This window comes from Larimichthys crocea, chromosome XV, assembly GCF_000972845.2.
Source record: "Larimichthys crocea isolate SSNF chromosome XV, L_crocea_2.0, whole genome shotgun sequence".
Taxonomy (NCBI): domain Eukaryota; kingdom Metazoa; phylum Chordata; class Actinopteri; family Sciaenidae; genus Larimichthys; species Larimichthys crocea.
This window is the reverse complement of record NC_040025.1, coordinates 1,822,644-2,084,292: the sequence shown is the minus strand read 5'-3', so window position 1 is coordinate 2,084,292 and position 261,649 is coordinate 1,822,644. Positions and strand designations below refer to the sequence as shown.

At 40.7% G+C, this 261,649-nt stretch overlaps 16 protein-coding genes and 1 long non-coding RNA gene across 42 annotated transcripts; 9 read left to right on the top strand and 8 right to left on the bottom strand.

The window, feature by feature from the left end:
- The first annotated feature begins 40,574 nt into the window (after positions 1-40,574).
- Positions 40,575-50,740, top strand: mapk13 (mitogen-activated protein kinase 13). Its single transcript, XM_010731552.3, has 12 exons — positions 40,575-40,817; positions 42,970-43,099; positions 43,207-43,265; positions 44,458-44,563; positions 44,955-44,984; positions 45,965-46,012; positions 46,232-46,346; positions 46,958-47,029; positions 47,535-47,614; positions 48,738-48,816; positions 49,315-49,488; positions 49,928-50,740. The coding sequence occupies exons 1-12, from the start codon at positions 40,705-40,707 to the stop codon at positions 50,011-50,013; spliced, it is 1,092 nt and encodes a 363-aa protein (XP_010729854.1). The 5' UTR covers positions 40,575-40,704; the 3' UTR covers positions 50,014-50,740.
- Positions 50,741-51,514: 774 nt separating this feature from the next.
- On the top strand, positions 51,515-63,363 carry brpf3b (bromodomain and PHD finger containing, 3b). 3 transcript variants are annotated; one of them, XM_019270966.2, is made up of 13 exons: positions 51,515-51,866; positions 52,767-54,466; positions 54,581-54,737; positions 54,919-55,050; positions 55,564-55,692; positions 56,175-56,487; positions 57,715-58,008; positions 58,699-59,298; positions 61,032-61,113; positions 61,189-61,277; positions 61,458-61,552; positions 61,799-61,953; positions 62,125-63,363. In XM_019270966.2, exons 2-13 carry the CDS (start codon positions 52,791-52,793, stop codon positions 62,306-62,308), a joined length of 3,906 nt encoding a protein of 1,301 aa, XP_019126511.2. In that variant the 5' UTR covers positions 51,515-51,866; positions 52,767-52,790; the 3' UTR covers positions 62,309-63,363. The 3 variants fall into 3 exon arrangements, with proteins under 3 accessions (XP_019126511.2, XP_019126512.2, XP_010729848.3); XM_019270967.2 differs by having other exon boundaries at positions 58,696-59,298; positions 61,192-61,277; XM_010731546.3 differs by having other exon boundaries at positions 51,516-51,866; positions 58,696-59,298.
- On the bottom strand, positions 63,233-75,137 carry nr1h5 (nuclear receptor subfamily 1, group H, member 5). 5 transcript variants are annotated; one of them, XM_010731548.3, is made up of 11 exons: positions 75,015-75,137; positions 70,971-71,113; positions 67,321-67,719; positions 67,067-67,207; positions 66,814-66,938; positions 66,174-66,275; positions 65,986-66,082; positions 64,902-65,018; positions 64,739-64,828; positions 64,522-64,635; positions 63,233-64,163 (listed from the first exon to the last, which is right to left on the bottom strand). In XM_010731548.3, the coding sequence occupies exons 2-11, from the start codon at positions 71,068-71,070 to the stop codon at positions 63,961-63,963; spliced, it is 1,488 nt and encodes a 495-aa protein (XP_010729850.3). In that variant the 5' UTR covers positions 71,071-71,113; positions 75,015-75,137; the 3' UTR covers positions 63,233-63,960. The 5 variants fall into 5 exon arrangements, with proteins under 5 accessions (XP_010729850.3, XP_019126513.2, XP_019126514.2 ...); XM_019270968.2 differs by having other exon boundaries at positions 70,971-71,109; XM_019270969.2 differs by having other exon boundaries at positions 70,971-71,070.
- A 926-nt stretch (positions 75,138-76,063) lies between these two features.
- On the bottom strand, positions 76,064-83,123 carry slc66a1 (solute carrier family 66 member 1). Of its 4 annotated transcripts, none has more exons than XM_019270897.2 (8): positions 82,975-83,123; positions 80,827-81,023; positions 80,609-80,738; positions 80,213-80,300; positions 79,628-79,782; positions 79,449-79,541; positions 78,869-79,054; positions 76,064-77,581 (listed from the first exon to the last, which is right to left on the bottom strand). In XM_019270897.2, the coding sequence occupies exons 2-8, from the start codon at positions 81,015-81,017 to the stop codon at positions 77,498-77,500; spliced, it is 927 nt and encodes a 308-aa protein (XP_019126442.1). In that variant the 5' UTR covers positions 81,018-81,023; positions 82,975-83,123; the 3' UTR covers positions 76,064-77,497. The 4 variants fall into 4 exon arrangements, with proteins under 4 accessions (XP_019126442.1, XP_019126443.1, XP_019126440.1 ...); XM_019270898.2 differs by having other exon boundaries at positions 80,827-81,020; positions 82,975-83,105; XM_019270895.2 differs by lacking the exon at positions 82,975-83,123 and adding an exon at positions 81,847-81,918.
- A 1,568-nt stretch (positions 83,124-84,691) lies between these two features.
- trim33 (tripartite motif containing 33) lies at positions 84,692-108,476 on the bottom strand. Of its 5 annotated transcripts, none has more exons than XM_019270971.2 (21): positions 107,814-108,476; positions 103,968-104,086; positions 103,187-103,340; positions 102,657-102,789; positions 101,664-101,780; positions 101,427-101,541; positions 100,314-100,460; positions 99,566-99,683; positions 98,994-99,286; positions 97,017-97,211; positions 94,918-94,974; positions 94,428-94,628; positions 94,163-94,295; positions 93,800-93,863; positions 92,462-92,612; positions 91,691-92,112; positions 90,473-90,584; positions 90,317-90,391; positions 89,200-89,352; positions 87,379-87,429; positions 84,692-85,444 (listed from the first exon to the last, which is right to left on the bottom strand). In XM_019270971.2, exons 1-21 carry the CDS (start codon positions 108,394-108,396, stop codon positions 85,220-85,222), a joined length of 3,618 nt encoding a protein of 1,205 aa, XP_019126516.1. In that variant the 5' UTR covers positions 108,397-108,476; the 3' UTR covers positions 84,692-85,219. The 5 variants fall into 5 exon arrangements, with proteins under 5 accessions (XP_019126516.1, XP_019126517.1, XP_019126518.1 ...); XM_019270972.2 differs by having other exon boundaries at positions 92,462-92,606; XM_019270973.2 differs by lacking the exon at positions 87,379-87,429.
- A 2,534-nt stretch (positions 108,477-111,010) lies between these two features.
- On the top strand, positions 111,011-116,421 carry bcas2 (BCAS2 pre-mRNA processing factor). Its single transcript, XM_010731543.3, has 7 exons — positions 111,011-111,220; positions 114,085-114,177; positions 114,267-114,337; positions 115,071-115,232; positions 115,319-115,369; positions 115,458-115,538; positions 115,638-116,421. The coding sequence occupies exons 1-7, from the start codon at positions 111,128-111,130 to the stop codon at positions 115,762-115,764; spliced, it is 678 nt and encodes a 225-aa protein (XP_010729845.1). The 5' UTR covers positions 111,011-111,127; the 3' UTR covers positions 115,765-116,421.
- A 718-nt stretch (positions 116,422-117,139) lies between these two features.
- Positions 117,140-122,700, bottom strand: otud3 (OTU deubiquitinase 3). Of its 2 annotated transcripts, none has more exons than XM_010731542.3 (8): positions 122,572-122,700; positions 121,285-121,588; positions 120,424-120,572; positions 118,878-118,990; positions 118,644-118,766; positions 118,406-118,538; positions 118,003-118,190; positions 117,140-117,872 (listed from the first exon to the last, which is right to left on the bottom strand). In XM_010731542.3, exons 1-8 carry the CDS (start codon positions 122,672-122,674, stop codon positions 117,708-117,710), a joined length of 1,278 nt encoding a protein of 425 aa, XP_010729844.2. In that variant the 5' UTR covers positions 122,675-122,700; the 3' UTR covers positions 117,140-117,707. The 2 variants fall into 2 exon arrangements, with proteins under 2 accessions (XP_010729844.2, XP_019126527.2); XM_019270982.2 differs by having other exon boundaries at positions 122,521-122,691.
- A 2,565-nt stretch (positions 122,701-125,265) lies between these two features.
- On the top strand, positions 125,266-139,852 carry tmem240a (transmembrane protein 240a). Its single transcript, XM_010731540.3, has 4 exons — positions 125,266-126,151; positions 126,555-126,661; positions 130,842-131,050; positions 139,344-139,852. The coding sequence occupies exons 1-4, from the start codon at positions 126,095-126,097 to the stop codon at positions 139,496-139,498; spliced, it is 528 nt and encodes a 175-aa protein (XP_010729842.1). The 5' UTR covers positions 125,266-126,094; the 3' UTR covers positions 139,499-139,852.
- Positions 139,853-141,887: 2,035 nt separating this feature from the next.
- On the bottom strand, positions 141,888-151,098 carry LOC104919521 (microtubule-associated protein futsch). Its single transcript, XM_010731568.3, has 16 exons — positions 150,783-151,098; positions 149,931-150,007; positions 149,732-149,833; positions 149,559-149,618; positions 149,405-149,474; positions 148,564-148,729; positions 148,330-148,399; positions 148,031-148,186; positions 147,254-147,310; positions 147,014-147,139; positions 145,925-146,049; positions 145,656-145,707; positions 145,499-145,569; positions 145,224-145,391; positions 144,771-144,879; positions 141,888-144,695 (listed from the first exon to the last, which is right to left on the bottom strand). Exons 1-16 carry the CDS (start codon positions 150,976-150,978, stop codon positions 142,029-142,031), a joined length of 4,272 nt encoding a protein of 1,423 aa, XP_010729870.3. The 5' UTR covers positions 150,979-151,098; the 3' UTR covers positions 141,888-142,028.
- A 1,348-nt stretch (positions 151,099-152,446) lies between these two features.
- On the top strand, positions 152,447-156,421 carry LOC104919501 (succinate dehydrogenase [ubiquinone] iron-sulfur subunit, mitochondrial). Its single transcript, XM_010731539.3, has 8 exons — positions 152,447-152,632; positions 154,077-154,210; positions 154,314-154,399; positions 154,494-154,630; positions 154,763-154,879; positions 154,971-155,072; positions 155,790-155,912; positions 156,003-156,421. The coding sequence occupies exons 1-8, from the start codon at positions 152,567-152,569 to the stop codon at positions 156,081-156,083; spliced, it is 846 nt and encodes a 281-aa protein (XP_010729841.2). The 5' UTR covers positions 152,447-152,566; the 3' UTR covers positions 156,084-156,421.
- A 1,385-nt stretch (positions 156,422-157,806) lies between these two features.
- Positions 157,807-173,126, top strand: atp13a2 (ATPase cation transporting 13A2). Of its 3 annotated transcripts, none has more exons than XM_010731538.3 (29): positions 157,807-157,953; positions 161,085-161,161; positions 161,551-161,718; positions 162,393-162,451; positions 162,527-162,593; positions 162,699-162,778; positions 162,868-162,945; positions 163,028-163,097; positions 163,195-163,329; positions 163,423-163,489; positions 164,573-164,704; positions 165,315-165,476; positions 165,899-166,009; positions 166,157-166,203; positions 166,292-166,480; positions 166,570-166,776; positions 167,372-167,458; positions 167,716-167,872; positions 167,992-168,103; positions 168,230-168,354; positions 168,479-168,657; positions 168,908-169,000; positions 169,174-169,253; positions 169,411-169,563; positions 169,655-169,751; positions 170,976-171,199; positions 171,318-171,469; positions 171,659-171,831; positions 172,833-173,126. In XM_010731538.3, the coding sequence occupies exons 1-29, from the start codon at positions 157,941-157,943 to the stop codon at positions 172,998-173,000; spliced, it is 3,462 nt and encodes a 1,153-aa protein (XP_010729840.3). In that variant the 5' UTR covers positions 157,807-157,940; the 3' UTR covers positions 173,001-173,126. The 3 variants fall into 3 exon arrangements, with proteins under 3 accessions (XP_010729840.3, XP_019126538.2, XP_019126537.2); XM_019270992.2 differs by lacking the exon at positions 157,807-157,953 and adding an exon at positions 160,060-160,157; XM_019270993.2 differs by lacking the exon at positions 171,659-171,831.
- Positions 173,127-173,465: 339 nt separating this feature from the next.
- On the bottom strand, positions 173,466-178,780 carry szrd1 (SUZ RNA binding domain containing 1). Its single transcript, XM_010731536.3, has 4 exons — positions 178,613-178,780; positions 176,939-176,988; positions 176,378-176,647; positions 173,466-175,556 (listed from the first exon to the last, which is right to left on the bottom strand). Exons 1-4 carry the CDS (start codon positions 178,658-178,660, stop codon positions 175,445-175,447), a joined length of 480 nt encoding a protein of 159 aa, XP_010729838.3. The 5' UTR covers positions 178,661-178,780; the 3' UTR covers positions 173,466-175,444.
- A 6,243-nt stretch (positions 178,781-185,023) lies between these two features.
- LOC104927132 (uncharacterized) lies at positions 185,024-185,890 on the bottom strand. Its single transcript, XR_797247.3, has 3 exons — positions 185,758-185,890; positions 185,412-185,558; positions 185,024-185,210 (listed from the first exon to the last, which is right to left on the bottom strand). It is a non-coding gene; the product is annotated as an uncharacterized LOC104927132 (long non-coding RNA).
- A 1,239-nt stretch (positions 185,891-187,129) lies between these two features.
- On the top strand, positions 187,130-198,042 carry cdk11b (cyclin dependent kinase 11B). 7 transcript variants are annotated; one of them, XM_027288710.1, is made up of 20 exons: positions 187,130-187,211; positions 187,976-188,106; positions 188,278-188,417; positions 188,596-188,723; positions 188,848-188,989; positions 189,502-189,638; positions 189,965-190,090; positions 190,215-190,313; positions 190,651-190,776; positions 190,869-190,943; positions 191,067-191,287; positions 191,399-191,489; positions 191,601-191,722; positions 191,823-191,928; positions 192,086-192,207; positions 193,266-193,373; positions 193,715-193,831; positions 194,830-194,978; positions 197,169-197,358; positions 197,920-198,042. In XM_027288710.1, the coding sequence occupies exons 2-20, from the start codon at positions 187,996-187,998 to the stop codon at positions 198,010-198,012; spliced, it is 2,403 nt and encodes an 800-aa protein (XP_027144511.1). In that variant the 5' UTR covers positions 187,130-187,211; positions 187,976-187,995; the 3' UTR covers positions 198,013-198,042. The 7 variants fall into 7 exon arrangements, with proteins under 7 accessions (XP_027144511.1, XP_027144509.1, XP_027144510.1 ...); XM_027288708.1 differs by having other exon boundaries at positions 189,463-189,638; XM_027288709.1 differs by having other exon boundaries at positions 188,845-188,989.
- Positions 198,043-198,374: 332 nt separating this feature from the next.
- On the bottom strand, positions 198,375-208,609 carry mmp23ba (matrix metallopeptidase 23ba). Its single transcript, XM_027288711.1, has 8 exons — positions 207,898-208,609; positions 204,239-204,375; positions 203,239-203,378; positions 202,589-202,756; positions 202,286-202,450; positions 201,284-201,394; positions 200,122-200,248; positions 198,375-200,041 (listed from the first exon to the last, which is right to left on the bottom strand). The coding sequence occupies exons 1-8, from the start codon at positions 208,030-208,032 to the stop codon at positions 199,867-199,869; spliced, it is 1,158 nt and encodes a 385-aa protein (XP_027144512.1). The 5' UTR covers positions 208,033-208,609; the 3' UTR covers positions 198,375-199,866.
- Positions 208,610-210,115: 1,506 nt separating this feature from the next.
- Positions 210,116-213,634, top strand: ubiad1 (UbiA prenyltransferase domain containing 1). The gene is made up of 3 exons (XM_010741149.3): positions 210,116-210,326; positions 210,957-211,582; positions 212,655-213,634. The coding sequence occupies exons 2-3, from the start codon at positions 211,018-211,020 to the stop codon at positions 213,140-213,142; spliced, it is 1,053 nt and encodes a 350-aa protein (XP_010739451.2). The 5' UTR covers positions 210,116-210,326; positions 210,957-211,017; the 3' UTR covers positions 213,143-213,634.
- A 1,723-nt stretch (positions 213,635-215,357) lies between these two features.
- On the top strand, positions 215,358-256,675 carry mib2 (MIB E3 ubiquitin protein ligase 2). 4 transcript variants are annotated; one of them, XM_027288391.1, is made up of 19 exons: positions 215,358-215,505; positions 226,482-226,880; positions 227,766-227,937; positions 234,735-234,841; positions 236,205-236,399; positions 236,644-236,786; positions 237,169-237,276; positions 237,391-237,495; positions 238,491-238,653; positions 239,261-239,394; positions 241,670-241,818; positions 242,325-242,481; positions 243,751-243,905; positions 249,465-249,591; positions 249,703-249,963; positions 252,573-252,751; positions 252,865-253,058; positions 253,376-253,441; positions 253,768-256,675. In XM_027288391.1, exons 2-19 carry the CDS (start codon positions 226,658-226,660, stop codon positions 254,007-254,009), a joined length of 2,880 nt encoding a protein of 959 aa, XP_027144192.1. In that variant the 5' UTR covers positions 215,358-215,505; positions 226,482-226,657; the 3' UTR covers positions 254,010-256,675. The 4 variants fall into 4 exon arrangements, with proteins under 4 accessions (XP_027144192.1, XP_027144193.1, XP_010739452.2 ...); XM_027288392.1 differs by lacking the exon at positions 215,358-215,505 and adding an exon at positions 219,396-220,101; XM_010741150.3 differs by lacking the exon at positions 215,358-215,505 and adding an exon at positions 221,420-221,551.
- Positions 256,676-261,649: the final 4,974 nt, after the last annotated feature.

The following is a 261,649-nucleotide window of genomic DNA, read 5'->3' as shown; positions in this document are numbered from 1 at the left end:
TAATAATTCCATGGGAAGTTCTTTGAAAAAACATCACTGGGAAATATAGACATCTTATAGCATTTTTAATTAATGAATCCCAATTAATTGCAGGTGATCATGCAAAGATGTGCATTTTCTTTACATGCAGGTGTACAAATCAATATATATGTTAAGTTTCCAATAATAAAGAAATTCCAAATACATTTAATTTGGGTTTAAATTGATGAGCACTTGCAAAGAAGTCCCTCTTGAATCCAACAACTGCTGATAAAATCGACACATTTAGTTAGACTTTAATGACTCTCTCAGAACTTTCCAGGAAACCTTAGAGAAATCATTGTTAGGAAATAACAGACCTCTATTGTAAAGCATTACCGTGCTTTCCATAACCATCATTCATACTGTCTTTATGCTTGCAATAATGTCTTTACAGCTGTATAAGAAATAGGTATTATTCAGTGTAAGAATAGTGGAAATGTAATACCTCAACATACAGTATCATCAAGAATATTGTGTGTTCCAGCTGGCTGTAGAAACTCTGAGACATGTGGCTCTGTATTTGCTGTCGAGCCAGTGTTCCTACTCAACTCCCACTCAGTTAGAGATGTTCTTTCAACGAGGCCCTGCTGCTGCTTCCTCCCATTTTCAATGTCTGTCTTGCTGTCTCAGGGTTTTGAACGTGGGTTGCTGTCAGGATCAACAAATGGTATGAAGGTGGTATCCTGCCCCCTGTCATCTATGGTACAGAATATTCACTGGATATCAGAAAACCCTTACTTTACCAGAAGCAATGAGCTGTCACAATGCTGTTATGGCGAACTATAACCACATTCTGCATGCTGTGATTGCAGGAAGGATAATGTTAATGTGTAATAATGATTGTCAGACCTCATAATCTCTAATGTTAATAAGGTGATTTAGCATGAGCAGTTGTGATACTTGACCTAATTAGTATGATCAGTCTTATGACCTTTGGTATAAAACATTATACATTATAAAGGTTTATCGAAAGTCTTATGATGCATTACACTTGCTACATTGTATTATCAGACATTGTAGATATGTGCTTCATAATTCAGATTCAGACTATTCAGATTATGATCAGAAAAATATGATTATGATCCCCAATTAGCACTTGCAGTTGGGAATTTGTCCGGTAATTGATGGATAAATGAGTTTGCAGATGGACAGACATACAGTAAATGGTCATGTGGGAACAGAAGATGGGCTAAACGTCACCACATGTCTGTATAAGAGCTGTATTTCTGAGCTCTTCACCTTCTCAATGTCACCATGTAACTTCAGTTTGTGTCAGTGTCGATCCCAGATAGTAACAACCATCATTCAACATAATAACACCTGACACTTGATCACTCATGGTCTTACAGGCTGTTTCTCAAAAAAGTAATTGTGTCTGTGTTTGTGGGATATCATTCCCCTCTTCAATAAAACCTTCAGGTGCAGGATGGACAAGTCTTTTAGCACCGTAGGCCTTCATCATTGTATTCCTGTTTTTACCACTGAGTCCTCCACATCCACAATAGATCCCCGGCCGAGCCTAATGAGACACAAACACTCCCCAGAGGCTCAGACTGACTTGCTAAACACGGCGTTGTTGAACAGCGCCGCAGTGTAGCGAATTAGCATTTATGCCCACATAAAAATCCATTTACTGATCCATTAGCTTAGCATAGTGCTAATGAGTTGCCAGTGATGACTCGCAAGGGACTTTGGTTAGTAGGCGAATCATCATTAAAGATACTTACAGGGCAACAGTTCCATACATGTAAAGAATACATGGCCTGTAGAATACTATAACCTAGCAATAACCTGTCCTTTTTCAATAACTATCAAGTTTTTACAATATGGCTAATGGTATTTTTTTAAATCTCTTCTCAAGTACTGCCCAGACACCTGCATGTTTGGCTTATGGGAAATGCAAGTGCCGCTGTCACATAAAATCTGTTGTGCCATCCCTCAAACGAACAATGGGGAGGTGGCTGCACACAACATAGCCCACATAAGCAGAGCAGCACTGTCTACAGGAAACAATAATACACGGTCAGTGAGAAGTAGAATACAATCAAAGGTATCAATGGACTGAGCCCTAAGCACTTAATATCGACCAAGATATTTCTGGAGACATTTCTGACTTTTATTTTCTTGGCCCTTGCTCTCTATTATTACAACAGACACTTCAATGTCAAATTCAGACCTGCTTAGGTGAAGGTATGTGCAGTGCGGCATGACGCCATCCCCACTTGACACCAATGAATGTGAAAAGCAGACATTCAGCTGAATTAAATGTCATTCACACCATTGAGTGATTTCCTGTGAGGAGCGAAGAAGTCAAAACGTTATCAACATCATCTGAAAATGTTTCCACGGCCCTTTGCGGTGCTTCCACACTGAAGAGGAGTCAGCTCTGGCGTGTGTGTGTGTGTGTGTGTGTGTGTGTGTGTGTGTGTGTGTGTGTGTGGGGTGGGGTGGGGGGGGTTGAAGGTATAAAATGGTCGTTTTGCTAGAGCAACACAAGCTAATTTATCATTCTCCAGGGGTCAGGCGACGCTCCCTTGGTTGTGAATTTTAATGTTGTTTTTTATGGGTCTTAATAAACTCTATTTTGCTGCGAGCGTTTATGCAGAAGAGCACAACATCCTTCACTCGGCTCATTTAGTGAGTCAAGGAGAGAGGGGCCGGAGCCAAATTTAACCAATGGAGTCATCATTTCCTTACACTAATAGGACACAGTGAGGTGAAATATTGAAGGTATTGGAAAAGTAATGGGTGTCATTCACATGTTTTCTGAAGATTGTGAATGTTAGATAATAGTAGTCATTACTCAGAAGAAGTAATATTTGAACAGTAATGTCAATACTTGACTGCACAGTCTAATACTGCCTCATACCCTTGATGTTCAATGTTCTGATTGTTTTTGGCCACATGGCAATTGTTTCACTACAAACCAGAATGAAATATCCAGGAATTGGATGTCTGAGTGCCCAAAGGATGAATCTTACTTTTCCTTGAGCGCCACCAACAGATCACTGTTATCATTTGTCCAGTAAAATATCTTTCCATGGACTGCCGAGACATTTGTACAGATGAATGCTAATAAGCCACCAGCAGGCTGACATATTAAACTTTTGGTGCGATGTCTTGACATCTATTTGATTGCTGGCTGTGGCCTTTCTCTGTTTGCATGTTCTCTCCGTGTCTGCATTGGTCCTCTCTGGCTTCCTCCCACAGTCCAAAGACATGCAGGTTTATAGGTCTGGTGACTGATGACTCTAAGTGACCCATAGGTGTGAATGTGAGCATTAACAGTTGTTTGTCTCTATTTGTCAGCCCTGTGATAAACCCATCACCCAACGTCATTCCTGACAGTGTCAGCTGCTACTTTAGTACTAATTAGTGAATGCAGCATGCTAACAAGATGGTGAACATGGTAAACATTATACCTGCTTAACATCATGATACAGTAACAGTAAGTCTCACCTCACTTTACTGGATCCAGTATTGTAGATTCAACGCACTTTTCTGCAATAATTCATCCAAACTATAAGTGTTAAAGACTATGGATCCATAATGATTAAGTAACGTAATAGAATTTGGCCTTAATTTTTAAATAATATTGATTATTCAGCAACTTGAAAAAGAATTGGTATTAGTGCAGCGGTCGAAACCTAATCGTCCCTTTAAGTGTCAGATGACGTCCTGAAAAAGTGAAGTCAGGGGTCACATTTTGCCATTGACCCATTAACGCAGCAGGAAATTCACTGTGATGAGGGTATGGATCTCCGACACAGGCATCTGACTTGTTTATCGAATTTTAAAAGGTTGAGTGGCACCATTTAACACTAGGGTCAATTCATCACATGATTGCTTCCTGTCACATCTGTCTCACTGATCCCCAGCGCTGCATGCAGACAATTAACAGACCTACTGCTGAGGTCTCAGTTGTTTATTTGAACCCTTAATGCCTTTGGACTCAACAGCAGCTCCTCGTCTCTGGTATCCACACAAATAGAACATCCAGACATCACAGAGGACGCTGGGTACTTGTATAAGGACAAATGTACATTTTATTAGGGCGAGGAAAGAGTGACATAACAGGCTCAAAGTCAAGTAAAAATCCTCTTTAGACATCAACAGAAGCCTAACATACTCTACCCAAGGACGGCATTCAATCAGATGTATTTCTTTTGATTGAAATGAAACACAATAGGTGTATTATGAAATGGAAATGTACACACTGGAGCTGCTCCACAATGATTCCTTAATTGTGTTATTCATTGAATAAGTGGAGGATATGACCTTAGAGGATAAGGGTGGTGATATTCTAGATTGTTCATTTTGTTAATTAATCCCACAGAAAGATCAAAGCCAACAATTAATTGATCATAATAACAAGTATTGTTTCCGTAGCCTGATATAGTTTATTCCCCTGTGCCATAGAGCTCCATTGTTGTCCAGTGAAATCACTTCAGTAAGCCACACCGATGCACTGGGTGACATGTCCCTTCATTACAATGAACTGCAGTTTATTTCAACTCAATCCAACATGTGTACACCCACACACCAAATGCACTATTTGCTCCTGTTTGAGTAATATTACAGTACGCAGCTATTTGAGGAAATTGCTTATTTGATATAGAAATCAAATCAAATCTAGAATTGTGAATCTATCTATAACCTCTCCTTTATAAGAATTTTATCTCTACAGTAAGAACAAATAAGAGTGACTGAGTAAATTGAGTGCCAGGGAGGTCACAGATGATTGAGAGACACAAATATGTATATTTATCAAGGAAATTCATCAGATAGGATCGTAAGCAAAATAATTCTCCTCTTAGTTGTATATTAAAACTTTAACCTCTTTTCTGAATATACTATTACCCTAAAAACAATAATATAATAATAACTTTATTTATAGCAGCTTTGCATACAGAGTTTAGACTGACAAGCACAAACAGGATACTCAAAGCAGGAAAAATAAGATTTAAGAAGAAGGTAACGGAAAAGACATTTAAAAAACAATATAAAGCAATTAATAATTGAAATAAAATGTGATAAAAAAGATAAAATAATAAATTAAATAAGACAACAATAAAATAATATAAAAATAATAAATAATAAAAATAGGTAGAAAACACACACAAGCAACTACATACAACCCATATACTATAATGATTATCAGTGATTAATGAATTATTCATTTATTCTTTTTTTTACAATTAACTAACTACTTATAGCTCACAGTCTTGACCTGCTGTGTTAATAAAATATTTTCCTGCAGTGTCTTTGAACCAGAATGAACACAACTAATAATAAAAATCTTTACTGTATTGTCAGTAAATATGGTTAAATAACCTAAAGTTGTCTATCCATTCAGACTTGCGCCTCAGTCCCATGACGGTTGATTAAGCACGATCCATATTTGCCCACCAGGATAAACTTCCTTTTCCATGCCTCCAACCAAAGAAACGAGATATCCTCAACTGTGAAATATGTAAAAGTGAAAAAAAAAATGTCTGTCATTGCAGGCAGTCTGTCATTGCCACTCTTGATTAGCACAAACTCTGCTGAGCTCAGTGTACTGTCCCGGCCCTCCTGACTCGAAGACGAGGTCCTCTGGGTTTTAGCTGTGACAGATTGAGGGTGTCAGGAGGACTCCCAAGGGTGTGTGTGTGTGTGTGTGCATGTGAAGGGGTATGCATACTCATGCATGTGTGTGGTACTCGTTTAAGTGTGTGCACATGCATTTGACTTTGTGCATCAGTGCATGATCTAATGTGTGTCCATGTGTGTGTATATTCTTGCTGCCCACATACTGTAAGTGTTTGTACATGCACTTGCTGTCTTATGTGTTTATGAGTGAGTGTGTGCGTGTGTGTGTGGTTGGAGGCTGAGTGTACCAGGGCCAAGATCTCATCTGTGAATCACATGTCTACCATCAGTCTGACAGCATTAAGCTGAGCCCAATCAATATCCCGAGGGCCTCCAATCCCTGCAACTGAATGGCACAGAGAGAGGCAGACACACCAGAGGGGGACTAAGAAAGAAGAGGCGGGAGACAGACAGAGAGTGTGGTGGAGAAATTACTTGTAAAGTGATGGACAAGAACATTGAGCTCAACATTACGTTCACACTGCAGCTAAGCTCCGCTTCCTGTCAGCATTCACCTGCGCCCTGGGCCTGAAAACTTCTTTTTCTAAAACACCTGTGGTACAAACACTAACACTGAGCCGCCAGGCTAATAAACTGAACTTGCATTAGCTAACAGCAGCTACAGTTTGCAGCAGTTTACTTTACTGTCATTAAGGAAACTCTGTAAATCACAAAGAGTTGATGTGCAGCAGCTGGAGGACACGTAGCACGTCAGTCCAGCATCAACATGATTTAAAATTATTTAAAAGTTATTTTCTGGTACAAAAGTTACACAGTGCTTTAATTCAAAAGTTAATCAGAGTTTTTTGTTAAAAGTGAAATGAAAATGATATTCATTACTCTGAGAGCACTGGTGGATAGAGACCAAGTGCAGATAGATGTGGAAACAGCCAACTTTGGAAAAGAAAAATTACACAGTCAAAATAACAGACAAACTCCACAGCTCACACCTCAACAAACAAGAAATGCAGACAGGGAGCAAGAAAAATGCCTCCCTACAAAAGGAGTCTTGCTCATACCACCTCTGAATGAAGCTCCTTTGCTGGCTGTAGTATTTTTGCAGGTGGGTATTTTGTGAAGCCTGGGCACCAGGTCTTCCCTCTGGCTACGCCGCTAACAGCGCTGTCAGGAATGAGGAGCACCAGAGGTACTGTAACACATCCAGGTGTACCCTCGCTGTTCTGATGTAAAGTCTCTTTCCCTCGATGCCTGTCTCCAATTTCTCATTTTCACTAGCTTCTGGTTGCTGGTGCCACGGTTGTTTGAAAACAGAACAATGCGTTTTAATCATCCAGCATTCAACTTTTTAAATTGGATGCATGCAAATGGAAGTAAGCAGACAGGAATTTGTGCAAGGTGTCACATGTCACAAAGTTTTGCCTTGAAAATGTCTTAAGTTGAAATATTTTTTTATTTGATGATGATTTTAAACTAACAACTCAAGTTCCATCTCAAACTAAATATTTTCAATTTGAAAGAAAATTGCAACGTCCGTGACTCCAGTTCATGAAAGTTAAAGAGACAAGGATAGAAGAAAATAGCAAAAAAAGAACTCAAGTTCACACAGCCACACAAACACAAACACAGAGATGTGACATTCAGCAAGCTACAGCTAATGTCTGTACACTCGGCTGTTTGTGGTGAATTACAGTTACACAGACTGCACAAACAATCCACTTTTCAGTAGAATAAAGATACAGCTATGGGTTAGTGTCTAGCTGATAAACATGGTGCAGACTTTTGCTGCTAAAGAGAGATATTTCCCTCAGGAGTTAAAAGAGAGTGAATATTGGACTTAAATTAGCCATGTGGTCAGAGGCATGACTCAGAATAAATGTTGTTTGCTAGTTCCCCATATCAATTTAAAAATTGATAATGTGTCGGTGTTGCAAGTGGCCCAAAAATATGTGTTGGGAGGTTTAAAATGTAGCTAAGCATTAGGATAAATCACTGTGGCCTTATCAGAATCAGAATCAGAATCAGAAATACTTTAATAATCCCACGGGATAGTATAATGTATAGTGCTTATACATTTATTGATCAGATACAGACTATAACTAAAGTTACGTACCACAATCAAAATGTGCTAAAATGATCAAGTTAAATGTGACCAGCAGTCCTTCACATGCTAGCTACTAAAGATAATTATCAAAATATAAAAAGATATAATGACACATTAGCCAATTAATACTGATTTAAAGTATTAAAAATAGCTGTGTGTGAAATGACACACTACCATCATGTGTACAGTAAATGCATTTCTTAGTGTTTTACTGATAGATAGATAGATAGATAGATAGATAGATAGATAGATAGATAGATAGATAGATAGATAGATAGATAGATAGATAGATAGATAGATAGATGAGTGAGAGGAAGATAGATTATGCATGTTTTGCTCTGTGTCCCCTGGGGGCCCATGTCCAGATGGCTCATTGGAAAATATCCTCCCCCCTCATCCTGTCTCTCATGCAACACAGAGGACTTGTTATTCTGAGTGTTCCTCTATACTTCAGTCTGTGGTCTTTAATCTACAGGACCTGTCATGTATTTGATGCACTTTGCCCTGAGCTTGGGTCAGCAGCTTTGTTTTTTCTTTGAGTCGATGCTCCCAACCAGAATAGCAACAGAACTTTGGTGTGTTGTTGAGCACAAATGTCAGTTCTAATAAAATCTTAATGAAACATATTACTCTTTGCTAGTGTTTGCAAGTCTCTGCAGATGATAAAGAGGAATATTCATCGTTTGATTCACAAATGGCTGAATAATTTTTTCATTTACTATCTAGGAGGTGCACGCTTGGGATGAAAATTTAAATTCTCTTCGTTCTTCGATTAAAAAAAAAAAAAGTCCCAGTCAGCAGTGCTGCTTTTTCATCGGGCTTTTAATGTGTACTTCTTTGGCATGCAAATCAATGAGTTAGCAAAGCGGTGATTGGAATTCCACACATGTGGGCATTTGATCGGAATTTGCACCAAGATCGGTTGGGCAAGTCGATCAAGGGTAATTCACTATGAAATATCCAGAGTTACGCTTCAGTGGCCGCATCTGCCATTCATTTTGTTTAGCCATTCCAATGTGGCAATCAAAATGAATTAGCATGACAATTTTATTTCTGAAAAGGCTTAGGGCGGCCCATTTTTATTGATGAATTTCAATAAGGACTTGACAAAAGGTCCTTTGAAATTGACTGCCCCCCCTCATCCACTTGACCTTCAGGTATCTGTGTCTCTTCTGTGTATGAATGTGGGCACCATAAATGTCCATATCAGCCGTAATCATTTTATATCACCGTCCAGAGCTGTATTAGTCAGGGCTTGAGAAGGTAAGAACCCGAGGTGATGAAAAGGTCTGAATAGATGATGATAATAGTCATAAATCTCCCAATGTGTTGTGTTAGAAAGCTGAACTGCTCATTCTAATCTTTTCCTCAATTTGTCAGTAGGTTTAATATATTGTAATTTGGATGATTAATGGTTAGTTTTCAGCAGTAATAAAGGTGATATAGGTGTATAAAATATCACTTATAGTTACTGTATGCTGTGATATTTAATACTTTTCTGGTATGGATAAGGTGCAGTGTGTCGCAATATTTGAGCCAAAGGAAATTATACAACCTGAGAGTCTCAAGATGTTCATTTTCATATACTGGACTGACCTTTGTAGACATTTATACAAGCGAAAAACACACAAACTTCCTCTTCTGAATATGAGAAATTTTAGTTAAGTCAGGAATGGTTACTGTTGTATTTGCTTCTAAGCTTATTTGACATCTGTTACTCTATTACTTGTATTTTAACTACTATATAATGAGAAAGAACTCATGAGGAAAGGAAATTGTTATTTAACATTCTTTCTTCATGTGGGAGAAGAGGAAAGAAGTGAAACCAATGACAAAGCTATCTTTGATTTTGACATAAAATGTAATATTAATAATTTTAATAATTGATTTACTGTTCAGTTTTCTGTATAGTTTTTATTGGAGATAAGCATAAGCAAACACTCTATAAATGAATAATATGCCATTAAAATAACATTAAAAATAAATGTGGAGATTAAAGCAACATTATGTAACTTTTCTAACTCAAAATAACAGCTTCAAAATGATAATGAATAATCATTTTGATGCTACACTGACTTGTAATAGGGTGAATGGAGCCTCTGTATCCTGGTCGTACACATCTACTACAAATACTGTAACTTTACGCTCCAGGTCAGGAGAAGCAACACTACAGCACTAAGTCATGCACTACCAACTATTTCACGGATTTAAGTGAAATCATGCATCATATTTTTATTGTGAATAATTGTGTGTGTCTTTTGGTTTTCCCTCTAATGTTCTCCGACAGCTCCACCTCAACTCTCTTACTGACTTGCTGATTTAACTGTATCTCAACCTGAGGTTGGTGCTAAGGAAAAGTCATTAGGGTTTAGAATCTGGGAAGCATGAATATCTAGCATCTAGTTGATGTTGAGACATTGAACTGTATCTGTGAAAAGTTTGACCTGCTGTTGCTGCTAGATGAAACATCAGGGAAACACCAAAGTAATACAAATGAGTATTGCATAAATCAGTCATGAAAATTACTGTCGTCTATTCTCAAAATCCACCTCTTTTTCCCACCATCAGACTGAAACACTAATCAGTTATATTAATTGAGTGCATGTGTGAAACTTCTGCATTAGCCTGAACCTTTCTCTGAGAGCTTTTATGGGTCAGCCCAGACCTCGTCGCTCACTGGAAATCATAAACTGCATGGCTCCACCACCACCTACATCATAGTGTACCCCTGCAGAGCTCCTCACCCCTGGAAGTGAACAGCGGCAAAATGTACACCCACACCTTGCATCACCACAGCTAGATGGCCATTATTTATGGTGCCTCCTACTAAGAGCTGTCAACAGCATAACTGCAGGCCTGCTGCTACAGGTTGTTAGGGGTTTTCAGTGATAAACCGAGGGGGAGCTGATGCCTTGGGATCCTTAGCATAACCACCATCACTGCTATCATCAAAGAGCAGCTGGTGTTTGATCTGGCCTGGATCAAAAGGTGAAGGACAGAGTCGTCCTGCAGTGATACCAGAGACCTAGAGATGTCATGCAGAGAGAGATAGAGACTGTGAGACGCTATAGTACCACGTAGAGATTGGTATAATTGAGACCAAGGGGAGTCCATCTTGGGTCCTGGGGGGATTTCTCAAAAGGCCTCATCTGTGTTTCTTCAAAGGCAAAAGCTACATGTCATTCTGTCCACAGATCTTTATCCTCCACAACCCTTGAATCCAATAGAGATACAAGCAGGATACATCATTATAATAGGAAAGCAAAGACGACTTGAGGGGTGGAAGCTTTAACAAGTTGGTGACTGACCCTCATTGGTTTTCCGCAAGAGGGTTCCTAACCGACTTCTGAGTGAAACATTTTTTTTTTGCTCCTTTTTTCAATCTAAACTCTGTTTGTTTTCAACTGGCTTTGTTCTATTGATGTTCGATGGCCAAGGAAGTAGCTTTTGGCCCTAATCATTTGAAAGCACATCATCTCCCTCCCAAAGGCGCATTCTCATTAGCTTCAAGAGTGCATCAAAGAAAAAAAAAAGACCATGTGAGAGAAAGGAGGAATGAGAGAAATAAAAAGACAGAGAGGGAAAGAGATCTGGTTTGCCTCACCATTCATCATCATCCATCTGTCTTAAAAGCTTGGCTCAGATGCCTTGTAGTGGAATATGTTGATGAGGAAGAAAGAAAGAACAGCAGCGAGGCAGATAGAAGGAAGGAGTGATTAACAGAGTGAAAGGAGGAAAGGAGGAGGGGCACAGGGATGAAAGACAGAGAAAAGAAAGGAAGTCAGAGGAATAGAGGACAGATGGATGAAGAAAGAGGGTAAGTAAGAGACAGACAATGTTCTCCATCAGATCAATGCTGTGTGTTGGAGGCCGCAGCAGCAGCCCTGAATGCAGAGACGCTGTCTATAGTCAATTAGGCGAGCTACTTCACCTCCTCCTGTCAGACGCTGATTAAAGCCCCCAGCAGTCATGGCAGGTCTTTCTTTTTCTCCAGACTCAGACAAGCCTCCTATTGCTCTGGGTTTGTGTCTACATAAAGATGCTGGGAAAGTTAAAAAATGTAATCCATGACTTATTATTTAATACTCACTGGAAATGTAATCACATTAATTTACTCATTACTAAGTACCATTACTTAACTAGTTACCCATCTTCTACTTGACTTCTCCTCATTGTGGTCCATCAAGCTGTTTCATCTCTGCTCTCTGAGGCCGGAAGGGAGAAAACACCCAGTGGTACGTGACGGTTGGGAGGTTGAGAGCCACAGTTGTAGTGGATGTTTTCAGTTTGATAAGAGGACTAACTGGTTGATTTTGCTAACTTCCCATTTAATGTAAAATGCACCAAAAGGCATATTTCTTCTAACAAGACACATGAACAGCTCCCACCGCCACCCCTACAGAAAAAATATTGAAGCAGCAGTGTTACTAGGATTAGTTATTGTGATGTAGTTTGAAACTGTAATCCCATAGACTTAACTCTACTTCCTTAAAAACAGTACTGTAAGACCCCAACATTGATGTCTTTGCATTTGCATCAAGAAATGCTAAAAATAAATACAATTATTTTAAGAGTCAAAATGTACCGCACACATCCACCTCTTCAAAAACATCCTTGCCAGCCACATTTTGTCAATACCACTATATACTGCTTTATTGTGGTTTCTTTCAAGTCTTTGCATTTAACGCAGCTGGAATACTTTTACCTCTTTTGCTGTGTTACGTGTTTAAAATGCTTACAGAGTGTTTCTTCCACAGTGTGTGGCTTGTAAACACAGCTTGCAAAGTGACCCATCTCTCTCCGACTCAACAAGACGCAAAGGTCACAGCCCCTGAATGCAGCTGCCAGATTTCAGCAACAGAAAAGCTCCGGGAGCTGCTCGCGTAGGACGTACCTGAACAAGCCTTAGTGATGAGGTGATGCCGGTAGTAACTGTTAATATGCAATGCAATGTTTCTATAGTGTTTCCTAGTACTTATCACCATGCAGTGGATCTGACTGCAGGTTTGCTTGTAAAATCAAGTATATCTTGCATATTAGCATTTGAGGAAATGTTAATTTGTTTAAATACAAGATTTATTGCATATTAAGGTAATTTTTGCAGCATATTTTCACTCCGGCTTATGTGTGTGTGTGTGTGTGTGTGTGTGTGTGTGTGTGTGTGTGTATGCATACGGTCTGTTTCTAATACAAGTGGACACCCGATAGGGCAAGCTGAGGGGAGCTTGTGTGATTGATTGAAGGAATGAGTGAGTCCGACTGAGTTTGAAAGAGTACGTGCACACCAGTAGCCTCTAATAAAGTATTAGCGGGACAAGCAATTTGCTTCTTTGCCAGGCTCCTTGGCATGAAAAGAAGGACTTTTACAATAATGAGAGAACCAGAGGAGGCAGTGGAAATGAACTCTTATCTCAACTAAAAGAGGAAAAGAGGGAGACTTAAATAGCATAATATATCAGCATAGCGCAGAGGGGGGTTGGGGAGATAAATAGAGACAGAGAGAGAGGAAAAGCTGATTATTCACACGTTAGCCCTTTTTAACCTCTGGTTAGGATGAACCAATTACAGTACAGAACCACCTATGCTAATACTGCCCTGCAGAAACATGGAAATTCAAATATGTCTAAATTGCATTTCATTATTACATTGAAAATGAAAAGGCATAAGTTAAAGAAGTACATTGTTTTTATACAATTTAATCATTTTTATTTGAAACAAATCAGACAACCTGAGCATCAATCTGATGTCATCACAATTAAAAATCAAGACCTGCTTCTCTTATGATAAAGATGGATGAAATAATGCACCGTTCTACCTGGAGGACACCCCTGGGCGAATGTATTATTAATGCTTCTGATTTTAACAATAAGTTAAACTTGGAAAATTACACTTCATAAAAACTTCTGTTTTAATCGTTTCACAATTCAGAGTCAAAGCAGAGCCGGTGTCGTGGTAGAACTGGAGCTGGGCAAGCGGGCAATATAACTGGGCTCAACAGCGTCTATTGACCTAATGGAGGCTAAAAGATAAAAAGAGATATTAACAAAGAAGTTAAGAAGAGAACATGAATAAAGTGACTGAGAAAAGACTACAAGACTATAAGCAATATTAACTGGCTGCTATGTCTTAAGTGTTTGGTTGTTGACAAAGTTGCTAAATGCACATGTACAACTCGATAGTCCTGACAGTGGTACTGCACTCTGAAACTGAGGCATTAAATCACAAAAATACCAATTTCTCTGCAATGTTGCTTTAAGTGCTAAAAACAAGCTGTACCAATTGTTGAATTTTCATTGGTTGTACTGTTTCTGGCCACCTGAGCAGAGTAAAGTTATTCAGTTAAATAGCATGGACTAAACTTTTTGGTGGTGTTTCCTCCAACTTATTAAGTTGTCTTTGTTATTAAATGATTACATTGGGATTTAGACATTCCCCATGTCTTCACCTACTGTTAGCTCACACCAAGCAAAGGCTTAACTCTCTGAGGCAAAGCCCTGTGTTTTCTTGAAACCACATTTTATCAGCTCAGTGCTTTAAAATTTGATGCACTGAGGGTCTGTGGTGGGCGGGTTGCAACAGAACAAATACTGGATGTGACTCAGAAGAGCTGGATGCCTGCCTGCATTCATAACAGAGGACCACAGGCCTCCTTTAACAACCCATCACACCAGGTACTGAAAGACCTGCACAGCAGGGAGCCAAGGAGGAGGGAGGAGAGCAGGAAATTTTGTCCTGGGTGTAAGGCCAAAAATAACTAAATGTACTGCTGCGGCATTCTGCTACTTGCTTCACTTTGGAAACTGTGAGGTTGCAGGTGATAGGGGTGTGACGACTGGTGTTTATTAAAAAGTCTGTGGTGGTATTAATGATTAAAATCTTTATGTACACCCACTGGCACAGCATGAGGTCACCATATGCTGTTTTCTCATCAGTAAATATAATTTGATTTTTTAGAAAACAATACAGTTGGAAAAGCACATTATTCATAATAGAAACTCATTGCCTACAGTGTAATTCATGTGGATTATTTTGTGCTGGCTGACGCCAATATTTTTGCATTTGGTGTTTTGCAAATTCAGACGTCCTCATACCAAAATCTGTTACATTTATGCAAAATTTTATTCTTGCCGCCAGTGTGGAATAGCATTAGATTCAGGAAAAGACAACAAGCACTGTATTGATTAATCTTCGGAAGTCTGATGTTTCATTCCATTCTTAAAGTTCATGAAGGAGTCATATATCAGCTCCATGCTGATACTATACTCGCTATTGGAACTTTTCTTGCATGTAATAAAATTTCCTTTGTCGTCAAATGAAAATAAATCTTTGAAAGTCATAATAAAACAGCAGTGTGTGATTGTGTGCCCATGCCATGCAATATCTCATCAAAGCTAACTTTATTGTTCGTTGTCGTGGCAAGGATAAATGAGAAAAGAAAGAAAGGTCATTTTTCATGTCTCTCTTTATGCACCACACTCCTCCTTCTCCTCCTTCCCTTTTTTGTCTACTTCTCCTTCTTTCTTTTTCCAACTTTGCAAATGCAAGGCTTCATCTCTCGTTCTCCCTCCATCATTCCTCTTCTTCCCCCCGCCTCCTCTCCTTCTCCACCTCTCCTCTTCTCATCTCTCTATCTCTGTCATCATCTCGCCACTCCTGCTCCATCTCTCCTCCCTCTCTTTGCCCTCCAGTCCCCTCCCTCTCTTCTTTTCCTTTTCTTTCGCGGCGTGAAATGTGTAGCTCATTAGTTTGCTCACCACACCGTCTCACGTCAGTCTGTCCTTCACATCTCGCTGCACTGCTAAGAAGTCATTTACGCTGCCGTGTAGCTCCCCCCTCTCTCCCGTTCCCCCCATCTCCCTATTTCCCTCCCTGAAAACTCCACCACCACCAGCCTCCATATGGTTTCATCATCATTTTGCAGTAGCACAAGAGAAAGACATCCCAACCTCTCCAACCTCCCCCACCCTAAACACCCTGTAAAACAGAAGAATTTGAAGGGTGAGGCTCAAGACTAGGAGCAAGAGGGAGGAGCGAGGGGATCAGGATTATCCCAAGCGTAATGATACAGCACTTTGATAGAGTAGAATGGGGAAGGCAGAAAAGAGGAGAGGAGGGAAGGAGGAAAGGAAAAGGAGGAGAACATGGAGGCGGAGGAGAGGCGAGGCTGGAGGAATAAAGCTTAAGCTGCTCCTGAAAATCATGTAAATGCAGAGATAATAAAGGAACTGTTTGGCATTCATGGGAGTGGGTGGCGCATCAGTGGGGAGAAATCTCAGTGAGAATGTCGACTAATGCCAGCTCGCTCACTCGCTCTCTCTCTCTCTCTCTTCTGCTTCAGAGCCAGCAGGTTGTCTGGGTATTTTTTAAGGAGGCAGTGGGCAAGGGTAGGGGGTGGGAAGTTTTCAGAATGGAGGCCTTGAAGACACAGACATGAAAGTCAAATCTGCCCTGGGATGAGTTAAAGTTACATGTAACTGTAAGTTATAACAAAAAAAAAATAGTTTCATTCTTAAAGTTTGCCTGTGAGCTATAAATCAGCTCCACACTAAATCTGTACATCCCTTTGGAGCTTTTTTGCATTTCCTTTGAAAGTCATGATAAAAAAGGAGGGCAGCCTGTGAGATAATGTACCCATGAAATATTTCATCCTTATACTGCCTGTCTTTGACTGGCAGTAATCAAACCAAGCAGCCAATCAAAGGTCACGGTCAGTATTCAAAGTGACCAATTAAAGGAGGCGACATCAACCACTGACTATTCCATCCCCGATTTCAAAGTCTCAAAAGTCAGCTTGATGAGTGAGCGATTGCATTAGTGCAGAAATGCTCCCTGGTGAGGATGATTTTTCCAATTGCTGGATCTTGTTCTGTGCACTCGTCTCACAAGCACGCGCCTCGTTTTCTGTGTGTGGATTCTAATTAAGCGCCATACTTCAAGTAAGTGTTGTTGCTAACAGACTTTCTTGAATGCAGACATTGGCTTGTCATTGTAGGAAAAGCACAGGTGGTACTAATAACGTTAACAATGGCTCTGTTGTATTAAAGTTGATGTATACAATTTCATGAGTACTGCTTAACTGACTGAATGCCAGATTGTTTCAAACAGTTTTTCTCTTTTCTTTCATGTTTTCTTAGAGCTATGGTTTGAGTATATAACAAACATGTAGGCTGGAATACAATGCATGGTCTGGCAGTTAAGTTGATGTAATATAAACAATGGTAACTGGAAACATATTTAATCACTGGAAGTAGACCCCACGTTTAGGGCAAAATATAATCAAGATAATATAATCCTTTGAAAACCGAAATGCACATATAAACACAATGTTGTACAAGCACAATGTTTGAGCGCCTGTTTGTTTAAGGATGGCTTGACCTGACGAGCACCCAGGATGGGAGGTAGTGGGCGCCTGCACGTGAAGCATAATGAAACAGCTTATGTGAACACCAACAGAATATAATCACACCGAATGCTGTAAAACAGAGAGAGAACACAATGTTTAAGCACCCAGGATAGAACGTGTTGGGCGCCTACACTTATAGTAGTAGAGCTTAGAAATGTGTTCTGTGTTAAAAGTGGCGAGCACTCAAGATAAGACAAGATGAGCACCTGTTTGCTCGAGGTAGGCTTGACCTGGCGAGCACCCAGGTTGGGAGGTGTTGGGCGCCTGCACGTGTAGTAGTAAGACTTGTGTTAAAGTGTAAAACTTACAATATAACTGTGTGAAAACTTGTAGCAATGTGAAACTTATAAGACTTTTAGAAAACATACCATATAATTGTGTGAAACGTATAACAGTGTGAAATATATAAAACTTTTTAAAAAATACAGTTGAAGAAATCTGTGACATGGTGGTGTTAGAAAAAGTAATAAAAGGGTTTTTTAAAAAAATAGTATAATTATAAAATAGAATCTAATGGTGTCATTCAGTGAAGAATAAAACCTCAAATAGACCAAGAGCAGTAGGTGTGAGACAAGACACCATTAAGAATGGAAAATCCCCAGACTTCCAGTTAAGCCATGCTCAGGATAGACGCAGAGTAAATTGCTCCGTTCAGTTGATGTCAAAAAAGACTCAAACTCAAAAGCTTTAACGTGAAACTCTGAAGGACAAGGCATGAGTGGGAGAAACAAAAAAGAGACGATACGATCCGGAGAAGGAAGGTAACTCAACAATTAAAGTCCAACAAAAAACAAATCGAGCCGACTGACGAAGAACATGGCGATCTGCTAGCTAGCAAACATGGAGGTAAATCTACAGACAAGCTGTTTCGGAAACTGTCTCAAACAATATCCGTGACTTCAAAAATGACATTTACTTAGCCATCTCTGAACCCAAGGGAGATTAAAAGAAAGACTTCAAGGACAATTTAGCGACGCTGAGACACGAGCTAAACGAGAAGCTAACTGAAGTTGGGACCCAGGCTCCAGGGCCTCGACCAGGCGATCACCGATGCAGAGAAGCGTATTTCGGATGCAACGAAAGATGCTCTGTTGAGCCTGTTGATAGAGCAACGCAGGCTGTGGGAAAAAGTCGAAGATTTGGAAAGTGGGTCCAGAAGAAACAACATCCGAGTTTACAGTGAGCGGAGGGCTCGTAGAGCTTTGACCCGAAAGTGCTACAGCTCGGTCCATTGTGATAAACTTTCAGCAGAATGATGTCAAGGAAACAGTATTGAAATTGGCCTGGAAAAAGAAAATTAATCTTAACAACAAACCAATTTTCTTTGACCATGAGTATGAACACGAAGTCATGGAAAAACGCAGAGCCTACGGGGGAATTAAAAAAGCGCTGTAAGAAAAGGCCATTCGTTTCCAAACTCTGAGGATTCGGATCCACTGGAGCACCGGCCCACGGACCTACGAGGATGCACATCAAGCTACATGGGAGCTGCGGGCACGGGGGATGGGTAAGTGTATGTTATTAAGAAAAAACGAATAAAAAGAAATTTAAAAAAAAAAAGAAGAAGAATGGAAAATCCCCAAAACATGGGTCGGCCCTGAGGGTCTGCCTGAGTGGAAAATTACACCATTATGTCATAGAGAAAGTTGATGATGATAATAGGCTGGTCAAATGATAATAGGCTGGACAAACAAAAACAGGCAGGACGTATATAATAAGAAAAAAGGTATATAATAAGGTATATAAGAGAAAGCCAGAGTCAGCGATTCAGTCATTACCATCATGATTCGGGCTTTGTATTGTCTCTCAAGATAATAAAAGCTCTATCTGCTGCCAATCCTGATGAATTTGCATCCAGTCTGCAGAGCAAGAGACAAGTTGAAGACTGTGAGAAAGCAATGTGTTCCAGTAAGTTATAAGAGTGTGATGGTGAGCCAGAACAGACAATACAAGGACCCTGAAACAGAGATTTCAGATGCTTTACTTTAGTAAGTAGTGCAAAAATACTGAGTAGAAGTCCTGCATTCATAATAATACTGGGGAGTGTGTAGCTGAGGTTGGGACCTCTCTGTATGAGGTCTGCATGTGCTCCTCATGTCTGTGTGGGTTCTCTCTCGAGGTACTCCGGCTTCCTCTCACAGTCCAAAGACATGCAGGTTAATAGGTTATTGATTAATTGTTGACTCTAAATTGTGTGAATGTGAACCTGGTAGTTTGTCTCTACATGTCAGCCCTGTGATGAACTAGCGACTTGCTCAGGGTGTATTCCACCTCTCGCCAAATGTCCACTGGGATTGGCTCCAACTCCCCAAAAGCCTGATAAGGATAATCGATTATGGAAAATGGTTGAATGAATTTATTACTACTGATGCATTTATGTGTAAAAAATAACTACTTATTTTAATGTTTGGTACAACTGTGGTTTAATCAATAGTAATGCATCATATTTTATAAGATTATCATATCATTTGTATTAAAATTTTAAGGGCCTGCACAGTCCAAACACAATGGTGTTTTCACTTATGTCGCCTAATAAGATGTTACTTGATTGACATTCATTGAAATTGTAATGTAATTCCCAGCATAACTTACCAACCCAACTTACACCTAGCTAGAGGACTAACCAGTCAGGATGAATAAAAAAACACCTGTGTTGCTGTGCAGAGACTTTAATTTTCAATGTAATTAGTAACTACAGCTGTTAAACACCAGAAGGTGTCAGTTCTGGTCCTGCTGGATCTCAGTGCTGCTGAGCACACTGCTGAACAGGTTGTAAACATAGGCAGGACTCCGTGGAACAGTCCTAGAATGGTTTAGGTCCTACTTGGACGAGCGGAGTTATTTTGTGACCATTGGAAGTAATCAATCGGATCGAGTAGCTATGACATGTGGGGTTCCTCAGGGGTCAGTTCTTGAACCCCTTTTGTTCAGCCTATATATGCTGCCTTTGGGTCAAATTCTGCAGAATTCTAATGTCAACTATCATATTTATGCAGATGACACACAGATATATCTTGCGCTGTCCTCAGATGACTGCAGTCCTATAGAGTCATTGTGTAACTGTCTAGAGCAAGTCAAAAATTGGATCAATTAAATCAAGAAAAAACTGGGGTCATTGTTTTTGGCCATAAAGAGAAGAGGGTTGCTGTCTCTAGAAACTAAAGACCAAGTCCGGAACCTTGGCGTGTTGATAGACTCAGATCTGACCTTCAACAGTCACATAAAATCAGTCACCAAAACAGCCTTCTACCAACTTAAGAACATATCCAGAGTTCAGGGCTTTATGTCCCAAACAGATCAGGAGAAGCTGATCCATGCTTTCATCTCCAGTAGACTTGACTACTGTAATGGTCTTTTGACTGGACTCCCCCAAAAAAGTATCAAACAGCTGTAGCTCATTTAGAACACAGCAGCTCAAGTTTTGACCAGAACAAAGAGATCAGAGCACATCACCCCAGTTCTTAAGTCTTTACACTGGCTCCCAGTTAGCCACAGAATAGATTTTAAAGTTCTGCTACTAGTGTACAAATCACTGAATGGTTTAGGCCCACAGTAGAATATAGACCCAGTAGGGCTCTGAGATCTACTGACTCAGGTCAGATAGTGGAGCACAGAGTTCAAACCAGACACCGTGAAGCAGCATTTAGCAGTTAAGCTGCTCACAACTGGAACAGACTACCAGCAGGATTGAAATCGGCCCCAACTCTTAGCACTTTTAAATCCAGGTTAAAAACTTTTCTCTTTTCATGTGCTTATGGCTGAGCTCTTTTAAAGAATTTTTAATCATAATCCTGTGATTTGTTTAATGTTTGTTTTAATTGTTTTCAAATGTTCTGTTTTAATGATTTTAATTTCTGTATATATTTTTTTAATTAAATTTTATTTTTATTATTTTAATTTTTATTTTTATTGCTTGTCTTAATGTCCAATGTTTTTGCTTGCCTCTGTAAAGCACTATGAATTGCCTTGTGTACAAATTGTGCTATACAAATAAACTTGCCTTGCCTTAAATGATTGTATAGAAACGTACAATAGAAGTTTATATAGTATATAGTATATATATATATATAAGTATAAAGTAGCATAAAATTGAAAAACCTTACCTAAGTACAAAAGTACCTTGCACTTGAATAAATGTTCTTAGGTACTTTTCGCTACAAGGATGTTCATTTGTCACTTTTACACATCTTCATTTGATGCATTTCCAATATCTAAAAAAAAGGACTGATTGGGAGTTGATTAATGTGGCTTTAACATTTTCAATGCAGAACTTGAGCATGACGTAATCGTGTCAGGTCAAATCATCCTTTCTCTCCCCTTCAACACTATATTTAATATTCTGTTTACATTCCATAACATTCTTCCACTACAACCACAACCACTACAACCACAGAGACAAAACACGGTCAAGGTCTAAAAGATTGAGTTGCCAGTATACCAACAAATAGAAAATAGATAAAAAGTACAAATAAAATAGTATGTACTGTTTCAATGGTGGCCTTCCACAAATTCCACAAAAGTGTCAGCATTATTTTATAGTTTCACTGCTGTCGGATTTAATTGTTGATTTAAAAGTTATTTTTAACTATGTTATATACTGTTTTATATACCACAAACAGCTAAATATAAACACCACAGTATGGCTGAAAGGGAGAGAAGAAGATCAATAAAACTGCATGAAAGAGGACACAATGAGTCAAAGAAACAATGTTGACTAATGCACCCGTTCTGATGTCTCTGGAAGACTGGACTGGACTGCCCGCAGCCCCTAATTAAAGGATACAAAGGACCTAGTGTTACTAATGTAAGGATGTATTAAAAAGTTCTCAGCTCTCAACCCCACGCCTATTCTCTATTCATATGTGACTCACTGTCCGGAGCAGGACGTAACTCTAAATGACGAGGTCCACCTATTAAAGGGGATACTCAGCGCATCACGAAATGTCAAGGGCAGCCCTTTTTTTTGAAGAAGTTGACATTTTAGTGACACAAGGTCAACCTCAAACACACCCCTTTAACTCTTTTAACAGCACTAGGATCAATTCACATTACTTTCCTCCCTCTCTCCCTTATTATAATTTGTTTTTTTTTTCATATTTTTATTGCTTTCATCCATTACCAGGAAATATTCTTGGATACTATACAGTCCATAATACATGCATCCTCCCTGTAGCACCTTGGATCCCTTGGAAAATGAACCTTTATATTGCTCCATCCATCGCTGTCTTTCAAGCAGCGCGTTCTTTCTGGCTGTTGATGACGATAACTTAATGACAGCGGTGTCTGAACAATAAAACAATAAGGTACATATATATTGTATACGGTTTTATGTAGGACAGCGTGTACTAGAACCACGTTACCTTCACCATGACAGATGACCGTTATTCTGCTGTCTACCTGCTCAACAGAGAGGAATGTTTATGACTATTTGTGTGTGTGCGCGCACTCAATCATGCATGCATTCTTGCCTCTGTATGTGAGTCAATCAGAGTGGTACACAGCATTAGAAATAATGGCGGTGGAGAGCACAGAAAAGAATACATTTTTTTTTTAAACACAATAATGGGAAATCTGTCTGATGTGGAGTGCGTGTAAGCAGATAGCTATATTTTATGTAAATCTTAACCTTTCTACCAGTGCTGGCTATCAGGCTTGTTGACAGCATGGAGTATCTGTCCTGATGACAAGACGAGCAGGGAGACAGAGAGAGAGAGGGAAGACCTGTCACCGCTGACTAATTACACTGCAAGCAAACAGTTGAGTCCTCTGTTTACATTTGGACAGCCAAGGGAGGCCAAGATGAGCATCATTAATCAGATTTTTCTATTGCATACTACCAACACACACACACACACACATGCACTCATAAGATTATAAATAGCCATCAGTCATGTTTTTGATTTGACATGAAGGACGGTCTTTCTAATTGCCAAAGAGTTTGCAGTGATGAATCCCAATAAAGAGCGAGGCCAGATGTGGTTAATCAAAACTCTGGGGATTCTGGAAGCCAACACGGGTTGTTGCTGCAAAGCTGTAGTCAAAGTCAATGGGGACACGGGCCATTTCTTCCAAAATCATTTGCAAACTGTAGCATTAGATTGCATAAGATATCGAAGGATTCGATTTGGAGACAAAACAAATAGATTTCCCATTGACCCTCAAGGGTATAACCAAGAAAATACAAAGCTGTTACTGCCGTCACTCCAAAACTACATCAAAGCTGGAGAGAGTTTTTTTTAGGCTGGATTAAAAGAAGTTGTGTTTTGAGATCAGTCAAAAAGGCTTGAGAAAATCCTAGTGACTTTACAGTGCAGTAAGTTTCTGAAGAGTTCCTGATGATACACAAAAAAGCTAAATACAGACAGATTTATAATGTTAATGTCATCTTTAATAATTAATTCCTGGAAAAGAAAACTTGAATTTGAAGAATTTTTATTCTATTTGACTCAGTGCTGGGCTAAATGTATGTCAAGCATTTAGAGCTGCAAATAGTTATGACATATTTCTCTAACTTCTACTAAGTGCATCATGTTGTTGATGTTTTTGTCAGATTAAGGATTAAGGAAAGGTTATGAAAGGCTGATGGCGGACCAGTTTGACACATTTGACAGACATTTAGCAAAGAAAGGAAAAACAACCAAATCAAAAGATGATGAGTTGAGAGTAATGTAGGTACGGCAAGGAGAGGACTCCCCTGCCTTATCGTTTTAGCTGTGGACCACTGGTCATGGGTGGCTTCAGGTCATCTGGCACTAACACACTGGGCCTCTGAGAGAGACACAAATACACACTTAGACAAGGGCCACTGGACATGAGGGAGAGGGAGGAGGAGGAGGAGGAGGAAGAAGAAGAGGGAGCTGTTAGACAGAAAGAGCGAGTGTAGCTGATGTGCTGCAGGCTGGATAGCAGAGGTTTGGAGAAGGGCCATCGACAAGGACAGAGGAGAGGAGGGCTCAGATGGAAAAGGAAGTGAGTGATAAGATAAGATAAAACCTCAATGCTTTCCATGTGGAAGGTTCCAAGGTTGTTGCAGATTAGATACAGTGAAAGTGAATAGACTGAAATATGAGAATGAGCAAAAAGGGCACGTAAACATAAAGCATTTTAGTACAAGCAAGCACTCAATGGTTAATTGGAGATTGTTAATGAACTAGTGTACATTGTACGTACATTATCCTTTAAAAAGCACCAAATAATAAACCTGTATTTTTCCATAACGTTACTACAAATTTGTGTTTTAACATAATATAACAGTGTGACTGAAATCTGGTTAAAGCTGCATTATTTGTGTCTCTGGTCAGGTGGTTGCAAGTTGAACATGAGACTGTTAACAAAACAATTAGCAAACTGCTATAATGAAGCAAACAGTTTGCTATTTACACATCAAGCAGACACATTAGCATTCATTTGAAGTCGTGTTTATGAGCCACCTGACGAATATAAATCCAATATTCACTTTCCTGTCAGAACTGTTTTGATCTCCACTAACTTATGAGGAGAAAATCTGGCTCTTTAGCAGCTAAATACTAAATGCTCCAGTATGTTAAAGTTAGCAGAGATGTTTTTTTTTTTTTTTTTACTGTAAACCTCCACCTGCTATAGGATAACGAGAGCAGAGTTTGAAAAAAGAAAACATTGATCAAAAATAGACTTTTGTACTATGTATTGGTGCATAATTGAATTAAAGCAACATTGCATATAAATTGATATTTTTGCGATTTAACACCCCCAGTTTTTGTGCGATACTACTGTCATAAATATGGACCGCTGAACATGTGTATATGTTATTATTATATTGTTTATGATTAAAAACTACTTTTGCTAACACAGCCAAACATCAAGTATAGCACCTGGCGAATAAATACGTAATACTTCAACAGCAAAAAGCCCAACTTGGCATCTGTCTTTCAGTCTTTTATTTCATGAAGCTCTCGTTTGAGATTTACTCTTGTCTGGCAGCTTCTTGCTCGGTCTCTCCTTTTCTCTTCTTAGCTTCCTCCTCCATCCTCTTTGGTCTCTTTGCCTCTGCCATGCTCTGCCTCTCCTGAGAACCTCCCCTTTCCGGTGGTCCAACATGACTGTAGTTCAAACACTAACTCTCCCATGGTGTTCGGAGCTCTTGGTCAAGGCTGAAAACCAGAAAAAAACATTTTCTCCATAAAATATTATCCAGTTTAACCAAATAGCTGGTGGTGTATGACTTAGTGCGGTAAAGAGTTATGTACTTACTGCTATTTTTATGGTGGAAAAGTTACACCATGTTGCTTTAAGTTTGGAATAAAAGTTAGGACTGTTTTTGTCATGACTTTGTTCATTTTCATGTGAAGAAATAACCTGGCCTGCAATTTCTTATTCAGGTCAAACAGAATACTGACATTTGTTTTTGCAGAAATCAGTGCAGACTTCCTGTTACATCAGACCCCAGCATTCGATTTTTGACACGGCTTGCGATTGTGTAAATATCATGAATTGCCATATATTTTTGGAATGAGTGGAACGAGGCGATGGACAGGACAAAAATAGAGCAGGTGAAAACTGAGTAAAGCCTGATGCACAAGTGAGCTACATTAAATCCCTGTAACATACATTTTGTCAGGTGACAGGAGGCTCCTTGCTAACAACTTAGAATTTTACTGGCTCATGTTGAGACAGTGTGCCCTGCTGCATTTGTCGGGGAAGAAAAATTGTGTGTGCGTGTGTGTGTGTGTGTGTGTGTAGGTGTGTTGACAGGTGACAGGTCTTCTGGGCCAGTGAACTAGACAGACAAGACGCATCACTGTCACCACATGGCTGGTCTGACAGGCAGCCAGGGCAGCCATGACAGGCGTAAGTAACACGTTTTAGCCTAGACGCTAACACACTGTGACATATGCTCTCTAACACACAGGATGCCCACTCACCACTTACAGTTTCAACAGTAATTATAGGCAGCATAATTAGTTTTTGGTGAAATGACAAAGATATGGATGAAACTGTGGTGAATGATGCCTCTTAAATATATGTTTGTCAGTAATGGAAAGCCAGTTTTGTGCTGAAAAATGTTTGTTTTTTTTCTGTAGAAGTCTTAAACACAATGTGTCTGATGCATTTGTACCACTTACTGAGATGAAAAATGAAGTATTTGGAGTAGAAAGATGTTACAAGTCATTGGTTTCTCTTAATCAATTTATAATTTAGACAAGAAAAGTCCTACATGCTTTATTGTTGGTAAACTCAATCAACATGCATAATGAGAGCCAATGGGTTCTATCATCATGCAAATGCAGACTAAAGGGGTTGGAAAATTCAACAGTTGCTATACAGTTATGTGTATCATCAATCTATAATGTTTAAAGAGTGCTGGAAGTAATTATGAGACTCATTCCGATCATTTCCACTTTCCTCAACCTGCCTTGTCTACTTATTTTTCTACATCTTCCCAGAATAAGTGTCACAGTCCATATTGGTTTCCATTTTCTTTACAAAAAATAATACTCCAGCTATCACTCATTGAATAGCCACTGGAATGCATTAAATATTAAATTGGAGCAGGTAATGTGAGATATATTGTAGCAGCTGCAAGGTTGGACTTCTTTACTGGAGGATTTGAGTGGGTCAACATGCAGAGCCCTTCAACAGCACAACAGCTCATCTCAGGGACAGGTGCAGTCGCTCAGGCTCTAAATACTCATTTATTAGGTGTCTATCTCCATCGACAAGCTGCTTAAGTACCTCTATCAAACAGAGTTATCGATGCACTAGATATTCCTTTGTTACCTTCCCTATGAACAATACAGGAATTTCAGTCACTGCTGCTCGCAGTGAATCAGGACATGTAGAAGCGGATCATTTTCAAACAGAATTTTAAAAAAGGTCCTAGTGGAATTAAAATGTTGTGTTACATTTGCATCATGTTCAAAGCATCCCACTGACTGTGTTTATAAGAATTCATTCATTCTTGTATAGTCAAAAAATGATCATAAGTGAGTCATATCTGAGGTGATAGACACTGACTAGCTGAATTTCAATAAAAAGCCAATACCACTTAGGTTTGAGAGTCATGTACTGTGGTTGTTGTTGTTGTTGTTGTTGTTGTTGTTGTTGTTGTTATTCTTATTTTTAGTAGTAGTAGTATTTACTTATTGAGTTCTACTGAGATTATTTTTCTTACATATTTACTCACTTATTTACTTCCATACTTCCATACTAACGTTACTATTTATTATGTTTATATTATCATTACAATCCCATTTTACACTATTTTTAATTGAACATATTGTAGGAGCTTACTAAGTGGCAACATCTGTGACTGTGGAAGTACCAAAGACTGCAGTTCTTTTAACAACCACTTGAGGCTGGCTACAGAATAACTCAAGTCCCCATATTAAAATGTCCAACTTCACAGCAGAAATAAACATGTTTTCAGCCTGGTACAAACAGTTTTGGTCTCTTTAGCTAGTTCCACCATTAATGGCAACTGTACTGAGGCTGAATTTCTATTTCATTCACCCAGACAAATAATAATATTGTATTAATGCTTAGTTATGCATAATTAAACTTTTATTGACAGGTAGGTGCCATCACATGCGGCTTGTTTGAGCACCCAGGCTTCATTCAGCCCGCCTCTGCTTCAACGATGATCCACATCTTTGCCCATTTTTAGAATAGCCGGGAGGCAGCAGAAGCAGGACTGCCAAGATGTTGGCCGCCAGAGACACTACACTTTTCGGAAACCGGTGGGTGACATCCATATTTACACTGCTTACAGAAATACATTTCACTGTTGTGATTATACCTGTATGATTATATGTGACAGTTATCAGCAGAAACTGAAACTGAAACTGTTTGATGTGTATCGTGATGTTTTGTACAGTCCTACAAGACATTTAGAGGAAGACGTTTCTGTGAGCTCCATGTTTATTGCTCTCGATAGCGTTTGGTCAGAACTTCATGTTGCATTTATGGAATGTTGTTGATGTCAGTGAGTGTTAAAGGCGATACAATGTATAGTAACGATTGTAAAATCAATTGAAGTGAAAACGTTGGTGCATACACAGGGGAAGTCACACTGTGTGCAATGTAGTGTGTACAATACATCAGCATATAGGATGCCACAGATGGCAATGTTACAAGAGCACATAGGGCATGATGCAAAGTTCAGTCATACGCAGCAGATTCCCAGCTGTTTGTAATAACATCTTGCACTGATGTTGAATTCAGACTTTTCTGAATAATGAGTCTTTTGTTTGTGAACGACTACAGTTTACAGTTTGTACAGCTGTTACAGTCAACATAAGCATAATATTGGTGTTTATTTGTTTAATTTGATTGAACATTGATACAGTCTCTTATGCAACAGAACAAGCCCGAGAAACTAATGTAAAGACATTGTTGGACTCAAACCCAGTTTTGTACTGTCATAAATAAATGAACAACTTTATAGATATTGATCGTGCTGTTCCCTTAATGTCCATTCTGTCTTCTATATATACATTATTTTTTAATAATTGGGTATTGTAACTGATTTGCTGATAATATCAGAATGCATCTGTCTCCAAACCCAGGAGATACTGTGTGTATTAGCCAACTTACCTGACTTTTTCTTCCTGTATGTTAAAAACATTTCTTACAAACGATTATGGATGAATATGGAATGAGGGTTATTTGGCAATGTGTTGCTTCAGCGCCGGCTGTCTGGTATTTTCTAACTGTAGAAAACAACAGTTGTGGAAACAAGAGCATAACAAGGACAAGACAGTTGACAGCAACACCACACAGCATGGCAGTTACTATCCTGTTCTGTCACTGATGGTGTTTCTTGTCATAAATGCAAGGTGACTAGGAAATGCTATCATACAAATAAGGCAAAATAAGCAGCAGGAAATCCTGCTTGTTACTGGCATATGTTGGACAGGAAACGCAACCTCAGTCAGCACACACAAACATACAAGTAGGCTTTATTATGAACATGAGTAACATGAGTAATTATTCAAGGGTTATTTTGCCTTGTGTGTTATTTTGTAGTTTTGGTTGTTGATAGTAAGATTGTACAAGCTCAAGATCACTTCTGAGATCTGGGAACTCAGCAGACAAGGGAGAACTGTAAAATGATTACTCAAACTACCTGTTGTACACATCCATCACAGTTTCAACTTGCTGTCATATAACTATTATAACTACCACATACAGCTTCCTAAGCAATGAGGGATTATTCCAGACATTTTGGGTGCTTTTCACAAGTTTAACCTCCAAGTAACTAAAAACTCATGTTAATCCATGTTACTAACTAAACTTCTTCCGCAGAGTTTCTGTGTTGTCTCGTCCAGCAGGTTCTCATGGATCGTGGCTGCTGCTTTGGTCCTGCACAACGTCCACTATATAAATTTTTACTGTCATTATTGCTACCACATCTCCATTACAGTTTATAGTTAGTTTATGATTTGCTGCTGTTGTGCATCTGTGTCTCTCTATCTCTATCACAGGTTCCACTGCTACTGTAATCATTTTATCATTCATTGTAATTGTACAATATGTTTGTGTTGATTTGTTCTGTACATGTGACATCTATTGCACATCTGTCCATCTTTGGAGAGGGATCCCTCCTCTGTGGCTCTTCCTGAGGTTTCTTCCACCATTTTTCTCTGTTAAAGGTTTTTTGTGGGCAAGTTTTTCCTCACTCGAACCGAGGGTCTAAGACAGAGGGTGTCACTCCCTGTGCAGATTGTAAAGCCCTCCAAGGCAAATGTACTTTGTAACTTTGGGCTATACAAATAAAATTTGATCTGATTTGATTTGATTTGACGAAGAGTACTCAGTTCAGAAAAAAACCCCACATTAAGACCTTAAGACCTTATTTACTGTCTTTGACTCACCGCTAAAACTGCAACCCATGCTTCTCCTTCATTACGCCTCCTTTGAAAGCTGTCGAACGCAGCAGATTATACCAGATTACAGTTTGTCCAGAATTCTGCAGCTGCTTTCCTGATGCGAGTTAAGTGGCGAAGACAATCTAATACACCATTTTAACTTCACTTCATTGGCTACTAGGGCAATTTAGGGTTGATTGTAAGAAATGTATTGATCAGGACTAGCTGCACTTTTCTCCTTAGAGTAGTCTAATAACAACCACATTGTTGCACTGTTGCAGCAATAAAGTCTCAATTTAAGCCGAATTGAATATAAAGACAGGACACATTTTGCAGACATGTCTTATTATATCCTCTCACTCATGGCTCTGTAACCTCTGACACTGTTTGGGTCATCATTCTCACAAATGAATATACTTGCTTGGCTAATGCTCATTATTGTCTCCTTTTTCCTCATTCTCACTCATGACTGAAAAGTCAATGTCCTGAATACTTTATAAGGACTGAGTGGGTCATTATGCTGAGGGTCACCCAGTAACAGCCTCCTTTTGCCCATTATAGCCGTACATTCCAGAAATGCAGCAATTACATGTCACGTATACTATTAGAATTGGCTGGCTTCTGCGGAGGTATCCAGCAGACAAACAGTGGTAAAGCTGAGGACTGTCATGTACTGGCCAGTGAGCATCATTAATGAGAGAGAGAGATGAAACATGGCACAATGACATGCATGCCTCTGAGGCTTGGTAAAGTGGCACTGCAGGGACTCCCAGTACTCTACGAGGAGCTGTCATAATCTGGGCAGGGCACCAGCCTCATATGAGATGGTAAACGCTGTTTAGATGAGCGCTAGTGTGTTAGCTATTGCTGACATTGTTTGCGTGCATGTGTGTACCTTACCCATCTGTCACCAGATGTTACTCTGCGACAAAATAAATACAACATCTGCAAGGTTTGGAGAGCTATTTTAACAAATGTATTTTCCTCATTAGGAGATGAATGCCAGGTCAGTCGGAAGGGGAGCCAGGTGGCCATCTGAATGGAATGGACACATTTGGGATTGTAAAACGCTCATGGTCTGAGTCCTGATCATCATAGATGATTGATCCTCCATGACAGCTGTCTGCCAAGTCCAAACTTAATAGTGCCATTTCATTATGCAACCTGCAGGTCAGTTAAAAGTAAATAAAATGTCTTAAATCACATTAAGTGTGACAGATCTCTGGCTCTGCTGTAAGCCTGTTAGGTTTGTGCCTTACCCCATGTCTCCTTCAGGTCTTGGTATGCGGACTTTGCATTAGTGCAACTTGGTGCACCTGGCCCATCCATTCATGATTGCATTTAAGATCAACCGTCCGCATTCTCTCAATTCCTTGCTAGCTCTGCCCTTTGCACTACGTTTTCTTATATTTAGTTTGTTTGGTTGTACTTTTTTAATTGTACACAATAAAATGCTATTTCACATTTTTCACACATCCACTCACTATCACTATAATAACATTTGTGCAATTGTTTCTTCTTGTTAGTGTGTGTATTTCCCTCCTTTTTCATGGCCTAAAAGCTAGATTGTGACAAGTACAAAAACCTAAAGCAGCTGTGATCAATATATTTATATTAAAAATTGATCAGATGGTGACGTGTAATATGAAATTGGTTACTTTGATTGATGAACTCACACACAATTAAAACCTGATTCTGTGGTTTCTCCAAAAAAAAAGGCCATTTTAGCCTCTTTTAGCTCATCGTTTTTCATGCCTACCTTTGCTCTTAACTTCATTTCACAAGTCACAAGTCTGCTGCTCTGATAGCTGTGATAAACCCACTGTACACTACGTGCCCAGCTGGAGGTTACAGCTGTAGAATGACCAGTTTGTTTCTGTACTGATCATAAATCGTAGTTCCTTTTTAACAAATGACATCATGACAGTGTGACAGTGAGAAAGTTTGAACAATATCAGGACCCTGAAACTAAAGCAATTAAAAGAAATTCAACCATTATTTGATTATACTTGTGCTTTTCTTACTGTGTCATGTAAAGTAAGGCAAAGGTGTGCATGTGAATGAGAGGAGGGCTCCATATTGTTCAATCTAAGATGAACATGCAACAGGTTTACAAACATCATCTTTAGCAAAAAATATGCAAAACACATAAACTAACAGCGGTTGGATTGATATTCCCTAGGGTGCACAAAAAACATGATTTAAGAAAATAAATAAAAACTAAAAACCCTATCGTAGCCACATCAGCAATAGTTTAGCTGGGTCACTAAACACAGCTACTTACCCCCATCTGCTTCTATCTCAGCTCCTCTTAAACTATCATCTTTGTATCTTTTTACAGTTCAAGAAGCATAAAATAAAAGCATAGAACACCCAGATATTTTCTCTAAACAGCCCCTACAGTATAATTCAAAGCAGTAAAGGAAAAAATGCACTGTGGCAGTAGAGGTCTAATACATAACACATAATCTGTGGTATATTCCTGCTTTTCCCAAAACACAATCAGAGCATTCTATGTGTACATTTATAGCACTTTCCTGTACATATATTATATGATACATGTTGTGAATACAGTGAAGACTAAAGTGACACAGCTAATTCCTGTCCATAAAATACATGTATGCACATTTAAAAATATTCAGTATGCCCTAACTACAGTGATTTAAATGTCCTGTGTAAATTCAATGCTTGCTTTGTCAAGCTTTCCATGTGGAAAACACGGTTCCTCCCTTCTGTACTCCAGTGTGAAGAATGAATATAGCCTACATGCTTGGCTTGTCCTGTACTAGTGGGAATGGTACCAATATAAAAATGTTAATGCCATGCTCTACCAACTAAGGCCCATGGGACAAAATATGGAAATTTCTTCGGAGAAGTCTTTGGGCACCCATTAATATCATTATCATCACCACCACTGCCACCATCACATTTGCATGCCATTGGATGGTGCGCTAAAGCTTTGAGGAAGAATATCAGTCCGCTAGACTTCGCTACAATGACGACAATCTTCAGCCATAATGAATACGAGAGAAGCTGACTGCAGGACTGTGAGGAACCTCTGATGTGATTTCCTCGGACGTTCATTTCTAAAGTTTAGCATCTACTCTGCTGCCCAGTCTTTATGGTGAAGGTCGTGTGTGTGCATGTGTGCATTTTGTTGCATTTGGATGCTGAGTGTATGGGTGTTCCAACCCGCCATCCCCCCCGGAGGTCACTTTGAAATGGAATAGATTTTTCTAGATCTCAGCCAAGGCTGTAGGGAAGGTCACTTCATTAATCACAGCTAAATGCCACTGTCTGCCCGTCTTCCTTCTTAACCAAGTAACACTCACAGATAACATCATTGATTGATACTAATAATTAATTCTCCTCCAGTACAGAACGACGGAGAGTATCATTCAGTAGGGAACCTTTAATTACTATGTAAAGACTCATTAGGTTAATGTCATCGTGTACTCCGGTAGCATGGGGGGCAAATAGATGTCTTCCTCTACCCGTGGCCTTTTGTGAAACAAGATGCTTTTCCCCCCGTCTCCCTCTCTTTCTCTCTCTTACTTACTTCCTATGTCTCTCTAGCAGTATGCGTCTACGTGCCCGCCTACTTTGCTCTGCTGATTCAGTGTTGGGAAATGTCAAGTCAGATTTAGCTTGAGAGAATTTTGGCAGATGGGTTGAAGCACAAATGATGGAGGAAAAAACAGACACACAGGCTTAGAGTGTGCATCCACCTGACTGCATTACTGCCAGTGTGTGTGCATTAATGTTTGCAGTGATGTATATGTACATGTGTGCATGTATAGGTCTGGCTTTGTCTTGAGTCACATATACATGCCACCAGCCATGCCAGTGTATCTGCATCAAAAGCAAGAACAGAGGACATGCCATGTTATTTTATTATCTTACCAATCCTTGTTGTGTGAAGGAAGCTGATGCAATGTACTGCTTAGAGGCTTTTACTTTTAAAGTAATACTCTCTGACATGTTCACATAAATAAATGTGTCATCTACTACTATCTCATTCAGTCTCTTTGTTTCCGTTGCCAATTATTAAAGCAGTGTAATGACTCAATCCATGAAAGCTTTTACATCTGCTGTTCTTCACAGTCAGTGTCTGTAAGACCTTTCCTGGGAATTATCATCCTGCAGACAGGAAGTGATGCATTTTACATTTCGGATCCATCATGTATAAACTTGGAAACTTGGATCTTGGTATTTGGCAGGGATAGCCACGGTTGCTGAAACAAGAGAGCACCTGCAGAAACTTCATAAGAATAAAATCCAAGGGTAAGCATGTGTTTTATGACTCACCGGTATATGACTCAGGATTTACAAAATTAAAAGCTCAGACATGTCTTTCTAAGCAGCACATGAATGACACACACAACCATGCTTAAACAAAGCAACACTGGACACTGATCTGATAAAATGGCCTGAATGCACCATTCAGATGCAGCACTCAGCTCATCCTGCGGCCCTCTGCTAGACGTGAGCTCCATCTTGTGGGCTGTATTTACAACTTTTACCGGAAAAATTGAGTTACAGTCATAAAGCTACAACCAGGTTGTTACATCTTTTCGCATTTCCACACTCATAGCTTTTATTCACAAAGCCAGACTGAGCTTGAATAAGACCGGGAGACGTGTGTAGTTGCAGGCTGAGGAGCGGCTGATGTCATCGATCTGCAATATCTTGTGAAAGTACTGTTTCAAAACAAGATAATAACTCAAAGCTTATATGGCAGGCCTAAAGAATATGTGATGCTGCGTTTTTGAAATTGGGATCATCATTTCATTCAGAAGACCGTGGCTGCTTTTTTAGCCTTTAAAATATAAACAGTTTATTTCAATTACTATGTGGGTGATATTAAATATGCATTAGCATATAATCACTCTACTGAGTCCATTTAACTTCATTTGACTCTTAGACATGACATGAATATCAATGTATTATAGTCTGAACTATAAGCGTTCCTGTGATAGGAAATTGATTACCTTTAAACAACTCCTATATCACAAAATGCTGGCAAATTCCTTCAACTGTAGCCAGCTTGTAAATGACACATCTGCCATAGCTGATGTCATTCGCTCACTGAAGTTAATCAAAATCCATTGTGTCCGGTGTTTCAAAGACTCAAGAAATGTCTCAGAAATTTGGCATTTCACTGACATTTACCCAGACAGAGTGACAGAGGCCCTCGTCAAGAAGTTGATGAAACCTATTTTTGGACATGACCAGGAAGATGCAAGTAAATAGTGAAGAGCAAATGGATTTATTATCAAAACTGGCGACAGCAGACAGACAACAGATGTCTGTTAAATTGGATTTTGGATTTTTGAGTTTTAAATGTATATTAGATAAAGACATAGAACAATGCAAAGTATGCAGACTTAATCATGATGCGCATCTATGGCAGAGTGAATTCATTAAATTCATATATCCCAAACTCCAGAGGACAGAAGGACAGAGACAGCGTGGCTGCCAGAATATATTCAAAACTTTTTAGCCTTTGGTCAAGGTGAATGACAGGGAAAAGGAAACTTTTAACTCATTTGGTTCATTTTACAGCAACACTATTAAATTAAACCTGTGCCAGGCACTAAATCGTCCTTTGAAGATCAATGGCCATAGCCATTAATGGAATATTTTTTTAAATGTTACTTTACAGGGGGGGGGGAATCATAAACCACATGCATGCAGGTTATATCATGACACTGGGCTTCTATGTATTTTATGAACTGTAATGCATCTGAGGTTTAGTTTTTTAAGTTTTTTTTTTAATGACTGTAGCTACACTGTGGCTCAGTGGTTCTGTTTAAAGATCTGCTTGTGTCTGTGCTGTGGTTTCATCAAATTAGGAATAGTGCTGAATTTTGGCAGATAAAATCGTGTTTAGTATCTGCAGTGTACAGACAAAAATGAGCAACCTGAGTTTGGGTTGTGGTTAGTTGGTTTATACTGATCAGTGGAGAATTGGTTCTTTAAACATATGTGCTACAGCAAAGAAATGCATTCAGTGTAGGTAAAACAAATGAAGCAGGGTGTTCAATGCATCCATCCCAGACTGACTTAAATGGACAACGTCCTCTGCCATGTTAGTCTCCTTTCTCACATCCATCCACACAACATCCTATAATTTCATTAGACCTTAAAAAAATTGCAGGTTCAAACTGAATTCATCGCACCTGTTTTTAGCCATGCGAGCAGCATAGCTCTAAGGATGTTTTTTTGTGAGCATGAGTCGGTCCCCCACTTGGTGAAGTTATTACAGCAGCTTTTATTTTAGATTTCATCATGATAATCAACAATACAGCACTCAAGATACAAAGTAATCTACAGTGCTTTGCCAGATGATGTTTCCTTAGCCCTCTGCACTGGCACCTCCACTGTGACTAGCAGCAATCAGGGGGCTGCGCTTTCCCACTCTAAAGTGAGTCTGAGCATGGCCTTAGACCCTCAATTCAGACTGCATAAAAAGGAAAGTAACATCAAGAGGAGCAACAGAGAAGACATCCCACATGACCTCCACTCTATCAAGGAGACCTGGAAAGAGGACAGAGAGAACACGTACACACAAGAGGCAAAACTCAAGGACATCGTTCACACCAAAGGGAGCGAGGAGTAGGGAATCATTCAGACAGTGGGAGAGAGAGAGACAAGGGCACTGTTCACAAGAGAGAGAGAGCGACAAGAACTAAGGCTGAATCTCCTGGCGGACAGAGATCCGGATCCAAAAGGTCCCAGGATGGCCCATGGTCCAGAACAGAGAAGTCTCGGTACTGCAAAGAGAGGACAATGGGGGAGTAAAACAGGGAGAGAGAGAGAGGAGAGAGGGAGTTAAGGCGAGATAAGCACACAGCTTGGACGCTCATGCTCATGGCTGTTAGACTACCAACAAACAGAGGGTTAGAGAGATGCAGGGGTTTTGAGAAAGATTACAGTATTATCATTAATGTCTTCCAAATGTCTTCCTGTCTGTCTTCCTTGGCATATGATTCTGTTAGCTGATACTGTGTGTTTTATTTTGTGTATTTTAATGTTTGTGTGTATGTTTTTTAAACTTTGTATTGCTTCTGTTTTGGCCAGGACTCCCTTAGAAAAAGAGATTTTATAATCTCAAAGGGATTTAGCTGGGTTAGGGTTAAATAAAGGATGAATAATTAATAATTAAACTTAATAATAACTCACACTGTTAAGAAGTTACACTTTGTAATGTCTTAACAAAAGCTGAATAATTAGTCTGAAAGCAGGTTTGGGTGCCAAAAGTGCTTCAGTGTGTTTGGGATGCTTTCAAGTATGATTGGTTGGTTGACTGCCCCAGGAATAGCAGACAGACAGGAAAAAGCCCTTTCCTGAAATTATACAGATAAGATGTATTAAGAGATAACTCTCTGTGGTAATTCTGACTGTTACAGCCATCTTCACCTCTGGGAAAATATGCAAGTACTGTACAACAGAGTTAGATAATTATAATAATCCTTGAATTATTAATAATTAGACTTACAAGACTCATTTGTTAATGCTGTCATTAATGAGTTCCATACATGTGTCTCATAAAGCCATTTTGAAAAACAATTTTTTGTCCTTAAACATGTAAATATTATCACTCATGCACAATTAACTCATGCTGTTCATAATGCCATATCTACATACCTCATTCTGCATCATGACACTATTGTGTTATTCTTATTCTCTCTGCAAATGTTATTATTGTTTATGTATAAAGATCTACATATTCATATATATTTGTATGTGTTGTAATTGTTTTAGTTGTATTTATGTCTATATCTGATCATGTATATTGAGAGCAAAGTGAAATAGGAGTTAAGTTCCTTGCATATGTACACATACCTGGCCAATAAGAGTGATTCTGATTCTGAACATCAGGCCAGCATGGCACATGAGAGCTGAGGTCCTCTGTCAAAGCAAATGAGCAATGGTAAAGGTGTTCTCAAGACTGTATCATGTATTATTATATATTGCAAGGCGCAAGGTCTGATGTTGTCACCATCACCATCAGTGACATCATCGTCACTGTCATTATCATTATAATTGCTGGTCCAGGCAGACCAGTCATTACTATCATCACTCATCGGTGTCTTCCTCACTCTCAGTCTCTTGATGTTAATCTTGCTCATGCTCATCATCAGAGGAATGATGACCTTCATCATCTCAGAACAACTACAACCTCCACTTCCTCATCCTCAGAGAACAAATAGATTGGGAGAGCATTACCTTCAATGGTGAGCATTACCTTCAGCTGCCTCGATGATCATTACTTCAGGGATGCTCAGTGATGCAGGAGACGCCTGGAGGCTTAAAGTATATGAAAACCTGATTTTAGATCTTAAGTCATTTACCTTAACCCCTCTGTTTAGCATTTACAAGAATGGTTTCAAAATGTAATAGATGTTTATTACATACTGTAATATATGTAATATTATATACTTTTCAACAAGCGTCCATGAGCTTGTATAAACAGATATTAAATAGCAATATGGTAAACTTGGTTTGCAATAATAACATAACATGTTATCATAGGAGACATTATAACTGTTAAAAAGTATTAATAACACAAACCTCCTGATATCTTGCTCTTGGGTATATCTCTGCAACAAATGAGGAAGAGGAAAACACTTACTTGTCACGTGCAAATGCAGTTTTAAACAGAGACTTATTTAGATTACTTCCTGAAACTCAAGGAGGTGGAATGTTTTCTCTCCTAAATAGACTGCAGGATGGAAAGTGAGTTTTGAAAGCCAGAAGGTTCAGCAGCTGGCCAAGTAATGGCTGAGTCATTGGTATTGATCCATAACCCTTTCAGCCTCCACAGATATATTATGGGCATTTTGTGCCATGCAGCAGTAAAAGTCTTACTTATTGCACACTTAAAAACAGTCACCTCATCCTTTTTTTTTTTTTTTACTTTTAAATGCTGCTCCCCAAATATGGGAGCTGATGTTGACTCAAATACCAAACAGGCATAGAAAAATAACATAGACTATCCTCTAGGCTCATTTGCTTTATTTTATATGTGCCATCTTTGCCGTTAATTTTTTACAATAAAAATTATAAATAAGAAAACAACAACAATAAAAGAACTATAATGTCACAGATGATAAGGGACTGATGAGACTAACATAAGACACACACAAACACTTTTATTCTTAACCACCTAATCCCTTTTACAATTTCACCCTACTTATATAATCCCCTAATCCTCATCTAATCTAAATGATCTCATGTCACTTTGAACTTTCTATTGTTATTCCAGATATGAGTATTATGAGGACTTTTACTTTGCACTATATACATTATAGCCGATCTAAGGTTTGGAAGTTTAATACCATCCTTTGTACACATGTGTACATATAAATAAAACCGGATTTATGGAAAAGTTTAGACGCAGACTTTACAGATTTACTGATCTAAAGAGATAACAACAAACAGATAAAACATGGTTAATGTGAAGCCTATCGTGGCGACCACAGTGCCACAGCGATCTTATCTAGTTGAAATTCAGTGAGAAAATTTAATTTCTAAGAATTGAGATCTGTTACTATCACTGTAAAAAGATACCAAATCCACTCAGATTAAACAGCAACACTGAATTCACAAGGCCAGTCTTTAATAAACTTCAAATGAGCAGCTCCAGGTTATGTATCTTGGTGACACTGTAGATTTCAGTGTTGATTTTCTGGCTTTTCGGGTTTTCAGGGAGAACTGTACTTTTGCACAAATGTTAGTCTTTTTAAAGATGTGTTCATGTCATAACACTAAAAGCAGTATGAATATGTGAGGGGTTATGACCCCTCACATATGAAGTGTTAATTGAAGTGATAATTTGTTGATTCAGTAATGAACCCAAAGCGAAGATAAGTCAGAATATCAGGCTGATAGTTTACATGTTTTTGTCCATGTTTGTAAGTGTGAATGTCCTGCTGTAGGCTGCCATGATTCACAAACTTCTGGCAACGTACTGTAATTATTCATGACAAGTAACACCTACGATGTGTGGGTGGGAGCAAATCGAGTCATATTGACATGTTTCAGCAGGCAAGGCGTCTGATATCTCACACTAAGGACTGGGTTGTATTGTTCACATCATTCCTGCATGGTGGGTGAGGCTTCTTGCACTCAAATGTTTCACTGCAAATGAAAGGCTACACCAGGCTGCATGTTAAGAGGTCCTCCGAGTTACTTAACACGTTAATACTGTGACTGTAGCTTACTGTGGCTTTCTGTGGTGCTGAGTCAAGCTCACAATAAACAAGGAGGTTTAGACCGGAACTCGAGAGGTTTTGCCTTCAAAATAAATGTTTATTTCTTGCAAACTACTGGAAATATAAGCCTATTTTTTAATTTAATCTAAAAGAAAATTGCACATTAGAACGTTATAAAACAAGAAAATTGAAAAAATATTACAAATCACATATACATACGTTTAGCTGGCGGGTTTTTATTTGGCTTTAAATGGCATTTTCACAACACATATTCGCTTTTAAATGACATATAATGGGGCCAAAATAAAAAATAAAAAGCTAGTCATACAAGTCGGCGTTTACACCCTAGCTATCCGCGTCAACTCCTACGCGGATATTATTTTGAAAAGCCATACCGGAAGTACGGTGTAGGGTGTACATGTCGTGCTTGAGCAGTGGTTTGCTTTACCTAGTGAAGAAGTGACAGGCGTACAGGGGGGAGAAGTTTTTGTTTTTTTCTAGCTTCGCCTTCACCTCTACATCATGGAGGCTCATCCACATTTCTCCCGTGAGGAAATCAACAGCACGGTGTGGGAAGTCCCGGAGAAATACACACGGCTCAAACAGATAGGGACCGGGGCGTACGGCTCCGTGTGGTGAGCGACTTGTCATTTACTGAACGCTGCATGAAGTGTTTGTCGTAGTTTGGACCGGACTGTGTTGTGCGTGTGTGTGTGTGTGTGTGTGAGCACAGCTTTCATTATTAATGTTAGCTGCATGCAGCCTGTGGTGGGCCTGGCTTATGTCCTGTACTGTACACCGAGATACTGTAAACACTGATGACACAGATAATAACTCGTGTTAACTAGTTATAACACCTGAGAGCTCGTAAGACATCCAAACATGCATGTGTTAGCACGGAGACTACATATCCCACAACACGCAGCTTTTATGTGTCTTCATCTGTACAATAATAGAGGAGGTGTAGCTGTTTTATAATGTCAGTATTAAAGATGGCCACTTTCCACTTTGATTTCTACATACAGTTACAGACAAGGGACAGGGGTACAGTGAGGAAGCCACAGAAACAGATCATCTACATATTGCATAATGCACATACATGTTTATGTGTGAATATATACAGTATATATAGCCTGGTGGTATAGAAATGACATTGCACACTGTTTACTGATGTTGTTTATTGGTGGTAAATTTGTAATACATTGTGCATGGGATGTATTATTATTAAATCCTTTTGGAAAAGCTGTTACAGTTGTCATACTACAAGGCTGATATTATATTCTATCGTTTTAAATGATCTGGTGTCTAAATATGAGCTACACTCAAGGCAGTAGCAAGGATTTTAGAAATACTGCTCATGAATGAATCCAGTTTCCCCCAGCAGAACCACTCCAACCTAAGCCATCAACCAAACTAAAAATGAAATAAGTGTTTTCTGTTTTTTAAACATAACTTTTATATTTTATGTACATGAATAGATTTTCTAAATGTAGTCTAGGATTTATCAGAAGTGGTCTTAAAAACATGTAATCAAAGAATATTAATGTCATTAAAACAGATCAGTGTGTAGGACTACACGTCCAGCAGTGCAGATGGTGATTGCAACTGCCTCGCTTCAGCCTCCCGTTTCAATCATGATGGAGAAATTATACAAAAGATGTGGAAGCCGTTATCTAGAGCTACTATAGAAACATGGCGGGGTAACATGTCGGACTCACCACATCAGCGGTCTCATTTTGAGCTAACAAAAACAAAACAATTCTTATTTTTAGTTGATTATACACTGATGAAAACATATGTATGAATATTATATTGCAAATCTTCTATACTCTGTAAATACAGCCTCCTAAATCTTACGCATGGGACTTTTTGTTTCCCTGCCACCACAGTGCTTCCGTCTCATTAGTGTAGTAGACCACACACATTTAGGTCACTCCATTTCCACTATTTGTTCTCTGTGCATGTACATTTTTGTAAACTGTAGCACTACAGATGGGATTATTGTAATTGCAGACACCAGATGTTTGATTAGGAGCCCTAATCCATTGAGGATGTGTAGAGATCTTTCATAGACAGAAGCTTAGAAGTTGAAAATCCTGACAGTCAAAATGATTTAACATTCATTAGAGCTGCAGATTGGCTTGCTAACTACATTTACCAGGGTTTTAGGCATTAAAGTGTAGTCTTTCAGTATGTCTGACCTTTAAAAGACACACCATCTGATGAACTGGGATCAAGTCGCCACCATTATCTGTAATTTTGCCAAATTGCACATCTCTCATAAATCGCCTTGTTAGAAAAAGAAAGCGGAGGAAGAGAAGGAAATAATAAACTGAAAGATATTCAACAGTTTCATAACTACTGTATGTGTTTTTGGTTTTGCACTTGACTTTACTATCCGGCTTTAGTGCATCAACATTGTCCACAGCACAATGCACAAGTGGTGTGTGTAATGTGTGTTGGTGGATGTGGCTCCAAATAGCCTAACAAGCCTTTCCTCCTACGATCTGGTGCCCTGCAGATCACTGCAGACATGCACATGTCGAGCTGACAAACATTTACATGTTGATACTCAATAAACCACAGACCCCCACACATGAAAAAAAAGGGTCTTACAGGCAGTTCCTCCATGCACACAGAACTTCTTAGCGAGAGTGAAACTTCAAAATAGGCTGCCGTGTCTTTTTCTAACTGCTCTGACTTCAAAAGAAGGAAATCATATTGAAACTAGAAAGCACATGCTCTGACTCTGAGGGCAAAGCTAATGACTTCTATTGTTCACCACAGCTCAGCAATAAACGAGAAGACTAAAGAGAAAGTGGCCATCAAGAAGCTCCACAGGCCCTTCCAGTCAGAGATCTTTGCAAAGAGGGCATACCGAGAGCTCCGACTGCTCAAACACATGAAGCATGAAAATGTGAGTAGATGTAACACAACACATCTCCTGCTTCCTTCAACATACTGTAGTTTTAACGTAACTTTCTGGCTGTTATATTAATCATTTTGATCTTTCATTCCAATTAGGTGATAGGACTCCTCGATGTGTTTACGCCTGCCTCAAGCCTCGATGAAATCCAGGACTTGTGAGTATTTTCTTCTAAAGCAAAGCCCCTGAGGCAAAGACAGGCAACACCTCTGATGATCTGCAGGTTTAGTATTCACCTGGAGAATTACCTACAGGACTACAAAACCTTTGGGGACAAAGATTACTTTGCATTTTGGGGATTAAACAATAAACCAGTCTCCAGATGAGACTGACCTATTTTCGACAGGAGTTTACTGTGTAAACTGAATGTCATATGCTATGTGGTCGAAAGAATGTGGAAACATAAATATTACACTAATGTGTGATTGTTGGACACGTGATTCTAAAACAATGGACCATAATAAGCTGCTGACAAAAATATCATTGTGTGCTGTGAGACTTCCCCTTAAATGGGACTTAAGCCTGTTATAGTGTGTTCTGTGAAGAATAATGACACAGCAATTTATATTTTATACAAAGACCAAAACCTAAAGTTGAAGTAAGAACCAACAAGGTCTCTACTAATGTGGAAAAATAAGATCATCCTAAAAATTGGCTAGGATAATTAGTAATGTAAGCAGTTTGACAGTGAGCTGAAGTCATCTGTGATAAATATTTACGTTACCGTAATGTGGATTTCAAACAGTCAGCATGGTTTTCAGTGAGGATTGTTCAAAAATCATTGATGGTTCTCTGTTATGATGTTACTGGTCTCTGCATTCAGTGTGTCAGAGAATCAGAGAAACCCAAACTGACATTTATTTTCATAAAACATGTAATACTTTTATTTGATCATTTTGGAATATTTATTGATTAATTTAATTTAATGATTGTTTTATTTTTTACTTGAGTTTAGTGTGCTGGTGAGATGAATACATTGAACTGCAAACTTGGATTTTTGCAGCAGCTAATTAGAAGGATTCTGAAAAGAGGATTCATATAATAAAGGTTGCTTTCTATTCTTATTATCATCATATGGTTTTTGGACAAATTGGCAGAGCTTTACAGAAATATGGCAATATTAGGCTGAATTCAAATTGAAATGTTTAAACATGAGTGTTACATAAACATACACAAGAATCCTTAAGCTCCTTAATGACAATATGAAACGATGGATTACAGCGTTAACGGGGGTGTGGAAGTGACAGCAGGACAGCTTTTTCTTGTGCATTAGCAGTGAGGCTTTGGATAGACTGTTATAAAAGTGTCATTCCATTGATTTTCTTGCTCTCTCGCTCTCTTTTTCTTAGCTATCTGGTGATGCCTTACATGTTTACTGACCTGTCGAAGGTGCGAGGTCATCTCTCAGAAGATAAAGTCCAGTTTCTCGTCTACCAGATGCTCTGTGGACTCAGGGTAAGCAGGGAAGGCCTGCATCACAGAAACATATAATTATTTAGTAAAGTGTAATTATAACTAAATATAACCTCAGGGAGTCATGCCAGAATTATACTGTTTATTACAGGCAGTTGTATGAACTTTGATTACATGCATGTACACATGAAGGGTGTCTTTAATGAGTGAGTATAACTCAAACTTATGATGGATTTATAGCTTGTAATAACTAATATATTGACTGTATACGCCTGCACAAAAAGTGGTTTTGTTCAAACGCCTCCTACAACTGTCAGATGAGCTTATAGTGCACAAATCATACACAGAATTCCACAGCTAAATGACATACATGTTGGATATTACTGCAGTTATCCAATATACCCAACATTCTCTGTCTGTCTCTTCTCTGCAGTACATTCACAGGGCTGGAATCATCCACAGGGTGAGTACAAATCTAGAGCTGTCATTAGAGCTTGGCTAAAGAAAATATCTTGATTCAGGCTTTTGTAGAAATTGTAACAACATGTGCAGTGATTTGTAATGCACAATATTTCCTCAGATAACAGATGTGCACTTCTTCCCGTAGTCCAGAAAGATTTGGAAATGTTCATTTTATCATTTGTCATTGTTATTGAGTCAGATCAAACTCTGCCCCAACAGGTAAGATGAGTTCAGTCTCTGATGTCTAGCTGCATGTTGAGAGACGTTAGGACACACCTTTCAGGAAGAGTGCCAACGCTTGTGGGTGTGTGTGTGTGGAGTAGGGAAAGTTGGGTTAGAACAACAGAGCACTCAGACACATAAGGACCTTTTACAGGCACTATTAATACAGACTCATGTTGAAAAAGTACATTGTAACACATTGTACTTTAACAATATTTTAAATCCTAAATACTACAATTAAATCTACCGTTTTTCACTGTGCATACCTTTACAGGGCGAGGTAGCTCTTTTTTTTTATTTTACATGTTTTGATTATAAGATGTTTATTGATTATGCTACTTATTATCTAAGCTGTTAGTGTAAGGTGGTTAATATTCGTTTGAGACCAGCTGACTGTGTTTTTGTGTGTGTTAAGGCTGTAGAAAACATAGTTGGTTAAAGTGTTACCCTGCTAGTGCTCCACTTAAGGTGTTACCAACACATTGTTAACAGTAACACACTTATCCCACGTTATGTCGCAGTATTCTGTGAATGACTCTGCAGTGAGTCTTATGGTCAGCTTATAGATGAGTCACGTCATTGAATTCCTGTTTTAAATCGGCACAGTTAAATTGAGTCAACCGGCTGGGCTATGTTAGGCCACAGGAACTCCATGCACAAAGTCCCAGTTTTGTTACAGCAGTAGTGCAAATGCTATCATTTTGCTGTTAATCACTAAGTGCAATGAGTAATCATCACTCAGCTCATTTTCTTTTACAGGATCTTAAGCCTGGAAACTTGGCTGTAAACCAAGACTGTGAACTGAAGGTTTGTACTTTGAAGGATTACACTAGAAAAGCATGATAAACTTAAATGATAATGTGCGATAAATGTGTTAAAATACAGGATATACAGTGTGCTATAAAGTTAGCAATATCCAGGAAACTGTATATGTTATTGATGTATGTACAGTTAATTAACTTGATGAGTAATGTACAGTGTTTATGTTTCAAATGCAGATAATCGTTTTCTTTGCCTCTGCTTTAGATCCTCGACTTCGGGCTGGCTCGCAGTACCGACGCTGAGATGACGGGCTACGTGGTGACCCGTTGGTACCGGGCGCCTGAGGTCATTCTGAACTGGATGCACTACACCCAGACTGGCAAGACGATCGTAGCTGTTACATACTTTTACCTCCGTCTGTGCTGTAACTGTAACTGTTTGTCGTGTGAAAACTCCACTTACAGGGATGTCTTTCTTTTAGCAATGGCTTATTTGGTAATTTATGGGTCAACAATTTTTTTTCTAATCCTGTTGTCGGTGCATGACATTTGAAGTAGCTTGGGTGTCATTCTGACAGTAAATCCCTTTTCCCCGTAATCTGTTAGCAGTTGACACAGATGCGTCTGACAGCAGCTTGATAGTGTTGAGACTCAATGACAGCGCTGTCACTGCGATGAAACTGATTTTGCCAAGATTTATGTGTCTGTAGGACATAGTGGTTTTGTAAAGAGCATCTGCAGGAGGGAATGTAGCGCAGAGAGCAACTCTGGCAACTTTACACTCTTCATTGAATGGTATTACTTACCGAGAATTTCCAAATGCTAACAGCACAGCATAGTTCCTTCACTTTCTGTTGGGGGTAGGAACTTTGCTATGATATATAAAGGCCACCTTCCTCATTTCTGCTGCACTGAAACTCAAAACTCTCTCAGTAATGCGTGTCCTGCTCAGGTTTGTACTGATGGTTTTTGTCTTTGATGTTTATTCTAGTTGACATCTGGTCTGTGGGCTGTATCATGGCAGAAATGATCAACGGAAAAACCCTCTTCAAAGGAAAAGACTGTATCTTTTCATCTGCTATTCACTGGATTTAATCACATCAATTGGTTTCAGTCAAGTTTTAATGCCGCTTTATTGAATCGTTGTAATAATTAAGGTGATTTAAAGTCACTTGATTATGCAGTGACAGTTTTATTTGATTATAGACACTATAAATCAGGTGCAGGATGAACACAAAAGGCTATTGGACTATACAGTATTACAGACTGCAGCAAATGCAACACGTTTCCTCAGACAGCATCTAGTGCAGCTACTGCTGTCACTATATTACACATTACCTTTTCTGCTTGTTTTATATTTGCTTTTTATGTTCTTTCTGGCACTTGATGGACTTTACTGATTTACAGCGCCTGCTAGCAAATAAAACTGTCACTGTTTCATCAAGTGGCTTTCATTCTGTTTTATGGACCTGCTTGGAAACCCTACTTTCCACAGTAGACGCATGCTTATTGAACCACTAGCACATGGTAGCTTTAAAAATCCTTGATTGTAACCCCTTTACTACCAGACATGGACCAGCTGACTCAGATCATGAAAGTGACTGGGGTACCTGGACCAGAGTTCATACAGAAGCTGGACAGTCTAGAGGTAAGACCACTTAAATTACAGTGTGGGTCATAAATATGTGTATGTATGTATCAAACTACTGTTGTCACTACTGTGATGTTTTTATACATCACTGGCTGATATTTTACTATTCACCAACTTTCGAACTGATGAATATTGTTAATAGAATAGAACACAGTACATCAAATCCTTCTTTAAATCCATGAAAATAATATCTAGAAGACTGAAGTCCCACTAGCAGCCCTCAGAGGCTGCAGTATACATTACATCCAACAATAACAAGATACTGTAATGAAAACAATATAAAATTTGTCCTGAGGGTGGCACTAGAGGAAAAGTCAGGGCATCAACAAAAAAACTATGTAGCAGGAAGTATAAAATGAACATGAAGTTATTTAAAGAAATGTAAATGAATCGTAGAAACAGTTCAGCTTGAGCACGTCTTTCTTGTAATTTCTTATAAACCCAGAAACAAGGACCGAATGATAAGTGATTTTATTTATTATCATCACACTATAATGACACGTCATTAATGAAATGACGTGTGCACTAAGCTCCAGACTTTGTGCACTGTGTGCACTCTTGTGGATTCCTGGACATCAGAAGCTTTATCAAATGTTATATAACATTTTTTTCATTTTTACCAGCAAGTTGATTTCTTTTCTGGCCTGGAAGTTTTGCCACCGCTGACACATTTTTTTATGCAGATTCCTGGATACGAGGAGTTATCTTTGGCCAGCATACTAAGAAGCTGTTCCAGTCTTTTCAATGAATTAATGTTTTTTATCATGCATTGCTCAGTACTGTGGATATTGTGATTGGAAATTTGGACTAAAGACTGAAAACACTAAAAGCAGTAAAATGACAACAGAATATCTTTTAACTTCAACTAAATGAAATAATAAGATGTATAAATTGATTCAGTGCATCTATCATTTACAAATTAAAGCAGTTGATTTGTCAATTACATATCATTTGTCAGAGTTAAGATCTTGATCAGTTAGGATGCAAGTATTTGGAATCGTTATTGTCTGTCAGAAACTTGAATACATACAGTATGAGTTGTTGCCTTGATTTGTGTTGTAGTCTTATAAAATGCAGTTTTTGATTCTTAATTCTATTTCTTTTTTATCTCTAAAAACAGGCCAAAAATTATATCAAGGCCCTCCCTCGCTATCCCAGAAAAGACTTCTCAACGTTGTTCCCCAGAGCCAGTGCAAAGGGTAAGTTCAGCCACAGCCTTTTTATTGCTGCTCGACTGGTCCACAAATTTTTATTTTTTACCTTTTTATCACACTTGAGACTCATTTAGTACAAGAGCAGGCACAGTTTTTTACTACTGCCCACAGAGCTGGATCAAGAGTTTGTTGTTGAGGTAATCATCTGTTTCATTCGCTTATAGTGTTCATTTTACCACTTTATGTCTCTATGATGTAACACCGCATTAACTTTCCTTGTACCCCATTCATGAGAGTTTTTCCACTTACTGTTCTAAATGTTCTGTGTCATGTAAGTCAGGAACAGGAGAACTTCTCTGTAGTGGGACAAGCTGACAGCAGCAGAGTGGTTTCTTTTGCTGATTCCAAAAGAATTAGCAACCTGCCATGTGGCTTATCTCAGTAAAAATGTTTTATACATTGACAGACGTGTATTGTATAATATTTTTGCTTTGTATGTTTGATCGCATTGCTGTGTTTTTCGGTACTGCTCACTGTTTGCAGGTATCGACCTGTTGGAGAAGATGCTGGTTCTGGACGGAGATGAGAGGCCCACAGCTGAACTAGCTCTGGAGCACCCATATTTCGACAGTTTGAGAGAGCCTGACGACTTTCCTGAGCCTACACCATACGACGATAGCCATGACAACGCTACGTTGTCCCTGGATGAGTGGAAGCGTAAGTGAAAAAGCAAAAAAATGTTAAAAAATAACTGCCATAATATAATGTGTAAATTTGAGTAGTGAATACATAGACTATGTCATTTATAGATTCAGGTGTTAAACGATCATTTATGGTCTTGTTGCAATCATTGAACAAAGTTCTGAGAAAAGATGCCATTCACAGAATGTAAAAGGTAATATGAGAAAGAAGTCATATATTTGTTGCATAGTGGAAAGAGTAACAGTGGAACAGTCTTATTAGCATGCCTTTGGAATGGTTGAAGAGGACTTGAAGTATTTACCATGTTGGATGATTTACAGCCACACACATTCTGTTGCAGGGCGTCTCCTAATGTGGTAATTAGTAATTAATGTTGAAATATGGCTCTAATGGCTTTGTGTTTAATTTATTATTAGGGTTGTAGACATGATGGACATTCCCCTTTTACCTACAGGGCTATGCTTCAGAGAGGTGAAAAGCTTTGTGCCATTCCCACGGCGGGACTCCAAGAGGAAAAACACCCTGACTATGTCTCCGTGACCTGATGAACGTCTTGTAACTACTGATACCCCAATACACAGCCAATGGTGCCCTTGTATAGTCAAACCATGGATTCACTTCATTTCTGTTACCCTGCATATGTTTAGATATTGAATTATTGATGAGAGAGTGAAAACTGACACACTTTTTTTCTCACTTATTTTTTTCTTTTTGTAATGTACAGTAGTTTCCTAAGTGCAGATTGCTCTTTGTGTTACACATTCCTTATCAGTGGTTTGTCTTCGAATTTATTGTGACCAAATGTCACATGGTTTAATGTAATATTGTTTTCCAATTAAACAATAAGACAAGATGTGTATGAAATTTTGTTTATGAAGAAAATAGTAAATGTTCCTACCCAAGACAGGCTACACCAACACTCACAGCCAGAAAAATATCTGCAGAGGTGAAAATAGCAAAAGAAAAATCTAAACTGAACCCTTGTGGATATTTCCAATATAAGGCAGCGTTGTACTTGACTGGCTTGATACATTTAGAGGCTGCTGCGTGATGTATATTATTGCACTGAGGTCGTTTGTTAGGGTTCATTCTGTGCCTGATTCTGTTTAATTATTAGAAATCCTGCACTGGATTGGTGTTATTGCTGCCCATGAGACTTGTTTTAACCATGTAACACAAATATGACATTGGTCTGTTGCATTTTCTCTGAGTATGTGAGTGTGTGTGCATGTGTGTATACAGATAGAATAAACAATTCAATCCATGAGCCTACATGTGTGTGCACATGTTTTGTGTACATGAGCTGACAGGACAGGTATCAGGTTCCAGAAATAGATCATAGCAGGCTGGTTTGGATTAAAAGCTACAGATTGAGGATGCATACATCAACACAGACTGAGAATATGTCATATCACCCTGTTCAGTGGCTTGCGCGCGAAAATCATGACCTGGTGACGTCAAGGGGGCGGGCTAAACTTGTATCAATTTGCCGTTATCAAGGTAGCCCGGAGGCGACCATAAAAGCGGAAGTGGGGCTTTTCGCGATCAAAATAAAAGAACAAAAACATGTAAACATAAATATGACATCTCATTTTGATTTTGATCGAGGTTGAAAGTCTAGTTTCAAAAGCAACACCGTTTTATAAAGCAGACAGGAAGCTAAAATCAAGTGGAAATGATTGCAAAATTTCACAACAAATCGACCATCCTAGACACCGAACATTATATGCACTTTGTATGGTGTGATGTAAGATCAAACATCCCACAGAAACAGAAAAGGTGCGAGTTACAGAGGGATGGAATAGTATATTATTTTTAAAATGCATTTAAAAGCAGTAAATAAAAAATAAAAAACACAAATCTGTATATAAAAAGTCTGGGGACTGTCTGGTAATGGAATACAATAAATTATGATTAACTGGATGAATTTAAAACCGGCCATTAAATGTGGGCAAATTATTTTTTTAAACTCTATTACTGATGCAACGTTGACACGCTATACTCCGATTTTATTTTGAAAGACGTCTCCGGAAGTGGTATGGTTTACTTGGGCTCGTTTCGAGTTAGCGCATACTCTAGACCCCAAATAGCTAGCCAGCTAGCCGAAGGAGGCTAGTATTTCTCCTTCTGACAAAACTAGGTCGACAATAAGCTGCTTCTCAGGTCATTGATGCAAACATACCACCTGCGTTCTCGGCAAACCTTTGGGGGTTGACTGCTTGTCTCGCACACGCCGTGTTGTGGAGAAACGGACGCGGTATAAATTGTCGAAATATACCGGCTGTGGCAGCAAACTGGAGCTGGCTAACGGCAGCTAATAGGCGGCTGGCTAGGCAACCATTACTGTGACCGCCGGCTGTTGAGCTACCTGTGCCAGTCAGTTGCCATAATAGGTAAGATGGCTCAAGTTTGCTACCTACTGTTTATTTATTATGCAGTGACTCAGAACTTTTATTTCCGTTTCTGCCCGCAGCAGTCAAACTTGTGTGCCTTGTCAGCGACACAAAATAACAAGCCCATCTGTTAAAGTTAGCAGCGGAGCTAACTTAGCTGATATCTCAAACTAAACGCTACTTGTCTCCGTACTTTTTATGTCAGGGCACCGCATTAATGTGCCCTTTTTCACCCCGACTTGAACAGACGAAGCGTTACTTAAATATTACGAAACTGTTATTGAAATTTAAACCGTTTGAGATCTTTTAAGAGTATTTTAAAACTGTAAATATGGCTGACATTTTAACTCCCGAAATAGGGACACTGATCAGTTGAGACCGCGGTATTCTTGAAGCTGATTGGCTCTCGGGTGGATCAGTCAAACTCTTCTGAACGCTGATTGGACGAGCCCATTGTGTTGTGGCTAGCCCTGATAACAGTTGCCAGCATTTTTATGAGCTATAGTCGAGAATCATCTACAGAATATTTCTGTACTGCTCATGTATGTGTATTAACAGTGAATAATAACTCTTAGCTTGACGTTTATTCAGCTGTCAATTGATTTTTCTATGTATTTAGCCCCATGGACTGAGTTGGTAAGAGTTATGCGAGTTGAGGTGTGTGAAGGAATGTTTGGCACTTCAGGTGATATTGGCAATATTCCCGCCTAAATGTATCTATAGAAGAATAAGCAAATACTGAAGAACTTAAGATAAAAAATCAGAACAGCATATCATTATAACAACATGTTTAAAAGGAGGAATAATGTCAAAACATTTTATTTTGTAGCACTGTGTTTATTTTTGTACAATATACAAAATATGTTTGGTTTTATTTATTTATTTTTCCTTTTTTAACAGGAGGGAAAGTGTGATTGGTGGCCTATGAGGAAGCCACGTCGAAAAGGCCAGGTGGCAGCAGGAGGTGGAGCTGATCTCCGGAAGTCCGATGTCCGAAAATCTAATGTCCGGAAATCCGATGTCAAGAAGTCCGATGCCCGGAAATCCGATGTCAAGAAGTCCGATGTCCGGAAATCCGATGTCAAGAAGTCCGATGTCCGGAAGTCTGATGTCAGGAAGTCTAATGGGACAGTTGGTGGGCGTGGGGGTGCCCGCCAGCGGTCCCCATCCCCTTACAGCCTCAAAGCGTCACCAAGCAGAGAAACTCTGACTTACGCCCAGGCCCAGAAGGTGGTGGAGGTGGAACTGGATGGTAGACTGCACCGTATTTCTATTCTGGAGCCCTTGGAAGTCATCACTGAAGATGAGATGATGGCTCAGGACATTAGTGAGTGTAACAGCAACAAGGAGAACAGCGAGCAGTCATCATCTCCCACCAGCAGTGCCCAAACAGCCCGCAAACCCGTCACACCCCGAGGCCGCAGGAAAGATCCCAAAAGTTCTCCTGTCAAGTCACCACCACCACCTTCCAAGAACCACTGTCCCAAGTCTCATCCACAAACACCTGAAAAGTTAAACACGTCACACCATCACCACATGACCCTCCCTGAACCCAAGTTCCATGTCCTCGAAACCTTCAAGCCAGTCGAGGCACCTCCTCTGCCTACGGCTTATTACCGTTACATTGAACGCTTAGCTGAGGAGCAGGAAGCTGAGGCAGAATATGACATGGACGAAGAGGACACCGCCTGGCTGGAGATGGTAAACGCTGGGCGGACGTCAGAGGGTTACTCAGCTGTCTCACCAGACACTTTTGAGCTGCTGGTGGACCGGCTAGAGGAGGAGGCATACCGGGAAGCCCGCAGCCGGGCGCCCTCTCAAAGCACTATTGACGACGATGCCTTCTGCTGTGTGTGCCTGGATGATGAGTGCCTCAACAGCAACGTCATCCTTTTCTGTGACTCCTGCAACCTGGCTGTGCACCAGGAGTGTTATGGAGTGCCCTACATCCCCGAGGGCCAGTGGCTGTGCCGCTGTTGCCTCCAGTCCCCTCAAAAACCTGTTGACTGTGTCCTCTGTCCGAACCGTGGCGGCGCCTTCAAGCAAACGAGTGATGGACGCTGGGCACATGTGGTCTGTGCCATCTGGATCCCTGAGGTCTGCTTTGCCAACACAGTTTTTCTAGAACCAGTGGAAGGGGTCAGTAACATTCCCCCAGCACGCTGGAAACTGACCTGCTACCTGTGCAAGCAGAGGGGCCGTGGTGCATCAATTCAGTGTCACAAGGCCAACTGTTACACCGCGTTTCACGTTACGTGCGCTCAGCGTGCTGGCTTGTTTATGAAGATAGATCCTGTGAGAGAGACGAATGTCAACGGAACCACGTTCTCGGTTAAAAAGACAGCATTCTGTGAGGCCCATTCACCACCAGGACAAGAGACCGTCTCAGATGAGGAGAGTGAAGGAAGGGTGGTGGGCAGCAGAGGGAGGGCTAGTAGAGGACGGAGTGCCTACACAGAGGGTCCTATAACACCGAAAAAAAGCAGAAAGACTGACGATGATGCCAAGACGGATAAAAAGAAAGGGAAGAAGAGCACAGAGTCAGCAGGACAACACACTGCTTCACCACAAGTGACAGTGCCTCAGATCCCAACAACCAGGTTAGATTAAAAAAAAAATTCTTTTTTTTTTCCCTTTTTTGACCCAACATTTAAAAGGACAGATATGTCGACCATGTTGACTGTATCAAACCTGCATCTATCTCTGTTACACAGGCTGAATATCATCTGCAAAGGAATCCTCTTCCAGAGGAAAACCCAGTTCATGCAAAGGCTCCATAGCTACTGGTTACTGAAGCGCCAGTCAAGGAACGGTGTGCCGCTGGTCCGGCGTTTGCACTTGAATGTCCAAACACAAAGGAATACTGAACAGGTAAGGGCAGGAAACAGAACTACAGCCTTTGTCTCTGTGAATGGTTTTGAACCCAGGTACATTTTTTTGTGATGGTATTCAATGTAACAAACAATTCTTAAAACCCACTGATTACCTTCAGATAAATTTCTCATACAGTGTTTATACAACGGAGCTCTAATGAATATGTTTTACTTTGTAGCCTGAGGTGGATGAGAAGGTTTCTGCTGCAAGGGAAGCACTGAGATATTGGCAGAAACTGCGGCATGACTTGGAAAAAGCCAGGCTACTGGTGGAGCTCATCCGCAAGAGGGAAAAACTGAAACGAGAACAGGTAACGTACACAGATGAGTTTCGCATGCTAACTGACATGGCGAATTTTAAAGATCTAACGTGCAATAATTCTAGGAATTCAAATTTTACGGTGTCCTCCAAAGTTCTGAGATGTTTGGATGGTCTCACTTTTCTCTGCCTGTGCTATAGAGAGTATACGTTGACATGTTTTTTCACATGATACTGTCCTGTCAACACAACTGAGTCGTGAAAAAACAAAACAGCAGGGGGCTGCTGTGAAAGTAGATTTGCTTAGTGAGAGGAAAATGACCAAACATCCATCAGAATTGAGAATCATATGAAATACAGGACAGCCAGTGGAAATCTGACCATATAAAAACATGAAATTCTATTCTGGTTGTCTGTGGACGTCTTTTGATTTTATCTAATTTCAACAGTGGCTTGGTTAGTTTGAATCACATGGTCCCTCACTCTTATCTTCACTTACCACTTTTTCATGGGTGTTACTTTCACACGTGCTGACATCGTATGCATATTCTCCCAACAACTGCAGGTCAAAGTTCACCAGGCAGCTCTGGAGATGCAGTTGACCCCGATGTTGGTGCTGCTCCGCTCCACTCTGGAGCAGCTACAGGAGAAGGACACAGCCCAGATCTTTGCACAGCCAGTCAACATCAAAGAGGTCAGATATCACTGTTGCAACACAGACCAGGTGTATGCACACACAGTCTATATATGTCCATAAAATATTATTGAAGAGAGAAACACAAGACTCAAAAAAGATACTGGAATACCAAGGAGCCTTGGACACTGTTGTTATGGATGAGAAACAAGTCATAAAAAGTCATACCTTCAACTTTTTATCAAGGCAGCAGATATTTTTGAACAGAGTTATTAACCTTTTGTACTGATCATTAAACTGGGAGAGTTTCATGCCATTTAGAGCTAGAGAAGTGACAGTAACATTATCTATGGATAAAAATTAATGTGACTTTTACTTCAGGAACCAGGGCGCCAGAAATAGCTTCTCCCACCTTACAACTCTACAGGACGTTGGAAAGAAAAAAATCATTCAAACTAACTTTTTCCTCTTGTCAAGTTCACTGCCACTGATTTTGATTTTCCATGTGACATTAACTTTAGGAGTTCTGTCTTGTTCTTCAGGTGCCAGACTACCTGGAGTTTATCAGCCAGCCCATGGACTTTTCCACTATGGTCTCTAAGCTGGAAAGCCACACCTACCACTCAGTGGCTGACCTGGAGGCCGATTTCAGCCTGATGGTCTCCAACTGTCTCCTCTACAACGGCAAGGACACAGTCTTCCACCGAGCAGCGCTGCGTCTTCGAGACTTAGGTGGAGCCATACTGCGCCATGCCCAACGACAAGCCACCAACACCGGCCTGGACCTGGACTCTGGCATGCTCCTCCCAGAGTCTCCACAGAAACGAGACTTTTACAGCTGCACCTGGGAGGATGGTAAGTCAAGTATTTAGTTATATGGTGTATGGTCTGGTACAGACAGAACATTTATTATTTTAAATTGTGAATTCAAAAAAGTGAGAGTAGTGAGTATTCCCTCTTTATTTTAAGTTCTAGCTGACCGGATGCCCTCCCCCCATTCAGTCTAAAAATCAGAATTAAAATACTAAAAGTTAGGGATGCACCAAAATGAAAATTTTCGTCCGAAACCGAATAAAAATTAAATGGTTGGCCAAATACCGAAACCGAATATGAAATGAGGTTGTAAAATTTTTCACTATTTTTTTACTATTGCATAAATAGCCTAGAATAAATTTGTAGACATGTTTTTTTCAAAGAAAGTAAATGTTTATTTAATATCCTTTGAATATTCCAGTAGAATTTTCAGTTAGTATAATTATTATTTCATTTATGCTGTTAGAAAGCCCATGTTGTTTTAATCAGTTAATTAGTTTTTTGAAAGAAATACTATTTAGTTTTATTATATTTCCGGTGAATTTCCATTTTTCCCACGTTCATGAACGCATCATAGTCATTCCAACGGTCATTGAACGCACCTTGCATGTGTGAGACGCTGTAGTTTACAGAGTATATAGCTTTGCTAAAGAGCAGTGTATGATGTATTTCTTGCCTGTGTTTTTCCTATATCCTGCATCGTGGGTTTATTGTGTGTGAATGAGAAAAGAATCAGCAACCCTGGCCAGATCACCGCGCACGTTGTTTCATTGCATCACGCCACTATTCGGCCACTTCACCGAAAATCGAAATGCACTTCTGGGCCATTTTCGGTGGCCGAATTTTCGGTGCATCCCTTCTAAAAGTGGTTTCACATGCGTGAAGTAAAGGAGTAAGGAGGAGTTAGTTGTCTGTCGCACTTCTGTTGATTTCAGATTTTTCCTTTGAGAAGTGGTAGGTTTGATTGAGGTACAGGATTTATCAAGTTGGCAGCAGAGGGGTGGGTCGTGTATTTTAGATTTTTGGATTCGGATACATTTCTCACATACCTTATTATAGATCTGTTTTTTTCTGCATGGGTGTAGTTTGAATCTATTTAAATTTGCTGACTTGTTACTGGTTGATCATCCTTCGTGGTTACAGTATACTGTGTCTGTAGACAGTGTAGGTAGCTGTGGCAAACTGAACTACAGTAAACTAAGTCAGTTTTCAGATACCAGTATTAAACCCATATTTGCTTGTGGTCTAAGTCTTTCCTGTTGTGCCCAGTCGACAGTGTGCTGGATCCAGACAACCGGCTTCACATGTCCGTGGAGGAACAGCTGAAGGAGCTCTTAGAAAAGCTGGACTTCGTCACCTCCATGCGATGCAGTGGCGCCCGAACTCGTCGCATTCGCCTGCTTCGCCGCGAGATCAACAACATCCGCTACAGGCAGGGCCAGCACCCCCGCCACAGCCTTCACAACGGACACCTGAAAGACGACGAGGACGACGACGAGGACGCAGAGGAAGACGACGACAAAGAAGCCAAGGCGGACAACGGCCTTTCGTCTTCAGACAAAGGTGGGTGATGAAAAGCACTGACGTTTCAACAGTATGAAATTGCCAATGCATGAACCTTTTTTTAAAAGCCTCTTTTTTTCAATGAGACCAGTTGTGAACATGAGCTAACGGAACATTGTCCTCAGGTAATTGAGCCAGGGTCCCCCCCACGCACCAACCCCAACCACCCCACTGTCTCCAGTCTAGTAAGTAGGGGCCCACAGAGTCTCGTTAGCCATGGCTGCCTCACAACTCCTCTCTCCCAGTGCACTCTATGTCTGCACCTCTTCTATACATCACTCTCATGGACTCACCACTCTCCATTGGCCACGTACAGTCATGCCATACCATCCCACTTCTGACTACAGACTAGTCCAGTCAGTCTCTTGCTGCCGTAGAGGAGGGCAGCAGAGAGTCTGTGATTTGTGTCAGTTAAGTCATAAAACAGTGTTACCATGTTGCTGGTGTTCAGTTGTGAGAGCAAAGTTATTTACTCACTCGTCTTGATAAGGTCCTCCATATCTACAGAATACCTCACCTCCCTTTGGGCTGTGGTTAGACTGTTAGAATGAAACCATTCTGAAGTGACACCATTTTCCAGTGTGAATACTACACCGCCACATCACACTACATACTAAATGGGCATTCATTTCAAAGAAACCCAGTGAAACTGAATTTCATTTTTTGTTTTTCTCCTCCATCTTCCAGAAGACCTCAAATCCACCTCGCCCCCAACACTGGAACCCACAGGGCCGGCTCCTCCTCCACGACAGGGGGACGCACCACTAGAGCCTCCCACCCTGCGGCCAATCACAGGGGAGCCCCAGTCCCCCAGATGGCCCTGCAAACGCCTAAAGCTGGACAGTGACCTCTCAGACAGCACAGCAGAGAACATTAATTGCACTAAAGCACAGGAGCGCCCGGCGTCACAGCCTCCCATTTTGCACAGTGAAGGACAGGCGGTGACCAACGGCCTGCCAGAGCTCAGCACCCCCCCGCGGCCCACCACCGGGGGAGTCGGACGGCGAACCTCCATATTGTTCAAGAAGGCAAAGAATGGAGCTAAGCTGTTCAGAGAGAGAGACAGCCCTCTGCTGAACGGAAAGGGGCCGCAGGACGACGGTACAACCAACACCCCGACAGCACCCAGCTCCGCAGCCAGTACCCCATGCTCCACACCTTTGTCCACTCCATCCAAGACCCCACAGAAAAGCCCCGGACCCCCTACACTCAATGAAAAATGGACCCCAAGTCGAGACGCATGCTCCGATAGTGAGCTGGAGAAGACACCAAATCATACACTGGAAAGTGGTGAGAAGCTTTACTGAGTTTAAGATCCTCCACCCAGGGCGGTGTTTGAGAGCTGACTCAGCACTGAAGTCACTCAATGTGTTGAGTTTACATTTATTATCAGCCATGTGTTAAATGATTACCGCAACAAAATGTAAAGTGGTGTACGACATGTTTACCACTAAATAATATTAAATGTAGCTACATTTAGGGCTGATTGATATGACAGAAAACCTGCTCACAATCATTAATTTCCCTATAATAATTTAAACAATGTGGATATTTTATATATAATTTGACAGTGCTGCTATTTAGATGGCAGTGTCCAGATAATTGAAAGATTGATTAGTTAGGGTTGGCTAGTTTTATTAACATAAAACAACAGAATAACGTTGTGTAAACAGGACTTGGTTCAGCATAGATTACATTTAAATGTAAATCTGTAACAAACATTCTTTTTCTGCCAAACAAAACAACACAGAGTTTGCGTTGTAACCTGTTAAGATAATAGTGTGGTTGCTGAGATTGGAGATATTCAAACCACTTCCATGTAGGGACAGGAATGGATAAGATTTTATTGAATGTATTTATTCTTCTTATCAGTCCCATTCCTTAGTGATTTCCTTATCGATTCCTGATCAGTTTTCTAAGTGGAGGGGGAGGGAAAAAGTTGCAAAGGCTCCACAGTTTAACTGCTGTTTAATTTTGGCACAGTTAGTCGGAGCTCGATGTAACAATAGTCTGTCTGTCTTTATGTAGAATGAATGAAATGAGAGAGGATTTGTACAGTGTTTGTTTTCAGGTTGTTTTTGTCAAGGGAAGAAATCTAAGCCTGTCTGCATGGAGCCAGGGTTACTCGAACAGGATATTTACACTCTGTAACAGATGTACTACTCGGTTAGCAGTGGCACATACATGGGGATTCCTGGAATTTAAGCTCATGTCGTGCAGAAAGATGTTTCAGCATATTGCCTTGAAATGATCGTGTCGTGCTCTTTCTTTCAATTTCTTCTCCCTCTCGCTGCAAGTTTCCAGCAGCGTACAGTTGAATGTCATTGTTTGCCTTGTGCGACTGTCAGAAAAACACGATAAAAGGAACTGATAAGCTCCGAGGCACAATTATTGTGTTTTTTTATTTTTTTTGTGAAGTAGAACATTTGGAACTGGAACCAGTTCACTCTGTTTATGGAGGAGCTCAGTTCTTGTGCAAACAGGCAGTGACACAGACGGAGAGAAAAGAAAAAAACTTTGGTTTCCCTTTACTAACATCCACTTTTTTCACCAGGAGCTCATACTATGCCTATTATATATATATCTCATTTATTTCTGCTGTGTAATTGGGCATTAGATGTATCCATATCAACTGAAAAACGTCCAGAGTTTATCCATCGAGATTATCGCTCAGCCCTAGCTCCAGAACAGACGTGTCATGCGTCTTTCTTCAAGAGGATAGGTGGCTGTCTTTCATTTTTATATTACACATTTTACAACACGTCAAACTTAATTCTGAGTAGTAATCGTGCATCCTTTGAGTTCTTTGTTCTCTGCCCGATCTCTGCATATGAACTTCTTCTTCCTACTTAAGTCACCAAAACAAACATTACCCATTGCACCCCCTTTATCTGTGATGAATGTGTTCCGTTCTCTTTTGTTTTCATTAGATTAATCATCCATTCGTCATCTGTCCAGTTTAAACCTCGTGGTCTTGTTATTTCAGCAGCAGCTCGTCTGAGATTTCTCTCATTTACTTTCAGGACTGACCAACGGCTTCAACAAGCACAAAGACGGCAGGTCCGACTGCGAGTACAGCCCGTGTCCAGTCCTCCACAAAGAAATGTAAGTGTATGTGTTTTCAGCAGTTGTTTGGTTATAGTAATGATTGACATTAATGATACAACAACTGTCTTACAGCAGCTCGCCACCCAAACGAAGCCTTGGGAAACCAGCTCTTTCCAAAGTTCCCTTCCTAGAGATAGTCAACGGAGACTCTGATTACACTGGTGTGTTTTATTTCAACTGCATTTCTTTCCTCTGCATACCATTGCATGTCATTATCTTTTCTTGCTTAAGTGTGCCTTAAGCAAAGGAAATGTGTCAAAAATATAACCTTATTGGGAATATTTATGCATGAATGTTCTGTTCTGATTCATAAAATGTCACCGTCTGCTGCTGCTTTGCAGGCAATGGCAGCCAAACGTCTGAGGATGAGACAGAGCTGGAGCCTCTAGAACTGGTGTGGGCCAAGTGCCGAGGATACCCCTCCTATCCTGCTCTGGTAACTTTTTGTTCTACCTAATATCACCGAAGCACCACCTAACATGAGCTGTCAACAGTTGGTGAAGCTCTTAAATACTATAGGCAGCTTTCGCTAAGCCGCACTGTGAGGAATTCAAGTTGACGATAGTGATTTAGTCAAGAGAAAAACAAAAATCAGCACTTCCCCCGGGATCATAGGACAGCTGTGTGCAATGATACAAACAGACCTGAATTCCCAGTTAGACTGACTGCGTGTTTGTTCCAGATCATCGACCCAGAGATGCCCGAGGAGGGCCTGCTGCACAACGGGGTGCCCATCCCTGTCCCACCCAAAGACGTCCTCCATCTGGGGGAGCAGAGGCAGGAGGAGACCAACGAGAGGCTTTACCTGGTGCTGTTCTTTGACAACAAGCGGACATGGTGAGGGTCAAACAGGGTCAACTGTCCTGTCAAATAGGATGATGACTAGTTGATGAAAGTTTTTTTTTTTAATTGTAAATAAAATGAATATAGTTTTATATATTGTAGTTATATGTAAATCTGTACATCCAAAGGCTCCAGCAGTCTAAATCTGTCTCTTTGGTGCTATAGGCAGTGGCTCCCACGCAACAAGCTGACACCCCTGGGTGTAGACGACACAGCAGACAAGCTGCGCATCATGGAGGCCCGCAAGTCCAGCATCCGCAAGTCTGTCCAGGTGGCGTACGACCGCGCCATGATCCACCAGAGCAGAGTCAGCCACAACCACGGCTTTGTAGCCTCCAACTACCTGTAGAGGGCAACGGTGAGCCCTGTGTGCACCCACAGACAGCCACTATGCATTTCTCTTTGGTCTTAATGCAGCAGGTGGGCCGAGTCCTTGCTGCCAGTCGAATTTGTATTCACACTGTGGTCTGAAGAGGTTGCTGTGGCAGCACAGAGCCCTGGACTGTAGTTCATTACAAAACCACTAGTGTCTGACACGCAGAGCGGTGGCGTCTGCCTTCGAGTTGCAAAGCTCCAGACGTGAATGGAGTTACCTTTAGGTCCTATGTTGCTGCAGTCGGTAAGCGTTGATTCCCTGTTCAGGGCTGCATCGAGGTCTGTGCTTACTCCACCTGGATGTGTTGGAGCTGCGTGTCTGGATCAAATGTAAAAGAATTCCCTTCTATTTTGTACAATGCTACTGCCAAGGAATCAAATTGTCAAAAAAGAGATTTGACATATTTATATGAAACGCAGAAGACGTATGAATGGATCACTGCCATCTTTTATACAATAGCTTTTTACATTTTAATCTTTTACAGAGACACTTGTATATTATAAAAGGCACACTTTGTGTACATATGTATGTGTATTATCAAACCCAATTTAATTTAATGTTGCTGTTTTTAAAAATGCGTATTTCAATCAACCCACAGGGGGCAAAGCGAGGCTGTGTATATTTGTGGAGATAAAATAATTCCTGACTTGCTGCAGTGTACTTTAGCTTGTCCTTGATGTAATTTCATTGTGCTGTGTGCGTGTTGCGTGTGTGTATGTGTGTACATTCAGAGCATACAACACAATGAGCCATTGTTCTTTATATTTGAATTCTCTTTTTTGATACAGAGAGAAATAATTTATTTATGGAAGACAGAACTATAGAAATAAAGCTATATTGGTTAAAGTTGAGAATTAAATCTTATTTAAAACAAATGGAGTGAGGTTTTAAAAAAAAAAAAAAAAAACATGCAGCCAACATTTTAACAGATGAGTTCACGTTTGGTTTGACGTCGACGATTTTACTCTAGAACCAACCGCCATCGTTCATTGTTGACCCCCCCAGAAGAGTCTATTTATTGTCGAGAGCCCCATTTTATCAAATGGAAAAATACACCTTTTATAAGCTTGTATTACCTGCGTATTTTACCTGCTCACCAAATATTTTGTCTCAACCAGTATTTCCTCATTTTGGGAAATAAATGCTCTATTAAAAACCTTTTGGGATTCTTAACTGCGGTTTTGTGTTTTTTCTTTTGAAAACCAAAGTTCAGTTCTCCTGCATGATTTCATCATAATAATCACTTGTTATCCCTGATTTCAGCCAGAAAATTCTCATTTCCACTGATAACTTTTCATTTTTGTTTTATTTTTACAATACTCAGCATAATGAAAAGTACTGTTAGGTGTACATGTTAGCCGTATACAACAGTTATAAAAAGAACTATAAAATATCCTTTGTCCGAACAAACTACAGCAGTCCACAAACACATTTCAGTCCCAATGGAAGCGAAAATTTAACTAAACACACAACAGACCAAAGAATCAGGTGAAAACTTTCCAAAATATTTTGTACAATTTCTCAGCTCATACAGGACCATTTAGTCCTTAAATTCAAACATAAACTTCCCCAGAGATGATAGTGATTTTTTTGTTTTTCCACCATTTCCAATTACGTCCTGTCCGTCAGAGTCCAGACTGCTGTCTCGTCAGGAGGAGGTAGTTGTGACGGAGGGTCCGTAGCTCCGTCAGTCGGCCCAGCAGCCGGCCAAACCGCTGTGGTCCCCCTCTCGCAGCTCCAGCCTGGGCCCCACACACCCTGGACAGCAGGTCCAGAATCAGTTCCTGCATTTTCTCAACACAGCTGGCTGCCTGCAGGGACGCACGGTCTGCAGAACCAGGACATACAGAGAGAGAAAGACATTTCACAACACTAAAACACAGACCAGATCTATTGCTTTGAGTTTATATCCAAACACAGACTGGTGCGTTCAAGTTGCCAAATATCGACTGTATGGAAGCAGGCCCACAGTTGTCCTACTTTTGCTGCAGAGCCTGGAAGCAGTAGATCCATTTCAAGCCTTGATAAAGTCTTTAGTCAGACTGACTGAGTGAATCATTTTTACTATCACAGCCTCCTGTTTTCAATGATTATTTCCAGCTGCATAGAGCATTTGGATGTCTTGACATGATAGCTGATTGGATTTTATCTGATCAAACATCCACAAACAAGACTGTTGATCTGACCTGAGCAGAGCAGAGCTGTAGCAGTGAGCAGGGTGTATTCAGCCTCCGTCACCCGCAGCGTTGCCATACTATGGAAGAAGTTAAGCACCGGCCCGAAGAGATCGTCACTGCTTCCTGTTCACACCGAATAGGAAATGGATTTTTGTGTGAGTTAACTGTATTTTTTTCTGTTTTCACAGGATATAAGATATTCTTCTGAGTGTAGGTCAGGATTCACCTGAGTTGTCCAACGTCCTGCTGTGCATGTTTTCCTTTGACTCTACGTTTCTCAGACAGTTGTGTGTCGACATGCTGTAGAGCTGCAGGGCTGACGACAAGAGAAGAAGAGTTCAATCGGATGCAAGCACAAATTACAAAAGTGTGTCTGTTGGTTTATTCACCTGGACTCGGGCTTGTTGGGTTTTGGGAGAAGTGCTGAGCTGAGAGCAGGAACATGACCTCCAGTGAAGACACAGACAAGAGTGAGCTCTGGTCTGAAAAATCCAGGAGGTCAAAACCTATGAGGGCAACAACATTGTTTATTTTTATATACAGTTTTAAATATTGATTAAATTACAAAAGTTCTATGTTATAAAAATAAGGATTATACTGCGGTTCAGATGTTTTAATTGATATAGTGTGTGTGTGTGTATCCTGTCTTTTGCATGTCTCATGCACTTCCCTTATTTGGCCTGTGTTTTACTGAAGCTGGCAGAGAGAGATAATTATAAATCAATAGTACAAGTAGAGGAGAGACAAGTTAGGGAAGTATCATTTGGATAAGGAACATCCTGTTCATTACTGAGCAGAAAACCAAAAAAAGACGTTCTGATATTATCTGTATCAGTGGGGTTGTGTCCGAGACAGCCCATTAAAAAATGTATAAGAACCAACTGTTAGAGGTTCACAGGGAGCCTTTTCTCTGTAACCCACCTTTTTGTGTTGCACTGTTAAACGCGCCTTCTTGTACAAGAATAATAAATTCAACTTAAACCTTGATACTTTGAATCCAGTCTTCCTTATTAAAGGGTTCTTCATAAAAATTTCAATAACATTATTCGTTGTATTTACATGTTTTTACTCCACGTGTGTGATATGACATTATATTATGCTCACTTGGTACAGTGGCTGTGACAATGGGTGGTGCTACATCTTTACCATGATGTATTTCTCTATCTATGTCGTTTATCCCAGCTATTATTATTACAATGAAGATGCCTGATTTTCAATTTTATAAACGAAAAACAAAACTTTATAAGGTCTTCCTTGGAAGTCTTTATTTATATGTGGCAAATTACAGGGCAATAGTTGTTGAGATATTTCTGGACCAAAGTGGTGGAACTACAAACCAACCTTGCACATCGTAGGGCTTGACTTAGCTTAGTATTTCCTTGTCCGACTAAAGTTATATTATAATATTTCCCTGTAGAAAAACACTTCAGAATGCAAATGATAGATTCATAGTCATAGTATTGTCAATCTTACCTGGTACTGTCCTGGCAAACTGTAGCAGCCTTTGCAGCTGGGGCGATACAACATCAGACAAGCCCTCGCCTTCTTCTGTACACGGCCACTCAAACAACTGAGAAGACACAAACAAGAAACCATGAAGGCCACATAAAAAACCTGACTGTGTTTTAGGAAAGTACAGCTACCACACTGTGACGACCTACCCTGCTGTGACTGCTGTCCTGTGCTCTGTACAGTCGATGGGCCTCCACCATCCTGTCAACAATATACTTCTGGTCCTGGGTTAAACTGGCAGACAAAGCCTGCTGCAGATGAAAGTAAGCACAACACGTTAGATCAGTATTAGTAATATGATATCACAACAATCTAACCAGCCAAGCACCCAACCAGCCGACAAAATGTTGACCAAACAACATTCTACTCAGTCATCTCATCACCATTGTCTTCTTAACCATTCCATCAACTATCTAACAAAAAACAACAACTAACAAACTAATCCCCAACTACCCATAGAGCAATATAACGTATCATCAGTGTAACCAACAATCCAACTGTCCAGTAGGGGTTGGGAGGTATGAGAATTTACAATGAAAAGATCAAAATTTCTCAACTGTGGGAGAATTTGCTGTAGCCTACAGTCTACACTGTGGTTTTGTCCAGATATAAATAATTTTTCACAAAATGTACTATATTGCAATATATAGTATCAATGCTGCAAAATAAAACTGCATTTACCGTGAACCGTGATCAGTACTTGTTGGCCTTGACACCAGCATGACCAAAAAACTGACACAATCCATCCAGTCAATAACAACCTCATCCACACATCCTGATTTCTGGTACCTGTCCTGGTAGTCTGCTGCTAGAGCTGACCCTCCTGCTGTCTGTGTTCTCCTCTTCCTCCTGTCCTCTGCCCTTACCTCCTTTCCTGAGTCTTTTGGACTGGCACTGCACCTCCGTCAGAAGGCCTAAGGGGGGGAAAAAACACATTGTCAGACTCACATCAAACGAACTGCTGATTAGTCTCATCAATCTTTTATAGCATGATGTTTAACATTTCATTTCATGGAGTTAAAGTGCAGTAGAGGTCTCTTACACTCAGCCAGCATTCCCACAGCACGACACTTCCTGAGACGGCAGTCTTGGCACTTCCTCCTCATGTACATGTCCATCTCACAGCCACCACCACTCTTACAGTGATACACCGCCTTTTTAGTCACACTACGCCTAAAGAAACCTACAGCGTCCAGATAAAGAGGGGTAAGGATGAGGTGGAGGTGAAACTAAATGTCAGGAGAATACAAATATGCAGCTCTGGAGGAAAGAATAAAAAGAAAGCAGATGAAATACCTTTGCATCCCTCGCAAGTAAGAGCGTTGTAGTGATACCCTGACGCTTTATCTCCACACACCACACAGAGCTCGTCCTGACCTCTGCTCTTCCCTCCCAACCCCACCCGTGTCCTCCGCCCCAGAGGCAAACCCACTGCTCCGAGCCCCTGAACCATGCCCCCGCAATGGGACACTGGGGTGGGATCGCAGGGGGCCTCCAGGCAATGAGGGCTGTAGTGGTATGGAGGATGGCAGAGCTGTGAGGAGGAAGAGGACGAGGAGGGAGAGGAGGTGGAGGATGGTGGAGAGCCATAAAGAGAGAATGGCAGGTTGGCATGGCTGTACTGTTGTTGTGTGTAAGGGAGCAACTGGAGGTCTGGATCCTGTAGGGGGTAGCCCAGAGGGTCAGCCAGCATGTCTGAAATGGAAAAAGAAAATGGAAGTGCAGGTGAACAAAACTTTTAATGACTGCTTTGTCGGTCAGAAATATTATAAGTTTAAAAACTAGTGAGTGAGCAGGATGGCGGCAACAGTATTTTCACACTCAAAGAACTTCTTAGAAAACTGGTAACTTCTTGGAAAACTCGAAAGTGATGCAACCAAACCTCTTGAAAAGACTAAAAACCGACAATGATCCTGCTAACAAGTATTATCTCTGTGCCATAGAGCTCATTCTTTGTCCAAACCTATTAAAAACACATCATAAACAGCAGCAGTGTAATTTTTTTTTTTAATCAATCCTACATACAACATTCTGCTGTATATTAATCCACATCTGTAAATAGTCCCCCAACATATACACTATTTCCTCCTGTTGGAGAAATGTTTGCTACAAATCACAGTGCCCAGCTGTTTTACAAAATGAAACTATATATTTGTGACTAGTTTGTATGTGTTCAGTTGGAACCAACGGGCTTGAAGCTGATTGCTACAGACAGGGTAGGGAAACTATTGAGAGGAAATACCTTGTTGGTTTTGGTCCTTTCATTGAAAAAATATGTAATAAAATATGAAAAAAGAAAAGTATATAATGCCAGATCAGGACTTTAAGAACGAGTGATTTTACACTTGCACGGTATCTTAGGGTTAGGTTATAGAGTTTACATGGAACATGAGAAATGTGGTTATTCATATGCCTGTATATACGATTCCAATAGTATGCAGGTTGTCTGTGTAGGGTTGTGTCTTAAATCGTGTCAGCACCATGAACTGTCAACATGTTTCTCTCACACACCTACACACATCTGACAATCGCATTATCCAGACCAGAAACATGAATTAACATTTCAAGCGACACTATTACGCAGTTACAAAGTCAAAGAGAGTCATAGGAATGTGGTCTTACGTGATTCGTGTGATTTCGTTGCTTTTATGGCTCTTTTGGGATATAATAAAACGCTGAGATTGAGACCTTGTGAACTTGTTCAGACTGCTGAAACAGGATGCAGCTGAAGGCTCCAAGTGCCATTTAGGATTTTTTTGATCCTGTTTTCTGGATGCTTCATTCAGTCCGTAATGGCTGCTCGGTGTTGTGACGGACTGAAAACGTCTTTGACGTGTGGGTCAACAGCTTGTGTTTTGCAAATCCTGTCTCCTTTGAGAAAACATGTGTGACCACTGGCAGCCTCTTAAAGTACAGCTGGACCAGTACAACTGGGACTGCTGCTGTGGGATCTGTTTTGCGCTGATTAAACGGAGAGCCCACCCGACTGTCAGGAGTCTCAGGACTGCTGGAGAATTAAAGGATAAAACATGTTGCATGACGTTGACCCTGTTAAAGTCTGCCTTTAATTTTTGACATGGAAACCATTCATCTATGAGTTCCACTGTGTTGTTAAATGGCCACTTCAGTGATTTAGAGTTGGCCTTCTATAGAGTTAAGGGAATCGGGGGACAAATAAGCAAAGGGAAACGATAAGCTTGGCTCTGTCCTCTTTTAAAGCCCACTGACTGACAGCCAAATGACAGAAGTCACTGTGCCCACCCAGTCAAGTGATTTGATGTAAAACCACCAAATGGTGTAGAGGTGTAGTTAGGTGGGCAGAGCTTAGGCTAGCTGTTTCCCTCTGACTATAATTTCACATGGAGTGCCCTGACTGATTCTCACTGCTGTCTTCAACCTCGCCTAATTGAAAATCGATGAATGATAGTCATCCAAAGACCCCCTGCTCTGATCGAGGAAATGTCAACAGGATGATCATTTTTAAGGGCATTTATTAACCCCTCCTTACTCCTTTTGTCTTAGTTCTCTCTCCAGATGTTTCCTGTCTGTACCAGACTGTGGCGGCGATGGTTTTGGGGGGGGGGGGGGGGGGGTCTTTGCATTCTCGACATGTGACAGAGCTGTGATTCGCACTGTTTGTAAACCATTTGAGCACTGTCTAAACACTCCTCAGCCTCCCTTCCATCCCACGCACACTAGGGAGCCAAACAACACCAGCAAACTACCCCCCATGTCTCCCCCCGTCCACCCCCCTCCTTCTGTTCCTTCTAAGGGCAGGAGGGTAGACAACCAGGGGGAATTTGTTGACGATACACGTCAGTATAAATAGATCCTCCAATGCACGCTCAGCCTCCCTGCGTGCTGTGAATGCAGCAAGTCGGCTGAACCTCCTCAGCAACTTTTTTTTTTTCACATCATTGAGTTCTCAAAGGTGGTAAATAGAAGCTTGGCGTTCATTCATCATCTGTAAGAGTGAATGGGATGAGGTCGGGGTTGCACACAGAGTTAGCACATCCTCGTTGTGTAACAACATAAGTGGGCCTATGTAACTTTAGCTAAACACAAGTGACAGTTATGGGATGATGTTAAATGTGCAAATGTAATTTTATAATATCATTAAAATAGACACAAAAATCTGACTTTTACAACACTGAACAACAGCTGACACATATTTAAAACCATTACATATTTACATATGAGTGATTTAATTGCATCAGTTTGATATTAATGTTTAAGGTGCATGAGTCTTCCATTAGATTCTTGTGTTACTTTAAAGGGTCATGTTATAAATAAAAAAATAAACCAACATATCATCTATTTCTTAAAACTGGTGATAACTAACCACGTGGATAACTTGGGTTTTATTTATCTAGGTGAAGCAGGTGAAACTATTGTCATAGGAAATATGTTCTACTGAAGAAAAAACAACCAACCTGTGTGTTCTTTGGATTACACTGAGTTATAACCACTCTGTTTCTAGACTAAAAGCGCCACAAAGGAAATTTATTCCAAACTAATTAAACCCAAACTATTAGTAATTTTGGGCGAACAACCATTCTCCTCAGTAGAAATTAAAGTGCAGCAGCTGTGTCTCCTTGTTATTGCACGTAAGAAACATTTACCTTGCTGTGCAACTGATGACACAGCGTCATTTGAATTAACCACTGACTGATAACGAAAGAAAGAAAGAAAGTGCTTTGCAAATAAAATGTGCACACATTCAAACCACTTAAGGCCTGAACACCCATGACTAAATATTCCCTCTTCCCCTATGTCTATTTAAATTAAACCATTGCTTTAAATATATTGGTATCACATGCAAATGTGTCAATATGTCACACAACCTGTTCTAGAGAAGAAGGAGAAGGAGAAGAGAAATTAAAAGACTAAGCAATAGTGGGATAAAAAAAGTGGATGCAGAAACAAAAGTGTCACTGTGGACTCACCATAGTACTGAAGCTGCTGCTCTGTGGAGCAGTAACCATCCGAGGCGGAGAGAAACCCCCCTGCTGAAAAGCTCATCTCCAACTCAGTCCACTCTCTCATCTGGACAGAAGATCCTCTCTTTAGCTAGCAATATGGGATCTATCTTCACACACACATGCAAAGATATAAACATACACACACAGTTACTCAGAGGATTCACACAGATATGAAGGATCTGGGAAGTGCGGAGACATTCCTCAATCCCCAGGATGCGTCCAGGTCTCTTAGCTGTCCAGGCTGATATCCCAGCCTATTTTTAAAAAAGAAGAGAGCAAGAGTGCAGCTGAGGCTCTTGTTCTGTGGTAGATGATGTGCTGGAGGAGGTCTTAACCGTCCCCTGGGGATAGAAAATAGGGAAAGCAGGGGACACCCAGGAAGGGCAGGGATGGGACTGTAGTCCAAACAGCTGGACCTGGCCCGGGATTTGACAGATCAGAAAACAGTGAGGATGGATGGATGAATAGAGATGTCATCCCTCATGGGCAGCATGAGCGACACTCAACATTAATGGTGATACGTGTATGTTTGTGTGTGTGTGTGTGTGTGTGTGTGTGTGTGTGTGTGTTGAGGTTTGGCCTAAATGGATGTATCCCAGAGTGCAACAGCTGGGCTGGGCAAAGGAAACATTTTCTCAGTTTGATCTGATGAGTTGAATAAAAGAATTCCCATCATTAAATCAGTTGTACAAAGTTTTTTTTTTTTTTGAGTATTTCATGAACTAAATCCTGCTTGTGAAGTTTTTGGACGCAGGTTCTTTCCAAATTAAATAAACCCTATTACTTAAATTGAGTTTACTATTCCTAAATATAGTGTGTGTATGTGTGCACGTGCGTGAGCTCTGTATGTGTGCGACTGTCCATGTTTGTCCTCCAAGCCTTGGGAGTGTGTTTACTCTGTCTTTTGTTTACGGCTGTTCTGTTTGTGCTGCAGTTAATATTGGACAGCAGTTAGATTTAAGGGGCTCTGGGACCTCTGCCTCCCCCACAGACAGTTAACCAGGCCAGGGTAGAGCGAAAGAAGTCGTGGCCTGATCCACCCTGAGGAGACAGAGGAGTGACCTCAACACTGGCCTGCAAATCTCTGAGAAGGACCGTTTGACATGCAGCATGCTTACTGAGGATTAACGGTGTCCTCCCACCCGCATATCATCCCTTTAACTGGCTCATTATTGGAACCAGGACTGAGCTGCAGTTAACAGAGGGTTACAAAACCGTCACTGTAGCCTTCACTGGAATGATCACGATCGATCCCAGTCACAAATGACACAGGAATTCTGTTGTTAGCTACACAGAGTCAGTCCTTTGAAGATTATGTCCAAAGGGTAAATTGGTACACATGTGATGAAACTCCATGATGACAACACTGCTTCAAGATCAATTGTACCTTTTGTAGGAAAAACACATACTAAAGAGAGCAAATAAATGAAATGGAAAAAAAAGTGTACATGTCAAAAAAAACTACAATCACTTTTGTTGTAATACAAAACCACATAAACATATGAATTTTGCATTGTTGGTGCAGGATTTGAATGGCCAAATAGTATTTTATAGTGTTTTATAAAGTCAGGTGATCTGAAAGATTCAACCACATTTGACCATATCTGTACCACATTTCATGGCAATCAAACCAATACTTGCAGAGGCGAGCAGGAATATGATCATTTTACAAATATTTGGTGAACTGACTCAACCGATGATAACACTTGAAGGATAGAAAGTTATCACAACTCCTTTTTGTGCACCAAATGTCATGCTGATCCGTCCAAATAACTGTCGAGACATTTCACTCAATCCACAAATTACATGTGTGGTGGCATTACAGGAAACATATGGGATCATTAGGATTCATCATCTGGGGAACTTTAAAAGTCAAATTTTATGTCAATCCATCAAGTAGATAAAACAAAATAGACAAGATAAGAGAAAACTTTGACCTGCTGCTGGTAATTGAGGAAAGATTGGGAAATCTTTAAAATCATTAGCATTCATGCTTTGGGCACCATGATATAAGATAAGATAAAAGATAAAGCTAATGGTTTTGAAAATGTTTTTCAAAGACAAAAATACCAACCAATCGCCAATCTGCCACTAAACTAAACGTCAGCAGTTCACCAAAATCTGTAAAATTTATGTTGCCATGCTTTGCTAAAAAAACCCAGCATAACATAAACTGCCACTGAGGTAACATCAACTCACTTTTTGGGGGATGACATGCAGGAAACAGCCACCAGTTGGCTGCTCTACCAATTGAGCTAAAGGACACCCCCACATCAACCCACTTTATTCTAATTCAGACCAACCTGTTTGATTTACTAGAATAATCTAAACGACTGACTAAAAGAGTCCTGTTTCAATAAGTTGACCTTTGTTTCTTGAAATGTTTTAGATTACTAGATTGAGTGAACTTGTTTGGTTAAAAGTCTCACCTCAGAGGCAGAAAATGAAACTTTCTTCAGCCTGGGCATTAGTTTAAATTAGATATTCACTGCATTGCATGAATATAGCTGAAAGAAAAGTAAACAATTTGAAAATAGACACATTGCCCACACACTGAAAGAATATTATCATCTGCGTAAAATGTAAATTTCTCAATATGAAAGATTGGTGGTAGTCCCTGGAATGGCATGGACCCATTGCTAAAGAAGAGTTATTCTGTTGTTATTTCTGTTGTCACGTTCCAACATATGTGGCAAAACAAGCCATCAGCCACCCCTCCAAATGCTTCTGACCTCTGAGGAACAGAAGGAGGATAGAGAGCAGGCAGCAGAGCTCGGAGTGACACTAAACGATAGGGACATTGTCTGAGAATGTGCAAATGTTGCCATGGATCTTCTGGAGGTGTCACACTGTTGGACACAAGCCTGATTATGAGGGCTTATCCCATGGGAGATGAGTGTCATGAATGAAGGAAGAGAGCATAGGGGAAGGAGGGGAAAAAAATTAGTTCACATCAAGGATTGCTAATTCTACTGGACTCTGGGGTGTGGAGTCATGCTATTAATTGGCTTGCTTTGCACCAAGTCATTTCCATGAAACCCAAACTTAAATAAACCAAACATAAAAGGTCAGCTTTTCCTCTGCAGTTCAAACCAAAGAACAAACTGATGGCATGTGCTAACCCCTAAACTCATTAGTCCAGAATCACTCACAGTACAAGCCTGGAGATACATTCAGCACATCATAAATCCTGTTCAGGACGTCCTCTCCATGTGGCCTGATCCTCTCTTTATCAGAGAGCTGCTGGCTGGTAGCTGCAGCTCGATAAAGGCCTGGACTGTTTACTGATCATAGCAGGAAACTGACGCTTACGTTTAAGTGGCCTCAGTATTCGTGAGTAAAGTCCATATCTTGTGTTTGAGCGTATGTGGGTGAGTGTGGTTTGGGAGGGGTGTATTCAGCTATCATGAGAAGGAATGTAAATGGTCAAATAGTAGTCACGTTTACTTAAAAGCATCTGTTTGAAACCATTATTACGAGACTGTACTTGAAAACGATGCTAATTATCTTAAATGTTTTAATTTGGAATCAAGGTTATGTATGCTGGATGTAATCAAATACACTAAATTCCTCATACAAACAGTACCCTCCACTAGTTATTGGAGCATATAAAGACTGGTCATTATATCAATATCTGTAATCTCAATCAGTTGGTGTGAAATGCACTGAAAGCTTTGGCTACGACAACCTTTCCTTGATGAATTGTACACCACGAAGGAAATAGGAGCACAAGATTCAGACCATCTTTACAAATTTCCTCCTTTTTTTTAGTCATATAGTGCTAATAGCATCTCCAGTGGATCGGTTTGCTTTTTCACGCCTTTCACTTCATCAAGGTTTCTTGATGTGAAGAAATTCATATACAGAAATGGCAAAAAAGTGTTGAGTTAAGAATCGTGTATCCCCTGAAGATAAGAGAATGCAGGACATGCAAAGGTCAAAGATCACGAAACAAAGTTGCATTGGTTTACGAATAATTAAAGATATGTTAAGAGGTTGTGAGCTCACCGTTGATGGTGGGAGCCTTCCTTGTTGCACCAAGTGTCACGTTGTCCTCTCGCTTTGTCCAACTATCGAACGTTTGGTAAAGTTGGTTCCAGCGCAGCCTCGATCCTGACACACACACACACACACACAGAGTAAACAAATGAGACAGTTGCTCTTGATTTGTGTTTGAGCTGCAGGAAACTGACCAAAGACTGTTTTGCAGGTCAAAAGTCTTTTATGTGGAGAAATTGGGGAAACATATTAGAAAGTAATGTGTGTGTTCACATATGTCAACACTGGGAAATATAACAAATTTACCATAAAGATTCCCAGTGTGAGGTCACGTGGTTGCACTGGGGATTTGAACTGGCAACCTCTGAGTCACAGAGGACCCCCCCTCCCTGCACTGCTTGTAGGAACTGGAATCATCTCATTAAGAAATTCCCAGTATGGAGTGTTTATAAACAGCTTCTTGTTCATCCCTTGTGATGGATGGATGCTCCCTATCACTGGCTCTTCCCGCTAACTCCCCAACCCGCTTAACAATTTCTGCCACTGTTTCACAACCACACATCCTCAACCCCCCCAAACACACACACGTACTAAACGCTTGATATTTTCTATGCTGACCATGCTTCCTCTGTGGGTGGGCCCTTACTGTTTTGAGTGTGTATGATTGCATTATTTTTAATAGTGAGGGAAAGTGCGTGTGTGGGGGTGCAGTAAGGGAGGAGGGTGCAACAGAGAGGCCAGCGTGAATCCACTAATGAAGAAAAACAACATGGCTGTCAAGGCCTCCCAGGAGCAAGTCAAACACAGTCGCTGGAGGTCGAGGTCAGCAAAGGCAAAAGGGTTAAAGGTCAACATTAAGGCCAAGAGCAGCAGCAGCAGCAGCAGCAGCAGCCTTGACCTCTGAAAAAAGGGGGAGTTGAAGAGAGAGAGAACTGAAAGGGACTCTTACAGCTTCTACAGTTTTTTCTTGTCAAGCGGAGCAGTTAGAATAAAAGTCATAAATCAGAGAAAGGAAAAATGACTCCATGGACACTTTAAGAATCAAAAGGAACAGGAAGTGTTTTTCAGTTGTTTTTTTTAATCTTTACAGCAATGACCCCACAAACAAAGTACTAAACCAATTTTTCTTGTGCAAAACAGTGACAAGGAAAAATTAACATGTACCGTACATTAAACCTGGTAGGAAAAATCTGTGTTAAAGGTCCAGTGTGTAAGATTTAAGTGCTCTTTTACAGAGCGTGGTAGTGATAGAATATAATATTCATAACTGTTTTCATGAGTGTACAATCACCTGAAAATAAAAAGTCTTTCGTGTCTACAGACGCCTCTCCCATAGAGTCGGCCATGTTTTTACAGTAGCCCAGAAAGGACAAACAAAACCAATTTTTTTTTTTGCATAATTTCTCCAACATGCTTAAAACAGAAGAGTAAGGCGAGGCGATTGCAAACTACACTGCTAGATGCGTAATCCTACAGACTGGTCCTTTAATGGAATGAAGAGCAGTTCACGTTCTATAACAACACATGTTGCGTTTTTAAGACCAATGCTAATACATTTTTTCTTTGGCACATTTCAGAGACACCATAGTTCCCCTTTCAGGAAGGAGATGGTGAAACGAGAGGGTTGCAATCCGTAACTACACTGCTGGATGCCACTCAATCCCATACACTGGACCTTTAAGTGGTGTGACTTTTATCACCAGTGCAAACAAATATAGTCAAATGACTGTATTTGGAAAAAAAAAAGACTTCAATAAAAATAAAACGGTATGGCTACAATTTAAATGATATCTAAGATTCACAAAAAACAGACATGCTCAAAAAAGGTCTTTTGATTACAGCACTTAGTGTAAATATTAACTAAGTAACTAAAATGAACTAAATACAATTTACAAATGTCAATGTTTTACAAAACATGTCTTTTTTTTTTTTTAACAATCAGACACATCATATAAGCCCCAAAAATGAGACTCATGTTACAGGAGTTAATTCTGAAACATGATCAGATGGGGCTTCATTCAGAGGTTAGTGTCTGTCAAAAGTGTTTGGCAACTTAAAAACACCAGAATTATTTTAAAAGAGACCTCTGTGTGGTCTGGTCACTCCCTTCCAGCAAGTTTCTGACATCTATATCAGGTCTGACATCAAACTGAGTTTGTGACCTAAAATCAGCAGATGGAGTTCAGGTTAACAGGAGGAGTTTCCATCCATGTCCAACCCTGAAACACTCAATCAGTCCCTTTAAAGACTTGAACGTTAAGAGCAGTGTGAAATCACGCCACTGCAGCTGAACCCAAGTGAAAAAAAAACCCATAATCCATCACAGTACTATTGCGGATAAAAACAGATTGTAAACATTTTTTAAAAGAGCATAATAAATAAAACTATAAAATCAAACTAAAATGTACATTTCTTCCTGGAATTGTGATTTTGAGGGTTCACTGAAGTGAGTTTCTGCTCGTGTCCCACCAGTACGCTGTTGGTTTGTCGGTCTAACTCCTGATCAGAGGCGTTCTCTCATCGAGGCCATCTTCCACCACCTGAGACTTGCGGTACATCATGAACTGGATGGAGATCTGAACCACAGAGTTAAGGTTAAGGTCGTCTGGTTATGCATGTTACTGCCAGAGGATTTCAGCTGGAAAAACATAGAAGAAGAACAGAAAAAACACTTGAATCCAGAAAACTGCTCATACTCGTGATTTGTGGCGAAAGAAAAATGTGTTTTACGGACTATGTGACACGGTGAGTCATTTATATGTAAAAGGTTGGATTACCAACAGGATAAAATCAATACCAGGACTCCCCAAAGTCCCAGGTTCACTGCGTTCAGAGCACTAAAGTAGTGAATATAAACTAAGGTGTATCCCTTATGTTATCCCCGTGCTGTGATTGAAGTTCTGTCTCTAAATCTTTAACATTTTTTGCTATTTCAGTTTAGGTTGTCCTCACATGTTGTGCATATTCCTAAATCACACTAGTGGTATTTTCCAGAGGAGCAGTACTGATCAGTCTCTAGGTATATATGAGTGTTTAATGTGGTTGCCATATACATTCTGCTAGTGAGCACTGTAGTTTTAGTAAGTAATTGTTAGTTTGACATTTTGAGAAATACATTTTCTTGCTGGGAATTAGAAGTTTGCTTTGACTTGCATACATGTCCAATTAATATGAAACTACAGCCAGAAAATGTTAGCTTAGCTTAGCATAAAGACCAGAAAAACATACCTAAAGCTCTCTAATTAAACGCATTTTAATGAATAGGTTTAATGACTACAAAGATTTTAGATGTGGTAATGCTTAATGTCTGTCTGCTGGCTGCCACACTAGCTTAGCATAAGCTTCATATTTAATGGATAAACTTGAGTGGTATTGACCTTCTCATTTGTCTTGGCAAAAATGTGAATGAGTACACTTCCCAAAACGATCAGTTACTTTAAGGAGATCTTTTAATAACCTCATATAACTGACAGCAAAGGTGGACTATGAGCTGAAAATGACCCAAACTGATTGTGCATACGTTCACTAAAATCTTTCCTCTTGTATTTCTGCCTTGTGTATACGCTCACTGAAAATAAAACAGAACAGGATGCTTCTGTACACCACTTCTGTGGACTGCAAAGAGACGCGCGTCGTCCACGGGACGCTAGTGAAGCTTTTACATTCAATTTCCCTGTGGGTGTTTGGACCTGTGATATACATATTGTGTTTCCACATATTGTGTTTTCCTTAGTCATGAGACCAAAACCCATATGATGAAATGTCCTTTCTACAAGGTCAGCACTAGCTAAAATGTAGCATGTACATGGGATTAAGGAGGGGCCCGGCCACAGCAGCCACATTTTCTGTTCTTTAAAGGATACAATGAGGTCTAACGAGAGGGTGCCCAGGCTGCCGATGAGCCACGGCAAGTGATGGATCATGTAGCTACTTTCGCCCTGGCCCTCGTCAGGGTTCTTCAGGAGGACGCTCATGCCGTATGTAGTGTTTCCCAGGATGACAAGAGCGAACAGGAAGAAAGACACTCCCTCTGTCGACTTCCTCTTATACTGCGGGGAGAAATTAGAGGATAGGAGGGGAAGTGAGATGAACAAAAATGTTTTTTATTTAACTGGAATAGAAGACGTTTACACAGACACCACACATTTTCCACCAGGGTGATATGTGCAGATTGCTGAGGCAATCATCCATGCTGTCAGTGCATTGTATTCACTTGTGTTTTCACCTGCTCATTTTTCAGCTATGCTGAATTTTGCATCTTTCACATCACAGCTTTTTTGTCCATTATTTTTTTTTTTGATGTGCGCCTCCTCCTAGAACCTGTTGTCACTTACATTATTAGTGTTAATATTAGTATTAATTAACATTTGCCAGCCACAGTATGCAGCCAATGCTACTAAAGAAACAACACATTTGAAGCAGCGCCTACTCTGTCATACTTACATTAGTGTACATCTGTGGAAGTCTGGAACAGAGGTAGAGCACTGATGACACTGAACCGATGGAGAAACCAATAATCTCTTTAGGGGTAAAAGCCTGAAGCGACAGAGAGGGAGACAACATTACATCATACCTAACTAAACCAACTCATGTTGCTAATTGAGCAAAGAAATGGGACTCACTCTGATAGTGCTAACGTCGGAGGTTGAGAGTAAGGCGCGGCTTCTGAACCCAGAAGGAATTATTTCCTGTTGGGTGCCTAACCCGGGGAGGTGGGCGAAGCTCGTGGTAAAGCCCACGACACAGGCTACACCCAGCACATGCAATACCCTCCTGCCTAAAAAAGGAAATAGACAACCCCAACATCAGTACTTGAAACGATACCTCGGCACATTTGAACAATGGTTACTGTGTCAAAGGTCACTTGGAACAAACAGCAGCACGAGACATGCGATGACATCAATACAGGGGACAAGGACTCTTCCTCTGTCTAGACCAATGTTGAATTTTCATCAGCACTCACAGTAGAAATGTGTTCATTAAGCACCTATGTCAGATAAAAACTAATCACCGTAGTTAGCAGTGGATTAGTAGTAACTAGATTACTAAAGACTGCAGCTGCAGTTTTACAGTTATCCCTTCCTATTCCTATTTGTTAGCAAAGGTATATGTGTAGGCACTGAAACTCACCTCAACACAAAATGAGCGCAATGGTTCTTATGGTGCATTAGTAAAACAAATAAAAACAACAATTAAAAAAAACTCACTTTCATTCATTTTGTTCTTTATCTTGTAGTAAAAGTACATGGACAGCATCAGCAGGTCAGCTAAAATGTAATAAACGGCTGTATATGTCTGGATGAGAGGGAGAAAAACAAGTCATGAAAGAGTCATTCTATGGAAATCACTTTAAAAGGCCTATTTGTATAATCGCTTGACATGATCAGTAACAATCTGAACACACAAACAATAATTAGCTGGTAATAGCTCTAAAAATTTGACGATTTGTTTGCTTTGTCGTTATAACATTATGAAATGCAAACCTTTTCCTGAACGAAAAAAAACTTCTGATGATTGATGATGATTTATTGATGGTTTTGATCAAAGAATGAATCAATAACAGTGATTTATGGCTTCAGTATCATTACATCACTACAACTTACCTGAAGTGGAAGCTGGTCTGCCAGGAAGGAGCCCAGCAGATTGCAGCTGTCGCCTCCCAACCACATCAGCAGGAACCAGATAGAGAGGGCGCTGTCCATATTCCCTGTTTTGCATGAGCTGTAGTACTGTCTGCGATCAGAAAAAAAAAACAGAATTATACATGGTGTTTAGATAAGACAGCATTTTCTCTGAGAGACGCCAACACAAAAATACTTACGGAAGTGAAGAGGCCATGAAGCACAGGATAGACAAGAGGCCCAGGTAGATGCTAGCCATATCCCTGGCATCCTGGGCACATTCACCAAGACCTTCCCAAACCCATTCAGTCCCGTTAGGACACAAGGAAGTGAAGTTTCCTTGAGTGGTTGATCCAAAGGCGCCACGTGAAAGGACTCCATCTGCACGCATGTTCTGCTGGAGAGAGAAAAACATCTTTAAAAGATCCAATGTACTAAAATGTATTCATTTCTCTCTTTGTCACTTGTTTCCAAGAGACCATGAAATACAAACAGTAGGGATGCACCGAAATGAAGATTTTCGGCCGAAACCGAAAAAAAATTAAATGGTTGGCCGAATACCGAAACCGAATATGAAATGCGTTTGTTAAATTTTTCACAATTTTTTTTACTATTGCATAAATAGCCTAGAATAAATTTGTAGACATGTTTTTTCAAAGAAAGTAAATGTTTATTTAATATCCTTCAAATATTCCAGTAGAATTTCCAGATAGTATAATTATTATTTCATTTATATTGTTAGAAAGCCCCTGTGTTCACTATTCGGCTTTACTATTCGGCCACTTCACCGAAAGCCGAAATGCACTTTTGGGCATTTCGCCGAATATTTCGGTGGCCGAATTTTCGGTGCATCCTAGAAACAGCAAAGATCCCAACTATATGGCACAGATGTGGAGGTTCCAGAGCTGTGAGAGGGGTCAAAGGTTGTTAAGCACTCCAGACAACATCGAAACAGCTGTTCAGCCACAGCACATCCTGCTGTAGACACGCTGATTAATCAAGACCGCGCAGTCAAATGGAGTACATAAACGTGTAGCTACATTTATATTAGGTCACGGGAAAAGAAAAACACAACTATACAACAACAGAAAAACAAACCAAACAATAGCCACCTAGCTGGCTAGCAGCGACAACAAACACCAAACAACAAAAAGCCAAAGCTCGTCTGTGGCGTTTACGTCGAACAAACAGTGTACGTGAATAAAACAGATCTGTCTTGCCTGTGTGTCCGCTGACATGCCGACAAAGCCCCAAACGGAACAAAAACCTCCTCAGACTGAAACACACGGAAGTAATAACAAGATAGTTTTGTGCCGCGAGCGTGATTGGTCGTTGGGCTGAACAAATCACTGCAGCAAGATTGCACGTGACTAGCGGCTCGCGAGCTTCAAAACAAACCATCGGCCTTCAAAATAAAAGCTCGGGCTCCAGCAATGTACATTTCCTCAATTTTTATTTTATATCCTTATGTAATGGATTACAAATGTCGGGCCTACATCTTCCAAATTGTCTGATATATGTAAAACATTCTGAGAAGCATAAGCGGGAAGTATAAAGGGGAACCGGCAAGACCCGTTTCTTTCTGCATCCGTTAGTTTATACACTGCGCATTATGACCATTGAAAATTTGTTATGAATAAAATTACTATAATCTTTTATATTATATATATATATATTATTATATTATATATATTCTATATATATATATATATATCTCACAGACACATTTCTTTCCCTTTAAAAATGTGTTATGATTTTAAAGTTTCATATAGAAGTTTATTATACTGGCATACAGCTCAGGATCAACAGTGCGACGGATCAATTGTAAAACATTCATTAAGTCTGTGGAACAAGCTCGTGGTATGCTTTCATGTTAATGTTACTTTTCTGCAGAACTGGGAGAACTCAGCGGTGTCAGTCCGATGTCTCGCACATTTCACATGCCCCCATCAAATATCTACAAACCTTGTTAAACTGAATTATTTGGCCCCTCATGGTAATTCTGTCATTAGTCCTGAGACGTCATTAGTGCCGAGGCCTCTTACATTCTTCAGCTGGCTTTGCATTTTAGTATGCAGCCGTGAAAAGAATACACCTTTATTAACCAGGACCCATAAGGGCAAATATGTAAAACAGGCCTGTATGCAAATACTCTGTTCACAGTCATGAAAAGGTGACAGCTCTTTTGTAAAGAGATGATGAGATGGCTCATTATCACAATAAATCAAAGGTTCATTTTTATCATGACTTGTCCTGGTTATCTTAATTTGACAAAAACAGTTGATTTCCTTTGTCATTCAAATGGTGGAAGCGATAAAAAAGAGGAAATTAATCGTTACTAATCGTACCTGTGATAGACGGTTCAACCCGACGTCAGTCTGCAAAGGAAGAGATTCCACGGGCTCGCCGACTTCCGAAATTTTGGAGGTGACGCAAAGTTTGTCAGCTGACAGAAGCAGTCAGACTGACGATTCAGCACGTCGACGTGTATGAAGAAAGAAGAGCTGAGGTCAGCTCGTGCAGCTTTATGTTCTGGTTCACCAAGTCAACTTCTTTACTGATGTCTCGTGCTTCTCTTAAACTGGTCCTGACCGACGCCTGTGGACGGGAAATGACCCGTGTTGGCACATTTTCATGAAGTCAGTACGCACAGAGTTCATATAGTATCTTACCCTCGACCATTTCACGTGCTGATGTCTAATTTCTTTGCATAATGTCTTCTGTTTGCTTTATTTCAGACTTCCTTATGACAGTTACTGACTCAACATCAGCTTAAACCACCTTTAAATCCAGATTCTTGTTCTAAACATTTTCATTTCCTTTTCTTTAAAGGTCCAGTGTGTAAGATTTAGAAGTATTGGCAGAACTGGAATAGTCATACATGTGCTTATGTATTATGTATTGCACTGTTTATGAATACCACTAGTAGTACATGACCTTCCTGTTGGTATTTGGAGGAATCTCGAAAAAAAATCTATATTTTCAAATTAAATGAATGAATTTAAAAACATATTAAACTACCAAAATATGACAACGTTTCTAATAAAATTAAACTACGATATTGCTGGAATGTAATTTAAAATAAGTTTTGCATTTCCTGAAATGTTTTGTTTCAATATTCTGCTCTGTAGTCACGTTCTTGCACGTTGCAAACATACTTGAGCTCAGATGTGACAAAAAGATAGTACACACAAGTGAAATAAGTGGTTTAAAAGCTCTGCAATCATGGCTCCAAATGGGAAAATCAGGATTAGAAGTGTGGATCAGGAGTACCACTTTCCAGTAAACGTAGCTCTGGATCTTGAACCGGTTTCACTAAGGATTCAACAGTCAACAATAAATAATCTTTCCATTAGTAATAAACCTGTGTTAACTGTCTGCAACTGAAAAGGGCCGGCCTGCACTACTGTATTCAGTCATAATGGTAGTTAAAAGTAGTACACAGTGAAAAAAGTTTGAGAAACTGATGTGTTATATATGTAAGTAAAACACCTGAAAAAAGTAATTGTTGCATTTTTTTTGCCCCTTTATAACTACAGAGAAAGCAGGTCCACTCCCATGGAGTCCACTGTGTTTCTACAGTAGCCTTGAAGAGACAAACCAAAGAAGTGTTGATTTGATGTGGAAGTAGACGGTGAGCCGTGGGAGTGTTCAGTTGGTTGTAATCTGCAACGTCACTGCTAGGTGTCACTAAATTCTACACACTGGACCTTTAATGTTTATATTCTTGCGTTTTAGTGCAGTATGTATAGTACTTCTGATGATAACACTGTTATGAAATATGTTATATGAATACATTTACCTTTCCTAATGTTAATAGTAACACCTGAATTTTTCATACAGTACTGTTGGCAGTTAGGTGACACCGTTTCAGTAAAAAGATGTAGCTGTTACATTTTAAACACCATCTCCTCTGCATCATGATGGAGGCAGACATTTTGAAGACCGGTATCTCGAAACCTGAAATTAAACCAAAATGATCCACATGGCTGCATACCACCAGGGTATGCTTTGTAAGCTTCCAGTCAGCCCCAAACCTACTTCACACCACACAATTTTCTTTGATATATTTCAAGAACAGGTTTTTATTGATGACGCACCCAAACATCTATACTGTAGGAATACATCAGTGGGCTAGATTCTCTTATTTACATAACGCTTCCACAAAGTCATACAAATACTTGGTAGGTTTCATGTCAAAGTATAGATATAATACATTAAGAACTGGGAACAGGGAATTTAAATGATTTATAAAGCAACTGTCACAACAAATCTACAAATGCAAATGCATGATAGAAAAGAAATGACCAATCGTTAACTACTGCAAAACAAGTCCTACTTCAAACTCTGTACAAGCGAGTTCTTGAGAGTCCATGAAAGAAGGAGGGATGCTCTTCTATGATTCTGTCCTCAAGAGTTCCGATAAAGGCAGACATCTAATGTAGTTGATAATTCTTTGAAAGGCCAGGATGAGATAAACCAAGCAGTTTGTACAGCGAATCTCGTCCTTTTTCTCTGCTGCATCAGACAAAAGAGAAGTGTGGGACGTGAGGAAGACAGTTTTTCACTTCTCGTTTGTTTCGAGGTTGGTTCTCACTTGATATGGAGCACTTTCTCATCTGTTTTTAATCGTTTGCGTCTGGGCTGTATGAAGTCCTCCTCAGAGTCGTCTGTGTCCTCCTCCTGCTTTTCCTTCACATCCGGGGTCTCCTCGGGTTCAGGCGTTTCAGGGAAGCTCTGCCCTGGGAAGATCTCCTGCAACTTCTCCTCAAAGTACAGGCTCACTGCCTTGCCGGATATCGCCATCTCTGATCCCACCTGCAAGAGGAGGAGGAGGAGGAGGAGGAGGAGGAAGAGGAGGAGGAGGAGGAGGGTAGAACAAGAGAGATATGGAGGAAGCAGGTGTGAGCACAATTGAGCAGGAGGAATGAATGGGTTGAAGCAGGGAGGAGGAAGAGGAGAATGAGGAGACAAATTAGATCTGGTTAACACTCCTGGTGGCAAGGTGGCCCTGGCTCAACCTTGCTGCAGAGATATCCTGCCGCCCTGTCCCACTGTGGCTCCATGAAGCATTTTCACAATTCAGCTGAATTTCAATAACACTGCTCTCAAATGACTTCACGCTCACTGCAGTTTGAGGGTCGATGAATCAACCGTTAGTGCATTTGTATAGGTTACTGAAAACAACCAGAGATCAACATGAACAAACCATGAAACACAATTCTGTGGATAATACCTATCCAACATCCTTGGATCAACTGCAAAGGCTACGAGAGACAAGCCCTAAACCTAGAAGTTCACTCCGATGAGGAGAGAGATTGTGATATCGCAGCCTCAGAAAGGCCAGAACACCAAAGTGAAATCTGGACCGACGCTCAGGTGCATCTGTTTGCTTTTAACATTCTAAATGTAAATGAACCAAATTCAATGTGGGGCTGTGCAAGCCATGTAGACACACTTCACTTTAAAAATACATGCATTTTTACTTTCATATCCACGCAGGTTCGGCGCTCATTTCTGACCACGCTCATCAGTGACGTCTGGTGTGAAACAAGCTTGAAGCTTCAAACCTGCAAACCTGCGTGGGCAGCTAAACAGCCTTTCAGCGAGGCCTTAAGTTACTCTTTACTTTTATTTTACAGATGTACATTTATCTGTTTACACTCATGCATACAGTCACAACACACACAATATATGTGTGTATTTCTTGTTTAACTTATGTTACACTGCTGTAGAGAAGCATTATACTGTCTCACATCACGATTCTCACCTTACATGCAAATACTGAATATACCTGAAAAGTGAAAATACATGTGAAACTAAAATTACATGCATTTCTTTGAAAAAAAGAAAGTACAAAAATTACTATGTGAAAAGCCCAGAATTAATTGTGGTTGCCACAGCCCCTGATAAAACACAAAAGACGTCTACGTTGTGTTTTGCATCTGAGAATGAAACATTCAGCACTGAGGTTCAGATCAAACTAAAAAGAAGTGGCTCATGTGACATGTCAGACCACGTCAAAAATCAAGTGTTCATATCTGATCTGAACAGCCACGCTTGAAGAAGTGAAAAGCTATTTGTCATAGACAGGGGAGAAAAGTGGTAAACTTTTTTTTGACAGTCTTTACTGGAAGACCCTCAGCTGTGCACAAGAAAAGTGTAACAGATCAAGAGGGAAGTTCAAACCTTGCTTCTTTTCTCACATCCATACAGCCGGCCAATCACATTGTGAAGTGGTTGTGAATTAACCTGACACGTCAGATGGCTTGTTACACAGAACCATCTGGAAATGGTTTGGAAAAGTGCAGGCTCTTTCTTACTTGGTGATTGGACGAACCATTTGTATTTACCCAATCAGATCAACAAACCACAGCAGAAAGTCAGGCAGAAAAGAGCCAAAACATCTTTCTAGCATCTACACCAACCTCTTTAGAAGCCACCATTGCTCACAGGACAGTTCCTCACAAGACACTGATTGGTTCACACAAAAGCAATTAGCTGTAAATTGATTGGTTTCAAGACTTGAGGTAAATTTAACAAGAAAACACCAGGATCTCCAGACACCCTCTAGAAACAAAATATAACAAAGAAATCAACCTTTTCATGTATAACTGTTATCGTGTCAAACTGTGTAGCTGCCCGAGTCTGCTGCTCATCAATTCTCTATGCCGGGATGGAGGGTAAAAACATTTCTTGGAGCCTCAGTGAGAGGGGACAGAACATCTGTGCTCTTTTTTGAAACATCTTACCTGCGTATTAATCTGTTTCTCCTCATCATAAACCTGGATTATTCGAGTCATCTAAAAAGGGGCAATGACATTACAACAAACAGTGAAGCAGCAGGGGGGGAAGAAAAGAGTTCACAGCACAGGCAGGTTAGAGAATAACAGATAAGAGATCTGTTTATGACCTACTGTGCTCAAGCCTACGAGGTGCGAATCACCAAGTTGTTACTGCACAAATTAACAGCAAGCCAAGTCTGCACTCAATCTGTCCATTTAGTCACACAGGCTACAGGAAACTAATGATGTTACAGACAGACTTCCCATTTTACCAAAGGTCAGCTCTTACAGCTTTGTCTTATTTCGTCATAATTTATGTGTCGAGAAATGTATTTTTTTTTTGTTGATAGTGTGTCAAGAATGCTGTCTCAGGAACAAATCAATCATAGATTATGTCCTCAACTAAGGGGATGTTATTAACAGGACAGCCTTTCTTAGTTGATGTTCTATATTTTGTTGGTAGTTGTTCGTCAGAACTTTTTATAATGTTTACACAAAAATACGGTACTCATTTTTGATGTCTATATATGCCATCTGTGTACATTACCTACTTAACACTAACTACCCATCAGACAGACCCATAACTGTTCAAAATGCCTGTTCCTGTTAGTAAAAAGAGAAACTAATCCTTCAATTATACAAATTCAATTTGGTGTAATAGGATTGTTTGTTTTACAGCCTTTAACTCGGGAGGCTGTAACAAGAAGAGAGCTTCAATCTTCAATCTTGATCTTCAGATCTGTTGCTATGGTTGGTGCCCTACGTTACCTGAATAGCCACATGAGAAATTATGCTCTAATTAGTGACTTCCTAATTGCTTTAAGGGAATGGACTTGAGTAATCTTATTACATTACAGTGATGATGTGCTTCTGCTATATATTGTTAAGTCATGTGAACTAAGTTGACACACAAGGCGTTTTTGAGCATTACAGACGTGCTTCTTGAGCGAGATCCATGCTTGCTGTTAATTTTGGTTACATAATAACATTGTATGTATGGTGAGGATGTCCTGCGAGCCTCAGACACTTTAATATTAGCCAAATGAAGTGATGTCTCACTGGGTCCAGACATTGTTCACTTCTTGATAAAATAGAAGCTCCCTCATGTGGTTGGATGGTATAATACATGGTGATATATAGCAGACTTTAGAGCAGACTCATATGCAGCAAGACTGTGATACAGAAATTATGAGCATTTAAATGGATACCCACACCAGCACCCAAATGTAAAGAATGAAACAAAACAAATACATCCAGTACACATTCAAATACATCACCCCCCCCCCAGTGAAATATGAAATAACGAGTTCACAGACACCCAAACGTATGCTTTATCATTGTGATGCAGACGGTGTTAGCAGGGTTCAGACAATGTTCCTGCAGCCAGTGTGAAGACGGCACAGTGACACCTTTACACTCCATCCTCCAACAGCCAGTGTTAATAAGTGGACAAAACTGTACTGTACACACACAAGCAACCTTTCCTAATGTCAGGCTAGAAGGTTAGACTTGTATATTGGTTTGCCAGACCAGGCAACTCTGCCAACACTGACAAGTAAACACTGTTTTCATTCATTGTTCACTTTTTTTTTGGAAATCACTTCATGTCACATCCCTTTAGATGTGTGTTAGCCTAGCATGGATGGTTAAATGATTCCACCTAAGCCATTTAATTAAGTGGTGGCAATTCAAACTTCAACTCATATCAGTCTAACCCTTGTCTGCATGCACGCACACACACAAGCAGATGCCATTCCCCAAAGCAGGCTCAGGACTCATGCTGCTCACCTCATTGTAATTCGCGCAATTTTTGAAGACCAGGCGCATATCGGATACAAAATCCTGGATGGACTGGTAGTACTGTGAGCTCCGTAACTGCAGCTTCTTCTTTACCTTCTTGAGGTCCATGGGCTGCTTGATAATCTTGTAATAGTTCGGCACCTGGTTGAACAAAAAGTGGGTCAGGCAACATCAGAAACAGCAGACAGAGGCAGAGGTTTTAGGAAGTAGAATAACTTGCTGGTGCTTTTAGGGATAGTCTGGATTTCTTGACATATGGTGGTGTAAGTGGTACTACTGATGCAGGAACATTTGCTCAGGCAGGCATCTAGTGATTTGGTCAAACCAAAAATGAGCAACGAACTGCGGCGTATAACAAGGTGGTTCTGAGATACCAAGAGGAGAATTAGAAAAGGCGATTTAAGCGAAAGAAAGACAAAAGGTTTGTTTTGCCCCAGCCACAACCAAACCAGGGATGTTGCAGCAAAATGGAATGTGCCCCAGACCTCCAGGCTACAGGGACAAATGTTTTGCTACATTGTACTTTGGAAGGAAGTGGAAAAGAAATCCCCAAGCAAAGCAGGAAAAAACACAGCAGATATCTGTGAAAAACAAAAATGTCATAAAGCATTTTCATCTTGGCGCAAGGACAAAGAAAATTCTGCTAATATAAATGACCTCTCTTCTCAGCCGTCTTGAAAACTCATTAATCAGCCGTGATTATGATTGTCAGGTACCTGCTCAGGAAATTAGGTCCATTTGTGCAGCTCTTCACCACATGCGTGGCTCCGAAGATTGTATGAGTTCATAACATAATGAGCCTGTCAAAACTAATCAATAAACCAATCAATTATTCACCAGGGAATAAATGATGCAATACAGCATGCAAGAAAAAAAGGCCAGCTCAAAAGGACACAAAACAGGCTTTGCAGTGCATTTCAGAATCATCCCGGTCTGCAAAAAGAGTAAAAGTATCTCTGAATTTTGGCTAAAAGTTAAAGTTGCTCCCACAATGAAGCAAACATTTTATTCTTGGTCTGAACTTCCAGACAGAAGATACAGGACATGGGCCATCAGGTAGGTGGAGGCTGATGTGTGAATGTGTAAGTCACTTGGAGCTACTTACAGAGCTAGGAACAGGTTCCCTGAAGCCCACACTAAGCTCATGACAGAAGACGTGCAGTAGGAGGCGTTCACATCTCTGCAGAGAGAGGAGGAGAGACAATTAGCTGCATTGGACAAATCCCTGAGAGGTCTTTGAGGGTGAGGGAGCTGTACCGACCCTTTGGTCCTCAGGACTCAGGCTCTGCTCTTCCTTGATTTTCTTGTTGTCTTCACAGTACTCTATCTCGGGCTTGCTGAGACTTCGGCAAAACGTGCAGAGAAAGTCACCCCTGAAAAAAAAAAGACATTGTGTTAATTTATGTTTATGTACTTTGTTTAAAATGTTTTGAGAAGATCCAGAACATTCAGAATAATGTGGAGTGGTGTATTTAAACTTTACGTTTACTAGAAATTTAGTTACTACAAATATCAACCCACGTTGCATCATTCTGGGTGACTTTTGCTTGCTGAGGTATGTGAGTTTTAAGAGAGGTTGGCCTGGCAGTGTGCAACAGCAGTTAAGATCATCTATACCAGAGGTCGGCAACCTATGGCTCGCAAGCCAGATGTGGCTCTTTTGATGACTGCATCTGGCTCGCAGACAGGAAAAAGTATGCCGGTACGGTACTGCGTACCACTAAAGCACCACCAAGTGGCGGTACGCAGTACCAGAAACATGGGAGAGCGACTGCCTGCTATAAAACTGATGCAGAACCAGTCATGGCCGCACTCTGGGTCAGAAAATAGATCCGCTAGCAACGTGCAGTCTTCCTTTTAACTCATAGTTTCTGAACTGTCAATGCTGTGTTTTAGTCCGTGCTGGACGGAGCCTTGGCCAGACATCTCCCTCTCTCTCCCTCCCCCCGGAGAGAGCCCGGGGGTCTCCTCTGCGCCCAGCCTTTGCGTACCACACATTTAAAGTCTTTACGTTCGATGCAAAAGGTCCCAATTATAATCAGTAGGAGAGTAAGCAGTTGTGTTTCATGTCGTTTTGTTAAATTTTAACGATACAGAACAGCTCGGAAAAGAAACTGCTTATGAGCTGGAGAGTTAATTCAGAAGTAGCCTATGTGAGTGCGCATGCACGTCTACATCCGAAACACAGCGGTTGCATGATCTTGACCATGCAGCACCAGAAGTCACATTAATGTTAAGAAGTATTTTATATATATTATTGGTTAGCTTCAGTATAATAACGTTATTTAAAACAACACATTCAGAGACTTATTATACTCTAAAATTGTTGGTCTTACTTAAAAAGGCACGCATTTATTTGTATTCAGTGTTAAAAATATATATTATATGGCTCTCGCGGAAATACATTTTAAAATATGTGGCTTTCGTGGCTCTCTCAGCCAAAAAGGTTCCCGACCCCTGATCTATACTGATCACTTACTTTGGGAAGATTTTTATGGTGGGCACATGGCATTTCATGTGGAACACTTTGGGACAGCGGTCACAGCACAGCAGGTCACCACCGTTAATACAGACAGCGCACCAGTCTTCATTGGGATCGTCCTCTTTGCCACCAGGATTGCCTGTTTCAGAAGTCAACCCGCCCCCTTTGGTCTCAGTCCCCTTGTCCAAATTTCCATTAGTGAGCGGGGTGTTGCTGTTGTTCTCAGAGGACAGCGAGGTAGTGGAGGTCATAGTGGTAGTGGAAGGAGAGGAGGTGGTGGCACTGGAGCCATTAAGTCCAGAACAAGGGGTCTCCGACTGGGGTTCTGTTTTGATGCGCTCCCCTAAAGCCTTGAGAGCTTCTTGCCCTGTCGATACAACTCCCAGTACAGGGAGGGGGCTGTTCTCCGGACTGCTCATCTGGGGGAAAACACACACACACACACACACACACACACACCATCATAATCATCTTATTTTATTTTCACACATCTTACAGTAGTCCGACTACTTTTTCTTATTTCATCAGTCTTAGCACATGTATTATTTTGTTCATACTGCATCCCCATATTCCTCACACTGTGTCCACATCTAATGTACTTCTGGACTTTCTTTCCACAATAAGCTATGAGAAGGAGCTTTCTTTTGACATGATGAGCTGCAGTACAGATAAGCAGCAAGGATTACACATCAATGCAGCATGATGTTATCACATTCACAAACTCTCTGGCCTCTTTTAAAGCTAACTGATGATGACCAGTATTCATACCATGCAGGCACTCCTGGCGTCTTTGCCCCGCTCTGTCTTCAGAGAAGAAGCTGGACAGCTGTAGCTGTCGTCTGTCCCGGGCTCCTGCTTTACCTTCACCTGCTCCACCGCTGCTCCACCTCCTGCCCCCACCCTCCCTGCAGAGCTACAGCTTAAATACACACGCACACAAACACACACAATAATAAACCATTAATGCCATAAGCCATTAAATTCATCATCATAACTCTACTCATCACAGCGATCAGGGATTATAACGAATTAAACTTCAGTCTTCATGTCGAGAACAGGTCAAACATTTTTTTAAAATTAATTATGAGAATAAAGTTGTTATTAAATATGGCGGTGAGAATTAATTACGAGATTAAAGTCGTTATTAAATATGGCGAGAATTAATTACGAGATTAAAGTCGTTATTAAATATGGCGAGAATTAATTACGAGATTAATGTCGTTATTAAAAATGGCGAGTATAAAGTCGTAACTGGTAGGTTGTTCTACTTTAAACGGAAGCAAGTCTAAACGATATGACAAAAGGCGTGAGTTCTTTTTAAAGTCCTGATACTAGTATCTCCTTGTTTATGAAACCTATGCTAAAGTACAATTCCACAAAATGCTCCACGGCCTCATTTTAACAACTGTCCTCCTCTAAAACAACAGGATAGAATATTTACAACTTTATTCTCGTAATTAATTCTCTGCATATTTAATAACGACTTAATTCTCGTAATTAAATCTCGCTGCCATATTTAATAACGACTTTAATCTCGTAATTAATTCTCGCCATATTTAATAACGACTTTAATCTCGTAATTAATTCCAAAAAAATAATAATAATAATTGAATTTAAATGTGGCCCTAATACTCCGTCGTACAGAGGAGAGTACTGGGGTTACTGTTAAAGTTATACAACTAAAACTTTTTTTTTTTTAATGGATATGGTAAGATTATATTTTTTTTTATTCACAAAGAGGTTTTAATACAAGGCACCCACTTCCCGTCCTTAACTCAGCCACTGCTTTTCAAGTGTACTGAATATTGCTTAATATTTGCACAACTCTGGTTGTGCCACTCTGACTAATGACTTTTTAGCGGCAGCTTTTTACTCTCTATCTGCATCTCCATCATCACATATTTTTCAACAAATTTTCCAATCACTATTCTCAATTTGAAGAAACATACATGTCTGAGCATGATTTGAGCATGCGTGCTGTAATGTTCTATGCTATGCCTTTAACTGCTTTTCCAGTCAATGTACAGGTCTGGTGTCAAGGTGTAAAATCCGCTCTGCGAATACTAAATGCTGAGTGGATGCTAAAACACTTTCATATCTTCTCACCTGCCTCTGCTGCCCGTGCTGGATGTGCTAGAAGGTCGTGCTGGTGTGTGTGCATTCGACGGACCTGCAGACAGAAATGAGACAGGAAACAGATGAAGGAAGCAGCAGCGATCACTTCTTGTTGTGCAAGTACATCAACATTTCATTTCCCTAGAGAAGACAAGAAATGTAATCAAGGAAGGTGATACAGGATATGATGAAGTTGTAGCAACATTGCCAATCACTTTAAAACATGATACTTACATATCAATCATGCATTTGTGGCTAATTCAGTGTACTACATATGCAATACTGTTCTGAACTCTGCTAGATGTGAATGGGAGCTGATGTGACCAGAAGTCGGCTTTCCTGACTGGCAGGTACCTGAAGATCCAGATGAGTGTGTGGACAGTCCAGGTGAAGGGTTCATGTCCACTGAGCCTAGCTGATGCTGTGTGCTGGCTGTGATGTAGCGAGATAGGAGGTGTCCAAGGTTGCTGGAACCGGCATCCTCCAGCTAGCGATGTCAGCAAAGTATGGAGGCAAAATACCAACAGAAAATCTTGTTACTCAAAAGCTTAATAGATTTTTGCAAAACAATATATATTTAGTTAAAAACACTTTTCATTTTAATTATGAATATGCACACCTGAATGGGCGGGATCTCAGGTAAGCAGGGCAGGTTCTCAGGATTGGTGACTGAGGGGATGAGCTCGATGGGACCGATGATGGGGCTGGCAGGGCCGCGGTGAGCGTGGGCACCGGCCATACTGGCACTGGTGGGACTTGTGGGGTTGGCATTATGTAGGGATGCCACTGGGAAAGGGCCTGCGTGGCCAGGGTTGGAATGCTGCGCAGACAAAAAAAAAAAAAAAAAAAAAAAAAAAAAAGAAAGAAAGAGGGAGGGATGGAGGATAAAAGATCATAGGAAGAAGGGAAGGACAGACAATGACATGAGGGAGGGAATAAAAAGGAAGGGAAGAAAGGAGGGAGGACAGGAACAATGAGGCAGGTCATTCAATGAGTTTTATGAAATATTCTTTGCTGCGAAAACGATGTGGTTGCATGATCATGCATTTGGGTGACAACGCATGCTGCACAAAACACACAAATGACAAAGTAGGAAAAAGGTGCCAAACCCCTGATTGTAGTAAGAAACGAAACCTTTGGTGGCTCATCTCAGATTCTATAGACATCTGGACACAAAGAAAAAGGGGCTGGATATAGTGGAGGTTTCTTTTACCTAGTCTTACATGCAGGCAGTAAATGTACATTTTCATACTGTACGAGGTATTTGACTTGAGCAAATAATCAGCTTGTAGAGATACATTACTTATGCAGTGTGAACTGAATGAGGAAATAGTACATTTGCACCCTGCTAAGATAAAAAAAAATATTTAGGAAGTCTGTTTTAATTGGCTCATCTGCATCTTTTTAAATGAAATAATTTATTTATATTTGCTATGTGTGCACAAAATTAGCATAAAGCAATGCACTTAATTTCCATGTTCGAAAATGTGTTTTTACTGCCAAAACTCCACTCACGAATGGTTTTCAGTGCACTTCCAAGCATAAGCCTGCATTAATCCTATCGAAACTGAATGTGAAATGGACTATGCATTTTAATTATGGCAGACAATATGCTTAGCTAAAGTGGTTTAGCCTTCTGGTAGCATTATAAAGCATGTTCGTCAGTCCTGCTAACAGACTAGCTTGTGAACATACATGTAAGCAAAGCTGGATTTAAAATACTTGAAAAAAAGAAAAAAAAGAACAGAGTTAGGGTAACATAACATAACTTTTGCTTGTTTACATAAAAACTCTGCAGGGTGCCCTTAAAGCTGTAGCTCAGACAAAGTGATTTGCATTTTCATTTGAATAAAGGCTACACTCTTTTAGACTTATTTAGGGAAGTATGTCAACTACGAAAAAACACTGGCAACTGGGCAACGTGGATGGTTCTTAAATGGACAGGTTATGGAAAACCCAAATGACAACTGTTTTATTGGCCAGTTGGGAGTTGCACTGTTGGGAGTTGCACTGTTGGGAGTTGCACTGTGGGGAACATGTTTAAACAATGACATTTCATCACCTTTTAAGTTGATTTGGTTAATTATTAGCAAGCTACTTTTTATACACCCAACACTTACATAGCAACATTACCATTTATTTGGAGTCATGTTTTTGGTCACCTAATGAATATAAATATAATATTCACTCTCCTTTAGCTCAGTTTTTGGTATCAACCAACTCCTGAGGCGAATGTTTGACTCCTGAGCTGCCAAATGTTCCACCATGTTCACCAGCTAAATGCAACACCCCATTCAATTTCAGTGTAATTACAGTGGGGTTATACTTGGGAGAAAGTCATTTGTCAGTTAGGTTTTTGATTGGATTTGGTCAGTAATAATGCATTCTGCAAACATGAAAATGGAAGTTAGTTAATTTTTCAATTTTAACAATGTCTTAAGTCATGCACAGGCAGCTAATGAAATTTCACTTTGATTAAATGATCCCATTTCACTACTGGCAGCTCTGAACTCAATACTTGAGAAAGTTGGGATGGACATAAATGCCACCGGCCTTCTTTCTAAGCGCAGCCATCTAAAAATCAGCCCAACTTCAGACTCTGTCTTAAAAGTTTTTTTAAATCTCAGGTAACAATAACTACGCATGTGGTAAGTGGGAGATTTAAGAGATAAATATGATATGCTTTTGAATGTATCAATTCTTTTTATCCGAGCCGCTGGATTTATCTGAAAGTTGCGCATTGCAAAACAATGACACCAAATGAATGGATCTATGCCGCCAAGACTAGCAACAAAAAGGAGTCATTGCAGAAAGGAAGGAACAGTCCAAATGAACTGAGTACTGTATAACTATTCTCTCATTTCATCCATTTCACATGATGATGCACTGATGGACCCCTAAAGCTAATTCTTAGGCTAGAGCCAGCTCAACTCTACACTGTATTCAGACAAAAAAAAAAAAAAAAAAATTGCTAAGGAATCGACAAAGAATTGGACTGATAAGCAGCATCCATAATGGCATTGATAGCAATGATATGCTGTTTATCTATCCAGAAAATTATATCAGAGTAGGACTTTTAACGGTCACATTTGCACATCAGTTTCAATTTATCCGACATTAACAGCAACTAATGTGTTACACAAAAACAAAATAAAATAATCTATTCAGCTGTTTTCATACAGTGAAACCAGAATGTGTGCATACTAACCTGTCTCTGTAGCTGAGGCTGCATCATGGGGGGATATTGCTGCCCGTTAAGTCTTGGCTGAGCCGTGGGCATTCGGCCCTGTGGTGGACCCGGGAGACGCATATGGTGGGAGGAAGGGTACATGGGGGGGCCCGGTCCCCCATTCATACCCCCGGGCCCTCTTGGTAGCTGCTGCATACTGATGAGCCTCGGAGGCTGTCAAAAATCACACATATAAACAGACTGTGTAAAAATCAGGTCGAATCATGGGAATTTATGCAGACACAGCAGCAGCAGACGATTTTCAGAGTCATGAAATTAGAGGAACAAAACAACAGAGATTTAGCAATGAGTTGATGTACAGAAAACAAACTGAAGACTTAAATTGTCAATTTATCGTTTAGGAATACCAAATATTTACCGATAACACTTTAGTGACTTAAAGAGATACATTTCCTAATCTTTGAGATGCTATTTTAACCTTTCTATAGACTAAAATGATTATTAATAGACTAAGAAAAGAAGAGAAAGGGGTAATCAAATTTGGGCCATCTTTTTCACAACATCCAGGCTTGCTTACTTGTCTTCTTGGTATGATTTTGTGAAACAGACCATAAATGCAATGCTTTTTCTGAAGCCATCTCATAAATCTTAAAGATTCTGCTCTGCTCTGAATTAACGAGATACCACCAGCAGGCTCTCTATGCCTTGGGGCAGCTCTAAGCCACCCCGAGCCTAACCTGAATCCCATCATCAGACCCTAGTCTTCACTCCCTGGGACTCTGCTCTCTGCTAGAGAAGCAGAGGGAGGGAGATCAGTGTGCCCTGGGCCCATGTCTCTCCCTACGTGTACACACCCCATGCTGGAAATTACAGTTGGGGGCAGACGAGAGACATGACCCACAGCAGTTCATCAAAGTTAATAATAATGCACTGTGAGGATTCAGATGTTTCATAAAGGTAATGCAAATCTAATTTATCTGTCTGACTCAGTCTGCAGTGTAGTCCATAGCTTACAGTTCACTGATAAACCACAGAATTAACGAGTAACATTAGGCTTAATTAGCCCATTGCCAAGGGCCTATTCAACTGTCCTGTGTCCAGAGAGACAGCCGCTCAGCCTTGGGCACAAGCTGCAACTCCCTCCCTCTGGTTCTCCAGCAGAGTACCAGGGGGTGAAGGCTAATGGGCAGAGAAGTCCCGCTCGAGCCCACTGGAGGCTGTCCCAGGGCTGGAGACGCAGTGTTAGGGGCTTTGGGTCAGGCCTAGAGGGCTAAGATCCCTGCCAGGGCTCACTGGAACATGCTGGAGGCTGGTTATGGGATTTGGGTTAAACAGCAGATTTTTTCTCAAGTGAATGCAATATGCTACAATATTTTTAACACAGCATCAAGAAGAGTTTTCTGCTGCGCTCACAAATGCATGAACACACAGTGTACGATGACAAAAAAAAAGGTGATGTTGATGTCAATCTAGTTCAATGTTTTTTTTCCTTGTGTGATAAAACAAAATCAAACTCATTCTTGAAAGTGGGAGTCAATCTTATCTAAAAACATGGAAAATAATTGGCCATGTTAAGCAAGGCATTTGTAGTTAATGACCTAAGCAATGCAAAACACTGCTCATCATTATCATTATTATTATTATTATTACTATTATTATTATTATTATTATACCAGTAATATACAAGATCTACCTTTCATATTTAAGTTAACACTCTGTGATCATCTTGGATTAAGTCTTAAATCTTTGTCATGAAATCCTTTCAGGCATATAAATAATCCTAATCCTGTATAGACAGACTGCCATCTGGTAAACTGTCAGAGGTCTGGAGAAAATCTCCAAATATGATGATAAATAAAAAAGAAAAAAAAGAAAAACAATAAACCAATAAATCATGCTCATCCAATAATAATTCTAATGGAGAGAGTCTGGTGCACAGATTTCCTTTCTGTTCCACAGTCGTACGACAACTCGACTGGTGAATGTTTTCCGTACCTGCTGCTGAACCATGGGTGGTCCGGCCTGTCTCTGGTGCTGCTGGGACATTTGGGAGGCAATGCGCATCTGTTGCTGGATCTGCTGTTGGTGCTGCTGCTGGTGCTGCTGGTGCTGCTGCTTCTGCTGTGCGTAGGCCGCCTGCTGCATGTGCTGCAGTCGGAGCTGGGCCAGATTGATCTGTCCTGGGTGTTTGCCCGGGTGGCCTTGTGGCCCTGTTGGAATGGGTGGTCCTCCTACCATCACATTGGGCGGTTGCGCAGGTGCAGGTGGTTTCTCAATTACTAAATTACCTAGGGTAAGAAGGACAGATGACAGTAAGCATAACTGACAGAAGTGCTCTAAACAGGTGTGAAATATTCCTTTATTTTACACATGCAGCCAATCATTAATCAATTCCTCACTTCTTTAATTTCACAATGTTTATGGCCATTATACAGTAATGCAAGACTTGTTGGACTTGGTGGCAAACAAAGACTGTTCTCAGTCTTAGGCTTGATTAGAATAAATCAATAAGAAACTAAAAGTCAATATTTAAGAGCGAGAGGAATATGGAAATTGATCTCTCTCACCTAGATTCACCACATTTTTGGCCCAGAAGGTGGGATCACAGAAGAAGCGCACAACTCCATTGGCCTGGGGCGCTGGCTCCATTCTAGCCTTGAACAGCTGGCGAACCTGGAACAGGATCTATGTGTGTACACACACACACACACACACACACACACACACACACACACACACACACACAGAATAAGCGTGTATATATCAGAGTAACAAACAGCTCATTTGTCAACGTGCCCTTTGGGAGCATTACCCCACAATAAAGTTATCTCAATTATCTAATTTGCTGATGGTCTTGTGGTAAACAGTCAGGATCCACGTGGCAGAAGCTTCCCTTGTTTGAGCCAACAACAAAAAAAATTCCCATCCACATAATTTTGGGGAGAAAAGGCTGGATCTGCAAGTTCACAGATCAACAGATCTAACAAGGCTGGTCCAGCAGTATACCACAAACAAAATGTATCCAGCAGCAGTCTAAGAACATTACAGACTTCCAGGGCAGAAAAATACCAATATACTAACTACAACCCTGCATCTTGCGGCTCACACCTGATGATGTGACGAGGTCACAGCTTATGTCGGAAACAAAAGTCAAATGTTCCCTCGAAATACGAATTTAACACTAAAACTGGTAATATTTAATAATATGGTAGCCGACCAAACCTGATCGCAAACCAGTCCTGTTGTTGACTTTTTTTCTTTGCACACGTGTCGGCTTTAAAAATGCTGAACATCTGGAGCTCATGAGAAACATACCAGCCTCTTGCTGTAGAGCAGCGCTGTGCTGCTGCCAGTAGTGATGGCCCAGTGGCAGAAGTTGAGCACATGGTGGATCTGTTGGGCCAGCTGGGTGGTATCCTTGTGCTGAGCCACAAGCCTCATACTGCGCTCTTTGGTCACACTCTAGATGGAAAAGGGAGATTATTGTGGTTAGGGGACTGCTACAGAGAGCGCCTGCACATCCTAGATAAACAAATGAGTCTTGACCACGCCAAATTGGTTTCTAAGCTATTACAAAAATGTTAGCATATGCGTAGAGATGGATTAGATGATTAGATTAAAATGTAATGGTCCCTGTGGGGGGCTTGGGTTATTGCTGCACTCTGTAAAAGAGTACTCAGACATTCAGACAGATAAACAATTAAATAAATAGGAGCAGAGCAAATGGGGAAGTAGTCAAGTACAACAGTATAGAGCGTAATAGCCTAGATTGAATGATGAAGATTAAAGATATGCAGGGGTGAAACAAATCACAACAAAGCTGTGTAGAGCAGAAGGCATGAAAAGATGACACTAATGAAAATGATGTGTAATTCATAGCGTATAAGAAAATATTTAGTAAACAGAATGCATCATAATATCAAGATATTTTCATCTATAATAAATGAATGGGTTGACACAATATGTAAAGTGTGTTGTTTAATATTTGCATGAGCAGAGTCCAGACACACAAGCTACACAAAAGAAAAATGTCATTTCAGTACAATTTGTACAGTGTAGTGATAGTGTGTCAACACACAGGCTGGACTTGCATGTTTGAAGTCCAATAACTAAAGAAACTAAACCAAAGCACTAATGATCTTCACAAGGTGATTTTGCAGCACCTTAGGAAGCTCTGGCCAGGTTTTCTTTTTTTCTTTTTCTAAAGATATATTTTTTTCAAGCTTTATTTTGATAGAGACAGCTGAAGAGTGACAGGAATGCAGGGAGAGAGAGAGGTGGGGAATGACACGCAGGAAAGAGCCACAGTTCGGATTCAAAGCCTGGGCTTCCACAGCAAGGACTGAGCCTTTGTACATGGGGCAGCGGCTCTACTAACTGAGCGAAACGCCACCCCAGCCAGACTGATATTCATTAATATTCTCTTACCTCCAGCTGCTGCAGCAAGGACTTGCCCTTCTTGTTGATCTCATTGATAAGAGTAAATACTGCGATTTTAATCTCATGCTCCACCTTCCTGTGTGTCTCATTCAGCTCTTTTAACCTGGATGGGGGGAAAGACAGTAAAACACTTCAATATAGAAAGAGGAGACACCAATACACATTCTGACTGTATGTCAGGTGTTGCAGTTACTATGTCAGCTGGCAAGTGGTAAAAAGTCTCACCTGCTTTGCACCTGAGACACAGAGTAATGGACATAGTTTTTCTTCTCCTGTAGTTTGGCCACGCTGGACTCAATGATGCCTTTTTGGTTCTGGAAAGCCTCCTCCAGGAACTGGTACCTGAGAGATAAGAAGGGGTAACACTCTTATAGTCTAAGACCTTTCAATGAACTTAATGTTCTTTATAATAATTGTGTTAAAAGCAAGAAATTGAATTTGAAAAACATAAATTAGGTTTGTGAGAAAGAAATGTCATTGAAATTTCACAAATGAAAACCAATGGGCCATGACGTATAATTTTTCTCTTTTTTTTTCCTGAATTCACAGGCTCTCTCAAGAGCCTCTCTACCTCTCTGTCTCTCATTCACTGTCTATATTGTTCGACCAGTGCTTTCTCTGTCTCCATCTCTCTCAAACTATCGGACACAAACTAAAGGAAAAATCTTGCCGTTACCATTTTCCAGCATAGTATGTAGAAGCTGGGCACATTGACAGTATTACTGTTAAGTCCATGAATCCACCTGGATAACCTCAGTTTCAGAGACATTTCAGGCTGACTATTGGCTGACCAGCCCTGATCATTGGTTGGCCGACACAGCGTTGACACAGCGTTGTTGTGCATATTCACATTCCCAATTATACAAACATTAGGGTGGCCACGTGGTTTGCTATGATGGATTACCTATCTCAGGCATGTTTCAGGTCTTTGCAACCAATTTTCATAAAGTACTGAAATGAGTTGAAACCTGCGGCTGCCTGCAGGGTACGAAATAAATCAAAAATCTTGGAAAAAATATCTTGGGAAATCACCAGCAGGGATGTTAAGCAAACGGTAGTTAATAACCTAAAACATGCCAAAACGGTTTATAACCAATACACTATTTTGAATAAAGAACATTATGAAAATACTGGCACTGTAACAGTTAAAGTAGCTAATAGACAGAACAAGCAGTAGTAATAAAATAGACGTTTGAGATTTGTTAGATGCTGTGATACCTGTGCTCCTTGTGCTCAAGTAGCTGGCAGTCCCTACAGGTCAACGTGTCGCAGGTCTCACAGAAAAGCTTCAGTGGCTCCTGCTTGTGGACGGGACAGAAAACAGGCCTCTGTCCGGGCGTACCAACAGACTCTATAGACACACAGGGGGTAAAAAAAGCACAGCTGATGCTTAACTGGAAACAGTATGGGGAAAGAAATATGGGGGGAAATTTATCATAGAAAGTGGGAAAACAAAGATGGAACAAAAGGATAGACAAAAATAGACAGCACCAATAAAAAAAAGAAAAAGTTTTGTCTAACCCACAGTAGTGATGTCTGGTCAGAGCTTCAGGATGTATGGTCCCCCAGCTAGAGGTACCATCTGAGCAACCAGACTCTGCAGCACTGTTACCATGGCAACAGCCTATCAGCAGCACCACATTCACTGTGCTTCAACTAGGGTTTGTCTCGTTGAGGCTTTCGCAGTTCTAGCTTCAGTGGGGAAAAAGAAAAGGTCTGTCCTTCACCTTGAGGGTCAGCCATCTTACCGGAGGCGGCATCAGCATCCTCCTTTGTGTGAATCTTGTGGTCCTTGGTGATTTTGACCCTCTGGTGGGCCTCCACGCAAGTCTTACACAGCCATTCTCCGCACTCCACACAAAAGCCGATGGTTCCTGCGTTGTCTTCGCAACTTGTGCACACCTTGAGACAGATAACACTGATAAAAGAACTTATCAAAGAACAGTCCTCAGCCACATCAAGTGATGTGGCATCGGCGTTGATGCAGTACTTTACAACACTTGCTTCAACGTAAAACATTAGCAGGCTTAAGGAAAATGTCTGATGTCAAAGTACTAACTTAGTAATAGAAATAGTTCAATGACAGTTGTGTCTATAAACCCATTCTGGTTTGTTAATGGGCTAAACTACCCGTTTAGTGTCAAGCTAAATAAATTCTGACTGCAATATTTTATTAAATAAACTGTATGATGAGTGACATCTGTTTTAAAACAAGCTCGGTATTGTATGTGCCTGTGTGATATGTAATTCATCGGTCATCGGGCAACAAAAGAAAGCCTGTTGCTGTAATGCATGTTTACCTATCCAGCTGGCTGGAAAACATCAATACAAAGGCACAAGTGTTTGAGGATTAGAGGATGATGAAGTGCATGATCTGATTCTTATTTTATTATTTATATACTTTCTTCCAAGGTGATGCAGACACCCCTCCAAACAGCAGAGGAAAGCCTACATGGCAAATCAGTGATGTGAGAACACTTGTAGTATGTGCGGAATATTATGGCTATGAGGCCGACTGTTTTGACATACCTGCGCAGCCTTTTCATCAGATGTGCTAGTGGCTTCTGTGGTGTCCTTGACAAAGTAGTTGTCAATAATGTCGCTCTGCTTGTAGTCCTGGTGGCACACCGTACAGCGCATAACATTTACTAAAAACAGAGAAGAGACAGAAAATGAGCCCAGTGAGGATCAAACACTGGGCTACAAATCTGAGGCCTGGTGACATTTTACTGATGACTGATCTTTGAAGAAAAAAATGGAAACAACCCAAAACAAGCAGTCAAGGACAGGTCCATGTGTGGTATGTTACCGGATTTCCCCTATCTTCTGGGCTAAGAATAGTCCTGCTTCATGCAATAGAGGATTATTAGGAGGCCTTTAGCAGACTTTCTGCTTATTTCCATAATTTCCTTTAGGTAAATTCCTGTTGTTATTAAAAATTCTTGGCACAGTGGGAGACCCACTGCCTATTCATGGGGGCTAATTAATTTAGCGATTGTCTCCAGAAGATTCAATCTCGTCATCCTTGGCAGTTATATTAGAATATTGAATCACATGGCCAAACAACGAGGACGTTTTACTTAATCACTTCGGTTGGTTTTGTTAATGGAATTAGTTCAATTACTGCTATAATCATACACCCCAACAAATAATTAGTTCAGTTCGTAATAACTTTGTCACTTATTTTTGAGAGTCTAATATTATGCACGAGATTAAACTTCACATAAATCGTTTAAATTGAGTTGGCATAATAATAATATGTCAGTCCTCCAGCTGAGGTAAAAACCAGTACAAGCCGGTTTGAGCCAGACTACACTGGCTTGAGCAGCACACAGCCGGTTTGTGTAAGCTCCAGCTGCATGGGTGAGAGCAGCTGGACTGGGATTGCGTTGAGGAACCCACACAACCCCCAAATACACACACAGACACACACACCAAAACAAATGCACCACACAGCTGTCACTTTGAACTGAAGTAGACCATGTTCAGCTACACATCTGTACCCACCACCGCCACCCCCAACACCCCACAAAATTAAAATCAACACACATAAACCTCATTCTAAAACAGGATTGGGGTTTGTTTGTCCCTACATTCATCAAAAGTACACCCTGTGCTGAAGAGAAAACAAGACTGTTGTCCCATTTTCACCCCAATAACCAGATGGTTTGGCCACATATAGCTACTTCTTCATCCAAATACTAATCTAGTTGTTATGAACTATTAGCACTAGACTAAAACTGATAGACCACAGTAGACTGCCATTTCAGGGGACGTCATCTATCTGGTAGAAGTGACAGATGTCATCACATCTTAACACTGCTTGGTGTTTGTTCACTTTCAGCTAATAGCAACAATTTGGAAGCCACAAATACGTTTAGGAGATTTGGCTTTAATGAACCCTGCGGAAATTTATTTTGATTATAATATGAAACAGCATAAAGGATAAGGGTGATACGTCAGAGAAAGCATTCTTCAGAAGTATGACACGTACTTCTAGACATCAATAAGATGCAACGAAAACATCATGTGAAATCAACAACCCCCTACGAGCTTGTACAGCCGACATTACAAAAGGTGGAAGTAGAAGGTGAGGATGAATTCATGAATGAGTTAGTCGGTACATGTTGGAAATGTGGAAGTTGTTTCTGAACTCAGCGTGCTCACCTGACTTTTACATTTCCTAATTTTATGCGCACAACTTAACTAATAAATTAAAAGCATTTTACCTGATTATCTATCATGTAAAATCTTTGGCACTTAACATAATTTTGATCACTTATCATTAGCCAGCTTTCCTCTAACCAGGTTAAGCACAGGTTAAATACTATGAATCAGTAGCCTGGATGAGTGTTTTGAGCGGGTAGGAACAACATACCTTGTAATCCTTTATGTGAAGCCAAGCTAATCAATGCACACAAATCTAGTTACTAATAAACTTTTTGGTGGAATTTAACTTCTATGGTGGAAGTGTTGAATTACTCATTTCCTCAGATGTTATGGCTTTTATAAACTTGGAAAAGCAGCGTGGAAAGACAGGGTGTGACATGCTGTGTTGTTCACCATTATGTTAGCTGAGAAGAAGTGTTTTCAGACCAAGTCTTTCAAAACTCCAGTTTTGAGTCAGAGCTACTGTTTTACTTTGTCGATTTCAAACTGTAAGGCTGTGTCAGATCATATCAACCCCATCGTTTATTTAAGACCCCCCCCCTAAAAAACGGAATATATTCCAGTTTTACCCCAAAGCAATCTTTGTGGTGACAGGCATTTCTGTAAATACAATTTAGACCATGTGATACTGAATCTCTCCTTAAACCAATACTAATGTAGTTCCTGAACAGCGTTTAGACCATGTGATATTAAAATTCTCCACTGAGACTGAGGCTAATACAATTATATCAAGCTGGATGACAGGTACTGTACGGAAGTTAAACTCCAAACACGCAGCTAAAAACCGAGTAATATGAGACGTTACCATGAGACTCCTGTAAGAGTCCCTTCGTTGAACTTGAAATACGACACTTATTTTGTGTAGACTGCCAGTGCTGAGCTCGGTCTTACATGGATGCTGTGGTGAGCCCAGACATCTGCTAGTATCAGCAGAGCTGCTCTATGAAACGTCAACTGATGGCAGCAAATGCTGAGGTTTAATTTGCTGAAGTCTATCTTCAAGAGTGAGGACAAGTATTGATTGGAACAGTCCAAAATGAGAGACACAACATATAAATCTAATCTTAAGGGGTGAGTACACCTTTTCTACCTGGTGTGTTTTCAGTGAGGGGAAGTGAAAACCCAGGCAAAAGCCATAGGTCTGCATTGCCTGCTCGCTCTCCGAATGAGCTTTTCTGGCACACCAGAACTGAACAGAACTGTTGTTGACTCCGACTTTTCCAGGTATTTGACAAGCAATGTGTCTAAAAACATAACAACGTGAAGTCAGCTCGGCAAACAGGGTGATCCGTGAATCTTTTTAAAAAAGCAGTGCGGAAAGCAGAGAGGTTTGTATGTGTGTCTGTGCGCTTACACAACACAACAAATTATACTGACTCACTATTATGAAAATGCCCCAAGAAATGTCTCACAAGCTTTATGTAATAACACAAAATTTCAATAGAAAAAAAAATTGCATTTACAAAAAATTTAAATAGAATCGATTGGAGCCTTTATCCCATAATAAAAATAAATAAATAAATAATAAAAATGAACAATTTCAACATCATGATCACTAGAGAAGAGATACAACGTTATGTCATATTTTGGTATGTATAACATGTACACTTTTGTGCGTTAAGTATTTATCAATTATTTTATAGTCCTGATACTGGTGGTGCATTATTATTTTGATCAGCATCCATTCATCTTCATGAGTCATACAGCTTTGACTATGGGAGAGACTGCCATCGGAGATCTGTCAAATTAATATTGCTTTGCTGTTGACTATAGCAGCTGTGACAGAACACAACGTGAAGTATGTTGCACACATCATTGCGTATATGTATGATTACCTAACAGTCCTTCTCCCCCCATTTAAATCTCAACTGGTCGTTTTGGGTCATGTCAGTCACTGCCGCCTGTATATATCCATTATGGTGGGAGAGCTGATGAAGGGTCTGACCAATGATAGGTTCCCGAGGAAGATGGGAGTGTGTCTAACCACAGACAGACACAACACCTTCTTCTGTGCAAAGCAACAGTCTGAAAAGTCTCGGATCAAGCCCATCGCTGTCTCTCAGTCTAACTCAAATCAAATACCGATCAAACAAGCAATCCTGCCTTACAGGCCGGCCGTCTAACAGACACTACTAATGTCAGGTGACAGAGCAAATGACTTCACAGATAGACCTCACGTTAGCTACTAACTCGTGAAAAACTCACCTATGTGTGTGTCAGTTTGTCCGTGCGGTCCAGGCACCTGTACGCTTATCTGTCGCTCTGGTTGCGGGATACATTTGAGGCAAAACGAGTGCAGACAAGGCAGAAGTTTGGGTTCACAGTCTCGGCTCTGTAGACTTTGTTTACACACTGCGCACGTATCCAGCAAATTAATAGGAGCGGATACCGGTGTGGCCGCTGGAGCCGTAGGAGGCGGTGACATTTCAGAGGTGAGTCCGCCAACTGGGGCATCTACGGCGGCCAAGGTTTCAGCTGTCGTTGGCTCTGAAGTGGCGCTGCTAGAACCAGCCGGACTGACGGTGTTGCTAGCGCGACCATTGGCTTCCCCTCCCGCACCAGCGGAGCCGCCGCCGCTGCTGCTAACGTCCACTCCGTCGCTGGTGGGTGTAGGTGCCTCGGTACCGTTATCATTTGACTCCGTTTCTTCGCTGCCCTTTGTATTCGCTTCAATAACTATTATCGCATTGTCGACGTTTGTCTGCGGTGGCTCGTTATCTGGCGCTGAAGGCAGTGAGTCCGAATTAGCAGACGGTTCCATATCCTCCTCGCCTTTGTTATCCGCCATCTTCCTTCCTCTTTGAACCGCTGCACGTCCTGCGTAACTTCTCGAACCAGAGTACGTATGATTACGTCGTGACGCTCGTGGTGACGTCGACCAAGACCAGACTTTATTTTTTTTTGCTTGTTTATTTATTTTCCTTCAATGAAAATGCGCCACCTATGATTAAACACCACGTATCTACACAAACAATATGTATTAACTGCATTAAATCAGGCTTGATAATGATGGCAAAGTATTCAAAATAAATATTTACTGTGTCACTGTATTGATAATGTGTTACGATATTGGTATCTATCTATCTGTCTCACCTGATCATAGATTCTTTTTTATTTCATGATTTTATCTTTTTATTATAGTTAGCTATGCTGTGCTGTGCAGTAATGTACTTGTATAATATTATTATTGTGTATGGTATATTGTTTCAGACTTTATATATTTGCATTATAAACATTGCACAACCTGCTTTGACAAGACTGTATTAACTATGGTCATGCCACATTTAAAATTGTGGTTGTGCGTGTAAATAGCACTGCTGCTTTTTGTCAACACCCTCTATTCAGTTACCACATGCTTATGTACTGTATTTAAGTGTCGTTTGAAATAAAAACAAACAAGTCAGTTTAAACATCTAAAATGTATGAATAAACTCAATATGTCTGCACATCAGCTAAAACAGCTATGTAAATTATAGTTTGAGCAAAAAAGTGAAATGTATATTCAGTTGTGATAACATTAGTAGCAGAAAAGGAGATAAAAGTCAAACAGATTATATCACTTCAAGAGACCATCTAAGATTGGAAAAAAGTAATGCAGCCAATCAGAAGCTGACTTGTTGAATCAGAACCAGAATTGGGGTTTATTTCCAAGTAGAATTTCTCATAAGGAATTTTCTTTGAGATAGATAGATAGATAGATAGATAGATAGATAGATAGATAGATTATTATAATTAAAAATGTGCAGGAGTTAAAACTCTGAAAACATTCGCATTTATTGCACAAGCCAGTTCGATGGCTACTGGACTTGACTTGGAGTGTCTGATATTTTGAGGGATACGTGTCTCGCATACCTCCCTTAGTTGGCCTCTGTTTTACTGAGGCTGGCAGGGAGAGACAATTATAAATTAGTAGTACAAGGACAGGAGAGACAGGCTAGGGGAGTACCATGTAGATATAAAATATAGTGCTCACTTCTGAGCAGTAAACCAACTAAAGGAATGTTATGATGTTATCTGTATCAGTGGGAAGATATTGTATAATATATGACATATAGTATATGTATAATATATGCATAATAAATACTTGACTATACAAGATATACATACTATAAATAATATACTATGAATATTAATATGTAAATAGAATGTGCAAAAGGATATGAATATTGTATAAATATGATATCTAATATCAATATATTACGACTGTCTTTTAGGAGCCACATCAAAAAAATATCAAACACCATTAAATTTAACCTAAGTAACTTTAGATAGATAAGGCCATCTCTAAATGGTAGTGCCGCTTCACTCAATGATATACAATTCCGGGTTATGTGCAATGTCCCTGTTTGTAGTAATGTGTCTCTGTTGTAAGCTTTTTTTTTTCTTCTTCTTCTCTTGTCTGTGTTTTCTTTTGCTGAGTTTTTACTGTCCTTCTTTTCCTCTTTTTTAACATCAACCTGCCAAGGGACTACGGTTGGAAATTAGCCTGTGGCTATAATAGATGTTTATTAATATGCACTGTCCCCCCTTTTTTTAAAAAAAAGAAAAAAAAAGAAAAGACAATACGGTTAATATTAACACATATCACATATGATATGAAGTATATGTTCCAGTATTGGAGTGGAGTATTGAGGTACAGAGTGCAAAAGGTGGTGCATTGCTGAGCCCTGAGCCTTCCTAACCCTTTTTTAACAAACAGGAACCATCATTCCAGTCTGCCACTCCGCTACTGCAAGCAACACTGAAGAGATACAACAGATACAACAAACAAAAAACAAACAAACAAACAAAAAAACACGTTCAAGGTCCAATATAAAATGCTTGTAGATAATTCAGGATCAAAGACCTTTGTCATTGTGCAAGGACAATGAAACTGCAATTGTTACAATGTAAAATGGTGCATTTGTATGGTGCAAGAGTCACACCTATTTCTGAAGAATTGACAGGATGATGATAAGATGATTATAATAATAATAATAATAATAATAATAATAATAATAATGATAATAAACTACAGATTCTAAACAAAACATGCAGTATAAGGTGTGGTGTGACGATATATAGAGTGGGGTATTTGGGCTGTTAAATAACATGTGGATAGTCTATGTCAGGGGTGTCAAACTGGTCCACAAAGTGTTTCCTTCCAACCAAACAGCAGCACACCAGACTTGACTCATTTAATCAACTGATCTCAGTCTTCAGAGAGTTGATTGGTCAAACTGTGTGCTCTTGGTTGGTTGGAACTAAAACCTGCAGCCACACGGCCCCTTTGTGGACCAGTTTGACACCCCTGGTCTATGTCTATGAAAAAAATGCAAAACAATGCAAAGCAGCAGCAGCAGCAGCAGCTATACCCCCCTCCACTAGATGTCACCAACAAAATCTCCTGGTCGTAATGGGGTTTTATTTTGAAGGTCAAAACCGGAAACCCTTGCTTTTAGTAAGCGGAGAGTGGTTCTTATCTCAGCAGAGAGAGACATATTTCAAACCACAAAGTCCACAATATAGTTTGATCAAAAATGGCCGGGACGGCTTCAGTAGCAGGCGAAGTGTTCGTCGATGCTTTGCCATACTTTGACCAAGGTTACGATGCAGCAGGTGTCAGAGAAGCGGTGAGTACAGCTCGCTTGGTGAAATGCTAACGTGTTAGCCGACCATGCTTAACCTCACGGTGGTTAAGGCACAATAAAACTTTAGTGAGATTTTATGGGAACATTTGGCATTTAGAAACGACGGGGTTTGTTAATTATAGTAACATTTAGCGTGTTCAGTGAATTATTTAGCCAATGCTAGGTAACGTCAGTGATTCAATTCAGCTCATAACTTCCTGCGAACAGGAGCGTAGCTAACAGGTTTGTTCAGCCTGGCCACAATCTGTCTGCCTGTGGAAGCCAATTGCCGCCAGAAAATTGAAATAAATAAGTAGAATAATTAATAAACAGGTTAATTTTCACTGCGTTAAATATCATGCATGTGGTTGTTGTCTAAATGTATTATTTTCCATTTGAAAAGTCACTCTGAATGTTGTGCTTCAGTCAGTTTTACACTATATCACACATTGAAAACTAATATAATTTAGGTTTTCAGACTAGATTTTGACACAGAGCCTGTGTCCTGTGTCCTTCAGGGCTCCTGAGGGGCAGTTTGTCTTGTTGGTTATCCAGCCTGGCTCTGGTACATTGTGTTATCAGCCCAAATAAGATACAACTGGTTCTGTTTAGGAGCCTCACAGAAGTGTGTTGCTGCCACACCGTTAAAATGCACAAAAACCAAATAAACATGAACATGTTGCTTTCTAAAGACATATTCATTATAATGATTTTTTAATGATAGAATACTGATGATATAAAGTGTGATGAATGCTGCCTGAATGTCCACCAATGTGATTGTTTATCCGAATTTGCAGTAGCAGAGCAAAAAGGTAGCAGTTTTATCTTGACAAAAAAATAATGAAGTCATAAAGCTACAATCCAAATGTTTTATTCATATAGTCGACACCACAAAAAGAAAGAAAAAGACAAACAAACAAGAGGATCCGTAGCATGTTTAAGCGTAAACGACACGTTGAAAGTCACGTATATTTGAACTGGCTGGCTCTCCATAACGTTTTAACCTGGTTGGTTTCACGTTATAACGTCAACTCTCTCCCTCTCTCTCTCGATGTATTTATAAATACTAACATGCTAACATATTTTTTTTAACAGTTTATACATAATTTGTCAAATGTTATTTACATAACGGCAGAGGTTTTCAGAATTTGTCCTGCTCTATATTGCAAAAACGCATACAATTTTATTTAAAAATAATCCAAATAAAATCTATTTTCAAGTGATATATTAAAATCAAGTAACTGTTTTTATAGGTACACTTGCATACACTCTAGGTGGAAATAAAGAGGTAGTATTTCTCCTTTTATTGTGGTTACACCACTTGACATTTTCAGGGCCAAACAGTCTTTTGTTTTGTAAAAAATAGTTCAAAAGCTATTTGAAATTACATGAAACCAACAGAAATACAAAATATACATTTTTGCAAACCTGATGGAAGCTTTTAAAACTATTTATTAAAACATTTTTTAATTTCTCATAATGCAAACTCTTATTTGTCACTGACCCTTATAACAATATAAACAGCAGCCATTTTGACATGAAATGGGTAAACACAGGTGTTAACAATTATACTAATTAAGGTTCAGTTCCATTCAGGTCAGACAGAGTCGGAGTGCTGCTGTACTAAATGGAACTGAACCTTCATTAGTATCATTGGTAACATGATACTGGGCGGCAACAGCTTGAGAACAACCTTTCCCACAGTGCACCTTGTTACTTGTCACAGCACATGAAGCGTGCGTGTAATCCGTAACGTTAATAATGCACCACATTCATCAGAGAGAAAAGAACGCGAGCTCTTATCTGGTATTAACGGCTTTGGCATCCTTACGACGAGATCTGTGCTCTGCACCTGTGCGCGTGGTTTGAATCCGCTTTTAAGTGGCTTTGCACAAAAGTGTCTGCCAAGTTCACGTCAGGTATGCAGGAATGACAGTTTTGCCTCTGTCTCTTTGACTTGTGTTGCTATGGGAACAGCTCGGGCAGCCTTGTCAGAAAACATTCAAACACCTAGAGCTAAAATGAAAAGAGGAAATGAAGGTAAAGTTATTGTTAGTATCACAATGAGCCGGACTTCTCAAAAGGAAACGATAACCATGGCAACAACTACTTGTAATTATGAGACCCATTAATGTACACATAACAGTCACACACAATAGGGTTCTACAGACTAAATGGGTATTAAATTCAGTTTGGACTTTTTTTGTACTTTCAGTATTTTCTGAAGAGTAAGCACGACACAGTAAGGACTGTGAGGTATATGAACTCCCTCCTTGTGGACATTTTTTGGGGAAAAACAGCAGTGAAACCTTTTTTTTCACCTTTATTTGATAGCAGCAGATGTAGATCGACAGGAAACAGAAAGACATGCAGCAAAGGGCCACAGGTGAGAATAGAACCTGGGCTGCTAAAGGCTGTAAAGACTCAGGCGTGGTACATGGGAGGCACACCCTACCAGGTGAGCCAGTGGGGTGCCATGAACGTTTGCTCTTTTATCATATTCCTTTTTTTACGCTTCAGGGATGTCACATCAGCCATCTGTCATGTTAATGGCCCGATGATGCAACCCTCCTTACACTAACACGACAGGGAATTTAAAACAAATAATATTTAATATATTAAATATTTGTGAACTTGATCATGAGCCGTATGATTTTCTTTTTGCTTGTTTGTTTAATTAGGTAAATATTAACACATATAACATCCTCTAGGCTATCGCAATATAATATTGGTAGAAGACAAGATGACATGACACTGAATTCACCTGAGAATGAAATGAATCTCTTCCAGACCTCTTTGTATACATTAGTAATGAAAATAAAGTTCTTGGTAGCTAAAGTCTGTTTTTTTGTGCTTTTGTCTTCTAGGCTGCAGCGTTGGTGGAGGAGGAGACCAGAAGATACAGACCCACCAAGAATTACCTGAGCTACTTGCCCACACCCGACTTCTCTACTTTTGAGGTGACAAACTCCTCAGACTTCTGAAACCTTCACTGCTTCAGCCAGTGTGACAGAAATAACAGAATTTCTTCTTTCTTTTCACCCTTTAGACAGAAATCATGAGGAACGAATTTGAGCGGTTGGCGGCACGCCAGCCCATGGAACTCCTGAGCATGAAGAGGTAAATCCTACACAATGCAGGAGCCTATGTTGATAACTGTTCATAGTTTAGCCAGAAGTTGGGATTTTTCCTTATTTGCCTCAAAGAAAGTTACACATGCATAGAACTGTAATAGATGACTGAGTGGGGAGAGGGTTTATTTTAAAGTATTTATTTATTTATTTATTTATTTTGTTGACTTCTCCTGAAGTCAAAACCACAGTTTGAAAAGTAAAATGAATATTTAACCAACGATTACGGTAGTTTCTGTCAACAGGCCAAGAAGTTACAAAATACACCTGTAAATATTTGTGCTGCCACTAAGCAAATAGCAGGGTGTGGTAAACCAGTAATCCTGTGACATGACATGACTCATAGACACTAACTAAATCCAAGCTGCAATAATAAATCCATTATTTTTTTTTATTTGGCATTTATAGGTTTATAGAATTTCAGCAAATTACAAATGGTCCCCATGGTGACGTCTTCAAATGCTTTTTGTCCAACCAGCAGTCCAAATCCCAAAAACCATCATAGCAGACTAAGAAAAATATTCACATTTGAGAAGACAAAACGAGTGATAAAAGTGAAAATATTCGCGTGGCACGTGTGACATCGCGGAGAGGAATAATTTATGTTTGAATACAAAAACAATTCACAGATAACACCAACAAGCTGCAGCTGTAAACCAAATTATTTTGGCTCCCTGGCTCCAAATGCTGATCACGTGTCCTTTTTTTTTGGCCCTTTGGAGATATGAGTTGCCAGCGCCCTCATCAGGACAGAAGAACGACATCACAGCGTGGCAGGAGTGCGTGAACAACTCGATGGCCCAGCTAGAGCACCAAGCAGTCCGCATTGAGAACCTGGAGGTCATGTCACAGTACGGAACCAACGCATGGAAAGTCTACAACGAGTATGTGACAGACGCTCATCTCTCACAGTTACTCGCTGTATAATTGATCTGAAGACCACTAATGTGTTTTTGTTTGTTTGTTTCAGTAACTTAGCCTTCATGATTGAGATGGCTCAAAAGGAACTTCAGAAATTCAGGTGACTGATCGCTGGAGCTTTCGTACTGTAAAAGAGTTATCAAAGCAGTTTTCACATGTTCACTAATGTATTTTATTTTGGTACGCAGGAAACAAATTCAAGATTTAAATTGGCAGCGTAAGAACGATCAGTTGGCGGGAGGAGCCAAACTGCGAGAGCAGGAGTCAAAGTATGTTGGTTGAAGATTTTATATGGTTAGATGACCATACAAAGAAAATACGTAGGTTATTTTTCCTCTGTCGTAACATCTGTATTTATCTCTCATCAGCTGGGTGTCTCTAGTCAGTAAGAACTACGAGATCGAGCGGGCCATCATCCAGCTGGAGAACGAAATGACTCAGCTCAGACAACAGCAGGGGGACGAGAACAAGGAGAACATCCGACAGGACTTCTAGAGCAGCAGCAGCTGTCGGCCTCATAACACTGATCTACAAACTAATGATCCCTCGATCAGACAGATTCCATCTTGTTTGACTGGACTCAGAAGCAACATGACGAGGGAATGTGAAAACTGCTTATGTTCAGCTGCATCATCAAATAATGTGAACATTCAGAATGAGTTACCCAGAAACCTCAGTGACAACACGCATTTCTACCAGACTCCACACCTCTTACTGCCAAAACACTGGTGTAAAGCAACTCTTTGTTTAGAGCAAGATTATGTACGGTTTGCCACATATTCCTCTTTAAACAAATGGAGTTGAATTCATAAGCAATAAGACACATTTTTGCTCAAGTCAGTACACTCATGGGTTTGTTGCTACATCCACACATGGTCTGGTCTGACCAGTGGCTAATGTTAGCCTAGTTTTGGATATTACTGAGTTACTGAGTTAGTTGGATATTACTGTTTGCTGGATTCTTTTTCATCCTGTGCATTTAACATTATTCAGCAAAAGTGACATAATCTCACACCAAAATGTCATTTATGCCAGCGTATAGGTTTGTCAGGTGTTTAAAATAAAGTGTACATAGTTTGTCAGGTGAGTCCTGCCTTGACTTTGATTCATGTTATTTTCTATGCTGTTTTAATAAAAAGAACATTTCTTATATTTCTTAGTGTGTGGAATGGACTTTTTCCAGATCAGATGTTACACTAAATTGTTACATTTTAGTAAGGACTTGTGTTTGCTATGATTTTAATCTGTCTAGTATTATTTTTCATTCCTATTGTACTGGGGCTCAGTCTATATTTCCATGCAACAGGCCAGTTTATAGCATTAATGGACAGTATATGCCATCTACTCCTAAATAGGCAGTGGACAGTATCATCAGCACATTGTATTGTTGCTGAAGTCAAGCACTACATGATGGTAGTATTTCCAATAGCGAGGCCTTCCATAATTTGTGTACCTTGGCACGTAAGTTGAGTCCAAGATAGCTCAAATTAGAATAACAGCCAGTAAAGTCTGGGATCATGTTAACTGACACCAGGCAAACAATTTGTCAGCAACATGTGACGAGTATTAATATACAGTGTTGTTTTAATACGTGAGCACGTAACTCGTATCAGATTAAGGGACGGTGTTGTATTACTGTAAACATACAAAAGAAACACAGTAGTCATTTGTTTTGTATGTAGCAAAACTTCAGCATTATGCTAAAAATAATGTCCACTTTGTTGTATTTAATTTATTTATACCAAAGAAAATTAATAAAGGAAATAACTTAACTAATACCTTTAAACATGTCACAATGATGGTTATTTTACTTTGACTAATGTAGCTCTAATTTGAAAAACATGAGTCACAGAACATGACACCCTGGATGTAATATATTATCTGGTGCACACCAAAACAGAAAATTCTCATTTATTATTATTTATTGCCACATTCCTTACACAGTGTGCATAACAATCATTCATCTGCTCTTCCTTTAACTTCCTTCTTTGGTCAGACTGAACAAACCGAATGATCTGAATCCACGTCAACTCAATCTGTGGCGAATTGAAAAAAGCCCAACTGCACGAGATTATCTGCATGGTTTTTATGAAAAGCCAGATGTCCAGCATAGAAAGAGGCAAGGTAGCATGGTAGGTAGACCAGATCGGAGGAGTTTCTACATACACCAACACCGGCCGAGGATTGGATGAAAACAAAACCCTGCAAAAACACTGAATGTCATGCTCTTTCGCTCTCTCGTCTTCTTCAACTTTCACACATCACACGCACTCCAGTTTGCAGGCACCGTTATACCGTTTGCAAAGAAACTATAGGGTTCTCTTTAGGAAAAGTCATCCACTGTGACCGAATCAAATCTGACTATGTGCAAAACTTTGTGGACAGCGTGAGCCGCCGGTAGCTAGAGAAACAGTAGGTTATTTTGGCCATGCTCCAGTCTATATACTGAGAGTGTTGAGAGCTGGTACTAAAGTAACAGCCTCTGGCAGGTTCTGGTTCTGGTCCTGACTTCCTTTACTCTGGAGAAACTTCTGCCGATGCCTCTCCTCCTGGCGCTTCTTCTTCTCTTGCCTCTGCTGCTCTTTCCGCTGCTTGTTAGATACCTGGGAATGATGGAAACAAAAATCAGTGTTAGTTTTACTTTAACAGAGGAGAGTTCTAACCTCAAGTATTTTGGTTTCCCTCCAATGGAGGGGAGGAAAACATCTATGTGAACGAAATGGCTCCGTCTACCTTTGGTTTTTGTACATTGCTGGCCTCTGCTGGTTGTTTCTGGTCGCTGCTGTCTGTGGCTGCAGCTTTGCAGGCTGAGCAGGATCCTGAGATGCACTGGCCCTGGCAGGACTGGCCCAGCATGGAGCCAACAAGCCATTCAGCATTGATGGTTGCCGCACTCAGTTGAAGCAGGTTCTCCTCATCACCTGAGACAGGAAACACACAAATAAACACATGAATAGGAGTCAGTCAGTATGATGTGATCGTGACTTTTAATGTCAAAAACAGGTTTATGGGATAAATGGAAAATTTAGCTGGACAGACAAGCTTAAATTCCTGATGGTTATGAAGTCTGTAATGATGTTGACTCCGAGTCAGCCTAATTTTTCAAGCAGCTAATGAGTCAAGTGTAACTTCTGACCCTGGATTCCTCGATTCTTGATGGAGCTCAGGATCACATTGTCCTCCTCTGAGGTTGTGGGAGAAGGGGTTTTCTGTCTGTCCCGCTGACCGTCTCCGAACTCACGCTGCTGTCCTCGTGAATTCTGCAGATTCTGGTAGCAATATTGAGAAAACGTCGGAGACTCATTAGCAAAGGTGAAATGTTAAACGTGAAATCTTAATGCTGCTCCACTGACTGCCCATTTCATACTATATACCTCTATGCGGAGCTGTGCGGGACTCTCAGAGTTGTCTCCAGTCCGCCTCACACTGTCATAATGATCTCCATAGCGGTAGGCAATGTGTAGCTCTCTGCACACCTGCTTCTCTGCACCATTTATCTACATCCAGAATAGAAAAACTGTGTGTTGCGCCAACAGCGTGATAAATTCCACATAATTATAGCACCTTAGATTGTGTGACGTCATTTGAAAGTCTTCCTCTGTCCCTACCTCCCACAGTGGCGTGTTGAGCTGATGGATGACCACTTTCACCTGTTGACTGCGAGCAAAAGCCACGATGGCGTCATTGCCAGCAAAAGTACCAGGCTGAGAGAGGTTGGACACTAAGTGGAAGGAAACAAAAACAGTTAGTCACAAGATAATCACAAGTTGCGATCACACAGCATTTATTTTTGTGCTTCCTATGGTGTCGTCATGCGTCAACAGGAGACATGAAGAAGAAGACATGACGGTCAGTCAACCTTCTAAAACTTTGTGTGTCGAATGCAGTCGCAAAAACCATGAGACACTATGATGAAACTGACTCTCATGAGGACTGACCCAGGAAAGGAAGACCAAGAGCTACCTCTGCTGCAGAGGATAAGTTACATTACAGTTACCGGCTTCAGAAATGGCCACGTAACAGCACTTCAGATTAGAGCCCATGTAATTGCTTCGGTTAAAGTAGCACACACGTGTTAACATCAACTGTTCGGAGGAGACCTCGTGACTCAGGCCTTCATGGTTGAATTGCTGCAAAGAAAACAATACTGAGGGACACAGTTATGATGTATTTGTGTCAGGATGCATATAACGAAAGTTTTATGTCACGTGTAAAGGTATGTTTGTTTTCATTTATCAGTTTGACGTTCATACATCTGGTAGAAATCTTGGCAGAGGCCCAAGATAGATGTATTGATGTTGTTCAGGAGGCCTGCTGATGAGTAACTGATGAGTTCCAGAAGGGGACCCCACTGAAGATGTTAGATATACAATAAAGGAGGTCCACAGGAACATACAGGGTTTTCCAGATGTGGAGTTTGCCAAATGTCTATTAAGGCTGTTTCTTTATATGTAAAACAAGATTGTATTTGTCATCTCTTCTTGTCTCTTCTTGTCTCTTGGTCCAGAAGGTCCTTCCTATCAGAGACCAACAACAAGAAGAGAATTGCTTGGACAGAGAAACACAAAGAATGGATACCACTAAAAACAATGAGGCCAAATTTAAGATGTTTGATTCCACAATGTTTTTGTGAGACAGAAAAGGTGAACAGATGGTATCCGCATGTGTGGTTCCCACCGTGAAGCATGGATGAGGAGGTATGATGTCACAATCACCTGACCTAAACCTAACTGAAATTAAATGGCATGAGTTGGACCACAGAGTGAAGGAAAAGTAGCCAATAAGGGTTAGCTGACGAATCTGACCGAGAGAAAGCCAAGAGTGTCTTTACATTATTCCAAATTTGTTAAGTCATTGTTTGGATGTTTTTAGTGTAAAAGGCCTGAAAAGGTCAAATGAAACAGTAGTTTGTTCAGGGTCTCCAATCCCAGGTTGAAACACTGATACAGCGTCTGTCGTTCCATTGCAAACAGAGCTGATGACCACCAGGGGTCACTGCATAGTTGTTGGTCAAAAATGCCTAATTTCAATAGATTTCAAATGAACAGAACTGTCAATTGTTGACTGAGGCATTAGTAAAAGTCTCCTCCCTGATCACAATGTTTTATTTGTTTGTCACTTTACTCAGCATCACCCACTGGGACATTTTCTTACAGTGCTGTGCGAAGGGCACGTCGTCCTCGACAAAGGGCTCAAAGTCTTGTCGATGGGACTTCATATACTGGACAGTCTCCTGTCGAAGCCGGAGGTGACCCCGAGAGTGACCCTCTAACTGGTCGCCGAGAGCTCTGAACAGGCAGTTCCTGCAAGACACAAAGACAGTGAATGTTATGTCTACGCATGATTGACTACAGTTAAATGACTCGGTTTCAGTTTCAAGGCCAGAATGAAGGTTATGTTATGTTTGAATCAAAGACTTATCTTCCACTGATGTATTCATTAGAGGAGACATCAGCTGGCAGGTTTCTGGGTGTTGGCCAGAAACAATGACTTAAGTCCTGCAAATCACAAGACTCTCAGACCTTCTGCACAATAGTAAACATGACTGATAGATGCAGGACTGCATTGTCAATCAATTAAAGTCCCATCTTGACTTTCAATAAGCCAGAGACATAAACATACTTCCCTTGTTTTTTTTTCCTATTGTAAATGGCTCAGTACTGCTGGTGTCGTCTGTTGGGGAACATAAATCATCTTTCAAGATGAAGGTTGTCAAATTATGGCTGACATCTGCTTATAATAAGCAGCAGCATCCATACACTACAAATACTTTTAAGTTTAGTATACTGTACATTGTTAGTGACTGTGGCTGGGGAGAAGTATGCACAGAAGACATTATGTTCTTCTATCAAGACATCCTGGTTAATCATGGTAAGACAGCTGTCTCAACCTTGAGAATAAACTTTATGCATATAATAAAATTTAAGAGTCGTGTTGCAGTGTCATTGACGGTAAAGGACAACACAGAGAAAGACAAAGCACAGCCAGAAGTCACCGTCTTTTCCTGGCTCTTACCCATCTCCGGGGACTTCCCTCAGCCTGAGTCCCAATGCCTGGAGCTGATTGGAGAAGCTGACAAACTCCGCTCCTTCATCGCAGTCCTGAGGCCGGTTCTTGCGGTCCTTCACGATGGCCCGGCGTGCTGCCCGCTCGTCCCTCTTGCGCTCCAGCTCGCTCTTCTTGTTGCTCCGCACAGGTTTGGGCGTCTGTTTCCTCGACATGTTGGCTACGATTGCTTCTGCTGGCCAACAACACCAGAGTATGTCTCCTTTTAACAATGAGCTGACACTTGCGTCAACCACAGCCAGACATCTGGACCCTATTTAAACAGACACAGAAACAGAGGTAGATATCATTATATGCCACAGTTGTCATATCAGACATGCCATGCCACTATAGTGTGTCTCTGATCTCATTATGCCAAACTACATCAGGAAAGAGGGTTCCCACACCTTTTTCATGAACAAATTCAAGCACTTTTCAAGCACCTTCAAGCACCAGTTTTTCCATTTTTCCAGCACCTTTAAATAGGTAGCCTACTAGTTGTGTTTGCCATGATGGTCATGGGAAGCGCAGCGGTGCCACTGTATGGCATAATAATATGGGTCTAATTAGCATTATTTCATATGGTGGTAGATTGACTGTTTTGATTTTTAACTAATTGTGAATTGGCTTGTATTCTCAGCTTGTGAGCGGTGTATTGTGTAACTACCATAGCGCAATAACAGTGACAAATAGACATCACACAAATTTCAAGCATTTTCAAGCACTTCACAAAAAAAATCAAGCATTTTCACAACCTTGAAAACACTGAATTGAAATTCAAGCATTTTCAAGGAATTCAAGCACCCGTGGGAACCCTGTTAATACGACACATAGGGACATGTGCTATAGATTTGATCCAAATATAAATAATATATTAATGGTACAGCTAGCTGATACATTAGTGCATACATGTTAAACCAAATTAAAGGCTACATCCAACATATGATGAAAAAGTCTTTTAGGGATGTTTCATAAAGATATAATGTGACATAACCGAAGTTCAGACGACGTTAACAGCGTTAAATGAGAGCTCGACACAAACTGGACATGTTGCGTTACATAGCTGCGTTACCTCGCACAGAGTAACGTTACTTTTGAGCTGTCAGAGACACAAAGTGTCGCTGGCGTCAGGTCAGTGTTAGCCAACGAGCTAGCGGCAGGATAACGTTACATAACAAATCACGTCCAGCTGTGCGTGACACTCACCGCGCGCCAAGCGACTGGACACCGTGACGCAGCCGACACAGGTGTGTTTACCTTCAACAAGTTGCGTTAGATAGGATGTAACGAGGCTCCGCGTTTTTCTGCCACACAAGAAGGTAGCGATTGTCCGTTTTTGTTTACAACTGAAGTTCCGCATACGTATGTACGTGTACGTCAAAACGTAACGGAAGCCGGGAGGCGCCAAACTGCAAAGGCGATTTAAAAAAAAAAAAAAATTGGCAAGAAGCTGAAAATAGCAGCTGAGGTATTCTGTGAAACCACTACACCACGGAAATGTGACACACACGACTTGATAAAATTGCTAAAAGGAATATCTATCTATCTATCTATCTATCTATCTATCTATCTATCTATTGTGTTAAGTCAAAAGGCTCTTAGTCATTTTATATTGCAGACTGTGAGTCAGGACAAAGTAGGAGGCTGAGTTACTCCACTCCACCTTCTGTTCTGTTCAACTCTTAAAATCTACTCACCACCAACTCCTTCTGATGACTCCACACAGTTGGTGAAAATAATGTGGGGGAGGAGTGGGCGAGTGAGAAGAAGCAATAAACAGGATGTTTGCAATGTAAAAAAGACCAGCAGACACACTGAGACAAAAAAAAAAAAAAACATAGCCTCAAGTCATAAAACTGCATCAGAAAACAGAATGAAGCAGTAATGCAATTCTACTTCCTGAAAGTAGGGAAAAGGACATACATTTGTACCGAAGTAGCTGAAAAAATGGGACATGCATCTGCAGACATAAGTTGGTGTATGGTTCACTATAGACCTCAGTGAGTGATGACACCGTGTGTGCACAGATGTAATGGCCTGAAGGCTCTCTGAGCATTTGTTCATGTGCAGCAATCAGCGTCAGTCACCTGGGTGGAACAGAAGTGCAGTCAGCCAAGCGTGGACAACACATCATTTATACTGTATCTATGTACATGTACAGTATGTCCGTGTGTGTGTGTGTGTGTGTAGGCTATGTGAGTCAGTCCAACAGAGCACATCAAATCATAACGCTGTGAGAAAATAGTACATTAGGTCAAATAAAGTCCATTACAACTGATTTCACAATGTTTTATTGATGACTGATGCTCATATTTTAGGGAAACTTGCTATCTTTGTCAGCTTCACTTTGACAAGCCCTTTTAATATTTAATCAGCAGGGCTGACAAGTAGCCACTTAGTTTTCACAAGTGCAAATGACATTTTGACATGTTGAAATGTTAATTTATGATACCTCTAACATAATTTGGACATGTTAAAATATGAATATTTTCACATGTAGTTTACAGATCTCTATAATTTAATTATAGATATTATGAATTCCTATTATAAATATCATTTTCATGACCTATAATTGTATTTTAGATTAAATACAAGATACCTGAAATTTCATTCATACTAATTACAATTCCAACTACAACATACAACTCTACTGCTCATTTTCTAATAGTCTATACATTAAGGTTTGCAGCTGTGATAAAATGGAATAATAATATATCCTCTGAGCAATTATTGTTCACCAAATATTACAGTTTTTATTAAGTTTTAGTGCACAGGATGGCTGGCCACTTATATAGCTGACAAATGCAGGCAACTATCATTCAACTCTGAGTAGTAGCTGCATTCATAATTGTGATTATTCAGGTTATAAATCCTTTTACTATTAAATGTTTACATTACTCCCATTCTACCTCCTGTAGATTTTAATTAGAGTCTGCTACACTGCCGCCCAGCTTGGGTGTGCTTCTTCACTGGGGGAGGTCGAAAATGAAGCAACACGAGCAGAGTGCCTGTGGGTGACGACAGCAGATGTTTTTTAAGTCGGGTACCAGCAAACAGCACTTTATAGAGAATACTATAAAGATTTGTTGTGTTCTGTCCCAGTGTTTCCATTTTAGTAGTTAGTACATCATGCATGTACAATGTTTTTTTTTTACAATATTTCATTTTTTCATGTAGGCTGCTGTATGGCTGCTGTCCGTGGTGCTGAATTTTTGCAAAAAACATTTCTCTCACATTTCTGTTACTGAGGCTGATTGGTTGGGTTACTTGACACATTTTGGAACTTTTGGTCTAGATTTGATCCTCAGGTTCACATTTTACAGGATTCAAACCAAACATTTGAATAAGTAATGAAGCTGCAGGAGGGAATAGAAATGGGTTTGTAGTATCCGAAAGTTTAACCTGAGACATCCACATTAGATATTGCACTTTTTATACAGTGTTGCAGTCCGGACTGATAACTTAGCTTGGTCTGCTTTGTCTAATAGTTGACATATTATCTCTGCAGACAGTGTTTCACTTTGACCTGATGACCATGTATCTGTGTAGAAGCTTTTTTTGTTAGAGTCTCACTTTGGACATTAAACATGCAGGATAGTGGGAGTAAAAAAACGTCAGGAATGGCGCAGAATGAGAGCTGCAATGTCTGGAAGAGAAATAGAAAGCAAGGGGGTTTGTTTGTGTGTGTCCATGTGTGTGTTTGTGTGTGTCCAAGGGGTGGGGTAAAAAGGGGTTAAACCTCTGGAGGAAAAAAAGGAGGTTAAATCATCATGAAGAGTGCCATTCTTGAAGCCAGCTCCAGTGCATCTGCAGGTATCCACTATAAATAATGAGCCTATAGGCTGATGCTATAAGGGCAGTTTGCAGTTATCTCCTCTCATACCGCCCACTAGCCTTCTCTCTCTCTCTCTCTCTCTCTCTCTCTCTCTCTCTCTCTCTTTCTCTCGCGCACGCGCGCGCACAGGCACATGCACAAGAGAGGTGGGAGTGGATGCTCGTGTAGCTGCTGGAAGCCAGGATGGGATAATCATGCGTGTCTGGCTCCGGGCGTTGATGCAGCTGCCGTTGCGGGATCCGGACTGGACTCGGGGCGCAGGGTGGGTCTAGTTACCGACCGGAGCTATCTGGACCTGATGTCGATGTTATCAAGCATTCCGAGAAAGACGAGGGCGATGGCCGCGAGAGGAGTTGATGCAGCTCTCTGAAACATCCAGGCGAGAGAAATCGACCGTTTTCGCCGATGGAGGAGAGGATTCGCCGGTATTAAAGCGCAGCCCCGGTGTGGAATAACTTGGAAAGGGGGAAGGAGGATACCAAGGCACCCCGTAGAGGATATCGAGGGAGCCCTTTACATGTTTTCTTTATGGTTTTTTAAACTGGGATAGAGATAGAATCGCACCTAGGAGAACGGATCACTTTTGCATCGATAATTAGGAGAGGACTGCCTCCTTGGAGCGAGCGGCAGCCGCATCCGACCGACCTGGGGGGGGGTGGGGGGGACGTGGATGGAGAGAGGGCGCAGTGAGGGCTGAAAGAGCGGCTTGCCGTGTGTGAGTGTGTGTGTGAGAGAGTGTGTGTGTGTGTGTGTGTGTGTGTGTAGGAGGGGACGGAGGGAGACCGGGCAGTTTGAAGGGACGGGGAGCCAGGAGCGGCGCGGCGGCTCCATGAGCGGCTCCTGCCGGGACAGAGTGCCCAGAGCCCAGCCGGAGCGTCTCTACCGCCGCGGGTAGAAAAAAAAAAAAACCCGGGCTACAGGACGGCGGCCAGTTTGGAAGTTTTGATGCATATGATCACAACCACCATGATTTTTATGATTCTTGGTGCTTCAGTTGTAATGGTAAGACATCTTCACCTCCCTCAGCCACAATCAGGTTTCCTAATTTACTCACCGAGGCTAATATTGGATCAGATTATTACAAATGCCATAAATGTGACACATTTTTTTTGTGAGGAACTACCTGATACAAGCAGGCCTATCAATGCCATGTGGAAGTAGGTTAGCCTACCTATAATTACCTGCTGCCATAAATAAATAATCTAAGTCCGTTTTGAGGCAAGAGTCCCCCCTTCTTAGAATCGGGAGGACCTGCCAAGGCTATTTTCACCCCCCCTTTTCCCTCTCCATGATCCTCACTGTTATTTATCTTGATATAATGATGCCAAGAATCCATCGCCTGTCTATAGGAATAGCCTAGCTTATTGCTTGACATGTCCCAGCTGACTTGCATGGTTCTTTGCAGGCGATAGCCTGTTTAATGGACATGAACGCGCTACTGGATCGCTTTCACAACTACATCTTACCGCATCTACGAGGGGAGGACCGCGTCTGTCACTGCAACTGTGGAAGGTAAATGCCATCATCCTCGTACAATGTTTTGGGATAAACACGCTGGTGTGTGTGTGTGTGTGTGTTGCTTTTCTTGTCTTCCTCTTCTGTGTGTGTGTGTGTGTTTTTTCTGTACCCGTCAATTCTTAATTGCTGAAGGAGGGAGGCCTCGAAGATTTGTGGCGGTGAAGCCCCCGCAACCTGCTATCAGCCTTGTCTGTGCGTTTATATCGGCGGACAGTTTTTTTTTTTTTTTTTTTTTTTCATTTATTCGCTCCGATCACACGTTCAATCACGCCATGTGTTTCCCCCCCTTCTTCACATATATGAGCTATACATCTGCTGCGAGGATTTCGGCTTTGCTGCATACACGAAGGTGTGTGTCGGGAGCCATAAATAGGTAATGAACTATGAGCAATATAAGGCCGTTCAAAAACAATCTGAGCATCAAGTGCGCCGTGCGATTCACACAGGCCTACACACGGTGTCGGGGACAATAGATAAATAAATATATAAAAACCTGCTGCTGAACCAATAATGAACATATGAGTGTTAAAAGTAAAGTGGTTATGGCATGAGAAGTGTTATGGAGCTGAGGGTGCTGGCTGGTTCATCACAGCCTTCTACCTGCTGTTTGCTGTCACTGTGAGAGCAGGTTTCAAGTGTGTGTGTGTGCATGCGTGTGTGTGTGTGCACCAGCAAGACACTCATTAATAAATTAATTCCGATTTAATCAGCTTTATTATGCATTTTCCATCAACTGTAAGCATGTAATGCAGCAGGATGTAGCCTGTGTGGATGAGCACAGACACAAGTGGGCCTCTGTTTTTTGTTTAAGTCCACAGTGCCTCAGGGTATGGCAACAGATTTAAAGTGAGAGTCCTTTGATCCAATAGATTCACACCTATATCATCCTCTGATATTAGATTCTAGTTGACTCATGTCCTGCAGGCAACCTATAGCTACAGCCACGAGAACGAATGAGTTTTTTTTTAGGTGTCACCATTCATGTTGCTGCAAGCTGAACAGATGCACATTCAAAGAAAACAGCAGTGTATATTGTGCATACTGCAGTGAGGGGGTTGATGTACGTGGTTCATTAGCAGCATTAAGAGGCCAGTTCCACTGTGTGTGTGTTTTTTTAAGCCTGTAAATCCAGAAATGGGTCATCATCATCATCATCATTATCATCAGGTGCTATTAGATTATGCTTGTCAGAGAGGGATAATCTGAGTGAAAGTTCGGAAAGGCTCGCTGATGGATGTGATGTGAAGTGGAGTAGTCAAAGCAAGGAATGAATATGTTTGGAAATAGGGTTTGTGATGAGATGATGTATCACTGATGTGTGATATTCTGACAATCATGTCATCTTTAATACTGCTAAAAAAAGCATCGGAGTTGTGAATGCAAGCAGGTTTTCCAAAATAAACACATCAGCAGCTTTTAGTGGTGATTTCTACATTATAATGTCAAAGTGATATTTTTTTCCCCCTTCAGTGCAAGTATTTGTCATTGCCGGCTACAAATCCAAAGCACTGGACAGTATGCACAGTCAAACCTCAGGTTACTGTACCCACACAGCGTCACTGACCTGGAAACACCTCCTGAATGAGTGTCACTCTTCTGTTTTCACATAAACAGCAGAAACGCAGAGTACGTGGATAAACAGAGCAGACCCGAGCTTCACTCCCCTGCTTTTTCATCCATGAGGCGTGGAGGTGTCGTGACGCCCACAGTGCTCACCTTATCAGGCTCGAGGACACAGCTAGTGTTTTTTTTTTTTTTTTTTGGCAGCCTCTGTGCTCTGATTTGGATGTAGTTGTAGTTTCTCTGGCCTACAATAGCTGGCTCTGTGGCAGAGGAAGAGATTGTAGGAAGTGGGACTGTGTGTGCTGCTGGGTGCACCCTGCATGCATATTGGTGTCATGCTGTTTTGAGAGGCTCCAGGATAGTTGTCTCTCTGCTGATGATGGTTTAAATGCTTTTGTTGTGGCATTTAAATCGTAAAATCCTGCAACAGTCTTTGTTTTTAGACTAGAAAGGGCTTGCAGGGTGCAGGTGAACAGGTCTTAAGTCAGTTTAAAGCTGCAGAGGCAGCATAAAATAATCCTTTATTTATTTACAGGCATTTTGGCAAAAGCCTTCTTCAGGGAAAAGAAAGAAACCTGGGGGAAGATTTTGGCTTATCTTTATGTACCTCAGCTTTTTTCTTTGTTTTCTTTTTTTTTTTTTTGAGGAAATGTTTTGCCATTAATGGACCTCAGTGGCTTTATGGCTCAAGACTGTAATGTCCAACAGGGGGTTTGATCCCCCCACGTGGAACCACTACTTCTCCAGTAAAATACTTAAGGTGCTAATCAGCTAGATCTGCCTTTTTCTCCATATTCAGTCCTAAGTGCTGTGGTTTTTATGCACTGCACTTCCCAGAGATCATCTGTCAGTCAAACGGCATGGGTAGATTTTCTGTTAATGAAGTTGCTTTTCTGTAGGTGGTTTCTTTGTCCAGAGCTGCTCACGATGCCTCCCTAAATATAAAGTCGACAAGTAGTAAAACTTCCCCTTACCTTCAAGTGTATCACAGAGGCAAAGACTCAAAAGACACTGTGTGTTAAACATAGGAGCTTTTCATTAATTAGGTGTTATGCCAGTCAGAGACTAGCAAAGCAGACATTTATTTGAATGTGTAGAAAGCCTGTGTTACAAACTGGGTTGTGGAGTTTGAAAAATGTGAGCATTTACCATGCAGGGAGCAACTAACAAAAGATGCTATCATGTTGCATTAGAGGAAATGTAGAATCCCGTGTTTTTGGAGCTTGATGCATAATAGACACTAAAAGCCAGCCTCAGTTCTGACTTTTTTAAAAACTGTCATCCTTTCAATGCATAGAAATGCAGTAGTAAATTGCCAGAGTACTCTTTGTCTCTAATGTAGTACTCTAATGTCTTTAAACATCTGCATCAGTCCAAACACGTTATCATTGTAATGTCCCAAAGTGTGTGAGCAGAGCTGTGTATCTGTACTCACTTCCAGCAGTTAAATCTTTCAGCTCCCACTGTGTTCCCTTACAGTGTTTGCCAGACAACTGCCTGTGTTGTTAGACTGGAAAAAGCCTTCATCCCCTCTCAGGAGGGCAGGGCAGTAATACCAGTATAGTAAGACTTTCATATCAAGTGGATGTGGATCTGGTTTACAGTGGAGTGGAGTCAATGCAGAACAGTGTGGCAGTGAATGTAAGGAACTGGATGATTGTTGATCAGTGAGATGTGAACACCTGGTTAGTGGCAATCACACACCATGTGGATTTGTGGAAAAAAATCCAATTGGATTCATATGTAATCCTTTCATGTGTCTAATACTTGGAATACATTTACGGAGAGTTTTTAGTGATAAACTGTTTGGATCTGGAATCATTTTCCAAATTAATGAAGCCCACTTTGACAAAATAAATGCCAGTTAAGATAACTCAGGAATTATACTTTCACACTTGGGGTGATGTACTTCTCTTGGCAAAATGTAATTTATACAGAAAGGTTTTAACTGACCAAGTATGACCAAGTATTACGACTAAAAGGCCCCTTAACAGTAGTCAGGAAAGGAGGTGGCAGATTGTCGCTTCTTTTACAAGCCTGTCTCCTTAAACTTGCCTAAAGTGCAGCCTGGGGACACCCAGGGGTCCTTAAGAAGGCTTCAGGGAGAGTCCAGCAAAGTGTGGATTAGATCAATTTGATAAAAATTTAAATAGACATTTCTAGATATCACCCAGGTTACAACAGGTACACTATATATATGATAGACTTAGAGTGTCATAGAGTGTCCATGATTGTCAGGGTCAAGGACAAGTCACAGTACACAGCACAATACTTCCACATGGATTCATGGGCTCACTAAATGGTCTGATGAGTCTGATGAATCATATGTGATGACCTTCACAGTTAGAGGGTCAATCAAACATTGATGGGAGATTTCGGATTTATCTACTACCATCAGCAAAACACCAAAATGAGGGAATATCTATTGGACAAATGGCGTTCATCCCTCCGGTAGTAGCCCAATAGTTTACATTGTTTTGTTTTTTTTCCTTTAATTTGTCACCCATTTATCTGTATGTCTTTGAGATGGCTAAGAAAAGTTAATTTGTGTATTTGATTCAGTCACACAATGTTGTATATCTAACACTTCCCCTGTCTGTCCTCGCCCCAGGCATCATGTCCACTATGTAATCCCATACGATGGGGACCATTCCTTGGTGGACTCGTCAGAGAACTACTTTGTGAGTGACAGTGTGACCAAGCAGGAGATGGACTTGATGCTGGGGCTGCTGCTTGGCTTCTGCATCAGTTGGCTGCTGCTCTGGCTGGACGGAGTCCTACACTGTGCCGTCAGGGCCTGGAGGGCAAGCCGCTACTACGGTAAGCTTATAATTGTCTGGTTTGGTTTGCTGCAGATACATATGGGACAGCAATCCCTGAGATGTTGTACAAGTCTTTCTTTATTCACCCTGGCTGTGGGTATTGAAGTGTGGATGTATTGTTACACGTCACATAGCATGTTCATGGGAATGAAAACAGATAATCATAATTTGTCAGGTGGAATAAAGTATATATCATTTAAAACAGGATTCCTTGCGGCAAAGGTATTAGGAAAATGCTTGTATGCATGTATCCATATATTTCCACCCACCATGTATCTGCATGTGCGAGTGCTTGCCAGGTTAACACAGCAGTTGGTGGAGCTCTGGTTAATGACCTTCCCCCCATTGCTTGGCCCATTTTTGGCTCTTGTCACTGATTTTTTTCTCAGTTTACTGCGACCTCTTGGAAAATCACAGCTGAAACCTTCCAACTGTGTGATGATTCAGACTTTCGGCTATCGGTTGAGGTAAAACTATATTTAAATTGCTGTCTTTTTTTCTGGACAGCTGACATACCTCAGACCTTATTTCGCTAACAATCCTCTTAATTTGTTTTCAGGAAACAGCAGCAGTCATATGCTAATGTAATAGCACCATCATTAAGTGTAATTACTATGCTCTGAATATATTAAACTCATTATTTATGAGAAAATTATTTAATAAGCCAACAAAAAAAATCAAACCTTAATAAGAACTGTGATACTATAGACCCTCAAAAAAGAGAAGTACGATGAAACATAAGAGATTGTATGTTTTTATACAAATTTAGCAACACTTTTATAGAGCTTGTACTTTGTGGAAAAACAAAGCTAAACAAATAAAATGATTAAAGTATGCATTTTTTTTCTTTCACAAACACCTTACTACAGTATTACGTTTACTTAAATATGTCATTCTTATAATTCATTTTATTAATTTTGACGGCATGCAGCAGCGTTATCCCTGCACTTTATTGCCATGCTCTAGCAGGTCTTTCCATATTATCCTGTTAAAATGTTTTCTTAGCACTGAACCAAGCAGAAAAGTCGATGTCCTTGTGACAGCTGATGTCAAACAAAATCACTTCTCATCATGTTTGGTGGAATTATGTTTCAGCAATGGTTTAGATTAAATATTAAACGGTAAGCGTTTCAATGCAGGTCTGACAGAATAACCTCTGCTCACTGTAGCTGCTGTGTGCCATTGTCCTATGCTTATGCCTAAGTTAAACCTTTACCTGTCTTTTTGGGGATAATGAAAGAGCAAAATAGCCAAGCAATGCAGTAATGTGAAAAAGAATATTAATAAGAATTGAAATAATGCAGATGATGCAACAACCTAATTAACACTTCAGACAAAACTCCACGGGAAGACTAAAAAAATTGCAGGATATAAGTTAGCTAACGGGCAAAATGGCGTTTCACTCACTTTGTACTTGTGATTATAGCATAGCATTATAGGTAGATAACTTCCTTTTTGTTGGTTGTAGGGAGCATGAGTTTATACTAAAAATAGATAATAAACCTTTTTATATAGCATTTCAAGCAAAGAAACACTAAAAAGAACATTACAAAGTAAGTGAAAGGTAAACAAAACACTATAGATGACATGTACATTTTTATTAAAATATTGAAATTATGAAATAGAATTGTGAATTAAAAAACAGGAAAATGCTGAATATAAAAGTGACTTTGGGGTAAGATTTTAAAGGTGAACACTACACTAGCCTGGACTTCTACAGCTGAGGAGCCCAGAGAGTAAACATTCGTCTCCCATGGTGATGAGGAGTGTTGGGAATCACTTGAAGGGCCCTTAAAGAGGATTTCAAGCAGCAATCAGGCTCACTTGGAGTTAACATCACACAAATAAACTGACTTCAAACCTTAAAATCAATTCTGCAATTGGCAGGCAGTCTGTGAAAGGAGACAAGGATTTAGATGATGTGGTCACTACTACTTGGAGTTGGTGATTAGTCTGGGGGCAGTGTTCTGAATTAACTGTAGCATGTTGATATTTCTCCTGCTAAGACGACAAGTGCGTCACAATAATAAAGCCTGGAGGAGATAAAAGCAAGAATGACCTTCTCCAGGGCTGCAAGTAAAAGAAAACATCTTGTTTTAGCGACGTGCCCCAGTGAAATAAAATGCAATTACATCACTTAAGCATCTAATGACAGACCTTAGATTATAGGTTTCTGGCTTCATGTTTGTTGACAGGCTAACTAGACTACACAAAAAAGTCATTCGTAATGCTAGTATAGGGACCAGGAGGGATAACTGTTAGGATCTCTGACTCATTAAAATGTCTGGACACCCAGCTCTGATTACAAGAGACATAATGCAGGATACATCTATATTACAAGACTTTAAAACAGTGTGTCAGCTATGATATACTCCATGGAGAGCATATTAATAGAGAATAATCAGAGTCCCATAATAGATCCTTGGGGAACTCCTCAAAAGACCCATCAGCATTAATAGCAGAAAGATATTTTATTAGGTACAAAGTAAACCAGTGTTGCAGCACATCAGAGATGCCAGCAAAGCTTTGATTAAAATATCGTGATCCACTTTATCAAAGGCTGAGATGAGGTCAAGAAGAATTAAAACGACTATTTCGAGCGCAGTGACTTCCCAGAGTCACTGCTGGTTGCTTGGTGACCTTACAGTAACAAGACAACTCTAATTAACTGTAGTAAATCGTAACACCCTGTAAAACCACAACTTGTCATTTTTATATTTTATATATATATATAGCTTTTTACAGAAGCATGCTAGCTGTTTCCCCTAAGCTACCCACTTGCTGGCTCCAGCCCCACAGATAATGCACAGACATGAGTGGTATCTGTTTTCTCATGTTAGTGTTTTCCAAAACATCCAACTATTCCTTTAATAATCATACAGCAATCCTCTAAATAGTATAGAAACCAGTTTAGATCTTTTCACACTAAGGCTGCGTTTGGAAAGACTGAGAGAAGGTTGTCAAGTCAAGATGATAAAACGTAGATTTTAGGCCGTTTCATTGGTCAGAAAGATGCAGGTGTTAAAATGGCCTTTTTCAGAGCAGACATTTTGACTTTTGACTTCTTTATAATAATATTAACGTTGGCACTGTTCTATTCGAGCGTCCAAGTAAGCCAAGACAGTGTGGCAGTGATCCAGCATGCACAATACTCAGACCCTGAAACGAATGCACCTAAATGGAATTCAGCCATCATTCAGTTTGATTTACAGCTGTGCTTTTTCCCACTGTGAAACCTCATAATGTCTCCCGTGTGGAAAAAAAACTATTCCCTGGCACCGACCACTGAGGTTTGAAGACCCTGCACACCCACATAGGTGTTTCCATTTAGTCTTAGATTAGAGCTCTACTCAGGTTGAAGGTGGGCAACGCTATGCTATAATTTACATGATGTCGCCAGACTTCATGGCTGTGCTCCATTTTCCTGTGCTACTTGTAGTGGCAAGGTTGGGAAATCCTGTTTAAATAGATTGCAGGTATGATTAAATTAGTCTTTTCACAGCTTTTAAGTGTTGGCAGAGACAGTACAGTAACTTTTTCCACTTGAATTCAGCATAAGTATTCATGTGTATGTATGCCTATGTGGTTACGTTACTATTGGTACACGTGCCATTTTGTTTTGTTTTCTTGTCGCACAGAGCTATCTATTCAAGTTGTCCTGTGCCATTCCCAACCCTAATTGAAAGGGAGTATACAGCCCACATCCTACAAGCACAAACAAGCAATGTGCTGATCAGGTTTTGTAGCACACCCGCCAAAAAAGGTGCCAACAAAGCTAACAGTAGAGTCAGGAGGATGTAGGTCAAGCTCAAGTCTGTCCACGACCACGCAGTCCTGAATCAGCCAAAACAATTACAATCACATGCGTGGGTTCACCATGACTGTGCATGACTTTAGCTCAACTAATGATATTACTTTTGCCTCAAGAGTAGGCTGTATGCCCCAGAAATGTCTCTGTGTCAAGCCCAGTCATTGAAAACGTTATGACTGCACAGCGGTTCACTGGTTATCGCTGTCACATCGCTGCGAGAGGGTTTGAACTCTGGCCCAGTAACTCTCTGTATGTTTGCCTGGGTTTTCCTGCTTTAGTTTAAGGACGGTCCAAGTGAAATGGAAACTCAGTATTGCATCCACAGTCAAGGAAAACATGAGAATATGAAGAAATGATTCGTTTACAGATAGAAAGTGTCTTGGTATGTAGTAGTGCACAGCTTGTCAAGTCACATTACACCTCATTACATAACACAATTTGCATGCAGTACTATCTGAAAATGTATTCTCATGAGAAAATCTGGCCAAGCTGTTATTTGTTTAATATAAGCATTGCTTTTAGGTGATGAACTAAAACAATACATATATGGATACACACACACACACAGCAGCTACCAAGACTGGTTCAAACCAGGCTCCAGAAACAGAGATTGAGAAATGACTTCACTCCCACCATCTGCTGTGCTGTAGTGAAAGCTACATTCTCACATACCATGTGTTTAAATCCAACTGAGTGGGATAGTTGCCCCTTAATTTCCTGTCTCCTGTCAGTGCGCTCGCTGAAATATGTGTTTAATTTCTCTTACCATCTCCGCCTGACAGTTGAAGGATGCATGTTACTTTAGCGAAAAAGGAACGAGGAATGCAGCAGATTTAATTAGACAGAACATGCGGCGCACAGTTCACCAACATCGCTTGGCTTGTGTAGCCGCACAGACGCGAGCAAAGAAAAGAAAAATAAAAAGGCTTTCAGTGACGCCGAAGCTCAGCAGCTATTAGACACACGTGTGAAATCATGACATGGCAGCATGAAATCCCTCATGGTCTGGCACTTTGCTGAAGAGACATCAACCACCGATGGCACAGACAATTCATCTCAGCGCGCTGGCAAGATGCTCGCTGATGAGCCGAGCATTACCATCCTGGATTACAGTGTTTTACTTTCTCACAGCCCTGGCGCTTTCACAGGCTTTTCCATCCAGCCGGGATCAAATTCTCTTTCTCTCTTGCATTCTTTGACACAAATTGGCTAAATTTAGACATGCAACAGAGCTTTAAAGAGCACGATTTGGAGGAACTCAGGTCGTCTACTCTCTCCAGCGCTTAGTGTCGGGGCAGGCCTGTATTGTAGAGGTGGCCTGGATCCTCAGTTTTAAGGGTAATACTAAAGTAGGTGATATGTGACCTGGATACTTGGACTGCCATGGAAAAGCTCCTCAGGCAGGAGGGGAAAGCATCAAGCAACGATCAAAGGATGATGTTTAATACTAAAAGAAATCAAACTGAAAGTGCACTAATATTGTTTTTTAGGATAGAAAATATCATGTGGTATTTGTATTTTTTTTGTGTCTTCTGAGACGCTACAATAAACAAGAGGATTGGATTGTGTAAGCTTTGCTTTCCTCAGAGGTGTGGAAGCTTTTGCAGCAGTGAGTGAGACAATGCTGTTTTCTCCAGTGCCTTGGTAGGATGGTGTAAAATACATCATCATAAAAAAAACACCCAGCGTGGAGGGAACATCCATATTCATTAGCCGCAGTTATAGAGTGGGGGATATATAGGCTTCTTCTTTTGTACTGGGAGGGAATGCCCCTCTCTTCTATGTGTGTGTGTGTGTGTGTATGTGTGTGTCGGCTGTGACGTTGATGCTAGGTCAGACTCGTTTAGCCTCCCCAAGATGAGGAGTGAAGGTGAGGCTGACAGAGCGGGGAAGGGTGTGTGTATAAGTGTGCGTGTGTGTTATGGGTGCAGGATGGAGATGCTGTCACATCCCCACCCCCCACTTACACACACACACACTCTTCTTCGGAGCTATAAATAGAATGAGAGAGAGCAGCTGGAATGGCAAGTGAGAAACACACACACACACACACACACACACACACACACACACACACAATGCATTAAGATGCACATTGATTCTCATTGCTCCCCCCCCCCTTCTAATTCTATCTCTAGCTCCTCCTTCTCCCCTCCCTCTTCACTTATTGAATCTACTCCTGGCCATTTCCTTTACAATGCTTCCTGCTGCAACTACTATTTTTTTTCTTTTTTCTTCTTATCGTTGATGTGCTGTGAATATCTGATCCCAGAGTCTTTTTTTGTTTGTTTTTTTACAAGAGAAACATTGACACAAAAATGGAGAAAATGATGACCCCGGAGTTTATCATTAACCACCACCACCTGTAAAAAAAAAAGCGTAAAAATTGTCCTACACCTCCCATTTTCTGCCTCGCGTTATCATGTCTCCAGACTCCATCCCCATCTCCATCCTTTTATTCAAATGAGAGAAACCTGTCTCCCTTGCCCCTTTTCCTTTGGATACCCTTCAGAGCAGTCCTTGTGGACAGCATACCCATTCACAGCTATAAATAACTCACTCGCTCCCCCCCACCCCCTTCCTCCACAACCATCACCACAACCACCACCACCACCACCACCCCTCTTTTCGCTCATCCTCTAGCAGGGCCATTTGCTACTGGGTCTGCTTGTCTGGGGCTCTCCCCTCCTTCTTCTCTCTTCTTTCTGTGCTCTCTCCGTGGACCTCGCTCCGCCTCGCCGGCTCCGGTTTATAATCTGACAAGCACGAATGTCTGCTCCGCCATTCCCCTTCTTCACGTTCTACACCCCACATTCATGAAGCCCCGCTTTGTATCCAGGCAGTCTGCGATTTTATGGTGGGTCAAATGTTCTATTAGAGAGCCTGTGTGTCCTGTATGTGCTAATTGGCCAAAGACATGATGGATACACTGACACACACACACGCACACACACACTCATCTCAGCTTTGAGAAATAAAGCCAGGGCACGTGTCACATGTGCAACAGCTCAAATACAAATGTGAAGAATCAAGGACACAATGGTGCACTTGAAGAGATTGATGCCATTTGTACCATTCTCATCCAATATTTCAATGATCCAATCTTTTATCTCTGTCCCTCTGCCTTCACTGTATAAAAGCTCATCCTTACTTCCCAGAATTACACATTGTTGCAGCTATGATGAAGCAGGTGGTTAAAAGACATATTAAACACCAGTCTGAGACACCATGGAGGTACAAAGAGCCATATATTATGTGTTTCTGGGCCATTTTTTAGTTTAACTGGCCCATCTTTGAAAATACTAAATGTTGCATGGAATATGTGATTTTGAGACCTTCTTTCTAGTTTTCTCATTTTTAGGGTTTACGTCTGTCAAAATGCATATTCAACATTTCACTAACAATTGAAGGGGATCAGAGTTAGACTCTCCGCTGAGACTGAGCGTGACGAAACAAAACAGGCATCATATCACAGACCTAAATCCATACATACAGTATTACAGGGGAAAATGAGTGTCAAAGTGGACTCATTGACATTAATGTGGAAAAGGACAGTTCACAGCACAGAGATCGCTCCTCTGTGGTTGTGCTGTCTCGTCTGCCTCTAACTGGATTTAGTGCCAGAAAACCAGGCTAAGAGGGATTTTACACTATTGTGTGTCTTGATCTCATGAGCCTGTTGTCTAGCAGTGTCTTAGAAAGCCCGCGTTCACTTGTTTTTCCTCATGTCTGCGTGACTGCAAACGCATTACAACACTCCATGTATACACACCGCACGTTTACATGCATACGTGTGAGTGGGAAATAATCAATATTGTGACGTGATTATGACAAAATATCGACACTCTGGCATCACTATTGTCATACTTTCTGTTGCAGCACTACGGATGCTGAGGTCTTTCCTTCTTTTCCTTGTGGTGTGTTTAAAATTCTCACACTGTGGCTGGCGTCATGACCTAGTTAACGAAGACATATAAACTACGATGTAATCTTAACTTCACCAGTTCAGTACTTATGGGACTTTTGTTACATAACACCACCACCCCTTTTACACTCTATGCTTCCTGTCTGTCTACTGTCAGGTGTCGAATAAATCTTCCACTCACTTTGAGTACGTAGGTGCCCAGTATGATACATCCTTATTTTTTGTGTAATATGGTTTAAGGACAGTTGGCTCAGATGCCATAATTGATTAATGAAATAAAATGAATATTGCATATTATGATTGACAACTTTGTTTACAGGTACCTGCTTCTAGTCTTCAGTGCTTGCATTGTTTGCTCCTGATTTTGCATTAGAACAAAAAGTAACAACTTCCACTAGATGATATATCGTTTGGTACATCGATAATACATCATATCCAGCATGGGGTTATTACATCCATCAGAGGTGGATACAGACCGGAAAATAGTTAGGAAAAGGCCAGTATAAGTTATTGGTCACAATAACAACCCCGTTGCCTCTTGTCTTTTTCCTCCAGATACCCCGTCTTGGTCATGGCTGCCCCAGTTCTGCAACCTTCGAGACCTCCGTCGCAGGGCCCAGCTCAGACAGCTGGAAGACTCCAGCGGCAACATGGTCCACATCAAGCAGAAGCTCTACCACAACGGCCACCCTAGTCCCCGCCACCTCTGACTTAAAACAAAATAACAAACAAACAAAATAACAACAACAACAACAACAAAACTTAGACTCCCCTCCCCTAAAGCCCTTTCTCCTTTCCTCTCCAAAACCCCTCATCCCCCTTCCCAAACTGCCCTTTGGCCAACTGTTGCCTCAGAGACCCTGGAAAACTGCCCTCCCACTCTTCATAACATGGTCCCCTTAAACCCCCACGACAGGACTTTCTTATGACTAAACCCGGCCCCTGTCAGCACTAAAAAAAAAAATCTAAATGAGAAAATGGAGCAAGATGACGATTATTTGTTGCCACTGAAATCTTGTCTTATGTCCATGTCCACCATTGTGGGAGGAGGAAGAAAAAAAAAACATTTTTAAGGGTGTTTTTTCTGTATAGAGACATTTTCTGTGTTCATTGTTAAACTTGGCATGCTCTTTTAGAACAGGGTAAGATGTGGGCAGTCTATGGAACGGGGCGGCAAGATGGGTGTCAGGATATTTTTTTTTTCTGTATTGGGTGGGAGTGGGACTTTGTTGGCGTGGGGAGGGGTAAATGAGACTGGTGGGTGGGTGGGTTTTTGTGATGGTTAGATTGCTGCTTCTGTAAATAGTTATAAATACGGGCAAGTGGGATTTAACAGTCTTTAAAAGGGGGTGTGTGGGGGGATTTTTGTGTGAGTCGTTTATCAATAGAAAACCTAAGGATGGACTGTGTGCGTAAAGATTATAGGAATGGAACAGGAAGATGAGTCTGTTTGGAAACAGGATGTGAAACCATGTGATTTCTGCTAAAAACACAGATTAATTAGCTTTGTTACTTAGTGAATTAACTGAATGTATTAATTTTTCCTGTAAATATGTGAGGGGGAGGGGAGCGTGTATGGTTGTGGTCGGGGTTCTCTTTGCTATATTATCATTCTTTAGTAGACATGGAAGGAGAAATAAATGCCAGCCAAGATGAGTCAGTTCAATACGCACACATACTCACATACTCACACACACACACACACACACACACACACACACACACACACACGCACGCACATTCACCCCTCCATCTTCCCCACACCGTGCTCAACAGCACAGTTCAATTTTCTTTATCCAATTCCCTCTCACTTATCAGGAGCAACCAGCCTATCAGCAGAGGGAACCCTCACCCAGCCCCCCCTCGTCCTCTCTGTCCAGACATTGCTGTTGTGAGGATGAAATGTCTGTTTTATTAAAAGTGCCACTGAAGCACAACAGTGACCTCTGATGTTTGATTGTGTCATTCCAATCATATGAGCGAAGATGAGAACACATTCTTGTAGCGTGAGGTTATTTCAGAGCAGCAAAAACAGACAGATTGTACAGAGAGGTCCTGCTGACAACTTCAGCTTGGTTTATTATAATTCAAATAGAAATTTCAGAAGCACTGACTAACAACACTTCTAAAATGACTAACAATGCCAATGACATCCTGAGGTAACTGAGAACAGTGCTCCGTTATTATCCGGCGGCTTAATACAACATGTTTCAGTGACAGTGAGTATTTTAAAAAATGTTTTCACCTTGGTTGGGTATTCTTAAGTATTAAGTAAATACATGTACTTCACCCTTCATTCACAGTCCCAAATATTAGCTGCCACAGGTGTTCATCACGTCAATTATTCTAAAACTGCAGCTGAAGGGTAATTTCCATCAACAAGTATATTTTAAAGCCATTGTTTAATTTATAAAATATGTGCAAGAATGTTCCAGAGCCTAAGCAGTCTTGTTTAAAGTGTTTGGACTGTCCAACCAGAAGTTTTAAAGCCAAAGATATTAAAATTACACCGATATAGTAAAACTGAGAAATCCTCATATATGAAAAGGTAGAGGCTATGAATGTCTAGTCATTTATTCTTGAAAATTTGCTTCAACCGTTTACATCAACTAACTACCTACGTTTTGTTGATTAATTTAGCTGTCAAGTAACTGATTAGCTGATGGATCATTTGCTGCGTCAATGTTATTTTTAAGTGCGAGAAAGGTCAAACACCTACTTGGTTCTAAAGTTCTAAAGTGTTTTTGTTAAACATTTGAATGGTTATCAACAATAGACAAAACTGATCTCCTTATTGGGACAGCAAAGTTACTGTAGACCAAGTACCACACACACACATAAAAAGTATGGTCTGACAGTCACTCTATGAAAGATGAATATTTGTCAAGGACAGGTCTCAACTGCACCAGCAGTCTTGCAAAGAAGCACCAGGTGAAAAAAAAAAACTCTGAATGAACATTTTGCAAACATGTAATTTGCCAGAATCTGAAAGAAAAAAACATCCCTTTAGGAGGACACAAAATGTCAGACAGACACAGAATTTGAAAATGGCAATGACAACCAGAAAAGAGAAAAGAAAAAAAGGAGAATGCAATAGTCTGACAATGCCAGTGATTCACCAATCCTTTTATTCAGACTCCTGCAAAACTACAGTTACTGAGTTAATGTTTCAGACTTAAGGCTCAAGTAAAAATTACATCTCTTCATTCACAATAGCATTTCATCAAAGATTCCAAGTGGTCATTTTGTGGGACTAGACTTGGCTGGTGGTTTGTCATCATCTCTGGTCTGTTTGTTTGAAAGAGGTTTCTCAGCCTTACTAGGTTCTGGATCTTCAGTGCTGGAAGTCTGAGAAGCAGCGGACTCCTCTGTGGTTGGAATCTCAAGTTTCTCAGACTGTTCTGACCCAACAATCTCTGTATCAACCTTGGTTTCTAGGTTGGGGACAGCTGCTGAGGTTGTGTCATCTGTGAACTCAGTTACTACTACCTCCTCTGCAGCCTTTATTGTTTCAGCTTCAGCCTCCTTAGCACCAACTTCAGTAGCCTCTGGCAGTTTCACATCTTCTGAGGCCACAGGATCAGCTGCCTTGGTTTGTAAGATTTCTACTTCCTTGGAAACCTCTGTTGGAGTGACTTCAGCTTCCTTGGTACCAGTCTCTGTAGTTAAAGGGTCTTTCACAATCTCTGCCTCCAAGGTAAACTCAATGTCAGTAGTCTGAGGCTCCTTAGGTTCCTCTGAAGTTGTGGCTTCAGTTTCAATGACAAACTCTGTTGGGATGGCTTCAGCTTCCTTGGCACCAGTCCCAGTCGTTGCAGGTTCGACATCCTGAACCACCTCTGAAGCAATACTCTTGGACTCCTTGACCACATCAGTCATTACCACTTCAATCTCTTTACTAACCTCTGATGTTTGAGACTCAGTTTCCACTACAGCTTCATTTACATCCTTGACAACATCACTTTCCATTGCTTCAGTCTCCTTGGTCGTTAGGACTTCAGTTTCCTTCGAAATCTCTTCTAGGGTGAGTTCCACTTCCTTGGCAGCAATCTCTGTAGCCAAGATCTGAGCCTCTTCGGTTTCCACTACAACCTCAGTTGTGTCTTTGACAACATCCCTTTCCGTCACTTCAGCCTCCTTGCTTGTTAGGCTTTCTGCTTCCTTGACCAGAATCTCTGTAGATGATGGGTCTTTCACAATCTCTGTAGCCAGAGCCTGAGCCTCTGTGGTAAATTCAGAGGTGGTAATTTGAACTTTCTTGGGTTCCCCTGAAATGGTGGCCTCAGTTTCAACAGCAACCTCTGTTGGGATGGCTTCAGCTTCCTTAGTAGCTGTCTCAGTCATTGCAGGTTCGACCTCTTTAAAGACCTCTGTAGCAATACTCTCTGACTCCTTGACCACATCTGTTACTACCACTTCAACCTCTTTAGCAACCTCTGATGTTTGAGACTCAGTTTCCACTGCAACCTCATTTGTGTCCTTGACAATAACACTTTCCATCATTTCAGCCTCCTTGGTTGTTAGGACCTCTGCATCCTTCAAAACCTCTGCTGGAGTGACTTCAGCTTCCCTGACAGGAATCTCTGTAGATAAAGGATCTTTCACAATTTCTGTAGCTAGGGTCTGATCCTCAGAGGTAAACTCAATGGCAGTAGTATGAGGCTTCTTGGGTTCCTCCGAAGCTGTGGCCTCAGTTTCTACGGCAAACTCTGTTGGGATGGCTTCAGCTTCCATGGTAGTGATCTCAGTCACTGCAGGTTCGACCTCTTTAACAACCTCTATAGCAATACTCTCAGACTTCTTGACCAACTCTGTCATTACCATTTCAACCGCTGATGTTTGAGACTCAGTTTCAACCATAACCTCATTTGCATCCTTGACAACATCACTTTCCACCGCTTCAACCTCCTTGACTACTACTGCCTCAATTTCCTTAGTGATGGTTGCTACAGTATCAGCCACCATGGCCACGTCAGTTGCTATTACTTCAACTTCTTTTACAATGTTTGTCAAGGACTCAGTCGCTTGAGCTACATTGTGTACAATTTCCTCTGCAACCTTTGCAGCATCAGTTGCAACTTCCTCGAAAGCCTTAGTGGCTCCAGTTTCTACACTATCAACAGACGTGGCTGCTGACTCAGATTCCTGGACAACCATCTCCTGGGACAGTCCGACTACTGTAGCCTCTGGCTCCTGGACAGCATTACAGACAACAGCATCTAATTTATTCTCCTGAGCAATAGCAGAGATTGTTGTTTCCAAGGGTGCTACAACATCCTTGTCCTCCTTGACTACGTCTGTGGCCTCAGTCTCTTGCACAGCTACATCAGTAGTCTCAGCAACAGTTTCTTGGACAATGGAAGCTGGTATACCCTCAGCCTCTTTAAGATCAGTGACTATTTCCTTCACCTCAGCAACCATAGTCTCTGTAGCTACAGCTGTGCCAAAAACCTCCTCAGTCAGGTCCTTAATGGACTCAACCTCCTGCACCAACGGGACAGCGGTAGCTGTCTCAACAATGGTTTCCTCTGTTCCTACAGCTGTCCCAGCAGCAACTTCACTTTCTTTAACCAAAGTGGTTGCCTCTTTGAGGATAACCTCTGCCTCTACTTCTGAAGGTAAAATGGCTGCTTCTGTCTGGGCAGAGTTGCTCTCAACCTCAAGGAGTGGAAGGATTTGTTGTATAGTGGGGGATGTATCTTCAGTTTGTCCAATTGAAGCAGTATCCTGAGCTGTGATTCCCGCAGGCATTTCCTTTGGGAGGAGTACACCGACCTTGCCAACCCCCACACCTGCTTCCATCAGCAGCCAGTCCATTTTCTGTGCATGCTGCTTGATGGCGTCATCAACTCTTGAGTCAATCATTGCTTCGGTCAAAACTCCATCTTCAGAAGAGTATGCGGCAGCCTTCAATGGAAACACATTTATATAAAAAGGTTTACTTTAGATTTATATTTTGTGTCAACAGGCTTTTCTACTTACCTGCCAGGCAACACCAAGTTTGGAGATTTCACGACCAGACATGCCTTCTGCTCTCTCTGCAATGTCTGAACACTTCTGGCCATAGTCGAACTGAGACAACTTTAATCTCCTGTTTAGTTAAAGCACAAGAGGTTTGTACAGTAAATGAGCCTTTAACTTTAGTATATTTCATATCATCGATCATTCGTACATTTATTGGTGTAACTGACCAATGCACTGTGCAACGGCCTCTGTACTACACCTCCAAAGGACTTAAACACCATTTCATGAAAGCAATAAGTAAAGAGTCAGACGTTACTTTGGTTTCAGGACTGAATACATTATCTACACCATTATGCAACTTGAGCTAGCAAGGCGAACTCTAGGGACCAATACCTTCCTTTGCGGTACTAAATCAACTCTGCTCTGGAGCAACAACAGTAGCCGTTATTGAAATACAATAAATGTACTCACTGTCTCCCTGTAGTTGCAGGTCCCAGCACAAATTTGTCAAAATACAGGCGCACCAATCTTTCTCTTTCCTCCAGACTTGGTAAGGCGAAGTTTACAATCTCATCAATGCGGTCATTAATGGCCCAGTCGAACTGTTCTGGCTGGTTACTAGCAAGCACCAACATGAACCTGAGGAGAGAAAATGAAACTACTTAGACTCAGCCAGTGACCTTTTCAGTCACGGAAATGACCTTTTCATACCCGGCCATGCACAGTGAATAATGTAAGATACCAACTTGTTGCTCTGCTCCCCAGTGCGGTATAAGAATGCGTTGAGGGTGGCTCTGAGGTCCTCACTGATTTTCTCCTGAGATGTAAAAATCATGACTCATGAATATAAGATTAAAACACAGGGCAGTATCACCATGCATATGGCACTGCAGCTGAACTCACTGTGGAACGCTTACGCAGGAAGGCATCAGCTTCATCCACGAATAGCAAGAGGCTGCAGAGAACATCAAAGAGAATGAGCTTAAAACTGCCATCTTCTTAAAGGCCTTTAATGTAATTAGCCAGAAGAATAACTCTCAAGCTCTGCATATATAACACAACATTCAGTCTACACTATTGAGCTTTCAGTTTCTAGAGTCTATATTTAACAGCTGATAGGCATCTTAGTACTAATTCACTGAGTGTTAATGGAGCAAATAAAGGTGCCCTACCCTCTACCACTGGTGCTGGCCCAGTCAAACACCTTGTGCATGGCAGTGACTCCATCTCGCCCCATGGGTGCTATGTCCCCACCTGTCATTATGGCATAGTCCATCCCTGAATGGAGAGCCAGTTTCTGAAAGGAAATGTAAACAGCTTTGCTCAAAAAGGAACAGAAAGGTAAAAATAGAAATACCATCTATCTACATATAGACAAGCTAAATATATAGAAAAAAAATAATGCCTTACAAGTGAACTGCAACTTTAATGAAATGTATCAAAAAATGTAAACCTTGTCATATACATAAATATTTTAAAGTGATATATGTAAGATCTATAAGTATGTGGTGCATAATCCAGTTGTGATATTTTCTGTGTCCATCCATCACTGCTCATACTAACCATCCAGGTATTTTTCTATGGATTCAAAAAATATATAATGCATTACATCACATGGGCAGGGATTTTTGCCAAGAAAGAAAAGACCAGACCCTGAGTGTTAGGCCAAAAATGAAATGACTTTAATGAACTGGCTATAACAGGTTAGGCCATACTGTAGTATTTAAATCAGCAGTAAAAAAGTCACTGCACTCACCTTCAACTATGTACTAAAGCCAAAATGTATATAAAAAATGAAATGATCCAAACAAATAGTTTCAATACATAGTTTTCATTAAATGATCATGGGCCTATTTCTTATTACATTTTGAATGCTACAAAAAAGGTACCTACTAATTTTCCTTTTATTTAACCTTGTTGCAATTTTCAATTAATCATATAATACAATAGAAAATATGTACGTCTGAGCCTGGGGTTTGTTTTGAGCACTCAACTGTACCTCTGTGGCTCTCATCCATAGACTCTCCGTAATGTTTGACATTCTTGTTGCGTAGGTGGTAAAAGAGGTTATGTTGGTGTTTGAGTTTGTTGTGGGGACTAGTCTGCAGCATAATTTGCAATGTATGGTTTTCCGGTCCTTCTCCTGTTCAGAATGACCCCATTGAGTGTCATGTTCACTCTCCTCCATGTTTGTTTATGTTGCCTTCATGCAAATTTTCTGCCTACATCTGTGCCATGCAGAAGAGTGTGATTTGTCCTACCTTTGCGAAGAGTGTCTTTCCGGTTCCAGGGGGTCCATACATGAGGATGTTTCTGTACAAACCTCTATTCTGCCTGGTGTTACAAGTGGCGATGGCAATGTCCCTAACTCGTTCCTCCAAAGCAGCCTGTGGGCTCCACAGCACACAAACAATATTCAGCATTTTTTGACATAAAACTAGTACACAAATGTCGAATTCAGATATCAATATGACAAAGACCACGAGTAGTAAATTACTCACGCTGAGCACCACTCCCTCTAAGGCATCCTGCGGTCTGCTTCTTAGACGTTTGGTTGTCTAAAAAAATGAGGAAAACACAGCTTGTCACAGGAATGATGTCTGAAACCCAAGGGCTCCAGTAATTTCTATTCTTCTAGTATCTAGTCATATACAGAAGTGCTACATTTTAACACTTTATCAAATTCAAATGTTCAGCTTCTTTTCTATTATACAGATTTTCGGGTAAAATAACCAGAGGCATCCTGAAAATAACTACTAGAAACAGCCCACAATCGCCTCACCCATGTTATTTTGGTGTCTGAGAAATAAAATGATTTATACACTTTATTGCTATAACTTATAGCATCTTTGAAGTTTTTACTATTTTCATGACATGTTGTGAAAAATTATCCCCAAATTCAGTCCATTTGGCAGGATTAGCTGGATGTGCTGCAAACAATACATGAATAAATAAATCCATTTCAACAATTTCTTGTATGAAAATAAATTTGTTGCGCTGCCAGCTGTTGCGGGCTGAAAACCTAGATTACAACAAGAGTCTAGAGTCTAGACATTTCGCTGATATTTAGGAAGAGTGGTTCTTAAAAACAACAAAATAATCCCTATTAAGAATGCATTTATTTACATCTAAGGCTGCCTCATGAAAATATATTATTCCCACACACACTCATCCCACATGAATCTCACTCTTTTGTGGACATGTAGGATGGATTATATCAGCAGGCCACCAACCACACAATAATTAGTAAAATCATGAAAATTAGGATGAACTTTAACCTTGATTGGGTGTTTGATGGCCTCTGCAACAGTTAACCTGGAGGTCTCTCGGACCAGTGAGGGTTTGCCCAGACGAGACTCGATGTAACGTCCGGCCACTGCAGTAGCGTTTCTAGCGGAATACACACCTGCGGCCAAAAGGGTCAATCCAGCTACCTGTGATAAGAAAAAAAAGCAAACACATCAATCACACTCTAAGGCATGTCATATATGAAGTCCGCTGCCTCCCATAATCCTCTGCAATTCTCCAAAGTGTGTTCAAAGTGTGACAAACCATGACAAGTCTGTCATGGATTTACCGTGGCTGTGAGTTTGTCCCAGTCCGAGATGAAGGCTCTGAATCCCTCCCCAAACACCGCTCCTGCCGTCCTGTCAGGAACAAAACACAATTATCGCACTGACTGCCGCCACTGTGGCAGCACACGCTGCCGCCCTCTGGGACTTTAGTTTAACACCTACTTACAGCTGAGAGAGATACTGGAAGATAAGATGCCAGTTACTCTGAGGATTAAGGAAAGTCATTTTGCCCTCACTTTATAGATTCAAGGACAGTTTGTCTGTGTTCAGCAGCTTTCAGGCGGATCTGTTCCCTGATCAGGTCTGCGTTCTCCCGCTCCACCTGGGCACGGGCTTTGGCCTCCGCTTCAATGCGAAGCAGGTCATTCTTGTGTCTCAGGTCCATTTCATGTTCAACAGTAGCTGGGAGGTAAAGAAGAAGCAGATGTTAATACAAACATGTTTAAGACTAAATTAAAACAGCATCAACATCTTGATATATGGAATACTAATGATAATAATAATTTCACTACCTCAACATGGTGTTATACTGTAGTTGTTCTTCTATTTATTGTATATACTTGTTTTTTAAATTTAAATTTGCCTTTACTTTTTACATTTCTATCTATCTATCTTTTATATTTTATATTCTACCATATATAGTATATATCTAGTTATTTTATTTTTTTATATATATTTTATATTTGATATCAGGCTGCTCCGGGACCAGGGGAAACCAATTTCGTTTCATCCCATGTTTTTACATGTGCTGAAATGACAATAAAACTCCTTGAATCCTTGATTCCTTGAATCCTAATGTTAATATTGTGTAAGTGCCTTGAAGCTTTCTTTCAACGCAGAGTGTGGGGCCTTAGAGAGCCACAAATCTCACAATGAGCCACGTGATCGCTGAGTCATGTGTAATATTCAACCATCTTATTGACCCCTGCAGATATATTATGGTCATTATTTGCTGTGGAGCAGAACAGACCCTACTTATTGCATGTTTAAGATGAATAATAAAGGAGTTTTTACATGGTATTATGAGCAGGTGATTAATGTGTAAATGCAATGGCTGCATTTGATTTTATCTTCTACCTTTTCTCATGGCCTCTTGCTTCATAACCGATTCCTCTTGTTTGCGAAGGTTCTCCTCATTGAGGAATTTCTGTGGATAAAAACAAAGTATATGATGAACACCTTATTCAGGTGTGCAGGTATTTATTACAAGTCTACATTTAAAAACATTTACCTGTTGCCGGAGCTGATCATCATACCTCTGTCTGGCAAGTTTGTCTTGATATTGTGCCCTCTAGAGGTAATACAGAATATAATTTATGACACTCGCAGCTAAAATACATAACTCATTGTGAGAATAATGAGTACAGTGAGAATAGCACGATGTGTGCAGTGTTGAACTCATACTGCCTGGTTTTGCTTTGTCTCCTCTGCAAGTGTTTTCCGCCTCTCCTCACCCTGGAGCTGGATCTGCTCACCTTTCAGCTGCTCCAAACCCGCCTCATATTCCTGTGGGGGAGTTTGGTTTGTGTTACAAACATCAGAGTTTAGCAGTTGCCTCCTCTGAGCACAGATCACATAAACACATCAGGGCATCGGCACCTACTTTCACTTTACTCTGATGCTCCAGCTGTGTCGTCTGCTCCTGCATACGAGCCAGATCCAGAGCTTCTTTGGCATGTCCTGTTAAAAATGAATGAGAAAAAAACAGTGAGTGATGCGCTTTAAATTTTAAACACCAGGACGATTATAGTTACACTTTGGGGTTTTTGGGCATATTAATAGCCACCAGAAGATGATGTGGAGCTGAGGCTACAGTACTTGTCAGTGTGTTTGCAGAGAGCACAGCAGAAATGAATGGGTAAAAATATCTCCCATACAGTGAAGAGCAGGAAGCATGTTCATTTTGACATGAAGGGAATGATGTGTGACAGGTGAAGGGCACAGTTTGCTGGGACACTTTGTTCCCTCTTTGCTCGCTGACACGCCCACCAAAACTCTGCAACTCTGCTGCAGACTTGTGCGTGGAGATCATACAGGCTTGTGCACATGAAGTATGCAGCCATGTAAGTAATTGAGTAGCCTGAGAGAGAGAGATAACTGCAGGCCAAACTCCATTCAAATGGCACAAACTTCGGAACATATTGTAATAGGGTAAAAATTGTTTCATAACGTGCAGCCTAGACACATGTATGCCGAACACAAGCGAGTTTAACAGCTGATAAAACATGTTGTTCAAAGTGTGTCAAAGTGAGACACTTGCATTTAATCTTAATATTTTGCATGAAATTAGACATGAGGGGCTCTCATCCGAAAAGTACATAACGTACAAGAGTTTGACAAATGTAGTAGAGAAATATTCGACTTGGAAAATAGTGCAGAAATACTCAAATAAAACAAGGATTTTGGTTAAATTGTGGTGAAATAAATGATAATAAAGTAAATAAAAAGTACGCACGTGATTTGTCGAGTTCCCTTGCAGCTCTCGCAGCTCTCTCCAGCCCAGTCGGGTCAAAGTTACTCCACTTATCCACTTGTTTGTCTCCCCCTGAACCCCCCGGTGCTCTCCCACCACCTTCAGCAGGAGCAGCCGGTGTCTGCTCCTCCACCGGCGGCGACCCGGAGCCCTTCCACCAGCCGAAGAGCCACGACATGCTGCCTGCTTCAAATGTGTCCGAGCAACAGGCTGCGCTGGAAGTTTCAGAGGCTTCACGGTTGTAGTCTAAAACTCATGCTGGTTGAACCACACAGTCAAGTACACCCAAAAAGTGACAAACTTCCGGTCAAGACTTTCAAAATAACAACATTTATTTACCACAGGTGTTTTCTACGCGGAAATGTGAGTTTTAGCCTGTGTTTGGTTGTTGAGTGGAAGATATCTAATAGTTATTATTTCAGCTGACATCTGAATGTTTTTGAATGCTTTTATTTTGAAAATCTGAGAACATTAAATCACTGTAAGCTGCATCGAATACTGTCCAATACATTTATGCTTTAGTCATGTATTCTCATTATGAAGTCCAGTGGGTACTTTAGTTTATGTGTGTGGCTGACAGTTTTACAACCCAGAATGCACATAAATAACAGAAGACAACATTTTACCTCATGAGAATGGGGATATAACATGTTTGGGCAGCCCTATAGGCTGCGTACTCTCGTATCACAGATGAAGGGTACATTTTATGTCTAATCCGGAGAGTGACTGTTGAATTTGATTGACCATATGGACAAAGATCATTGAATAAATTCAAATCTGCATACGCTTTTCCCTTGACCTTCAAGTTCATTACCATCAGAATAGGTTATTGTGTACGTCCCACTGATGTCATGCATATTAAATAAGGACAGACTGGCAGTTGTTACATCAATACAGTATACATACATAAAAGACATATTATAACCACACAGAGTGTGTCTCCTAACTCTTGTATTGGCCTTTATTAAGACAATATACAGGAAGAAGTCAATCAAAAGTGATTGTTGGTATTATTTAAGACAAGACTTTAGTGATTCCTCTGCAGACAATCAGTATATACTGTATATAGAAGTGAATGAGTCAAGGACATACTGGGTAACAATGCATGCTATGTATGACCCAACATTTATGGAAGTATTGACTAAAATATATATATATATAAATTAAGAAGAAATGAACAAGACAGTATGTACAAAAAAGGTTGAAAATTCAACATATTATCAAATAAAAAGAGTTATATTGGAAAAGCAAAATTATAATCAGTATATACACAACCAGGTTAAAATGAATGGCACATAATTATCAGTAGTGCAGCACTGTGTGTGTTCAGTCATGGATACATGCAGTAGTATGTAACTGACCCTCAGCAATGAGAGTTGTGAAAGAGGCTGTTGCCTTCATGTGCTGTCGGATAAACAAAACATTCATGTCATTCAATGACTTTGGGTCCATTTAAATGATTTTTGCTTTTAATTATACAAACAAGACTGGTGCCATGTTCACGATCGATGTTTATTTTATTCCCAGTCATCTGAGAGTCATCAGAGTGCTAGTTTGCGGTCCTGGCTGCTTGTTGAAAGAGCTGTGCGGGAGTACCTGAAGGCGTCATCCATGACGCACTCCGGCGTGCCTTTACGTCACGCGAAAGCCGACACAGTGCGGATTTGAGGCTCACGCACAGATCCAGGCTGGGTAGGTTAGACAACAGTGAGCAGTCCTGTCTGTCCTGCAGTGAAGTTATTCAACAGACACGTCCAGTCAGAAAGATGTCGGCGGTTTGTGTCGCTGTGAGTCGAAATGTTTTGGCTTTCAGGAACTCCGGCATGATGGTGGTAGGTACACAACAGTAGTTGCCAGCACTTGAACAGACGTGCCTCATGGGTCACTTCTAGAAAGGTGTATGTCAACAATGGGGTGTTTGTGTTGACCTATAGCATAGCGCAGTATCATTTGTGTGTATTATAAAGTATGGGTTTAAGTGTTTGACACTAGTCATTAAACGGGCTGTAACCCTGCTCCCAGGTTACTGTGTGTAAATGTGGCAGTATATAGTCTATAGTCTGTGGTATCACTATCTGCTACACTTTTTAAAGAGTGAATGACTATACTAGAAATTCATATGAATACGTTTCATCATTATTATACTATAATAAATGATTAGTAAACATATCAGTCAGACAGAGTTGGGTTGTTGTGCAACTCCTCCCCCTTACATATAAAGATTTATGAATGAATGTAAAGGTTTGTTAGCAGCTAGACTACACAGATACATGTGTATTTCTCATCAATATATCGAGATTTGTGAGTTATTGTGCTTTATTTCATGTTTAATTGCCTTTTAAAGAGTCGGTTAAGTAACAGGCGACTGCACAATGATGTAACACTTTCGTGTCAGTTCATCCAGTTTTCCACCAGAGGGAGACCCCAGACCTTCATATGAAGAATGGAGTCACCTGTTATCTGTATGACCTGTAACTGGATGAATCATCATACAGTTTAATATTCATCTCTAACTCAAGAGTGTCTCAAAACTGGATTTTTGCATTTCACAGTATCTACAATTAGTTTTATAATATTCACGATATGCTCTGTAAAGGCTTTACTGGAATCATTTTCATTATTTTGGATGCTTTGACCTTCATTTTTGTTGTATTTTGTCTTTGTATAGAGACAAGTACAGAGCATAAAACCAATAGTATACACCAGCGTAACTAACCTGCGATGCCTGACCCTAGATGGGCCTTTAAAATGCATAAAAATGAATAACGCATAAGAGACCGTACAAAACACAAACACCAAAATAAGTGTACACATTAAAAATGCAAAACTCAGAACTGAACAAGAAAATACAGACATAACAATACAAGACACAAGCGTATAAAATAAACCACCAAACCACCCGATCATTCTTGACTCATAACATTCAAAGACCTTTGCTGAGTTTGCCACATCACTGTAAATTACAAACTTATAACTCTTTCAGACTCATACAGTGTAAACAAAATGCCGTTACTGTTTTTGTATTAGTATTAGTAGTATCCTCGGGTGTTACAGGATAGAATTACCAAGTGTTTCCTATTTTAGCCTTGCTTGATATAACCAGCAGCTAGGTCACATTTTTTTCTTGCTATTATTGCTCCCCTCTCCTTCCTGAAATAAAGTTCTTTAGTGGAAGGCATAAAAAAGAGAATATCTAATATGAAATGTGTAGAACCTCCATTTGATACTTGTCTCATTCATATATGCTGCCTCTCTCGCTTATTATCTGTGATGCAGATGGTGCGGTACGCTCAGACTGCTGCCGCTATAGCTCCTGAACCTAGAATCAAGAAGTTCCAGATTTACCGCTGGGACCCCGACACATCCGGAGACAAACCACGAATGCAGACATATGATATTGATCTCAACACGTAAGTCATGTCCAGGTCCATGAATGGAGTTTCAATGTGTATTTTTCTTTTTACATGACCGTAATCAGTGTCATAATCTATTGACATGTTCCTGTTAATGTAGCTGTGGTCCAATGGTTCTGGATGCCCTCATTAAGATCAAAAACGAGATTGACCCCACACTAACATTCAGACGCTCCTGCCGCGAGGGTAAGAAATAAACAAGTGAATTGCACATAATAATGTGAACAATTTTACAACAGCTCTGTGATTTCAGTGACCCTGTGATTGTATATTTCTTCAGGTATCTGCGGCTCATGTGCCATGAACATAAATGGAGGCAACACACTGGCGTGTCTGAACAAAATTGACACCAACACAAGCAAAGTAACCAAAATCTACCCGCTTCCACACATGTATGTGGTCAAAGATCTGGTGCCTGTAAGTACTGCAAGTGAAGACGTCAGCAATCTACAGTAGATGTTTATGAACACTAGAGCATGGTGTCGATTGAAATGTTGGTTGTTGTGAGTTGGTTCTTATGGGAGTTCCCGCTTGTATGATTCCCACCAGGATATGAGCAACTTCTATGCACAGTACAAATCCATCGAGCCCTACCTGAAAAAGAAGGATGAAACTCAAGAAGGGAAGGAGCAGTATTTCCAGTCGGTCGAGGACAGACAAAAGCTGGTAAATGAACCAACTACGTACTGTAAGAAAATATCAACCTCCCACGAATTCTGAGGCACATCAGAATAAGCGTTTCTTCTTAACCCAACAGGACGGCCTGTATGAGTGCATCCTGTGTGCTTGCTGCAGCACCAGCTGTCCCAGCTACTGGTGGAATGGAGACAAATACCTTGGACCTGCTGTCCTAATGCAGGTGGGAAAAGACACTATCAACTATTTTAATCATATTTGTTTACGTGACGCATGTTTAAACAATTTAGATATTAAATGTGGTAACAAGAATGAAACACCAGAGCCACACTGAAGGCATTGTGAGGCTTTAATGAGCAGCAGTACGGACCGGAAAACCAAAAGAAATGCAGGAAGAAATGGGAAGGAAGTTTGGCCATTAGTGAGGCAAACTGAGGAAGTGTAGTGGTGTCCGAGTGAAGGCCATGTTGTTAATATTTAATCAGATTATCCTCTGGTCACACTGGGGTCCATGTGCTGTTATCAGCCTCAGCTGTACTATATCAGTGCTAACGTTAGAGATATGTTTACATCAACTACTGGATGTTACCATGCAGATGTTGGATACATTCAGCATTTTTCCAGCTGAGGTTGTACTTTAGGGAGCGAGGTGCCTCGTCATGAACTGACATGACACTTTTAAAACTCATGATGCAGATTCGGTGATGAGTTGAAGAGGAAGCATGTCATGAACTAGACATGTGGGAAATCTGACTTGGCAGCGTCGAGATCTTCAGAAGGGAATAAGTGCCAAATTTTATGGCTGTCCATTCAATAGTTGTTAAGATATTCCACTCTGGATCAACTTTTTTAATGGATTTACCAACATCTCCCAAGATCCAATATTAAAAATTAATAAATGGAGCAAATGACAGATGACAACTGTGTTATTATCCCACAGGCATACCGGTGGATGATTGACTCCCGTGATGAATTTACTGAGGAACGTCTGGCTAAACTTCAGGACCCCTTCTCTCTCTACCGCTGCCACACTATCATGAACTGCACCAAGACTTGCCCCAAGGTACTTTAAGAAAGAAAACACACACCCACACACTGTCATAGTTAATAGACTTTTAGTTTCTTACTGTCTGTTTGACTCATGTCTCTGCAGGGACTAAATCCAGCAAAGGCCATTGCAGAGATCAAGAAAATGATGGCGACTTACAAAGAGAAGAAAGCAGCAGCTTCATGAGCGATAAACAATCCACCTGACTCAAGATCCACAAACCTTGAACTAAGTTAAGCAGCAGCAGCAGAAGAAGAAGAAGAAGAGCCAGGCTGGAACTTTTGTCTGCATCTGCATCTTTTATGAGTGGGAGAGATGTGAGTGAGTGTGATTATCATGGAGCAGAAGACAGGAAAGTGTTAAGGGAAGCAAAATACTTTGAATGATGCAACATGTTGGACTACGTTTTTGCCGTGTCTGCACAGTAAAAACATGAAGTTTGTTGTATTTACTCTTTGGAAAAGCTCATGGAATTGTATTTGGACTGTAAATATTTAAATATGTGTTCATTAAAGATGTACAGAGCTCATTATTCAAGTCAAATGTATGTTTTTGGATTAGGAGATTAGTAGAACAACAAATTAGCCTTTTGATGGCTGCTTTTACAACAACCAAAACAGCATCTAACTAGGCATTTTTAATTACCCAAAAGGCTCCACACAAAATAAATATCATACTAAAACAATATACTTTTGTGTAACATTTCTACATATGATACCAACTTTGGTACTTTGTTGTAACAACAATGTATCTCAGTGTTGAAGAACAGACCTTTTTTTACAGCAGACATTTTGACTTGTCGCTGTAGGAAAAGCACAGGTGTTCCCAACAACATTAACAATGGCTCTGCTGTATTCAAGTTTCCCATTAAACCATGACAGTGAGCCAGCATGCACAATAGCAAGATGTTGAGTACATAAATGGTTCAATCACATGGTTTGCTGGGACACAACCCGTGTGAATGTGGTTCAATATTTGTGTTTGTTTTCTGAGTGAGTGGTTTAAAGAGCCTCGGTGGGAGGCAACTATATTATCATGCTGAGAAGAAAGCTGGTGTTCTCAAATAGGTCAAAGGAGAAGGAAAAAACAGGGTACCACAGAGCTTATATTCTGATCAAGAAACAGGATTTCTTGGCCCTAATGCACTTTACGTATTATAGTTAATCTAAATGTTTTCTCTCTTAAGCAATTTGGGGTTCAGCATCTTGCCCAAGGACACTTCGACATGTAGACTGTAAGAGCTGGATTGAACTGCTGATCATCTGATTAGTGGACAACCTGCTCTACCTCACACACACCCCAAATGTAATGTAATGCAATTTAATGTAGGAAGAGGCCACCAGTCAAAGGTATTCACAACCTTGGCAACCCAAATGTTGTTCTTCTAAATGGCTTACATGAAGCTTTAGAGCATTCTCCTATAAAGACATAAGATGAAACGTATCAGCACAAAGCATTCCTTAGAGATAGTAATATGTGTGAGTTTCTGTGAGGTTTCACAGCTTTAATGGAAATATGTAGGGTGTAATTGGCAATTTCATTTAAAGAAACGACAGACATAGATTAATTGAATTCACATGTAGCATTTATTAAACTAATAGAAGGACTTCAGAGTCAGAATAGGTGGCAAATAAACATAGAAGACAAATATAATAAAGATGAAAGCAGGTCAAGAAGCATAAATAGAAAAATAAAGAGATGTAGTTTGGGCAGAAATGTGAGAAATGTGCACATGTTCACTGTATTAAACATAAAGAATATTTATATCATTTGAATATTAAAGTCTGCACATAGATTCATGATCTGATTCAGTGTAAACACGGTTCCGCAGTAAAGCACACCAGCCTGTGACGGACTCCCTACACACGGACACGCTTGTGACTATTTTGGTCCCCGTGACTTCCCGTAGCAGGAGCTGTTTTGTAGCTGAGCCAGCTAAGTGTTTTTGAAAGAGGCGCTGCTGTCTGCCTCGGAGACAGTCTGACATTCAGGATACGATGCTGTCAAAGAAGCTAGCGTTGAGTCTGTCGTCGTGACCAGAGCATGGACAGGCGTGGTGAGTGTGTTTGAAGTAAAAGTGTTTGTTAACCTTTAGCTTAAGGCAGCCGTATGCGTGTTGTGTGTGTGAAGTGTTGACTGACTGAAGGTTTTGAGACAGTGAGACTAAAATCCTGTCAGATCCACTAACTTTACCTCCTTGTTGTACCTTTGCTCGGTAAAACTAACTATCTACACTCAAAAGTGTAGTATTGCAAGATAAGGTTACTTACCCTCAAAGCTAAGACCTTAATTTAACTATTATCATTTGACAATCACTTAATAAGCAGTTAATAGGCATTCATTCATTCACTGTGCTCCTGAATTTAAATAAATTACAAAATAAAATGTTTTCACCATGTTCTGCCTCCAGTGGTATGAGTTGGCAGTAGATGTCAATCTTTTAGTAGCACTACTACTACTGCTACTACTACTAACACTGGTACTAAAGCTAGCACTACTATACAAGTGGGTCATGTTGCAGATATAACCATTACAAGTAACTTAGAAATATTGTGCAATGTTTATAATCTGTACAGTAGGTAGCGTGCAGTGGGTTTATCTGAGCTTTTTTCAACCAAAAGACTGAAGTTTGCAGGTGTAAAACCAAAACAAGCAGCTGAAAGACACTAAAACGCTACATAGTGCTGAGGAGGGGGGCTACAGTTAAATAAATGGGCTTATTCTCAGCTAGTGTGCAGTGGGTTTATCAAAGCTTTAATGAGAGCAGTTAGACTGGACCAAAGCAGTCAAGTGGCAGACGTAAAACCAAAACAAGCAGCTGAAAGACACTCAGCTGAGGGGGAAGTACAGAGTACATTAAATCGACTGATTTTTCATTTTGAGTGACCTCTTTCACATTATACGGACTCATGAAATATGGATAAGAGCAGCTTTAAACTTTGAAGAATTGATATTGGCCTCAGAAATCCAGTATCAGTTGGACTCTAGCCGATACATTTCCTGGTGCTGAGATGGAGGGTTGTTTTTCTAGCCTCAGCTCAGATGACTGCACCGTGTAGCCTGCCTAGTCATTTTACATACTCATTTCCCTTTTTGACAACACGGAAAGTTAGCCCTGTGTAATGGTCTGACTGAATATAAAACCGAAAGCCTGGACTCTTTGGCTGGACTTTTTTTGGAAGTCCTTCTGTCCTGTATTGATTGAAACCTGGGACAAGGTTTAAAGAGGACATAATGATGATTTTAGACGCTTGGAATTTCTGTGTGTTATTCAGATGGTTGATTTGAGTGTGTGAATATATTTTTGTATGTAATTCAACACGACTTTAGACATTCAGGAAAAAAAAATTGTGGTGTGGTTTTATATTAAATGGATATGTCTTTTAAACATGCAGTGCCAAGTAATTTGACACGCAGCAGACCTTAAACTCAAAAGCCATGATGATTGCAAACCTGATCCTTTTTAGGCTACTTTTGGTAAAAATTGCACAAGTTAGAACATAGCAAGCATGTGATTTGGCAGAATTCCTCGGTTGCATTGGCCTTGATAAACTCTCACATGATTAGATTGCAACCATGTGGTTAATTACAAAACAGATGACTCAGTTCTTTCAGTTATATATATATATATATATATATATATATATCCCTACAGGACAACAAGAGCAAAACAATAATCAGCCACAGGACACAGATAACCCACATGAACATAGCTTCATAACAAACAAACTTATCATGAGGAAACCATGACCTTAATGATAACTTGATGTCTCCCATAATCGTTTACATTTCCACGCGTGTGAGTTTTGATAAGAGTGAGTGAAGCTATCAGGTATTTATTGATAACGTTACCTTTAATCGACAGGTGCATGCGTTTCTAATGAGTTTATTGGCCACGTCATAGTTGGGAAGAAATCACAGGTACACCATGTTTGCCGGTTCATGCGTTTCTCGGCGAGTGCAGCTCCCGTTTTTAGTTTAAGTTACACGAGGTGCCATTTGTGCCCGCCGTGTTAGGGCAGTGATTGTTGGGTTTTGTATGCCGTGGGAGGTCGTGGCTCAGCTTTGGTTGAGGGGCAGGTTGAACAGGTAGGAGTCAGGTATCAGACGCTCGAGGCACCGCGCGCGGAGGTAAAAAAAAAAAAAAAAAAAACTAAAGGTGTGTGTGAACCAGGACTCAGCAGTCTGACATATCCTCACTCCACGGCCTGTCTTTAACACTTTTTTTTTTTATGTAAGACTCACGTTTTAGGGTTGACGGTAAGCTCGGTTTGTTTCTCAGCTGTGTTTGAATGTGAAGGAAGTTTGTTTTGTTCCGATGTTTTCCCAAGTATTTGGAAGCGGAAGCGAGCAAAACAAATGTACTCTACGCCACTTTATCTCCTCTGTTGTTGTATGCCATTAATATATGCACTTTACTATGAGTTTATTGCTAACGTGTAACACTTTATGAGACATTTTACTCTCCTCTGTAGCCTTTTAAAAGTTAATGTTTCTTTGAAAGCGCTTCCGTCGTGCTGTGGTGTGTTTAGGGACCTTATTACAGCTCATTGTCATTGTATTGAATGTCTCACTATCTCACACTTTCTCCTACAGGTTGGCTGCGTGTTTCTATTGAATCTTTTACCGCTGTTTAGCAAAGTCTTTGATTGAACTGAACACCCAAAAGCAAAGTCTTCTCCTCACTGACCCAAACTTATGAATATAGATGTGAGGTTTAAAGGCTGTCTGACATCTCAGCCATCCAAAAAAGGGTTAATGCAATGGACTCACAGAGCTTTTCTTCTTTTTTTTTCAAAACTTTATTTATTGTATTTTGGTCGTTTTCAATAAACAATACATGATGAACACAACAAACAATAACAAACCTTCCAATCCCTTCCCACCCTCTCTTAACCAACAGTTCTCTCGGAGGAAAAAAAGTAATTAAGTCCATAAGAAAAGAAAAAAATAGATAATAATAATAATACTCATAATTAAAAATACATAAAATACATTATTTTTTTAAAAAAAGTACAGAGTTAAATTAAAAGGACTGTTTTAAGGTGGAGTTATAAAACACAGAGCTTTTCAGTGTGTGTGTGTGTGTGTGTCTGCTTGCGTGTTAATATTGACTTTGAGGGTGTGATTGTGTTGCCCCGTTCTTGTGAATTTGGTAGTTAATGATGCAACACCTGTAACCTGTAGGTAGTGTGGTGGAGCCACAGAGCGGACTCCCCTCACCCAGTCCACGAGACCCCCTGCTCAGTCCTGACTCACACATGGTAAGCACCTCCACTGTGTTTTCTGCTGAACCGAAACAAAAATGAAAAAAGCGAAGAGGAAAAAGATGTAGCAAACATAGATGCAGGTTTTGCTGACAGGCTGAAGCAGCAGCGTGTGCTTCGCTTGCTTCACGTGATGTGAAAATTTACAATGACACCTGTCAGCTGTAGATGTACAGGTTCTCTATACCCGTGCTATATTTACAGATACAGAGGAATCAGTGGTTTTGAATATTCTGGTTTAGGTATCACCGCTGAAAGCAGAACAAGCTGCTATCACAATCTGGCTCTTGTCCGCAGCGTTTTATCCTGCAATATTGGTGCTGATAAATTAACCAGATGTATGAAAATTAATCTGAACCGACTGTCTGACTCCTTTGCCCCTCCAGGATGTTCAGGGGTATAAGTGGGTGCGTTGGCGGGTGTGGTTGTGTCGTCTGGCTGCCGTGCTGTCCTTGGGTGTCCTCCTGATTGTGTTTCACTGGCGCCCGCGGCTTGCTGTCCTCGCCCGCTGCTGCTCCTGCCCTCTGGCTTTGGCAGATATTCTGCTACTAAGAGTGAGAAAATCATTTCATTCCTACTCATATTTGAAACCCTCTCAACACCTGGCATTTTTACTGAAAACTGGATTTCTCTCTGCATTACAGACTTTGTCCCACATTATCCTCTTATGTTCTTTAAGAGACACGAGGGACGGCTGAAACTAGCCCAGTCATAAAATATTAGACTGAGCTATTCTAACCTGCATTAAAGTCTTAGTCTGTATATTAATTAAAGTGTTTTAATTATGTGTAAATTATTTCTTCATTTCAAGTAGTCCATTGATCTCTGCTGTCATGTTTACTCTGGCAAAAAACACAGTATACTTCTCTGTCATTTTTGACCAGTACATGATCAAAATCTTAATTTTGTACATGAATTACCAGCTTCAGTTTAAATATTGTCATTCAGAAAATCTTGCTTCTCCAGTTTCTGACTGGTGTTATTACCCAAGCTACTTAGCATCTGTCTGTTTGACATGTACTTTTCGGGTGGAGTGCAGGAATAAAGTTTGCTGGTTACACATCCACTTCCAAAGCTAGTTTCGGTGAACTCAGCATGTGTATACTTTTATTTCATATGTGACTTTGTGTTTTTTTTTCTATAAGTCTATAGCAGTATTGTGTATTATGGTCTGATTCACTGCATTAGATGCTTCAGTTGCATGTATTTGTGTTTTTTTTCCTTGTAGGACAGTTTTGGCCAACAGCATGTGGTGGAGGTCCACAAAGTGGAGATGGAGGAGGGCAGGTCAGTCACATGTCTCTATCCTCTGACAGCATATATCAGATATATCAGAAATCATATATCTTGGTTTGTTTTCAGTTTGGAGAGCTTGGGAGATTTAGAGGACATGGAATGGAGAGATACAGTTCAGCTATACAAGGAGGAGGTAAGGAAGAAGTAAACTCCAAGTGGAGTTTTTTTTTTTTTTGGCAGAATAATGTGCTGATTGATCTTCGTTCCCAGACTGAAAGTGACCTTGATTGTGTTACAGAAAACAGTGCTGCGCTACTACCTGTATGAAGGACTGCGCTACATCTGGCTGGACAGGAAAGGAGCTTTCTGTCGTGTTAGGTACTGAAAGAGAAAAAAACTATAAAGTCAACTATTTCCTTTCACCTTTTTATTGACCACAACATTGAAACCCTTTGCCTTGTCTGTAGTGTCCTCAATGAGGACTGGAGCTGCAGGGACCTGTATGGCTTCCAAAAGGGCCTGAGTCACCTGGAGCAGAGCATGAGGTTAGAAAGAATACATGAATGGAGAAATCAACTTTTTTTTTTTCTTTCTGAACTGAGTAATTCATGACATGAATTCTTTCAGGAGACGCGTGTATGGGCCCAACCTTATTGATGTGCCTGTGAAGCCTTACATAAAACTGCTGTTTGAGGAGGTGAGATGAAAAAAGTCTGAATGTTTGAAGTGATATTTGATTCAAATCTAAATGAAGCTTAAAATCACAATTTGTCTCTCTTCATCTGCTTCTTTAGGTCCTCAACCCATTCTATGTGTTCCAGTTGTTCAGCATCACCCTGTGGATGATTGATAATTATTTTATTTATGCCATAAGTATATTAATAGTCTCCATTTTGTCCATCTGCATCTCACTCTATGATATCCGCAAGGTGAGTTTGTAGTGGGATACTTAATCTGATTATAATTCAGTACGTGTTTAGTTGTGGATATAGATATAAATGATATTTGACCTTACTCCACAGCAAAGCGTCACTCTACGAAACATGGCCCGGCTTGTCACAAATGTCACAGTACGGAGAAATTCAGGTGGTGAGTTTTTGCCAATGTCTTCTTCTTCATCCAACATGAATTTCCTGATTTTTCTTCTGCTCATCTTGATCTTTGTGGATTTATTATTCAGTTGATATTCCGCATTATTTTGTTCACGTGGCATAAACAAAAACATGCTTCATCTGATTGTTTTGGGATTTTTTTTACTCAAAAATATGAAGAGTTAAAGTCTTTTAGCACAGAAATAGTTTTAGCCTGCTAAAGGCAGAGTGAGAGAAAAGATGGCTGTGACTCACAAATTTTTCGATTCCCCCCTTGTAGTAGTTCAACTCTTAAGTTAAACCTTGCAGTCAATTTTAAAGTGCTCTGTTGTGGGGAATCAAAGCTGCCAGATCTACATGGTTACCATTTAAATGGGCTTAACCATAGATGGATTAAAAAGTTACCATTTTAGCAAACTCTAAATAGTTTTACATCAAAATATAGCAAAGATGTCTTTAGAGCTACTACAGAGTCTTGGGTCTCTGCCAGGGAAGTCTGTGAGCTCACATGGATGTAAATGTTGATGTTAGAAGAAGAAAACTGGCTTTGCAGTTGCTTTCTGAGGAAGGAAATACATTCAGTTCAGTACATTCATGTTTTCTTCTTCAAGAATACCAGTGTGTTTCACTGAGAAACCCTCAATGCAAATGGAAACTTTGTTTTCAAGAAACTCAACAGAGCAGCTTTAAGCTATTTGACAGTTTCTCCCTCAAGTCAATTTCCAATTCAGCTTTTTAAAAAATGCGTTTAACTTAACCACTTACAAACAACATCCAACAGATAGGAAAAAAACATGAAGTTACTGCCATGTTATTTGTGACTATACATACAGAATGAACTAAAACAGATGCTAACAATGTTAAGAAAGATTTAGTTTTGGTAGTTATTTGAAGGGAAAACAAACTGCGTTGAATGTGTATGTGCCTCTTATAGCTCTTGTGAGTAAAGATAAGGAGGTAAATCAATAAGCAATTTAGTTTTATTGGGCCAAATAAAGCCAGACTCCTTTTTTACAGTCAGTCTGCATTAAACCTGCAACTCTCTACAAGGATATTCAATCCAAGCTGTGTGTTTTCTCAGTGGAGGAGTGTGTGAGTTCGGAGGACCTGGTGCCTGGCGACTGTATAATCATCCCCCAGGAAGGTCTGCTGGTTCCCTGTGATGCGGCCCTGCTGGCAGGGGAGTGTCTTGTCAACGAGGGCATGCTCACAGGTGATTAACAAACTGTAACAACACCAGGCAGAGCGTAGTTGCAGAGATATTATTATTTCATAGTGCATAACTTAAACTGTACACCTGTTTGCTCCTCTTTGTGTCGGTGAAATGCCGACTGGGTTTCCTCGCTGAATAACTTCAGTGTGTTGCTGACGTTTTTACTTTTTTAACTGGACTTAATTAAAAAAGCTCTTTTAAGATGGGGGCATGCCACAACCTTGAGGCTGATTAGATTCACAAATTAGCTGTCAGAATTGATTTTCACAACGACTACAAACTGGAGCTAGTTCATTACAAAGAATGTTTGTTCAGTATGTGATTCTGTGGTCTGTGAGGGTTCAGTGCTTTGATTTCTCAGCCCTCAATAAATATGGGATAAGAGCTTTAGACATACATCATCTTTACATCCTACATCTGGATTAACTCCTGTGGCATTAAAAGGGAAAAAATACTAGCTTTGAATAGCATCTCAGTTGTGTTCAGAAAAACTGAAATGGAACACAATTGTTATTAAGCATGATTTCATCCTAGAAAGACAACCTCTGATTTTCAAGTTCCATGTTATTCTAGAGTGAAAGTTTGATTAGTGAATTTGTCCTCTGTTCAGGTGAAAGTGTCCCAGTGCTGAAAACCCAACTGCCGGCTGGTGAGGGGACGTACAGCTCAGAGACTGAGCGCAGACACACCCTCTTCTGTGGTACTCAGCTCATTCAGGCGAAAGGTGGAGGGCCCGGTGGCAATGGTGCTATTGCTGTGGTCACAAGCACTGGTGAGCAGAGATTTTAAGGTAACCTGTGGAGATTTTGAAGTGAAGGAGCAGCAATTCAGGTTACAAATTAAAAAAAATTAATAATTGAAATGCATTCAACAAATCTGTTAGACCTTGTGAGAATGTTAACAGAACTTTTGTTTGCTTTAAATAAAATTCCACAGGGCAACTTTTAACCAAATTATTATTTGGTGATCACGCTATGTTACAATGTTTATTAGTGGGTCGCAAGTGACACTTGCGAGTCATGTGATAACACATTCCTGACAATGGTTTCATATCATTCTGGTAATGTGCCAGCAGAAGGCAGACTGCCATCAAGTTAACACGAATATGAACACAACTTTGTAAACAACTCCTCCTTCCTTAAGAACTTTGCTCTCCAAGTCAGACCAGTTCTCTCGCATATATCTCATCCTCAGGGTTTTTCACAGCCAAAGGTAACCTGGTCAGCTCCATTTTGTATCCTCAGCCGACCAACTTCCGCTTTTACCAAGATTCTGCAAAGTTCCTGCTCGTCCTGGGTTTCATTGGTAAGAACGTCAACAGGGATCTCACTCATTTTGTGTATGATGAAGCTAACATTCTCTGTATCTACAGCTGAGTTACTCAGATTATGGATTTTAAGATATTATTTGATCATTAATAAGCTTATTCCAATATTGTCCTCCTTATTTCAGCTTTTTTAGGTACCATTTACAGTTTTGTGGTCCTTCTCAGAACCAAGGTAGGTCCCAGCTACAATGTAAGGACCAAATGACATGTCAATAATAAATAAAGTGATAGCGCTGACTTGTGTCTGGATGTGTGTCCAGGCAACCTGGTTCGAGATGGTGATTAGGAGCTTGGATATTGTGACCATCGCAGTGCCTCCTGCCTTACCTGCTGCCATCACCACTGGAACTATCTACGCCCAGCGTAGGCTCAAGAGCCAGGGCATCTTCTGCATCAGTCCACCACGCATCAACATCTGTGGCAAGGTCTCAGTATTCTGCTTTGACAAGGTGAGAGTGGCTGAAGTTCACTGTATTTGTGGAGGACGTTCGTGGCTACGATGAAGTCGCCTTTCATCAGAATACTTTTGCTTCTCCAGACAGGAACTCTTACCGAAGATGGTCTGGATGTGTCTGGAGTGATGGAGGGAGGCCCTTCAGGTTTCTCTGAGCTGGTCTCAGAACCCAGATTCCTTCCCCCTGGGCACATGCTCTCAGGCCTGGCCTGCTGTCACACTGTGACACTGTTAAGAGGTGTGCCTCTCGGAGACCCTCTGGAGCTCAAGATGGTCGAGTCCACTGGTTGGGTATGACACTATAAAGCCTAATTTATTTACTTCAACAGGTGCTTGACTACTAATACAATACTTGATGCCTTAACGCCTAAACCTGTTTGTCAGTTCTCAGATATTAAATGTTTCATTTTCTAAAGTTGTGAAAAAATTATTTAAATCAGTAACCGTCTTATCAAAGAATAAGTAACCATGGCTACAATTGATGCTACAATAGATTTCAGTCAGTACTACAACAGCATTGAGGTTGGATAGCTAGGCTAATACTTGACTCACAGTAAGACCTGAGCATCAGAATTTGTAAATATGCTAATGTTGACAGTTTTTTTTTTAAATAATCTGTTGGTATTGTAATCTCATACTCATAGTATAATCACTGATGGAGTGGTAGACAAAGAAAATGTAAAACAAGACTTCCATTTTTGGCTACAATCACATGTCAAGGTGAACAGATACCTCAAATGATATTATAAACACAATAATAACTTTTTCTGTTCTCTTCACAATTTGTTTTGATTTGATCCATTCTCATAACATTTCATTTAACTGTGAACTTCTGTTCTAACATGTCCATTCAAATCAGTGTCTTCACATTATATCTATATTTCAGACACTCGAGGAGCCAGTGGGAGATGGAAAGGTGCTGGATGCAGAGTTTGGGGGCCACAAAGTTTTGGCTGTTATGAGACCTCCGACTGTGAGTGCTGTGACACATTTCTTCTTCACATTTCATTTCTAAATTAAATGTAGATGTTTGAGTGGATAAATAGGCAGTTAAGTACTTAAGTCCTTACTACAGGGTGTCCATGGGGTATTAAAAAGTATTAAAAAGGTAGTAAATGTCTGATTGCGAGGTTTTTTCTATTCTTTTAAGAATAGTACGTGATTCCTACATAAACCCTGCAGTTTCCAATACACATGACTGTTAACCCTTCTCTTTCATTCTGCTGTCAGTCCACCAGCGAGGCGGTGGCCATTCTCAAGAGGTTTCCCTTCTCCTCGGCTCTGCAGAGGATGAGTGTGGTGACGGTGGCACACGGAGGTCGCTCAGCTCTCGCCTTCATGAAGGGATCCCCAGAGATGGTGGCCAGCCTCTGCCAAGCAGAAAGTGGTCAGCAGCATGAGATTAATAATATGAATACTAATATCAATGTAATGTGTAAATGTATAAGTGAAGTTTACATATTGTCATTGCGTTTACATTTTAAATGGGATGCTTTATGTTGACAGTGCCTGCGCAATTCTCCAGCAAACTGCGCAACTTCTCCAGTGAAGGCCTCAGGGTTCTTGCACTCGCCTACAAACCATTAGACAGGAACACAGATTTTAAGACCATTGAACGGTGAGAACCCAGACTGTATTTCTCTCTGGCTCCTTCATAGACTCTGTTTTTTTTCTACACCTCTCCTCCAGTCATACTTGGGTGGATGCACAGTCACAGGTTAAGGCAGTTGTGTCTCTTTCACAGAGGGGAGGTGGAGAAAGACATGAAGTTCCTGGGTTTAATGATGATGAAGAACCTGGTGAAGCCAGAGAGCCCCAAAGTTATTAACATCCTGAGACAGGCACATCTTCGCAACATCATGGTCACTGGTGAGAAATGTTTTGTATTTGCATAAACCACATCTGAGTAGCACTGCGCGTTTCCTCTTTTGAAATTGCAGGTGTCAACTTAATGCCATCAATATCAAATCTTGGTTTGTCCTTCTTCATGCAGGCGACAACATTCTAACAGCAGTCAATGTAGCAAAGAGCTGTGGGATGGTGGGGTCTGATGAGAAGGTGATATTCGTCAATGCAACCCCGCACACTGCCCAGTCCACGCCCACGCTGACTTTCAACCTGGAAGAAGGAGGGAACATTGACACCCATAGTTCTGTAGAAGTCATCACGCAGGTCGGTCCTGCTCAGACACAACACTGCAGTCCACTGCTCCTCAGTCTGCTTAAGTCAGTGTACTCCATTGCCAAAATATATTTTTTACATCTCGGAAGATGATAATCATAGTCCTGAACATGAAAGACAACAAAGTAGTTTGACTGGAAGTTCAACCTATTTAATTATTAAGTAGGTATCACAAGAGGACATAATTATTATGGCCTACATTTCTAAACCTGTTACTGATGCTTCTTTTTTCTCCTCTCAGGGCCTGTACCAGGGTGGTTTTAGCTATCATTTGGCTATTAGTGGCAAGTCCTTTGCTGCCCTTTGTGACCACTTCCCAGAGTATCTCCCAAAGGTAATGTATGTTTTGTAATCCCAGCAAGAATATTCTAACAATGGATCACGCTAATGAACCATGACACATGCACACATTAGACCAACAGACTGTATTTCAAGAATCAGAGATGACTGTAGTAAGTTGGTCCAGTCAAGATGTCGTCAATATTTTTGGGTATGCTGGCATTGCAGGTTTTGTTGCGAAGCACGGTTTTTGCACGCATGACTCCTGACCAGAAAACCCAGCTGGTGAAGGAACTGCAGAAACTGAAGTGAGTCCAGACAAAAGGGGAAGAACGGGAAAGAATACAGAGTACAACAGCATGTAGTGTAGTATTTGTCAAACACTGCTGGACAACACTGCATATTACCTGACTAACTACATACATTTAAATAATTGTTTATCAAACCCCTCTTCCATTACTGCAGCTACCGAGTGGGTATGTGTGGGGACGGAGCCAATGACTGTGGGGCCTTGAGAGCTGCTGACGTCGGGGTTTCCCTGTCTGAAGCAGAGGCTTCGGTCGCTTCACCTTTCACCTCCAAGACTGAAAACATCAGCTGCGTGCCGCTACTCATAAGGTGAGGAAGTAGGACACATTCTGAAGTTTATAAAATCAGGGTAAATATGGATGGAAAATAAGACCTTTTTTTTTCCTCCTTGTCTGTGCAGAGAGGGACGATGTTCCCTGGTCACCTCCTTCAGCCTCTTTAGATACATGGCACTGTACAGCCTCATTCAGCTGTGTGCCGTCCTCATCCTCTACACGGTGAGTAGCAGTTGAGCTCTTCACATGCTCACTTTTAAAGTAGCCATTTTTCTTTGCTCTGTTCCAACATATTGCTGCCATTCATTTCTATTTATGTCAAGACAATTTTAGGCAAGATGTTACAGATTATTGATTACATTAAATATTAAATAAATAAATACATTATGGAAAAATTCAGTAAGAAAAAGAGCGTAACAATATGACAAAGAACTGAAGAAATAATATATATCATAATGGCATTTTCTCAGTGATTCTTGTGCTACCCGATTCTAGCCAGTTAGCTCCTGTTAGCTAGAGAAACAGCAATGTCAATTTTTATTCTTACTAAACCAACTAGGGACTGCTACAGTTGATTAGCACCATGCACAACAAAAAAACGAAACTCCTTTTAGCTTTTAGGTTTTACTTGTGCTAATAACCTAACTGGCTAACTAGCTGGCTGGCTGAGAAACTGCAGCTGTAATGCTAACAGACTGAATGTTAGCTCAACAGGTGGTCAGAAGTTGCAGCTGTGAATTTCCCAAACTATCCATGTGCAGAACAGGTTAAAACCACAAGAGCAGCCCTCACACATCACATATTAGCATAAAAAGTTCTGCGAGCATGAAATTCCTGTTGCACTAGTTAAAAGCGAAGACATACTCATATTATAATGTAATGTATGAAGATCCTGCTAATATTATAATGTAATGCATGAAGATCATGCCAATATTATAATGTAATGTATTGAAAATCATGCCATTATTATAATGTAATGTATGAAGATCCTGCTAATATTATAATGTAATGTATGGACATCTACTAACTATATGCCAGATGTGTGCGTTACATTAGTGCCAAAGTTTATGTAGCTTATCTTAAAACCATCTGCCTTCATAAAATCCCAGGCTTTGACTGTTGAAACTAATAGCTAATTCTGCACTCTGAGCTAATCAGGAGGTTTCCTTTTTCCTATTTTCCACCCATAACTTTTTGTGCTTTGTGAAGTTAAAGGCACAAAAACAACCTCACTCTATATGACACAACCCATTCAAACGCTTGAACAAAATGTGATCCAGCAGTTTAGCTGGCTTCTGTGCATGATTACCGTTGAAATCACATTTTTCCTAATTTAATCACCTTCTAAGTCAATTTTGAATCTGATCTGCTCCCACAAGAACCTTTCGTCCCCTCGTTGTTTCAAGAACTCACAATGAGACAGAACTTCTTGATGTGTGTGTCCAGGTGAAGACGAGCATGGCTGACCTGCAGTTCCTGTTCTGTGACTTTTTTCTGGTGACTCTGCTGGCCATTGTGATGGGGAGAGGAGGTCCCAGTAAGGAGCTGCATTCCCGCAGACCTCCAGCTACTCTGCTGGCTCTCCCTGTCCTGGGCAGCATGTTCATCCACATTTGTACGATCATCCTGGGCCAGCTGGGTGCTCTCTTCATCACCACCTCACAGGACTGGTCAGTATACACATAAATATTTCCACTTGTTTACATGTAAACAAAATCAACATGTGACGCACACTGTAAAACTAAACTATAAACCATAAAAATAAACTATCCCATGTGTTTATTTTAGGTATATTCCACTCAATTCGACAGTGTATGGAACAGAGAATCTCCCCAACATGGAGGACACCAGTGTGTTTTCCTTGTCAGGTTTCCAGTACATCATCATGGCTGCAGTGGTTACTAAGGGCTACCCTCATAAGAAACCTTTCTACCACAATGGTGAGTCAGCAGAAATGTCCAAGGATGAGGGTTTGGGTTTAGAAGAGCGAGTGGACGCATGCTGGCTGGCCGGCTAGTCATAGTTGTCAGCTTTATTAACTCTTATATTAGAAGTGAAACTTAAAACACTTGCCAGATTTAGGACCCTGAAGTCTGAATTATTTCTCGTCTTTCTTCTCGTCTTTCCAGTGATTTTCCTCTGCCTGCTGCTTGTCCTTTTTGCCGTAATGACTTGGCTAGTGGTGTATCCTGGACCTTTCATTTGCAAACTATTTAAACTGTACAACTTCACTGATATGGATTTCAAAGTGCTGCTCGTCGCCGTGGCTGCTCTCAACCTGCTCATTTGTTTTGTTACAGAGGTGAGTCATGAGATTAAACTCTAATACTCTCTCTTAGGACAACTGTTAATAGCATTTACTTGAAATACTTGAAGCATGCTTTAGCAACATTAAAGTTGTACTCCAACCAACATCTATCCTTGGAGACCATCAACAAGCTTGAAATGGCTATAAAAAGCATCTCTGGTCATCTTGAGTTCATGTCTATTATTATACTGGTGACACGTTTTCATGGGGGAAATGTACGAAAGTGTTCACAGAACCTTCTCCAACCACGCCTGTATGCATTTCACCATAACAGTGTTACTCGAGCCTCCTCATATCTTATTTATAAGTGTGCATACTGAAGCTTGTGTTGTTATTGTTGACTTGAAAGGCATTAATGTTGATGTAAACAGTCATCTCGGACTCTGAATCATAGTGTCTTAGTGGGAATTGCAGAATCTGTGTAATCAGAATACTCGACAGTAGGATAGTGGATGTATATCAGGGGTGGGTTAGTGTCTGCTCTGCAAATTTATGAAAAAATACATCTAGAAAGTCTTACTTTAAATGCAAAGCACGGAGTCTTGCTATCATAAAACATTCAGATTTCATTCAAATTTAGTGATGTTTCTGGGCCAGCTGAGCAGTGCAACATTACATTTGACAGCTTCTTTCTTTTTCCCTTTTGAAGCTGCCATTTCATACTTTTTTGATAGAATGTTAATTTTCAAATGTTTCCTACACAGAAACACCATCCTTAGAGGGAGAGTTGCTATATTATTAGACTGGATAACAGTGTATCCAGTGTGTAAAGCTTTAATTCTGATACGGTCAGCTCGCTGTGTTCTGCCTGGAAAGCACAGGTGTGAATAAATATAGTAAGATGAATGGTGGCTGATTGAGTTTCAGGATCACGTCACGGCTAAAACAGATTAAAACCATCGTAAATGTTTGTAACACGTGTGCTTTTCTGACTAGGACTAGTCAGATGTTTCTAAAAATGCTTGTTAACTGTAAAGTTGATGTTTTTTTCCCAGCTTCTGATAGACATGGGCCTTCTGAACTGTCTTCGATTGCTGCATGGGAGTCGCGAGTCAAAGAAACAATACAAACGTCTGGACGTCCTTCTGTCCAACACCCCATCGTGGCCGCCTCTCAATCAACCGCTGCCCCCCACAAATCAAACAGTCATCTTCCTTAGCTAGCATCTGCTTGCCCCTATGTTGGACACTGTCAGTCAGACGAGCCAAACAATGCTGTGGAACAATTTCCCAACTTGAACAATGCAAAGTTATGTTTACCTCATTAATAAAAACATTTTTTTATGTAAACTGTGGTGTGTTTTGAAAGACTTCAATATTTTCTACTAAGTTCATTTTAATAGTTTGGTCCTGGGGGAAGTTTAAGGCTCACTTAAGTTTAGCCAAATACAAGAGCATCACCTCTCGGGGTATATTTAATGTTTAGGTTTGGAGATTCCACCTTCACCCTGATACTGTGTATTAGTTACAACCACTGCTTATAAATTGAATAATGAAAAGTACAAATGAAAAACTTACTAAGCTACTTCATACAAAAGCACCTGCCAATTCAATGAAATGAACACACGTCACAACATGAAACTTTTTTTTGCAAATCATTTTATTAAATCAGTATTTACAGGCAGTTTGTGTTCTCACTCAGAGCTCAGCTAAACCCATCTGTCTCTGGCTCTGCTGCTCGATTTCCTGAACTAAAAATCTCTTACCAGTATTGTGAGTTCTTCCTCGGATATATTCAGTTTCTTGAACTACAGTAATAAAATCAACAACCAGGAAGTAAAGATGTGATACAGGAGGCACAAGCTGAATTCAACCATTTACAACAATGCTTCTATTGATGATGTGCACCACTTGAATATGGCTTTATTGAGATCTCTTCTCCGTTTAAACAAATAAAAAGGTGAAAAACTAAGAACATCTTTTGGGCACAATGGTCTTGGTCAGCCAGGTAGTCACTACCCTCTCTGGTTCACATACAGCTGTGTCTCCATGATCCATTTCAACAGCGAACCATCAGTTACTCTTACAGTTTCTTACGTGACCCAGATGCCAACAATCAAAAGACAAAAAACATAACCCGGCATTCATTCATCTGGGGACATCATTTCTAATACATTTCACGGCACACTCTAGAGCACTGTTTCTACGAAAGCGCCAACCCAAGCTTTAATACGGACATTTGTGGTTTGCGCGATCAAACCCGCTGGAAAAATACAATCTTGGTTCATTTCATTCATTCAGCCTTGTTCACTTGCACCTGAGTTCCTGCGCGCTGTACGTCAGTGAAGGACATGAAGAAACGAGCACACTGCTGGCGAGGTGGAGATTTGACGGAGAGGCTTCTGTACAGCAGTAAATTCATTCCCCCATCTGACCCCTCGAGTTGCTGCCACCATCACATAATGACATCTGAATTAACCGATATATGTACAGGTTGATTTTAAAATGGGATTTTGGTTCATTTTGATTAAAATACTGCTCTTGACATTGCTGCCGTCTCATACAAAAAGGCAGAAAAGCTACTTAAAAATGGACTTAGCTCCACAATCTTTTCATATGTCTTCTTTTTTTTTTCTTCTTTTACTTTTAAATAGAAATAATGATGTGACAGTCTAAGGAAGACAGATGAAAAGTTTAAATCAAAAACATAGCATAAACAGAACTCGTCAGATATACAACTTGACACACATGACCCTTTCCCTCTGTTTTTAAAAACAAATGGCAATTTACAGATTTAGGGGTGCGGCGGTAATGCTTCCAGCTCAGTTACCGGGCAGGAACCAGTTTAGTACTCAGCATTATTAGAGTTTACTGACACCACACAGGCCCAGGATGTCTGTTTGAACTGTGAGGAGAAACTAAAATGTAGCATTTTTAGACTGTTTGACCACCAAACAGATGGAAAAAAGAATAAATCCATGTTTTTTTATTTCCTAAAAACTGCAGATTTAAAAAAATATCTCAATACTAAATACTATTTTAATGAATGAGTTATTGGTGGTGTGTGTACTTCTGTCAGAGCATCCCTAGTGTAGATAATTAAAGACAAGCAAAGAACCAAAGATAAAAAAAATTTGTCAGCCAACATCTGTAAAATTAAAAAGTATTTAAAGGTGTGAGAAGTGATATCTGGTATTATTGCTGAGGAGAAGCTGCTGCCCAAGTACCAGCTCATCTCATTTTGCTACAACCCGTCACTTCTCCTCCTCTCTCTGCCGTCTTTTGCTTTCGAGTCTTTGCCTCAGCGTTGCGGGCGCCCTGAGACGAAGCAGCTGGGAACCGAAGGAGGAGAGAGGTGGAGGTGAGGGGCGTTGCTTAAAGGGGGGTCATCACAGTGAGTCCAGAAGATGTCCATAATCACAGTGTCAAACAGACTGCAGTGGGGAGAGAGGAGAGCATATTTCCGTTTGACTTCCTTTGACCTTTGAGTTCCTCGTTCCTGTCAGTTCTACGAGGCTGCTAGCGGGGAGGCAGCAGCAGTGCGGTCTGTGCGTCTGATATCGTGGAGCTGAAGGAGGGAAGTTTAGGAAGAATACGATGCTTGTCTTTGCTCTCAGGTGGCCCTTGATCTCTCTCCCCCTCAATGGCTGGGTGACCCCGAGGCCCACTTATCTGTGCTGTCGGAACCCGTGGGTGCCGTCTGGGCCGGCTGGCTGCCTGACAGTGTGATTGTTTGATCGGCTGTCCTCTGAAGGCATTGTAGAGTTATTGCGCCCTGGCCTGATGGATGGAGAGGAAACAAGAATATATTAGAAACAGCACCCATTTATGTGTGCCGACTGCTGGACGGAAACTTTCTCCTCGACTGTCCTAATTACAGGATCTCTGTAGTCTCACAACAGACAGGTATCCACACTTGTTTTTATGTGTTCTGTCGGTATTTTGGTTGCTTTTATATTTATTTCTGGCACAGTTCACTGCCATTCAAATCCAGCTAAACAAAATAAAAATACCTTTGTCTTAATTCATCAATTAACTTCTTGTAAATGAGAACAAGTCGATCAAGAAAGCTTTCTCCATCACCCGTCAATCAAAATCTAGCTAACACAAAAGTAATGTGCTCCAGCCATCTTTCTATAAAATTAAACCAAGGGAGGACGGTCAACAAGTCAGCTGGATGTAGTTCCATTTTTTAGTGGCCACAGCGTTATTGTTCTGCTTGTTAGCTTGTATAGCCAACACTTTCTTACTAAAATAAGAAAAACAAACAACACTATATTTAAACACTATAAATAAGCCTGAATATTTACAGTGTTTAAACACAGTGTTGTTTGTTTTCTTATTTTAGAAGCAGACATTTTTTTCATCTAATTTCAGACTAGTGTAACTGTAATGCAGACGTTGGCACGAGTGAAAAACAAGACGTTAATTACACGAAACAAAGACCTGAAAATAATGCCTATTCATTTGCTGCCTCTCCGTCTCAACTGGACGGCTCACAAAAAGTCAGACAGTCTTCAACACAACTTGAAACATACCAACGGCTAGTGTCCTTAAACAAGGCGTCTTTAGGCTGTGAGTGAATCTTTCTGGCTAATTACCTGTCAGTGTTGGGTTTGTCCTGAGGCGTCTCCTCTGGGCAGGCGCTGCCCAGTATTCTCTTCCTGGCCTCGGCGTACTCTGCCTCGCGCTGGGCCAGAGACTTGACCTGCGGTGTGGGCCTGTTCTGATTCAGGGGTGACCCCAGTGAACCGTTACTCGCAGGCCGCTTCAGAATGCGTATCTGAGGTGGGGGTGCTGCTGGTAGAGAGTCGTCCTGTATCACCATGGTTGTCTTCAGTGGAGATCGCGAAGAATTATTAGTGGACTCCCTAGAAGAAGACCAACGGGACACACAAAGTGAGTGATATGACACTGAGGAAGAGACCATCACTTTGAAGCAGGGGAGGCAGTGCCCGTAATAGTTTAGGTGATGCATTCATGGCCAAAAGACAGACAGACATCCCAAAAGTTTTTTCACCGTTTATCTGCAAAGTTATACATGAGTGGACAAAAATGAATTAACGCATAAACATACAGTACACGTTTGAATGGATATTAAAGCGATGATTTTAAATAGTCACAGATTTGGGCCATGTTTCTTCTACCTTTTAAGGCCTTACTTTTCTTTCTGGCTGATCCATAGCTTCTCTTCTAACCGCTTTTCCATTTCCTGTGTGGAGAGGGGGGGGAGGAAAAAGTCCAAATATATAAATCATATAAACAAACAAACTGCATGTTCAGATAGATTTGGGGTTAGGAGGAAAAGTGCGGCAGGTAGTGAGCAAGTAGGAGGGTGGATGGAAAGCAGGATTCAGTTACGAGCTATTTATACATGTGCAGGGCAGCTGCCAAGTCACAACACAGACGGGGAGCTCCACTAGCTCACATCACAACCGGCTGATGTTTGAAACACGTTCACACGAGGCGGATTGAAGATTTATAATTTTAAAAAAAAAGGGTTTGGCACGTGATCAATCACAGACAGGTGTGATCCAACTTTAACTTTATCACTTTAACTTTATATAACTTTATCCAACTTTAGGACTTCAGTCCATAGGGACTTGGCTTGGGAACCGGAGGGTGGCCGGTTCAAGTCCCACATGGACCAAAAATATGGAAGGTGGACTGGTAGCTGGAGAGGTGCTAGTTGTAGTTGCTATGCCGTTGTACTGCATGTGTGTGTGTGTCCGGGTTAAAATGCATGTAAATAAAAAAATAGAGTGAAAAAATAATTTCCCCATTGAGGGATTAATAAAGTATATCTTCTTCTAACCTCACGAGCCACAAAACGACCTGAACAACTTCTCCTGAGAGCCACGTTCCTGACGTCACGAGCTAGCGTTACAGCCAAACTGCCGTGACGTGACGTGACGTGACGTGACGTGGGAGGGGGGGGGATGCTAATGTTAGCTCGGCGCTAGCATTAACGTTACCAACTCGCCAGTTTGGCGACGTGACGAGCTCGTTATCCGGCTGGTAACACGGCCGAGACTGTTTCACAACAACCACATGTAAACTACAGGAAATCACCAAATGTCTCGGCGAGCTGACATCACGGCACCAGCGTTTAAGCCAGGCTGCGTTAAAAAACGAACCACAGCGTGATAAGTTAACTCACCGCGAAGTTACACACTTCAATAAAGCGCCAAACACTCTGAGTTACTTATCCTCACTTTATCACAGCACAAGCCGACCTGCTGAACTGATTCACAGCCGAGCTTTAGTCGTCGCCCACAGTCTGGTCCGGGTCGTAGTTACTGCGGGAATCAATGTTTACGATAAAGTTACAGAAAATAAACGCCGAGGTTAATTTAAAGCCAGACTCTGGTGGTGGTGTGAGGTGTTAGATGAGGTGAAACAACATTTAATTCACTTTTTTTTCTCTCTCTCCATGTTAGCCATGCAACACATAGCCAGCTAGCTCCTAGCATTAGCTCGCGTCAGTCTGTGTTAAAGTATTTCAACCTGAGCTCATTTAGCGTCGTGTGTATTCGTTAGTTGAGCCGTGTCACATGATAATTAGGCACATTTTTTTGTTAGTTAGAAAAAGAAGTTATAAAAACAGCAGCAGTCGCTCGGCTAGTTAGCCTGCTAAGTCCATGTTAAGCCCGTTAGCGTTAGCTGCTCGCCAAGTTTCCTAAAGCTAATGTTAGCTTCAGCTACATCGTTGGCCCGTGGGAGTCGTGAAACAGCGTCACGGGAACTTATAAAAAACAACAACAACCGTGTAACTACAAAGAAGCTACCGAAATGATATTTTAAAAGATATGTTAAGCCTTTCTTTTTTTTTTTACCCCACTATCAGCAGCTTCCTCCCAACTTTCGGCGACCTCCTCATCCATGTTTCATTTTGCTCACACGCTGTGGAGTTAGCTGTCCTGGCTCCTTCAGACCCGCCTCTCTCTGTCCACAGCCTTTGACATCACACTGACGGATTTCCCCACGGCGTGATGCTCCTCCACACGGCTCATAAGAAATAGTCAAACGTGACAACTACGTTTCAGTAAAGTGACTTTAAACAAAGAACAAACTGAAGTATTTCGCAGGACAAAGTATTCTTTTGCTCATAGCCGTGAACATGCTACAGGTGTGTGATCTGTGTTCAGCCAATGGTTTAACCCAGGTACAGTGTCTGTGTGTGTGTGTTTCCTTATTTGCCGCGGCCTTCCCTCGCTATTTTTCTATAAGACACTACAATTACTACTAGTACACAAGTTATTCATCTAACATATGTGTTACAGCATTTTTTGGATATATTAAGAAGAGGCAAAGTCTGCCAGGGATTTTGGGGTCATTAAAAGATATCAGCCTCTGCACACCTGCTGTAATAATCACACCACAGAATTGATTCATTTGAAGTTTTAAATAGGTCTGCCTTTATATATATATATATATATATATATGGAGACATGCATGCACACTCTAACACCCTCAACAAAAACTTTAATGGTTAAATTCTTGAATGAAAAATTCTATTAACATTAATGAGTAACTGGAAATAACTATCTTAATTCAAAATAAATTAACATCATCATCTAGAGAAAGATATAACAAGAAGCAGGAAAAAAAAGTTTTTTTCAGCTAGGTATATGTACCAACTTCAAAAAAATATATTCTATTAAAGGTCCAGTGTGTCGGATTTTGTTGAATCTAGTTGGTGAGACTGACCAACCCACTGAATACCCCTCACATCACCCTCCTCTTCCAAGGGTGTAGGAGAACCTATGGTGGGTATGAAATATAAAAGGCTTATTTTAAGGTAACAAGAACACAACAATTATTATTTTCAGGTTATTATACACGAATGAAAAATGAGAATAGTGTTTTCTATTTCAGCCAATAAACACTGGCCTTTCACAGAAGGATGTGCAATACACCACAGTTGCAACCATTATGATTTATTTATTTATTTATTTAATTTGTTGTTACTTGTTAACTTGTTATTCTTGTCTACATTTAATCTATTCAGTATGTACTATCAGAGATTCCTGGACAGCCACTGTAGTTTTAATGTTTGTCTTTATGCTTTTAGGGATGCCTATTCCCCTCAGGGGTATCAGTCACATTATTTATAGAATTGTATCTCTTAAAAAAAAAAAAAAGCCATTATTTCCAAAAATGGTAAATTCATATTCTTGGCCATTTTTGGAAGATTTTGGGTGTTAATGTTATGTTATATGAACGTTGCACAAAGCAAACTGTTTTATTAAGCATTTCCTCAGCTCAGGCGTGTTTGTGTTTGGACACATGAGGGCAGCATGGGTTTGTCAGACCACAGCTCATGTTTTAGATACTGTAGTTTGCAGTTTGTCTGGACTGAGTTTTTAAATTACTTATATCTTAGACTTTATGTCATTTGATTTATAATGTAAACACATTTGCATAAAGCTGTGCATATGATGAGATATAATTACAAGTACCTGGGAGTGGTAATTGACAACAGACTGGACTGGGTATCTAATACTGAGGCTGTGTAAAAAGGGGATGAGCAGACTCTATTTCCTGAGGAAGCTGAGATCCTTCGACGTGTGCAGCAAGATATTGGAGATATTCTATCAGACTGTTGTTGCCGGTGCCATTTTCTTTGCTGCTGGATGTTGGGGCAGCAGCATCAGAGCCAGCAACATTAACAGACTGGATAAAATCATCAGGGACGCTGGCTCTGCGCTTGGTCTCAGGTTGGAGTCGTTTGAGACCGTGGTGGAGAGGAGGGCGCTGAATAAACTGTTATCCATCATAGACAATGAACAGCACCCTCTTCATCACACAGTGGTTAGACAGCGGAGCACCTTCTCCCACAGGCTGCTCCAGTAGATGTAGAAGAGACAGATACAGAAAATCCTTTCTGCCACATGCCATCACAATATACAATAAAAGCTAAAATCACTGGTTAGTACTTACAGTCTCCACATGCACATTACACACTTCGTCCATTGTACGCTATACTGCACACTTGTACATGCTGGTTGAATCTGATATTTTACTTTATTTTATTTATTTGTATACTTGAATTTACTTTTTTAAAAATATGTCTCATCTTATATTTTATGTTTATACTACAACTTAATATGCCCAGGTTGTTTTTATTTATCTAGGTTGTTCTTTTCTATTTTTATTTCTGCATCATTGTGGTGTATATTGTAACTACGGGTAAAATGCTGTTGCTGCAATGCAATTTCCCAGTTTGGGATTAATAAAGTATTTCTAATCTAATATTAATTCCATTAATCATATACATATTAATATCAATTACCCAGTATTAATTACATTATATTGACATGAAGTGTTAATTATGGTAATTGATATGACTTAAATATGTTGCATGTGTTTAATTTAAATCTGAGCACAGTAAACAAATCTTGATGTTTTACATGGCCTGTAAGAATGTATTCAAAACTACATATTTTGTCTTTACTGGACTTTGTACATTGACAGAACGGATGGGTAGCACTGGTTACACACTTAAGTGTTGTTTTATTACTACCGGAATTATATTTGCTTCCTCTTTATCATAGTTGTACTCTCAGATAAGATGAGTATCAAATTATATGCTGCTATAATGATTTGACCTGGATATAATGAAGCTGATATTGACAAAAATAGATGTGAACTCAGTCACCTAAAATCTGTGTCAGCTTTTTTTATTGTTGCCTGAAATTGTTCTGGTTTATGGTACAGCATAAATATTTGGTATATACTATACATATACATATACGTGTTTACATACTGATCATACTCTACAGATCAGATACATGACCAAAGATTTATTTTTGAAGGTCACTGGTTGACACCACCAGCCTGCAGACCTGGAAAGTTGTCACAGGTACTCTAATCAAATAGATCAAATAATAAGTATATGTTCCAAACATACAACCTTTTTACGAGGGCACCTCTTTGAGTTTCCACAGAGTGTGATTCCTAGCTGAGCCTCAGTGGAAGGACAAGACTGTAACTTAGGAAGATATCTTGATTTGCCTTACTCAGGGACTGAGTAACTGGAGCATCATTTTATATTAAGATAAACTTGTATGTATTTTTTAATTTTATTTATTTTAGTTGTTATTTATTTATTTTAGTTGTTTATTCATATGTATCTGTATATGCAGTCATATACAGCAGCACAGTCCTCGATCCTCTGTCCTCATTCTACTTGTCCTCTGTCCTCATCAGCTGTCTTTGACACAGTTAACTATCGCATCCTCCTCTCTATTCTCTCAAACATTGGCCCTTTCCTGGTTTGAATCTTACCTGACAGGGCGCACATTCAGTGTATCCTGGCTTGGACAGTTGTCCACTTCGCATCACCTCACCACAGGGGTACCACAGGGCTCAGTGCTGGGGCCCCTTCTATTTGCTATCTACACCACCTCTCTGGGTCCAATTATCCACTCACATGGCTTTTTCTATCACTGCTATGCAGATGACACTCACTGTATCTATCATTTCCTCCTGAGGACCCTTCGATCTCTGCACTGGTCTCTGATTGCTTCTCAGACATCGATCCAAGCTGTGGTCATTTCAAGACTAGACCACTGTATTGCCCTCCTGACGGGCCTCCCAGCCTCCACAGTGAAACCCGCATTAAATTCAAAGCGCTAATGCTTACATAAAAAGTTGTCTCTGGTACTGCACCTACTTACCTGAACGCCCTCGTACAGGTATATGTTAACTCATGACTGCTGTGCTCCTCCAATGAGCGACGCCTGTCTCTGCCACCTGTTCGCTCAAGGCGATCCAAACTTCTTTTTTTTTGTTGTTCCCCATTGGTGGAACGCACTACCAGTTCCTAACAGAGCAGGGGCATTTCTCTCTACCTTTAAAAATCTCCTGAAGACCCAGCTCTTCAGAGAGAGACCTTCTTCCTGGAATATTTCCATAAAATGCACCATTTTTCTTCTTTGCAATTACAAATGTAGCAGAAAGCAAAAGAAAAAAAAAAGTCACATTTTACATAATTTTACACAAAACTCAAAAATTCGGTCGGACAAAATTGTTGGCACCCTCAACTTAATATTTGGTTGCACACCCTTTGGAGAAAATAACTGAAATCACTTCCTATAACCATCAGCAAGCTTTCTACACCTCTCAACTGGAATTTTGGACCACTCTTCTTTTGCAAACTGCTCCAGGTCTCTCAGATTTGAAGGGTGCCTTCTCGCAACAGCAATTTTGAGATCTCTCCATGGGTGTTCTATTGGATTTAGATCCGGACTCATTGCTGGCCACTTCAGAATTTTCCAATGCTTTATCTCCAATCATTTCTGGGGTGCTTTTTGAGGTATGTTTCGGATCATTGTCCTGCTGGAACACCCATGACCTCTGACACAGACCCAGCTTTCTGACATTAGGCCTATATATTACAGGCCAAAATCTTTTGATAGTCTCCAGATTTCATGATTCCTTGCACACAATCAATGCACCCAGTGCCAGAGGCAGCGTTTTCTGTAAATAGTAGAATCCAAGGCATTATTGAAGTTTTGTGTAAAATAATGTTAAATTTGCCTTTTTTCTTCTGCTTTTTTGTGTTGTTCCAATGCACTTAAAGGAAATAAACATGTGTATAACAAAACATTTGTAATTGCAACACTTTTCTGGGAGAAATTGTGCATTTTCTGGAATAATTTTAGGGGTGCCAATACTTTCGTCCATGACTGTATGCATATGTATATGTATGTATGTGAATATATCTATATATATTAGTCCTTAAAATAAAATAAAAATTTGTTCACAAAAAGAGGAATTTATTTTTTTTGCAGAAATCAAGGACTGTGGATTTTGTCTGCCATCACTGACACTGGGAGCATGACAGAAAAAGAAAATCTTTTAAAGACCAGCGTGAAGAGGACGAATGATGACACTAAGCATCACATGTTCCAATGTTCATGAGGGCACCTGGCTGTTGTTTTTAAGACTTTAATTATTAACTTATCCTATAATACCTCTGGAACCAGGACTGGATCTTAAACTGGATTGTTCAGTCTTACGTCTTATAAAGAGTATTAGTAAATTGAATCATCACATTGCAAGTAGAGTTCAGATTGAGTCGTGCGTATAAACATTAAATACATTGTTTTCATAGCAAAAGATTATTAAAATTAGTATGGACTATACTGCACTGGTATTAGGACTCAGTTTATGAGATATTTAGTATACAAAGCTAACATTTTGTCCTGATGATTGGGCCTATCGGGTCACCAAAACATGTAGATTCAATCCTCTGAGAAGAATGAAAATCCACTACAAAGTCCTTAGCAAAGGAAGGATTTTGGCACAATTTCACCTGTGTTAAAGGAAGAGAGAAGGATTTTGGCACAATTTCACCTGTGTTAAAGGAAGAGAAGGACTTCGTCTTCGCATTCTTAACATCCAGTCCCAAATTTTCAGTTTTTTTCTTGGTATGGTTAGATTGGTGGTAATAGTGGATGTGGTGTGTTTCAGTGGTTGTTGGTGCTTACACTCATAACTCAGTTATCAAGCTATAAAAATGCACTGATGTTCACTGATCAGCATAATTTATCACAAGTCAACATAAAGTTTTACATATCCATTCCTCTTATTTATTTGTAAGTATATATGTGCATCCTATATTTGTATCTTACTGTATTGCAATAAACCTAGAAGATGTCAGAGTGGCTGAAAATTTGTGAGGATAATGAGATAAGTGTGGCAAGGAGCGGAGTAGTCTAGAGTTTTAGGGCCAACAACGCCACCTGGGGACTTGCACCACAGGATATGAAAACTGAAATACTAATACTGCGAGGACACAGGGTCGAGACTGAGGAGGCAGAGACAATAGAGTAAATAAAATATATTTTTATTGAAATAAGGTGAATGAATAAGACTTAAAAATAAAACTGCTGCTGTTGAGAAAAAAAGAAAAAGGTTAAACACAAGGTGAGTATAAGAAATCATTTTATTAACAGAAGAACGCTAAAAAGGCCGACTATAACACTACTAAAGTTCAAATAACAACAACAGAAAATTAAAATCAGTGGGCTGGGGCCTCAGTGGGAGGCATAGTACTGTGTGTGTCCCTTCTTAGGCTAGGGTGCAACACTACAAACAAAAACCACCAACACTACACACACACACTGGGTTGTGTTTAAAACCCTTACCTAATGATGGAAAGTGAAATGGAAAAATTTACTGTATGTGTGTATGTATGGAATGCTGAGATGGAAATAAAACTTAAAAAACAAACAGCGTGTTTTTTGTGATTTTTATTTGCAAAACGTTTACAAACCACACATGTGGTCAGAGCTCCACCATCAGCACTTATGGACATTGTATCCTGTCACATATCCTAAGATGTAAATGGTCACCAGTGCAGCCAGAGCCCCTGCTGTCTTCACTACTATTCCAGTGGTGCCGATACACACTCTGTTGTAGATCCTGTGAATGTAACACAAAGTTAATTTATAACCTGGTTTCACCATGTTTTATTTTGACTGACAGTTTTACAAAGCTTACAAGTACTTTAGTATTCAACTAATCAGGTTCAAGTGATGAAATGATCCTTTTTACCCCCATCAAACCCATTAAGTGTAATCAATATGACCCAGCATATGGTTTTGCCTCATCATTGTGTCTCACCTCATCATAGTAGACTGTGATGCCTCTACGTTCATGTTGATGTTGTCCTCATTCCAGCGATCATACTGTACGCCACTGGTTCCATCTGCTCCAGTGTCCATCTGGAAAGTCCTTGCTCTTCTCAGAAGTTTATCTGCTGCCTGGAGGCTGTAATAATATGTATGTAAGACAGCATTGATGCAAATGAATCACATCAATCTAGTATTCACAGCGTATAATCAGCACAGGAGTTAAATCAGATCATATCATTGAAATAATCAGAATCAAAAGCAGTGATTTAATGATTGTCACTGAAGCAGAATTCAATTTATATGTCCACATTCAGATAAACTAAAGTTGTGCTCACCTGTATGAGTATGAAACAATCAACAGCCTGCATTGAAAGCGCTACTTTCCAGCTCTTTTAAAGGCACGACTGAGACTGAGAGAGTCATGCCCCCGGTTGGTATGAGACCTTGGTCATAGTTCAGGTCTTTACTGCAGTTATCCTGTCATAAATCCATTGGTTGTGCTCTGTTGTTTGTCTTTCACGTCCTTATATGGCTCTTTCTTAGTGATAAAATTTTTGTAAGTCTCCGGTTTCATCACATCCTGTGCAGATAGTGCACTGGAAAGCAAAATACTGTGTTGGAAATTGGCATGATACTTCCTACCCTGCATAAATATGTGATATGGGTAAACACAATATAACATTACTGTTGTTTCAAAGGTTTTCTCAGGGGATAAACATATAAGATCTTCAGTTTTTAGATATAAAGAAATACAGCAATCTCACTGTCAGTGTTGTATTACTGTATATACTATATAATATAATAATGTATCCATGAAATGAAGACTTACTTATTCTGAAATGTCAGATACAGGACTGCTGCACGGGTAGATTCTTTGTGGTTTCTGTTTTGTACATTGGGTATATACTGTATTCTCTATTATTCTATTATATTATATTATATTATATTATATTATATATATTATATTTTTATAGATAGATACTTTATTCATCCCGAAGGAATTCAAGCCATCCAGTAGCCAGCATGCAACATACATTAAACATTAGATTAACCTATGACACAGGAGCCATACGTTAAAATTGACCTGAGATAGATCTAAATAATATGTACAGAGAAAATTATACATTTGTAGCAAAATGAAACATTTGCAGAGAAATAACATTTACATAGATTGAAATAGGTACGAGGAATTAAAATGTGCAGAAGAGTTAAAAAATGTGAGACGACATCATTTGCTGAAAATAAATATATAACTGTATTAAGACGTTAACCCATGCTAACATCTATACAAATAGAATACTATATAAAAATAGAAAGTGACAAAATATGAGATATATATATTACATTACACATTAGATTAATGAAATTATATTTATTATTTATATTATATTATATTATATTATATTTATATTGTATTGTCTTATATTTATTATATTATCTTATCATTATATTATATTATATTATATTCATTACATTACATTTATTATTTATTTATTATATTATATTATATATTTTCTTATATTATATTATATTATAATGCATTATATTCTATTATAATTATATTATTTATATTCTATTATATTTATTTATATTTTATATTATATTATATGCATTATATTATATTATATTATCTTACATTACATTACATACATTATTTTATTATTATTATATTATATTATATTATATTATATACTGGAGGAAGTCATTGTTTCACCCCGGACTTTCACAGTCGTTACCAACGTGTTGAGGCTTCCGGTGGTGTGCCATAATACCGCTGCGCATACTTCAGGTCTGTGACTGCTCGAGCTGCCCGCTTCTTATTTCACTCGTTCGCTGCTCCTACACCTTGAGCCGCAGACACGGACGCAGGTCTGGGTCAGACAGGTCGTGGCTCTGCCGGCTGTGCCGATTACTTCTTTTCAAACCACGTGGTTAGCTGCAGAAGTTGCTTAGCAACATTCGCCCGTGCTAAGTTTTAGCCGGCTAACGTTAGCGAGCTAACGTGTTAGCAGCAACAACACAGCGCGTTTAAAGTTTGAAGTGATGAACTCATTGAAGTTATTGTGTTTCTAACCGTGCTGGCTCTTGCTCTAAACGCTACAGTACAACTGAACTGTCTGCTTATTCGGAAACAGGCAGCTAACGCTGTATATAAGGTTAGCGGGATATCTGCGGCTAACGAAGTGGCCTGTTTGGGGAACGTTATCAAAACGTTGTGATACAGTTAGATACTGACAGATACTGACCGACTTGGATCATTTGCGTCATTATTCGTATGCTCTGCTACATCTGACCACGTTCACAGTGTAAATGTTTGTCAATATGACCTCCTAGTTAAAGGTCTTATGTGTCTTATATATTACTGTATATAACTGCTCCCTGCGGGGCCTATTGACCAGTTCAGTGCACTGCGTCTTATTTTGACAGCTGACATGAAAGTGAAATGGAAGAAAACAACGAGGCTTTAATGTAACTGTATTGGCTCATTTCTGTTCTTATACTGTTCATTAATTAATTATTGACATGTGTGTGTGTGTGTGTGATGTGGAGCAGGCGGTGGAGAGTGGACGCTGATGGGGGACGAAAAGGAGACCTGGAAAGTAAAAACTCTTGACGAAATTCTACAGGAGAAAAAACGCAGACGAGAATTAGAAGAGAGAACAGATCCCAAGCGCCAGAAAAATGTAAAGTATCTCGATGCTTCGACAAGAGTTTGAAACATCATCGCACCAAAACATACACAAAGAAGCAGTTGTGGTGGAAACAATAATTTTATTGATTTATTTTTTTGAATCATTGACTGAGGTAATGTCTGTAGCATGAACTTCATATTCTGTCCTTCTTGTCTCGCACAGTTCACACAGGGCCTTGTTCCACAGGCGGATGATCGGGAAGCCAAACGAGACACTCCGGAGGAAGGAGAACTACGGGATCAAAGGATGGAAATAACAATTCGTAACTCCCCGTACACGCGGGATGACTCAACAGAAGACAGGTGCGTGGAATTGTAGGAAGCAAACATGAACAAACGTTTAAGTTTGCTTTCCTGTTGGAAGTAAATATGCACACAATAGCTTCGTTTCAAAGTGTTTTGTCATGGTTTGAAAACCATATGCAGCCGCAGTATTTCTGACTCTTTAGAGTCTCACACTGTTTTCTTCACGTTTATGCAGGGGCGAGGAAGACGAATCACTAGCAATCAAGCCTCCACAGCAGATAGCAAGAAAAGACAAATCGCACCACAGAAAGGAGGAGAAGAGAAAAGATAAAAGACGTCATCGCAGTCACTCTGCTGAAGGAGGTGTGGGAGAGCCGCTTAATTACATAAACGCAAACATGTGTTTCACAGCTGAGTACAGCGTTTTTTTTTTCGAGCAGTTTGTTTCAGGCCTGTTTCCACTCATGCTTTCTGACTTCCACAGCAGGGAAACACGCACGGCCCAAAGACAAAGAAAAGGAGCGAGAGAGCGATCGCAGGAAGCGACAGTGGGAAGAGGACAAAGCTCGTCGAGACTGGGAGAGGCAGAAACGGAGAGAACAGGCCAGAGCTCATTCACGCAGAGAGAGGTGAGCGCTGACCTTGGAAAAGGCACCACATATCAGATTATGTTACACTAAATCAAGCACAGAAGTGTTTATTATTTTGATTATCAGTATACATGTTTTTGAGTGCTAGCACCTGTTTTGTTGGATTCAGTCTGTTCTCTAAATTCTGCTATTGCAAAACGTCAGTTGTTATCAATCACTGTAGTTTATTCTGATTTTTCTCTTTTGAATCCAGATGACAGCATTACACTGTGTTTCCTCTTATAAGCAAATGAAATCAAGCACATGTAAACAGTGTTGACTCAAATGGATGTGAAACAACACATCCATGTGTGTCGGATTGTTAAAGCAATATGTTATATATATTGTACATCTGTGAAGATATTGGAGCAATCCTGCAGCCTTAAACTAACTGTATGTTTGAGTAAGTTTTAACAACCCAAAGTAAACATAACCAAACAATGACAAGATTGGCCTTTTGGTTGTCTGGACAGACCTCGATTGGATTCTCCTGGGTTTTTTTTGGACCACAGGGACCGTCTGGAACAGCTCGAGCGTCAACGCGAACGAGACCGAAAGTTGCGCGAACAGCAGAAAGAGCAACAAGAGTTAAAGGATCGTGAGAGAAGGGCAGAGGAGCGACGCAAAGAGCGAGGTGCTCGACGGGAAGGTCAGTGAACGAACGCAAACGCCTGCTGGACAGCAGGCATAATTTCTTACTTTGGATAGAGCCTTCAGTCCCTCTGCCCTCAGTCCTGACGCTGAGTTAAGCTGAACATGTCCTGATTCCAGCTCAATACATACATAAAATTGATATCAGTCTTCTCATCTCACTTAAAGAAAGAAAGCTAATAATATTTCCCAAAATGTTCAACATTTCTGGAATCACAGGATCCAAAGCATCCAGAGTCTCTGTCATAAATGTTGTGTTTTTAAACCCCGTGAACTGTAACGTTCAATCTGCAGCAGTGATTGGTAAGGCTTTTCCGTCCACAGTGCCGTCTCACCACCGGATGATACCTGATGATTATGACGACAAGCCAAAACAAAGTCACCGCAGCCGAAGTCCCCCCCGCATCCCCCGCGATAGATCCGAACACAGCGAACCACGGAAAAGTGCAAGTGAGTTCATCATTATTATTTCAGTCTCAAAAATAATGTTAAACCATATCCTATTCAACGGCTTTATTTCCCTGCAATGATGGTGCAGTTTGTCAGCTCAGCTTCGACTGTCTTTTGTTTGCAGCATCAAAGGAGGAGAAGCCAGAGGGCAAAGATTTGCTCGCAGACCTCCAGGACATCAGTGACAGTGAAAGAAAGACGAGCTCAGCAGAATCCTCCATGGGTACAGGATGATACAATTTCTACTTTTAGCAACCAGCCGACATGACCATTACACAACAAAGCTGTAGGACTAGTTTTGTCCAATTGCTCTATTTCTGTAAGACACTCTCAGGAGACCTGGCTCTTTGGTAGGACACTTTGACTCCAGACAATAATCAGAAGACAGGATGGGGATAATCACTCACTTCTGTTAGTCATTATAGTTTAACTTAACAAGACAGGATTGGTAAATCAGAAGCACTGCAGGAATGTACTGCTGGCAACACGTAACGAGAAGCAACTGTGACAAACGTGGCAGTTTATTTATTTTATTTATTTATTTTATTCTCCTTGTCTAGCTTCAGGATCAGGCTCAGACGAAGAGGACGAAGACGAAGAGGAGTCCAGCAGCCAGAGTGAGGGTGAAGAAGAGGAAGGAGAGGAGGAATCTGTTTCAGGCTCAGCAAGGTCTGAGCAGAGTGCAGGTAAAACTGTTAAAAGACGACTCCACTGCTGTAAACTCTGCTGTGTCTGTGCCCAGTGACGGGTTTAACACCGCGGCCTTGTTCTCTTTCAGAGGACGTGAGCGAGGACGAGCAGTCAGATGACGACTTTGAAGATGAAAGGGAAAATGGAAATCACATACCTGCAGGTAGGTGAGCGGGTGTGAAGGTGCTTGTGTTTTCCACACGTGGAGCTTTCACCTCTGAATCTAAACACTAACATCTCAAATGCATTTATCAACGCTGACCTGCCTCCAACTGTCGCCTCACAGTCCCAGAGTCCCGTTTTGATCACGACTCCGAGGAGAGCGGTGAGGACATGGAGGATGAAGAGGAGGAGGAGGAGGATGACGCAGGAGATGGAGACCCTACGCCTCAATCTCAAACTCATTCTCGCTCCCCGACCCCAGAGGAGAACTACATCCCAGATTCCCCCCCAATCTCACCTGTGGAGCTGAAGAAAGAGCTGCCCAAATATTTGCCTGCTTTACAGGTCGGTACTAAGCACGTTCATCCAGCTGAGCCACAAATTATTTATGAATATGTAATCATCTAATTCAAGTTTGCAGTATGAGGTCTGCATTTAGACTGTGTTGTGTTTCAGGGTTGTCGCAGCGTTGAGGAATTCCAGTGTTTGAACCGAATAGAGGAGGGAACCTACGGTGTGGTGTACAGAGCCAAGGACAAAAAGACGGGTACGATAAATCTTACAAAGATACAAGTTTTTTTTTGTTAGTTTTTTTGCATCTTGTGCTTTCACAGATTTGTTTATCAGTGAAACAATGGATATGGTCTCATGTTTGCAGATGAAATTGTGGCATTGAAAAGGTTGAAGATGGAGAAAGAGAAGGAGGGCTTCCCAATCACCTCTTTGAGAGAAATCAATACAATCCTGAAAGCTCAGCACCCGAACATCGTCACAGTGAGGGTGAGAGAACTTCACTTATTAAGATGTTTTATTGGATTGGATGATGTCTATCCTAAAGTGTTCGAGCTAAATGTAACCTTTGCTTTTTCTCCTGTGTTAGGAAATCGTTGTTGGGAGCAACATGGACAAGATCTACATTGTGATGAACTATGTAGAACATGACCTGAAGAGTCTGATGGAAACCATGAAGCAGCCTTTCCTGCCAGGTAACACAAGACTTTGTTGAGCTCTGGGCCTCTGTTAAAAGTTGGATGAGATAAAAATGATGTTCTGTTTTTAATTTCATTTTTCTTTGTTTATTGGTTTAGCATTAAATGTCTCCCCTTGCCCCTAACAACAGCTCTTGACATGTTTGTCCTTCAGGTGAAGTAAAGACTCTGATGATTCAGCTGCTTCGAGGTGTTCGACATCTCCACGATAACTGGATTCTCCACCGTGATCTGAAGACGTCCAATCTGCTGCTGAGCCACAAGGGTATCCTCAAGGTATGCTGGGAACGGTGGTTCTCGTTCAGGTCCTGCAAATTAAAGGGGCTACTTGGTTGTTACCTCAGGGTCCGCAGCAAGTAAAAATTGTATTCCACCATGATTTTAATTTAATGAAATGATGTCCATTTATTTAGAATGAAGTATGTCTAAGTCTAAATGACTTATAGCTTATTATTGAAAATGCAAAATGTACAAATCACTGTGTGGCTTTCTGGGAAATGTAGGAAATCACAAGTTGAATTGGATGAAACAGACATGAAGGTTGGTTGATTTCAATAAACATCACAGATCAGACCTGGGTATTAAAATACAGCATATAGTTATAGTGTTGGGTTGACTTGAAAAGTTGTTGCAACAACACATTTACTGTCATGGGTCTTTGTGAGTGAGACGAGAGGAATAAGTTGATGACGGTTGACAATATCTGCTGTAGTAGCTTCTAACTCATGTTTCATTGTTCAGTGTCACATTCATGTTAAACTCCAGGTTGAAGCAGTAGCAAGGCTGCAACTGTGCAGCTTCACACAAACGGCAAACACAGTTTTTATCTTTGGTGTAAAAAGTTTTATGATTTTTCCACCAGTTCCTGCCCTCCAATTCTGATCTAAATGTTACCTCAAGAGCGTATTCTAACTAAAATAAATACAATATTTTTTTGTAAATGTCTTTCTATAACTTTGAAGTACAGAAACTGGATGAATGGTTTCTTTTAATCCATCTTTCGATGATGCACAGCTTTCTCCAAAACTAGCAGCAACACAGCACAGATGAACAAACAACACATGGTTACTAAAAGTCAATTAGAGCATGAATTTCTGGCTAAATGAGCGGCGACGGAGTCCATGTGTAAATAAACCAGGTTTTTACAGACGTTTGTCAGCTGAATTTTATGCAAGCTGACAATAGAAAATATGAATCACACTGCATCTTGTAAATTCTTCAAATCCAGCAGAGAGTATGTGGTCATTTGATCTGCTGTGAAAGGTCATGAAGTAAACACCTTTTTGGAAGCGTTGTTCTTTTAGCCATGTCTGTCTGTCCGTCTTGTACTGTAGATTGGCGACTTTGGTTTGGCCCGGGAGTACGGTTCCCCCCTGAAGCCCTACACCCCTGTAGTGGTGACCCTGTGGTACCGATCACCAGAACTGCTGCTTGGAGCCAAGGTGAGAATTCCACAGTAGACAGCAACGAAGAAAAAGCTGAAAACTACATATATTAAGCTAAGAGGTGGTTACATCATTTTGATTCGGTTTACCCAAAGATATATTTCCAAGAGAAAGATAACATCTGTGAAAGCTTTGGTTTATAAGATACCAAATACTGCTGAAACACTATTTGAGTTTTACAGTATATGATTTACACAGCCAGACGGCAGAGGTCCAGCAGCCCATCAGAGCACATCCACTTTCACACACGAGACAGACTTCAGCGCAGAAGTGTGCCAGACAGACTGTCTACTTTATGTTTCTGCGGACTGCCACGGTGTTTGTTCTTCTCTCCACAGGAGTACTCCACAGCTGTGGACATGTGGTCAGTGGGCTGCATATTTGGCGAGCTCCTCACCCAGAAACCTCTTTTCCCTGGAAAATCTGAAATTGACCAAATTAACAAGATTTTCAAGGTAAATGGCCTCATTTGCCCTCATAACATAAGTAAACGCTGAAGCTCTTTTGTTTACAGCCCGTAAATCTTTGAGTGTCGTCTGTCAAGAGACGGCCAGCATAGAGTTCGGCAGTGCACCACAAGGTGGAGCTGTTGGTAGACATCAATCCAGCTGATGAAGTTATTATGAAACCGAGACGCTCACCATATAGAGTTTTTCCATAGTAGGGGAGGTTGTGGTGCAGAGTCATGCCGTCAACACATGCAAACAGTCAAGTCCTGCTGGAATGGTGTGTGTGTTTTTTTCCACGGCAGGCACGGCAAGGTAAAGTTGTTTAACTTGATGACATGTTGCAGGTGTAGTACTAGTCACACACCACAGTAAGAGCCTGTCGCCTACAGCACTTTTCAGCTCACTGTGGCTGTTGTTTAGCATTCCAACCTGCAATATTTCAAACTGATCTGCTGACCAAGACGCACAGAATGTGTCCAGAGCTGAAGCTCTGCTTACTCGCTGACAAACAAAAAGCAGCCAGCAAACGGGAACAGAGACGTGAAATTAACCTCCAAAGCTCAGAGATTCAGGTAGAAGCTACAAAAGTGCAGAGAGCTGAAAACGGAGAGACTGAGCCACACACGAGGAGGCTGTTATAGGATTACTGTGTTCAGCCCTGCTACCAAGCAGGACCACGATGTGTGGCTGTCCCCTGCATGTCATCAAGCCTTGGCACGGCATGGCCAAACCTGGGCCCGTGGAAAAACCCCTAATAGTTGGCTGAATGCTTTTCAGTGGATGATCTGCATAAAGCATGACAGCCATGTAGACTGATGTCATTCAGGCCTCCTAAGTTATTCTACACTCTTTACCAATGATATATTAAAGTATTGAAATGTACTTAGGACTGGTCCATGTCTGTGGTTAATGGATTCTTTTGCCAAAGCGAGAATATCTCATATCCATCTCTTCTTGCACTAACAGTATGCTGTCTGCTGTCTGTGTGCGTATGTTGTCTGTAGGATCTGGGGTCACCTAGCGAGAAGATCTGGCCCGGCTACAGCGAGCTGCCTGCTGTGAAGAAGATGACTTTCACAGAGTATCCCTACAACAACCTGCGAAAGCGCTTTGGAGCGCTGCTCTCAGACCAGGGCTTTGACCTCATGAACAAGTAGGATTCTTAAAGGCTGTCTGATTCCACACGACGTTACACATCACACACGCTACACTGAATCTATGCGGCACTGCAGTCAGTCTGTATTCTTGACAAAGCACTGTTGAAAGCACGCTGTATTTGTTCCAGGAAATTAGGAAGGAAAAGACATCAGCTTGAAATAATCAGTTTTAATTGTATTGTTGTTATTTGACATAGTTTTACACATTTGGGGATTTCGCAAAGGTCTGAAATTTTGGTTTGGTCTTCAAAAATCTGATTGTATTACTATTGTGATATAGACTTTGTATTATTTTCCACCCTTTATTGAAAAACCGCACACAAATATCAGTGTATGGCGAGTATCAACCAATAATATCAGTAACAATCATCATGACTCCTCCAGTGGAAATTGCCTTACTTGGATGAACGCATTGCTACCCTGTCAAGTCCTCTGACTCTTTCCAACTCTTTTTATGCAGTCAGTGTATTTCTGGCAAGCTGGCTTAAAACATGACAACGGTAGCGGACTGGTAATTCATCAACATGCCTCAGCAGCAGTCCCGTTCCATCTCCTTGTTCCGTTTCTCACACACACTCACCATGGTGATGCTCCACACTACAGGAAAATGTTTTAGAAAACACACATTTAATACGGAAAACCATTTTTACACGGAGAGTAATGGCTTCATAATTCTTTTTTTGAACATTCCAAAGATCAGCATTGTTTTGCAGCTGCAAAAAGCAGACACAGCTCTCCTCTCAGATCTTTACCCACCCACTGAGTCTTTTTGGCCTGCACCTGTAAATGACAAAACCATGCCGCTCAGTTACCTCACAGCTACAGAGGATGGTAACAGCGTGTCCACTGTCCTGCAGCAGGGATCATAGTTCAGTGGAAGCTTGGCGCCCGACCAGCGCAGCTGAAACCTTCCAGCTGTCAAAAAAGTCACGAGGCATTTACCCAGGGACAGATTAAGACCACAGGAGGTCAACACGTAGAGAGGTGTTGTTTGAGAAGCCTCAGGCAGAGTGAGAGCGCCTCAGTAGAGGTTTAGAGGTACAGTTTGGCAGGTAGATATCACAGAGCTGTTTGGAATATCACACCCCCCTGTGTAGGAAAGAGTCTTGACGATCAGGGCCTTTGGTTTCCAGCCTGAGGAGGGGCTTCAAGGAGCTTTGATTTCTGATGGAATAAAAGCGAGAGCCAGATACAAGATTTTGATTTCAAGCCTGGGCCTCAGGAGTTAGACCACTGCTGGTTTTCTCTCCTCCTCAGTAATTAGTTTCCATCACCCTGTGGTCCAGGTATAAACAGGTCTGTATGACTGCAGTGAAAACCAGCAGGGCTCTGGGGTCCTGAGGGTCCCGAGAAGGAGGAAGTTCGCAGGTGCAGGGAGAGCGCACATTCCTTGAATTCCCAAACACAAACAATGATTTGGACACAAATGAAGAATTGTCCCTTTTTAAAGGCCAATATTGGACACACATGTCACAAAGCTGGCGTCAGTTATAATTCCCAGGGATTCCTTCAACACGATTTTGTCAGGCTGGTGTTGATAGGTTGCCACACTGACCCCGCTCACATGTGGAGGACACAGCCAGACACAGAAAGCCAATTTTTACAATTGGGCAGCTCCCCATTATGCTGTGTTGATCCTGTCATATACAATCAGGACGCCTCGCACAAACCCAGTGCCCCTCATGTCAGGGCTGCATCTCATGTCTCGTGTATCTGTGTAGCTGTAGTTTACTTAATACAGCTGTGAAAGTTTCAACTTTCTCACCTTAATTGGGATTCCTCCTTCTATTTACGTAATATACAATTAATTTCAAGCTCATTTGTTTTATTTGCAGCCTTCCTTTGTCCTCTTCACAACAGATGGCAACATTTTGTTATTAGTGGCAGCTAACTTGCAACACCCTGTATAGCTGCGTCAATCTCATCCCGCTTGCGTCACTATTTTTCTGGCTCTGATAGAAAGATGACGCCTACATGGTTAATCCCTCCCACAAAGCCCTGATTGGTTTTCCAACTGCAGCAACAGCCGTCAATGAGCAAAACACTAGACCTATTTGAATTGCTAGTACTCCACACACACAGGTTTCTGTACAAAGAATGAAAAGTCCTCACATGAATCTGAGCTGCTGGGTGTTTAGCTGTGTATTAGCGCCTCTACATGAACTCCATCATTGATTGTTTTCCAGATTCCTCACTTACTGTCCCAGTAAGAGGATCCTGTCAGACGAGGGGCTCAAGCACGAGTACTTCCGCGAGACGCCTCTGCCCATCGACCCGTCCATGTTCCCCACCTGGCCGGCCAAGAGCGAGCAGCAGAGGGTGAAGAGAGGCACCAGTCCCCGTCCACCCGAGGGAGGCCTGGGCTACAGTCACCTGGTAAGGACATTAGGCTCCACTTTCTCCATTACATACAGCTACCAGGCTTTCCGAACGCTGTCTGTGTTAAATAGATTACAGACCTACAGGCTTCTGCTTTGTGTCCGGGTATTTCCTCCTTGTGTTTTCCATGATGAGCACCCCTTAGTCCCTAATGTTTTCAGCAGTGGTCCTCCCCACGCTGAAGCTTCAGGGTGATTATTGATATTTTTCAATAATGATTCGTGCTAATATTTGCTGTCTTGACCAGCAAATTAGACCAATGCATCCTGATGGTATGGGTTTATCTCACTTTTATTCACGTGAAACAGACTTTGAGACAGTAAAACTCCACTCAAACCCAGGGAAATAATAACTTTAATATTATTAATAAACATGTTCATGCATACTTGTGAGGAATACAGTCAAAATCTCTCATCAGAATCCATTTATGTTAAGGCTTTTCCAGAGATAACCAGTGTAGTATTGATCAGTTCTATACTAATAAATATGTAAGAAATGAAATGGCATGATTCATTAACCATCAACCATGAGTTAACTTTGTTTCCGCAATCTCTCCAGGGTGATGACGACCTCAGAGACACAGGCTTCCACCTGACGACCAGCAACCAGGGAGCGTCTGCAGTCGGTCCAGGTTTCAGCCTCAAATTCTGAGCCCAAAGAAAGAGAGAAAAAAAAAAAAAACGGCAGCACACCTGGCTGTCCAGCTGAGAAAGACGGAGCAAAGAGTTCTGGGAGTGGTGTTTCTTTTGGAACTGGACAGTGTCACCGGTTTACAACTGTAAACCTGATCAATATGTGATCATTGCAACTGTTAAACTGAATAGTCAGGACTGTCTCACAGCAAGACTTGTGGCTCAAACATGTTGAATTTCCAGAATTTCTTCTTTTTCTTCTTCATATTTTCAAGTCACTTCACCATTTTAAATGTGGTAATTTTAGCTCTTAAAGAGGAGACACAACCATACATCTGTTAGAAGGTTAGCTCTCATGTTTGACTTTTGTTTTATTTTCCCTTTTTATACTTCATGAGAGAGGACCAGATTTTATAAATGGTTGGTATTTCCTGGCTGCCTGAGCTACTGTATAATGATGCAGCACTGGCTGTGTTTCCATCCAACATTATGTTACAAAGTTACTTCGGACTGTCAGGTCACTCGATGACAGGGGGACGATGTTTTTGCTAGAAATAAAGTTTGAAACTTTGTTTTGTCTGCCGTCTTCCCTATATTTATAAACTCTGTCCAAGCTATGCAAACACAACCGCACACTGCCAGCGGAGAAAAAAAATGAAGGGAAGTCGAGCCTTAAAAAAAAAAAAAAAATCCAGCCTTGAACCCAACTTGGTAGTCGCTGTCCAAAAGTGATGTCATTCTTTGCACTGCACACTTTGTCTCAGTACTTTGTTCTTTCAGGGAAAAAGAGGCCCAGACCTTGCTCAGCCTTTGTTTTTAAATGGCTCTGCGTCTTCAGAATTAAACCAATAAATTCTTTGATTTTGAGCCGAAGAAAAATAAACAGTACAGTTTTATTCCCTGCAAGACCACTTGCTGCTTTCACTGGAACAGGCGCAGAAAAATCCCCTCGTCTTGGGACGTCTAGAGCCAGCACTAAATGGAAATGTTCATTAATCAGTTTTATCTATCCCCTGCCCCCACCGGAGCCCCTCTACAGATTATTACACCTGATGTGTTGAATAAGCTTGGAAAGAGAGCTGCTAGTGGAACTGACTGCTTAGTCTCGGGAGGCAGACTGCTGGCTTCACTGTGAGGCTAGTAAAGTATGCTAGACGTCTGAGGTGTTCCATATGCGGTTTAAGGTCCAAATAGTTCCAAAGGCTGTAGACAACATTGCTTATTCTGGCTTTTGTAGCTTAGTTTGGTCAGTGCGTAAATTATTCAAATGGCATGCATCTAAGCAAAGGCTTCTGTAACTTTAAGGGCTCTAAAAAGAAACGCATTAGGGACATGGATATGTTTTGGATGACACCTTTTCCAAGGGTATATAGTGGAAGAGTGTGTCCAGACCTGTGTCCAGCTTTGTTTATATCTTTTGAATTAAACAAGAGTTATGTTGGTTCTCATTTTGTTGGGGACACCCAAAGAACCCCTGGGTTCCCTTGGACTCCATTACTGCCTTAACAGCGAGAGCTTTGAAGAAAACCATGTCTGATGAATCCAGAGTCGACGTCCTAAACAGTTGACGAAGACTAAGGATCTTTCATCACTAAATAAAATGTAACGTCTCTCAGGAACAGCTTTTCACAGTCAGGTAGTATTTTCACTAAAAGTCTACTTGTAACGGAACATTTATTATTTGCACATAATAAAACGCCTTAACACAATGACAATCAACGATAGACAGTTGTAAGTGGGTGATACAGGAGACAGTATAAAAAAAAATAAAAAAAAACAGAAATATGTGCCCTAGTGAATGAGGTCTGCTTGTGACCGTGTGTGTTATAGCGTCCTGTTCAGTGTGCAGAGGAGCTGGTTGCTGGCGTGGCCTTCAGAAGCGCACACGTACTCTCCACGAGTAGTTTGTGAGAACTTTTTCTTTTTTCTTCACAATGCAGGTGTATGTGCCTTCGTTGATGGCGTTGGCCACTATGGTAATGTGGTCGTCTTTCAAGGAGATGTAGTTCGGGTGAGAGTACTCCAGCAGCTCTCCGTCCTTGTACCAGCTGAAACAGAAGCCGGACATTAGATGATTCTCAGTGAAATCATACTATAGCATGACAACTGTTAGGTGGGAGATACTCACTATACTTTGCCTTTCTTCGATGCTATTTTCTTCCCACAGCGAAAAGTGAGCTTCTTGCCCTCAATGACCAGCTTGTGTTTGGTCCTCGGGGGTGTCGGGGTGGGAGCCACAGTGGGGAAAGGGAATTCTGAAGAGGATTGAGTGGAGACGCTTAAGCCGATGTTCCAAAATAAGACTCGCAAAGATCAGAGCCTTAATGAGCTTATAATGATCCAGACCATACAACAATCATCTGAGAGCAATTTGCTAGAAAAAAAAGGATAATCCTATACCTCAGTGTATTTCATAGTCTGGAGATGTCACAAGTTTCCCTCATAAACACCTCACAGGAACACTGATTAGGGTTGAAATATGTGAAGCAAACCTTATCACTTTAGACACTTTATACGCTTTAGACCACCTCTGACCTGCTGGCGCCGCAGCTTTCTTATCAATATAATATCTCCCATATGGTTTCTGACAAACATAACAGGACGCCTAGTGATCAACTCAAAGTCTGCTTAAAAATCAGTCGCTCTCGTTAATGCCGCAAAAATCCAAATTGACCTTGTGTGTCTCTAACCCTCAAGCCACAGTCTGAAATTCCAGCGGTTTGGAGTCACTCAGGAATTTTCCACAGCCGTACAACGTCTCCCAATCAACAATGAGGAACAGATTATTGCGAGCCAGGAATCGTATCCTCTTGCCTCTCTCCACGCTGTCCCTTGTTGCTGACAAAAATCTCAGAAAGCCACAACAATCTATGGGCTGTGATGGTTAAGAGGAGCCATTTCCTGTTGTGCAATAGGAGCCCTCAGCACCAGTGCGTTCCACAATAAACCCAGACGGGCTTAAGGCTGTCAGATTGCTGATGTGTTATCAGTAGACAGCCAGCAATCAACAGGTACATGCTCTGCTCTGGTAGTGTTCTGGGCCAAAATACACATTGCCTCCCTTGGGATGCTGGTATTCTCCAGGTCTAAACACAAACTTTTTCAGTGGCAAGTGTAATATCCCTTCAAATCAGATTCTTGAAAACCCCCATCGCAGCGCTGCATGGCTGGACCTGTTGGCTCCCGTTGCTCCATTGGCAAACGGTTCACAGCAGCTCCTTGCGCTGCTCAATTGAGAGAAAACTTTTTTTTCATCTGGACTGCTGCTGCTTTTTGCTGCTGTGTCTTACCGTAACAGAAATCACAGCTGGAGGGGCAGTGCTTCTGCATCAGCTTGCGCTTGCTGTCGCAATAGCCTTTCCGAGCCCAGGCCGGACAGATAAATAACCGGTCCAAACATCCTGGAGGAGAGAGGGGGAGATGGAGTAAGTAGGAGGAGGATAAGGATTAGACAACAGCTCTCAGTCAGCAGCAAAAGAATTTGGATCCCCGATTCACTTTCTGTTCCAATGTAAATGACTCACCAAAATACACACTAATGATGACTCATGAGTAGTTTATACAATATTCATTAATGCCACGTTGGCTTTCAGTGTCAGACAAACACTGTGGTCTACATTATGGTCGATTTTGACCAGAAAGTGGTCATGGGTTCTTCACAAGTGGATCTAGATGTAATTTTTCTAATACTGGGATCAGACTGCACAAAGTTTTTCCTTTTATGATGGTCACTGTGTCAGGTTTAGACGTCAATAAAATTCTTGAATTCTTGCCCTGACTTGGCCAAGAGACATGGAAGACTACATGATGGACCCCAACCAATTGTAGCTTGCTGTCTTCCATGACGTGTGCAGGTGATTGAGAAGGTCAGGGGCCAGTTTCACTGTTCTACCTGACAGCGCTAACATCATTCCTCTTTCACTCTGGCATGTTTAATGAGAAATTGTCAAACTCTGAAGAAAATGAGCAATGCATCACTGACAACCAACGCCTGTCAATTTGGGCCATTGGGCCAATTATGTAATCTGATCCCAGTACAAGAACTGGATTTGCTATTTGTTTAGGTCTTGTGAATGTTTTCCTTTCAGTAAGTGGTTCACTGTTTGGATGAATTGTAAAATGTCTTCAAGACCAAACAAGTCCATTTGCTTTTCACTTAATACTCCTAGATATCCTATGTCCTAGATGACTCAGATTGTCGTCATGTAATGTTATGTTAATGTTACAGTAATCAAACCCCAAAAGAACTTTCCCACTTTCTGAAGAGTAAGAAGTATAAAGATTAAACGTACCATAGAGACGGTGCAAACCCCACACCTCATCCTGTGTGATTAACTTCCGCCCTGTCAAAGTTGCATTTAGGTGCATTATAGCTTTCGGGTCCAAGGAGTGCATGAGTCCAAGGACGTGGCCAATTTCATGAGTTGCCACATGGACAAGATCCGTCAGCCAAACCCCTGCAACATAGATACTGTTGATTATTTTCTCCTCCAGTTGCCGTGCACCTCACAAGTTGTCCATTTCAGAGTCTGCTGCATCCATCAACTTATGGGTTAACTATTACCAGTTTCAACAAACATGATAAAGACACATGCCTTTCTTCCAGCTAAATCGCATGTTTCCCAGAATCCAGTATTCGTGGTCATCAAAGTGGATCTCGCCAGTTGGCGGGAAGAATGCGTGAGCCAATTCTCCTGTGATGCCGTCGAAACAGTGGTGCAAGTAGGACTGCAGACAGTCTGTGTGGTTGATGGGGTAGAAGCCTGCCAAGACAGAGGGAGAGAAAGAGACACATGCCTAAGAGCCGAGGAGGGAAACCCTCACTCCATTATTTCTGCTCTGTGTAGACTACGGCAAGGGGGATGATGAATTACAAAAGACAGAGCTTTTTCTTCAGCCTTCACCCTGCGGGATGACAACCATTCCTCTCACTGTCACTGAGAATTTATGCAGGACCCTGGAGTTTGTACCCAAAGGGACAGATAAAGCATAATTTAGATTGCTTTACCATGGGCTGACATGTATGGAAGTTGTTAAGTATTTCATTTTTTCATTTAGAATTATGAATCATGCTGAATATAAGCTTGGTGATATAGTTGCGGTATTGTGATTTAATAAGTTTGGAGGCGAAGACATTTCTGCAATGACAGCACGGAGAGAAAAACAGTAACGACAAAGCAGAAGACAAGCTCAGAAGCCTAGAAAGTCTGTTGGGGATTGATACAGCCACATGCAGTGTACCCACCGATCTTAATGTCTGCTTCTTGGTCAGCTGGCACCTCTTTGAAGCTGAACGGCGAGACGTCACTCCACATGCCAAAAGCCCTGGCAATGCCTCGACGCGTGTCGCTGGCATTTATCAAGTTTGTAGGAAAGGAGAGCAACCTGCTCAGAAACAACAGCATTATGTAGTTAATACTGGTCTCTACACACATTCCTCTACAGAAGAGGAATCTGCCAAAACACAATGGCTACTGTTCAGACAGACCAGAATTCCCACAAGCACTGCAAGTACGCTCCATTACTGAGACCTGATATTCTCTTATATCTCAACTAAGGACAAACTGATAGGGGTACTTTTAATATGAATCAGATATTGATCAGTTGGTAGTACTCACTGTCAATATGAAAAAGAAGAAGGTATGATTTTACCAATTCAGAAATTTGGCACTTTTTGTCACCAAAACCTATCCAATCGTTTTATAAAAGGGTTCATGGGAGCATTTCTTTTTAGAGTTTCAGAAAGAAAAAAGTGTCATTGGCTCTTCTCCAAAGAGTTAGAGCAGCATAATCCAAAAGTGTCGTAGACTCGTAGCCATAGCAATTGCGTTGTGGGTTAGGGTTAAGGCAGAAGTCCACTATATACTACTTCCTTTCTAAAGAATGCAAGCAGAAGGTTATACAAGGCAATCACTGTCAGATGATGCACTTTGAACTTGGTTGGTCCAACGACCTTCAGTGAACATCTTGACTGACATGAGAGAAGTCTTGACAAGCTCTTCAATTTGGGCTAAATGATTCCATTACGATGCAACTAACCTACCCAGACAACAGTCTGATTTCAGGATTTTTAACTTGGCCTACTTCAACTGAAAAATATCTGTGCTTGAGTTTTCCTGCCAAAACCAACATCAGTCTGACTCTCTCTGGTGTTTTGTCAAAGGATTTGTTTTTTTCTTTTCCAATTTTCTATGACTGTACTGTACTGCTGTGTTGTGACTAGAGGGAGAATTGCAAATGAGTACTTGTATGTTAGCTTGAACTGGTCCCATTTGAGCTGCTCCGGGGTGAGGGTGTAGCGCTTGTTCCTGGAGAGGTGTAGCACCTGTGACCGGGACTCTTTGCGGATCCCGATGAGCAACACAGTGGTGTAAGCTTCTTCCTTGGACAAAGAAAAACCTTCAATTAATCCCCTCACACTGAAGTGAAGTAAGGAATTAAACCTTGAGGTATCTTACAATACTACTAGGTTTTAATCTAAAGAAGATCAGCATGGATTCCAAAATCATTTAAGGAGATAGATTATTTCTTTTGGGTAGATCAACGCAGCCCTGGAAAAGATTTGACTTTGCGGGCATTAAACTACACTTGTTATCTTGGGCTCAACTGTTTTTATTTGTGGTGCCTTGCACCTGAATGTTACATATTAGATTTTCAGCAAGGGTATTCAATCTCATGGAAATGGGAAGTGGTCAGCAGTAAAAGTATGATCCTTTTCACAGACAAGTTTTGTCTGATGTCTCTTCGACAACGGTTCTAAGCGATCACACCTGGATTCTTTGCGATTTTTTTTATAGCTTTGAAAGGCTTCTATTGGTGCCTTATATTTTAGTGCTTTCATAAATATTCTGCGCTTGAGGTTGTGGTTTGCCTTAGCTGCGATATTCCATAATAGTGATCGCACTAGTTGAAAAAATCTATAACTTTTAATGGAGATGGGTTTAAGTAATAAATCCACTTTCCAACACCTGAAGTCACTTGGGCTGTGATTCTGACCCAAGCAGCCCATTCCAAGCGGGAAGTCTTCCTGTCCTAGCTGATAAATTTAAGGAGGATTTAAAGAGACGTATATTAAAATGGAAAACACTGGTGAATCTATACACACAGCTGCCCAAGTACCCTGAGATCTTTACCTCTTTTAACCTCAACTATGTGCTTGGAGACTGACAAGTGCATATATTGTACATCAAGTTTAAGATGTGAGGGGATGAAAACAATGCCAACACTGTACAGGTTGCAGCGAGAAGTATAAAGGCCTCAGTGTGCTTTAGATTGTCTAACAGAGTCTGAAGCATCCTTTTGGAATCTGAAGTTCCAGACAATTCAAACAAAACATACTCAATTTACACAGCGATTAGCCAGATTCGAACTTTGAACTTCTTCTAAATTTTTCTTTAAACACTTTGTGTTACTTTTTCATGTGTACAACTCAGCTCATCACCATAAATACCTTCCAGGAGAGACTGTCCAAACATGTGCGCCTTTCTCCATTTGTACAATTCATTGTGTTGAGAATACAAAGACATGCAAAGGACAGAATCCTTGGAGGGAGATAATGGAAGCAGTAGAATGCAGCCAAGACGAGGCTATGGGTTTCAGCATGCTTCAGAAAAGGGCCTGTCAGATCATCCAACAGCATTTGAAACTTCCTCCACCTTTTTTTGAACAGTGGAATTGTGGGGGCTGTTTCAGTAAAGTTTCCGAAAGACAATCAGATTAACACGGCAAGTTTAAGACGCTATCACACCTCCACAGCCAGGTGTGTTGAGGTGTAGAAGCAGACAGGGTTTGAACTTCTTTCTCGAGTTTTTCTTTCCATTTTTCACAAAACTGCAACCATCACTGATCCAAGTGCAACAGCCCAAAGTCCCTCAAGATAGTCTGACAGAAAGTGTGCAGTTATTAACATTTGAGATGACTTTCCTAAAATCTTTGCTTTTGTTCTTGTGAATTTGATCATTTCATGTCTTCACAACACAAAAAAATATTTAAACGTAGTTGTACAAATGAAAAACAGGCTCTGTTTGAATTGGCTTCAACCAGTAAACCTATGGAGCCCATGCTCCAGCATTACTTAGAGGAAAATACTGAAGATGGAGAATATCAAAGCCACTCCCTGCACTTTGTATTCTACACCCTATCCTCTGGTTCCTGTTTCTGCTTTGCCCAGTCAAGACAAATAGATCCAGTACTTCCTTCATTTCCTTACCAAAATAGTGAAACAAGGGCAGGCAGTCTGGCAGACTGTCCCAGACTGCTGTCTTGGAAGAACTTGATGACGTCTCCTGCTCTGATGTTAAATATAAAGCTTCTGTATTGCATTATATATGCCGGTCATTGTTTTATACAGCAGTTGCTTTCCTGACCTCAGCTAACACACCGGAGTCTTGAGTTCAGTGATTAATGAGGTGTTTAATGTAGTGAGGCCAGCAAGGTTCTTTCCGTGTCTTGTTAAATTCACTGCAAATCTAATCTCATACTTTGGCACAAATATAGATAGATAAACCACGAGAGCCCAGAAGGCGCACTAGACTAAACCTTGAAGGCAGCAGTGAGCGCTGACTCGGAGGGCAAATCATCTGAGGACAAATCCCAGAAGATCCTGTGGCATGTCTGGAAGAGTTTATGCTCAGTCTCAGAGACTGTTAAAACAGGGATTACCATTTCATCCTTGTAGTTTCAGAAATATTTAACTATGGCTATTTTCTTTATATAATTCAAACACACATTTTCAAACTTTTACTCAGCACCTTTTGACAAACTGAAGTTGAAAATAAGGAAAACCATTCTGAATATACAGCCACAGATTGAAATGGTGTTAAAATAGTGGAAATATAGAAATACTTTATGAATTTTGTGTTCTAACACATCTCAGTTTTGATTAAATGAATGCATATACTGCATTATTTTCAGTAAACATCAGAGAAAAGAAAATGCTCTTTGACTGTCTTTTGACCAAACTGTATTCACAAACTGATACATTAACACTCTAATGTTTTATTAATGCTGTAATGCCCTACAAGAAGCTTATCTAAGACAGTTATGTAATCTTTGACAGCAGCCCTCTTGATCAACACATAATGAGAGAGTGCGGTGAGGGAAATGACATACAGCTATGCTTCACACTCTGTATCACAGTGGGTGGGTGGCAGTGATAGAATTCATCCAGAATTCATCCAGTTCACTGGAGATATTACTGAATATGGCTCGATCCCACAGCCAAACCCAATAATGGTATTCCTTTAACTTCTCTACCTCAATAGAACATTAATTGAATGTGATGTGTATTGCCATGGTTAGAACTGAGTGATTTCAGATGATGATGTCCAACTAATGATACGTTAACCAGAGAAATGATTGAAACTGCATGGACAGTAGCTTCCTCTTAAAAATTGGGAACTTCAGCAGAATAACAGATAGAGAAAATGACTCTGTCCTTTCTAGTTCTGACCTGTGACTGTCCTGATACCTGTGATTCTCCCCTGAGGACCATACTTAATTGAAATTTTATTTTACTGACTGTCAAATGTGCACAGCTTGTATAACATATTGGATAAAATAAGTCTACCAAGCATCACTTTATTTCCAGATCATTTAAACTTGGAAGACAGCAAAAGTGAGTTTTAAATAAGTGTAATACAATGCTGTATGTGCCGAATTTAAAAGTGTCTTTTAATCGTTCAAAATAATTCCAATCAATAGCATTACCAATGTGTAGCTTCGCAGAAACCTAGTGCAACCTTTAAGTCGCAACGTTTTGAATGGAGTTTGGTGTCGTGTGTGTGTGTTTTTTTTTAATGATGCAGAAAACGACTCTAACCTCATAATTACAAAGCAGACAATGTGCTGGACTTGTATAACTGCAGTGACAGCTCCTATATATCACAAAGTGGTCACAGCATACCTCTAACCTCCAGGAGGGAAACGCTGCGGTTTGTTGCATCCCTGCGAACAGAAGACTGAGGAGCGCAGCGGCCAGCAGAGGAGCGAAGCCACAGTCTCCTCTGCGTAAACTTCTGGGAGTCTGACAGCACACCATGGCTGCGATATCACACCTCCAGGAAACAAAAAACACACAAATAATCCCTCAGCGAAGACTGCACAGGTTTACCATCTATGCCCGTGAACACTACTTCTTTGCCATTGCACGTTTCGGGTAATGTGGCACTACTTGGGTAGCTTCTGGTGCTGTGTGCGGCAGCGCAGTCCAGCCTGCGGACCGGGTAGTGAAAGCAGTGCAGACTGCATCAGCTCTGCTCGGTGCTCTTCCGCACAGTGCGCCTGCCAGAGGGCTGGTTTCATATTACTGTAGATGGGGCAGGGGGTCAGTGTCGAGACAATCTAATGAAAACCAAACGTGCTCTGTCCATCAAACCACTTGTTGCAAACCATCAGAGCTTCTTTTGAACATGATTTTCTGAGGTTTGTGTGAAGCTGCTGGAGAAAAAAAAAAAAAAAGTAGTTTAGTCTTCTCCTTGTCCCACTGTGGCACACACATTTTCCGGGCAGGGTAGAAAACAAAACATGGCATCACTGGATTGTTGCATTTTTCTGTGATCCATCTTGTCAACAGAGGAGACAGGACTCCAAACAAAACCCACTTTAACATATTATCATGTTAAATAGATGTACAGGATTTCACTTTTATCTTTATTCCAAAGAGTTACATTTCTTGTTGTTTAGAGTTTTGGAAAGTTTCAAAGCCTTCAACTTGTGTCTCCTCTCAGGACAGTGTGGCATGAACAGTGCAGGGGCCACAGAGAAGTACAGATAACTTGCACTGGCATGACATTTAGTCTGCAGCACTGAAAAGGGACTCATGGGTGGTGACAGTCTAGGTGTAGTGTTGCACCCAAGACACTTCACCTTTTGTGCACGCCACTGCCTGATACATGGTTAGTCTTGGCCCAAGCTGTAACATGTACATGGCTGCAACTTAAATTCGGATCATATGGTTGGCTGAAAAATGTGCTCTAAAAATTACGCAATCTAATAAGATTTCACTCTTGCTAGACCACCATAACAAACCAATGGATAGTGCAAATGGTTAACCAGCAACACACGTCCCTGAAACAAAAAACAGTAATCTGACATTAGTATGTTTCTGTGTATTAAAATGTTGTCATCATGAAGAAATGAATTCCAGTTTGTAATCTTTTGCTGCTTTTTGGTAAAATCTTGTTTGAACTTCCAATTTTAGTTTGATCATTAAGAATACAAGGTCAACCGAAATCAGCACTCTGTGGTCTAACACCTATAGTAAACTAAAGGTAATCAATAAGTATTTTTACAGCAGACAGCTTGTTACTAACAGCCATTGTTACTAACAGTAACAATGCATTATGTTGTGTTAGTTCCAGGGTTCTGGTATTGTGCATGCTGCCTGAGTGGGTTGATTTATGGGACATATTTAATGATGCAACACCTGTGCTTTTGTTGACGCTCCAGTTCCATCTGTACAGCAGCATCTTCTACCACTTTTCATGTGTTGAAAAAAGGGAAGCTGCAGTTCATCCCACTAAAAGCTCAGGTAATGGCCACCTTGTATCAGTTACTCTAAATAGAGTCTAGGTCTTTTTTTTTATGGGCTCAGCATTTTATTTATTTATTTTTTGTCTTCACAGAAAGCTTGGGTGGGTGGAAACAATTGCTGGGAGGCCGTCAAACCCCATTCAGACATTGCATATGAGATTGGAGTGCTTTCACAGCCTGGAATGACCGCAAGAACGTTTGTGGATCCACAAAATGACTTCCTCAAACTATAATAATAAAAAAAATGAAGTGGTGACAAAATAACACTTTTTAGACATATGTAACTATGAACATATGAATTATGATCTATGGAGAGTAAAAACACATTTTAACTGCCGAATTTCACGGAAAAGCTCTTTTTTTTTATCTCCATCAGTATGTATCTTTATATCTATATTTACTCATATTTTATGAAAAACTAAATTAATTAATTAAAACAAATCACAGCCTTTTCCTAACAATCTGCTGGGAGCTACTCTGATTTATTTAGGTTTTGCATTTAATGGCTATAAACTGAATAACTTGTGTGTGTTTTTGTTTTTTTGTATTATTTTGCATCTTGTCATGGGAATAAAAACAGTCGGAACCATTGTGTCAGAAGCGGTTTTCTTGGACCTCTGTGCGACGTTGCACTTCTGGAGGAGGAAATGGCGCCCGTCAGGTGCATCGGGTTTTACAGTGGCCGACTAGTGAAGCAGCCTCGAAGTTGACACGCATCCGTCCGGACTGAGCGGGCACAGAGATATGTTTTCAAACGGAGAGAGACACGGCTGGTGTCGGGTGGTGAAGACGTGAGAGCAGGTGAGAGCAGCAGCAGCTGTCGGACATTTCCTCCTCTGTGTCCCCGCACGGAGCGCGTTAGCACGGCGGCTAACTGGTTAGCTCTAATCCCTTAATCTCACTAGTTAGCCCGGGGCTAACTCCGCTCCTCCCCCGCCCTTAAAAAGGTGACAAATGTGTTTGTTCCTCCGCCGAAAAGTCGTGTCTCCAGTGTGTGAGTGCGACTGCCACGTGTGTTGGCAAGAGGAACAATTATCCTCTTTGTTTTGTCCGAAACCGCCCACTTTACCTCGGTGCCGCAGGAATAAATCAACCTTACTGTACGTTACTACGGTTACTGTGACGTCACAGCTTAATATTCCCGCTCTGACCTGCTGCAGCAAATGTAATACTCAAAACTCATACTTATAAACAAATAGGTGTCGCTGTATTAAGTTAAGGAAGGCGATATAACACTGTGTCTTTTAATACAACTGTCTGCTATCACAACAATATGTACTTTAGTGTAAATGTCAACATGATGTATTCAATAATCAACTCCTCAATGCGTCTGTGTTGGTCAAAGTGATACAGTACAACATTTCAGTACTGTAAGTTCATGGCCGTGCACTGCCGGCTTGTAATTTTCCTTCTTTGTTTTTCCTGCTGCAGGCACGCCAGGAAAGGGCGCTGACATTTGGGAACACTGCTGGTACTGTGCACTTGAAGAGGAATGGCTAAAGAGCAGAAACAAAGCAGGGCAGAAACATTTGTACTGGCTGGATCAAACGGTCACAATGACCAACAGTGGCAGACCGGTATAATGAATACCTTGGTCAGTCACTCCCCGGCCACCAACCACGCGTCGAGGATGGCCCGGGTCGCTTCGGACGTGAGGCACAAGTGCGCGGCCTACGTGCTGGCGCTGAGGCCGTGGAGCTTCAGCGCCTCGCTCACGCCCGTGGCCCTCGGCAGCGCCTTGGCGTACAAACTGGACGGCTCTGTGGACTTGGTCATCCTGATGGTGTGCGCGGTGGCCGTCCTCGTAGTCCACGGGGCAGGCAACCTTGTGAACACCTACTATGACTTCTCCAAAGGGATTGACCACAAGAAGAGCGATGATAGGACTCTCGTGGACGAAATCTTGGCACCGCAGGATGTTGTCATGTTCGGAGCGTTGTTGTATTCTTTGGGGTGCTTGTGTGCCACTCTGCTCTACTTCCTGTCTACACTTAGACTGGAGCACCTAGCCCTTATTTACTTCGGGGGACTTTCCAGCTCTTTTTTATACACTGGAGGTGAGTAAAATAAGTTTTGGATTGCTGCCACACACACACAAACACTTTAAGCTCCATTAGGCAATTTAGCATTTTAGTGGCTCCAGCAAAATGTTGGTGTTAACACTCTGTCGTGTGCTGTTATCAAAGGACCTGGTAGGTGAATCTCTCCACGGAGAGAGCGTTTGCTCCTTGCAGTTGGACGGTCATTTCTCCCAAAGCAGAGCATTCCTCACTTATCACTTGTGGCATCTAGCTAGGCAAATAGTTTGGGTTTAATGTGTCATGGCCTTGACGTCTTCCTCTTATTATCTAAACTTATTACTTTACTTTTGGCTCTGTGGCATCAGCTGTGCCCCTTTTTTAATCACCTACATACAGACTGAGCTACAGTTTGTCAGGATTTTGGCAGCATTTCTCAGACATGACACTCATGTGTTGCATTCCTTCATGAAAGTGTTGATTTATGCTGTCCTTTCAGGTGCAGGAAGTGCGCAGTGCAAGAATTTCATTTGGCAAAAACGGGAAGAATTTCGCAGCTTGTTTGAATGTTTTTTTTCTCTCTTGCAGCTTCACTTTGTGATTCAGGTTAATATTGTGCTGGTGTGTATTAAAAATGCCTTCCTAATAAGAGTCATTATAGGGTAAAAACTACCATCAGCGATACACACAAAGGTCCGTTTACTTGTCATGGTAGTCCTACCCGCCCTGCAAAAAGAGTTAGACTGTAGTCGTCCGTTGCCCTGGAAGAACTTTGTCAAGTCTGAGCAAATAATAGAGCCTGACTGATATGATTTCAGAGGGTAAAAACTCACATATTACTGATACATTTTTATCTGGAACTAGACCTATGCACAGACCTCTACAAAGGTACTCAGAAAGCTGCTTTCTTAAAGAATATTTAAGTTAAATATATTTCACAAATAAACATTTTTTTTTGCTGCGCTGTAGGAAGTGTAGGATCCAGTCTTTAGGCTTCACTAATATTTGTCTGCATTAGTGGTTCATCAGAGTAGAGGACCAAGAGGAAGCAGAGATGCTATAATTCCATATTTTAACTGAAAGGTTAAATGTTCCTTCTGTTTACCCACAGGCATCGGTCTCAAGTACGTGGCCCTGGGAGACGTGGTAATCCTCATCACCTTTGGCCCGCTGGCAGTCATGTTTGCCCACGCCGTGCAGGTTGGCTACCTGTCAGTGCTGCCTTTGGTGTACGCCGTCCCGCTGGCCCTCAACACAGAAGCCATCCTCCACAGCAACAACACCAGAGACATGGACTCTGACAAGCAGGCGGGCATCGTCACCCTGGCCATCCTAATAGGCCCCACGCTGTCCTACGTCCTCTACAACCTCCTGCTTTTCGTCCCCTACGTGCTCTTCTGCATCCTCGCCACCCGATACACCATCAGCATGGCGCTGCCTCTACTCACGCTGCCCATGGCCTTCACACTGGAGAAGCAGTTTCGCAGCCGATGCTACGCCAAGATCCCCCAGAAGACGGCCAAGCTCAACCTCCTCATGGGACTTTTCTATGTGTTTGGGATCATTCTGGCACCTCCAGGCAGCTTGCCGTTACTGTGATGATTTAGCTTTGATCTTTCCAGTTCGATTGTTTTAATACAGACTAGTTTATGTACCTCTTTGTATTTGTACGAAGCTATCTGAGGGTTTTCACTGGCTTTAATTTATTGTTTAATTTATACATTGAACAGAGATTTAGTTCAAGTTCTACTCTGTGACAGTGAAGGCATAATCAGTTGTATTTTGTTTTTACAGTATTAAGCCTGCTGTAACGTGTTGGTTAAAGTAAGACGTGTTCGTGTCATTTTGTAGAGGTAGGCAACGTTTTTATCAAAGACAGACAATAAACCTACAGTTGCCATATTTGTCATTCAAGACATGTTCAACACAACCTAAAAATGTCAATAAACCATTATTCACGTTTCTAACATTGTACTTTCTGTACGGTACATACTGTTAATTTCTTCATTGTTCATTTGTTCTGTTTTTTTTTGTTGTTGTTGGAGAGCCAAATAGTATTTCATTGGACTGTAATTAAACTCAGATGCTGAAGTCTTCATGTCTTTATTTTGAAGCAGTTCACTTTTCATCCAGCCTAAACAGGTAGAACAATACACTATATATGCCAAGTGAGCCTGTGATGTTTATTAATATTGGTTATATTGACGAATGGATGTTCAAATACTTTTAACAGTAAAAAAGATTTCAAAATATGTAAAGACACTGACTGAGGTTTTATTTGAGATGTAACAGTACGTAAAGAGATATAGCAGCACCTTTTATCAGTGTTCAAAGTGTGGCAGTCAAACAGGTTAGATGGATTCCAAAGTGAACCATATGAATAATGTCAAACAGGTTAGATGGATTCCAAAGTGAACCATATGAATAATAAAAGAAATGTGATTTTCGTTGAATCAAAGATGTAGACCCTAGTTTCACAGCCATAGTGCGTATTCCAATGACTAGACCCTCTCACCCATGTCCTCCTTCAATCAAAGAAATACTTGTTTTATTTGATACGCACAGCACTCAACACATAAATAATCAGAATGGATGAGATAGAGAGTATAACATTTATTTGTTTAATAAAAGTCAGTCTGCATTTTAAAAAAGTGTCAATTTACTAGTAGCGGCGTAGTTGTCAGCAGGGGGCGGTATTAGGCAACTATTAAACTAACATGAACCTCCACATTCTCAAAAACATTAGTTCAACTGGAAGGTCTAATTATCTGCACATCCTGTGTCTTCAAAATTCGTAATAATGAACTAATCCAAATGAATATGTAAAATTGCACTAATGTGATAAGGCTGTATACAACTGTAGCACATCTGTCATTAGACCATTTCCATTTGTTCATGACCTGTTTTCCTGTCACATGCATTATGTTCTTGTTTATGTCACGTGTTATCTTGTAGTTTTGAAGTATGAAAGAAAATAGCAGAGGGCACACAGGTCACAACATTAACAGATGTTACAGTGCATACTTTTATTATAATTATGATTTAATATTATTATTACTGTACATGCGGTGTGTCCTGTTCACTGTCTTTATTCATATGCATCACACATATTTGCCTTTTCTCTGTTGTACAGAAAGTTGAACAGGGGCTTTATTGTGAAGCTTCGTTTGTATAATTACCTGACTTCATCTGTTGCTGTGGCTGCTCTGGTTTCCACCCACAGCCCCAAGACATGTGGGGTAAGTGAACTGGAAATTGCCACTCCCATGTTATAAATATTGTAAATAGTTAATTAAAATTCTAATGATCCACACAGGTTGATATCAGCCTCATTCTGTGTATCAGAATATATACATAACACCAATATGGTCATAATGTGAAATCTAATTGCAGCTGGTCATTATGAAGCAGAGCCGGTTAGCTGTGTTTAACCCCGTGACTCCTTGCAGACATGAATGTAACACATGATGAGAGAAGGACACATATCAGACACATACCTGAGGCATAAGCCAGCTGAATGCCTGACTGTTGAAGCCCTCCACGGCCACCAGGGGGCCGACAGAGACCCGACTACAGGACCTGTGACACGTTTCCGTGCTGTTGTGTTTATGTTGCACTCAAGACACACAAGCAACGAATATCAGCTTTAATTTACTCCAACAGCACCGTTTACTCTAATGAATTTAAAAATGACACAAATCACAAGTCTACCTGATAACACATTTGTCTGGTGACCTGAAACCAAACGTGTTTGACTTTGTTATTTTTTATTACGAGGAGCACGTGAAGGCAGCATTAGTAGTGACGTCACGCATGGGGCGTGTTGTCATGGCTGTGCGCTGCAAAACCTTTCAATATAGTAAACACTTATTTGTCTTAAAAGAAGCCATGTCAGCGTTGGTGGTGGTCAGCGACATGGAAATAGATTTGACCACAAAGTGAACATACTTGACACAGAGCCGGTGAGTAGCTATAGCATAAAAAACATTTATTTTTTTTTAATATACCAACAAACGGTGGCCAAACATGAGTTAGCTAGCTAGCGTCAACGTTGTATAAGCTAGTAGTACGCACAGCCCTCTCTTATTATAAAGACAGCATCAGTTACATGTTTCTGTATTAACGCAGCCTAAAATGTCGCTGTGTGTTATAAATAAAGCACATTGCTCGCTGGTGATAGTTTTGCATGTGAGTTAGTGAGCGTGTCCTGTTAATCTGCCTGTCAAATGAACAACTAAAATTAAAAATATCGCTGTGTTATTGTGGGCGGTGGGAAGCAGCCGGAGCCGCTTCATAACTGTTAGCTGTTCATTTATAGACACTGACACTGTGGCTATAACACAACCTGCTGCTGCTTATATGTTTGCCGGCTGAACCAATGAGTCAAGTCTGACGTGAGTCATTTTTATACCCTGTAACCGGCAGTCACAGTAACAAGTGTTGTTAAATTGTCTGTTTGTTTTCAAACGACGTTTGGTTTGGACGTTGTCTCCACAAACGCGAACAAGCAGTAGTCGGGTTTGTTTTTTTACTTGAGTAAGCAAGTGAGCTAACTTCGGCTAGGTGGCTATTGGGGTGTTATGGTTGTACCCTGTCAGCATTGGCACAGTCAAGTCTGTGCTTCACGTTGGGTTGGTTTGCTGGGAAGAGTCGTTGTCACCAGGGTTAAGCACGAAAAGACTGAATTATGTACTCTGTCATTTCATCAGTGACAGGAGAACTCTTGAGTCTGATCTGACATGTGTTAGGACTATGACTGTCGCTGTTAGATGAGACCTAACTCTTTACACCTGCCATCTTTCTGGTCATTTGAGAAAGCAGAGCCCAGCTGCAGCTGCTTCACACACACACACACACACACACACACACACACACTGGAGCTGCAACTGGTCATAGTCAGGACTGTTCCCAGCCACACCTACTTTTTAGGAGCAAACTTTCTGTCATCTGCTGTTTTTCTTTGTCTTCGTTGGGCCTTCTTTGCTGCACAAATCTAAATCACAATAATCAAGCTTGAAGTGCGTGTTGGCTTGCATCACAGAAATGACTAGTGATGTAGAGAAGCGATAGAGAAGAGATGGGGAAAATATTGTGTGGAAATGCTCAAGGTAAGACTTTAAAAGACTTTTGGAAAGGAGTTTCCTTTCTGTTGGTAGCCTGTGCAGAATTAGCTTTAATGTGGGCATGTTTGTGTCTGTTTGTATTTTAGTGCTCAGACTCTCAGCAGACCTTTTCCCATAACTTCTTCCCATAACTGTTTGTCTCCGAGCATTTTCTTTTTATCAGCTTAAGACTGAAAATCGATTTCTCCAGATTCCGCGCGACTCTCATTGTAATCGAATTAATGTACGCCTCGACTATAAGTCCAAGTTAATGAGGTGGCTGAGGTGCATTATAGCAGCCTTTTTGTTTGAATGAGGAATGCTAACAGTGTTTCAGCATCACTCCTCAAACACAAAGTGTATTTATCGAGCAAATAACTGGACTGAAATGTAAAACACAAAGGAATTCCTGGCTGACACACGGGCATGATATTTATATCTGGAGCTTGACACTGTCACCACAGTACAGTGGCAGTTTTCACAGTCACCAGCCACAACCTGTGTTTTCTCACAGAGGGATCAGAAAAAAGCAGAATCCAGTTTACCAGTCGACTGCAGTTTCTCTTGAGGTGGTTTCAGTTTCAAAAACATCACCCTGAAGCACTCATAAAACTAAATGAAATAGAGTTTAAGAATCAGCCCAGATTAAACTTATTAGGCAGCCAGTGATATTTATTTATGGTACGTAGACCTAATCGATAATACTCAATGAAACCTCATATCATTTCTCTACTGTATGACACTGATGGACCAGCAATATTTGCAATCCAATGTTGTAAATGAACAGCACAGCAGAACTATATTTACAATATTTCAGATCAATGGGATGTGAAGTACATTGATTTGACATTCTCATCCTGTAATTTTTTTTTATCAGTTACCCATATCACTATATATAATAAAATGTATACAGTGACAAAAGGTTTTTATCTATATGGTCTGCCCCGTGCTTGCCAGTTGACACAAGTTGAAGAAAGGAGAGTGCAGTTTGTTTCCCTGTTACCACTTGTCAATATACTCCTGTTTTGCAGTTGTTTTTAATATAACATGTACATGAATCTTTCTTTGGTCTGTCCTGCTCTGACTTTAACGACAGCATACACTCGAGCTGGCATGGACACGAGTTTGTGTCCAACCCAATGACCCGTGTTATCCCAGCTTGACTTGTCATTGGGGTTCAGGTCAGGTGACTCCATGTCATTCAGGACTCTTTGGTCTACTTCGGTCTTAAACTAGTTCTCGTAAAGCTATGAGGTGTGTTTTGGCTCGTCGTCTTGCCGCAGCATGAATCCTTTTCCACAACGATGAAAACCATAGCGTGTAGCATGTCTCTTAAAAATGAAATGCTACTTCTTGATCGAGCATAGTCAATTCAGTGCAGGTGTCCAACTCCAGAGCAGGCAAAACAGCAGCACACTTTAATATTCCAACCACCATGTTTCACTTTGGGTTTGTGGGTTTTCTCTGTTAGTAGTAAGTGGCTCTTTTTTCCAGTCATCCACTGTGAATCTCTGGTATTTCTTAGCCCACCTCAAGTGTTTGGCCTTGTTTCCCCTCTCGAGAAAAAGCTGCTACTCATCCTCTGAGACCACTACAAGACAGGCCTTCTTTTGTCAGTACTTTTGCTGATCCAAGTCTTGTGTTCTTTATTTAGCAAATCCTGTGCCTATGATGAGTTGCTTTCCTATTTCTCGGGGGAATTAAGCTTGATGTATTGATCTTCTGATTGCTGTACACTTGAAAACACAAGTTCCAGTGACCAACCTTCATGTTTTAAATGAACGATGGCCTGTTGTTTCTCAGCTGCTCGGTTCTTGCAGTTGAATAGAGCTATTTACTGTCTGCCAACAACAACACAAATGCATTAAGATGGCAAGAAATTAACTTTTGAAAAGACACAGCTTAACATCTCATGTGCATGGGCTTTAGCCTGAGCAGTGGCTACCACAAGTAGTCCAGGCCACAGTACACAGGACAGGAATAGAACAGAGTATTGGAGCATTTTTGTGTTCCCTCTAGTCTTTTTTTTTAATATACTAGAGGTTCCCAGGCTGCAACAAGCCCATATTTCAGCCTCTTCTCAGCCTGATGACTTGTTCATGCGTGTGTGTGTCACTGCCGAGAGGAGCCGTGTGAATGAATGCTCCCTTTTTATATGATCAAGACCTTGGAGTGTATTACACGAACAGCAGCAGCTTTGTTTACGAGATAGGAGAGTGGTGTAATGAACTTCATTATGAAGCCTGTGTCTTAACCACTTCCTAAGCCCCCATTAATTCATCGGTTCTTCATGTCCCGGCAATACCAGCTGTACGTTCACGGGTGTGTGCCAGCGTTGACAGAATGGCGTTTTGGCCGGTATCGAGGAACCATATTGTTGATGTCTCCCGCAGCTGTGGTCACATTGTAGAGTATTGTTCAAGGCTAGTAATCACAGGCAAACACACACACACACACACACCCTCTTTTTTGGTGTGAGACTTGCTGCTGGTGTTGGCAGTGTGCGACTGAAAATGAGGATCATGGCAGGTGTCCATTCATCAAAATCTCCTCCAACCCCACCCCCTTTTTTCTTTTCCCTTGAGCTGCACCCCCACCACCACCTCATCCCACCCCACCAAAAAAAAAAAAAAAAAACACCCAGACCCTCCCCCTGAAACATATTGCCCCTCCTCCCCTCCCCCTTCTGTCCTGTGCTCGTCTGCTCATTGGCAGCAGAGCGAATAGTGTCCCCCGCGGGCAATGAAAGAGAGAGTCGCGCATCCTTATGTGGAGCTTGGTGCGCATGTGTTCGTTACATATTGATCAGTAAACACACCGCGTCGGCTTCACACGCGTGTCACCGATGCTGATGGAATATATATGATCAGATACGTGGAGCTGAGCCCATTGGTCTGTTTTTTTTTTTTATGCAAGAGTAGAGGAGCGTCAACCTGAATGCAGCGCTCGTCGCACAGCCGCTCTCCCCGGCCATCCTCCTCCCTCTCCTCCTCCACGGTGGTAATCCTTGCTGACACAACGCACAAAGGACTAAATGCCTGCTGCATCCTCCAGCAGCAGGGCTCTCTCTTCTGCCTTCCCCGGCTCTGATCCTCCACAGCCAGGCTATCCGCCCGTCCAGCAGGACGCTCTTTCTGTAAAGGCTGCTTGCAACTGTATATCACATCTCTGGAATACTGGCCTGGCTGCCCTCCTCCTCCGCTCCCTGTATACCCTCCTCCTCATCCTCTTCCTCCTCCTCGGCCCGGTTCATTCAGGGAGCTCATCAGCACAGGGCTTCAGCCCTGAGGAGGCGTTTTTTTATCATTATTATTTTTTAAATCTCACTGGAAGCTGGTAGGACCACTGGGTAGCTTGATGCGTTCATGTAGCAGGAGGTAGAAGCTGCTTCCTCTCCTACACCTATTTTGGTTGGTGTCTCTCTATTCACCGTGCAGCTCATCACTATACCAACAGGTAAACCAGCTAAACAAGACATGCTTCATTTATCAAGTGCTGCAGGTCCAGTCTGGGAAATGCTAGCACATATTTCTCGTAAGATGTGATGATGGCGGTATGTATTCTTCTTGTCAGTTTAAAGCCTTTAAAAATAAATGAGCTTGGCATTTCAGAAATAAGATTAGCTGTTGTCCTCTTTCTTTAAATGAAACATGGCTGCTTCTATTTCCATCAGACTGTCACAGTGGACAAATGTGCTGATTTCACTGTTTACTTCCCGCTAAGGTTAAATGTTCATATGCAAAGACAACAAGGTTGCAGTCGGTAGGCATCCATAGCCATGCTGCTACAATTGTGCCACATGTCGTTGCAATTTGTAGTAAAGCTCGTAGAGGTGCTAAGCAGGCAGGTAGACGGCAGCAGCAGCAGCAGCCAAGCCAGCCAGATGTCTGGTGATGATCAAAAAACTGGTGATGTCAAAGTTGTGTGGATACTTTCAGGATTCTTGAGTCCTGATAATCTAATCATGGCATGTTTGGTACCTAGACTAAGTGTCTTTGAGTTAATTAGAAGTATCTATTACAACATTAGAGACTTGTAGTTAACTACATCCTATAGACAGGCTACAGGGCTGTGAGGATCAATAGCAAAAGGATTTTAATCATGTGGTGTAGGTGTAGATTTCATTTAAGGAGGATGATTGTATTGCAGAGAATACTGTATTGATTTCCATCTGAACTGAATGAAATCATCCTACCAAGCCATGAGCCGAGATAAGATTGAACGATTGTGTTTTGCGTGAAGTTGCTGCAAATTTGTTGAGCGCTTAATGCGCATGTAGCAACATGTGACTCAGTATTGACTCGAGAAATGACGTTTGACTGGTGGTATAAGCCCAGACTGGTAGAGACGAGTCCAGGACTTCCACTTGTGTGAATCCAGCCTATTTCACAAGCACTACTTGTACTGTACTAGTACTGCTGCAATGACAGTACAAATAAAGCCTTCATCCACTCCAAAATTATTAAAGCCTCCTCACGCTACTAATCAAGTGACATTACAATGCCCCATTATTATACAAAGTGATGTGTTCACCTCATACACAGTCCTCTCGTAGGATCAACACTGTTCTTTTGTAAGCTATTTCTTTACAGTAGTAAAGTACACTCGCTTTTTTACCAGATAAGGCAACAGGCTTGTCCAGTCCTTGAGCAATCTGTGAGACAAAAAATAAAATCAACCAAGCAGAGGAGAAAAGAACCACATGTTCCAAAACAAAGAGCAAAGTTCACAGCAAATCAAATACAAAGAAAGTGGCGGAAAAGGTTCACTCCTCTGTTTGTAGGATGACTGCATCATAGCGCTCAGGATTTCAGATGGTCCTGTTGGTTTACCTGGGATAATAGCAGCACAGTGCTCGTGGCGGAGTCATACAGCATGTTCAAAAGTGGATTGAAGATCATGGGGAGTGAGTATGATAATCCACTATAATTTGATATGTTAACATAAGCAGTGTCATCAAGTGTACAGCGAGTGTTCTCGGGGAACATGGTTTGCTGTGGTAGAGTTTTTGCGAAAGGCTTCAGGGATAAAGTTTGCTGATAGGAACAATTCTGCCGGTATCAAGTTGCTTTTTAAATCTGATGCTGCGGCTATTAAAGCTTTGTAAGGAATGCTTTTGGACAAAGATGACAAGAAATGTTTGGAGATATCAGTCTAGTGTATTTCTTAATAGTTTGTAATTATATGTGATTTATTTTAAATTTTCCACACAGCACACAGTTTGAGTGAGATTCGAGGAGAGGAAGGTAGGCCAGGCAGAAGCCTGACATGGAAAATGAGAGAGAGTCTTATTTTAGGCCTGTCGCCCACTCTGAAAAAATCTTTGTAAATGTGCTATTTACTCATGGTGCGTATTGATTTTTTCATGTGGCCACCAGATGCTTCTGACACGAATCAGTTTCAGCAGGTTTTTACTTATTTCTGAGGTTAAAGTCAAATACCTGATAAGCATTTAGATCCAGTGGCAGTGACATAAACATAAAAACATTCTTCTTAGACTTTAGACCGTGGAAAAGGCCAGTTAGAGCATGTGTCACAGGACATGGAGGCCCTTGCTGCTTCACACAGTAGCATGTATCTGATGGAACCGGGTCTGCCAATAATAATAATAATACTCCTGATGCATTTTCCATTCTGAAGCTGCTCAGTGATTATCATTAGTCTGCAGATCTGCCTCTGCTTGATATCTTCCAGGTGGAACCATCCATGTCTGCAGATAGTTTTATAGATGATTCCAAGACGTTTTGTTTAATCACGTCAAGCCAGACAGCCAGGCAGCCATTCACGAAGAAGACTGACAACAAAGTCCTGTGATGGACTTGTTTTCCAGTCCTGCTCCGACAGATCCACCGTCTCACTTTCTCTTGCTTCCGTGGAGATTCTGATCACATGGGACCCCCAATCCCATTGCAACACTTCACTTCATCTGCCAGCACTATACTACACTTTACATTGTATGGCCTATTGTCACAGTTTAGAGGAAATGTGCTGAGGCGCTTCACACTGTGAAAACTAATTGCTGTAGATAAATAGGTAGTTGGGACAGTTCCACTTCTGCAAATGTGCACTGTACACTCACATAGCTGTGGTTAAACTGTACAGTGCCTGACAATCACATGTAGTTACTGATGTTGATTGTTCATATAACATATGATATAACACAACACATTACATTTTTGAATATTTGCAGATGATTTCATCTTCTTTACGGATAAGACTTTTATTCTGAACTCCGTTGGTTTGAATGATTTCTCATTTGTTTCCAAAAATGTAAAATGATATCACAATTACATCGTCACTTGTATATTGATGTTTTAAAATGCCATGTGTAGCCAAAAAAAAAGTTGAAGTTGAACCTTCAGTAGCACAACACACCTACTCTTTGAAAATTACATAATATTCCCGAGCAATTTTGGAGTGTGTGTGTGTCTGTGCAGTTTGCTTTTGTTTATGGCGGTGTGTTTCTATCCGTGTTGTGGCTAAATGCCTGTCTGGTTGTTTGTGTGAAGGAGGTTGACGTTGCCCTCCCAGATTGGCCCTCAGCAGTGTTGTATGACGGAAGCCAGTCCATCTGTTGTTGCAGGCAAGAGCTGTAATCCTGCCTGTCTTAGCCCTCAGCCTATCTATAAACTGTGATTTGTCCAATCGTTACAATTCCACCTTTCTGTCTAAACCAGCCGACCTCTTATTATGAGTCAAATAATTCATTTTGCACACTACTGTTTGATATTTGGACCCCGATGTAGTAATATGCAGATTATTTGTGTTTTGAAGACAGAATTTGGAAGTTAATGGATGTGCTGTATCTTTAAGATCCGTGTCTCTAAGTCACATTATGGATTAAGAGTTGTTTTCTTCACTGCAGCATGTCTGTATCACACATTTCAGAGATTTTGTATTCAGTGATTCACGTGCTCCTGTTAGTGAACTAGTAAATAATCCGAACAAATTTCACCATCCACTTGATCAGCATATTCCTGGAATTTGGCCTGCTGGCGGCTGCCGCAGATAACGTTACACACAAGAACAGAAGGTATGGAAATGCATAAGCAAACATAGATGTGTAAATACAAAAACTCAAGTTTGAGCACACACTGTTCAGACCTGGAAATCTTTCTGAAAGGTTGTTTTCAGAGCTAGTGAGGCTAACAGCTTTACTTTACACATCGGCGGTCCCAAATTTCAACGAGGTTTGTGGGTTTGTAGTCATCCCTCACTGCTGTTTTTAGGACGAGAGGAAGAGTGGGTGTGCATTTGTAAATGTCGTACCTGTAGAGACAAAACTTAAGGCTCATAGTAAGTAATGGAGGGTAAGAGCTCGCCATGGAGGGACAGTCAATCCCCAGAATCCCCCTGTGTCACGTCTGCCTTTTAGTACTGGTCCTGGTCTATTTAATATTGATAGGTTATCAGTGTGCGCAGGCTGAATTCTCTCTGGAACAACACTCTGTGGGGGCAGCAGAGTGGGAGGCGGTGGGTATGTGTGGGTATTTAGAACAGTTTTAAAAGTAGGCGGTAGGTTATGTTTTTTTTTTGTTTTGTTTACTCTCTGTGCTTGCAAAATCACTTCCCAGAATGCTCGAGTGTGGGCCTGCTTTACTAAGGCTTTTCATTGTCCTGAAATTATTGAACGAAACATTCTCCTCCCTTTGTTTCAGTGTGGTTTTGTTTTCAGCCAGTTAGCGGTTCATCGCGATTGTATGCAGTTTATTAGTACATCTACTTGGTATTTCCTACATCCTTCCGCACCCAAAGCGCTGGGAGCTGCATTAAAAGCCGTCCACTGGCCTTGACAACTCCTCAGTTTGCATGCTGAAATGTTAGATATTGGCTGGGATATTATTTCAGTGCATAAAAGAGATTAAGCTGTCATTTTGGACAGAAAATGGAGCGTAAGCAGCCTGCTTTCCCTCCTTTATGATCCCCTTCATCCTGTGTGTTTTCACACTTAACAAGATCGCTTTAATACCAAAATGACACTGTAATCTTGATAAGCGTGCAAGTGTAATCTCATCTGCATTGGTGTCATCTGTCCGCCCTATCATTAAAAGATTTTTAACAAAACCCTCTGAATGAGGCTGTATACAAAATTGTGTAACCAGGCTAGAGGTTTTATTCACAAAGTTTACATGTTCAAAGTTTCCTCATTTATTAATCATCATCGTGACTAAATATTTGCTGTCCACACTGTCCACAGAAAAGGTTAAAGTCTCTTCATCGCCCTTCCACTTAGATTAATGGTGGTTGTAAACAGTGAAGTGATGGATTAACACCACCGTCTGCTAAGGAATGTGGTTAGATGTATATCGACTCTTTACAAACATGGCACATGGATTTTTCGGTAAGCTCTGTTCTGACTTCAGACGCTTGTAGCTCTGTCTTCGTAGTTCTGTGTTCTCTCCCAACACGAATAGTAATTCCCGGGCTGCTGCCTGTCTTAATACTGCTGTAAAGTGGATGTTGTTTTGCATCTTTGTGAAAGTTTTCTCACATTGCAGTCATGTGAGGCCTCCTACGTAGCACTGTTCATATGGGGTGTTAATACACAGCAGGACCTGTCAGTGCGAGTCTGTGTGTGTGTTAGCCTAGTTTAACAGCACTTGCTTGAAAGATTATTTATCATCCTCATGTGGCATATGTCAGATCTCTTCAGCAGACTTTCCTTTTGTCTTAAACACAAGGAATGAAACGCAAACTCTCTCTGCTCATTTTTAAAGTCATCGTCGTATTATTGGTAAGGACAAACATTAGACTGTCCTTCAGTTTTACAAGCCTGCAGTTTTCCCTTCGTGCAGCCTCATAAAGATTCTTTTCTTGTGTGATTGGACACAGAAATAGCACTGCAGTATCAACAGAGAGCGCTTTAAATGAGTCTGATATGACTAATTGTAATGGTGGAGATGGAACACTGCATCAGTGTTTAAAGGAACATTTCTGATGTGTCACATGTGATTAATGGACGTGATTGGATGGTCATGCTTCTTTTTTTAGAGAAAGTTCCTTTCTCCATTTCTGACTCAGGCTGCCACATAAATGCTGCTTTCCTTCCTGTATTAGTTCCTGTTGCTAGTGGGTCATCAGTCAAGGGCGTGAATCTATGAGTTCTTGTATTTTTTCCCTTGTGATGAGATTTTGACAACTTATGTCTTCTTGAGGATACTTCATTTGACTTCTACGTTTTCTAGGGTAATGTAATTCTAATGAGATTCAGACATGTCCATGTATACCCGAGATATGTGCAGTACGTGCTACATGAGCACTTTTTACCCTTTTATATTGTTTTGCTGTCGGTAAATAGACTTTTTGTCCAGAATTCCAGAAACCGCTTGTTTTGTTTCTGTAACACAGGATACGCCACTTCCATGTTTACAAACTCCTGATCAATGCTAATTTGGGATTAGGTTTAAGTAGTTGAGTGTTCAGGACATCAATGAAGCCAATGGACTGTCCTACTAAGAATTTAAGTACAAGTCTGCGTGTATGTCTTGTGTGTCAGGTCAGGCCTTGATTAGCACAGCAGGGAGCAGCTCTGTGTCCAGTCGTGTCCAGCTGCTCTCTCCAGAAGTATTCAGTGATACACAGCAAGGCCTGCAAAGAGAACACTGCTCTGAAATTAATGAAACATATGGCGTGTTGCTTTTTATGAGTCCCTCAACAGCCACTGACAGACATGTATTTGGACGACAGGTTGTGTGATTTCCTTGTTTAAAACGGATGCAAAAGTCCCTACAGGTTAGCAGGAATCAGGTGTTAGCTATGTTTAGTATTGACTAGGTTTAGTGCATTTTAATTTTTTTCATACACTTTCATTGAACTTTGTCATATCTTACCTCCAGTCACCCCTGATCTGTTCCCGGAAGCATCCCTGGTGCCGTCCCTGACCGCAATATCGTCGGTGCGTGCCAGCTCCGTCCCCCAGAAGCCCCGGAGGCGCAGCAGCAGCGGGATCGACACTGCTGCCAGGCCCCGGCCGTTGCGCTCAGCCCCCAGGCCAGGCCCCAGCAGAGGCAGCATGGAGGTGGGCATGCGCGTGGTGCGTGGCCTGGACTGGAAATGGGGAAACCAGGACGACGGCGAGGGGCACGTGGGCACAGTGGTTGAGATCGGGCGTCAGGGCAGCACTACAACGCCAGACAAGACGGTGGTGGTGCAGTGGGACAGCGGCACACGGACCAACTACCGCACTGGCTACCAGGGTTCCTATGACCTGCTGCTTTATGACAACGCTCAAATTGGTAAGTACATATGACTATGCTAAAATATTAGGTCAAGTAAAGCTGGTTTTCTTTGTTTTTTTTTTTTATCAAATTCATTGCTTCACAGTTTGATACACAGCGCTTAATACCAAAAGTGTTTGTTTCCTCAAAGATATTTCTTGTTTAATATATTTTTCATTAAAACATATTTAATGCGCATTTCAGCCCTGCCTCAACCCGATCAGACGGTATCATCCTTGGTGTCTGTAGAGTGAATTTTCAGCACAAATGATCACTTTTACCACAAACCTATGAAGAAGTGTTTAAAAAACAAAACTCATGTGTTTCTCAATCAGCTGCCGTGGTTGCACAGGATCCATGTATTTATCTTTAGTATTTGTGCCTGTTTGTCATTGTGGTGGCAGCTTTTACAGTGCTCATTTTGAGGTAGCATGATACAGGAAAGACTGTCTCCCACAGTCAGCCATCCAGCTCTATTTTGGACTTGAATGGCACACACATTAACACAGGACTCATTAGCATTTTGCTCCATTTTAAAGAGACATTTTTCTGCCTCAGAAGCTTGCCCTTCAATTAATGGAGCGAATGAAGAGGAGGCGAAGACACGAGGAGCTGAGGGGGGTGGAGATATTTTTGTCATGTTGTTTGTCCCTCAGTTCTTCCACATCTCATATTAGCCATTGTGATAAGGAACACTAGTAATGACATGACGTGTGCCGTGAACACCTCAGTGACTTGCATATTGGAGGTACATCGCAGTGTAGTACTCACATCTAACTGCACAGGACATGACATGTTCCTCCAACGCACTCTACAACAAAATACAACAGAAGGAGAAACCTCAGGAATGTTCGGTTTATGACATGCTCATTTTTCTTCATCCACCTCTCCTTTCCCTTCCAGGCGTGCGCCACTCCAACATAATCTGTGACAGCTGCAAGAAGCATGGCATCATGGGAATGCGATGGAAGTGCAAGGTGTGCTTCGATTACGACCTGTGCACCCAGTGTTACATGAACAACAAGCACGACCTGAGCCACGCCTTCGAGCGCTACGAGACGGCACACTCCCAGCCGTGAGTACCGCGTTGTCGCTGCCTCCCCAGCAGCAATTGATCCTCATTTAAATTTTAATTATGGTGTCGTCCGTTACAATATCTCTGCTCGACTAGCTTGCTCTGTTCAAATCCAGTTCCGCTCATAGGAGGTAAGACATTTATTAGTGTTGTTTCCGCCAATTAACTTTCATTAGTCTGGTGTCTGTCTACACAGGCCTGCAGGGCTAGCCAAGGCTCTTACAGCAGCAGGTTTTCCACTTTTGCTCATGTCTGCTTGCTTTGCTTTGTTTTTACTGGTGAGGTTCTCTCCTCAGTTACCTGGCCAACTATTATCAGAGTTTATTTCCAAAAGTATTTTAGTTATTGGCTAGCCTACACTCTGATGTTAGTTTCCAGTATAAACCTATATCCATGGAATCGGAAACATCCCTGTGAGCATGTTGTTAACTTGTTAATATCATAGCAGACCTGATCAGATCAGATCAGCATAAAGCTTTGTCATGAGCAGGCTTTCAGGCTTGGGTCAAACAACCTGTGTTGACCTTTTCACACCAACAGTAAACATGGGATTTTTCTAAGTTGTAGCTTTATTTTGAAAGGATTAAAAAAAAGAGGGAGGAGGCGTCTTGTGCTTTTTATTTCTGTCACAATCTATAAGGCGCTCCAAACCAGCTGTAGCTTTAGTCTGTATGTTAAATAATGTCTGATATTAAGCAAATTTGTGGCACCTTTGTGCCATGATGGTTGCCTCTGTGTGGTGAATCAGTTGCTGTGGATACATGTTTAGTGTGCTGAGACCTATGTATCCAGATTTACTGGAGTGACTTCTCCCTTCAGAATCCACTCTTCTGCATCAGTTCACAGTAAAGCTCCAAACCGCTCCAGGCACTGCCTGAATGTCAGCTGGATAGCCTGTTCTCATTTTAATGAGGTGATATGTATGACCCAGATTTCATCTATAGTTTAGCCCGGTCCAGGTCCAACGCTGTTCCATTTATTTCCCCGTGACTGCTGTCGTAATGAATGCTGCAAACAGGGTTGACAGTCATGACTTAGCTTTGATTTTAACATCTTTCAGTTAAGGTTAGATAAGATAAGGTTCCAGAGCTCACGTCCTAGTGGTTGATTCAACAAGAAAGTAGTTTTACTATTTTAGCATCTCATTGAAATTTTATTTAGATTTAATTTATGCAGCAGGAAAACAAATGCATTGTTAACACCTGATTATGACTTGAATCCTCTTTCTGTGGTTTTTATTTTCACTCCCTGCTGTCATTTTCCGTCATCACAGCCTCACTAGTTATGTGAGGTGTCTCATTTTGGATTTAGTTTGACTCCATATTTGAACTGAAAAATGGCCCATTTCTGCCTCTGATGGTCGGGTTGGAAATGGAGCCGCACACCTCTTTCAGATCTGGGCTTTAAGTGAAACCTGGCCTCTGCCAGGGAATCAAAATAGTGCAGTAATCATTTAGCATTCTGACAGTAGTTGGAATCTCATTTCGTCTCCCACCTCAGTTTCTCTTCAGAGATATTGATTTGTCATTGAGGCCTAAATGTTGTTGGCTCAGCAGTGTTTATGTGACCCTCCAGACAGGCCACTGCCATTTGTGGACACTGATTCTCACTGACAAGTCTTTCTTCATTTTATTGAATAAGGAAAATGCTTTTCAGACATTTCTAATCATTTACAGAATAGTTTATATCATTGTTTTAAACTGAATCCACTAAAGGATGAAGATCCGATGTGATTGGTTAGAAGATACTTGTGTAACATAGCGTGTCAGTACTGCTGCTATAAGTATCCACATCTTTAATCTGATTATTCAAGAGGTATTGTAATCCCATGTACTGCATGTTTTAATCAGGTAGCTGTGGCTCAGCAGGAAGAGTTCGTTATCCATTAATCTTTGGGCTGGGGTTCGATACCCAGCTCCTTATGTCTATGTGTCCTTGGGCAAGACACAGAATCCTCCTGAGTGTCAGGCCAGCACCTTGCACACGAGTGCGAATGGATGAATGAAAGGCCACTTTGCCCGTTAAGGTAGAAAAGCGCTGTATAAATACAGTCCATTTAACATTCAGGTGGATGAATGTTGCCTGTCAAAATACTGCATCCCTGTGATTAGTTTCACTATTCTGAATGATACTGAGGAAACTGAGCTCCGTTCCTGCAGCACTTCTGAATGGATCACTTCTAACACACTGGGCCTGTCTCCATAATGCCTCTCAGGGAGATTATTTAAATGGAATCTGAAACATGAACGCTATATTAACTTTCATAAGTGGCATAACACACTCGCTGAGACTCAGCTGAAGTCAGTCAACCAGCCATGGTGTGAATTAAATTTTCATCAACAGTCCAACTTCTGTAGAGAGTATTTATGACTTCCTTAGGAAGTCAGTTTGGTGTTCATCATCGACCAAAAGCATAGACAGACTTAATTCTGGTTTGCCATATTTTATTAAGCATTGCTGGTTCTGCTCCCCTCAATATTCCAATTATTCTTTTAATTTCTCCGAATCCATGTCCCATTTGCAGTTATACCTGGAGGTAAAAATATAGTGAAGGTGAAAGTGAAATTTAACCACCAGGGTCGACCGAAATAAAATCATGAGTACTAACTGCATTAAAGAATTGTAATGATTTTTTGACTTGTGTAACTGTATCCAAGTTCAAATATTTAATTTTTATATAATTACTCTCCCTTTGCATTTGCATTGGCTGTCACCACATATTCAATGTTGAGCTTGTTTGGTAGTGATGAAGAAACAAATTAATGTGTGTGGATTATATATAAACAAATCAAGAGATTTTGATTCAATTCACAATTTGCTGCTCATCATATGGACATGATGATCATCCATTCCCAACATTCAGTCACTGCCTCCTCTCTTCATCCTTTTATCAAAGATGTCTTTACATAAACTGAGTGAAAATAAAGTTGCGGTTGTTTCTCAGCGGTGTACATCTGGGAGAGAACATCACATGAAAGTCAGTTCTTTTCTTGTCAGTGGTGCCAAACGCACAGTACATCTTTATTTCCAGACCGCGCTGACCCATATTTCTCTGACAGCATTTCAAAAGACTAATTTATTATCTGGCAGTCATGGGACACACTTGATATTTGACTGGAAAGGCAAATTTAGCTTGGTTTCATTATGAGTGGAGCTTCTTGTTGTGCCAGCGGTGAGTTATGCAAGGAGACTTTTGGATTTGGGCTCAGCATAGTTAAGAGGGACTCCTTTCATGTGGACCAAACATGTGTGAGGCTTTAATGACACCTTAAGCAGGCTAAATCTATTTGTAGTTTATAGACATGCTGTAGCCAGATCCTGACGGGACAATGGGAAGGTATCATGTACACTGCTGCAGTGTGCTGACACTGGAGCTGTGCCATCAGAACGATGTGTGAGACAGGAGGATGTACTTTAGACAAGTGTTTAATTTTAATGACAGTAGATTTAACTGGATTAGCATGCTAACATTGTCAGCTGTGCGGCTTAGCATGTTGACATTTCTAACTTCCTTGTAGATATTTAATAGAGAACAGGTGTCTGATATGGAGTAAATCGAGGTGTATGTGTGGTACGTTATTTAGCACTGATAAGAACATTTTGTAACTGCGAATCTTCAAGATATAAGTTTGTATAAATTGTTGTATTGCAATTTTTCTTCTCAAAAGCTGTAAGACTGTGCTAAATGGCTCACATGTTCTGCATTTGGTTAAGACCCTTATGTTGTTTGTATGTAATAGTACATAGAGACATGTGTTTGCATGCTGACAGTGCTCAGAGCAGCATATGTGTGTACCATATGTTTTACGAACAAATAGTATGCGGCCGGTTAATCAGCTCTTCAACACACAAACAACACGCATGCTGTTCTAGGGAACCTGTTGGATAAACTCGGTGCCTAATCCTTCCTTTGCACATCAAGCCACACTGTTCCACCTGACCTCCTCAATTCTCCGCACTGTAGTCACATTCAAGGAACATCCAACTACTGGCCTGCCACTGAGTTTTCCAGTGCTTCCTCCGTCTTGTAGCCAGAATAACCTCAATTTTCCACCTCAGTCTGCTAACTGGAATTTCTCTGCTCATTTCTTGACATGTATGCATGTTCCACTTCCATCACAAAACTGCTGTTGCCTTCATTGTATTTGAAAATGTTCTTTTGGTAGGTCAAAGCAAAAGTTGTTGGATATTTAAAGTTGATGCATTTTTTTGAAAGTCATATCCAATTAAACACAGTCTGCTCTCATCTGGATTTGTGTTTTCACAGTAGTAAAAGTACCACAAGCACATTACAGTAAGTACAGTAAATGCAACCAGAGCTGACATTGTAAACCAAGGCCATCATGGCACCCACAACTGGAATCATTACGCAAATTCATAGCCTCACTGTGTTTTGCTGACAGCTGCTACTTTTTATGTGAATTCTTATCTTTATGGGATTTTTGTTGGTGCTTTACAAATGTTAAGTCTGCGTGTGCCTCTACCTTCATTTCAAAACAGTAGAGCTAACCCTTGGCTGACTGTTGACCCAGCCATTGGTAGGTGTAGGTCTCATATACTAATCCTGTCTGGGTGCTTTGTAACATTTGGTCGAGCAGGATTAGAAATCTTGATCCATTGAAAGAGCTTTGGTCCTAGAGTAGCTAGACTAAGAAACAACATGTCAACATGTCAACAAGCTTTCCAGTCTTTCACATCATAAATCAGCTCTGTCTGTATCAGGAAAATGGCACAGCTTGCTACATTCTCTCCATGACCCTTAATACTATGAGGTCAGGAAGTCTGTTACTATAACCAGCATTGTTTTAGTTAGCCTTATCGTGTCTGTACCATTTATTTATGTCCTGAATTCCTAGAAAAGCTCCATAAACAAACACAGCACCACAAGCAATTTAAAGCATTAAAGCAATGCTTTAAAGAAATGTGTTTGTATGGACTGTTTTGTTTTATATATGTTCAGCATTTCTCCTTGTATCTTAATTGTGTATTTAAATGCAGGCCTCTATACATGCAAGAGCCTAGATGCTTTATGAGTTGTCCTGTGGTGGCATGCTTTCTGATAGCTCTGCTGTTGAGGGATTAAGCTCAAAGCTCTGTACGTACAGTACACTGTTCTCAGAACAGACCTGGCCAAGCCGTTAGTTGGCTCAAAGAGCCGAATGTACTGCTGTTTCCTGCTGTTGCACCCAGGAACCTGAAAAATCTGGTCAGGGGATTGAAGTCAGCCAATGCTAACGTTAAACAAAACTCTAACACTAACGCATGTTGGAGCAGCAAAGCTTCTGTGAGGCTCCGTGAGGATGGCAGCTTTCACAAGGCTCTTTTTCTTTTGATCTCGTCGGATTTTGTATGAATTTGATTCTATCCCAAAAGCTGTTGGTGTTTAAATGGAAGCTGGAGTTTGATCTCGTCAAGAAAGCATGGGAATAGGCAGTTCCTTTGCACCAAGATCTGATCAAATCTTTACCATAAGGTAAGGACTGTCAGGATACGAGTGTCTCACCTGAGCAGCTGAGGTTGTTGGTCAGTGTGTTTAGATAAGTGTTGACACTGTATATGTTTGAGTTTAGCTGCCCTGGCAGAAAAAAAGACATTGTCTTACAGTAAGTAGTATCCTGCTTGTCTTTTGAATAGACGGCAAACTAACAAGAAGGCATCTGCTGGTGGCGGAGCAGGGCAACACATCAGAGCAAGAGAGGAAGTCATCAGGGATGGTTATCATTAAATTGTGCATGTGGTTTTTAGATGGTGTCATGTTCATACGCAGCAGGACACACATGTTTATCGCGAGCACGGGGTGACATGAAGCAGATGTGCTAATAAAAGAGGAATATTGATGGAAACATGTTTCAAAACATTAAAAAAAAGGTTTTACAGGTTTTTATGAGGTAGGAAATGTATTCAGCTTGTTAGGACAGGCTACACATGTTGGCACAAAATGTTAAATGTAAATAAATCCATGCTCGTGTTCATAAAAACTCCACAAGGTACCTTTTTAGTGAGTTGTCCTGGGAACACTGCAGCATGTTTTTAGGCACTGTGTTTGATACATGAATATATTTGACTTGATCCTAAGCCTCAAATTTCCAATAACTTTGTGTGCAGCAGCACTTTGTTGTATTGACCATTGTCCTTTGGTCATCAAGCAAGTTTTTTGTTTCTTGATTCATATTTCATGAGCTCATAATGATTAATTGATCACCAGTAACATTTCTGACAGATGTTTCAAAACTGCCATCTATAATCATGACCAATACACACAATCTAATGTGATCCAATAGAACTGTTCTGCTATAAATTCTGCCTTTGCTAAGATGATAATGTTCAGTTTTTTACTGACACTGAAAGAAAGGTATTAATTTCACTATATGTTTATGATTGAGGTTGTAGTTTGCAGTATTGTTGGAACTGGACAGCATTATACAGAGACCTTTTTCTAATATTTTGGCCACCCCATTTACATACATGAGAGGGACATAATATTAGAAACGCTTTTCAGTATGATGCAGTCCAGTTCAATGACGACTATAAAGTAGAATTATTACCATCGTACAGGTTTATGTACGATCTGATGTGATCAGAAAGGTCATAATTCTGCTAATGAAGTGGCCGAGTGTGTATTGTAATAAATGTATTTGTCTTTTTCATGTCTTTCTGGCTTCATCAAGTTTCATAGTCATGTTTTGTTAATATGGATACTTGGATAAAGTTTTCTTTTCATAGAATGTCATAGCAGCATTGTCTCAGATGATCCCTAGAGCAGTTTGTTCAGCTGTGTCTTCATGCTCTTATCACAGAGTGAGCCTGGCACCGAGGCAGAACCTCCCGCGGATCATCCTCAAAGGAATCTTCCAAGGGGTTAAAGTGGTTCGTGGACCTGACTGGGACTGGGGCAACCAAGACGGTGAGTGGTGGTGTTGTGCGGGCGGGCGAACGGGAGGGGACTGTTCCTAACCACTAACTTGCCGCTGCCAACTCAGCAGGCCCCCTACCTTCTTTAGTATGAATCTGTATCTCTTCAAAGCATTTCACCATCCAGAACCCATAATAACATTCTAACCTCACGTCTCATTAACCGGCGAAAATGTCGTGTTAGTATGTGTCTGCATGCACTTATTGCCAGTGACTCATCTGAGTCTGTTCCACAGATGTGCCTGTCTGTGTGTCTCTGCAGAGTCAGTAACATTTAACACTTTGTTTTTCCTCTTCCAGCCCTGTGTGGTGGCATAAACTTAGAAGTCCCTCCATTTAAAACATAGTTTATTTTGCAGGTGTTCAGGAAGCAGATGACGTGTTTATGAATGGCTTGCATGAATGTCAGCAGTTTTAGGTGACAAACTATACTGTTGCTCTTACCATACCATGGAACCTGTCTTTTTTTACATACAAACAGCCCACACTGGTTGATGTTAGAAATAGTTGAAATAGTAATTGTTACATCAGTGGGCTAAATTAAAGCCCTTGACCGTTCCCTTTAGGGAAAGAGTGAATGCTAATATGTCTTTATGTTTGCTGGTCTGGGGTCATCGTTGTCTCTGAGAATAGCAACGCTCCCTTTTCCTGGGCTAGAGCGAATGAGTCAAAATGTCCTTTTGGTGTCTTTGAATTCAACGCCCTGGGGTTTGGTTAAGTCACTCATCAGGCTTAAATGGTGTAAGTGCATAGAGGATACTCTGAGCATGCTCAGAAACCCCCAGCCCACTATGTAGTCTTACGGGTCAATGGTTTAGTTGGTGTGGTTATGCAGTGAGGCAGCTTGATGGCTTTAATGGCTTAACAAGGTTTTTTAAAACCTGATGTAGAGACTGTAAAACTGTCTGATGGAGCATGCACACTAATCATGTCACATTTGAAATATTTTTTTTTATTTGAGTTTTGTTTTTAAATTAAGGAGAATTTTGTTGTCAGGTGTTTGATTAATGGAGAGCCATTAAGGACTGAGCTGGTTCTAGAAAATGGAAGTGAATGATTTTGACACTTGGCAGCTTGTGTCCCTACAGGGGAAATGTTTTTCACACACTTCTGTGTCTGTCATCTCATTTTTCTTTATGTTTCCACTGTGCTTGTCAAATTTTACTCTGGACTTTGTTCACACATTTTTCTCCTGATCAAAACCAAAATCCCGTTTCTAACGACTTTTCCTTCCTCAATGAGCCGATTTGTCTTTCTCTCTCTTCTCTTCCCCTTCTCCAACACACTGATGCATTATTGTTTCTTGCATATGTGTGTGTGTGTTTGTTTGTTTGTGTGCATTTATGTGTGTGTAGGCGGGGAGGGTAAGGTTGGGAAGGTAGTGGACATTCGCGGCTGGGACACAGAGTCTGGTCGCAGCGTGGCCAGTGTCACATGGTCCAATGGCACCACCAATGTCTATCGAATGGGACACAAGGGCAAGGTAGACCTCAAATACGTCTCTGATGGCCAAGGAGGCTTCTATTACAAAGACCACCTACCAAAATTAGGTAAGACAAGCACATTGCTGTTTAAAAGTATGAATTATGTAAACTCCAAGTTATTTATTTCTCAGTTGTTGGGGTAAAGCAGGATATTTATATGTTTGGTGGTATTTTTGTATGACATTTTCAAAACATTACAATGATGTATGACTGCCTACAGAAAATATAGACATGGTGACTTCAGTGCCAAAGTATTGTTGCCGCTCATAAATCTCACCCTGTTTGTTGACGCTAACGCCTATCCATCCAGGAGAGCACGCAGAGCTGCAGCGCCAGGAGAGTGCAGACGGCCACTCGTTCCAGCAAGGCGACAAGGTCAAATGTCTCTTGGAGGTGGACATCCTGCGACAGATGCAGGAGGGCCATGGAGGCTGGAACCCCAAAATGGCAGAGGTATTACAGATGGGGAAATCACACAATCCTAAACATACTAATAATAGACAGCTTTACATAGCTCCCTGTTGACTTCTTCTATCATATGGAAGTACAAAGTTCTCTTGTTTTTTCCAACGCGTTACAATGTCCTCTTTGAGTTTTGTGCATAGTATGTACTCTTTATGTTCTGGACAAACATGGCCTCACAGCCAAAACACATTTGCCCTTTTGAACATTGCATACAGAGTATTTATGTAAGTGGCTCAGATGGACATTGGTGTGCAACAGAGTGAAAGAAAACAGAGCATTCAACTCTCAAATCACAGCTGCCAAGGGGAACATTCAGGTCACAGCCATGCAGAGGGAGACCCAGGGTGATACAGCCTATTTGTGTTTGCAGTACATTTGCAGGATTGGGACTGTTCATAGAATCACTGACCGAGGAGATGTCAGAGTCCAGTACAGCAACAACATCCGCTGGACTTTCCATCCTGGGGCCCTCACCAAGGTACCGAGTTACAGATACGTTTCTATCAGAGGATTTTAGTTCAGAACTTCAGTTTAGTTGCATTATCACTGTTTTTAATAGCTTTAACAATTTGATCATCTTTCTTTCCACTAGGTGAACACATTCGGAGTTGGTGAACTAGTAAGAGTATTGGAGGACATTGAGAGTGTGAAGAGACTGCAAGCTGGCCATGGAGAGTGGACAGACAGCATGGCTCCTGTATGCTCATTTAGCCTGAAATTTAAAAAATATTCATGGTAATTTAGCATTAGTTATGATGGCCGTATTCATGGCAGTGGTGTGGACTTGGACTCAAGTCGTGGATCTTTTAGACCAGTGGTTTTAGAGTCGAGAACGCCTCAAACAATCAGGTTGGTGTTTGTGAACCCCTCCAATCTGCCCAAGACAGTTCAGGGATTAACTGGAGCATAATAACATGAAAGCAACCAAACTCACACAGTCAGAACAACAACTAACAGCACCTACACAGTACATAGCCTGTGGTAGATAGTGTTACCACAGGCAACCCTGTGTTGACTGTCATTAAAGGGTTAACTGAGAGCTGCTTCCTGTCTCTCATTCTACACTGTTTGCCACAGTTATTTTATTTTCCATAACCATTTGGTGACCCCAGAAAATTATCTCATGACCCCTTTGTGGGTCCTGACTTCCTGGTTAAGAACAACTGCTTTATACCAGCTTCATAATACTTCAGAACTGAAGAATTGACTCAACATTAATTGTCAAACCAAGGACTAACGATTTACCTTTTGACATTTTGAAATGACCAACCAGTGATTCATTAGAAAAACATAATGTTCAGCACCCGCAAATTACTTCTGACTTGTTGGTCTTGATTTGACTTGAAAAGCATGACTTCGTAATGACTTTCCTCTGCATTCCGGTCCTTCCAGGCCTTTCCTGTCTGTGGCGTGATGTTAAAAGTGTCTTGCTTGGTTAAGAAAAGCCTTTATATGGAAGACCCATCCTTCTGTTTTAATAGTAACCTAATTCCTGAAAATTGAGTTTACAAGTAATCGCACTTTCCTGTAGCTGTTTCCTCGAAGGTGGCCTCGTTGTTTACCTGCAATAACAGAAGCCCTGAAATAAGTCCTGTAAATACTGTGAATGGCTCCTTTGTTTTTTTGACTCCTCTAAAAGTCCTTCCTAACCCATCCATACCACATCTACTTCACCTCCTGTTTTATTCCTAGGTGCTTGGCCAGATCGGGAAGGTGTTGAAAGTATATGCGGATGGTGACCTACGGGTGGCTTTTGGAGGCCAGACGTGGACGTTTAACCCAGCGTGCCTCTCGGCACAGCCCGTGGAGGTCGACGCCAACCTCATGACAGCCGAGAACCCCAACGAATCTGGAAGTAAGGCCTCTCCCAGGATGAGGGGGCTTCATCTGTAACGCTCCAGCTTCAGCTTTACCTTCTGCGTGCATTCACTCATCTTCCCACTGCCCTCACTCCAGCTCTGTCTCTGCCATGCATGCTTTCACTTACAGGCCGCAACTGTGGCGATCATGGCGACAGCCATGGCCGTTCCCTGTCTGTCTTTCTTCCGCAGTGTGTGTGCCGGGTGTCATTTCTTGAAATATTTCTCCCTATAGCATGTAAAGATGTCACTGCATGTCGACAGCAAGAGGCTTTGGCAGCACAGTAAACATTTGTCATCATGTCAGATGTTCTCAGCAGTCTTGTAATCATGACTACATATATTCTGTGTATGTGTTCACCTCTGTGGATGGGAAGACAACAGTGTGATGTGTGTATGTGTGCATGGAGGGACATTTTGACTCATTCCTGTGGTTTTTCATTAACAAATCCATTAACCAGTGTGTTTTTCAGTTTTGGCCGTCTTGAAGGCTTTCCAACCCCATTTCTCATCATGTTGTACACATTAGACTGATGAGGCTAAATGAATCTTTTTGTCTTATGCATGTTCCCCCTCTCTCCATCTGTGTATGTCTGTGTCCAGGTACTGTCATCTCAGTTTTGGAGAAGCTGCTGTCTCAGTCTACAGAGCAGGACAATCCCAGCCGGCTGGTCATCGAGGCAGCACACGGCAGTGCCAACAAAGTGCGGGAGCTGGTGCAGAAGTATCCTGACAAGGTTAGTGCAGCACTCCTTCTCTTTGCTGCAGTCCACTGCCTGTTCCAAGAGCTCTTTCCACCAGGACACCAAGACTGGGGGTGGGGAATTTAAGGGCCAGAGACTTAGTGTGCCAAATAAGGCAAAGAACACGTTATACACCAGCATTTGCCAGTCTGTCTGGTGCCACATTATCCACATTTTCACTACACACTCCAGAACTATTTACTTTGTGCTGTTTTGCTACAACCCTGTAGGAAAACATGGGACAGAGCCTTTTTTCTTTCCACCCTTCCTTCCAGCAAACATATTTATAGTCAATATGCCACTCTTCCAGCCCTTGGGAACTTGAGTGACTCCCATATTATAAGATTTACACACAAACGAGTCAACAACTTCTCCCATGAATATATAGTTGTTAATTCACAATATTGACACACATAATCAACAGAGAAATATGGAAATGGCAAGAGAAGTCAAACATGAGATATTGATTCTCATAATTTGATTGGCTTGTTTGGTCAAGAAACTCTGAGACTGATTATTAAAATGAAAGCAGGGAGAGGAGGGAGAACATGAGAGTGATGAGTGACTGAACATAAAGAGGTAAAAATAATATATCTCCTTTAAAAGAGGTTTTTAATCTCAGTGAAGCACTTAAGGTCTGTTTTATGCCTTACTAGATCTAATGTTTTAGAGTAGGTTTCCCTAAGCTGTTATGCTATTAAATGACAATAGAAGTTATATCAACATTAATACTGTTGCTATATGTAAGAGAGATCTTTTAACCTATTCAGCTGCATGTCCTGATGTCCTCAGCTGACATCAGTCTTTCAGAGGCTGTAGTGGGCTCCGTTTTAAAGCTGGTTTGTTGGGCTAAACTTTGGTGGTGGAAAAACTGGCAGACATGTCCGCTTTATGCTAATCCAATGCAGCTTTGGGCAAAAACCCATGAAGTTTTATGCATGCTGTATGAATGTGTTTTTTCCCTCTGGTGGATTTGAATATCTCTACTTACTGGGCTCCCCAGATAATATTGGAATTGCATAAATTTGGTCTGCCTGGAAAGCTGATCCTCTTGTGGATTCAATAAGCCCAATTGTATTCATGTGCGATGATGTTCCCATAGTAGCCATTTCAATTATGAAACTTGACCTATCTGAGTGGTCAACAATGGTTTAATTTTGCATGAAGTCTGTGTAACAAATGATATCAACACAAAAACTGGAGCAGCAACTTATAAGATATAATAGAGCATGTGGATGGATATTCTATACTTATATCATAATGTTCTTTATACACTCTAAACTTTCTAAATTTGAGGCACTTAAACAAAACACCATTCACCGTTTATTACAGGTCGGGCTTACAGAGGAACAGGAGAAGCAGGCCTCATGCACTACATCCTGTACTTTTCTCTTTTCTTGTACCTGACCTTTATTGGCTGTTTCCCATTTTTATTCAGATTTCTGCAGTAACCAGCTTGTGTTACAGGAGGATATCAAGACACCAAAAAACAAAGATATCTGCTAGAATATTTGTCCCGACTGGATGAGAAGAAGAAAAAGATAAATGGTCAAAGTCATCCCACATATGTTTCCTGTTGTAAAAACTGTTCCAATTTTACGCTTTGATTTATTTCATATATTTTTAAACTCATTTTTTTAGATTTGGACAAAACCAGACAAGTCATTTAAAATTGAACATAATGTCATGAAAGGTTATCAGACAAGTCAAGAATAACTACATTACTAAAAATACCGGTTAATCAAACAAGTAAAATACATGTATTTAACGCTTAAATTATATTTATCTCCTACACTCCTACTTATTTGGTCATTCTGTCTATTGTATTTCCTCTTCACATTTGTTCACACTGTGTGGCTGCTATCTTAACTGAAAACGTTGGTAGCTAAACACATCCAGCAGTAGCCATATCAGCTAGCTACCTCCCTGACTGCTCTTTCCAGACATAAAATCCTTGGTGGTTTAATGGTTAAAGGGAAAGGTGAATGGATAAAATCTTCTGCCATCGTACACTCTTTCGAGGTAAACTCTAGACATAGTTACCTCAGATGACCCACTCGTACACCGTAGATTATGATTCATAATATTAAAGCGTCTGAGATGTTCCGTGATGACTAACCTGCTTATTAGGATTATGTATGAATTACAAACGTGTTTGTTGTTGTTGTCCATACTCTGATTATTACCAGCTAGTCTACGCTCAGCTCAGTTGGTGTCCCGGCCATCACGGCCTCTAATGAATCTTGGACCACGTTTGTGTTCCTGGCAGGTGGATATAAAGAACCAGGGCAAGACTGCACTGCAGGTTGCTGCTCACCAAGGACACATGGAGGTGGTGAAGGCCCTTCTTCAGGCCAACGGCTCCATCGAGGTCAAGGATGAAGATGGAGACACAGCGTTGCACTACACCGCTTTTGGGTGAGGACACGCAAACACACAGTTTTCCTGCATTTTAGTGAACGAAGGTAACACACAGACATACCTCTACTCTTTGTGGCTTTAGACTGACAGATAACACAGCAGAGCTCTTGCCTGTCTTTTTCTTTGTAATGTGATAGTCCATTCAACAAAAGTGCCACCTAATCAGCCAGACACATCTCATCTTCTCACCACATTAATATCAGGATGTCAGCATTTGACAAAATCTATTCGGGAATTTAAACTTGTTGAAAATGTCTTTAGTAGTAGCACACTATGAAAACAAAATAGGCTGGTTTAAAAAGTTAATATTAGTATTCAACCCCTGAGCTTTGTGAAGCTCCCAGTAGATTTTTATAGTCTGTATTTGAGTTTTTCATTACTGGTTTGTATTAATGTATTTAAAAGCACTGTCTGGACAAGTCGAATCACTCAACAGAAACAGATGACTGTGATGAATGATCTGAATATTTGTCTTTTTCTGTTCATGGTGTCTTTCGTTGTAGTAATCAGGCAGAGATCGCACGGCTGCTGTTGAGCAAAGGTGCAAATGTCAACCTCCTGAACAACTCCATGTGCACGGCGCTCCACATTGCCGTCAACAAGGGCTTCACTGACGTTGTGCGAGTGCTGACCGAGCATTCAGCTGACGTTAATCTCCAGGTGAGAGGACGTAGAATGTTTAATACTGACCTTTGATTGACATTTGTCGACCTACAAACCTCCAGTGAATAGTTTGTTGTGTTTACTTCTCTGTTATTTTTCTTATGTTTTTTATTCCTTACATATTATTTGACTACATTAACTGGTAGATTGATTGATTCTGCACTGTGGCATCGAAAACAGCTCTGTGTACTTTGTATCATTGGCTTTGTAAACATTGTAATAATTAACCAGTTGCTAACATTTGTGTCGTGTGATAAGAGAGAAAGGTTGTTTTCAGATGTTAACCCACAGGACATTACACAGTCCAGCCAACTCTTGTTCAAAGATCAATTTCTATTACTTTAATGAAATCTAGTGTCTGTGCAGTGTTAGTGGATTTTATGCACATGCTGCACTATTATAGAAAAAGATCTGCGAAAAGTCCTTGTGTATGTTACATGGAATATGACGCCATATTCCTATTTTATCATAAATATGTATATATTTTAAATATCTTTAAATCAATAACACACAAACCCTAAGTAACCTACAAACCCTGACCATGCTTATTCTTGCTCGGTCACTGGTCAGGAGTGGTTCTAGGGTGAGCTCATGACTTAGCATGTAGCCAGTGACTGTGGGGTGGACCGCTGAGTGAGCTTCTCTTGTAGTGTCTGTCATTTGTTATTGACATGTTACCACGCTGTCCTTTTTAAGAAGTTGTAAACAGACAAATTCAAACATTTATGGCATTTGACTGCGACCATGCTTCACTTCAGCCCGCAGTCTTATTAAGGCATCTTAATGTCTGTTTTAGGGCATTTTCCAGGCCGTCTAACATGCCTGCAACCAGGCCCAGGATTCACTAACCGCATATATTTTCTGCTTGAGTAGTGAGTGGCTGCTCGGCTAAAAACACAAAGTAGCAGCCCAGAGTTTGTTTTTGTTTGTGCCACATGCAGTCGAAATGTACTGCAGCATCCATGACACCAATAATAAAGACCAAAATTAGTTTTCAATAAATTCACGTCTACCTTTTTGTATTATAGAGGATATTATATAATCATAAATTGTATTAATTTTAGATAGACACTGTGATCCATACAGCATCATCATGTTCATAACAAATTTGACAGTGGTATTGTACATTGTGTGGTATTTCCTCCTGGGATTATTAAAGTATTTCTGATTCTGATTCTGATTTTGCCTCAAGAAAAAGTTCAAACAGAACTGCAGTCCATCACTCACTGTGCTGCTGCTTTAAATTTTCTTTTTCTCCCCAATTAGGATTCGTACGGGGATACGCCGCTCCATGACGCCATCGCTAAAGATTTCCGCAACATCATCGAGATACTGGTCTTGGTGCCCAACATTGACTTCACCCAGCAGAACCACAGAGGCTTCAACCTGCTGCACCACGCTGCCCTCAAAGGAAACAAACTGTGAGTAGAGATCATATCCAAAATGTTCTAAAAGTATTTTTTATAGCTTAGAACGCACCCAGGTGCAGCACGTATTGTAAGAAGTGAGATTATTATTGAGCGTCTCTGTAAAGATTATTAATTTTTGGTGTTTATCCAGACATTTGAATATAGTTGGAATTTTCTTCTTGTGTGATTAGTGGAGCTACATCTTTTGGTACCAACATGCAGCCTTGCTGGTTGTCACTTGAGCTTATGATTTATCATAATTTAATAATGGCTAAAAAAGGTAATCATTGTAAATATGGTAAATAATGGCAAAAGTAGGGACAGGTCAACAGTGTGCATCTCTAAAAGAAAAATAAATCCATTGCATGTATGGAGTGCCATGCGTGTTCTTTTCAGACTGCTCATCTTTTGGTAGTTTTTGGTAACTAATATGAGCAGTGGAAATAATGGTGTGTGTGTGTGGGAATCTCTCCTGTGGGTTCAAATGAGGACTCAAAGGTCAATTCTCAACGCTATCTGTTACAGATAGAGCTCAACTCCCACACAGCTTCTGCTGCTGTCAGCAGGCTGGCGGTCAATATCAAGCATAAAATGCAACATTTACTTTTGCATCCTGTTTTCCTACACAATAACTTGTCCTCCAAATTCGCCACAAACTACATTAAGTGTAGTCTGTTTTCAGCAAAGCAGAGCCTAGGATTCAAGAGGGGACAAAAATTCCAGAAATCCAAACAAACTGAACAGTGGACCAGCTGATCTTTTCCCAGGGAAGACTTACTCAACACAGCTTTCATGAGTTGGCTTTAGGTTGTGTCACAGTGCTTTGGAGAAGGCGAAGAGGAAACACACTTATTTTTAATGAAAATATCAAAGATTTTGACTCCCAGTTCCTCCCAGAATGACACCATGTATTGGATTCCTCCAGGTGAAAGGTCAGCTCAGCTATTTTACTCTACACCAAGGTGCTTGAGGCCAAACATCAATGCTGCCTCACTGACACCTGTCACAAAGGCTCCATTGTCTTCAGACTGTGTTGGTTTTGGGCTGGTTGACAGTGGAGGTGCTTAATCACGTGCTGAGCCTTGATGGAGCACTGGGCCAGGCAGGCAGAGGCGCAGTGCATACGTGAATGTTCTCACAATGATAAGGTTTCATTCCTCAAACACAACTCTTTATTTTAGGAGTACCGGTGTCCTTCTCTGTCCATGTTGCATCACAGCACCGCCTATACACACACACACACACACACACACACACAAATCCCATGACTCAAACCAATCTCCTCCGTTGTGAGCAGCTGTCCTTTGATATATATTTAATCCAACGATTTTTTTTTATTTTTAAATTTTATATATTGTGTACCATCAGATACTCAGACATACTTAGACATTGATTGACACGTTGATCTGTGACATTATTTTCCCTTGCTATTTTCAATAGTAAAATTATTTATTATTAATCTTTGCTTGTCCCAGAAAATTATTTCAATATTCCCCTGTTTTTCTAGCTGAGCATGAGTAAAGGGTCTGAAGTATTGTGAGATAAACTGATAAGAGCCAGTGGCAGTTAATAATCAAACTAGACTCTAGCTTTGAATTTAGTTATGTAAAGTTCAGTAGGCTAACTGCAGGCTACTGAACTGCAACAGTGAGTGACAGAATGTCAGGAAGACAGTGCAAGTATAAGTTTAAATCATGCTTCCACAGAGAAGAATTTAACAATACATGGCACAGTCCCAGTCTGTCTCATTTTAGCTAATATTTATCAAGAAAATCTCTTTTTTTTTCTCACCGGTTTTGAAAAATTAACAAGACAATAAGTCTCCCCACAGGTCTGAGTAACTTCAAGTTGATAGATTTCACAGCAAACCAAGTCTGCCTGACTATGGTGAGGTTCCTGCCTCTTTGCTCCAGGGCTTGTATGACCTCATATGAACTTTCCTTCCCAAATTATAACAAAACCATGTAATGGAAAATTGTCCCTGGTTCTTTTTAAAGAGGTGCCATGAAGGAAAGGAAACAAGGATGAAAACACCAGCTTCACCATGAATTTCCTCCCTGAAGCGATGCCACTTCATTCAAAGTTTCACTTACAAAGTTTGAAAGTGTATTTTGTGTAATGTGATGGATTATATCTTGGAGACCAATAGAGAGTGTGAGCTCTGTTACTGTCATCAGTAAAGATTTTCAGGATGCTGGTAGATTCCCATAGCTTGGTCCTGCAGACTCTCCAGCATCTACTTTGGCCAGTTTGTCAAGTACTAAACCAGTCAAAAAAAGAGTATTAGTCAATCTATTACTCTCATAAAAGGAAAGCGTTGAAGTGCTAAATTCTGACCTCCCAACTTCACCTCCCAGTGACCCACATTTCCTCTTCACTAGTGCTCCTGACTGTAATGTCAGGACAGTCTTGTACATGAGTGCAATATGGGGAAAAATACAGTCTGCAAGGGATAACAGAGAGAGGAAAAAGAACAAGGGTAGTGGCCACAGTAGACAGTCATTTACTAAAACGTCCGATCTGTTCTGGCAAGTGTCATATGTGCAGTGCTGGGAGTTTAGGCTGCACTCTCCAGCATTCATTTAGCCTGACATCAGCCGCCCGGCATGGAGTAGAGACGCAGGATTTACAGTGTTCGGGATTACCGGTTCATTCATGTATCACCAGCAGGCCTACACTACATTGTAGGCCAGGTGTGTTTGTTCTGGGTTTAATACAAATTTAAATACACAGTTTGAATGTTTGCGGACATTATATTGATAGCAAACAAATCTCGTCACAGTTTGTCTTCTATTTGAACTGAGATTCATCATTGTGGAGTAAATTCATATCATTTATTAGAGTTTATAGGATGTTCTTAAATGTAATCCACCTGTGATGTATACCTCTGCATGGGATATTTTTACCATATTTAGCTGATTTCTTTACAGTTCTCATTTTAGAAATGAAAGATAATCCATAAAAGCAGTAGATTTTTGGGGTTTGTTCTTGTAAGCAGCTGTGGCCTTCTGTTTCTTGTTTTATCTAGTGACCGAAAGATGAGAATGTTTTGTTTATTATAGTATTTATTTATTGTGAGGAAATGGAAAAGGAGGGCTAGAGGCCAAGTTCACATACAGTCCTGGGAAAGAAAAGAAACAAGGCAAGCGGCCAGATTTCTTCTGGAGTTTTCAGCTTGACAGCAGAGGCAAATGGATGTACAGGATAGTTAGTCTGTTTACTGTATTTATTGAAAAGAAAGAATAACTGGCTTCTTCTTCCCTTTTTCCTGTAAGCTCACCTCCTAAAAAACGTCAGAAAATTCATTTGTTTCCTGACAGTTTGGTCTGTTCTTCCAGACTCTTCTTTTTCTGGGGTTACTTTGTGCCTTTTGACAGTACAGTGTAAACTGTCTGACACACACCAGATTTTGCAACATCAAAGCCTTATATTTTCATTTCTTTTGTAAGATAATTAGTGCTCGCCATGCTACATTTCTTCTGCTTTAATCCAGCTTTGATCAAGAAGAAAGTCACAAACAAGCCTGACTCAAACTCCCCAAAATAACCAAATTATGACTTCAGTCTCCAGAAAAATCATTTCCATCATGCCCTCTAGCTGTTGCGTGCAAAAACGTTTTTGTACAAAACTGCCCTGAAACGTCGGCCCAAGACTGAATATTCATGAACACACAAGAGTAATGATTATGGAAATAATTCCAAGAAATGAGGCGTAGTGGGTACAAAGGTGACACAACCCACACGGCTGTGCCTGCTTCAGATCTGCTAGGGTGAGCTCTTTAGCTAACGATGGTGCTCTGGAGACAACTTGAAAGCAGGAACGATATTTCCCTCTATCAATACTGTCACCACACACACACACACACACACACACACACATATACACACACACACATATACACACACACACACACACACACAGCTGCATTGCAGGTACCAGTGACCTCCAACACAATGTCTCTCCAACCGCCTTCATCCTTGATAATACAGATCCCAACATATGTGACTGCATGTGTAACAAAGCAGCCTGTGCTCTTAGTAACTTGTTTAAAATGTAACAGCAATCTGCTGCTAATGAGGCTGTAAACATTCAAATTTGTTAGTTATCACAATCAAAGGTGCATTAAAACTGTTCATTTTTACACTGATGCCAAAATAATTGCATTTGTCATGTTCCCTCTGCAGCACTGGGATCATTTATCAGGATAATGCAGACAAGTCACAAATTAACTTTATGACTGTACTTTTGTTGTTAGGGAAGCACCAGTTGTTAAATATTTTACTGTTACTGTTTACATAGTGTGTTAATTATTTGATGATGTATCCTCCCCAATACATGTTTTTAATTCTATCTAAGAGTCAAGTCAAACTGTGTGCAGGGTTGTCATGAGAATTAATTCATGAAGAAATCACACATGCATGTCATATACTGTGCACGCTTGCAAGTTTAAACCTTAAATACTTTTAGTTGCTGGAAGCAGAATAGTTCCAAATTGGTGCTGTGGGTGTGCTAGATAGAAAGACATTTTATACAAATAATATAATTAATCATAACTCTAAGGATGAAGCTAAAATGTATCTTTAAATAGCACGTTCTCCTTCTTGTATGTATTTCTTATTCATGAGACTTTTTACTGCTTTATTAATATTGGTTAATAATAAGCTGGAATACCTCATCTATCAACATCTGTTTCCAAACAGTGAAATCCAGCAGAGCTAACTTAAAATTAGCCTAATACATAGAAAGGTTGGGTCACGTCGCGCCCAACGTCCTGGCTGCTCACTAAGGCTGTTGGCTTCAATTTCACACGTCATAAAGCAGACTCAGCTACAGAGCAGCCCGGCCTCACACTGCAGCATCAGTCCGCTGCATCAATCACAAGAGAAGTTCTAATGGTCGCACTTCACTGAATGTGGTGTCACCCTTCAGAGGAACTGAACGTTGTGAACACTCATATTAAAATGAACGTAAAAAACTAGATTGATGTCAGAGAGGACAGTTCAAGGCTTTTGACCTTGAAAGATTTAAACATTTGTCCTCAGCGGTGTCAGATCAGTGATATTCTGTCCATATAAAGGATGATAGATATCTACTGTTTAAGGCTTAAAGCGTCAATTTACACTTCAGGTAGGGGCGTATTCAAAACCCATCAGGAGGTCATTTGGCTGTATTTAGTGAGAACTGACTGCCTGTTGTGACTCAGTGTTTCCTGGTTAGATCGACTTGTTAGCAGCTGCCTCTCTGTCCAAGCTCATGTGAAGTTCACTGTGGGACAGGATAAAATAAGCTTCATATTCTGAGAGGTTTACGCTTCCTGCATGCTCCACAGTCTGCAGTGGTGCTGTTGCACTCTCACTGTGTCTGATCAGGTTTATGCTTAAATTTATATATGGCTATAAAAGTCTCAACAACCAGTATCTGAATCATTTTTTAAAGTGCTGGACTTTAGGTAGTTTTTTTTTTTTTTGCAGCAGCTTGCAAAATAAAGGATATGACTGTTCTTAATTTAAGGCGTGTGGAGTGTTGTGCACTCTTCCTAATTGAGTCTTGTGTTGTTTGTCCTGGCTGCAGGGCCACAGAGAAGATCCTGGCCCGAGCACGGCAGCTTGTGGATGTTAAAAAGGAGGACGGCTTCTCCGCATTGCATCTGGCAGCCCTCAACAACCACCGTGATGTCGCCGAGATCCTCATCAAAGAGGTGAGCTGAAGACAAGTCCTTTTATATGTTTATATTTTAATATGTAATTTAAACTTTTTTTGCCGTAGAGAAAAATAAAATTTGTCCCCCCACTGCCTCTCTCTCTCACAGGGACGCTGCGACATCAACATCCGCAACAACCGGAACCAGACGCCGCTGCAGCTGGCTGTAACGCAGGGCCACATCGACCTGGTGCAGCTGCTGGTGGCCGAGGGAGCTGACGTCAACATGGAGGACGAGGACGGTGACACGGCCATGCACGTGGCCCTCCTCCGCCCACAGCTGGCCAACGTTATGCTCAGCCCCACTGTGGGAACCAGCAGCACGGAGGAGAGCAGTGAGGGGTGCTCCTCCACATCGCTCTACTGCAGGGTGAGAGCCGACGGCGAGTTGGCATGTTGTTGACTTATTCTTTAAACTTCTTTCCTACTTATTTTGGTGTATATTCTGGGTATTGTTAGGACTGCTGGAAACTAAAGAGACACAACTCAGCTTCCAAAAGGTGTAAACACAAGGCTAAATAAAGACCAGCAAGAGTGTAAATAAAGACTGAAGAGATGGTTACTTAAGAATTCACGTTAAATGGAGGACTAAAGGTAGAGTATGTGAAACATTAAAAGGAGAGTACATATAGGCTAAATGAGGTGTAAATAGACACTAAAAGGACTAAAGGTCTGAACAAAGGATTAATGCACTGCTAAGGAGGTAAAAATAGACTCATAGTGGCGTAAATAAAGACTTGAGGGATGAGAACAGACTTAATCTTAAAGCAGGGAGGGGATGGTAAACAGTAACAAAGGGAAGGAATGCAAAGGTGTCTGTTTATAGTCTGGGGGGTTAATCAGGGCAGTTAGTTGGCTTTTCCAGGTAAATGATGAGAATGCAAAGGAAGTCCGGGTTGAATGATGAGCGTTAACTAAAGAGAAAGGACTTTGCTTTCTTGTGTAAACAGGGTAAGAGAGAGGGGTTAACAGAGGAGAAAGTAATCCGATAGGAGTGTACTAATGTGGTGCTATATTAAAGTTAAAGCAGGCGCTGCATCTACAGTTTGTCGTTTCCAGGGGGGGCAAAATAAACCTTGCGATTTTAGTGCACTGAAGTCCTAAAATTTAAGACTTATTTTGTCAGAAAAAGAGATTACCTCATCTTTGACTTAAATCTCATATCACTCTCTTTTTCTCTTGAACATAAGTGCTGGCGCAAGACTGAGAATGATGGTGTAATGAAGGCAGAGAGGAAGTGCTGAAAGGTTGAGAAGTGAAGAGGGCCCACTTAGTGTAAGAATATAGATTTGGCACAGCGGGGGCTCTAGTTTAGATGTCCGTGGAGTATGGTGTAAACACACCATGTCATCTTTCCCCAGAGGACGTCTTGAACTTTGATAGTACCACACTCCATCAATCCAATGAATCCAAAAGAAGCAGTGTGTTATTGTCAATCCTCAGAGGCACTGAAGTTACTGACTGAATCCTCTGGCCTGGACAGTTTGACATTTTGAATAGTAATCTAAGTTTGTGGGGATCCCACGTGTCACCACTGCAGTCAACACTGATGACCTGTGGCAATGTTCATATTCATTATGACAAGCAAAGATGATGCTGCTAGCAGAATGACAGTTCCAATGAACCTGAAGGAAGCATGTGATTATTTACTGTTAGTTTAGTACCATTAAACCTGCATTGGTTCATATTTTTGGTTTTTTTTGTGGTGAACACACATATTTGGAGCTGTGTTTCATGTGACATGGCGATTGTAAGTCCAATATTCCCTCTAGGTGCTAACTGTGTCTCTCTATTGTTTGGTGCTGAGCAGGTAGTGTACAGTAGGGTTGTTTTTGGAAACAGCTGCCTGCTGTGGCTGGAAACAACGCTATGAGAACAGTAAAAGGGAACCACAGTGAGTTTTTGGGCTGGACGGCTAAACAATGAGCTGAAACTTGCTTCAAAGCAGAGGCGAGCTGATGAACTTTTTGAAGTTTATATAGTTACCTCTTCATACTTCCAGGTGGAACAGAACACTAACATTGTGTCTGTTGACCCAACAAATGCTAAGCCCAACTGCTCTGCTGAATGCTCCGTTATGTGTGTTAACTTTGACCGCTTGCTGTTTAGTGCTGAGCAGGTAGTGTACAGCGGCTTTCTAAAAACTTTTCTGAATGAAAACATTGCTGAAGAGAGCAGTGAGACGAAAACAAAACAATGAAGTTGTAGGTCAGAGTTGGGTAATAATTCTCTGTGGATTCATTGCTAGGAAGTGAAACCTCACATAACAATTAAACCCAGTGTTAATAAAAATGTTTTAAACACCTGCCAAGGGATTTGTCCACCAGATGTTAACATCGCAACTCTATCCACCAGAAGTCACAGCGTCTCTTTTAATCTCATTCATGCTCTCAGAGAGCCGTTCACTCACAAAGAACTAGTTTAATATTCCTCTTTAACAGACCTTGACTCTGCGCTTTGTGCAGCACTCTTTATATGAGCACTTAAAATCCAGTTACATCAGGTGGTGTTGATCATTGCACACTGGTGAAGAACGTCCTTTCAAGTCTACATGACCGCAAGCACTGCAGCTCCACTCAACATCCTGGGCACCTGCCAAGCCAACACACACACACATACACACACAAAACACACACACACATGCACACACATACACACACACACATGCATGAAGGTGGCTTGACTTTAGTGCTTAGGTCTGTTTTGGCCATTGTCAGCAGATGAGTTATTGGGCTCTTCAGGGCTGATTAGATTTATGTATCAGCCTCAGCTGGTCTTACTTCAATTACTTTTTTGATGCTCGCAATAAGCTGCGTCCTTGAAGTTTTTCAAAGTATTCTCAACTTCCGCCATTTCCACAAGAACTGTTCTTAGCTTCATTAGGAATATGTTTGTAGAACATTGTTTTAACTCCAACTTCTTCTCCCTTCTTTTGTCTTTCCCGTCCTCTCTTCTCGTCACTGTCACGTGTATCCACAGCTGAATGCTTCAGGTCTTCTGGGGAATACCGAGCTGAGTGTTGGCGCAGCCATCGCTTGTTTTCTAGCGCAGGAGGGGGCTGACATCAACTACGCCAACCACAAGGGCAAGAGTCCCTTGGACCTGGTGGCAGACAGCACCATGCTGCAGCTCATCAAGAGCTTCTCTGAGAAACACAGGTAGATGTCTGTAAAAAGCAACGCTAAAATTCATAATTCCTATAGAAAATATACTGTTGGATTGATAAACTAAAGCTCAGAGCACGTTGTTATAGCTGTGTGTTATCTCTCAGGTTGCAGCGTCTGCAGGCCATCACATGCGGACAGGGTCTGAGCAGTGCCAGTTTGCGGCGAGTCCACACTACCCCCAACACCATGACCAACCTGGTTTTTCCCACGCCGCCTGGGCCCAGTGAATGCCTCATCTGCTCCGAGCTGGCTCTGCTGGTTCTCTTCTGTCCCTGCCAGCACAGCGTGGCCTGTGAAGGTGAGTTTAAAGAAAAAGACAGAGAACAAAAATAGAGAATAGTCTTGCTTATATCTTTTAAAAAGGATATATCGTGGATGGCTTTTAATAATATCGAATAGTACCTGAACAGAAGTTGTGATGTGATCCAGGTAGTGTCAGTGTTTGAATCTCCTCACCTGTTTAAAAAATCTTTCTCTACAGTTCCCTTCACTTTCTATCCTGGATATTAAATAATGTGGCCAGAATCTTTATACTGTTCATGTTTTTTTTGTCAAATTGTATTCTCTTTATACCTATTGTGCATCTCCCTACTGAACTTGTCCTTGTCTAAACAGAGTGTGCCCATCGAATGAAGAAATGCATCAAATGCCAAGTCACAATCACCAAGAAAATTAGACAAGGTGAGAAGAACCCTCTTATTCTTGCTGTCTGATATAAGTTACTAGATACTGAATATTAGAAGATAGAAACACTACAGGTATTCTGTATATTTTCATGTTTGGGACAGAAAACCTTTAAGAGACAGCTTTTATTTCCCTGTTTGGTTTATTTATGTATTTATTTTTTGCTGAAGAAAGTCATGAAATCCTGCTGGTGTTAAAGAGTCTGACAGCTGTTGGATATATACACATCTTTGTTATCTTTTAACCAGTAGCACATAAATGTGACTTTGTTTCTATTAACATCATTAAAAAAAACAAAAAAAAAACTATTATCATCCCCGCAGACCAAACAGAAGTGGACTGCAGCCCCGGCACCGAGAACTCGGAGCAGCACAACCTGCTGGAGCAGCTGCAGTCTCGCTACCGCCAGATGGAGGAGCGAATCACCTGCCCCATCTGCATCGACAACCACATCAAGCTGGTCTTCCAGTGCGGACACGCCTCCTGCATCGACTGCAGCGCCGCGCTCAAGACCTGCCCGATCTGCCGGCAGACCATCCGCGAGCGGATCCAGTTATTCGTCTGAGCTTCTCTGTCCTCTCAGGCTCTTAACGACCCAAAGAGGATGTTGGAGGGGGCTGGAGAATAGCGTGGGTAGGAGGAGGGGGGGGTCAGCTGTTACCTTTTGAAGACCCAGTGACCTATATCTGCCCATCACACCCTCCTGCTCACCACCTTCCCCCCCTCCACAATTATAAAATACTCACTCAGCCCATAGTTTGCTTTACTGTAAGACGCTGTGTTACATCAAGTCCACTGTTTGTTACATTTTCACTAGTTTTCCCTCTTGAGCAGGAACACGTCAATAACTTTAACTTAATTTCCAGCGTCAGAACTAACGTTCCGCCGAGCTTGACGGGAAGCAGACGGAGGCGAAAGTTGTGAGATGGTGCTGCCGCTTTGAGTACTCTGATTGGTAATCTGGAAGAAAAAGTTCCCCCACCTCTTCTCTTCTTTTCCTTCACTCCCGCCCAGCCGCCTGTAATCTGTCCTATCTTTGCTGCTTTAAGTGGATGTCTGTTACCCATCATCCTCTCTGGCTGTCTGGCCTCCTCTGTTTACAAGGCTGTGCAGAATCAGTCCCACTCCCCCCTCCTCCCCGTCTTCTCGCCCCTCAGCCTGTCCTGTGAATTATGTTTGCTCTCATCTGTACCAATCTCTTAATAATCAGTGTTAGTCTCTGCAGAGAGAGTTGGTATAACTAAAGGCTCTCTATATAGTCCCCAACCACTCGCCTGTATGCAAGGGGAAATACACACTATATATGCATGAATATATGCATATTGTAAAGCTGAAAATGACTGTGTTGTCATGGGTGATTTGTCGTTGTTGTTGTTTTATTTCTCTCTGGTTACATTTGTGGTTTTTAATGTACCGATAAGTACAGATTTTTATTTATGTGTGAAAGGTGGTATTACTTAATAATGTCCTTTTTTTTTTTTGTTAGTTTGTGTTTGCTTGGCAAAAACGTTTTTGTTTCTACTGAAATTCACCCCAAGCCTATGTCCTCTACTCAGGGTATCAAATCATTGATAGCACTTGTGATATCCATAAAAGGTTAAACAGCCGCCCCCCACCTCGTCCACACCCACCATGACAGAGCTACAGTGTATCGGATCATTCTTGTGGACAGTCACTGAAAGAAAATGGTCACGAAGCTGTGCGTAGTGACTCAACATTGCAGAAGAACGACTCAGTTCACTTTCTTAACCTTCAAAATGTCATTCTCATTAGTGAAACGAATGTTTGCAGAAGAGTTTCTGCAACAAAGCTGACATTTTTCCTTCCAAAATACACACACACACACAAAAAAAAATCCATAAAGCATCCCAGAAGCACCAGTTGGCTTTATCTCTGTGTTCGGACAGAAAGCATTGTGTTGGTCTGCCTGTTTGTGTCTGAAGACCACAGTCTGTCTGTCATCTGACTGGTGTAGAGACCCCTAACGAGCAGCGGGTTCACAGTCTAAAGGAGGATACTTGTGTTTTGTTATTTATCCACCAGATGTATTGTAAGATATAGAATCAGAAGGGCAAAAACATAACATGTTTGTTTTGAACCTCTCGTTTCACGTCTACCCTCCTAGTCGAGTCGTGTCAGAAGAAAAGAAAAAAAAACTTTTCCCCTCTGGAGTTGTAGATTGTACATCATCTTCATCCTCTCTAATGTTTTAGTGTGTTTTCTTGAAGGGCTTATGCATATGAGAAAAAAAAAAACGTATCTATTTAAAATTTTATTTAATTTTTATTTTCTATAATAAGCTTCCAGAGAAAGGAGGGTTTTATTTGTCTTCATTAGATCCCAAATTTTGGGAGAGCCAATGTTAAAGATGTACATTTGAATGTCGGGGGGTGAAAAAATGTATCCTGTCTCACTCTGCCTTTTATTGTGTGTAAAGAAAAAAAAAACAGATCGAAGAGAAGGAGCTGGAGAGACTGAGACGCGTATACCACAAGGTTTACTTTGAGGAAAGAACTTTTACATCAGTGCCAAATCGCATGAGGATGTGCATGGGCATGCACGCCCGAATTTATCTAGGCGCACTATGCTAAACCCCTCCGAGCTCAAGCGAGGGTTCAATTATTCCAGCAGTGTGAAGTAAACTAAAAGCAAACTTTAAACGTTACAAACATTTTCTTTAGTTCAAAATCAGAAGTATTATCTCAGCACACTCAGTTACTGGTTTTAGAAGTTGAGCTAATAGTGTTAGCCTCCTAACTTTAGCTGTAATGCTCTGAACCTCCTCATGTTCTCGATGATAAGTGATGCAACACTCACTTGGAAAATATTATCAGTCCCGTATTGTTTGGAGCTTTTTACAAGTATATATATTTATATTTTATGAGACATTATCAATCAAGGGACAAGTTTCTTACAGAAATTTCGACATTTTAAGGATTGTCCATTGGTGTCCTAAGTTGATGGGTTTACAGGCCAAGGCAATAATGTTTTAGAAAGATGTTTGAGTTCTTTCTTTTTCTCTCCCCTTTAAGGAGGTGGCTGTGAGGGCGGGAAACAATTTATGTATAAAAACACTATTAAAGCAGCAAATGTTACTCTTGGTGTTTGTACAGTTCAGCTCTTGGAGTTCTGATGTTGGCCTTACTGTCCATTCCTCCTCTGTTGATGTTTTTTCAGTTGTATTCTGTACAAAAATATTTTGCAATAAATATGGAACTGTTTTCTAAGGACTTCCTGTAGACGCTTTTGAATTATTTGGATTCTTTTCAGGATGTTCTGAGATGATGATGACAGCTGAACATCTTTCAGAAATGTCATATTTCAGCAGAGAACTACTGTAAACAATTGACACTATGGTGAAAATGTTTCATTAGCTTCTGTCTCATCAGTATTGTGTCTTTATTCTCAGTGTCAGCCCCTACATGAAGACGATAAATGTGTTAGATCTTTTTTTTTTACTTCTTCCACCAAGTCTCCCAGGAAGAGGGCGTTCTTCTTGATTCTGCACAAAATCTTAAATGCAGTGAAGAATCCTGTAATAACTGTACAGTATATCAGCCTTATTTATGGAAGACGTTGAGTCTTAATTGAGTTCCCAAAATCAACAGGTTAATTTGATCAAATTAAAAACGCTGCACCTTTTAAGTTTTTATAAAATCAAACTCTTTTAGTCGAACTCTACTGACTCCAGTGAAATAAAATGTTAAATAAAAATTTTCTTAATTGACAGGAGCATTAAAATGAATATTGAAGATCTTGTTGAATTGGAAAAACATTTCTTAACCTATTTCACATCATCATCCGCCCACTTGATTTTCTCCTCAGTTCAGGTAAACAACAGGCGAGCAGCTTGTGTTTGCTGTAACCCATTTAGACTCTTGGGTACCTGTGCAGTGTCTCCAGTTAAATGCTGTTGTGTGCCACTTCTTAGTCCTAATTGTCTTACGGCTCAGATGGCTTTGGCATATGACTCAGCGCTTTAGCTGTGACGTCCTCTCTGAGGACAGGGTGACAGCTTTGAACATGCGGACTACCCGCAATGCCACAACAATCCACAACAAATGTCTTTTCTTCTTCTATGTTTATGTAAAAATAACCTGTATGCATACAGCCTGTAAGTTTTCATATCAACCTCTGAGATATGACATGAAATCCAAGTGTCCTGTCACAATGACATGCAAATCTTAGTACAAGGAGAAGTGTTGGTGAAACAGGAATTTTACAGGATTGTCAAATTGATCACATCTGGAGTCAAACTGTTTTGTTTCAGAAATCAAATGACATTCCTAATTACTGAATTATTTCAGATCAGTTTAGAAAAAAGTCCTCTATATATTAAGAATTTATGCATATCTATATAATGTATTGTGAACCTTTTTCAGTATTTATAGTATATTTTACATATTCATATTTATCACCTTTGACCTTCTGTCATATATAACTGTTAATAACTGCTCTTCTTTATTGTCTTATGAACTCTGTGTGGTAGTTTATTTTTATTATCTATGATCTTTCTGTCATAACACATCAAAATGCAATCTAACAGAACAACATTTATATATAGTATTTATAGTAATTTAATCAGCTCCTTTCTGATTCAATCTACAAAAACATGAGTTATAAGCTTCATAAAAGTAGTGTTTGCTGTTAACATGGGTCTATTATTTTGTCCACCTTGTGTGTCAGAGGAGCAGAGCTTGTGCGGACACGATGTGACGAGGCCGCCATCTAGTGGTACATGTAAAATCAAAGTATTGTTTCCTGTTGTGTAACCTCACTGGTTATGATGTAGCTGACCAACAGATCAAACCAACTGACCACATTCACACATCAACACACATATCTATGGAGGTCACCACCTTTAATCAGTATCCTTAAAATATTTTTGTTCTGTCCATTTTATACTTACACCCGACACACACTCACACATTATGATTTATATATCTATGTTACTTTGTTTAGCTGACTGAATGTAAAGCTGGAAGTGATTTCCGACAGGTAAAGAGAGGAGAACATCAGCGTCTCCTACAGGGGGCACACTTGCTCACAGAACTGCTCCCTGAGCTTTCTGCCTGCTGAAGCTTCCTCTGCTGTCAAAACTCACTGGCTCAGTTTTCCTCAGTATTTTCTTTGTAATCTGGTATCAGCATTTAACTGCTGTCCTATCACTGCGTCAAATAGTTTGTCTTCAGGATGATCCTCTGATCTGGTCCTTCTCGGCATGAATTCACATGTAAACCCTGTTGGTGCTGAAATCACACTCAGCTGATAGCAGGCACTGGACAAAGAAGGGTTTGAAACTGGAAAAAGTAACTAAGTGTTGAAGATGAGGTGGTCTTTATCTGAATATGTGGGTTAGGATGAATAAGGTCACTTCAGGTCAGCAGTTCAGTCAGGTCTTTGATGTGTTAAGACAGATTAGGGAGACTGATCCACAAAGACCTGTTTGAAATAAAGGTTTAATCATGTAGGGAAATATGCTTTGCTTTCTTGCTGCACGTTAGATGAGAAAACTGATGCCACTGTAACGTCTGTACATTGAATACGAAGCTGCAACCAGCAGCTGCTTTGCTTAGCTCAGCACAGAACCAAACAAGCTTTCATGAGCAAAGCAACCAAGTAGGCTTGAGGAAGTCACTGTGTCAAGACATATAATACACGCACAGTACAATACACACAACCTGTCACACCAGTTTACGTATGGATTAAACAAACAACATATAACATGTTTCAGAGCACATGGATGTTGTGACCTTTGAACAGTGCAGCTTGCTTTTTGCAGCTAATATTCAATCTCTTGTATCACTTTGATTAGGGGGGCATTTAGCTCTTGTACCCGACTTGCTTGATGAAAATAGATGTTCATTTAAGAGCTTTAGATGAGCCGATTTATGAAGATTTACATTTTTTTTTTACTTATTAAAACTAAAATTTTCCTCATATTAATAAAAATGAGAGAAAAATGTTAGAGAGGTGCATTTAGAGATACAATCAGAACTCTTTTCTTACACTTTACTAAACCCATTAATTAAAATGAGTCGACTAAATGTGTAAAATCTGTATTAATCAACCAGAATTGGACAAAAGGACTAAAAAAATGACTAAATGTATTTAAGTCGAAAGACAATGACTAAAACTAAATCAAAATGTTCAGTCTACTGATTCTAGCTGTAGCTTCATATTATTAACCTGGGATGTATTGGGTTAAAAAGAGGCTTTATGTTATGTTATTGGCATTGGTCATAAATGAGCATTTATTTAAAATATAAACACAGACTGTTCACGGGCACACATGCGGCATTCAAGTTTATGTTCCTATAATTTTACAGAAATCCACTGGTTCCTGACTCAACAAGGAAGAGACTTCTCTACAGGACGTTGAAAGTTAAAGATATTACAGATTAGACGTTGTATAAACAGTTTGTAGGGGGGTTAACTGTCTGTTGGTGTTCTGTGACCTGTTCCTGTTTTCTTTCTGAAAAAAAAAACTCCAACATGGTTGTAAAGACAATAAGGGGAAATCGTTTAGTTTAGAGGTTTGACATGTCTCACCCAGATGCTGAAAATTTAGTAACTTACTGATTAACAATCAATGTACAAACCTGGGTTTTTGTTTCAGGTTTGCCTCATTTCCTCTTTAAAAAGTACAGTATGTGACTAGTTGACCTGTACTTCCACTCAGTTCACTCAGCCAACTGTCTCCTACACCATAATAACATCTTATCAGTACACTTAGCCATACAAAAATCTCCTGTACCCCACTAGTAGCACTTTTTAAAACTGTGGCCCAAATCTGCTCATTATTATTAGCAGCTGACTTTAATCTGCTCTGTGTCTGAATATTCTCACCAGTCCAGTGTTCATTTTTGTCTGAATGACACCTGAACAGAGCTTTTAAAAGCTGTTGGATCTTACTGCTGCCTTTGACACTGTATGTTTGACTGTTCATAATTGGAGGACAGTCTCAACATTTAACAGAAAACTCTCTGTTTTTGTAGGAAACTATTCCTTTTGTTCCATTGTCCATTATAACACAACATTAGATTTTTATATATATATATATATATATATACAATGACTGCAGAATATCCTAATTTGTTTTCTATGTCTGATGAATACAGACAGAAGTTCACAGACAAAGTGTTTTACGTTTTGTGTGTGCCTCATGTCTGTCTAGGTTATGTCTTTTATAGCTATAATGTCTAAAGAGCAGGGTCGTGTTTACTGTATTGGTTATACATTGTTCGTTTGTATGGTGTATGTTTTGTTCTTTTGCTCTTATTATATTGATGTTGTCAATGAATCCCATGAAAACACCAAAACCAACCAGTGATCATACCAACAAGTGTCTGTGTAGCTAAAGCCTGATATACCTTATCCCTCTGTGCCACAGAGCTCTATTGTTGCACTGGGAACATGTTGCAGCCCTGTTGCTGTAAATAGTTGTAAATGCGTACTAATCCACGATAAAAAAAAAAATAAGAGAAGGAAATATTATTTATTTTATAGCACTACAGTTATTACAGTCATTCCACACACACACACACACACACACACACACACACACACACACACACACACACACACACACACACAAAACAAAAAACAAAAAAACAGGAGAACATTTATAATGAATGTTTTATAAAAAGGCAAAAGTAATTAATAATGTTAGTATTGATTTAATTTGGTTAATACATGTAAATGTGTCCAGTGCTTAAGACTTACTGCCACAAAGCTGTCGCTGGATTCATGATCTCCTGAGAATCCACTGTTTGTTAAGGTGTGGTACCCTGAGTGAATCCACACGTACTCCTCTGGTTTTAACACAAAATAATATCTTTGCCCCTTTTTTGTCCTCTGGTCTTTATACAGTTGTCAGGTTTAGATGTTTTGGTGGAAAATACCATAAGACACCGGGACTTTTCCTTTCCTTTGGCTTGTTTGGTGAATTGACTCCCCTGCAGCAGGAAGAAACCAGCCATTCAAGATGAGGTGGCTTTGTTTACACTGTCACTATACACCTGTTGTTGCATCAACAAGTTGCGCTGCATCAGTTGCTTTTCATTTGAAATATGAACAAAAAAATCACCAGCAGTTAAACAGTTGCTGAGGATTTGCTGATGTGGTTTGTGTCTTGAAACTGAGTAGTTTGGATAGGTGGAGGGGAGATGGTTGCCATTGTTTTGTGGATGCAGCAGGTGAGAG

Excerpts from the sequence above, each read along its gene's own strand:
- cdk11b (XM_027288704.1), top strand. The coding sequence starts at position 187,996 with ATGGGGGACGAAAAGGAGACCTGGAAAGTAAAAACTCTTGACGAAATT. Across the intron at positions 188,107-188,277 it reads ATCCCAAGCGCCAGAAAAAT|TTCACACAGGGCCTTGTTCC; the intron begins GTAAAGTATCTC and ends TGTCTCGCACAG. Across the intron at positions 193,832-194,829 it reads AAATTAACAAGATTTTCAAG|GATCTGGGGTCACCTAGCGA; the intron begins GTAAATGGCCTC and ends TGTTGTCTGTAG.
- brpf3b (XM_010731546.3), top strand. The coding sequence starts at position 52,791 with ATGAGGAAGCCACGTCGAAAAGGCCAGGTGGCAGCAGGAGGTGGAGCT. Across the intron at positions 54,738-54,918 it reads CACAAAGGAATACTGAACAG|CCTGAGGTGGATGAGAAGGT; the intron begins GTAAGGGCAGGA and ends TTTACTTTGTAG. Across the intron at positions 61,553-61,798 it reads ACCCCTCCTATCCTGCTCTG|ATCATCGACCCAGAGATGCC; the intron begins GTAACTTTTTGT and ends TGTTTGTTCCAG.
- trim33 (XM_019270971.2), bottom strand. The coding sequence starts at position 108,396 with ATGGCGGATAACAAAGGCGAGGAGGATATGGAACCGTCTGCTAATTCG. Across the intron at positions 104,087-107,813 it reads ACAAACTGACACACACATAG|TAAATGTTATGCGCTGTACG; the intron begins GTGAGTTTTTCA and ends CTCTGTTTTTAG. Across the intron at positions 97,212-98,993 it reads CACCCATGGTTCAGCAGCAG|CCTCCGAGGCTCATCAGTAT; the intron begins GTACGGAAAACA and ends GATTTTTGACAG.
- atp13a2 (XM_010731538.3), top strand. Across the intron at positions 168,104-168,229 it reads GATTTTAAGACCATTGAACG|AGGGGAGGTGGAGAAAGACA; the intron begins GTGAGAACCCAG and ends TCTCTTTCACAG. Across the intron at positions 169,254-169,410 it reads AAGGAACTGCAGAAACTGAA|CTACCGAGTGGGTATGTGTG; the intron begins GTGAGTCCAGAC and ends CCATTACTGCAG.
- bcas2 (XM_010731543.3), top strand. The coding sequence starts at position 111,128 with ATGGCCGGGACGGCTTCAGTAGCAGGCGAAGTGTTCGTCGATGCTTTG. Across the intron at positions 111,221-114,084 it reads CAGCAGGTGTCAGAGAAGCG|GCTGCAGCGTTGGTGGAGGA; the intron begins GTGAGTACAGCT and ends TTTGTCTTCTAG. Across the intron at positions 115,233-115,318 it reads GCATGGAAAGTCTACAACGA|TAACTTAGCCTTCATGATTG; the intron begins GTATGTGACAGA and ends TGTTTGTTTCAG.
- tmem240a (XM_010731540.3), top strand. The coding sequence starts at position 126,095 with ATGCATATGATCACAACCACCATGATTTTTATGATTCTTGGTGCTTCA. Across the intron at positions 126,152-126,554 it reads TTGGTGCTTCAGTTGTAATG|GCGATAGCCTGTTTAATGGA; the intron begins GTAAGACATCTT and ends GGTTCTTTGCAG. Across the intron at positions 126,662-130,841 it reads TGTCACTGCAACTGTGGAAG|GCATCATGTCCACTATGTAA; the intron begins GTAAATGCCATC and ends TCCTCGCCCCAG.
- ubiad1 (XM_010741149.3), top strand. The coding sequence starts at position 211,018 with ATGGCTAAAGAGCAGAAACAAAGCAGGGCAGAAACATTTGTACTGGCT. Across the intron at positions 211,583-212,654 it reads CTCTTTTTTATACACTGGAG|GCATCGGTCTCAAGTACGTG; the intron begins GTGAGTAAAATA and ends GTTTACCCACAG.
- LOC104919501 (XM_010731539.3), top strand. The coding sequence starts at position 152,567 with ATGTCGGCGGTTTGTGTCGCTGTGAGTCGAAATGTTTTGGCTTTCAGG. Across the intron at positions 152,633-154,076 it reads GGAACTCCGGCATGATGGTG|ATGGTGCGGTACGCTCAGAC; the intron begins GTAGGTACACAA and ends TCTGTGATGCAG. Across the intron at positions 155,913-156,002 it reads GCACCAAGACTTGCCCCAAG|GGACTAAATCCAGCAAAGGC; the intron begins GTACTTTAAGAA and ends ATGTCTCTGCAG.
- mapk13 (XM_010731552.3), top strand. The coding sequence starts at position 40,705 with ATGGAGGCTCATCCACATTTCTCCCGTGAGGAAATCAACAGCACGGTG. Across the intron at positions 43,100-43,206 it reads AACACATGAAGCATGAAAAT|GTGATAGGACTCCTCGATGT; the intron begins GTGAGTAGATGT and ends CATTCCAATTAG. Across the intron at positions 47,615-48,737 it reads AGAAGCTGGACAGTCTAGAG|GCCAAAAATTATATCAAGGC; the intron begins GTAAGACCACTT and ends CTCTAAAAACAG.
- otud3 (XM_019270982.2), bottom strand. The coding sequence starts at position 122,674 with ATGCGGAACTTCAGTTGTAAACAAAAACGGACAATCGCTACCTTCTTG. Across the intron at positions 120,573-121,284 it reads AGGGAAGTCCCCGGAGATGG|GAACTGCCTGTTCAGAGCTC; the intron begins GTAAGAGCCAGG and ends TGTGTCTTGCAG. Across the intron at positions 117,873-118,002 it reads GCAATGTACAAAAACCAAAG|GTATCTAACAAGCAGCGGAA; the intron begins GTAGACGGAGCC and ends CATCATTCCCAG.
- slc66a1 (XM_019270895.2), bottom strand. Across the intron at positions 79,055-79,448 it reads TTCCACAGATGTACACTAAT|TATAAGAGGAAGTCGACAGA; the intron begins GTAAGTATGACA and ends TTCTCCCCGCAG. Across the intron at positions 77,582-78,868 it reads CCCTCTCGTTAGACCTCATT|ATCTCCATCCAGTTCATGAT; the intron begins GTATCCTTTAAA and ends TCTGTGGTTCAG.
- LOC104919521 (XM_010731568.3), bottom strand. The coding sequence starts at position 150,978 with ATGTCGTGGCTCTTCGGCTGGTGGAAGGGCTCCGGGTCGCCGCCGGTG. Across the intron at positions 148,187-148,329 it reads GGGACAAACTCACAGCCACG|GTAGCTGGATTGACCCTTTT; the intron begins GTAAATCCATGA and ends TTCTTATCACAG. Across the intron at positions 146,050-147,013 it reads GAAAGACACTCTTCGCAAAG|AAACTGGCTCTCCATTCAGG; the intron begins GTAGGACAAATC and ends ATTTCCTTTCAG.
- mmp23ba (XM_027288711.1), bottom strand. The coding sequence starts at position 208,032 with ATGGTGTGCTGTCAGACTCCCAGAAGTTTACGCAGAGGAGACTGTGGC. Across the intron at positions 202,757-203,238 it reads AGAAGCAGACATTAAGATCG|GCTTCTACCCCATCAACCAC; the intron begins GTGGGTACACTG and ends CTGTCTTGGCAG. Across the intron at positions 202,451-202,588 it reads GCGATTTAGCTGGAAGAAAG|GGGTTTGGCTGACGGATCTT; the intron begins GCATGTGTCTTT and ends TCTATGTTGCAG.
- nr1h5 (XM_010731548.3), bottom strand. The coding sequence starts at position 71,070 with ATGAGAGAGTGGACTGAGTTGGAGATGAGCTTTTCAGCAGGGGGGTTT. Across the intron at positions 67,720-70,970 it reads GCAGCAGCTTCAGTACTATG|ACATGCTGGCTGACCCTCTG; the intron begins GTGAGTCCACAG and ends TTTCCATTTCAG. Across the intron at positions 66,276-66,813 it reads GCAGCAGACTACCAGGACAG|CAGGCTTTGTCTGCCAGTTT; the intron begins GTACCAGAAATC and ends TTTCATCTGCAG.
- mib2 (XM_010741150.3), top strand. The coding sequence starts at position 221,521 with ATGTTCAAAAGTGGATTGAAGATCATGGGGA. Across the intron at positions 236,787-237,168 it reads GGAACCCCAAAATGGCAGAG|TACATTTGCAGGATTGGGAC; the intron begins GTATTACAGATG and ends TTGTGTTTGCAG. Across the intron at positions 253,059-253,375 it reads GCACAGCGTGGCCTGTGAAG|AGTGTGCCCATCGAATGAAG; the intron begins GTGAGTTTAAAG and ends TTGTCTAAACAG.
- szrd1 (XM_010731536.3), bottom strand. The coding sequence starts at position 178,660 with ATGGATGAGGAGGTCGCCGAAAGTTGGGAGGAAGCTGCTGATAGTGGG. Across the intron at positions 176,989-178,612 it reads AGGAAGCTGCTGATAGTGGG|GAAATGGAAAAGCGGTTAGA; the intron begins GTAAAAAAAAAA and ends CTCTCCACACAG. Across the intron at positions 175,557-176,377 it reads GACAAACCCAACACTGACAG|GCCAGGGCGCAATAACTCTA; the intron begins GTAATTAGCCAG and ends TCCATCCATCAG.